Source organism: Capra hircus, chromosome 3 (genome assembly GCF_001704415.2).
Source record: "Capra hircus breed San Clemente chromosome 3, ASM170441v1, whole genome shotgun sequence".
Taxonomy (NCBI): Eukaryota; Metazoa; Chordata; class Mammalia; order Artiodactyla; family Bovidae; genus Capra; species Capra hircus.
This window is the reverse complement of record NC_030810.1, coordinates 100,467,246-100,749,929: the sequence shown is the minus strand read 5'-3', so window position 1 is coordinate 100,749,929 and position 282,684 is coordinate 100,467,246. Positions and strand designations below refer to the sequence as shown.

The window sequence follows — 282,684 nt, the reverse complement described above, 5'->3', positions numbered from 1 at the left end:
CTCTAGATGGGTGATCACACCATCGTGATTATCTGGGTCATGAAGATCTTTTTTGTACAGTTCTTCTGTGTATTGTTGCCACCTCTTAATATCTTCTGCTTCTGTTAAGTCTATACCATTTCTGTCCTTTATCAAGCCCATCTTTGCATGAAATATTCCCTTGGTATCTCTAATTTTCTTGAAGAGATCTCTAGTCTTTCCCATTCTGTTCTTTTCCTCTATTTCTTTGCATTGATCGCTGAAGAAGGCTTTCTTATCTCTTCTTGCTATTCTTTAGAACTCTGCATTCAGATGCTTATATCTTTCCTTTTCTCCTTTGTTTTTCATCTCTCTTCTTTTCACAGCTATTTGTAAGGCCTCCTCAGACAGCTGTTTTGCTTTCTTGCATTTCTTTTCCATGGGGATGTTCTTGATCCCTGTCTCCTGTACAGTGTCACGAACCTCATTCCATAGTTCATCAGGCACTCTATCTATCAGATCTAGGCCTTTAAAACTATTTCTCACTTCCACTGTATCATCATAAGGGATTTGATTTAGGTCATACCTGAATGGTCTAGTGGTTTTCCCTACTGTCTTCCATTTAAGTCTGAATTTGGCAATAAGGAGTTCATGATCTGAGCCACAGTCAGCTCCTGGTCTTGTTTTTGCTGACTGTATAGAGCTTCTCCATCTTTGGCTGCAAAGAATATAATCCATCTGATTTCGGTGTTGACCATCTGGTGATGTCCATGTGTAGAGTCTTCTCTTGTGTTGTTGGAAGAGCGTGTTAGCTATGACCAGTGCATTTTCTTGGCAAAACTCTATTAGTCTTTGCCCTGCTTCATTCCGCATTCCAAGGCCAAATTTACCTGTTACTCCAGGTGTTTCTTGACTTCCTACTTTTGCATTCTAGTCCCCTATAATGAAAAGGACATCTTTTTCGGGTGTTAGTTCTAGAAGGGTTGTAGGTCTTCATAGAACTGTTCATCTTCAGCTTCTTCAGCATTACTGATTGGGGCATAGACTTGGATTACTGTGATATTGAGTGGTTTGCTTTGGAAATGAACAGAGATCATTCTGTCATTTTTGAGATTGCATCCAAGTACTGCATTTCAGACTCTTTTGCTGACCATGATGGCTACTCCATTTCTTCTGAGGGATTCCTGCCCGCAGTAGTAGATACAATGGTCATCTGAGTTAAATTCACCCATTCCAGTCCATTTTAGTTCTCTGATTCCTAGAATGTCGACGTTCACTCTTGCCATCTCATGTTTGACCACTTCCAATTTGCCTTGATTCATGGACCTGACATTCCAGGTTCCTATGGAGAAGGAAATGGCACCCCACTACAATGTTCTTGCCTGGAGAATCCCAGGAACAGGGGAGCCTGGTGGGCTGCCGTCTATGGGATCGCACAGAGTCGAACACGACTAAAGCGACTTAGCAGCAGCAGCAGCAGCATGCCATATTGCTCTTTACAGCATCGGACCTTGCTTCTATCACCAGTCACATCCACAACTGGGTACTGTTTTTGCTTTGGCTCCATCCCTTCACTGTTTCTGGAGTTATTTCACTGATCTCCAGTAGCGTGTTGGGTACCTACTGACCTGGGGAGTTCCTCTTTCAGTGTCCTATCATTTTGCCTTTTCATACTGTTCATGGGGTTCTCAAGGCAAGAATACTGAAGTGGTCTGCCATTCCCTTCTCCAGTGGACCACATTAGGCTTATTAAATGTGTTTGCAAAAACAGTAAAATAATAAAATTGAATCCAGCAGTATATTAAATAATATATTATGGGCTTTCCTGGTGGCTCAGACAGTAAAGAATTTGCCTGCAATGCAGAAGACCCAGATTCAATCCCCGGTTTGGGAAGATTCCCTGGAAAAGGGAATGGCTACCCATGCCAATATCCCTGCCTGAAGAATTCCATGGACAGAGGAGCCTGGTGGGCTACAGTCCATGGGGTCACAAAGAGTGAGACACGACTGAGTGACTAACACACTACACATGACTGAGTAGAGCTTATCTCAGGACTTCAGGGTTAATTCACCATTAGGAAATTTATCAATGTAGTTCACCAGATTAAAAAAGAGAGAATATATCAAAAGAAGCAGAAAGAGAATTTGATGACATTTGAAACAGACGTCCATGAAAAAGAATATGCAAATCTTTTAACAAAATAGGAATAGAGGGAAATTCCTTTAGCCTGATAAAGGATATCCACCAAATTCCAACAAGGAGGGGCTTCCCTGGTGGCTCAGTGGTAAAGAATCCACCTGCCAATGCGGGAGACATGGGTTTGGTCCCTGGTCCAGGAAGATCCCACATGCTGTGGAGTAACTAAGCCCGTGGGCCGAAACTACTGAGCCCGTGCTCTAGAGCCCAGGAGCCGCAACTACTGAAGCCTGAGCGCCCAGAGCCCGTTCTCTGCAACAAGAGGAGCCACTGCAATGAGAAGCCCATGCCCCGCAGCCAGAGAGACAGAAGCCCCGACTCAGCGCAACCAGAGAAAAAGAGCCCTCCCAGCAACGAAGATCCAGCACCGCCAAAAACAAAGAAAACTGCATGTCAAAAAAAAAATCCTACAAGGAGGGTGGACAGCTATAGTCCATGGTGTTACAGAGTCTACTTAGCGACTAAACAACAATAAACAGTAGTTAGTGGTAAAACTTTAGATGTAGTCCCACAGTCTCATTAAAGTAAAGAACATGATACAGGCCTTATCAGTGCATCTGATAGACTGGCAATTCTGGCCTCATAAATAAAACAAAAGGAGGAAGGGAGGGAGGAAGGAAAGAAAGAGAAGGAATTAAGGAAGAAGAAAAAAATGTGGAGAGGCAAATGAATGCCTATATGGAAAATCAGAGACTAAATGGGCGTGCTATGAAAAGTAATGAAATCGAGAATTCCATTCAGAAGAGCATAACCATATTGAGGAACAGAATTATTATGAGAACTAAAGAAAATTAAAGAAAGTAAAATGTAAATCCAGACAAAATGGTGTAATGAGAGGCCTGTAAGAAAATATTTATAAACAAAAAGATTTTTTCAGTATATAAATCTGAGTTTGTTAAAGTGTTGGTCACTCAGTTGTATAGCTCTTTGTGACCCCATTGATTGTAGCCCACCAGGCTCCTCTCTCCATGGAATTCTCCAGGCAAGAATACTGGAATGGGTTGCCATGCCCTTCTCCAGGAGATCTGCCTGACCCAGGGATCGAACTTGAGTCTCCCACATTGCAGATTCTTTACCATCTGAGTCACTAGGGAAGCCCTGAGTTTGTTCATTTCAGTTCAGTTCAGTTCAGTCGCTCAGTCGTGTCCGACTCTTTTCAACCCCATGAATCGCAGCACGCAGGCCTCCCTGTCCATCACCAACTCCTGGAGTTCACTCAGACTCACGTCCATCGAGTCAGTGATGCCATCCAGCCATCTCATCCTCTGTCGTCCCCTTCTCCTCCTGCCCCCAGTCCCTCCCAGCATCAGAGTCTTTGCCAATGAGTCAACTCTTCGCATGAGGTGGCCAAAGTATTGGAGTTTCAGCTTTAGCATCATTCCTTCCAAAGAACACACAGGACTGATCTCCTTTAGAATGGACTGGTTGGATCTCCTTGCAGTCCAAGGACTCTCAAGAGTCTTCTCCAACACCACAGTTCAAAAGCATCAATTCTTCGGTGCTCAGCCTTCTTCACAGTCCAACTCTCACATCCATACATGACCACTGGAAAAACCATAGTCTTGACTAGATGGACCTTTATTGGCAAAGTAATGTCTCTGCTTTGGAATATGCTGTCTAGGTTACTCATAACTTTCCTTCCAAGGAGTAAGCATCTTTGTTTGAGTTTGTTACCTTTCGTCAAAAGTTAAAGATGAAGGTATTCTTTCCCAGGTCTTTCCCAGGTGACACAGTGGTAAAGAATCCACATCTCCAGTGCAGGAGATGCAAGAGATTTGAGTTTGATCCCTGAGTCGGGAAGACCTTCCGGAGAAGGAAATGGCAACCCACTGCAGTATTCTTCCCTGGAAAATTCCATGGACAGAGAAGCCTGGCAAGCTAAAGTCCATAGGGTCCCAAAGAGTTGGACACGACTGAGTAACTAAGCACATTTTTTCTCCACATTTTTGCCAGCAATAGCTGCGATAGCTCATTTTCATTTTTTGCCTGTCTGACAGGTAGAATGTCATATTGTTTTACATTGAATTTCTGGACTAACAGTGAATTTAAGCATCTTTTCATTATTTCTTGGCAGAAAATTTTCTCCTCTCTGCTTTGTTTATTCAAATTGTTTGTTCATTCCTATATTGGATTAATTTTTAAGAGCTTTTGACATATTATGAATATTAACACATTGTCTTTCTACTTAGTATATTTTATTCTTTCTTTCTTTTTTCTGGCTGTGCTGCACAGCTTGCAGGATCTTAGTTCCCTGAACAGGGACTGAACCCAGGGCATGGCAGTGAAGGTACCAAGTTCTAACCACAATTCCTTATTTATTCTTTCTTTAGGATAATTTTATCCAATTATAAAAATGCCAAATCATATTGGGATCCTAATTGAAATTATATTAAATATGTACATGAATTTTGGGAGAACTAATATTTTATGATAGTAAATAAATTCCTAAAACATGATTCAAACTGTAAAGAAGATGACTGATAAATTTGATATCAAAATTTTAAAAATCATTGTGATCCAAGATAATATTACTAAGTGAAATATAGGTGACAGGGAAATAAATATATAAAGAACTAAAATTCTGAACACTTACTTACATATCAGTAGGAAAAACATAATCAATCCTAAGAAAATTAGCAAATAATATAAATAACAATGTATAGAAAAGAAATCCAAGTGACAAAATATAAAAGACTCTCACTTAACAAAATGCAAATTAAAACATAGAAATACTACTTTTTCACCAATTAGATTTTCAGAAATGAATTATTTGGCAATATCAACTGTTGGAGAAGGTATGGAGAATTTTTATGGATTGCTGATGGGAGTGTATGTGGAAGCAGGCCCTATGAAAACAACTTGATAGCATCTAATAAAATTGAAAAATATACCTGCTGAATGACTCTATGACCTATAGACAATCACACATAGGCACAAGGAAACAGGTTCAAGGATGTTCACTGGAGCATTATTTGTAATAGCAAAAAATTGATAATAGTCTAAATGCTCATCAAAGAGGAAATGAATAAATTAAATGCAAAGTATTATTACAAAGGAATGCTACAAGGTGGCTAAAAAGAGAGAACCTAACATATAACACATTGTGGAGTGAAGGGCAAACCACAGAATGATATGAATGATGTTATAGCTTTTGTGTTAAACACACGAAACACATTAGGCATAAATGTATGTGTATATGTACAGGATGGATTCATGATGGGAGTTGGAAAAGATTATTGTATAATCTTATTTATAATGACACTCGGGGGAAAACTCAAGGAATCTCTTGAAAATATTCCCAAGATAAAAGATCAAAAAAATCTGCCAATCCGAAACAGAATTAAAGCAGAAAGTATTTTTTGCTGGAGTGAGAGGAATGACTTGATCTCTGGAAAGGGAAAGAGGGTTGGAAGGAGTCGTAACGGAACTTTAGCTTCACTCTGTGTGTGTGGGTGTGTGCGTGTGTGTGTGTGTGTGTGTGTTAGTCACTCAGTCGTGTCTGACTCTTGAGACCTCATGGACTGTAGCCCACCAGGCTCCTCTGTCCATGGAATTCTCCAGGCAAGAACGCTAGAGTGGGTAGCCATTCCTGTCTCCAGGGTTAACTTTATCATACTTTTTTAAAAGAAAAATGTATATATTTATTGCTTCTGTAGTTATTTTTTAAGGTATACCAGAGACTTTGGGCTTTAAGATGGTAAAGAAGGAATTTCCCTAGTGGTCCAGTGGTTAAGACTCTGCTGTTAATGCAAGGAGCCCGGGTTCCATCCCTGGTTAGGGAACTAGATTCCACATGTGAAAACTAAGACCCAGTGCAGCCAAATAAATAAATAAATAATTTAAAAAAGAGAAAGATATGGCAAAGCAAAAATAGCCTAAGACTCTTGGAATTTGGAGGCAATGGCTACCTTGAAAGGCTGGACTGAGATGGACACGCTGAAAAAAATCTGATTTAAATATAAACAGGATCACCAGTTATAACTAGATATTTGAGAAACGCCACCAACATGGTAGAGACAGAAATCCCCCTCCTCAATCAGAGAGAAAAAGGTTTCTCATCGCTCCTAAGTGAGATACTCAAGAGAATGAAAATATATGTCCAGAGGAAACTGGTACACAAATATTCATGGTAGCATTATTCATAATCACCAAAAAGTGGAAAGAACCCATATGTCGATCAACTGATGAATAAACAAAATAAATGTGTATAGCTGTACAATGGAATATTATTTGGCTGTGAAATGTAATGAAGTATTGATATCTACTACAACATGGGTGGGTGGACCTTGAAATCATCACATGAAGTGAAATAAATCAGACATAGAAAGCCGCATATTATATGGTTCTATTTATACAAAATGTCCAGAAAAGACAGATATATAGATTAGTGGCTGCCTAGAACTGGGGGTGGAGAATGGAAAGTAGCTACTAACAGATACTATTTCCTTTTTGAGATTATGAAAATACTCTAAAATTCACTTGTGTTGATGATTGCATCACCTGTGAGTATACTTAAAAACCACTGAAATGATCAGCAAAAAAAAAAAAAAAAGAACCACTGAACTGTATACTTTAAGTGGGTAAATTTTATGATATGTGAATTATATCTCAATAAAGCTGGTATTATAAAGTCATCTAAAAGGAAGCAAAGATATTGGAGAGCAAAGGGGAAAACTTCAGCCCTCCTCTTTCATGTTTGGAACAAGCTCTTCAAATATCCTATTTGAGAGAACTTGTCCCTGCAGCCACATTAGTTGCTTCCAGTGCCTTACTATTTTCATTCTCATTAAGAGAATTTATAGGATTAAATTAATTACTAGATTTTTTTTCAGTGAATGTCCTTCTTTTTCTGACTCACCTTCTGTTTTAGGGTCCCTGGCCTTGAGACAGTCCTCTATGAACTTTATGAAACGTGTCCTGTTCAGGCCTGCTTGGGCTAAAAATTAGTTTTACAAAGTATAAACAATACCTACTTGTTATCTTAAAAATTAAGATAAAAATACATAAACAAACAAAGTAAAAATATTCAATTTCACTCTTTTCCAGAAACAACCTTCACTTGCATTTGGTTGTGTCTTTCCATAGTGCTTTTGTCCACATGCAACCAAAGTTATTTATTAAAAATAAAAAAATCATGTTGTACAGACAGTATGGCAGCTTGTTTTCACATTCAGATATCTTGACTCTCCTTCCATGCCAGCATGTATGGCTTACTTATAATACTTTATTGTGATGACTTCATAGTATTCCACAACATAGATCTATCATAAAATGTTATTTTTTCTTTTTTTAAATATATTTTTATTGAAGTATAATTGATTTACAATGTTATATTAGTTTCAGATGTACAATCATGAATTGTTTTTATGGTTTTTTTGTCCTCTGCATGTGGGATCTTAGTTCCCAGACCAGGGGTCGAACCTGCACCCCCTGCATGGAAGCAGAGTCTCAACTGCTGGACCATCAGGAAAGTTTCCAATCAAGAATTGTTTCACCATCCTCCTTAATGAAATGTCTGCAGTTTTTACTATTACAAATAGTTATACAATACATGGTTAATTTTGTATCTTTATGCACTTGGTCCGGAGAAGGCAATGGCAACCCACTCAAATGCTCTTGCCTGGAGAATCCCAGGGATGGGGGAGCCTGGTGGGCTGCCGTCTATGGGGTCGCACAGAGTCGGACGCAACTGAAGCGACTTAGAAGCAGCAGCAGCAGCATGCACTTGGTCAGGCATTTCTATTAACAGAAATCTCTGTTAACCATGCGTCCGTGTGCTCCTCTAATGCCCCTCCGTGCCTGTGCACTCAGTCACTCAGTCGTGTCTGACTCTGTGGCCTCGTGAGCTGTAGAGCCCGCCAAACTCCTTTGTCCTTGGGATTATCCAGGCAAGAATACTAGACTGGGTTACATTTCCTCTTCCAGGGGATCTTCTCCACCCAGAGATTGAGCCCATGTCTCCTGCATTGGCAGGTGGATTCTCCAGCACTGAGCCACCTGGGAAGACCCAATGCCTCTCCACCACAGAGCATTACCAACCTTCCTAACTTTTGTCAAACCCATAGGGCACAAAGGTTTTGCTGGCCTGCACTGGTTTGCGAAACCTGATTGTGCACATGCACGTGTGCTCAGCTGCTTCAGGTGTGTCCGACTCTGTGCAACCCTATGGTCTGCAGCCAGCCAGGCTCCTCTGGCCGTGGGATTCTCCAGGCAAGACTACCGGAGTGGGTTGCCGTGCCCTCCTCCAGGGGATCTTCCCAATCCAAGGATCTAACCTGCATCTCTTGTATCTCCTGAACTGGCAGGCAGGATCTTTACCACCAGTACCACCTGGGAATGATTTTGCACATCTCTTCCCAACTCCACGTTTAGTGATGACACCTTGGGAGCTTGAAATCAGCAGTATTTACACCACAAAACTGGCAAAAGATACAAATTAAAAACACACATACACAAAACGAAGGAGGAAATATGAATAAAAACTGCTGTTCCAATTTTTAATTAAACTTATTTTGAGAAAAGTATAAGTTCACATGCTGTATAAGAAATAATGCATAATAATGGCAGAAACCAATGCAATATTATAAAGCAATTATCCTCCAATTTAAAAAATTAATGAAAAAAAAAAGAAAGAAAGATGCTATGTATCCTTTACCCAGTTTCTCCCAAGGGTGACACCTTGCAAAGCTATAGTACATTGTCATAACCAGGAAATTGACATTGATACAATCAAGATACAGAGCATTTTTATCACCTTCTGTTACCTATTTATAGCCACACCCACTTTCCTCTTACCCACATCCAAACTTTCAGTTCAGTTCAGTTCAATCGCTCAGTCATGTCCAACTCTTTGCGACCCCGTGGACCGCATCACAACAGGCCTCCCTTTCCATCAGTAACTCCTGGAGTTTACTCGAACTCATGTCCATTAAGTCGGTGATGCCATCTAACCATCTCATCCTCTGTCGTCCCCTTCTCTTACTGCCTTCAATCTTTCACAGCATCAGGGTCTTTTCCAATGAGTCAGCTCTTTCGCGTCAAGTGGCCAGAGTATTGGAGTTTCAGCTTCAGTATCAGTCCTTCCAATAAATATTTAAGACTGATTTCCTTTAGGATGGACTGTTTGGATCTCCTTGCAGTCCAAAAGGCTCTCAAGTCTTCTCTAACACCACAGTTCAAAAGCATCAGTTCTTCAGCGCTCAGCTTTCTTTATAGTCTAACACTCACATCCATACATGACTACTGGAAAAACCATAACTTGAACTAGATGGACCTATATTGGCAAAGTAATGTCTCTGCTTTTTAATACGCTGTCTAGGTTTGTCATAACTTTCCTTCCAAGGAGCAAGCGTCTTTTAATTTCATGGCTGCAGTCACAATCTGCAGTGATTTTGGAGCCCCCCAAAATAAAGTCTGTCATTGTTTCCACTGTTTCCCCATCTATTTGCTATGAGGTGATGGGACCAGATGCCATAATCTTCGTTTTCTGAATGTTGAGTTTTAAGACTGTCCTCTTTCACTTTCATCAAGAGGCTCTTTACTTCTTCACTTTCTGCCATAAGTGCGGTGTCAGCTGCATATCTGAGGTTATTGATATTTCTCCCGGCAATCCTGATTGCAGCGTGTGCCTCATCCAGCCTGGCATTTCTCATGATGTACTCTGCATATAAGTTAAATAATCAGGGTGACAATATACAGCCTTAATGTACTCCTTTCCTGATTTGGAACCAATCTGTTGTTCCATGTCCAGTTCTAACTGTTGCTTCTTGACCTGCATACAGATTTCTCAGGAGGCAGGTCAGGTGGTCTGGTATTCCCATCTCTTGAAGAACTTTCCACAGTTCGCTGTAATCCACGCAATCCAAGGCTTTGGCATACTCAATAAAGCAGAAGTAGATGTTTTTCTGGAACTCTCTTGCTTTTTCCATGATCCCACGAATGTTGACAATTTGATCTCTGGTTCCTCTGCCTTTACTAAAACCAGCCTGAACATCGGAAAGTTCACAGTTCACATATTGCTGAAGCCTGGCTTGGAGAATTTTGAGCATTACTTTGCTAGCATGTGAGATGAGTGCAATTGTGCAGTAGTCTGAACATTCTTTGGCATTGTCTTTCTTTGGGATTGGAATGAAAACGGACCTTTTCCAGTCCTGTGGCCACTGCTGAGTTTTCCAAATTTGCTGGCATATTGAGTGCAGCACTTTCACAGCATCATCTTCCCGGATTTGAAATAGTTCGACTGGAATTTCATCACTAGCTTTGTTCATAGTGATGCTTCTTAAGGTCCACTTGACTTTGCATTCCAGGATGTCTGCCTCTAGGTGAGTGATCACACCATCATAGTTAACTAGGTCGTGAAGATCTTTTTGTACAATTCTTCTGTGTATTGTTGCCACTTCTTCTTAATATCTTCTGCTTCTGTTAGGTCCATACTGTCTCTATCCTTTATTGTTCCCATCTTTGCATGAAATATTCCCTTGGTATCTCTAATTTTCTTGAAGAGATCTCTAGTCTTTCCCATTCTATTGTTTTCCTCTATTTCTTTGCACTGATCACTGAGGAAAGCTTTCTTATCTCTCCTTGCTATTCTTTGGAACTCTGCATTCAAATGGGTACATCTTTCCTTTTCTCCTTTGCCTTTCACTTCTTTTCTCAGCTTTTGTAAGGCCTCCTCAGACAGCCATTTTGCCTTTTTGCATTTCTTTTTCTTGGGGGTGGTCTTGATCCCTGCCTCGTGTATAGTGTTACAAACTTCTGTCCATAGTTCTCCAGGCACTCTGTCTATCAGATCTAATCCCTTGAATCTATTTCTCACTTCTACTGTATAATCATAAGGGATTTGATTTAGGTCATACCTGAATGGTCTAGTGGTTTTCCCTACTTTCTTCCATTTAAGTCTGAATTTGGCAATAAGGAGTTCATGATCTGAGCCGCAGTCAGCTCCCTGTCTTGTTTTTGCTGACTATATAGAGCTTCTCCATCTTTGGTTGCAAAGAACATAATCAATCTGATTTCAGTATTGACTATTTGGTGATGTCCATGTGTAGAGTCTTCTCTTGTGTTTTTGGAAGAGGGTGTTTGCTATGACCAGTGCAAAACTCTTGGCAAAACTCTATTACCCTTTGCCCTGCTTCATTTTGTAATCCAAGGGCAAATTTGCCTGTTATTCCAGGTATTTCTTGACTTCCTACTTTTGTATTCCAGTCCCCTGTAATGAAAAGGACATTTTTTTGGGGTGTTAGTTCTAGAAGGTCTTGTAGGTCTTCATAAAACCATTCAACTTCAGCTTCTTCAGCATTACTGATTGGGGCATAGACTTGGATTACTGTGATATTGAATGGTTTGCCTTGGAAATGGACAGAGATCATTCTGTCGTTTTTGAGATTGCATCCAAGTACTGCATTTTGGACTCTTCTGTTGACAGTGATGGCTACTCCATTTCTTCTAAGGGATTCTTATGCGCAGTAGTAGATATAATGGTCATCTGAGTTAAATTCACCCTTTCCGTCCATTTTAGCTTGCTGATTCATAAAATGTCAATGTTCACTCTTGCCATCTCCTGTTTGACCACTTGAATTTGCCTTGATTCATAGACCTAACATTCCAGGTTCCTATGCAATATTGCTCTTCACAGCATCAGACTTTACTTCCATCACCAGTCACATTTACAACTGTGTTGTTTTTGCTTTGGCTCTGTGTTTCCATTCCTTCTGCAGTTATTTCTCCCCTGACCTCCAGTTGCATATATGGCACCTACCAACCTGGGAAGTTCATCTTTCAGTGTCCTGTATTTTTGCCTTTTCATACTGTTCTTGGGGTTCTCAAGGTAAGAATACTGAAGTAGTTTGCCATTCCCTTCTCCAGTGGACCACATTTTATCAGAACTCTCCACCGTGACCCATCTGTCTTGGGTGGCCCTACATGGCATGGCTTATAGTTTCACTGAGTAAGACAAGGCTGTGGTCCATGTGATCAGATTGGTTAGTTTTCTTTGACTGTGGTTTTCAGCCTGTCTGCCCGCTGATGGAGAAGGATAAGAGGCTTATGGAAGCTTTCTGATGGGAGAGACTGACTGAGAGTCTTGCTCTGATGGGCAGGGCTATGCTCAGTAAATCTTTAATCCAATTTTTTGTTGAAGGGCGGGCTGTGTTCCCTCCCGGTTATTTGACCTGAGGCCAAACTATGGTAGAAGTAATGAAGATAATGGCCACCTCCTTCAAAAGGTCCCATGCACACCTTAACTCCATGTAATCTCTAATCTGTTCTCCATTTGTATATTGTCATCATCTCAAGATATTGTTATGGAGGTTGAATTATATAGCTTGTAACCTTTTGTGATTGGCTTTTTTAGCATGATTCCCTGGAGATTCAACCAGGTTGTTGCATATAACAATAGTTCATTATTTAAAAACAGAGGTGTAATTGACATACAACATTATATTTGTTTCAGGTATATGATATAATGATTTGATATTTGTATTTATTGTAAATGATCACCATAGTAAGTCTAATTAACATCTATCACTATAGTTACAAAATATTTCTGTCTTGTGATGAGAACTTTTAAGATCTACACTCTTAGTAACTTTTAAATATACAATCAGTACTATTAAGTATAGTCATCATACTATACATTACATCCCCATGACTTATTTATCTTATAACTGGAAATTTGTACCTTTTGATCCCCTTCCCCCCTTCCCCCAGCCTCTCCAATCCTTGCCTCTGGCGTGCTTTCTATATCTATGACTTTGTTTGGTTTGTTTTTAAGATTCCACATATAAGTGAGATTATACAATATTAGTCTTTTTCTTTCTGACTTATTTCAGTTAGTGTATTGCCCTCAAACAGTATTAGACTTTATTTTGAGGGGCTCCAAAATCACTGCAGATGGTGATTGCAGCCATGAAATTAAAAGACGCTTACTCCTTGGAAGGAAAGTTATGACCAACCTAGATACCATATTCAGTATGTGAACCGTGAACTTCCAGATGTTCAAGCTGGTTTTAGAAAAGGCAGAGGAACCAGAGATCAAACTGCCAACATCCACTGGATTATCGAAAAAGCAAGAGAGTGCCAGAAAAACATCTATTTCTGCTTTATTGACTATGTCAAAGCCTTTTACTCTGTTGGTCACAATATACTGTGGAAAATTCTGAAAGAGATGGGACTATCAGACCACCTGATCTGCCTCTTGAGAAATCTGTATGTAGGTCAGGAAGCAACAGTTAGAACTGGACATGGAACAGCAGACTGGTTCCAAATAAGAAAAGGAATCTGTCAAGGCTGTATATTGTCACCCTGCTTATTTAACTTATGTGCAGAGTACATCATGAGAAACGCTGGGCTGGAAGAAGCACAAGCTGGAATCAAGATTTCTGGGAGAAATATCAATAACCTCAGATATGCAGGTGACACCACCCTTATGGCAGAAAGTGAAGAGGAACTCAAAAGCCTCTTGATGAAAGTGAAAGAGGAGAGTGAAAAAGTTGGCTTAAAGCTCAACATTCAGAAAACTAAGATCATGGCATCTGGTCCTATCAATTCATGAGAAATAGATGGGGAAACAGTGGATACAGAGGCAGACTTTATTTTTTTGGGCTCCCAAATCACTGCAGATGGTGACTGCAGCCATGAAATTAAAAGACACTTACTCCTTGGAAGGAAGGTTGTGACCAACCTAGATAGCATATTCAAAAGCAGAGACATTACTTTGCCAACAAAGGTCTGTCTAGTCAAGGCTATGGTTTTTCCAGTAGTCATGTATGGATATGAGAGTTGGACTGTGAAGAAAGCTGAGCGCCGAAGAATTGATGCTTTTGAACTGTGATGTTGGAGAAGATTCTTGAGAGTCCCTTGGACTGCAAGGAGATCCAACCAGCCCATTCTAAAGGAGATCAGCCCTGGGTGTTCGTTGGAAGGACTGATGCTAAAGTTGAAACTCCAATACTTTGGCCACCTCATGCGAAGAGTTGACTCGCTGGAAAAGACTCTGATGCTGGGAGGGATTGGGGGCAGGAGGAGAAGGGGACGACAGAGGATGAGATGGCTGGATGGCATCGCCAACTCGATGGACATGAGTCTGAGTGAACTCTGGGAGTTGGTGATGGACAGGGAGGCCTGGCGTGCTGTGGTTCATGGGATCACAAAGAGTCCGACATGACTGAGCGACTGAACTGAACTGAACTGAACTGAATTGCCCTCAAGGTCCATCCATGAGTTTTCAGATTTGCAAATGGCAAGATTTCCTTCTTTTTATGGCTAAAAAAAAAATCCATGTGTCTGTGTGTGTGTGTGTGTGTGTGTGTGTAACATTTTCTTTATCCATTCATCCATAGACGGACACTAAGGTTGCTTCTACATCTTGGCTAGTGTGAATAATGCTGCTATGCTATGGGGGTACTCACATTTTTTCATGTTAGTATTTTCACTTTTTTGGCTAGGTACCCAGAATTTAGGAAATGGCAACCCACTCCAGTATTCTTGCCTGGAGAATCCCATGGACAGAGGAGCCTAGCGGGCTACAGTCCACGGGGTCACAAAGAGTCGGACACGACTAAGCGACTTCACCGCACCCCAGAGCTGTAGTTGCTGCATTGTGTGGCAGTTCTATTTTTCATTTTTGAGTAACCTCCATATAGGTTGCCATGGTGGCTGCACCAGTTTGGTTTATAATTTATTTATTCCTATTAGCAGTGCATCAGGGTTTCCTTTCCTCCACATCCTCACCAACACTTGTTATTTGCTGTTTTTTGACAATAACCATTCTAACAGGTATGGAATGTTATCTCATTGTGATTTCGATCTGCATTTCCCTGGTGAGCAGTGATGCTGAGCACCTTTTCATGCGCCTTTTGCCCATCTGTAGGTCCTCTGTGGGAAAATGTCTATTCAGATTCTTGGCCCATTTATTAATTAGATTGTTCTTTTGCTGTCAAGTTGTATGAGCGCTTTACAGATTTTGTATGAGGTCTTTATAAATTTTGGACATTAACCTCTTATCAGACAGATGACTTGCATGTCTTTTCTCCCATTCAGTTGGCTGCCTTTTCATTTTGTCGATGGTTTCTTTCGCTGTGCGCCAGCTCATTCCTTCTGACTGCGGCAGTCTCCCATGGTGTGGATGGATACCGCAGTTTGCTTAATCACAGACTGGAGAACATCTGGATTGTTTCTGACTAGTTTTGGCTCTTACAAGTCAAACGGGTATAAACATTCCTGTACAAGTCTTAGTGTATACTGCTCTCATTTTCGCAACTGATCCCGAGGCTGTTGCTAGTATTTATGACTTTCCTCTGTCGCTTTTTATTCCTTTGCCTTAATCATAGCTAACATTTATGGAGTGTTTACTACATGCCAGACCCTGTCCCAAGTGTTTTATGAGTATTACTCAATTCTCAAAATAACCATTTGATATATGAACCATTATTATCCCCTTTTTACAGATGTGGAAACTAAAGTCGACACAGGTACACAGCTAGCATGTGTTAACACTCAGATTTAAATCCAAGTAGTCTGTGTAGGACATGAAATGTTTGCACCTTGTTTTATGTCCCGGGATACGTTCTAGTGTCTCCTGTTTATAGCATATGGAACTTGAATAGAATTTGTAACCTAATGTTGTATGAAAATTGTATAAATCTTAACTGTGTTGAATTGGTTCACAGTGCTTTTTGGATCTACTACCTCCTTCTACTTCTCTGTATATTCATTCTATAGATTTTTGAGAGCTTGAAATCAAGACTCCAACCAAAAATCTTAATTTATCTACTTTAAAAAAATTGGAAGGTATAGTGGAAACTTGTTCTGTATTTTCCAAGTCTCCTGTAAATGTGTTGTCATACTTTGATAATTAAAAAAAAATGTTAATTAAAAATAAAAATTTAGAAATCCAGATAATCTGGCACCAGAGCCCAGTCTCTAAACCACTGTTATATAGTCAGGACTTAAGATGGTTGGGTTCTTTTCTTATGGAGTGACCTAAGCCTTCACTCCTGGAGGATCTGAACTCTATTTTCTTGCTTCTGCTGCTTTAGTCTTCTGTTAACTTTACCTCTGGACATGGTGGTATAATATATCCCTGGGTGCCCCTGGGTTGCACATATCGTCCTCTCATCCTGTTGTGTAACAGTAACCTTATTTTCTTTAAATCGTCAGAATCAATCATCCCAGCTAGGATCTTATCCCCCTTTTCTACCTGTTCACTTAGTGGCATAAACACCCTCCAATGGCCAGGTGTCTGCCTCTGATTCCAGTGGAAGGGGACTACTGGCGTCTCCTCTTTGTGGGAGCGTGTCCCTTTGGGATGTGTGTGTGCTTGTGTGTTCAGTTGTTCAGTTGTGCCCAACTCTTTGTGACCCTATGGACGGTAGCCCGCTAGGCTCCTCTGTCCATGGGATTCTCCCATGGAGTGGGTTGCCATGCCCTCCTCCAAGGGATCTTTCCGACCCAGGAATCAAACCTGCGTCTCTTATGTCTCCTGCACTGGCAGATGGTTCTTTATCACTAGTGTCATCTGGGAAGCCCCTCCTTGGGATATCAAACCTCTAAACCAGCAGAGCCCAGAGTCATGGGACTACAAGTAAAAATGTCGCGAATGGGTTATTAGGTGGAGAAGTGAGAGGCCCCACTCCCTGCTCTCTCTCTGTCTTCTTGGGGCCACTATGTTTGTGGCTGAGAGAGAAATGGTGTCATAGAATGGCTGCCAGTTCAGAGTATACACGGTACTCCCCTTTGTGGTCAGCACTCCGTCCTCAGAAGGTTTTGCCATAACTAAGTCTGTGTAATGCCAACTGCTTCTGAGGGATGGGGTACATCATAAGATCCATGACTCCCGTGGGTCTTCCTGGGATAGGTAAGAGTGTGGACTCTGGAACCAAACTGTCTGGATTCAAATATAGGCTTCCCACTTGCTTACCTACTGTGACTTTGAGCCATTTACAAAACTTCTCTGTGGGCTTCCCTGGTGACTCAGGGGTAAAGAGTCCACCTGTCAGTGCAGGTGACACGGCTTCAATCACTGGTGCAGGAAGATCTCACATAACACAAGCCACTAAGCTATTGACCTATGCTCCCCAGAGCCCATGCTCCACAGCGAGATAAACCAGCGTAATGAGAAGCCCGCACACCACAACTATAGAACAGCCCCTGCTCCCTGCAGCTAGAGAGAGCCGGCACAGCAGCAGAGACCCAACACAGCCAAATACAATACATAAATAAAGCTCTATTAGAAAACTCTTCTCTGTAACTCAGTTTCCTTATCTGTAAAATTGAAACAATAATAGTATGGAGTTTAATATGGTTGCTGTGAAGATAAGATGAGCTAATGAAACAGAGCAGGACCATATGGTCCTTCCCCACCACATCCTCTGCCTGCATTTGGTCTGTGGAAAAACTTCAGCCAAAGAATAAGTTTAATCGGAGGAGTGAGAAAAACAAAATCAGAGGAGTGACAGAAACAAAAAAAAGGCAGTCAAACAGGACAAAGCAATAATAGTCAGTAAGCAAAGTCAAGAGCCTTTGGACCCTCCTCAAGGGCTACAGCGGAGAAGGCAATGGCAACCCACTCCAGTGTTCTTGCCTGGAGAATCCCAGGGACGGGGGAGCCTGGTGGGCTGCCATCTCTGGGGTCGCACAGAGTCGGACACGACTGAAGCGACTTAGCAGCAGCAGCAGCAGCAGCAAGGGCTACAGATAATGTTCTGAGCCATATCTTGTGAGCTGTCTTATAGATACCGAAGCTCCTACCAGGTGGAAGAAGTTAACTTACACGATGACCAGACTGTAGCCATGACGTAAGACATGACCGTTCTGAGAACTGGCCTCAAGGAAATGGGAATAAAAACCAGCCCTGGAACTGAACACTAACTGTACTTGTAACAGTCAGGATGATGCTGGTCAGACCACCACATGAGCAGTTTCAAGAGGACTACGCTGTTTCTGCATGGAGCCCCCTCCCTCCATCTATGAAAGCTCTGCCCGCTGAGCGCCAGTCAAGGGGAGTCAGCCTTTGCACAGTAGTCTGCTCTGCTTACCCTCCTCCGCCTGTCCCAGTTGTCAGCATCCAAAATAGAGCAAACCTTCCACCAGCTTCCTTCTTTATCGGCTTCTGAGCAGCTGGACCCCACTTTCGGTTACACTAATACTTGCGGAGATCTTCACGTGCCAGACACTGTTAGCACTTTCGCCGTACAGTGCGATTCTGGTCAGAAGCCAAGTTTGTCGGGAACCGTGTATATGAGGCATCCAGAATGTCCGCAAGTGGTGGGGATGGCAGATGTAAGGGAGCGGGGAAAAGAAATCCAAGGCTAAAGATATGTTATTGCCTACTTGGAAAGGGTCGGACAAATTGAGAGAGTAGCAATGAAACATAGACATTATCATGGGTAAAACAGATCACTAATGGGAAGTTGCTGTATAGCCCAGGGAGCTCAGCATGGTGCTCTGTGACAACCTAGAGGGGTAGGATGGGGTGGGGGGTGGGAGGGAGGTTCAAGAGGGAGGGGTCGTATGTATACCTACGGCTGATTCATGTTGATGTCCGGCAGAAACCAACACAACATTGTAAATCAACTATCCTCCAATTTAAAATAAATAAGTTTTAAAAAATAAAATAATCATGAAATCAACAGTGGCGAAAAAAAGATATGTAATTGCCTTCTAGAGAGAACAATTTCTGCCCTTTCCATGGTAGAAGAGAGTTAACATAAACACACTTCATCGCGTGGGTGGGCTGGGTTTCTGGCATTTGTGGGCCAAGTAGTATTCCCCACTAGGTCTGACTTGGTAAGGGGTGGTTCATCGTGTGAAGGCCACATTCAGCTGTGTCCTTGGCACCAAGCCACATGGACTGTCTGGAGGGAAGGGAGGGACAGAATGGCCACCATAAGTCAGGTTCACCTCGCCCATTGAATCACAGGAGCAGCCTCTAAGGGGGTCAGCCTTATGATGGGGACTTGGTGTACTGGACACAAATATTCTTGTCTTCTGGGGTCCTCCTGTGAATTCTGTTCACAAGACTTCTTCCTGTACCTCTGATTTTTGTTCCAGCCAAGTTTTTCTACCCAGACAAAGCACTGGCCTTGCACATGACTCACTAGAGATCCCCTGGGGCTTCTTCTCCCAGTGGAGCCAGTGATGCATTCTACTTGAAATTTTACCCATTGCAGGATTTTCTTTCTCCATTAACATTCAGGATCATCTCTTAGAAACGCTTTATTATTCTTTATCAAGAGACAATTATTAATTATCTACGATTTAAGAAAAGGACCACTGATTCTCTAGAGTTGAAAGTAAATACCTTAATTATAAAATCCCATGTTAAAAACTTCTGTTTTCTAAGTGTTAAAACATTTTTTAATTGTGGAAAAAACCTCTATGATTAAATGTACTGTCTTTATCATTTTTAAATCTACAGTTCAGTAGTGTTAAGTATATTCACATTGTTGTACAACAGAGCTCTAGAACTTTTTCTCAGAAGGGCTTTATTACTGCAATAATAACAGTAATACTTAGGGCATGTAAGTAGTATTCAAAGAGCTTTACATGTATTGTTATTTAATTGTCAAAGCAACTTTTGAGGGTAGGTATTTTTATTGTCTCTCTTTTAGAGATGAGGAAACAGAAGTACAGAGGGATTAAGACATTTGCCTAAATTGACATAGCTAGGAACTGGTAGAACCAGAATTCAAATACAGGCAATCTGGTTCTAGAATTCTTGCTACTAACCTTTTTTCTTAAACCATGGGTTTATTTAAGCATTTTTAAAAATTGGAGTATAGTTAATTTATAATGTTGTATTCATTTCAGATATATAGTAAAGTGATTCAGTTATATATATATATATATATATATATACATATATCAGAGAAGGCAATGGCACCCCACTCCAGTACTCTTGCCTGGAAAAATCCCATGGACGGAGGAGCCTGGTAGGCTGCAGTCCATGGGGCCACTAAGAGTTGGACATGACTGAGTGACTTCACTTTCAATTTCACTTTCCACTTTCATGAATTGGAGAAGAAAATGGCAACCCACTCCAGTGTTCTTGCCTGGAGAATCCCAGGGATGGGGGAGCCTGGTGGGCTGCCGTCTCTGGGGTCGCACAGAGTCGGACACAACTGAAGCGACTTAGCAGCAGCAGCATATATATATACATACACATATGTAACTGATTCTTTTTTCGGATTCTTTTTCCCATTATAGATTATTACAAGGTATTGAATATAGTTCCTTGTGCTATACAATGGGACCTTGTTTATCTATTTAGAATTCTTGCTGTCAGTCTCTGAATAATAAGCTGGTGATGGTATATGGTGGAGAGCCAGGCAGCTGTAATCCAAGCTGGAATGTTGTTTATTTTTTTCTCCCAGTATCTTTCAGGGCTAACTTGTCCTGAAGCCACTGGAGGGGACTGCAGGAAGAGAGGCTATTTGGCGAGACAGGGCAAACTAGAGGACACAACAGGGCATTCTGTAGCTTCTTTCTGCCTTCAGGGTGATTGTAGGCGCCACCCAGCTCTATTTGAGGACGAGGAGCACCGGGGCCCGTGAGACCCTGGGCCAGCTAGACGGATTAGGTAATCCTCAGTTCATGACGGGGCTAGGGTCACAAAACCCCATGCTTGGGTTCTGTTGGGATCCAAAAGCTACTTACCAAGAGAAGTACATTTACTTGCTGAAGTGGGCTGGGCCTCAGCACCCTTTGGGGCCACCCTGTGCACTCTCCCTCTGAGACTGACTTGTCATAACCTCAGGGATCATCCCCGTTTATCAAGCACCACCGGATCCCCTGAGTCATGAGGCCCCAGCAGCCAGCATGCTTGAACTGCAGCCAGGAGCAGCCACAGAGTCTTTCCTGGCCTGAGACTCCATTCTCCGAGCGCTACTTCTGCCTCTCCGATTTCAAGCGCAGCCCCGGCACCACAGCGTCGTGGGACCCTGGGGGCTTCTATCACCTTGCTGTCCACTCAGAAAAGTTGCCTGGCCCCACAGCCACCAAAGCCCACTCCCCGCTGGAACTATTTCTTTGTGTCACAGTCTGGCTGTCCAGGGCCAAGTCACATGCTTGCTCCCGGCTACAAGGGGACCTGAGACAGCGAGGGCCTGGTCTTTTGGTTCCTGTAGTGGTTGGTGGGTTCTGTCTCCCACCAAAGTTAAAAAAAGAGGGGGACTTCCCTGGCAGTCCAGTGGTTAAGACGCTGTGCTTCCAATGCAGGGGACGTAGGTTAAGTTTAAAAGGGATGTATGTGTTGGCCAGACCCAAACAATAAAATAAAAAAGCAACCTATTCCAAGGAGCTGTTGTGGGGATTATATGATTTACCACATTTTAGTGTAGGGTTTAAAGGCACAGAGTCTAAAGTCAACTCCCTGGGTTCAAATCCTGGCCTCTGCCGCTCCCTACCTATATGACCTTGGCAAGCTATTTCCCTTTTGTATGTGTAACCCCCGTATTTGTCAAATGGCCACAGAGCACTCACTTCACAGTGCTAGTGTGAGGATTAAACAAACAGGATGTAAAGAATTGAGAGAAGCACCTGGCGCAGGCATGCTTGTGTATGGGGCTTGGGTTCATGCCTCTTTAAGTCCTTAAAACAGCACCAAGGACTTAGTAAGCATTTAATAAGTGATAGCTGCTGTTATTGTCATTATTACCTATGTCTTGCCTACTTGTCCAGGTGTGTCTCTGAACCTCATCCTAGAAGTGGAATTCCTATGCAAAATGGTATGCACGGTTTCAATTTTGATAGGTATTGACAGACTGTATTTTGTTAATAAGGCACCAACTGGTACTCTCACCCGTCCTAAATGAGTGTGCCCTTTCCCTCATGTCTCACCAATACTGGATTTTAACCTTTTAAAATGTTGTTCTTCTAATAGGAAACAGTGTTATTGTAGTCTTTCATTATTTCGATTTTCAAGTTGTGCATTTAGTTGAAGCCTACTAAACATTTTAAATTTTAAAAACACATAATTGGGGAATTCCCTGGTAGCCCAGCAGTTAGGACTCTGAGCTTTCACTGCCAAGGTTGCAGGTTCAGTCCCTGGTTGGGAAACTAAGATCACCACGTGGCCACAAAAATTTTTTTAATTTAAAAATCAAGATAAAAATACATAATTGATATATAACATAAAAAATTTAAATTGCTCCCTATATTTCAAGTCTTCAGAGAAAACCATTGTTAGTTACATTTGGTATGCCTGATATAATAAAGGAAGATTTATCTCTGCAAAGGGCTTCCCTGATAGCTCAGTTCGTAAAGAGTCCACCTGCAATGAGGAGACCCCAGTTTGTTTTCCTGGGATGGGAAGATCCCCTGGAGAAGGGAATGGCTACCCACTCCAGGACTCTGCCCTGGAGAATTCTAGGGTCACAAGGAGTGGGTGCAACTGGGTGACTTTCACTCTATGTCTACAAACCCTTTTGTATGAGCGTATAAATATACATAGATATAAGTTAAACATACATAATTTAAACTAATTAGTATAAATTAAGGAGAAGGCCATGGCACCCCACTTTAGTACTCTTGCCTGGGAAATCCTATGGACAGAGGAGCCTGGTAGGCTGCAGTCCATGGGGTCACAAAGAGTTGGACACAACTGAGCGACTTCACTTTCACTTTTCACTTTCATGCATTGGAGAAGGAAATGGCAACCCACTCCAGGGTTCTTGCCTGGAGAATCCCAGGGACGGCGGAGCCTGGTGGGCTGCCGTCTGTGGGGTCGCACAGAGTCGGACACAACTGAAGTGACTTAGCAGCAGCAGCAGCAGTATAAATTAATTTAAGCAATTAATTAATTAAAACTACACGGTTTAACAAGCTTCCCAGATGGTGCTAGTGGTAAAGAACCCTCCTGCCAAAGCAGGTAGATATAAGAGATGTGGGTTCGATCCCTGGGTCGGGAAGATCCCCTGGAACAGGGCATGGCAACCCATTCCAGTATTCTTGCCTGGAGAATCCCATGGACCGAGGATCCTGGCGGGCTACAGTCCATAGGGTTGCAAAGAGTCGGACATGACTGAAGTGACTTAGCGAGCACATGGTTTAATGCATTAATTTTATATGTAGTTTTAATTAAATGGAATCATACTCTTTTTTTTTTTGCCTTTTACCCCTCGACTCCTTGGATATCCTGCGGTCCATGGGGTCACAAAGAGTTGGACATGACTGAGCGACTGAACAATACAAAACTACACCTTCTGATTACTTGGTGTTCCATATTATTGATGTTACATAATATATTTAACCATTTCCTCTATTGGTTGTTCTCAACTTTTTGCTATTACAAACAATGTTGCAATGAACAGCCTATACACACATTAGTGTGCTTGTCTGTATTGTATACGTGTCTTTCCATAGAGTAGATTTCTGATTAAAATGTTGCTGTGCTGTGCTGTGCTAAGTCATTTTAGTCATGTCTGACTCTTTGCCAACACTATGGACCATCTGGCCCACCAGACTCCTCTGTCCTTGGGATTCTCCAGGCGAGAATACTGGAGTGGGTTGCCATTCCCTTCTCCAGGAGATCTTCCCAACCCAGGGATTGAACCCGCATCTCTTATGTCTCCTGAATTGGCAGGTGAGTTCTTTACCACTAAAGCCACCTGGGAAGCCCCTTAAAATGTTGCTGCTGCTGCTAAGTCGCTTCAGTCGTGTCCAACTCTGTGCGACCCCATAGGACCCCATAGGAGAACCCCTGGGATTCTCCAGGCAAGAACACTGGAGTGGGTTGCCATTTCCTTCTCCAATGCAGGAAAGTGAAAAGTGAAAGTGAAGTCACTGAGTCTTGTCCAACTCTCAGTGACCCCATGGACTGCAGCCTACCAGGCACCTCCGTTCATGGGAGTTTCCAGGCAAGAGTACTGGAGTGGGGTGCCATTGCCTTCTCCTAAAATGTTGCTAGGTGTTGCTAAATTGCATTCTTAAAATATTCCACTATTTATACTCTTCGAATGTGAAGGCAAGTGGGCCTTAGAAAGCATCACTACGAACAAAGCTACTGGAGGTGATGGAATTCCAGTTGAGCTATTTCAAATCCTCAAAGATAATGCTGTGAAAGTGCTGCACTCAATATGCCAGCAAATTTGGAAAACTCAGCAGTGCCCACAGGACTGGAAAAGGTCAGTTTTCATTCCAATCCCAAAGAATGCTCAAACTACCACACAATTGCACTCATCTCACATGCTAGTAAAGTAATGCTCAAAATTCTCCAAGCCAGGCTTCAGCAATATGTGAACGTGAACTTCCAGATGTTCAAGCTGGTTTTAGAAAAGGCAGAGGAACCACAGATCAAATTGCCAACATTCACTGGATCACCAAAAAAGCAAGAGAGTTCCAGAAAAACATCTATTTCTGCTTTATTGACTATGCCAAAGCCTTTGACTGTGTGGATCACAATAAACTGTGGAAAATTCTGAAAGAGATGGGAATATCAGACCACCTGACATGCCTCTTGAGAAACCTGTATGCAGGTCAGGAAGCAACAGTTGGAACTGGACACGGAACAGCAGACTGGTTCCAAATAGGAAAAGGAGTACATCAAGGCTGTATATTGTCACCCTGCTTATTTAACTTCTATGCAGAGTACATCATGAGAAACGCTGGGCTGGAGGAAGCACAAGCTGGAATCAAGATTGCCGGGAGAAATATAAATAACCTCAGATATGCAGCTGACACCACCCTTATGGCAGAAAGTGAAGAGGAACTCAAAAGCCTCTTGATGAAAGTGAGACAGGAGAGTGAAAAAGTTGGCTTAAAGCTCAACATTCAGAAAACGAAGATCATGGCATCTGGCCCCAACACTTCATGGCAAGTAGATGGGGAAACACTGGAAACAGTGTCAGACTTTATTTTTCGGGGCTCCCAAATCACTGCAGATGGTGATTGCAACTATGAAATTAAAAGATGCTTACTCCTTGGAAGGAAAGTTATGACCATCCTAGATAGCATATTCAAAAGCAAAGACATTACTTTGCCAACAAAGGTCTGTCTAGTCAAGGCTATTGTTTTTCCAGTGGTCATGTATGGATGTGAGAGTTGGACTGTGAAGACAGCTGAGCGCCAAAGAATTGATGCTTTTGAACTGTGGTGTTGGAGAAGACTCTTGAGAGTCCCTTGGGCTGCAAGGAGATCCTACCAGTCCATCCTATAGGAGTTCAGTCCTGGGTGTTCTTTGGGAGGATTGATGCTAAAGCTGAAACTCCAGTACTTTGGCTACCTCATGTGAAGAGTTGACTCATTGGAAAAGACTCTGATGCTGGGAGGGATTGGGGGCAGGAGGAGAAGGGGATGACAGAGGATGAGATGGCTGGATGGCATCACCGACTCAATGGACATGAGTTTGGGTGAACTCCGGGAGTTGGTGATGGACAGGGAGGCCTGACATGCTGCAATTCATGGGGTCACAAAGAGTTGGACACGCCTGAGTGACTGAACTGACCTGAACTGATACTCTTCCCAATAAAATACAAGCATGACCTTTCCCCCATACTCCTTCCAACCCTGAATATTATCAATCATTTTATTTTTGAAAATCATATCATACTGCTATTTAACAAGCATTTCTCTAGTTGTTAATGAGATTGAGTACCTCTTCTCTTGTTTATTAGCCATTTATCATTCATTTTCATATTCTCGGCACATTTTTCTGTTGTGCTTTTTCCAATATTAATTTGTTGGAGATTCTTGGATCTGGGAACAGTCACTGTTTTTCAGTTTGAAACTTTTAAATTTGGTTACTGAGCAGACTTTTGATAAGCTGAGACAGGAAATCTCACAAATATTTATTTACCAAATAGAAACTGTTAATATTCCGGGTCCTGGGGAGATCCTCGAGGAAACAGAAGGTTAGACCAGTGTATGGAAGACAGAGACTCTGCGTGAAGACTTTTTCCCAGGCCTCCCTCTGACTCCAAGTAGAACAAAGGACAGGTCTCCCCAGACCCGGGGATTCCTGTCTTTCTGGGAGAAGCAGCCCCTGTCTTCTTCCCAGGCAGCATCTTGGTGCTGAGGTGAGAAAGCAGAGGCCCTGGGCTCCCCAGGGAAGGAGATGATTTGTTCCTGCCCATCCCGATTCTTAGTAGAGAAACTGTGACTCAGGAATATGACTCCAGGGACCAAAGGTCCTTCCAGTCTCAAATAGAAGGGTTTTTATTTTCCTTTAGATATTTTATTTACAGTATTGTAACATGTCCAAAATGAAGGCTTGATTAACAGGTTTCATGGCTTAATTTGGGCCATTAACCAAGACTGATGCAATTCTTTCTTCCCAGGCTCTTAACTGAAAGGGTGCAAGCCAAGTGGGCCTCTATAAAGATGGAGATGATGGCATTAAAGTCATTTTATGGCCTTCGTCTCAGCTCTCCTGGAGCCAGTCTTGGCAAGGGAGGAAAGCTTGGTGGGGGTGATGATAAACTTTCACTTCTGTCCCTATAACCGATATTATCTTTTCTGGAACACATAACTGATTTTCAAATCCACTTCACCTTTTCTTCTTGTAGACCAGATGTATAACAAGACCCAACTTTTGTTCTAGTCAGACTCTTCATTTAAACAGAAAATCAAGGACTTCCCTGGTGGCTCAGTGGTAAAGAATCCACCTGCCAATGCAGGGGGCATGGGTTCCATTTCTTGTCCAGGAAGATCCCACATGCCACAGAGCACGAAGCCCGTGCACCAGAACCATTGAGCCTGTGCTCCAGAGCCTGGGGAATGCAACTACAGAGCCTGTGGGCTGCAGCTACTGAGACCTGGGAGTCCTGGAGCCTGTGCTCGGCAACAAGAGAAGCCACCACAATGAGAAGCCCGAGCACAGCAACTGGAAGTAGCCCCCGTTCATCAGGGCCAGAGTGAGCCCGAGGAGTCGCAAGGACTCAGCACAGCCATCTGTTCAGTTCAGTTGCTCAGTTGTGTCCAACTCTTTGTGACCCCATGGACCACAGCACGCCAGGCCTCCCTGTCCATCACCATTTCCCGGGGTTTACCCAAACTCATGTCCATTGAGTCAGTGATGCCATCCAACCATCTGTCAAACCCTTCTCCTCCTGCCTTCAATCTTTCCCAGCATCAGGGTCTTTTCTAATGAGTCACTTGTTCACATCAGGTGACCAAAGTATTGGAGTTTCAGCTTTAGCATCATTCCTTTCAAAGAAATCCCAGGGCTGATCTCCTTCAGAATGGACTGGTTGGATCTCCTTGCAGTCCAAGGGACTCTCAAGAGTCTTCTCCAACACCACAGTTCAAAAGCATCAATTCTTCGGCGCTCAGCCTTCTTCACAGTCCAACTCTCACATCCATACATGACCACTGGAAAAACAATAGCCTTGACTAGACAGACCTTTGTCAGCAAAGTAATGCTTCTGCTCTTTAATATGCTATCTAGGTTGGTCATAACTTTCCTTCCAAGGAGTAAGCGTCTTTTAATTTCATGGCTGCAATCACCATCTGCAGTGATTTTGGAGCCCAGAAAAATAAAGTCTGCCGCTGTTACCACTGTTTTTCCATCTATTTGCCATGATGTGACGGGACCAGATGCCATGATCTTCGTTTTCTGAATGTTGAGCTTTAAGCCAACTTTTTCACTCTCCTCTTTCACTTTCATCAAAAGGCTCTTTAGTTCTTCGAGTTCTGCCGTAAGGGAGGAGTCATCTGCATATCTGAGGTTATTGATGTTTCTCCCAGCAATCTTGATTCCAGTTTGTGCTTCTTCCAGCCCAGCGTTTCTCATGATGTACTCTGCATAGAAGTTAAATAAGCAGGATGACAATATACAGCCTTGACGTACTCCTTTTCCTATTTGGAACCAGTCTGTTGTTCCATGTCCAGTTCTAACTGTTGCTTCCTGACCTGCATACAGGTTTCTCAAGAGGCAGGTCAGGTGGTCTGGTACTCTCTCTCTTCCAGAATTTTCCACACAATCAAAGGCTTTGGCATAGTCAATAAAGCAGAAATAGAGTTTTTCTGGAACTCTCTTGCTTTTCCATGATCCAGCGAATGTTGGCAATTTGATCTCTGGTTCCTCTGCCTTTTCTAAAACCAGCTTGAACATCTGGAAGTTCACGGTTCACATATTGCTGAAGCCTGGCTTGGAGAATTTTGAGCATTACTTTACTAGTGTGTGAAATGAGCACAATTTTGCAATAGTTTGAGCATTCTTTGACATTGCTTTTCTTTGGGATTGGAATGAAAACTGACTTTTTCCAGTCCTGTGGGCACTGCTGAGTTTTCCGAATTTGCTGGCATATTGAGTGCAGCACTTTCACAGCATCACCTTTTAGGACTTGAAATAGCTCAACTGGAATTCCATCACCTCCACTAGCTTTATTCATAGTAATGCTTCCTAAGGCCCCTTGACTTCACGTTCCAGGATGTCTGACTCTAGGTGAGTGATCATACCATCGTGATTATATGGGTTGTGAAGATCTTTTTTATACAGTTCTTCTGTGCATTCTTGCCACCTCTTCTTAATATCTTCTGCTTGTTAGGTCCAGACCATTTCTGTCCTTTATTAAGCCCATCTTTGCATGAAAAGTTCCCTTGGTATCTTTAATTTTCTTGAAGAGATCTCTTGTCTTTCCCATTGTTTTCCTCTATTTCTTTGCACTGATCACTGAGGAAGGATTTCTTATCTCTCCTTGCTATTCTTTAGAACTCTGCATTCAAATGGGTATATCTTTCCTTTCTCCTTTGCTTTTCACTTCTCTTCTTTTCACAGCTATTTGTAAGGCTTCCTCAGACAGCCACTTTGCTTTTTTACATTTCTTTTTCTTGGGGTTGGTCTGGATCTCTGTCTCCTGTACAATGTCACAAACCTCCATCCATAGTTCATCAGGCACTCTGTGTATCAGATCTAGTCCCTTAAATCTTTTTCTCACTTCCAATGTATAATCAAAAGGGATTTGATTTAGGTCGTACCTGAATGGTTCTCCCTACTTTCTTCAATTTAATTTTGAATTTGGTAATAAGGAGTTCATGATCTGAGCCACAGTCAGCTCCTGGTCTTGTTTTTGCTGACTGTATAGAGCTTCTTCATCTTTGGCTGCAAAGAAATAATCAACCTGATTTCGGTGTTGGCCATCTGGTGATATCCACGTATAGAGTCTTGTCTTGTGTTGTTGGAAGAGGGTTTTTGCTATGACCAGTGCACTCTCTTGGCAAAACTCTATTAGCCTTTGCCCTAATAATTAATTAATTAATTAAAAATTAATTTTAAAAAGGATTATTATCTTGAAGGGATACATACTGAAATATTAATTCAAAATATAATAAAATGCCTAGAGTTCACTGCCAAAAAAGAAATCCAAGGTAGAGGGAGGCTGGGAGGTATAGTTGAAACAAAATGGGTTATAAGCTGATTTTTACTGAAAGCGGATGATGTACCTGTGGGTTCATTATACTATTCATTCTATTTTTCTATTTATTGACACCTTCTAGAATGAGAGAAAGAGAGAGATCTCCCTATCCTACTTGCTGTTCTTTTTTTTTTCTCTCAAGAGATAGGAACAGGCACTTTCCTGGAAGTCCAGTGGTTAAGACTCCAAGCTTCCTGGCTTCCCTAGTGGCACAGTGGTAAAAAATCTGCCTGCCAATGCAGGAGACACAGGTTTGATCCCTGATCCAGGAAGACCCCACACGCCATGGAGCAACTAAGCATGTGTGCCATAACTACTGAGCCCGTGCTCTAGAGTCTGGGAGCCGTAGAGATCGTGCTCCACAACAAGCAAAGCCACCACAACGAGAAGCCAGAGCGCTACAGCGAAGGGCAGGCCCCAACCACCGCACATAGAGAAAACCTGCACAGAGCAACGAAGACCTGGAACAGCCAAAAATAAACAAACAACAACCCCAAAAAGACTCTGCGATTCCAAGGCGGGGGGTGTGGGTTTGATCCCTGGCAGGTGAATTACAGGGCTTTCCAGGTGGTGCAGAGGTAAAGAACCCCCCTGCCAATGCAGAAGACGCAGGTTCGACCCCTGAATCAGGAAGAGTCCTTTGAGTAGGAAATGGCAATCCACTCCAGTATTCTTACCAGGATAATTCCATGGACAGAGGAGCCTGGCAGGCTGTAGTCCAGGGGCTCGCATGGACTACACGACTGTACACAAAAAGGAGGAGGAGGAGGGGAACTAAGATCCCATGCATCACCCAGCATGGCCAGAAAAAATAAATAAATAAGGGAAAAAGAGAAATAGAGACAAAATAATTAAGCGCTTTTAAAGCACTTTCTATCCCCTCTTTAGAGTCTCCCTTGCTCTTGCCATTAGACTAATAGCCACTCCTCAGCACTGCCCACTGGGAGGCATACATCTGACCACACTGCTAAGGTGCTTGTGGCTTACCACCCCAGGGGTAATCCTTGCAGCTCAGGGGTGAGAAGAGGTCACCCCACAAGACAAAGACAGAAACGGTGGGTGGTGAAGTTTCAAGCACCGGCTGCAGGCCAGAGGGAGGATATTTCTGCGTGTATTAGAGGTAGGAAGGAGGCTCTCTCACATTCTGCCCTTTGCAGGAAGCCCTGGCAGAGGGCACTGTGGTTTTCTCTTTATTTCTCTTCTCTGAGCTTTGTTGTGGGTCTGGGCAGCAAGCTCTGAATTCAGCATTGTTCAGAGACAGGAGATAATGCGAAATGAGGGCAAGCAGCTGGATAAATTAGTAAGATTCTGTCTCATTAATACGGGATGAGGGAAAAAGGTCCTTGCCTCTCCAAGTTTGCTCTGGGCCTGCTGCTAGCATGCAGCGCCCAGCCTGGCACCAGTCACACCTGGTAACAGGTTCTCAGTAAAATTCTCTTCCTCTGAGAGTGCGGAGAAATGAGCAGGGCAGGGCTCAGAAATTCTGAGCTGGTTAAAACCTCCACCTGTCCAGCCAGTTCTGCTCCAGGCTGCCATAGGCTGCCACTTTGTGTGCTACAGACATTTTTGTATACCTTCGTGTGTTCTTGGGCTCTTCGTTTGTTTATGCTGCTCTTTTGCACACAAATCTGTCCCTGTATATACCAGACAGCCCTACTGAATGTTGTTCTATCACCTTGACATTGTCAGACTTCCTTCCTAGCACTTATATGGAAGCATTAGTCAATCATGTCTGACTCTTTGTGACCCCATGGAGTATAGCCCACCTGGCTCTCTGTCCATGGAATTCTCCAGGCAAGAATACTGGAGTGGGTTGCCATGCCCTTCTTCAGGCGACCTTCCTGACCCAGGGATTGAACCCAACTCTCCTGCATTGTGGGCAGATTCTTTACTATCTGAGCCACCAGGGAAGCACCCTAGAACGTATATGAAATGATCCTACTTATTTATATATTTACTTGATTAGTTGTTATCTAAGATATTCGATAATATTCTAAGGCCGTCTCCCTTAGAATGTCACCTCTTTGATAGAAATTTTGTCTTGTTGACCACTTTGCCTGCCAAAACAGGGTGTTTGCGGAGATTGAATGCATGAATGACCACGCACACGTTTGTCTTCCAAAGGAGAGCGCGGACAGGTTAGCGAGACAGCTGCTGTGTGAAGGGTCCAGAGCCAGTCCTTCTCCAAGGCATGGGACCCCACTGTGGCCCTGACTGCAACACACTGATCTTCCACCCTGCTCTCCTTCCTTCCTTCCTTTCTCTCTCTAATATTAATATATATGTGTGTTTGTTTTGTTGTAATACCTTTACTTGGAGTTTGGTTACAAAAGTAACACATGCTTGTTCTCTTTTCTTTTCTTCTTTTTGGCCACAGCTTTGTTTTGGCTGTGTAGCTTGTGGGATTTTAGTTCCCTGACCAGGGCTTGAAACCGGGTCACAGCATTGAAAGCACTGAGTCCACCAGGGAATTCCCCATGCTGGTTATCTTTTAAAATGCACAAGTATATTTTTTAAATAATGGAAAATTATCCCCTTCCTTTCATTGCCTCTTTCCAAAGGTAACCAGGCTGGCATTCAGATGTATATGCTCCCAGTCTTTCCTGGAGCACAGGGGAGTCTACACCACTCCCCCCACCAAGACTGCACAGTTCCAAGCTGAGGACAGCTGCTTCCTCACTCCTCTCCCCCTTTCAGAGAAAAATTCTCCATGTCCTGAGATTTCTCAGAAACAAAACACCACAGCTTTCCACATTCCTTCTGTGCTCCCCACCCTCCTCCTTCAACCAAACAAAGCAAAACAAAACACAGAAATGCCAAGGAATGATTATAAAAACTGTGAGCTCCTGAATCAGACAGATCTGGATGGAAATCCTGCCATACCATCTGTCAGTTGCCTTGACCCTCTCTGAGCCTCAGTTTCTTTGTAAGAGAAAAGATGATGTACTTACAAGATCGGGTTGGGACAAGGGTTAAACTGGGCACTAGACAAGGGCTGGTGCGTGGGAGGAGATTTCATAACTTAATTTTTCTTTCTTCCCAATATCACTCCCAGGCCAATTGCGGCTGCTTTCCTGTCACTTTTGTTTTGCTAGAGATGAAGAACACCAAGTTTTCTTTTCTTTTGTAAATACATCATGTTGTTCATCATCTCCTCTTCCTTCCCTTCACTGGGTTTAGTACTTCTTTCCTCAATTCCCTGTTTCCCCATCAATGTTCTCAGGGCCTCTTTACAGGGTCCCAAAGAAATCGGGCTTCAGGTGAAAGAAAAAGGGGGGACCCCACTCCAGTACTCCTGCCTGGAAAATCCCATGGACGGAGGAGCCTGGTAGGCTGCAGTCCAGGGGGTCGCAAAGAGTCGGATACGACTGAGCCACTTCTCTTTCACTTTTCACTTCCATGCATTGGAGAAGGAACTGGCAACCCACTCCAGTGTTCTTGCCTGGAGAATCCCAGGGACGGGGGAGCCTGGTGGGCTGCCATCTATGGGGTCGCACAGAGTTGGACACAACTGAAGTGACTTAGCAGCAGCAGCAGCAGCAGCAGCAGCAGCAGCAGCAGCGTCCCCCACCCCCGCCCCCTGTGGCTGCGGCTCCAGGGCCCCCAATTCAGCCAGGAACACCCCACTTGCTGTTTGTGGAGGCCACAGCCAAAGCTCAGGCAGCGGTTACACAATCAGTTACACAATCGCCTGGCTGTCTAGCTGTTAACCTGATAACCTATCACCTCTAATAGTTACTGCGCTTCTCTGGGGCTTGAAACAACAGAAGGAATACATCCACCCACCAGCCTTCCCAAGCACCCTGTTTCGGGCTGGGGGACGCCCAGAGTCAGGGCGTCATGCAGGGCCACCCGGGTGAGTAGACTGAAGTCCAACTCGCCCAGCTCTGGTTGGCCTCTGTTTCAGGAAAGGGATCCCTGAAATTCCTGAGAGGCAGTACTAGGGGCACTCAGGAGACCCGTGCTGATTGGGGTACAGTTCACCCCAAGCCCTGTTCGGACCCAAAGAAGCAACTACACCAAGGGTGCTTCTCCATTATCATTATCAGTCTGAACCCTGACCCTGGGTTGCCGCTACCTGCAGCCCCGATTAGGACAACTTTCCCCAGAACTTTGCAGGCTCTGGAGTGAGGATTCTGAGAGAAAATCGCAGGAAGAGGCTAGAGGTGAGAGTGTGGAGCCGCAGGGCATGTGACAGACTCTGGGATGAGCTAAATAATAGCTTCTTTGAAGTTAAGAACTTTTGATAAGGCGGGGGCTGAGGGTTCTTTCTCTTTCCGATCTTGGCTGTTAGTCTCCCTCAAGCCAAAAAGTAGAAGAGTAAAGAAGAGGTAGGCAATAGAGACCCCAGAATGAGGGTGGCCAGAGGGATGGGGCAGGGTGAGTGGAGGCAGCTTGGAAGCAGGAAGCTGGCAAAGGTGAAGAAGCAGCCCTCAGGGGCCACCCCCTGCGGGACAGCTGCACCCCCTTGTCAGCTGCCTGGGCGACAGTACAATGGCAAGAATGCAGAAGCAGGAAAGAGCCAAGAGGGGCTGAGTGACACTGGGGATGAGGGGATAAGAGGACCCCGGTCATGGGCAGCCACAGAGCATCCTCCCTTGAGTCAAATGATCCCTCACCCATGGGAACCAGGAGGCCAGACACCCAGCACACCACACACCGAAGCCCAGCCTCGCTCTCCTGCCTGCCACTCTGGTTTGGAAGCCCTGTGGCTCTTTTCAACTGGCAACCTCAAGCCCAAACGTTGCTTTCACTCTCCAATAAAAACTTCACCGCACAGCTTTCATCCGAGGAGATGAAAGAGGCTTCCAGAGACCAGAGCCAGCAGGTTCCTAGACGGGGGTGGGGGTTACCCCAGTCACGTAGCCAAGTTTGATGACAGAGGGGGCCCTTGGTTTCGAGATGCAGAGCAATTTGTGGGAGTCCTCTTGTCCAGCTCTCTAAACCCTCGCTCCCCAGATGAGAGCAGCCCCCAGAGAGTTAAGGGATCAGGCTTCAACCATGCCTCAGTTCTTGAGCAAGTAGCTGTCATTTGCCTAGGAGCTGGGACACTCTATTAGCAGGCTCAGCAGTCATGGAATCCTCCAGTTGGAGAACTATATCCTGGATAGATGGAGAGCCTGAGTTTTAGGGCCTGTCACGGTCAGCTAGGGACAATGGCATCACACTGGACTGTCCTCGGGCCCTACTATGCTGCCCTGAGGAGTTGTCAGGGCACCAGGCTGGGAGATGAGGGGGAGCATTCCACTTTCACCTTCTGAGGTTTACGAGGGTAGCAGAGGGTGATAATGAGCACTGCCGAGCTTCTTTCCACTCCAAAGCTTATGAGGAGCAAATGGGTCTGGGGCAGGTGGAACCTGGACGCACAACCCTGCCCTGGCTCCTATCAGGGCAGCTGAGGTAGGGGACACAGATGTCTGGAATGAGAAGGAACCTCAGCGGGGAGCTGACCCTGGCTACGGATGGGGGAGCAAATGAGCCCACAGTCCTCAGAGTCTCTGAATGTCAAGAGTCAGGTCCACGTGCAGAGATGAGCGTTGAGAGATCCAGAAACGTGTGAGCATACACACTCATGCAAACACACATGCCCATGCCCACAAAAGCATAAACATTCTGGCAGGCACACAGATGTGCACAGGCACACACGTACACAGCCACCGATGGTGACACACAAGCGCCCTCACATAGCCACACAGACACAGATATACATTCCCGCAGGCACACGCACACCCACGCAGGCAGCGCCCGCCCAGATACACAGAAGCACATGCCCAGGCACCCACCCCGCTAAAGGGAAACGTGCTCAGACACAGCGCACATCTGCACACGCTCAGGTTCCTTCGCACACACACTTGCACTCTCACACAAACAGTTGCCCAGGCCGTTTGAAAGTGCCCCAGCTGGCCAGCCGCTATCCGTCATTCCCTCCTAGCGGCGGCCCGGGCCCTCCCCCTGCCCCGCCCACCCCAATTGTTTGTATAAATTCCGTCCCGGTGCCCCTTTCCCGCACAGCCAGCCAGCCTGGACACCTGCACAGCCTTCTCTTTCTGCCCACTCCTGGCAGACCCCTCGGGAGCAAAGCGCACCAGCGAGCGGCATGGGTAAGGAGCGGGGCTTCCGACCACCGTGCGCGGCCCGCCGCTGGCCCACCCCGATCCAGGAAGTGACCAAAAACCTGGAGCCGGAGCTGGTTAGCGGCGGGAGCTGCACGGCTCTGCTCCACCGTCGCCACCCCACCCCTGCATTTCCCAGAGCCAAAGTTCTGGAATCGTCCGTCGGGGAAGGCAGAGGGACTGCTGGGAAGGGTGACCTTGGGCTCCAACCCAGCTCCCCAGCTGCAGCCTGGGACCAGGGAGCCTTGCAGCAGCTGAGAAAATACGTGCGGGTGAGGGCACTTAGGAGCAACTGTGCGGCGACAGTTACCATGGGAGACTGACAACCCTGCTCCAGCCCTAGGCCAGCTTCTCGCTGCAGTCACTAGGGAACCCGGCCCCTGGCCAGGGAGCTCTCTAGCCATCCTGCCCCACCGATCACTCCAGGAGGGAGGTCAGGGAGCCCCCACACTCTCTTAAAACGGAGGGCGGGGGAGAAGGGCTGTTTCAGACTGTTTCAGTGCCTCCACCTTCTCAGTCCTCCAAGTCTCCAAGCTCTCCTGTTCCCCTATCTGTGGACTTCTTGATGTCAGGCTGAGGAGGAGCCTGGGTCTGCTTGGGAGTATTGAGGTTCTTGTCTCCTGAGACCTGGCTCTTTCCTGTACTGATGGAATGCCCAACAAGCCAGCCTGGCTTTGGAAGAACCCCTGGGCTCATCTCCAACCCAAAGATATTCAGAGAATGTTGCTTGAAATGCTTAAGATAGATGCTCCCCTAGAAAGAGGACTGATGCTCAGTGGAGTTTGAGTGGCTCACAGGGCCTGACCCTGACTGGGGGAAATGCTGTGGGTGTTGGGGCATGGGGCACTTGGGCTCTGGGATGGGAGGATAGTGCTTGGGGCGATACCTCCTTCACAACACACCTCCTTCATACCTTTACTTCTCTCTCAGTCTCTGGCTTTGCAGTTTTTGTATCTCTGTCTTGATGTCTTGGAGTTTTGGTTTGTTTGTTTCACATTTTTATTCATTTATTTGGTTTCATGGGGTCCTAGTTGCAGCACCAGGGATCTTTTAATCGCAGCGAGGGTTCTCTAGTTGTGGTGCATGGGTTCCAGAGCTGTGGGCTTAGTAGCCTTACTGCCTGCAGAATCTTAATTCCCCAACTAGGGATCGAACCCACATCCCCTGCACTGCAAGGCAGATTCTTAACCAGTGGACCACCAGGGAAGTCCCTTGATGTCTTGGAGTTTTGAACCTCCTTCCATTCTGTTTCTGGCAACCTCCTTCCCCTCCCCCTCCCCTCCTGTGCCAGACCCTGGCACAGCTTGGTTGTAGAGCTGAACAAGTATTAATTCCTTGGGGCTGGGCCTCACCTGTCCCAGCCCAGCCCAGCCCTCTCTCTGGGCACCAGGCACTACCTTGGATCTCTGGCACAGCCCTACCCATATTTATACATTTCTCACTTGAAAGTACTTCTGAATACTTTGTCTTGTTTGGCCTTCACGGCCACTTAGAGAAGAAGGTGAGGTATTATTAGCCCTTTTAGGCAAAGGGGAGAAAATGGAGAGAGTAGATGTCAAACCTGGACCTTGAAACCACACTCTGGACTCTACAATGCTGTTACTGCCTTTCAGACTCCTAATTCACGTGGCTGCTGCAAGTAGGGGGCCTGGCTCCCTGGCTGAGGGCCTGAGCCCAGGCACCAGACTGGCCATGCTCCAGCAGGGAGGCCGTGTCAAGTCCTGTGAACTCCACTCCAGGGTTTTTTCTGGCCTACAGCTCCCTCTGTTTATTCCTCAGCCCTTCCTCCAGGTTAGGCCCCAAATCCTGATGCTTAATGCCTAGTGGTAGCCATCCTTGTCAGGGACTGACTTTGGTTCCAGACTTTGGTCCCCTAGATCCACGTGGCTTCTCTTGGCAGACATCAGGGGACAAGGAGGGCCACTTCCTACAGCTCTGGTGGTTGGGCATCTGAACTTTCCAGGGTTGGTTTGCAGATAAACCAAGTGGATGGGGCCCACACAGGGGTAGAAACCAATTTCTAAGGATCTAAGGATCTTCAGCTGGCGTCAGTCCTGCAGCCTTGAACTTTCTCCTAACCCTTCCCAGACTCTTGGTTATATAACCCTAGCGCTGGCTGGCAGCCTGAGGTTGGGACCCAGAGGGGAGGGAAGCAGGAAGTATCCCAGCTCCTGGCTTAGATGCCTTTCAAGTGAAATGAGATGAATAGGCGCCACCTGAGGGCTATTCCTCAAGCACAGCCAGGGTTTACTGGCTGCTCCCAGGCAAGTACACAGCCCTACACTTGACTTCAACTCCTGGTTTATTTCTCATACAAGCCCACTGTGGTATTCTTATTACCCTCTTTTTACAGATGATGTGAAAACTGAGGCCAAGGTTAAGTGATGTGTCTAAGTTCCCATGGCCAGTCAGTGACCAGCTGAGATGGGGGCTCAAGTCAATGTCATAACCATTGCACCAGACAGCCTCCCCTGCACTTTCCCTTCTCCTGCCTCCCCTGGGTCCTGCTTGAGGGTCTGTGCACCTTCAAGTGTGTCTCTGCAACTCTTCCCACCACTCCCACACACTCAGGAGGATCTGGAGGGGACCTGGGATGGTGCCTCTGCCTTGGCCAGTGGCGGGATGGGAGGATTGGGGGCTGCAGCATGTAAGGAAGGAGCCTTGGCCCTCCAGAGCGTGGGCCAGCCAACAAGCGCCATTGTTTCCACAGCCACCAAATGTGGGAAGTGCGGACCTGGCTACCCTTCCCCTCTGGAGGCCATGAAAGGTAAGTGTGAAAAGGTTGAGATCCGGCATCCCCAGGAGTGGGCAAGCCAGTGCCTGTTACTGACCCTGTTGCTGGCACACCCTGCACGTAAGTCTGGCCCTCCTCCCCAGCCTGTCACCCCCACTGCCTGCTTTCTACCCACTAGGACCCAGGGAGGAGCTTGTCTACCTGCCCTGCATTTACCGAAACACGGGCATTGAAGCCCCGGATTACCTGGCCACTGTGGATGTTAACCCCAAGTCTCCCCAGTATTCCCAGGTGAGGTGGTGTTTGGACACCAGTGGGCCCTAAGACCCCCTCCTCTAGACTGCCCTGACAATGCCCTCCCCACTCCGTCTTTCTTCACCCTCCCTGGGTCTGGTTGTTCAGGTTGCTCATTGCACAAGAGCACCCCCACCCATGTGCAAGGTCAGTGCTGGAATCAAGGCTGTGCTCTGCTGCCAGTTGCAGTGGGTCGGGGGCCCCTTTTTGAAAAGTGCACAGAGGCATGGTCTGGATAAGCACCGCTCATACCTGCTCTCCTCTGCTAGGTCATCCACCGGCTGCCCATGCCCAACCTGAAGGACGAACTGCATCACTCAGGATGGAACACCTGCAGTAGCTGCTTTGGGGACAGCACCAAGTCACGCACCAAGCTGGTGCTGCCCAGCCTCATCTCCTCCCGAGTCTATGTGGTGGACGTGGCCACCGAGCCCCGTGCTCCAAAGCTGCACAAGGCACGTCCTCTGCCCTAGCCAGCTCTGAGCCCCTAATGTGCTCAGCGCCTGGGGCAGCCTATGGGCAGGAAAGCTGCCCCTACAGCAGCTGCCTCGGGCTCCTGCGCAGAGTCAGGCTTGGCAGCAGGGAGTGGGGCTGGACTTTGGAGGAGAGTTACCATATGTGCTGGGTCATTGTCGCCCAGAGGCACCACAAGGGAGGAAGGAGGCTCTTGTTTTTCACTCTGAGCTGAAGGAGCCATTTCTTCCCCAGTGAGTTCGTGAGGCCAGGGTTTCCCTTAGGCGGAGCCTCTGATCCCTCCTTTCAACACTTTGCTGAGTGCCCTCTTTGTGCCAGGCACTCACTGCTGGCCGCTGGTGATACAGAATTGACACTGGCATCCTCCCAGCCTGGGAGGAGCTTATGGTCTCAAAGGGCTGTGAATGTCCTCAAGACTGGGGAGGAACGGGGAGGAGGGAGGAGAGAAATTCCAGCTTTCTGCCAGAGACTTGTCAGTCTGACGCCACTGCTGCTCTGCAGACTGAACCTTTGCCATATTCCTACAGGGAAAATTGTGTCCCTGTTTGAAAGGAAAAGAGGGTGGGTCAGCAAGTAGGAGTGTGGGAGGGGAGGAGTAAGGAGTGGAGACTCCTGGCCCTGTTAGTTTCTGACATCATTCCTTACCCCTCTCCAGGTCATCGAGCCCAAGGAGATCCATGCCAAGTGTGACCTGGGCTACCTCCACACCAGCCACTGTCTGGCCAGTGGGGAGGTGATGATCAGTTCCCTGGGAGACCCCAAGGGCAATGGCAAAGGTATTGTAGGCACACCTGTGAGGGAAGCGGACTCCAAACTATGGGAGTGATGGAATGACCTTCCCGGGAGAATCAGAGGGGGGATCTCATCCAATATTTAAATAATAATCATGTAACTTTGGTCTTCCCAGCTGGCATTAGTGGTAAAGAACTTAGCTGCCAATGCAGGTTGACGTAAGAGATGTGGGTTCGATCCCTGGGTCAGGAAGATCCCCTGGAGGAGGGCAGGGCAACCCACTCCAGTATTCCTGCCTAGAGAACCCCATGGACAGAGAAACCTGGTGGGCTGTAGTCCATAGGGTTGAACACAGTCAGACAAAACTGAAATGACTTAGCACACATGTGTGTAACTTTAGCTGTTTCAATTATTTTTATGAGAATGAGCCTTGAATGATGAATTCACTTACAAGTTCTGGTCTGCCATGGGGAATGTGAGAGAGTACAGACATGGCCTCAGAAAACAGATACATTTAATATCAGCCTTCCCAAATTCAAGAGCAAATCTTACAATCCTTGGGATCCTTAATTGTCACAGCTACTTGCTCACTTATGGTGTGATCAATAGCTTTTACATGAAATGTCTACTATGTGCCAGACGCAACCTCGGAGATAGATGCTACTGTGATCCCTGTTTCACATGTTAGGAACCTGGGGCGCAGACTGGTTAAGTCAGCAGCTATTAAGTGGCAGAGCTGGAACTCAAACCTGGCACTGTGGCTCCCCAATTTATGTCCTAATCACCGTGCTGTATTACTTCTCTCCCAGCCTCACCTGTTTCACCAGAGCTTTCCACCCAAGGGGCTTGGAGTGAACTATCAGTTAAGGTCATGGATGGCCTTACTGATTGCTGCAATAGACTGCAGCAGATTACTGCATTAGATTGCATTAGATCAAGGTTACTGCATTAGACTCCATTTAACTGCTTTTTCTAGAAGATGGGTTGCATGACATTCCAAGATTTAAGAACACTTTGGAGTAGACATCTATTTACATTTGCAAAGAAATGGCAAGGCGTCACAACCAACTCAGCTAGGGAAAAACATAGTGGGGACTCGTGTCGAATTACAAATAAATAGCATTTTCTCTGTCTAAAAAAATGTAGTGAGCAGAATGGAGTTTAGACTCTGGCAGGAATCCTACACTGAAAATAGGAGGCTGGGCAAAGGAAGCATAGGGTACAGAGTCCCAAAAGATCCTGGCACAAGGGAGGAAAAATGGACCCTGTGGTCTGGGAGAGGGAGGAACTGATGAGAGGCAGAGACTCCAGAGCAAGTCCCCACCTTTCACCTGGCCTTCTGGGTGGGACCCTTTAGACAGGTGGCCAAATCCACCTCCTGAATCTAAGGACCTGGCAAACCCAGCAAGGAGGGGCACCAGGCAATAGGCTCGGAGCCTCCTGGACAGGCCTGGGGTGAGGGCTGGATGCAGGTGCTGTCTCCACCACCTTTACCTACCGCTTGACTTTCCTCACTGCTCAGGGGGTTTTGTGCTCCTGGATGGAGAGACATTTGAGGTGAAGGGGACGTGGGAGCAGCCTGGAGGTGCTGCACCTATGGGCTATGACTTCTGGTATCAACCTCGACACAATGTCATGATCAGTACTGAATGGGCAGCTCCCAATGTGTTACAAGATGGCTTCAACCCTGCTGATGTGGAGGCAGGTGAGAATCCCCTGTATACCCATGGGCTGGCTGGAGCCTGCTCACATGAACCCCTGCTTTTCTCTTCCAAACCCCCACTCTCCAGCCATCTTACTTCCCTCATGTGGATCTCGGAACCTTGGGGTGATGGTATAGGATGTGCTGAGTGCTCTGACTTGCTCAAGCATCCTTCTGATCCCTCCAACCCATCTTTCATCCTTCTACCCTGGGCTGGGCCCCAGCCTTGGCCCAGGCTCTCCTGCCCTGATCCTGATTCCATCTTCGGCCGCATCTCCACCCCAGGGCTGTATGGGCAGCGCTTACACGTGTGGGACTGGCAGCGCCGTGAGAGGGTGCAGACCCTGACTATGCAGGACGGTCTCATCCCCCTGGAGATCCGCTTCCTACACAACCCGGCCGCCGACCAGGGCTTCGTGGGCTGTGCCCTTGGCTCCAACATTCAGCGCTTCTACAAGAACCAGGTGGTGTGAGCTCTGGCCCTCTCCTCCCAGCAGTCCTGTCCACTGTCTGCCAGCTTCCGTACTGTGTCACTCCCTTCTCCCTCAGGGTGACCCAGGCCTCCTCCTCCTCTGGCTCCACCAACCCAGACTTCCCAGGAATTAAAAATAAGACACCCGCCCTGCCTCTCTTCTCTGTCCTAGGCTAATTTCTCCCTAAGCCCCAACTGGCCATATTCATTCATTCATTCAAAAAATATTTAGTGAGTCAGGCACTGTGCTAGGGTTTCTGAGGTGGTGCTAGTGGTAAAGAACCCACCTACCAATGCAGGTAGATGTAAAGAGACGTGGGTTTGATCCCTTGGTGGAGAAGAACCCCTGGAGCAGGGCACAGCAATCCACTGCAGTATTCTTGCCAGGAGAACCCCATCCATGGGCAGAGGAACCTGGTGGACTGAGGTCCATAGGGTCGCAAAGAGTCGGACACAGCTTAAGCAACTTAGCGCGCACACACACACACACACACACACACACACACACACACACACACACTGTGCTAAGTGCTGGGAATACAAGGGGAAAACAGACATGATCCCTGCCTTAGGAAGGTCTGCATGGGAGCTAGACCCTAGCGGCAAGACCTATACCTACTCTGTCTCTGCAGACAGTACACTCTAGGGAGACAGACCTGACACCCATCACCCAGCTCTGACAGGCTCCCCTCTCTGCCTCTTAACCCCAATGCAGGGAGGGACTTGGTCAGTGGAGAAGGTGATCCAGGTGCCCTCCAAGAAAGTGAAGGGTTGGATACTGCCCGAAATGCCAAGTGAGTGCTCGGGGGAGCATGGGAATTGGAACGTTGATTTCTGGGCTGGGGAACAAGAGTCCCTAAAGCCTGTGGACCCCACCCCCTACCCCCAGGCCTGATCACTGACATCCTGCTGTCCCTGGACGACCGCTTCCTCTACTTCAGCAACTGGCTGCACGGGGACCTGCGACAGTATGACATCTCTGACCCCAAGAGGCCCCGCCTCGTGGGACAGGTGGGGTCCCAGCAGGATGGAGAGGGAGGGAGGGAGGGAGGAAGTAGATGTCTAGACCTGAGGCAAAGGGTACAAAGTACCTGGGGGATGATAAAGAAGGTGCGGGAAAAGCAGAGATGGGGGCTGAGGGATGTTCGGGCCAGCACCACAGGGAATCGTGGTTGCACGTGGGGAATGTGAGGAAGTGAGGTGCTCTTCCTGGAATGTCCTCACCGCCCACCACTGTCCTCCTTTCTGCTCTGTACCTCCCCATCCAGATCTTCCTCGGGGGCAGCATTGTTAAGGGAGGCCCTGTGCAGGTCTTGGAGGACCAGGAGCTGAAGTGCCAGCCAGAGCCCCTGGTGGTCAAGGTGAGGCTGTCTCCCCCACAGATCAAGGGTCCCTCAGATCCCTGCTGGAGAAGTATGGGGGAGAGGGCTGGGCCACAGCTGAATATCTCTCAGGGTTTGAGTGGTGCCACTGATTCCCACGACCCGTATGTAACCCTGGGGTCTGACCCCTGGTTTTCCCAAGGGGAAGCAAGTGGCTGGAGGCCCTCAGATGATCCAGCTCAGCTTGGATGGGACCCGTCTCTATGTCACCACATCGCTGTACAGTGCCTGGGACAAGCAGTTTTACCCTGATCTCATCAGGTAAGGAGACAGCCTGGCTCCCCTCCCAGCCCTCCTCTCCCAGAGGGGTTGGGCTTCCTGAAGACTCCTCAGCTCTGCTTGCAGACTCTGCTCCCTCCTCAGGAAGCCCTCTTCCCTCCCCCAACACTTACCTAATTTTGAAGGAGAGGTGGCCCCTGACCTCTTTCTTCTCCTGCCCTGTCTCCGCCAGGGAAGGCTCTGTGATGCTGCAGGTCGACGTAGACACAGTAAGGGGAGGGCTGAAGTTGAACCCCAACTTCCTGGTGGATTTTGGGAAGGAGCCCCTTGGCCCAGCCCTGGCCCATGAGCTCCGCTACCCTGGGGGTGACTGCAGCTCTGACATCTGGCTCTGAAGCAGCCCCCCAGCCCCCCACTCCGGCTCCTAGCTGCATTCCACGTTTTGAACCCTCCGTTCTGCAGAGACCTGGCTTCACTCTGCTCTCAGCCTCTGACCCTTAGCAGCTTCTCCTTTTAAAGCCAAACCCAGGCTGTTGACATGTAGTCAGCCATGTCTCCATCTGCCTGCCACGGCCACAAGCCACTCACTGTGCTGTTTTTACATGAGCTGTTGGAAATGATTTTTCTAAAAAATAAACTGGTGAACCTCTTCCTGAGATCACCTTGTCTCTGGGGGCACTGGGCCTATGGCTCCTCCTCTGTTGACCCTTTGTATCTTGCCCAGGAAAGTCCTGAAGAGGACCAAGGGGTGGGGTAGTTATGATGACTAGTTCATGCCAGTGATACAGTACTATGCTAATAGTGCCAAAATCTCACTTTTATGGCCAGATAGAACCTGAAGATTTTTAAGGCGGTTGTCACAAGAAGAGCTGGCAGGGTGAGACTATCAATCAGTGTTCCTAAACTATATATATTTTTTTAATCTTTAAAAAAAAACATTTATGTATTTGGCTGTGCAGGCTCTTAATTGTGGCCTGTAGGATCTATTTCCCTGACAAGGGATCAGATCTGGGCCCCCTGCACTGGGAATGTGGAATCTTACCCACTAGACCACCAGGGAAGTCGCTAATTTGTGCTTTCTTTTAATGAACCAACCATCTCACCCACCACCCCCAGGAGAATGTAACATGCCCTCTCACACACAGGAGATCCCATAGACCCCTGACATAGATGGTGCTGTCCGTTCCCAAGGCTGCTGCCAAGACCAGGAGAACACACCAGTCCAGGGAGGTTAGGTACATCACCTCCTACCTGGAAGATAGGAATAAGACGGGGCAGGAAGGCTGGGACATCAAGGTAACCAACCCAGCAGACCAGGCCCCAGCACTCTTCCCTCCTTGCCTGGATGGTGTTTTAGAACCTCGTCCAAGTCAGAGATGTCTCCTTTCTCTGCATTAAGTCATTAGTTGTTTGTAAGAGGAATACAATGGGAGTTTCAGGAATCTAAGAGGCAGCAGCCAAGCAGTAATTCCATTGACTCCTTCACAGACAGTACCAACCAACATGCAGGTATTAATCTACCTTATTTTCAGTCTTCCACAAAGATGTCTTTATTCTAAATACTGGAACAGTCTGAGACCCCCAAGATGGCCAGGCTGCCCTCTTTCCCTCTGAGGTCTCTATGGTTTTGTTTCGTTTTGCCCATGCCACGCAGCATATGGGATCTTAGTTCCCCAACGATTGGAGGCACTGAGTCTTACCCACTGGACCAGCAGGGAAATTCCCTTTCCCTGAGATCTTTAAACATGCTCCTTGAAACATCCACCTCAACTTGAGTGTTGATTCCCTCTCACTGCCTTACCTGCCACCTGGGCTAGGTTGTCATATCCCTGGGAAAACCTCCTTCCCTAATGGCTCCAGGTCAGTGACATCCTACACTTTACCTCTGGTGGCTCAGTGGGAAAGAATCCATCTGCCAGTGCAGGAGCCACGAGTTCAGTCCTTGGGTCAGGAAGATCCTCTGCAGGAAGAAATGGGAACCCACTCCAGTATCCTTGCCTGGGAAATCCCGTGGACCGAGGAGCCTGGCAGGCTACAGTCCATGGTAGTCACAAAAGAGTCAGGCATGACTTAGCGACTAAACAATAACAACAAACACTTCATCTCAGCTCGAATATATGCCACGTTATCCTGAGAAGTCCTGCCTACTCTCAGCATCCAGCTGCTGCCTTAATCAACAAGTGACTGTAAAGGATGATCAAGTTTCAGGGAGCCTTGGGATTTACTGGGTCTTAACAGAGTTCAACGAAGAGCCTGCCAGGCTATAGTCCATGAGGCCTCAAAGAGTCAGACAAGCCTGAGCAACTTAGCAAATAGCATGTACCAGAAGTCTCAGGCTTCCCAGGTGGTGCTGGTGGTTAAGAACCTGCCTGCCAATGTAGGAGATACAAGAGACATTCAACCCCTGGGCTGGGAAGAGATGGGCATGGCACCTCACTCCAGTATTCTTGCCTGGAGAATCCCATGGACAGAGGAGACTGGTGGGCTATAGTTCATGGGGTTGCAAAGAGTCAGTCAGACACGATTGAAGCGACTTAGCACTCAAACCCAGACAACACAAGTCTCTCCTAGGTTTCTACCCAAGGAGAAACTGTCCTTTTCGATAACCAAACTTCTTCGGAAAGAACTTGCCTTGGGGTAAGCAAATAGTTGATGAGGAAAAGTCCCTTACAAAGTCCTTTACAAAATGTCAGCTGGTAGGCAGGATGTGGTCCTGGTGAGTCACCACCTAGCACCCCAAGGTGGTCAGGCCCCAGGTGTCCTGACCTGTGGGGAGGGGTAGCCACCAGCTTGCCCAATGCATGACAGCCTTTAGGGGCTGGATTCCATGTCCCATCAGTCCCTGGGACATCAAATGCTGCCCCTAAATTGATGCCCCCAACCCCAAAGCCTCCCAACTCCCAGGCAAAAATAAAATGAAGAAAACAACCAACCAAACAACAGCAACAAAGAATTTTAGCTAGTAAATTCAGAAGGAGTGATAGAATTTGGATAGTACCCATGTGTAACCTCTAATGACAACTGGATCCGGGCAATAATCATCAGTGACTGCTAAAACCATTCAGTGAAAGACCAAAATGGGGTTTCATAATGGCTAGATCAGATGATGAAACCCGAATACACTAGTCAACCTTTATATCACAAAAAGAGTACGCCTTGACATGATGCAGTAGGATGCACACAGCACCACCTATAAAGTATTCTTGCCAAAAAGTCAAAATTAAACTGATCAAGACTGAAGAGACATGGTCAGTTTACAGGAAACAAAAGAGACAGAGGAACAAGTTTTAAAAGTTTAAAAACAGGACCTCCCTGGTGGTCCAGTGGTTAAGAATCCGCTTGCCAATGTAGGGGACATGGGTATGATCCCTGGTCTGGGAAGATCCCACATTCTGTCAGCAGTTAAGCCCATGCACCACAACAACTGAGCCTGCGCTCTGGAGTTGGTGAGCCCCAACTACCAAGCCTTCTTGCCTACAGCCAGCGCTCTGCCACAGAGAAGCCCCTGCGATGAGAAGGGCTGCCACTGGAGAAAGCTTGCGCAGCAGCAAAGACCCAGCTGCCAAAAAGAAATAAATACCTACAAATAAATAAAATTTCAGATAATGAAAGGTTACTGTACTATAAAGGTGCAGTTATAAAAATGGGGAATGTGGGAAATTCTATAGAGCAAATGACCAGTTTCCTCAACAAACAAACTGAGAGAATATAGATTAGAAATACTTAAGAAACATCAACCAAAACCAAATGTAATGCAGTGTGTGGACCTTGCTGTTATTGTTTTGAACATATCACAGAAAAGTACATTTTCTTTCAGAAAATTGGAAAAATTCGGACACCCAGTGGCTATTTGATGATAATAACAGATTATTTTTTAGGTGTGATTATGGCATTAGGACTGTGTTAAAAAGAGTCCTTATTTTTAATCATACTGAAGTATTTACATAAATCCTTAACTATTTTATATATATTATTTGATATATATATAACAGCTATACTGATACAATGAATATCTATATTAAATAATCTAGAGTGAGTAAGTTGGAGAGTGGAGGAGGTCTAGATAAAACAAGATTGGCCAAATGTTGATAATTCTTAAAGCAGGATGATGGGTAAGTGTATATGGGGGTTATAGTTTTCCTTCCTTTTTTCTATATTTGAAATTTTTTCATAATAAAAATTGTATTTTTTTAAAGAAGTCTCTTCACCTGCATCCTAATCCTGGCCTCATCTCACTATTTCTGCCCCTATATCACTGGAACAGACACTCCAAATACAAGAGAGGCCCTCCTGTCATCAGCAATCTGTGACCCAGTCTTCCCTAATCCCTGATATATCCACCATGACAAGACCTCTCTCTTCATGAAGATTCCACCCCATGCTCCACCGGTGGGCTACTGAGCAATAGCAAAGCTAAGCTTGCTACGTGAAAACTCTGGTCTATCACCTGGCATCTCCTGCCAGCACCATGGTCAGCTCCACAAGTTGGCCTAGGAAACCATCTGGAAGGTTCTGGAGAGTTTGCTAAGCCCAGGGACACCCTTCCACCCTGAGAAAAGCTGTAGCCTCAGTCTACCATGATGAAAGATGTGAGAGTACTGGAAAGTGTCCACCCCACTGCCATTCCATCAAGCATGATCAGCCCTCCCACACACTGTGGTTGGGTCCCAAAGGCATCTTCAGGCAACTGCACTCATCTCAGGGACTAATGAGGATAATCCTCCTTCTTGCATCTTCCATGTGTTTGATTGCCTGGCTCCATGCTCTAAATATCTGCTCTTGGCCATTCTCCAGCATGCTCTTAGGAGTCCCTTCCCTGCCTTACTGGTTTTGATGCTTAGCAGGCTTTCTGCTCTAAATACTACCTGACAGACGAATATGTACAATATTTTGTAAGGTTAAAAAAAGTAAGTTGCAGGGACTTCCTGGTGGTCCAGTGGCTGAGACTCTGCACTCCCCGTGTAGGGGGACCAGGTTCAATTCTTGGTTGGGGAAATAGATCCCACATATTGCAATTAAGAGTTCACATGCCGCAGTGAAGATTGAAGATCCCGTGTGCCACAACTGAGATCTGCTTCAGCCAAATAAATATAAAAACAAGTATTATTTTTAAAGTTAAGTTGCAGATATATGTGTGCGTGTGTATATACTTTACATATATATAGTAAAATTCCCACTTTTAAGAAGAAATTCAACAAAAACTTCCATTTAGGTAGACTTAAGTTTGTAAGGACAGGGTAATGGGTGTAGTATGCTACTGAGCAGAACATGTTACCTCAGAGGAGTGAAGGTTTTATAGTGAAACTTGACAAGATGTTTCTAAAACTAATCTAGAAATTTAAATGCACTGTTTCAGTTATCTATTGCTGTGTAACAAATGACCTCCAAAACTTAGCGGATTAATATTTTTACTCACAAACCTGTAATTTAGAAAGGGCTCTATGGGAACAGCTTGTTTCTGTTCCACTCTATGTCAATGGGAGCAAATTAAAGGCTAGAGGCTAGAGCCGTTTGCTGGCTCACTCACTCACCTGTCTGATGAGTGATGTTCGCTGTCACCTGGGACCCCAGCTGGGGCTATGACCTACACAGGGCCTTTCCATCTGGCTGCGTGGCTTCCTCACAACATGGTGGCTGGTTTCCAAGGGCATGTCCCAGGAGACAGGAAAGAAGAAACGCTATTATCTGTTCTAACCCAGACTTGGACGTCATACAGTGTCACTTCCACCACAGGCATTTATTGAGACACTCACAAAGGCTAAATTAAGGGGACAAGAAACAAATTCGACCTCTTGATGGGAAAGTGGCAAGGTTCTGGAATACCACGTGGAACCAGAACTGTTATTGTGCCCATATTTGAAAAATATAATCTTCCCTAGGTAGGAATAATTTTTTTCAGTTAATAAAACTAATAATGGAAAACTTTCAGCATTAGACATCAAAACACACTGTTGCTGTTGTTGTTTAGTCACTAAGTCATTTCTGACTCTTTTTCAACCCCATGGACTATATAGCCCGCCAGGTTCCTCTGCCCATGGGATTTTTCCAGGCAAGAATACTAAAGTGGGTTGCCATTTCCTTCTCCAGGAAAGGGGGCTTCCCTGGTGGCTCAGACAGTAAAGAATCTGCCTGCAATGCAGGAGAGCCAGGTTAGATCCCTGGGTCAGGAAGATCCCCTGGATGAGAATCCAGGATTCCCTCATTCTTGCATCTCTTCATTCCCACTCCAGCATTCTTGCCTGGAGAATTCCACAGACAGAGGAGACTCGTGGGCTACAGTCCGTGGGGTCACACAAAAAGTCAGACACAACTCAGCAACATTTTCACTTTCTCCAGGGGATCCTCCCAATCCTGGAATGAAACCCAGGGATGAAACACATTACCTGCATTGGCAGGTGAATTCTTTACCACTGAGTTACCAGGGAGGTCCCCAAACATACTATATAATTACATTAATTAAAATAGAGTGTTATGGATAGACTATTAGACAAATAAAATCAACAGAAGAGAAAAAGGCCCAGAAATAGGCCCAACTATAAAAGGGAACTTAGCATAGGATAAAAGAATAACATTATAAAAGGAAATCACTATAATAAGAAGGAAATGATAAATATTTTGAAATGACTGGCCATCCATTTGGGAAACAAATGAATTAAATTAGGTCCTATGGAAGACATTATTGATTGATTGGCTGCTGAACAATTATTCCCAAACCTTTTTCCCTTGCATACCAGAGGTAACTTATATCCTTAACTTTATGATAATGATACTATTACTTTTCATTTATTTTTTTACCAGATATATAAATCCATAAATCATACATTATTCAGTTTTGCCTGCCATTAAATAGCTATTCATTGCATTGTACTGTATATTTTCTTTTGCGTTCTTTCACTGTTTCTAAAATTCATCCATGTGGACATGTGTAGCCATGGCTCATTCATTTATACTGCTCTCTGCCATTCCATCATATGAATGTACTACAATTTATCATTCCACTGTAGGTGGGCATTTGGGTTGTTTCCAGTTTTGCTAATGCAATCAATGGGACTATAAACCTTACTCCTTCTGTCTTTAGGGCATATCTGTAGGGGTAGGATTGCAGAATCATAAGATATTAACACATTCGACATTACCAAGTAATACAAAATAGTTATACAAAAACACATGATTTCTCAAAATAGTTATACCAAGTTATACTTTTCACCAGCAGTAGATGAGAGCTCCTGTTGATCCACAGCCATGTCAAATCTCAATATTGCTAGACTTTTAAATTTTTGCCAGTTTACTAGTGAGTGTAAAATGATATCGTCATGTGGTTTTACTTTATATTTTCTTGATTACTATAGAGAATGAATAACTTTCCATATTTATGAGCCATTTCTGCTTCTTTTATAAAATTCCTGTTCATTTTCTCTGCCCTTTACTCTATTTGGTGGTTCATCTTTTTATTTGTAGGAGGTCTTTATAAATTCCAGATAACAATCCTTTTCAGTTATGTCTTGAAAACATCTTCTCCAAGTTTGTAGCTTGACTTTGCATTCTTTTTATAGTAGTTTTAAAAATAAATTTGTTTTTAATATTAATGTATCTAAATTGATCCGTATTTTCCTTTACGGTTTACATTCTTATGTTTGTTTAAGAAATTCCCTCCTAGGACTTCCCTGGTAACCCAGTGGCTGGGACTCTGAGCTCTCAATGTTGGGGGCCCAGGTTTGATCCCTGGTGGGGGAACTAGAGCCCAGAAGCCACAACTGTTAGGGGAAGCACACTGATTGAAACCGCCCACCCTGGCCAGCACCATAGTAACCATTTGCATGAGCTGTTTTACGACAGGAGGTCCTGGTAAGGAACAGGGAACTAATAAGCCTCCACCAACCAGAAGAGTTCCGGAAAGGTCAAAAGGAGACACCACATGTCCCACCACCTCCCAGAATCCTTCTCTCTAGCATCCATCTTGGCTGAACAAGGCGTGCACCACCAGGAAGGACTCTAAGTCAGGATGATTGGCTAAAGACAACCCAGAAACTAATCCCATCACCATAAAACCCGAGACTGTGAGCCATGCAGCAGAGCAGTTCTCCTAGGTTTCCTTACCCTACTGCTCTCCACCCAGGTGCCCTTTCCCAATAAAATTTCTTGCTTTGTCAGCACATGTGTCTCCTCAGACAATTCATTTCCGAGTATTACATAAGAGCCCAGTTTCGGGCCCTGGAAGGGGTCCCCCTTCCTGCAACACAACTAGAGATTCTGCATGCCAAAACTAAAAAAAGATCACATGCAAGGGAGATTGGAGATTGCATGTGCCATACCCAAACACATAAGTAAAAGTAAATATTAAAGAAAAAAGAAATTCCTTCCTAATTTTAGTAAGCAATGTATAACAGTGCCTAAGAGCAAATTCTGAATCCAGACAGCCCAGTTCAGATCCTAGGTCCATCACTTACTGTGTAATCTTGGGCAAAGTATTAATCTCTCATTACCTCAGTCTCCTCGTCTGTAAAATAGGAATAATCATTGTATCTATCTGATAGAGTTGCTATGAGATTAAAAATGTAACATATATGAGGCCCTAGAACAACCCTCAGCACATATTAATGTTAATAAATATTTGCTGTTATTATAATGATGCTTATCAGACAATTTTTATTGTTACTTCTCAGCGCAAGGACCATCATGCTGTTACCAAGTCCAATCTCACTCTGCTCGCTGCACAATAGACCAATGAATCCAAGAGACAAGGCTAGCGCCTCAAAATCACCATCTTATTGGGGTCTGGATGCCAGGTTGTTTTATAGATTAGAGAGAAAGAAGCAATGAGGAACTGAAGTCAAAAGGCAGAATAGAGACGGAGATGCAGTGGGGAAATAAAATGAAAGGGTCTTCAGTCTTGCAAAACATCCTCAAGGGAATGTCCAGCCTTCAGAAGGGGTGTGTTAGTCTCTTCTATTCACAGGTGGGCAGGGACAAACTAAATAAAGGCACTTTTAGTTTACAGTCAAGCAGAGGGGCAGAGTCCTCCAGGCAAGCCATTGAGTATAATTATAATAATAAAAGCAAGTCAAAGAAACAGTTTTCAACAAGGAGTCAGAATTGGCTTCCTTCCTGCAACAATACTTATTATACCGTATTCAGCTTTGTATCCTCAGCTCTTAGGCAGAAATTTGGCATAGATATTTAGTTGCCTGTTTTCCCCATCTCTAGCCTTCCCACCTCCCAACCCAACCTGGCCTTTCTACAGTGGTGTCAAAATAATTTCCCTTTCACAGCTATGATACTTTTCCTCCCTTTGCTAAAGCTTCTGATTATTCTCTGCCACCTTCAAATTCCTAAGCCAGGGCTTCTGTGGTGGTTCAGTGATATAGAATCCAGCTGCCAATGCAGGAGACACAGGTTCAATCCCTGATCTACATGCCTCAGAGCAACTAAGTTTGTGCACTAGAACTACTGAGCCTGTGCTCTCAAGCCTGGGAACCTCAGCTACTGAGCCCACATGCCCTAGAGCCCCTGCTCAGCAACAAGAGAAGCCTCAGCAATGAGAAGCCCACGCAGCAACAAAGACCCAGTGCAGCCAAAAATAAATAAATAAGATTACTTTTTTGTTGTTGTTGTTGTTGTTGTTTTTTTTAAGATTACTTTTTCAAAAAAAGAATGAAATTCGTAAGCCAGTATAATTAACCCCAAATTCTTTTTCCATTTAAAGTGCTTTACATTCCACTTTGTATCAAACAGTGGTGTTTGGAGTATCTTTCCATCAGTCTATACCCATATTTGTACATGAGCACCTGAAAATCTGTATAAATGCAATCTAGGGCAGTATTCAAGAGAATGGCCTCGGAAGGCAGAGGGACTGACTTTGGCTCCTGATTCCAGCACTTACTACAATGTAACTCTGGACAAGTCCCTTCACCTCTCCAAGTCTGCTTCCTTGTGTATAAAACGGAGGCAACAATAGTTCCTACTTCAAAATAAGGTATTTAACGTTTGGTCTGGTATCTGGCACGCAATAAACAAATAAATTTTAGTTGTTGCTAGAAAACCTTCTAGGCAGTATATTTGTATTTCTAGGCAGTATATTTGTATTTCCCCAACTCCACAATCCCCTGGGTTTGTTCCCCCAGGACCCACCAAAGCTGGTAGTAGGGAAATGCAGGCTGCAAAGGGCAATGATCACAAAATCAGGCTTCCCAGATGGCTCAGTGGTAAAGAATTTGCCTGCCAATGCAGGAGACCCCAGAGACATGGGTTCTGTCCCTGGCTTGGGAAGATCCCATGGAGAAGGGAATGGCAACCAACTCCAGTATTCTTGCCTGGAAAATTCCCTGGACAGAGGAGACTGGTGGGCTACTATCCAGGGGGTCACAAAGAGTCAAAATGACTGAGCTGCATGAACACATGAGGAGGCAACACTGCTCTCCTCTTTACAAAAACACAATGATGATGAGACTGGAGAACTGCAGGTCAGGACTACAAACATAGTTTTGGGTGTAATGTATCTGCTGCGCAAAACAAAAAACTGTACATCCATTCAAAGGGTGGTTAACCTTGAGTCCCTGACCTCTTAAATTAGATGCACCACTTGGCCTGTACCTGTGTTTTCATGGCAGAAGGTTCATTGTTTTCATTAGACTCATGACCTTAAAAAGCCTTAACCAAAAGGGAGAGGGACGCTTGACCGTTCAGTACAATGTTCTCTGAAACGAAAAGGTCCAGGCGGGAATTCAGCACCCCTTGGGGAAGTCAGTCAAAATTCCATTGTTCACTGACTGCAGAACTGCTGCTGCTGCTGCTGCTTCAGTCCTGTCCGACTCTGTGCGACCCCATGGACTGCAGCCCACCAGGCTCCGCCGTCCCTGGGATTCTCCGGGCAAGAACACTGGAGTGGGTTGTCATTGCCTTCTCCAATGCATGAAAGTGAAAAGTGAAAGTGAAGTCGCTCAGTCCGACTCTTCGCGACCCCATGGACTGCAGCCCACCAGGCTCCTCCGTCCATGGGATTTTCCAGGCAAGAGTACTCGAGTGGGGTGCCATTGTCAGTCAAAATTCCATTGTTCACTGACTGCAGAACTAAGGGGATGCAAAAGCAGCAGCGACTCTTTGGAAGGAAGGTACTTGCGGGCAACTAGGAAGACTAAGGGCACTTTAGCTTTATGTGGTACAGCTGCTGAGGTTAAGAGGCCTGCATCAACTGAGGAATGTGAGCTTGTGCTTGCGGGTTTCTTCAGAGTGTCTGCAAGCACGTGTTGGGTAGTGGGGATTAGGGCGAATAGTTCAACTTGTTTTTCATCAAAAGCTGGTAATGTGAGTTTCCAGCGACTTCCATCACTACTACCTATAATTTTCTAGCTATTTTATCATCCATTGAATCTTTTCTTCCAGTAGCTCTGACTCCCGAAGGCAAAACTGAAACACGGAAGGAGAAAGCAAAGAAAGCTTCAAAAGGAGGAGAGCGTCCGGTCTTTCGTCCTGCGGTCCCTTTAAGAGAAGAACCTCTTGGGACCGGCAGTCCCAACCGACCCCAGTTTTAACCGAAACCTAACCCGGACTTCCCCCTCATGACTCAAATAAGCCCAACTTTGGATTTTCCCTCCCCTATTGACCAATCAGATTCTGTTACCAGGCAGATTTTAGCGGCCGCCGGTGCGAGCCCGGCGCCTTCTGTCTCCGGGTGGCAGCAACGACCAATCGTAGAGCAGGCCGTCCGAGTATCTAGGCAGATCGGGGCCGTTCTAGCCATTCAGAAAAAAGGAAATAAAGCAACGCACGAGCCCGCTGGGCCAGGATCGTGGGGCTGGGCTGGAGTGAAGGTGGCTGCGAGGTAGTTTCTCTTTCTCCCTTACCTTTATTGTTGCTTGTTTTGGAAGGTGACTGTTCAAAGGTAGGGAGGGGGCAATATGAGTTGGGAGGAGAGCAGAGAAGATTCCGGCTGTTTTTTCAACTGCTTCTTCACCCATGTGCACGTGCCCCGAATCTAGGACCCCTTTCCCGCAACCGGGTTTTCTACGCCCAGCACAGGAGTTCCGCTACCCTGAACCCCCTACTTTGCAGCAACGCGGGATTGAATGGAGGGGGAAGGGAGGGAGTGGGGGCGCGCGTCGGGAGGGGAGGTGAGGGCGATGACGTAGGGGCCGGCGACGTGGGGAGGGGGAGCTGCGGGGGAAGCCGTGGCGAGATTAAGTAATGAGAAGTTGGGCCCAGTTTTTTCCAAGCCTGGATGGGCAGAAAATGTTCGTATCCTTTCTGACCTCCCAGGCAAATTCAGTGGTGAGGAGTGTATTAGAGAATTAGACAACTTTATCTTGTGGTGGTTGTTGAGGGAAAGGAGGGCAGTATGGGGTCAGAGGCAGGAATGAAAATTTCTCTCTAACGTGGATTTCCAATCCCCCGTATCTCTTCCTTTTCAGTTTTCCACATTTAGGTGGGGCAGACAGAATGGAGATGGTAAAGATCTCTTTGGGTATATATGGGCCTGGAGAAGTAATGGAATAATTTCTAATTTTTGGAGAAGGCAAATTATAGAAAAAGACCACTGGGGAGATTCGGAGGCTTTCTTTCTGTTTTTCTGTCTTTCTGGGTAGAGAGGTGAGGAGTGCCCTGGGACTTCCAGCGGGGAAGGGAAATCTTGTTAAATCTTCTTGTCCTGTCTTCTCTCAACTCTAGCCCTCATGCCAGGATGGCAGAAGATGAACCTGATGCGAAGAGCCCAAAGACTGGGGGAAGGACTTCCTCAGGCAGTGCTGAGGCGGGGGAACCGACCACCCTTCTTCAGAGGCTCCGAGGTACCATTTCGTAAGTACTCATCACCATCTCTAAACCTTGTTTCAGACCTGGGTATAGATCCCTATAGCACTTCTCTTCCTCTGTATTAGATGACCTGCACCTCCCCAAGCGAGTACATCTGACCAGGGGAGATTTTCATCATGGTAGCAGTTCTTGAGCACCTGCTAGGCTTTTCAGACCCCTTCCTCTCCCTGGCAGTCATCCACAGGGATGGGGAGAAATCTTTTGTATGACCTCCAGCTTTTTCCTCTTCTCTACAGCAAGGCCGTGCAGAACAAAGTAGAGGGGATCCTGGTGAGTATTTTGGGGAAGAAGGCAAGAGAGATGGCATTGGTGGGGGGGATAAAGATGGTATGGATATGGGTTAGAAAGGTTTATGCAAGGGAGTCAGTGCTGTCTACCCTGTCAGAAGATAAATGGCTTTACAACTTGTTATCGCTTTGACCTTGAGCATCTCACTTCATTTCTGTGACCTCTTGTGGAGAAGCCCAGTAGGAATCAGAGCTGATCCCCGCCACTCCCCTTCTCACCTTGGTAATCCTTAAGGGCTCCTCAGGGCACGTTGAGCACCTAGCCTCAAATCATTTCTAAGGTCCTTTGTCAGCCTGACACTCACTCACTCAGCTAGACTGTTTAGTAAGGATCAGAGGATCCTACCTTGGGTATTTCTTGACCTTATAATTTTTCCTGCCTCTCTGTTCCTCCTTACCTCAGCAAGATGTACAGAAATTCTCAGACAATGACAAGTTGTATCTCTACCTTCAGCTCCCCTCGGGGCCCAGTACTGGAGACAAAAGGTAGGTTTGGTGCTGGAATTTTAGATATCAGAGGTGCTTATTTTTAAAGAAAGGGTCCCTAGGGGTGGTCCCTGGTGGTCTAGTGGTTAAGACTTCACTTTCCAATGCAGGGGGTGCGGTTTCAATCCCTGGTTGGGAAGCTAAGATCCCACATGACTCCCGACCAAAACATAAACACCAGGAGCAGTATTGTAGCAAATTCAATAAAAACTTTAAAAAAAAAGAAAGGCTCCCTTAAAAAGGGCTTGGTGAATAGGAAAAGTCATAACAGCTCTCCTTAGTTGGGAATAAAAGTTGCTGTCCTGCCTTGGTTTACCAGGGAAAGGTGAATTCTGGATGCACTGATTCAGTCCAGCCCTACTGAGTGATAATCTGGATGGATGGAGCCAGGGCAACTGTTGGGATGTTAGTAATATTTGTCTCTCTTATTTCTCTTGCAGCTCAGAGCCAAGTACACTCAGCAATGAGGAGTACATGTATGCTTACAGGTGGATCCGCAACCACCTAGAAGAGCATACCGACACCTGCCTGCCAAAACAAAGTGTTTATGATGCCTATCGGTGGGTGGATGGAAGGGGATAGATGGGGTCTGGGAAGGTGGGCCTAGGACTATCCCCTCCTCCCTGGAGAGGCCCCTGCCTTTATGGAGCCTAACTTCAAGGGTTTCCCAACCTTGATTCCCAGGGACCCTCTGAACCCACCCACAAACCTCCTGCTCTGAGTATTCTTCCCACTCTGTCCCTGCCTCATTCAGGAAGTACTGCGAGAGCCTTGCGTGTTGCCGCCCGCTCAGCACAGCCAACTTTGGCAAAATCATCAGAGAGATCTTCCCTGACATCAAGGCCCGAAGGCTTGGTGGCCGGGGCCAGTCCAAGTATCCTTGACTGGAGAGGGTGGGCTGGAGGACCTGGGGAAAGAAACTTAGGATGAGGATGTGAAGAGCTGGAAGTGGAAACAGCCCAACCTTCCTACTTGGGCACCTCCAGTGTGTTGGTTACCCCTTAACTTATGTCAGATATTGCTATAGTGGCATACGAAGGAAGACCTTGGTATCTATGCCGCCCTTGCCTGGACTTGATCTAAAGGGCTCTGAGAGTGTAAGTAACAACCCTCCGACTACACTCTTCTCCCCAAGGTAGATGGCAGAAGACTTCGGGAGATGTTTTGAGGCCTGACAGCGCCTAGGTCGTTTGGCACAGTTTCTCAGTCTATAGGATGTGCCCTTCTGCCTACGCTATGGCTGAGGCAGAGGAGGAAGAGAATTTGAGGGTTTCTGGGATGGGATGATAGAAGCTACTGCCATCCTTAGTCTGGTCTTACAGTCAACACTGGTGCCTGAGAGGGGCGGAAGGGCCTTTGTTCACAGTGTAATTGGGCGTGTCCTTCCCCTGTTTAGCCAGAAATGGGCCCAGAAGTAACCCCAGCACCTCGGGATGAGCTGGTGGAAGCAGCCTGTGCCTTGACCTGTGACTGGGCTGAACGAATCCTGAAACGGTCCTTCAGTTCCATCGTTGAGGTTGCCCGCTTCCTGCTACAGCAGCATCTCATCTCTGCCCGATCTGCACATGCCCATGTTCTCAAAGCTATGGGACTCGCTGGTGGGTGGACGCTGTATTCTGTTCTGAGAAACCTCCAGCCACTTTCACCCTTAAAGGCTCTCCCACAGATGAGGAGAGAGACACCTTCTGTTCCTAGAGACCCCTCCCAGACGTGCCTTAGCCCACCTCTTTCCCCTGCCTCTCTACCGGTCAGTTAGTCAGAATCACCTCCCTCCTGCATTTTGTTCCTTCCTCACCTCTTTTCCTTTTCTGGCACCTCCGCAGAAGAGGACGAACATGCCCCTCGGGAACGGTCATCTAAATCCAAGAATGGGGTAGAGAACCTGGAGGGCGGTTCTCATAAGAGACCAGAGAGACAGGCCCAGGTGAGGAAGCTGATGCCCTTGACCTTACTCCCCTGGGCTGGGGGTGTAGTATACCCTTCGCCCAGTGGGTTCAGTACTTTTTCACGTCCTGTTCCTATATTCCCTCCATTGTCCAGTCTTCCCACTTACTATGTTCTTCTCTTTACTTTTTAGCCTCCTAAAGAGCTAGACCCCCGGGCTGGGGCTGGCCCCTCTGCACGTGGAGAGCGAAAGAAGAGTGTAGTGGAGAGCCCGGCGCCAGTAGCCAATAACCCGCAGGTTAATGCCCTAGTGGCGCGGCTGCCTCTGCTCCTCCCCCGAGCCCCTCGCTCACTTATTCCGCCAATCCGAGTCTCTCCACCCATCCTGGCCCCCAAACTTTCTTCAGGCACTCTGAAAATGGCTGCACTGCCTCTGCCCAGTAGGGCTGGGGGACCCCAAGCAGCTGTTCCCATCATTAACATGATCTTACCAACGGTTCCTGCTTTGCCTGGACCTGGACCTGGGCCTGGGCAAGCTCCCCCTGGGGGACTCACTCAGCCAAGGGGTGCAGAGAACAGGGAAGTGGGCATAGGTGGTGACCCGGTACCCCATGACAAAGGTGTCAAGAGGACAGCTGAAGTGCCTGTGAGCGAAGCCAGTGGGCAGGACCCACCAGCTAAAGCCACAAAGCAGGATCTAGACGATACAGGAAGTGATGCCAAAAGAAAACGGGGGCGCCCTCGAAAAAAATCAGGTGGAAGTAGGGAAAGGAATTCTACCCCCGACAAGTCAGCAGCTGCTGTGGACTCGGCCCAGTCCTCAAGGTTACCACGGGAGTCATGGGCCTCTGGAGGGGAGAGCAACTCAGCTGGAGGGTCAAGGGGGCCAGGGCCAGTGGGAGAGGCTGAGAAGGGGGTGCTTGCCCAGGGTCAGGAGGATGGTGCTGTTTCCAAAGGAGGAAGGGGCCCCAGTTCCCGTCATGCCAAAGAAGCAGAAGATAAAATTCCTCCTGTCACCCCCAAAGTGAGCGTCATCAGGGGCAGTAGAAGCCAAAAGGAGGCTCTTCATTTGGTCAGGGGAGAAGTAGACACCTCCGCACAGGGTAATAAAGACTTAAAGGGGCATGTGCTTCCGAGCTCCATTCCCCATGAGCGAAAAGACCCCAAAGCAGCACCCCCATGATAGGGATGTGGGAAGGAGTGTTTATAGCCCTATGTTAACTCTACCTGGCTGCCTAGAAGAGGCCCTTCTTTGCACTTGCTTCTCACTTGGCTCTTCATTCTCTTCTGTATAGACAGCTGAGGCACCCTGTCTTACACAGTGCCTGATTTTTGCCTCTCACCTTTCCAGCTCAGTCCCCTTTGCTTTAGAGTCACTAATCTATAGTGACCCCTCTCCTGGATCCCTGCACTATCTTGTGCAAATATAGGGATGAAATACTATGAATGCCTAGGCTTGGGGTCTTTAGGTTTTAAGTCATAGAAAACCTAACTCAGACTGGCTTAAAAACAAAGATTTATTCGCTCATGTGACTGGCAAGCCCAGAGGTAGGGCCAGCTCCAGGTAAAGCTGATCCAGTGACTCTGCAAGTCTCTAAATACCTGATTGCTTTTTCCCCACCACTCTACCTTCTGTAGGATCATCTTAGGCCTGGTCCATTTCGTGGCTGCCAGCACTCCTGGGATTCCATGTTTCCTCTCTCATGTCCAGACAGAAAGAGAGGGCATCTTTGTGCCAGGAATCCTAGCAATAGCCCTAAGATTCACTTCGGTGAGGTCAGCCTGGGTCACATCCCTAGCCAGTCACTGTGGACAGGAGATTGGTATAATAAATGCTAATTTGCTTATTCACGCTACATCATGGCCTGTACCTTTTGAAAAAAAAGGCAGGATCAGCCTCCTTAGAATCACATAGATTCCTCAATGGGGACTGGGAGTGGGGAGTTCCCGGGGAGTCACCTGACACCTGGCCACTGCTATGAAGTAGGTGTGGTTTTAGCTTGCTAGGCTGAGACCAGTTATCTTCCTTCCTTTTTTTTCCAAATAGTCTTGAATTTACCTTACAGCAGCTGTAACCTCTTTCCTCTTTTTCTGGTCTCAAGGAATGAGAGGGAACGCTTTCTCATTTGGAGACTAGCTCTTTAGTCTCATCTGGATAACAATCCCTCTTTTTCTTCCACCTCCATCCTGAATTTTAGTTTTCTCCTCATTCCCAATGCTCCACTCTACTGCCTCTTACACCAAGTAGAGTGAGATTTACTCCCTAGTCATTTCATTAAATTCACTCTGTATCCACCAGGTGTCAGTCTCTTGTCATGTAAGTGTCAGGATTTAGCCAGACAGGGATTGTGGGTTTAGGCTGTGTGTATGGAAGGAGGTAACTTGCCTATCAGGGAGCACCAGTAGGAAGGGAATCCAGGTATATATTTGGGAAAAGCAGTAAACCAACCAACATTATTAATTAAGGACCTACTTTATCTTCTGCATAGGGTAGCTTCCATCAGGGATTCTCCGTTTTCTTTCAGGGAGCCTTCATTCATTTGTTCATTTATGTCCACCATTGCAGATTTTTAAAAATTATATGTAATGTTTGATATCTATACAGAATATATTTAACGTGAATAAGTTATGAAGCATAATAAATGACCCATCACCCAATTTGTACATTAAAACATTAGAAATACTACTGAATTTCTTGTGTTCTTCCCCTAGCCTAAGCTCCTGGCTCTCCCTAGAGGTCACCACTATCTTCAATTTTGTGTTTATTAACTACCTGCAATATATACATTATATATATATATATATCTCCTTTCCATTTATGTATATACCCTTTAAAAATGGTTTTGCTTTTTAGCTTTACAAAATTTTATTCTCTAATACTCCCCTGTGGTTTGCTTTTTTTTCCCCACATAACATTATTTCTAAGATTCATCCATGTTGTAGATAGCTATTATTCGCTCATTTTTATCTATATAATATTTCAAGTGCATAAACCACAATTTATCCATCCGTCAGTGGACATTTGGGTTGTTGCCAGTTTTTTGCGGTTATAAATAATGCTGCTACTAACATTCTTGTACAGGTTAGTGCCTTTGTTTTTAGTAAGCTTTCTAAGGCTTCTGAGATGGTTCCTTTGGTCTGTACACCCTCTGAGTTGGAAACTGTTTCCTCTTGTCTCATTCTCTAAAAATGTTTATATTAGATTGAAATGAACCATCCTTTGATCATTTGATAAAACTTACTTGGTAAGCCATCTGAGCCTGGCATTTCTTTGTGGGAAACATCTTAATGATTAATTCAATTTCTTTAATAATTATAGGCTATTTGGGCTTTCTATTTCTTCTTGAGTCAATTTAGGTAAAGTGTTTTTCTAGAGTTTTGTGCATTTTACATCATTTTTTAAAAATGAAATTCCTTCCATGTTCTTTTTTGCCTTTGCTCCCTGGGTGGTCTTATCCTCCTTTGCATTTCTGCTGTTTGCTTGTGCCTTCTTTTTTTCCCCTTTGACCAACTACACCAGAAATTTGTTTTACTTGTTTGATTTAGCTGCCACTCTGAGCTTTGTTGATCCTCTCCCTTAAATATTTGTTTTCTACTTCATTAATTATGAATGTTATCTGTGGTATTTCCTTCTGCTTTCTTTAGATTTAATTTTATGTTCTTTTGCGTTGACTCTTTGCGACCCCATGAACTATACGGTCCATGGAATTCTCTAGGCCAGAATGCTGGTGTGAGTACAGGGATCTTCCCAACCCAGGGATCAAACTCAGGTCCCTTGCATTGCAGGTGGATTCTTTACCAGCTGAGCCACAAGGGAAGCCCAAGAATACTGGAGTGGGTAGCCTATCCCTTCTCCAGGGTATCTTCCCGACCCAGGGAATAAACCGGGGTCTCCTACATTGCAGGCGGATTCTTTACCAACTGAGCTATAAGGGAAGCCACAAATATTTGCTTTCTACTTCACTAATTATGGATGTTATCTGTGATGTTTCCTTCTGCTTTCTTTATGTTCTTTTACATCTTAATTTTTATCTAATTAATTTTCAAGCTGTCTTTTTTTCTATTACAAGTTTTCAAGGACCCACTTCCCTGTATTCTCCACATTTTTCTGTTTAAAAATATTTATTACCTAGTTCTAAGAATATTTAAATTACCTTTATGACTTTTTTGATTCGTGATTTAGAAAAGTTTTCTAAATTTCCAAAATCTAGATATTTAAATTTTTATCTTTTTGATACTAATTTTCAGTTGGATCATTTGTGCTCAGGAAATGTGGTCTCTGTGATAGCAGTTCCTTGAAGTTTGTCAGGATTGTTATATTCTGGGGCTTCCCGGGTGGCTCAGTAGTAAAGAATCTGCCTGCCAAAGCAGGAGATGCAGGTTCGATCCCTGGGTTAGGAAGATCTCCTGGTGAAGAAAATGGCAACCCACTCCAGTATTCTTGCTTGGAAATTCCCATGGACAGAGGAGTCTGGCAGGCTACAGTCCATGGGTTCACAAAGAGTCAGACTCAACTTAGTAACGAACAACAGCAATTTTATATTCTGTAACTTACCTTGGATATCTACCTGTTTTGTTGTTTTCCGCTGATTTTCCCATAGCAGCTTGTTCTCTGGTATATTTTGTATTTTTGGATTTTGAGCTCCTATTTTGTTAAACTTCATCTAAGGAAATCCAGTGGACCTAAATTGGGGGTACTTTCGTTCAGAGAGAATTTGCACTTGTTTCTGCCAGGTGACAAAGGGTGCTCCTTACCTGGGACTGTGTTAACCCTTCAGGAGTCCTGATTTAACTCAGGAGTCCCAGATTTTCTCCCCTGCTTTGGCTGGGCCCAGGGTTTAGCCTCTGCTCATGATACTGATGCTAGCATTTGTCCCCAGAGCAAACCTGCTTCTCCTGCTGCATGTTACTCATTCTGCATAAGTGTTCAGCTCAATGTTATTTTTCCCCCATCCTTTAGTGATCTCTTCTACTTTTTGATGAGCATGACAAACATGTTTACTCTAATTTATCCAGGATCCAGTGGTATTCTAGTGAGAGAGCCATTTCTCTCCTTCATGCTGCCAGAAGTAGAAGTCCATTACTGTAGTTTTGGCATTTTCCTTCTTGTTAAGAGCTCGGCACTTGTTGGAAGCTAGCTGACTTAGCACTGTCCTTAAGTCAGTAATGATCTCAGCACAGTGTGAGTTATGTTAGCAGTAAGCACAGAGAGCGGTGGGAGCCCAGAGAAGTAGACAGGGATCAGAAATGACTTCCTAGTAGAGGTGAGTAGGACAAGGACAACTCATAAAGCAAGAACAGAACAACAGAAGACATGATACAAAGAACTGAATCATGATACCCACTCTGCTGCCTAAGAGCTGTAAATTCAAAGAGATTGAGTAATTTGGGAAGGCTTCATGGAAAAGGTAGCCTTGAGTTAAGCCTTTAAGTAGAGCTTAAGTAGATAAAAAGAAGAGGAAGTCATTCCAGGAAAAGCAGGAGTTTGGGGATGTGGGATGTGAGTAAAGACATGGCAGTCTAACCCAGTAAAAAGACCTGTTCGGCAGAAAGGTTCTGTATGAACAAGAGAGAGAAATCAACTGGAAGAAGAACGCACAACAGTTGAATGAATGGGTAAAAGTTATCCAGTGATGGAATTGAAAGTAATCCATTGATTGAATGAATGAAAGGTATGAAGTTTGCATTAGAGGATGGAGGAGCTGAAGTCAAAAAGAACTCCCCAGACAGCTGTTGCCATTATCTATGTGGGAGGAAATGAGGAACTGGACCAGGTTGCTAACAAGTTGGAGGTGATAGGCATATGGAAAAGTAAACCACTGGTGATAGGATAGAAGCTTCCATGGGAACAGTGCCCTCACCACGATTGGGTTTGGGGATATATCCATTCACTTTAGGAGACCAGACCATTGGGTGATTTTATGGCAACCCACTCCAGTGTTATTGCCTGGAGAATCCCAGGGACGGGGCAGCCTGGTGGGCTGCTGTCTGTGGGGTCGCACAGAGTTGGACACGACTGAAGCGACTTAGTAGTAGTAGTAGTATGGGGGTTTTAAGTAACCTATTTTATATTTTTATCCTAATATTTTAAAAATCTAACATGAAACAAGTTATTCTTTTCTTGGTCAGGAAGTCTTCAGTTGGTTAGATGAAGGGCTAAAGGAAGGTTTTGGGGACTGCCTACTGCTTCCTCTCTACCATTCCTTATTCTCTCCCCAATACCCTGTTCCCCAGTCCCATTGTTGTCTTTTTTCATTTTAGCCCTAGCATAAAGTCAGAAATAAAAATTTGTTACTTATTAAAACTTGAAATAATCTTTTGCTATTAAACCAAGGCAAACTCTATATGTCTAGTCTGTGGCCTCAAATAAATGAATGTATTGTTAATTTTTGTAGGCAACAGTCAATTTTCTTAAAAGCAAATACCACATTGACTCACATGCTAAACTGGGGGGTTAATATCATTATATATTTGTCTGTATGTTTTTCTCATGGTTCATCAGTAGGCCTATTCCTGCTTTGTCTAGGATCATTCTGCTGGTTCCATCTTATGAGGTAAAGCTAATTTTATATGTGTATATATATATATATATATATGTACATATATATATACATGTATATATACGTGTGTGTGTGTGTGTGTATATATATATGTATACATATATGCAGTATTTCTTAAGACATGTTTGTGAAGAGGCATTTTACCGGAAAGAGCATGAGTTCAGTTTTAATCTTAACTTTACCACTTTCTATAGGATTTTGAACATTATTTAGTCCAGTTTTTTTAAACCAGATTCAAAAACAGATGGCAACTCTGTAGTCGGTTATGAAACCAATTTAGCAGTATGCAAAGCTAAATGTTTTGGGTCCATTAGTTAAAACTCCATGCTGCCAATGTTGGGGGGGTGGGGTGGGGTGGGGTCAATCCCTGGTCATAGAACTAAGATTCCATATGCCTTGTGCCATGACCAAAAGATAAAGTAACTTTAAAAAAGTGAAATAGAGTAGAAAGCATCAATGTGCATTGCATACAGTACGGTAGTTGCATATCAGTTCCTGAAACTTATTTCAGTAACGACCATGTCTATGTGCTCTTCAATGGTCATGATTTAAAAATTGATTTCTTATTGTGGGTTGAAGTAAAACAATTTCAAAAACCAATGACTTAGCCATTCTGAGGCTCAGTTTCCATAAAATAACATCTGTTTCACACAGATATACTGAGGAATAAATGAGGTAGCATTAGTATTTATACACAGTAGGAGGCCAAGCAATAATTGCTAGTAGCTTCTTTTTCTTTTCTCTGGGGAAAAAAAGCCAATATCTATGGTTCAGGAAAAAAAAAATACTCTTTATAGTTTGTTTAACCATAGGGGTGTTTAATATATAATTGGAGCTGTATTATGACCTGGGTCCTCTAGTTTTACCAACTTTTGATGAATAAGCCAACTTCTTTCCTCAATTTGATGACATTTAAATAAATAAATGAAATCAACAAAACTAAAAGCTGGTTCTTTGAGAAGATAAATAAAATAGACAAACCATTAGCCAGACTCATCAAGAAAAAAGGGAAAAGAATCAACAAAACTAGAAATGAAAATGGAGAAATCACAACAGGCAACACAAATACAAAGGATCATAAGAGACTACTATCAGCAACTATATGCCAATAAAATGGACAACTTGGAAGAAATGGACAAATTTCTTAGAAAAGTATAACTTTCCAAAACTGAACCAGGAAGAAACAGAAAATCTTAACAGACCTATCACAAGCACGGAAATCGAAACTGTGATCAGAAATCTTCCAACAAACAAAAGCCCCAGACCAGACAGCTTCACAGCTGAATTCTACCAAAAATTTAGAGAAGAGCTAACACCTCTCCTACTCAAACTCTTCCAGAAAATTGCAGAGGAAGGTAAACCTCCAAACTCATTCTATGAGGCCACCATCACCCTAATACCAAAACCTGACAAAGATGCCACACAAAAAGAAAACTACAGGCCGATATCACTGATGAACATAGATGCAAAAAATCCTTAACAAAATTCTAGCAAACAGAATCCAACAACATATTAAAAAGATCATACATCATGACCAAGTGGACTTTATCCCAGGGATGCACAGATTCTTTAATTTCTGCAAATCAATCAATGTGATATACCACATTAACAAACTGAGAGATAAAAACCATATGATTATCTCAATAGATGCAGAGAAAGCCTTTGACAAAATTCAACGTCCATTTATGATAAAAAATCCTCCAGAAAGCAAGAATAGAAGGAACATACCTCAACATAATAAAAGCCATATATGATAAACTCACAGCAAACATTATCCTCAATGGTGAAAAATTGAAAGCATCTCCCTAAAGTCGGGAACAAGCCAAGGGTGCCCACTCTCACCACTACTATTCAAAATACTTTTGGAAGTTTTAGCCACAGTAATCAGAACAGAAAAAGAAATAAAAGGAATCCAGGTTGGAAAAGAAGTAAAACTCTCACTGTTTGCAGATGACATGTCCTCTACATAGAAAACCCTAAAGACTCCACCAGAAAATTACTAGAGCTAATCAATGAATATAGTAAAATTGAAGGATATAAAATTAACACAGAGAAATCCCTTGCATTCCTATACACTAACAATGAGAAAACAGAAATTAAGGAAACAATTCCATTCACCACTGCAATGAAAAGAATAAAATATTTAGGAATAAATTACCTAAAGAAACAAAAGACCTATATATAGAAAACTATAAAGCACTGATGAAAGAGATCAAAGATGACACAAATAAATGGAGAAATATACCATGTTCATGGATTGAAGAATCAATATAGTGAAAATGAGTATACTACCCAAAGCAGTTTATAAATTCAATACAATCCCTATGAAGCTACCAATGGTATTTTTCAGAGAACTAGAACAAATAATTTCACAATTTGTATGGAAATACAAAAAACCTCGAATAGCCAAAGCAGTCTTGAGAAAGAAGAATGGAACTGGAGGAATCAACCTGCCTGACCAGACTATACTACAAAGCTACAGTCATCAAGACAGTATGGTACTGGCACAAAGACAGAAATACAGATCAATGGAACAAAATAGAAAGCCCAGAAATAAATCCATGCGCCTGTGGACACCTTATCTTTGACAAAAGAGACAAGAATATACAATGGAGAAAAGACAATCTCTTTAACAAGTGGTGCTGGGAAAACTGGTCAACCACTTGTAAAAGAATGAAACTAAAACACTTTCTAACACCATACACAAAAATAAACTCAAAATGGATTAAAGATCTAAACATAAACCAGAAACTATAAAACTCCTAGAGGAAAACATAGGCAAAACACTCTCTCACATAAATCACACCAGTGATTTATAGATCCTCTATGACCCACCTCCCAGAATAATGAACATAAAAGAAAAAATAAACAAATGGGACCTAGTTAAACTTAAAAGCTTTTGCACAACAAAGGAAACTATAAGCAAGGTGAAAAGACAGCCTTTAGAAGGAGAAAATAATAGCAAATGAAGCAACTGACAAAGAATTAATCTCAAAAATATACAAGCAGCTCCTGCAGCTCAATTCCAGAAAAATAACCCAATCAAAAAATGGGCCAAAGAACTAAACAGAAATTTCTCCAAAGAACACATACAGATGGCTAACAAACACATGAAAAGATGCTCAACATCACTCATTATCAGAGAAATGCAAATCGAAACCTCAATAAGGTACCATCTCACGCCAGTCAGAATGGCTGCTATCAAAAAGCCTACAAACAATAAATGCTGGAAAGGGTGCAGAGAAAGAGGAACCCTCTTGCACTGTTGATGGGAATGCAAACTAGTACAGCCACTATGGAGAACAGTGTGGAGATTCCTTAAAAAACTGGAAATAGAACTGCCTTATGACCCAGCAATCCCACTGCTGGGCATATACACTGAGGAAACCAGGGCTGAAAGAGACATGTACCCCAGTGTTCATTGCAGCACTGTTTACAATAGCCAGGACATGGAAGGAACCTAGATGTCCATCGGCAGACGAATGGATAAGAAAGCTGTGGTACATATACACAATGGAATATTACTCAGCCATTAAAAAGAATGCATTTGAGTCAGTTCTAATGAGGTGGATGAAACTGGAGCCTATTATACAGAGTGAAGTCAGAAAGAAAAACACCAATACAATATACTAACACATATATATGGAATTTAGAAAGATGGTAACGATGACCCTATATGCGAGACAGCAAAAGAGTCACAGATGTAAAGAATAGTCTTTTGGATTCTGTGGGAGAAGGCAAGAGTGGGATGATTTGAGAGGGTACCGTTGAAACGTATATTATCATATGTGAAGCAGATCACTGGTCCAGGTTCGATGCATGAGACAGGGTGCTCAGGGCTGGTGCACTGGGATGACCCTGGGGCATGGGATGGGGAGGGAGGTGGGAGGGGGGTTTTGGATGGGGAACACATGTGTGCCCCTGGCTGATTCATGTCGATGTTTGGCAAAAACCACTACAATACTGTAAAGTAATTAGCCTCCAACTAAAATAAATTTATTTAAAAATAAATAAATAAATGGCATTACTTGACCCTGTTAGTACTTTCCTGCCCTCACACCCCAAGGTGCCATATTGCATACATGCTTTCCCATCAAAGTAAGAGGCTTCACGCATATATAGGACAGTATGGGTTCCTATAGGGTCACCATGTACAGGTTACCCATGTACATCTATACCTGTAGTGACTCCCTAGGACCTAAGACAGAAGTGGTTTTTTTCCCTATGGAGACAGAATATAAAAAATAGTTTCAGTGTGGTGAGGAATTTTGGATATTATGCTTTTAAATATGGGAAACAGAATAGTATTTAGTTTTGTAATTTAACAAAGAGACTGAGAGAAAAAGAAAAGCAAATAGGAAGCGGGGGAATAATTTAGTCAAAATATTTATAAATATTTTTATTTTATTAATTCATTTATGAAAAATAACTTTTACCAAAACAACAATAAATCTGATAATTGGCACTGTTACACATTTTTGGAAATCTGCTTAATGCTTGACTAGATTCTCATATCTGCTTCTGCATTCAATTTGTTGCTACATAAACAAATATAAACATTTTTTCCTGTGGTGGAAACCAAGGATACGGCTAGGAAACAAAAATAAATTCATTCTTGCCTTGAGGAGCTCAGATTAGAGGGAGTTGGAGACCCAGATACAGAGGGAACCAAAGAAAACTCCAAAAGAAGACAGAAAGCAAAGTCATAGATGCAAAGAAACACCTAAAGGCCCTTAGAAACTTGAAACAAAATCTACCTCACAATAGGGTGTGTGCGTGTGTGTGTGTGTGTGTGTATGAGGATGAGGTGGGGTCTCAGTTAATAAAGGACTTACAACTGCCATACCTACAAAAAGTTCCTACTTTAAAGTTTGAACAGAGATGTTACTGGAAAGTAGAAAAACTTCCTCCAATAAAAAGTAAACTGTCGTCTCTTTTTACAATGTTTCAAAAAGCCAGTCCTTCAGACCTTGGAATCCCTATCCTTTGAGGGGATGGACATGTGACATTTCAAACTCTAGGCAAAGCAGGGTCATCACCTCTCCATTCTTGCTCCACAGCTGACAAGGAGCTGGCCAAGAGCTGCTGGGCCTGACAGGTGGACTGGTGATTCCCCACTCCAAACCAGTGGTGACAAATTTAAACTATCTTTGGCACTCTTGGCCTCTTTCTCTCTTCATCTTTCATTACTGTACTCCTGCTTTAACCTAGCTTATCAGCTTGTCTTCTCATGAGCAAATTCCCTTCACAATGCTCCCTCGTCTTTCTTGTTCCACTGAATCATTTCCAGTATCTCTATGACCTGGCTCACAATATTGAGAAGACTTTCATACATTATCATATACAGAGCAGCCTTCTGTATTAACCATATGTTCCTTTAGCAATCAGGTACCCTATTTGTTCTTTTATACATACTGCACATTTTACATAGGTATTTTCAAGCTTCTTTCATTTATATTATTGTCCCTGTGCTGGCATCACCAAGATGATGGACATAAGTTTGTAGGCTCTGGGAGTTGGTGATGGACAGGGAAGCCTGGCATGCTGCAGTCCATGAGGTCGCGAGTTGGACATGACTGAGCCACTGAACTGAGCTGCGCTAAGTCATTTCAGTCGTGTCCAACTCTTTGCGACCCCATGGACTGTATGTGGCCTGCCAGGCTCCTCTCTCCAGGCAAGAAAACTGGGGTGGGTCGCCATTCCCTCCTCATATTATTGTCCCGATCATAGTAATCTGTCCTCTCTTTTAGTCCTCACAAAACCCTGTAGGGTGTTAATATACCTGGATCTACTTTGTAGACATAGAAACAGAGTTTCACAGAGGATAAATCAGTCATTTCAAATCAAACAACCTTCAAGTGGCAGGGAGGGTGGCGTCCAGGATCTGGGCTCAAATACCTAGCCTCAATGTAGACTATTAAGTAAGGTCCTATGAGGGGCAGAGGTTAAGTCGGGACAGAGGTTCTGATGGAAAGGGTTCCTAGTCCGTAAGCTAACTGACAAATAGAATCACACAAGACAACACCAGAAGTCCATTTGCAGGCCGATTTTTGTTTATTTGTTTAGATTTTACATGGTTTGGTTTTGCTCAGAAGGCGTGATTATGCCCTCCAAGCTTTTGTCATTTCACTCACCTTTCCCAACCTGGCCCAGTCCAGCCCCTCCCAGGATGGATCGAGGTCCGAAGGCTGAAGGCCAAAGGCTGCCCAGGCAGGTGGTGACCTCGGAGGCAGAACCGCGGCCTCGAGTCGCGCCGCTAACGGCGAAAGATTGACGCGGTTGGACAGCGCCATTCCCCAAGCGATAAGGGGCGTAACCTTGGCGTCGTCCTTAAACATGAGTAAGAATAGGATAGTGAAGGTGACTATCTTCCCAGCCTGTCCTTTCTTTCTCTTTCTGCTGTCCAGCTCGGCCCCCAGCGTCCGTCCCCCGACCTGATTTACTAAAGGAGTCGTGTGGAATAGGGGAAAGTCACTGACTGCCATTACGGTAACTCGGTTGCTAACTCGAACAGGCTCATTTACGTATAATTTGCACGTTCCACTGTTTACTGAAGTACGCGGCAAGCCTGTACTCCTCCTCTAGCAGGGAACCCACGCCCGCCCGCTACACCGCCGCCTTCTGCTCTAAGCCGGGAGCCCCTGCCCCTTTATCCAGAAAATCTTACTTCCCTTTCGGCTTCCTTAGCTTTGCAAAAGCTGCCTCTTAGGTCCGCCTCCCAAGGTTTGGCCCCTCCTCCCACCCGTAAGCTCCTCCCCTGGTCCTCTCCTCCTCCCCGGCTTCCAAATCTCTCTTCCCGCCCCCTTCTCTATTTCTGAACAGGCATGTTTCAGGCAGCTTACCCGACTCCTTAGATTACTATGGGATCCGTAGGGTCCTGAGCGTCGGAGTAGCAAGAAAGCATAGCCCACGAAGGGCCTGAATTCAGAAGAAAACTCGAGATCTACTGAGGGATTTATTTATTTATTTTTAATCCTGGTGGTGCGAGGGAGGAAGAGAAGGTTGTGAGGCCCGGTCGAACGCGCGGCAGCGCGAAGGCCCCCTCAGGCGGCGCTGAGGGCAGCCCCGCAGCCGGGGCCTGGTGCAGCCGCCGCGGCCGCTGTCAGGGAAGCGCAGGCGGCCAATGGAACCCGGGAGCGGCCGCTGCTGCTGAGGCGGCGGTGTCGGCAGCCCGACCCCGACCGCCCGCACCCCCTCCGCCGGGGTCCCCCGGAGGTAAGCGACTCCTACCCTGTGAGTGCCCCTTGCCCTGTGTGTGAAGGGGTCCCTCTCCCACCCTGTCCAGCACAGCCTCCCCCGCCCCCACACCTGGGTTCGACTACAAAACTATCCTCCCGGTGGCACCTGCACTCCGGGTTCCTTCACGCGTTCTTCCCGAACCTGGGGTCCTCCTCTGCTTTTTGGCTTCCTCTTCTGTTTAGCTCCTCCCTCTGCCGGGGATTCCCCCCTCCCTCACGCTTATCCCTGTTGCCTCCGTCCCGAATTATCTTAAGTCGTCAAGCCCTTCCATATCACGATGCCTTTTATAGGGTCCATCCTTGTTTGTCTTTCCTCATTGTCTGTGCCCCAGCCCCTTTCCCCACGGCCTCCGCCTTCATCCCTTTTCCTGTTTTGCCCCTTAACTCCGATGTCTCTGTGCATCCCCAGCCCCTGGTTCCCGGGCCTCTGTGGCCGGCTCTTCCTCTGCTGCTTCTGATTCCATTACCTCACTGCCACCCACCCACCCAGCTCCTGGCTTCCAAGAACTGTCTATTCCTTCTCCTTAAGGGATCTCAGGCCCTCACCATCATTCCTAAAGTACTATTTACATTCTGCTTTGACGTTAATCCTTTCTTCTCTAGAGTACTTAATGATTCCTGTAACTTTCTTTAGCTTTTCTCGACCCTTCCTCAGATCTCCCAACCTCTGGAGGTTTGTTCCTGTAGAAGAGAGATCTGACAGTGCTCCTTCCCATTCAGGATTTCCAACTTTGACACTTCCCTCAAGTTTCAAGGGTTTTGCTGATCCTTGTGGTATTGTTTTGCCTGTGGTTTTTATGTATTCTCTGTCCCTCTGCCTTTACATACCACTTATTTCAGGATCAGCTAAACCTTGAGCTAAGAAGATGTGTTGGGAGGAGGGGGGAGCCTCAGCTGTCTCAGGCTTTTCTCTGGACAGAGGGTGTTTCAGAAGGATGGAGCAAGTTTGAAGCAGTTCCTATCAGATTACACTTTGCTGGAGGAATGAACAGGCCTGCATGGAAACTGAATGAGGTTGTGAGAAATTTTGTTTTGGATAATTTAATTTTAGGCTTGTCTTAGAGGGATCACAGAGTATAATGTCTTCCCACCCCTAAGAGGAATCGGTTTACTCTCTGTGGCTTTACTAGATGGTTAATTCCGTAAGAGCTTAGGCCTGGAGTGGATTTGGTCAGGGGGTAACTGGGAAAAGGAACATGAGCCAATGGAAAGAGCGTGTATATTGAAAATCAAGACTCCTGGGTTCAGGATGTGACTTCTTCACTTGACCTTTAGCGTGACTTGTTTTGGGAAAATGGTCCACTTTATAGGCATAGGTACAGTAATAGGTGTATAGCACAATGTGGGGGAAAAATTTGACTTCATTATTTGTTTACAAAACACAGGGTTCCTCAGACACAAGGTATTTATTAGTAGTGATTCAGTTCTGAGAATTTTCCTTCATTCTGGTCTCTCTGTTGAACCTTTCTAGTCTCCAACCATGGGAGTAAATCAGTTTGAAAGGCAAGCTCCGGGCCTGACTCTTTCATCTGCCTTGATTTGGTTCCCCACTGCTTTAAGTTGCTGACCAGCTTTGCTGTTCCTCTTGTTCTTGAGCCATAACTCCAGATTCTGTAGGCGTAAAGTACGTTTGTGGGAAGATCCTTTGAGGAATCTGGCTGGAAAAGAACAGTTGAATTGAGTTGGGACTTAGGAAGCTAGTTGCTCACCTGTATGCCATGTCTCTCTCTTGGCCTCCAATAGTGAAAAGAACACGTGAAGTTCCCTTCATCTTCCTACTCTAAGCCTGTTTGAAAGTAATCATGCTGCTTTGTCCCACTTCCCCCTTTGTCTGCCTCCTCGTTAGCCAGCCAGTGTCCGATCTCATAAGTCCCCTTTTTAGGAGCAGCTTTGCTCCTTGGGAGCACCCCTAAAGAGAAGTCATATTCCTCCTAGTTTCTCTGCTTCCTTCTCAGAGCTGGGTCCACACTGTGTGAGAACACATTTGCTGAACACTATCCAAAGCAGAAAATTGAGATTGTCTAATTTGGGGAAGAAGCTTGAGAGGGACCTTTCAGTAAGTGGCATGAGACTGGAGAGAGCCTAGTTTGAGTGCATTTGGAGTTTGTGGAGGAACAGTTCAGAGAGAGCTGAGTATACAGGTTGCTTTCTTTGCCATCTGTCAGTTACAGCAGGGGCTCCCAGAGCTGGCTTGGGCTGTCTGGCTGGTATCTGCTTATACCAGCTCTAGAGCCCTGAACAGATTTCTCTGCCTCATTCAATATTGACTTAACTTCCCTGAGACCACTGTTCTCCCTTCCCCTGATGCCACTCTGCCTTGGGGCCTTGGGTAAGCATTTACCTGGATCCTGGTAGGGCTTGAGCTTGTTTGATGGCTTGGTTCTGTATTTCTAGAAGGGAAAGGTTGTACTCAAACTCCATTTTTACCATTGAGGTTAAGAGGGAAGGATGAGCTGAGACCTCCGTAAAGAAAGGTTTGAGTTAGACTTCGAGACATGAGGAGGGAGTCCTCAGGAGCAGAACAGACAGCTTAGGATGATTAGAAGTCCCTTTTGAAGAGCAGCTTCTTTTTCAAAATTATTATTAAAGACTTATGTGCATTTGGAAACAAATCCAATGGTACTTAAAGAATTTATGATGAAAATCAATAGTCTCTTTCCCTTCATCCCTACTCCTAAAGATAACCTCTTAGTTATTTTAGTGTTTCTCTCTGAAAGTTATTGCCAGAGCTTTAGATAAAATTTTCGTTCTTGTTGTTTGGTTTATGAATTATTACAAAAGAAGACTGTCTTTTAGAAGATTCATACCTCGTGTTTATATGTTTTTGTTTCTACTGGAAGCCTGAGTACCTTTAAATGACATATTTGAACCTCCTTTCCGTTAACTTTTTAAAAAATTATTTATTTTTAATTAGAGGATAATTGCTTTATAATGTTGTGTTGGTTTCTGCCATATATCAGTGTGAATCAGCCATAGGTATACATATGTCCCCTCCCTCCCACCCCCCACCCTGTCCATTAACTTTTAATAGCATCTCTTAACTACCTCCCTTGTAGGATGAAGATATTGGCTCCACTACTCTTTTTTCCAGTTCATATGATCCATCTCAAAGGGATCTTTCTTTTTTTTTTCCAGAGGGATCTTTTAAAAGGTGATGGAAAATTGAGCTCACCTTTCTGTTTGGAGGTAGAGCAATAAATAAGATGATCTCTTAAGGGTCATTCTATGAAAATACAGGAACATATTAAAAACATGAGGACTAATCTGAAGCAGTCATGCTTATCTAATTCATGGAAAAAGATTTCAAGAAGGGGATGGTGATTAACTATGTGCGGAAATTGATCTGGGGCCCTTTACACCTTGTCCTAGCAGAGACCAATCCACCAAGTCATTTCATGGAGGCCAGTGGAGGGTTGTTTGTCTAGAGTCTTTTGAGGTGATGAGAAGCAAGAAGCCAGGTTAAGTGATAGCGTTCCCTACCCCCAGAACCTTCTGGAGACTTGGATGCTCCATCACAGAAGACATGCACGTGTGCCTCTGTCCTCCTTCCCTGCTGTTCTCTGCTTGGCCCTGAGCAGCCCTCTGGTGCTCACCTGAGGATTCCCTTCTTTGCCCAGACATCAGGTGTGGAGCCAGTTGGTTGTCAACATTCCCCGTCCCCCTCCCACACACACCCCTTTCCGAGAAGCTAGCTGCTGGTCTGGGCCATGGTAGACCTCTTCAGTTCCCTTCTAGCCTCACCGGAAGGCCACTTTAGGCTCCCAGTGTGAAATGTGGAGCCTCAGTTGTCTGTGTCCTTGAGAGCCATAGGAGTCTTTTGATATTAAAGGTTTGGATTTTCTTCTCTGGGGTTTTTCTTGTTCTCTGACTTTTAAAAGGGGAAAGGTGGTGAATACAGAAACCGTTTCTTCCTGTTTTGCTTTCCAGTCCTTTCACTCTCTTAAGAATAGTTACTCATCAAAGCTGTATTTTCTTTGCATTTCAGAATGAATTAACTGATGTTAAAGACCATATCTGGATTTAGGTTTTAAAAAATCCATTTATTTCTTATTGCCTAAATTGCCAAAACAACCTGCATTTCCTTCAGCTCCTCCTTCTCCCCATGACTTGCTTCAGAGGCAGGCAGTTCCTGAGACTCAGGAAGGCCAGGAGGGAGGCCAGGCTCCAGTTTGGTGGTTTCTAGTGGCATAGCTGCCCTTTACAGGAGAGGAGTTTGCTTTTCCTCCTCCTCTTGACATTATCTGTTCCCTGGGGAGTAAAGGCTGTCAAATGGGGGACCTGTTCTGTTCAGTGGGCAAGTCCCCTAAATATGTGATATGGGATTTCCAGCTCAACCCTGGGATAAAAGAAATGATGGCTTCCTTGCCTTCCTTCTTGGTGCCAGTAGTAATCCCAGTTGTGACCATTTCCAGATCGTCTGCATTTCCTAGTGAAATCTGAAATGCTGTATGTGGGAGAATGTCTGAACTTCTTTTCCCTTGGAAGTTTTGAAAAGTGGTCTCTTAGGAGCTTTTGGTGTCTTGAAAATCTCTGGAGTAGAGGAAAAAAGAATCATGTGCCAAGCATAGAGAGATTAAAAAAAAAAAAGAGTTGGTTGTATAAAGTGATTTGAGTCTGTTGTGTGAGTGTCTAAGCAGACCTGAAGAGTAGTAGTAGTCCCAGCTGAATTTGAGGAATTTGAGAGCCCTCTGGTGCAGTGTGCTGCAGAGTCGCAGCAGGTACTGATTAGCACTTCCCTCTTCTTATTCCTGTGCACCCCACAGTTGCGAGTAGAGACAGGTCCACATGGGCAGAGGCAGCCATGCCGGTTCTGCTGCTCAGAGGCCGCTGCCTCATTTGGGAAAGAGCATAGTGAAAGAGTCGCCACCTTCTTGCTGATTCTAGTCTCAGACTGCATCAGAGAAATTTAACTGGGGGATGAACTTCTTGCTTGACAGAGTTAGGAGAAAAATAAACTGAAGTAGCCTTTTTTTTTTAAATACTCCTTGAGAGCTTAAGAGTTCTCCATCCATCTTCCTGCACAACATTAGTGGTTGACTGCTGGGGGAGAGCAGGCTGGACTATATATGTTGGGCAGATGAAGGTGACTTTGAGTCTTAAAATTTCAGAGATTCAAGAAGAGACCCTGAAAAAGTAGTGGTGGAAACTCAGGCTTTGCAGAGTGACTAGCGAATCTGTGTCTTGAGCCTCCTTCCACTTACTTGGGTTTACTAGGGTCAAACCCCACTTACCCGGTTCATTGATGCCACTATCAGTTGGAAATTACCTGCCTTCCAGCTCCGCAAGTGCTTCTGTCTTCCTCTTGCTCATGCTCTTGAGTGTGACGTGGCCTCATGCTATTTGTATTTTTGTGAAGAGGCCTCTTGAGTCCTTTGCTACCTGTAGCCAGACTCTGGAGCTACGTCAATCTGACATTGATATAGTGTACCTCTCCCAGTCCTTGCTTTGAGATTTCCTCCTGTTCTGCACTGATTCTCCTGATCTGGATTTAGTGAGTCTGTGAAGAATCATTCTAGGCAGGCAGTGGCTTTTATCAAGTGTCCTCTCACTGACTTTCCTTCTGATCCCTCCAGAGGGGGATTGTTGGTTGTATGTTTTCTTCTCCTTTGGACATTCTGGACACGTGGCCTCCAGCCTGATACCTTTTTGTCTTCTCACAGCCCCTCCAGTTCTTGGAGTGTGTGTATGAGGATGGGGGAAAGTAGGGTTGGGATAGGAGAGGGCCCGCATAAATGTTTTGGAAGAGTCTCGAGTAACAAATGTTAACTAAGTCACTCTCCGTATAAACAGCATAGGCGTGTGCACGTGCATTGTTTATCAACCTTTTAGGTGATTAGGATTTAACTAGCACTTGTAGCAGAGAAGGCAGTGGCACCCCACTCCAGTACTGTTGCCTGGAAAACCCCATGGACGGAGAAGCCTGGTAGGCTGCAGTCCATGGGGTTGCTAAGAGTCGGACACGACTGAGCGACTTCACTTTCACTTCCATGCATTGGAGAAGGAAATGGCAACCCACTCCAGTATTCTTGCATGGGGAACCCCAGGGACAGGGGAGCCTGGTGGGCTGCCGTCTATGGGGTCGCACAGAGTTGGACACGACTGAAGCAACTTAGCAGCAGCAGCATTTGTAGAGTATTACTGTGTGCCTGTACAGACTTCCTTGTAGTTCAAACAGTAAAGAATCTGCCTGCGAGGCAGGAGACCAGGGTTCGATCCCTGGGTTGGGGAGTTCCTCTGAAGAAGGGAATGGCAATCCACTCCACTTTTCTTGCCTGGAGAATTCCGTGGACAGAAAAGCCTGGTGGGCTATAGTCCATAGGGTCGCAAAGAGTCGGACACGACAGTGATAACACACACACACGCTGTGTGCCAGGGACAGACATGTTAATTCCTTTTGCATACATAAAGTTACTCATTCTGTTAATACACAGTGACATTAAGAAATAGACATGTTTCTTCCCATTTTACAGTTGAGGAAACAAACTCAGAAGATAGGAGGTTTGCCTGAGTTTACACACATACTGGCAGAGCCAGGATTTTGAATCTCAGCCTGTTTGAGTCCAAGTGCAGGAGTTTTTCCACTATCCTTCAGCTGCCACAGTGCTGGAGGAAGGGAGCATGATGTCATGTCCTCAGACGAGCAGAGAGATGGCACACCTCAGCAGGGTTGACGATGGATGTTTCTGAGCTATTTCCTTCTCAGTAAAGCCTGGTGTGTTTGCTGGCCATTATTTTTTGGGTGCTTTGAGTCTAAAAGGGAAGGTAAGAAAAGTATCTGTAACTGGAAAAACACATCAAGATTTTAGCGCTAAATAAAGGTGAGATATTCAGGACCTGTGTATGGAGTGTTATATGAGGAAGAAAATACAGTTTAAAGAGGAAAAATTAAAGGTTACTGGCAAGGCATTTGAGGGAGATATGGGAAGAACATGGAGGGAGAAGAGCATTTGAAGAGTTGGGGACAAGAGAATTAGGACCAGAATCGCTTCCCAGTCTCTCTGAAGAATTTGTAAACCTAGATAAACATAACACACATAAAGCAACATTTGGCAAATACAAGTTAAGAACAGAGGCTAAGATGAGTAACTAAGCACAGAAGGAGTGAAGAGTAATGTAGGGATCGGAGGTAGAAGGAGGGAGTCAGGGTAAGTTTCCTGGGAGGGGATGACTTTTCATCTGCGTTTGAATGAGTCCCGGAAGACTTAAAGAGGGGATGCCTGGGAAGGTTTCCTGGCGCAGGCCAGGCCTGAGGTTGGCACCACTAATGGTGTGTGTGTGTGTGTCTCCCTTTCTCTTCCTTTCTCCCTCCTTCCTTCTCTAGCTTGCAAGCTCCAAGTCTGGCTGTGGCCATGGGAGACACGGTAGTGGAGCCTGCCCCGCTGAAGCCACCTTCCGAGCCTGCTCCTGGCCCGCCAGGGAATAATGGGGGCTCCTTGCTAAGTGTCATCACGGAGGGGGTCGGGGAGCTCTCGGTGATTGACCCGGAGGTGGCCCAGAAGGCCTGCCAGGAGGTGCTGGAGAAAGTCAAGCTCTTGCATGGAGGCGTGGCCATCTCTAGCAGAGGCACCGCACTGGAGCTGGTCAATGGGGATGGTGTGGACAGCGAGATCCGTTGCCTGGACGACCCACCCGCCCAGATAAGGGAGGAGGAAGATGAGATGGGGGCCACGGTGGCCTCAGGCACAGCCAAGGGAGCAAGAAGGCGGCGGCAGAACAACTCCGCCAAACAGTCTTGGCTGCTGAGGCTGTTTGAGTCGAAACTGTTTGACATCTCCATGGCCATTTCATACCTGTATAACTCCAAGGAGCCTGGAGTGCAGGCCTACATCGGCAACCGGCTCTTCTGCTTTCGTAATGAGGATGTGGACTTCTATCTGCCCCAGTTGCTTAACATGTACATCCACATGGACGAGGACGTGGGTGATGCCATCAAGCCCTACATAGTCCACCGCTGCCGCCAGAGCATTAACTTTTCCCTCCAGTGTGCCCTGTTGCTGGGGGCCTACTCTTCAGACATGCACATTTCCACTCAGCGACACTCCCGTGGGACCAAGCTGCGGAAGCTGATCCTCTCAGATGAGCTGAAGCCTGCTCACCGAAAGAGGGAGCTGCCCTCCTTGAGCCCAGCCCCTGACACAGGACTGTCTCCCTCAAAAAGGACCCACCAGCGCTCTAAGTCAGATGCCACCGCCAGCATAAGTCTCAGCAGCAACCTGAAACGAACAGCCAGCAACCCTAAAGTGGAGAATGAGGATGAGGTAAAATTCCCGGGCGGGACGAAGGGGCAAGCCAGGTGGCATGGAGACAGGATGTCTGGTTCAGGGTTACTCTCCGTTTCACTCCTTCCCTCTGTTTCATTTCACCAATTAAAGATGGAATGTTAGAATGGAAAAAGACCTTAGGATTCATGTATTCCAGCTGCCTCATTTTACAAAGGAAGAACTCAGAGACCCAGGGAGATAAAGTGACTTGCCTCAGGTCGTATAGCTTAGTAGCAAGGCTGGTATCCTGACTGTCCAGTGGGTTTTTACTAAATTGCACTGCCATCCTCTTGCTTCCTGAGAACTGAGGCAGAGACCCTCCCCAGCCTGACTTGAACCCTGGGATATCTACCAGGACCTCTCAGAGCAGCAACCATGGCAGGGAGAAAAAGGGGTTCTGTGTGTGAATTCTGTGTGTGCTGGGGGAGGGGAGATGATAAGCAGACCCTCAGCTTCCTTCTCCTGGCCACTGCTCTTCATAATCCCTCTTCCTCACTCCCTGGAGATCCTGCTCCTTCTTGACATAAGGGTAAGGTTCATTCCCTATCACTGAGGCATCTGCAGAATGCCTTCCCGCCTGCCTTTCCTTGGGGGAAGGGCTGTCTTGCTTGTCTCTTTCCCATATCATTTGGGAGAAGCACAGAAGGGAGAGGGAGGCATTCCTGATATGGAGTAAATCTTGGGCACACCCAGTGTCGAGTCAAGGACCTGAAGCCTGAGAAGAGAAAGCAGCAGTTGGGGTGTCCCATTTAGGATACAGAGTGGGGTGAGATAAGCCATCAGCTGGTCACGTTGTTCAGTGTCTGACTCTTGGCGACCCCATGGATGCTGCACGCCGGGCTTCATACACACCATTTATTCCACATCTGGACAGAGAGCAGGGACACTTGCCCCGTGAACAACCAAGTGTTAGTGACCTACCTGATGTCCCAGCCAGAAAATGGTCCGCCAGTCCCCACCCCACCCCTGACTCCCCACCCCCCAGGCTCCCATCTGGCTGCCAGCCTAGCCTTAGGGAAGAAGGGAGAAAAGACCGAGGCGTTTGCACTTGCTGGAGAATGCGTGTAGCCATGGTGCTGGCATCTGCCTCTCTGGGGCCCACAACCCACCCACAGTTTTGATACAATGGGACTTCTTTCAAGTAAAGAGAGGTCAGAGTGACTGGGGCAGGGAAAGGCAGGAGGGAACGAGAGTACAGAGCCTGGTCTGTCTGGAAATTTGGTGTTGTGATGGTAATGGGAAACTAAAGGAGCTAACATTTATTGAGCACTTAGTGCGTGCCAAGCACCATGTCAAATATTTTACGTGTAATCCTCGCAACAGCCTTAAGAGACAGGTATTATTTCACCACTGAGGAAACAGGTTGGATGATTTGCCTCAAGTCTCTCAACCAGTGTCTGTCACACCCAGCCTCAGCTGTCAGAGTCCATACGGGGAAGAACAGCCTAGGCCTTAGCCATGAAGGTTTCCACGCCCATGCACAGGCAGGGCCCAGCTGTTCTCAGAACCAGAATGGACCATTTTCATTTCCGGTTGAGCTTGGCAGGAAGCCCAGGGTCATGAAAGGAGGCTGTGGCAGAGCGAGAAGAATCATCCAGAGCTGGTGGGACTAAGGTCGTGCAGGGTTTGGGAGCTCCTCTTGGGGTCAAGCCTGTAGTGGTATGAGTGTGAGCAGCTGTAAGTGAATCCCTCGGTGCCTCGTGTCAGGCGCCTCTTGGCTTTTCTCCGCAGGCATTTTGTAGTACTCATCCTAGGACAAGGAAAACGGAGGCCTCGGCCTTTTGTCCTCCATGCTGATCCTTAGTCCCCCTTGCAGCCCACTGCTGCCTAGGATGGGGTTTGGGGTGACGCTAAGACACAGGTGTTCTGTGGATGCTAAAGTCCTCTAGATTGGCTCCTCCAGCTGCCATTCTTCCCAACCTGGCTCCTGTTTCTCGGGTCAGTAGATCCAGGATGAAAGGAGACACCACTCCCGGGTTATACGACGCTAGCAGAGAGAGACACCATAGTCCCCTGTGGCTCCCCAGGAGCTGCGAGAGAGTCACCAGGAGCCTAAGCGTTGGAGCCTTCAGCCAAGAGGTCTCTCCAGACCCCTTTGACTTTTCGAAGATACATCTTTCAAGGCCTTTGTCTCCCAAGCACTGGTTTTCTTTCTTCTGATTGTCCCCCTCCCCTGTCATGCAACATTCGTTCACCCAGCCTGTAGTTCTTGAGCTTGTCCACAGCAGAGCCTGTGCTGAAGGCAGCAGGGGTGTAGGATAGAATGCTGTCCTTTCCTCCAGGAACTTACAAGGTAGTAGGGAGATCCCATTATCCAGGAAGTTGCTTGGTTTGTGACTCTTCAATTTTATATCCCGAAACTTTACTGAATTTATTAGTTCTAGTGGTTTTTTGGTGACTCTCCTGAAATGTTGATTCCTGCACGTGAGGAGGAAGTATACAGCTCTCTGAAACAAAACACATGATTATCTAAGGTCTGAACAGAGACTCTCAAAGGAGAGACACCCTGCTCGCCCTCTCTGGCTTTCCCCATGGGTTCTGAGTTTAATACTGTGCTCCCACCACCAGCAGGGACCCTCTGGAGGGTGAAGCGAGGCCTCCAAGAAGAATCCCAGGTGCTCATGCAGTCTTTTCCTGCCTAGGGTCTCCCAGCAGAGTGCTTCTCTGCCCAGATCTCACAGAGGGTTCTATTTTTTAATGAGGAATCTACACTCTCCCCTACAAGTAAAGGGCTCCAGCACTGATTTCTCCCATCTCCTCCCATTCCCGCTCCCACGCCCCACCCCAGCCCAGCCCTTCAGTTTTTCTCAGCCTCATCAGGGAGCTCTTAAGTGGCGCAGGTAGTTTTCCTTTCCAGTTGTACCCACTTGGTAAATATTTTGGCCTAGGGTAGGGGCTCAGCGAACAGAGCAATTTAGATCCTACCCCCACCCGACACGTTCCCTCTGTACTGTAGATCAGCCTTGTCTTCTCAGGGCTGTAACCTTTGTACAGAGAAATCTGCATATCACACTGGAAGCCCAGGAGGCCTTCCAGCCCGATAGAATGTGATGTCAGCTTCTTGGCCTCAAGCTTCTCTCCTTAGAGCTGACTCAGTTTGAGTGACTCAAGTCTCCAGAGGAGAGAGGAGCAGTTCACGATATATCTCCCTGCCCCCAAGGCTGTTAATGAGTCAGACAGGACCATCCTGTCTGTAGAAGCAGCTGGAGCAGGGCTTGTGGAACCTATATCCTGCCTACTATTCCTTCCCCACCCAACTCCTGGGTAGAGATTGAGCCAGCAAGTCATCATCAACTTCAGCATCCTAGCTGCCTTGGTGCTCCCTCCCACCACCACTCCCCCTCAAGCAGAAGAGCTACGGCCTTGGGAGAGTGTTCAGCTTGACTTCTTCAAAGTGCCTCTCTTCCCAGATTCTTTAAAGAAAGACCCGACAAGAGGGCCTCCAGCTGGAATCGAATGTAAACCGTGGAGTTGAATTAAGTGGCTGCTTGAAATTCTGATTGCAGAGTAGCTCAGTGACCACTGCCCTCCTGCCCTGGGAGCGGCTTTGACTTTGTCTCCCGAGTCCAGGACCCTCCCTTCCTGTGCGCCGTGTACCCGCATTGCCCCTCTCCCTGTCCTGGGAGACCTTGGTGGACAGAACCCAGGGTGGGCCTGTGCACGAGTGCCCCGGAGCCACTCAGTGACTTGCAGCGCCAGTCCTCGGCCCCGTTTTACTCGCAGACGCTAGTAAGACATAGGAATGGGGTGGGTTTTAGCTAACTCTCCTGAACTGGGGCTAGGACGGCTGCTGTGGAACAGCCAGCCACTCAGCTTTCTCAGATGGATTCAGCTGGGACCTGGCTTCTCAACTTAGATCCAAAAATTGTAGTTTATCAAGTGTCACATGAAACAGCCTGATCGGAGGCCTACAGAAGTTTGGTAGGTAAGAGAGTTACTCATCCTGGGTCCCTGCTAGCCCTCATCACATGATTCAAGGGTGGGATTGGGTTTCCCAGGGTGATAATGAGGCTGATTAGAGAGGAGATGTACCTGGCACTGAAAGGTTAGCTCTTCTGCATCCTCCTTGATGTCTCCAAGAAGCTGGAGGAACGTGGGATTTCTGGTATGGGAGCCATGCAGCTTGTTATATTCCGTCTCAATGGTGGTCTCCATGGAGAAGGGGTTGGTTGAGAGCATGTGGGTGAATACCGAGGAAGCAGGAAAGCTTTGCAGCATCGAGGTACCTGCCTCCCTGACAGATCCAGCTGTAGGAATTTTTCCTAGAAGGAAGACTTGTGCAGGCAAGAACAGAAGGGCAGGAAATGAAAAGCAGAGGCAACTACCTCTTCAACCCTTCTGACCTCAAGGTCTACGCTAGCTTTCTAGTATCTTCCACAATGTCAAGAATCTGGGCAAGTGGCATTTGTGGGCTGACTTTCTTTCATTAAAGCAGAAAGGTAGAGCTACATAAGAGAAACAGTTATGATCCAGGTTGGAGCTAAATTCTTTGCCTTTGTCTCTCTCCCTTCCCTCCCTGCCCCCTTCTTCTCCCCTTGCCCTCCGGCCCTTTCCCAGGAGCTCTCCTCCAGCACCGAGAGTATTGATAATTCATTCAGTTCCGTAAGTGGGGCCAGGCTGGGACTGGGTGGCAGGCTCCCCCCATGGCCGCATTTCCTCTCCGTCCCCAGGTCTTCTGAGTCCCCAGGTCAAGGCTGGAGTTAAAAGTTGCCTTTTCTTCCTGGGACTCCAGCCCCTCAACTCCCAGGCCTCTGAGACCTGGAAGAGCCCCTGTTCTTCATTGCCAGTGCTGAGGGGTCTCAGTTGATCCTTCTCCCAGGACAGCTGGGTTGCAGTGCAACGCAGCCCCCAGCCCCTGGTTCTCTAGAGCAAACAGCTGGGAGAGAGGTAGAATTTATCCCTGGATTAAAGCCAAGAGCAGCTTGGCAGAAACCCCCAAGATCCTGTTTCTCCCACCCAGCACCCTTTCCCTGTGGCTTCTGCCGTCAGACCATCAAATACTTACTCAGTGTCTTCTGAATGCCAGGCCCCATGCTGGGTGAGCTGACTGGAGAAGCAAATAGGATTTGGCCTGAAGGAACGTTGCGCCTCCCCACACCAGTTTCCTTTTTAACTTCACATTTCTTCCAGGTCTGAGTTCTTCCCTTTCCCAGCCCCCTGCCCAGGATGTTTCGTAACCCTCATTCTCCTTTCTTGTTCCCTCTGGACTAACCCCTGACCCTCCAGTCCCACAGGGTCTCGGACCTTGTTGCTGGGCAGAGACGTGAGAGGAAATGCTGGACCCTCTGGGAGTTTGGATGATTCTTTTACATTTTACTTTTGATTTGTCTTCCCAATCGGTTTTCTCTGTTCTGTGCTGATCCCCTTTCAGTCATGACTCCTATCTCCTCCCATGTGGCAGTGCCTCTCTCTTGAGGCCTGGGGTCATATTTCCAACACGCTGACATAACTTAGGGGCTCCCAGCCCAAAGGCTGAATTGAGGATGGGAAGGAATTCTGTTGTTTCTAATCTGAAATAACTATAAATTGGTTGGGGTGGAGGGTCTCTGGGACCATGACCGTTTGCCACCTGAGTGGATGGATTAGGGGATCAGGATGAATGAAGGAGTGAGTCTCCAGATCTCCTCTTCCGTTCTTTCTCTCTCTGAAGCCCCTAGGATATTTCCAGGGACCAGAGGGCTAGTTCTGTTGTCTTCCTGTCTTTATCTCTTTTTCGACTCTGCCTCCCGAAGCATTCCTGACTGATTCAGACACCCGGGTCTTCATTACTGTGTGGGGCCCTGGGCTGGTCCCCTGTGGGTAGAGCCTGAGAGCTGAGCTGTGCCTTTGAACCCTGGCTCTGAGCACATGCAGAGGTGGGCCTGGTACTGCCCAGCTTTCCAAAGAAGCTCTTTATGGCAATGTGAGGGAGTGAGGGTAGAAATTCTCACTCGGGAAACTGAGCTTGACACACAAAGAGGGAGAGAAGCCTGGCGAGTGAGATACTACTGTTTCTATTTGAGGAAGAGATACTGTTCTTGCCTAGCTGAGGAGAGATGGGCCAGGGAGCTGGGTGCCCATCTTGATAAAATGCCTCTTAAGGTGGAAGGACTTAGGCTGGGAAAGGAGCCCTTTTCCATGTCTAGCTGAGCCCATCTCTTTCCCCATCCCCACCTGACTCCCAACACTGACTTTGCCCTTTCTGAGAATGCAGTGCCCAGCGTGAGCAGCCAAGCCCACAGAAGGGAGCAAATGTGGGTAGCCTAGTCCATGAGAGGTAGGGGAAGAGGATCCAAGGAGGAATCACCGAGAAAGACAGGCCTTCAGGGCCGGCACCAGGGCCTGAAAGGAGCTGTCTTCTCCACCCACCTGTGCACACCTCCCAGCCTCCATCTGCTTTTTCTTTCCCCGTTGATTGTTCCCTCATTAGTGCAAAGTCTGCTCATCCTGCCTCATACCCTGCATGCGCACTGACCCTCGGTGAGAGATTGTAGGGTGGAGGGGGGGGTGCCGTGGAAGCAGCGAAAGTCACTTGACTGGACTGAATCCTCCTTTGAAAGGGGAGGTGCTGATTCACAGCTCCCCTCTGGAGCTCTGTGGGCCTGCTGGACACCCAGCCCAGGGATCCTGCAGGGAGAGGGATGGCCTCGTTGCTGAGATGGGTGAAGCGCTTCAGGTGTGAGCAGCATTTCCATCTGGGTCCCTGGCTGACCTGTCTGGATGCCATCCTCCCGTCCGTCTGGAAGCCTTGGGACAGTTCCTCGGGAACTCAAGTCCAAGAGAAGTGGGGTGCACCGAGTGGCCTGGAGTCACACACCCCCTTCCCGTCAAGAAACAGCCTGCGAAGGAGGGCAGTGCTTGCTTTTCTGCCTGTTCCCAATTCAGGTTGATGGGCATGGGTGGGATCTCCTGAGAGGGCCGAAAGGTATCCCTTCCCTGGAGTACTGGAGACACTGGGACCCTTGGCCTGCGGGACTAGTCGTGACTGAGTGGGAGGACCACTTTTTTCTATGGTTTCTTCACCATCTTTTACTTCACCCCACCCCCTGTAGCCCGTCAGACTGGCTCCTGAGCGAGAATTCATCAAGTCCCTGATGGCGATTGGCAAGCGGCTGGCCACGCTCCCCACCAAGGAGCAGAAGACACAGCGGCTGATCTCAGAGCTCTCCTTGCTCAACCATAAGCTCCCCGCCCGAGTCTGGCTGCCCACTGCCGGCTTTGACCACCACGTGGTCCGTGTGCCCCACACCCAGGCTGTCGTCCTCAACTCTAAGGACAAGGTAGGTGGGCTTGGGCCTCCACCAGACCCCTCATCTGACTCTACTCCCGTGGCTGTGTACAGGCCTAGGGAAGCCCCCCTGGCATCCTGGACTCCTCCATAGCTCATATGCACCTGTCAGCCTTGACTTCACCTCTACTCTGTTGTGATTCCAAGGGCCCGCCTGTCCCTGTTCTTGGGCTTTGTTTTTCTGGACCAAAGAGGCCTAATGTGTTCAGCTTGCCTCCTGCTCTGTCTCAGAGGAGAGCCACTCTCCTCACCACCCTCTAGTCCTTCTGGGAGCTCTTCTCCAGCCCTTCCATAACTCTTAGGCTTTCCAGGTACAGCAACAATAAAAGTAGAGAAATGTTTATTTCTAAGACCTTTTCTGATCACAGTGGGCAAGGAGAAGGAGAGAAAGGTGCCCAGTTCACGTTGGAGAGAATCAGCTGAAGTAGTATGCTGGTTGAAATGAGTACTAATGGTTCAGATGTTTGTTTGTTTTTTCCAGAAGACGTATTGAAGATTAGAATCCTGTTTGGCACAGTGCCCAGCTTTTTCCTAGTCTTTCTGTTTTGAGGACAAGCCCACAGAGGCATTCAGGCCTCTCTGATGGGTGGTAATTGATAGTTTGGGGTGTTTTGGTCAGGTATACCCTCTGTACATTTTGAAGCTCAGCTGAACATTTGCTAGACTATATACTGTCAGCCAGACTCTTACATATGTATTCATAGGATCCGTTCCTGCCCTCAGTAGGACATTCCTGGTGTCTGGGGACTGAGGGAGGTGGGCTGGTGCAGGGGTCAGTGGCAGGACAAACTGTGTTACCAGGGTTGTGGTCTTGGGGAGCGGCGGTGGAGGGACATTACAAATACTGTTCTCACCACCCCAGGCTCCCTACCTGATCTACGTGGAGGCCCTCGAATGTGAAAACTTCGACACCACTAGCGTCCCCGCTCGGATCCCCGAGAACCGGATTCGGAGCACCCGGTCTGTGGAGAACCTGCCCGAATGCGGCATCACCCACGAGCAGCGGGCAGGCAGCTTCAGCACTGTGCCCAACTATGACAACGATGACGAGGCCTGGTCGGTGGATGACATAGGCGAGCTACAGGTGGAGGTGAGGGAGCTCCAAGGAAGTAGTACTGGGCGTAGGACCTGTTCGCCAGGCGCTTTCAATGTATTTGAGACAACACAACACTCCCTGAGGCTGCTGCTGCTGCTGCTGCTAAGTCGCTTCAGTCGTGTCCGACTCTGTGCGACCCCATAGACGGCAGCCCACCAGGCTCCTCCGTCCCTGGGATTCTCCAGGCAAGAATACTGGAGTGGGGTGCCATTTCCTTCTCCAATGCATGAACGTGAAATGTGAAAGTGAAGTCGCTCAAGTCGTGCCCGACTCTTGGCGACCCCATGGACTGCAGCCTATCAGGCTTCTCCGTCCATGGGGTTTTCCAGGCAAGAGTACTGGAGTGGGATGCCATTGCCTTCTCCAAAGAATGAGGCTGGAGAGGCCAAAATGGGCCAGATATAAGAAGGATCCTGTAAGGTGCAGAAAGAAACTGGGATTTTGTTCTGGGGTTGTAGGGATCCAGAACAGGATTCTGTTAGAACTATGACCCAACCAGATTCCATTTTGTGAAAAGGCAGACTCTACTTGAGCTGGCAGTCCAATTGGGGAGACCAGATGCAGAGAAAAAAAAAAAAAATCTGTGTGTAAGATACACAACACAGCAGTGTGCAGAAATGGCGAATGGGGTTAGGAGAAACGCACTGGCACAAGGGAAGGAGAAAAGAAGGGGCTTGACATGGGCCTTGGAGGCTGACATTGTATAGAGAGAGGTGAGGAGATAAGATTGAATGGCTAAAGGCTTCCCTGATGGTTCTGTGCTAAAAAGATCCGCCGCCAGTGCAGGAGACACAGGTTCAATCCCTGGTCAGGGAAGGTCCCACATGATGCGAAGCAACTAAACCCCGTGTGCCACAAGTGTTGAACCTGTTCTCTAGAGCCCAGGAGCCATAACAAGAGAAGCTACCGCAGTAAGAAGCCCGAGCACCACAGCCAGAGAGTGGCCCCTACTCGCAGCAACGAGAGAAAGCCTGCACAGCAACAGAGACCCAGCACAGCCAAAATGAATAAAAGATGGGATGGCTTAGTTTAAAGAAATGCTCAGAGGAACCTAGCCTGGAGAGTGCCTGTTCTGGACCCTAAGGAAGACTGCATTCCTGGCCTGGGGAGCTCTCAGTATAAAGCTGAAAGTTCAGCTTTCTGTGATGGTCCTGGCAGTGGTTTGCAAACTTGAATGCATTGGAAGTCTTCTGGAGGCTTTGTTAGGAATTCATATTTCTGGATCCCATTCCCAGTCATTTAAATTCAGATCGATGGTGGCTTGGCATCTGTGGTTTAGCAGCATTCCAGGTCATTCTGATGCAGCTATAGTTGACACATTGAGAAACACTGCTAGAGGGTCTGGGGGCGGAGCGGGGAACCGAGGTAGTGTAGGGTCCAGGAGATGCATGACCTGGGGAGGCTTCTTGGAGCAGAGTTTGAAAGGGAGGACTGGTCATGCTGTGGAGAGGGCAGCATGAAGGGTGATCTGAAGAGGAGGTGGAAGAGGCAGCCTGTGCTCAGCGCTTCTGACCTGCAGTGCCCTGCTCTCCCCAGCTCCCTGAAGTGCACACCAACAGCTGTGACAACATCTCCCAGTTCTCCGTGGACAGCATCACCAGCCAGGAAAGCAAGGAGCCTGTGTTCATCGCAGCAGGTGACATCCGGTATGGCCAGACTGCGCGGCCCCTCCTTTCTCATCCCTCTCTTAGGCGCCACCTGTCTCTGTTCCCATCCTTTCTGTCAGCCTATAGCTTCCTGCTTCTCTCTCACTCTGTTCTTGTCCTGAGGCCACCAAACTAGAGGGAGTGAAGGTGTGGGTTGGGGAGTTACTGGGCTACTATAGAAAGTAAATTTTAAAAGGACTCCAAAGGAATGAAAGCACCAGAGGAAGGTCTGAGCATTTCCCAGAGTGGGTCTGGGAAGACGCATTGCTCAGAGAAGGAGGAGATGGTGTGGGAAATGCAGATGCTGGAGCTGTATCTGTCCTGATGCAGAATCCTGGTAGGAAGATGGGGAGGGGCTGCTAATCTGCGTTTAACATGATTACAAACCACCAGGTGAGCAAAGCTATCAGTGGTTTGTTTCCTTCCATGAGTCCTTCTTAGCCCGGGTTTCTATCTCTGTGTGCCCAGAGTTAAGGAAACAGTGCAGGAAATGCCAGCATAGACAGGGACAGGAGGCTCTGGGGTAGCTCCTCCAAGCAATGATACAGTTTCTTCCTGCTAGACGTCGCCTTTCGGAGCAGCTGGCTCACACCCCCACAGCCTTCAAACGAGACCCAGAAGACCCTTCTGCAGTTGCTCTCAAAGAGCCCTGGCAGGAGAAAGTGCGGTGAGTTGGGTGGGGATCCACCCTCCATATTCTGTCAGTCTCCTCTGAAAGATCCATCAGGCCTCAGGCAGTCTGAGTCCTTACCTTGAGGGGGGTTTGATTTGAATTTTTCATAGAAGTTGTGTCTCTGTCCTCAACCTGGCATCACCCCCTGCTCTTTATTTATTTTTTTTTTAAATATATTTTATTTTATTTTTGGCTGTGCTGGGTATTCATTGCTGCACGTGGGCGCTTTCTCTAGTTGCAGAGAGCAGGGGCCACACTCTAGTTGTGGTGCGCGGGCTTCTCATTGCAGTGCCTCCTTTTGTTGTGGAACACAGGCTTGAGGGTGTGTGGGCTTCAGTAGTTGCTGCACATGGGCTCAGCAGTTGTGGCATAGGGCTTAGTTGCAAGATCCCACGTGGGATCTTCCTGGACCAGGGACCAAACTGATGTCACCTGCATTGCAAGGCAGATTCTTAACCACTGCACCACCAGGGCAGCCTGGAATCACCCTTGACAGTTTTTTGCTTCTCTTCACAGGCGCATTAGAGAGGGTTCCCCCTATGGCCATCTCCCCAATTGGCGGCTCCTGTCAGTCATCGTCAAGTGTGGGGATGACCTTCGGCAGGAGCTGTTGGCCTTCCAGGTGTTAAAGCAACTACAGGTAAGAGAAGAGGGGGAGAAAGAAGGGAAAATCAGCCCATCTACAGATGTGTGAAGTGATCACACAGGTCCTTCTGCAGGAACTCTGCTGGGGACCAACTTCCTGCCTAGGCTGAAGTTGGATTTCCATTAAACTAAGCTGGTGCTTCTCCCTAGAAGTAAAGCCCCAGGAGCAGCTCCACAGCGCTCTCTTGTGGCCCTTTTGTGGCTGGCACCTGTTCTGATCACAGATCAAAAAACTCCCAACTGATTTGCAGCAAGTGGTTTGTGATGGGCTGAGATGTCAATCCCTGACCCCCAGGGTGGATGCCTACAAGCAAATTCACCTGTTTAATCAGTTCTTGATATAAATATTTTCATTTTCTGGAGAAGATTCCTCTTTTCCCCAGTTGTTTGAACTGGGATTAACAGCTCCCATTTGCCCTGCCTGGGATGTGACAGTGAGGTCTCCTCTCCCCTCTCCCTCTTTTTAACTTCTCTCTATAAGATGCCTTTTCCTACATGCCACCCTGCGTCTGGTCAGACCCTGGATTTCCTTTCAGAACTTCCTGGTCCTCAGTGGGATAACAGGGTTTTACTTACTCGATAGCCTAGATTCCAAGGCCACCAAGGATGGGAACTGTCTGAGGTTGGGAACAGAAGGGATGTTGGCCTCGTCCTCTCATTTAGAGTCTTAATGCCACTGTGTGCTTCCTCACAGTCCATTTGGGAACAGGAGCGAGTACCCCTGTGGATCAAGCCATATAAGATCCTCGTGATCTCGGCCGACAGTGGCATGATTGAACCGGTGGTCAACGCTGTGTCCATACACCAGGTGAAGAAGCAGTCGCAGCTCTCCCTGCTCGATTACTTCCTACAGGAGCATGGCAGCTACACCACTGAGGCCTTCCTCAGCGCCCAGCGCAATTTTGTGCAGAGTTGTGCTGGCTACTGCTTGGTCTGCTATCTGCTGCAGGTCAAGGACAGGTAGGTGAATTCCTGTCCCTCATCCTTAGCTTTTCTCCAGGGTTTCCTGTCTCCTCATTTATTCATCACCACCTTCCACTGCCAAGATATGAAGATGAAACAAACACATTTTAGGTCGAGACAGATATATTCCTGTGCTGTTAAGGCAAGGAGGCAGACTGACAAGTACCAGGGCAAGGGGCAAAGAAGTGAAGCATTTATGGGAGGAGCAGGGGTCTGAGCATGCAGAGTCTTGAAAGACAAAGGAGAATGAGGACAGAGAAAGTTGTGGATGGAAAAGGAAGGATGTTCCAGGCAGAGGAAACAGCTCGAGATCCTTTAAGCACGAGCCACACTGCATGGCACAGTAGTAACAGTGACGTCACGTAAGTCGAGGCTGGATTAGTAGGGCCTTCATGAGGCCCAGGAGGTTTATTCTGCAGGCAGAGGAAACACCGTGAGCCAGTCTGTGTTGAGTGAGTGTGCCCTGTGGCACTGTGGGCAGGGTGGATCAGTGGACCTTCAGCTGTCAAACAAGAGGTGATGAGGCCTGGTGTGAGGGCAGTGGTAGAGACTGAGAGCAGAGAGGAGCAGATGAATGTGAAAGACACGGTGGACACAAGTTGAAACTCCCAGCTCTGAATTCTCCTCTTGCAGCATATGATTTCCAAAACTCAAGTTATTTTGCCCAGAGCTGCCATTTCTGCCAGTATCATGTGACCTTTAGGAAGCTCGTCTTTGCACATAGGTGAACAACATACCACACAAAGGTTGTTACACCCTTGAGGCCCTGTTTTTAAGACTGTCTCCAGACAGTGACTCAGGGTCAGTACTGGACTGCAGCTGTGAGTTGTGCCTCTCAGGGCACAGGGCAGCTGTCCTGGGAAAGCACTAGCTCAGTGGCCTGTGCTTCCAGGGTTCCCAGTGGCATGGCAGCACATTAAGGTTAGCCAGCAGAGCTGCTTATCAGAGATCTAGCATCTGTTAGGTGCCTGCGATGCCTGACATTTTTTAAAATTGAAGTATAGTTGATTTGCAATATCATGTTAGTTTCAAGTATACGGCAAAGCGATTCAGTTATGTATATATATGTATGTGTGTGCGTGTATACACAGAAGCCTGGTGGGTTCAGTGCATGGAGTTGCAGAGTCAGACACGACTTAGTGACTAAACTATGTGTGTGTGTGTGTGTGTGTGTGTGTGTGTTGCTTAGTCGTGTCCAATTCTTTGCAACCCCATAGACTGTAGCTCACAAGGCTCCTGTCTATGGAAGTCTCCAGGCAAGAGTACTAGAGTGGGTTGCCTAGAGGATCTTCCGAACCCAGGGATTGAACCCAGGTCTCCCACATTGCAGGCAGATTCTTTACCATCCGAGTCACAGGGATATATATACACAGACACACATATATATTCTTTATCAGATTCTTTTCCACTATAGATTAATACAAGATATTGAATATATTTCCCTGTGCTATACAATAAATTCTTGTTTATTTTATATATAGCAGTGTGTATCTGTTAATCCCTCCTAATTTATCCTCCCTTCCCCTCTGGTAACCATTGATTTTCTGTGTCTGTGAGTCTGTTCCTGTTTTGTAAATAAGTTCACTTATTACTCTACCATAATATTTATCTTTTTGTCTGATTTATTTCAGTTAGTGTGATGATTTCTAGGTCCATGCATGTTGCTGCTAATGGCATTATTTCATTCCTTTTTTATGGCTGAGTAAAACTTGGTTCCAAGCTTTAGACTGTCCCTCAAGAGTCAGGATTTGGAACCCAGGGCCCAGAGAGCCTAGAGCCTGAGCCCCTACGTTGAGTAAGTGGGGGCAGGGAAGCAGGTGATACTCAGGCCTCTGGGCTTTTCTTTAGGATAAACTAATATATTTAAAAGATGAGAGTCCGTCCTTTAAAAGTGGAGGAAGAGACGGGCAGCTGGTAAATCTTTCATTATAACTCAAAAAAGAATAGAGGTAGTTAAGTCCTGAATGGACTCATCCACTGGAGAGAAGCCTCAGCAGTGAAGGGGCCCCCGAACGAGTGTTTCAGAATGAGGGCCCTGCGGCAGTGCAGCGGTTAAGGAGGGAAGTGTGACTGCCCTTCCTCCACTGGCTTGGTGCGTTTCACAAGTCAGGCGTTTCTTCTCTCAGGGCTTGTCTCCTCACCTGTAAAATGAGAGGCTGGACTAGGACATCTGGGGCGTTCTGGCTCTCAAGATTGAGTGTTGCTGAATTTGTTATGCTTCCCCAGAAGGGTAGAGACTCAGGTGGGACTGGGTTATCCCTCTGTCCCTCTTCTTTTGGCCAGTCAAGCCGACCCCAGAGAAGGTGGCCTCAGACCGTGAGCTCTTAGCCTAACAAAGCCTCTTTTGACTCTGAGGAGGTCCCTTATGGGCCAGGCCTCACATGCTTAGCATGTTAATTTTTCCCCTCCGACTGGCCATTCATATAGGAATCACAAAGACCTGGGATTTCTCTCTCTCGTCTTCATGCAGCTAGCCTGTAGGAATTGCCTCCTGGGAATTTTTTTACATGAGAGGTTTTACCAGACAGTTAAAGCTGACTCTTTGAAGCCCCCACACTATTTTACATTGAAACTCCACTCAGCCTGGGATTGCTGTTCCCTTCCAGTGGGGTTTCTGATTTGCAGTGGGCCAACAGGAATTACAAACAAAACACAGGTAATTAGGTTGTAACTGGCCGCCTCCCACTAAGCCAAGTGCTTGGCCTCTGTGACAGCTGGCCAGAGTGCAGAGGCTGGCTTTTCTAGCTTTCCAGTTCTTTACTAGATTGGGATTGGGTGCTTAGAAGCGCGATTATTGGGAAATGGGGATAATCTTAAAACTCTGTTATTGTTAATGATAGCAAGTGAGACCCCATTGCCTTTGTTAGCAGTCTACTTTTCTAATTTCCTTTCTTCCTCCTGCCAGCTTTGGGTTCTAGGGGTTGGACCCAGAGTTCAGCAGGAAAAGTGGCAGGGCCCTTGCCTGGTGTCGTGTGGCCAGTGTGTTGCAGCTTCAGCTCCCACCTCAATCGGACTTCCTACTGTCTCTTCCTCCCATCTGCCCCCTCCTCAGACACAATGGGAACATCCTGTTGGATGCAGAAGGCCACATCATCCACATCGACTTTGGCTTCATCCTGTCCAGCTCACCCCGAAACCTGGGCTTTGAGACATCAGCCTTCAAGCTGACCACGGAGTTTGTGGACGTGAGTGAGGAAAGAGAGGTGCCTCACTGTGGTGTCATGGGAGGGGCAACTGGTAGTCTCTCCGCAAGTGGGGACAAACAGATCAGAAATGGGAGTAAGTCAGGGTGAGGTTAGATGTCCTGGGAGGCTTCCTGCCTGGTAAGAGGTGGGTACGTAACAGTTCGGCACATTTACCTAAGGGAGGAGTTGTGAGCTCCCTTGCGCACACAGCTCTCTCCTCGCAGGTGATGGGCGGCCTGGATGGCGACATGTTCAACTATTACAAGATGTTGATGCTGCAGGGGCTGATCGCAGCTCGGAAACACATGGATAAGGTGGTGCAGATCGTCGAGATCATGCAGCAAGGTGGGCCGGGGAGAAGCCTGTGTTCAGGACAGGGTGGGACCCATAGTGCCTCGGGATTCCCTCTATGTTGGGTCCCTGGGGCATGGAGCCTCCAGGTTGATTCCACCTCAAGACTGGGGGTGGGGCTCCCAGCTCTGATCCAGTGCCCTGCTTCTCCTTCCACATATTCCTCCCGATTCCTGACAGCTAGTCCTGGGGGTGGGAGGGCCGAGGCAACAGAAACTACCTCCTGTGTGCACTAAGAGGGGGAAAAAAGAGGAGTCCCATCTCCAGCCTCCTGGTCTCTTCCTGTCTCCCCATCCTTTGTCCCACTCTGAGTGTCTCCTTCCATTGCTTGGCTCTTCACCAACTCAGGTGTTTTCAGTCACCACCTTGCTCCCCCTGGCCTCTGACTTCTGATGGCCCTATCCTCAGACCCCTTCCCTGGGCCATACTCACTCCTTCTGCTCAGAGCCGAGCTGTGTTCTTCTCTCCTCTATCTGCTCTCACTGCTGTTTCCTCACGGCCTTGCCATCTATAGTCTTGTCCAGGATCCCTCCTCTCCCATCTTCTCTGGGCCCTCATCCCCATTTCCCTCTCAGGGCTTTGGTGTCCACCCATTCTGAGCTGCCAGTCTCCTCCTCCCCATCCCTGCTCCCACCCCACAGGTTGTCGCCGTTGCTCAGGAGCATCCCCGTCTGGCCCCGTGATGACGGTGGCCCAGGTCATCTGTGAGTGTCAGACGTAGCATAGGCAGAGGCCTGCAACCAGATAAGTGCCCAGCTCAGGGCCCGCTCCCCAGACTTCCCAGCCTTCCCTCTGGGTCCTAAGACTGCTCCCTCCACCCTTCCTGGAGGAGATGTGGTGCTGACTCCCTGCCCTCCTCTGCCCTTGTGCCCTTACCTAGAGGCACTTAGGAGTGTGGGATGAACAGGGGCTCAAGACAGGGCCTCTCGCTGGCCCTCCCTTCTCTGCCCAAGCAGACCTGCACGCACGCTGTCAGGGATCTGAGAGGGAGGGCAGGGCAGCAGGCAGCCTGGCTCTCTCCTGTTACACTGCGCCTCCCTCCTTTCCTCGTGTGACCCTGTTCCTCGCTGCTGCCCCCAGGCTCTCAGCTCCCTTGCTTCCATGGCTCCAGCACCATCCGCAACCTCAAGGAGAGGTTCCACATGAGCATGACCGAGGAGCAGCTGCAGCTGCTGGTGGAGCAGATGGTGGACGGCAGCATGCGGTCCATCACCACCAAACTCTATGACGGCTTCCAGTACCTCACCAACGGCATCATGTGACGCCCTCCTCTTCAGGCCCCAGCGCGATGGGGGGGTTCAGGGGACCCTCCCTGGGAAAGCCCTTGGAGAAACCCTAAGCCAGGAAGCCCCACCCCCCCAGCCATCCACCAAGGGGAATGGAAGGCAAGACATACAAAGGATCATGTGGTAACCGTAGAGCTTGCCGGGGCGGGTGGGGAGAGCCAGCTGCGGGGTCCAGACTGACTGGGGCTTCCTTGCCGCCACCCCAGCTGTGTCAGTATTACCACCTGATGGACTCCAGGACTCACTGCCCTCCAGAGAACAGAAGTGATAAGTGTGGGGGGCGCTGGGGCCTCGCTTCTCCTCACCAGGGTCCGAGAGGTTCTTTCCACAGGCCATCCGCTTCATGTATTCTGGGTCCCAGGAAGAAAAGAGTAGGTTCTTGGTACTGAGGACTTGATCCTGTGGTTGGCCTTTGGCCATGCTGCTGCCTGACTGTCCCCTCCCAGGGACTGAGCCCTAGCCCGAGTTCCCCTGGGTAGGTGGGCTTTGGCATAGGGTCCTGCCCTTGCTGAGGTCCCCCATCCCAGAAGTGAGGAAGGGAATGATCACGGCCCCTCCAGTCTGAGGGTACTGGCCTAGCCTCGGGGAATTCCTTGCCCTGATCCCTTCCCCACACCCAGGGAGCTAGCTCTCAATTTTTTATTTTTTTTGTTTGAAATAAAGTCCTTAGTTAGCCATCTGTGTCATTTCTGAGATGTGTTTTTTTCAGGGGTGGGGAGTGGACATGCCTGTGTTCAGGTTACAAAAGGAACTACACAGAAAAGGGGAAGGCTGCATTTTCCTTGCCTGTCTTGGTCAGTAACCACCTCATCCTCCAAGAAGGGCCTTCCCAGCTTTGTCACTCACCTCCCTCCCCGACCCGTCCACATTGTTACATAAAAAGAGGAGCTTGAATGGGGATTAAACCACAAGCAGTTTTAATGGTCTGGTTTTCTCCCTCCCATTCCCCCACTGTTAGTATTATTACTACAAGAATAAAGGATTCCTGAGAGCCTGTCCCCTCCTCTCCCTGGGACTCCCTTGACAGGACTCACCCCCACCAACCCCCCCTCCCCCCTGGATTTCTGGGGAAAAAAAAAAAAGTGAAAGGCACTGCAGGGGTCGGGGCTGGAGTGCCAGTGAGTCTGAAGGGCATGCTGGGACCGCCATCCGTGCCCACAGAGGTGAGGAGTGTGTCCCTGACCACCCCAGTATCAGGCCTTCCCATCCTCCCACCCCCACCCCCACCCCCGGTCCCACATGGGGGGGGCTGCAGCAAGAAAATAATTAGTGTTGGGCTCAGAAAGAAGGAATGGAGGACCCACTCTACTAGGACCCAATGGGGGGACCGCAAGTAACTACCATCCTCAAAAGCTGGTTGTCCTTGGGGGTTAGCGGAAGAGGAGCTGAACAGAACGTGAATTATAATGGAACTCCCCAGCCCAGCGACCAGGCAGCAGCAGTGACCCAGGGCTCCCGAGGCAGAGGGCGGGGGCTCAGTCCAGGCCTGGGCCCTAGTTGTCCCCACTGCCCCCTTGCCGAGCCCTGATGAACGCCATGCCATGTGTGCGGAAATGGGTCTTGAGGTTGAGAGGGCTGTCGCAGCTCTTGCCACAGACCTTACAGGTCAGCGGGCCTCCTGAAGCAGGCAAGGGTGACTCTCCACCATCTGGGTCGGACCTGGAAGGAGGGGGGGCCTCTTCCTCCCCATCCCCCAGGCCTAGGGCACTGGCACTCCCCACACCCCGTTTCTTCTTGTGGCTGATGAAACGATGACGGCTTAGGGAGCCAGGTGAGGCAAAGCACAAGCCACAGTCGAGGCACTGCTGGGCGCCACCGTCCACCCTCAAGCCCACCACGAGGCTCTGTTCTGCCGAGCCGCCGCTCCGGTAGCGCAGGGGGCCGTGGCCGCCCGACCCGGGTGCGCCCCTGGGGGACTTGGCTGGCGGTGTCGTGCTGTCGGGCTCCTCACTGCAAGAGTCTGAGGACTGGCGGCGCTTGCGTCCTGGCCCCTGGAGAAGAGGAAAGGAACTGGGTGTCCGGGGCCTCCCACGGCCCTGGCACCCCCACCCAGCACCCTGAGGCTGCGTCCACGTCCGCGCGGCAGTGTGGGCCTCCGCCTACCTGGGCTCTGGCACCAGGGCCCCGAGCCAGGGCGCTCCCCCGGCCAGGGGACTGGGCCCCGAGCGGCAAGCCGTGCCGGACCTGGACGTGTTTCTCCAGGATCAGGCGGCTGCTGAAGGTGCGCTTTCCCTCTGTGCAATACCTAAAGGGGAGAGCGGGCGGGTGGGCGCCGGGGCACAGCCCAAAGACCAAGGCTCGCGGCTTGAGCAGAGGGAGGCCTCAACCGTCAGTCCACTCAGACCTAAGAGGCAGGTGGGAAGGTTGTTTTGGGGAACCAGGGTTGGGGGCACCCTGCGAGACAGAGAGGAGGACAGGGGCACAGGGGTGAAGGTTACCTGCAAGGGTAAACTCGCTTGATACCCTCGTGGTTGACCCTGACGTGGCGCCTCAGGCTGGGGGCCGAGCAGAAGGACCGCTCACACAGGCGGCAGGGAAACTTTTTCACTGACTAGGAGAGCAGGGGGGGGAATCTCAGAGCCAGGCTCCCATCTGGGACCCCATCCCCACTGCCACACAGGTCAACCCCAGTGCAGCCCCTCTGGCTCCCAGGGGGCACCCCCTCACCTTGCCATGCTCCTTCTTCATGTGACCCACATACTCGTCACGCTCAGGAAACCAGGAGTGACAGAGGCCACAGGTCCAGCCGCCAGGGCCCCCGCCCCCGCCCTTGATGCCTTTGCTCCCCAGTTCTCGCCGGGGCCGTTTGGTTGGGCGAGGGGGCTCGGGAGAGCTGGGCGGCTCCTCCTCTTCTGAGGTTGAAGACGATTCCTCAGTAGGGGCAGCGGTTCCTGCCCGAGACACAGCCAGCTCCTCGGGCTCTGTCTTGGGGGTCAGAAGGGCACCCCCAGCTCCTTTCCCAGCGGTCTCCTCCCCCGGGCGCCCAGACTGATGGGTGTTCTGTGAGAGGGAGACAAGGCATGTGGCTGTTGGGGGAGCGGGAGGAGGGCCTGGCTTTGCCCAACTCCTGGCCTCTCCCTTGCTCCCATTTCCAGAGGGGTGTGTGATCTTAACCCCAGACTGATAGAGCTGAGCACCCCACCTCTGTCTCTTGACTCCTGTACCTTGAGATGTTCCAGCATGGTCCTTTTTTGGGCAAAAAGCAGAGGACAAGATGGGCACTTAAAGACGCTGACACGCTGGGGCAGCAAGTGCTGGTCAAAGTGTGAGGAGAGGAGGGGTTTGTGAGTGAAGACCGTGTCACACATGGCACACTTGTAGATCATCCTGTGTGGAAGGAGAGGACAGTGCTGACATCCTGCCCCATCAAGGCCCAATCCCACCCCACCTCCCATCTCACCCCTATGCTCCCTCCCCAGGTCTCACTTGGCCTGCTGCGTGTGGAAGCTGGGATGCTGGGTGTAGAGGTGGGCGTGGGCGCTGGGTGCAGACTTGAAGGCCATGGGGCAGATGGGGCACTTGTGGAAAACCTCGCAGTGTGACGTTTGGATGTGGGACTTGATGGAGTTCACACCCCCAAACACCACTGCACAGCTGGGGCACCTTGGGGAGAAAGTCGGAGGCATGGTGGTGAGTGGGGGGCGTCCCTGCAGCCACCCCCAACCCCACACTCATTCTCGGGGACCGGGTGGCCTGAGAAGTTAATCGGCAGTGGAACATGAGCAAGTGGAGGAAGGAAGGAGCCACAGGACGCGGTCCCAGAGGGGAGGCCTCCGGAGGTAGAGCTGGTGCTCCAGAGGTGGCCCTGCTCGCCAGCTCCATGGGGCCCGCCCGCTCCGTGGGGCCCGCCCACTCCATGGGGAGTGACGGAAAGGCAGGGAGCTCAGGCTGCACTCGCCAACACAGCATGGCTGCGTGATTCAGCAGGAGAGACGGGCTCGCCTTCTAAAAGGCTGGTCCCAGGAGCCACGAGACCATCAAGTACAGGAGGAAAAGTGTCAACATATGGGGAGGAGGTGTGGGAGGCACCTGTATCCTACGCGGCGAGAGAAATGTAGGCAGGCCTCCCGGAGATGGGTCTGAAAATTGGCTTGCAGAAAGTTGCCCCCACACTCAGGACAGACGTGGGGAGGCCGGTTCTTATGCATGCGCTGGTGGGCGCTGAAGCTGCAGCGGTTGGGAAGCATCATGGGGCAGGTTGGGCACACCTGTCAAGGGGGTCAAAACAAGGTGAGTCTGTGAGGAGGACCCTGTCCCCCATTCCTTCTAACCAAGCCCCCACACCTTCCCAGACCCTGTCCCCATGGCACCTGGCTGTCCCCTTCCCAGGGAGGGGCTGTGAAAGGCAACTCACATTGCTGGTGGCCCCAGGGGCAGGGGGCCCGAGCTGCTGGAAGTGGGCAGCCATGCCAGCCTTGTCACGGCACTGCTCCCTGCACTCCAGGCAGCGGAAGCACGTGTAGGTAGAGGTGGCAGGGGTGGCGGGTGGCTCCGTGGAGAGCGGCAGCACAGGGGCCTCGGCGGCAACTGCAGTAACGGCGGATGTGGTGACGGCCCCTTCACCCTTGCCCAAGGCGGGCAAGGCTGGAGGTCCGAGGGCAGGTGGGACAGCCAGCAGGGGCGTGATGTCCGGCTGCCCCACCATCTGGTCCAGGGCCACCGGCCTCATGACCAGGTGTGAGCACTGCATGACGAGCCCCTTGTCCTTGTGCTCGCGGGCATGCAGAAGCAGGCTGCACTTGTTGAAGAAGACCAGGCGGCGGGCGCAGTGATTGCAGGTGACCTCAATGCGCATGCTCCGGCGGTCATAGTGTCTCGCCAGGCTCTTCTCCAGTGAGAAGGCATCCCCACACTCGAGGCAGCGGTAGCCTGTGGGTGGCAGGGCCAGCCCGGCCTCAGCCGGCGGACTCAGGTTCGGCCGGTAGGCAGGCAGCAGGTTCTTGCTGTTGAGGATCTTGTTGAAGGCCTCCACCAGGCTGGACTGCGTCCGTGAGATCACCGTGCCACCTGCTGCCCCCGGCCCAGTGGCCGGCTTAGAAGGCTGCACCATTACCACCGAGGCGCCATTCACCTTCTGCCCCCCTGTCCCCAGCCCTGTCCTCCCCTCAGCCTTGGGCAGGGCTTGGGGCACCAGACCCAGCACATTCTTAGGCATCATCTTAGGGCTGGTGGCAGTGCCCCCAGGCAGAACCACCGCTTTGCGGGCCACGCTGGCAGCCATCAGCATGGCAGTACTTGCATTCTGAATGGTGGCCACAGGCAGCACAGTGCCCTTGAGCCTCGTGCCATCACCCAGTTGGACACTCACCACCTTCGGACCCTCGGGGGCTGGGGTTGCTGGGGACAACTTCAGGAGGTTAGCCTCCGCCAGGAAGCCCCCCTCAGCCAAGGGGGTAGGGGGATCAGGGTCTGAGGGGACCCGGGTTACGGTCCTTGTGATATTTCCGCAGGATGTTTTAATGGTCTTGATCCGCACCTTGAGAGGCCGAGAGGAGCTGGAGGCAGGGGAGTCATTGCTGTCCTCATCCGCAGCCTCAGCTCCACTGGAGGGACTCTGGGGACTTCCCGGGGAAGACTTGTCTACTGGTCCCTCATCCTCCTCTTCCTTCAGGGGCTGACAGCTGGGCTCTTTAGGGGAGGCAAGAGGGCTTTGGTGCCCCGGAGACTTCTTGAAGAAGGACACCCCTGCCACCTGGGAAGGGGAGGCACTGGCAGGGACTCCCGTGGCCTCAGGGCTAGCGCCTGAGCCTGGCTGGGCGAGGCTCTGGGGATGAAGAGGGCTGCAGCTTTCCTGCTTCAAGGCCCCCAGCAGTGGGGGAGAAGAAGGGGGCAGCAAGGCTGGGCCATTCTCCCGGGTCAGCTCAAAGGGAGAGGGGAAAGCAGGTGGGGTCAGGGCCCCTTCCCGAGGTGGGGAGGGCGCAGAGGGAGGAAGGGGATCAGGGTGCTCCCCTGGCTCAGGCCCAAAATGAGCAAACAGATCCAGCGGAGCTTTGCCTTCCAGGGATTTTTCTTTCCAGGTACCCCCACTAGGAGGAGCTGGAGAGCGTGGGGTTCCTGGAAGGGATGGCTCAGGGCCCCCAAAACCATTCTGCATCAGACGAGATCCCAGAGGGCCTTCCTTCGTCACTCCCCCCGCCCGGGCCCCTTCCCCTCCTGAACTCCCAGCCAGGGACTCTGACTGCTCAGGACACACGGTGTTCTTGACGATGACGCTGACTGCTGAGACGTCTGGCGGTGGCAGGCTATGGTCAGAGGCCTGGGTGGGCCCCCCAGGGCCATCCCCGGCAGGAGCTGCTGTTGCTTCTCCAGATTCACCTCCTACACTGGGTTCAGGCTTCCCAGAGCCTCCTGGCCCCTCATTTTCTTCTGGCCCAGAATGGATGGCTTCATTTGCATCAATGTCAGGGATGTCAAAGGCAGCAAGGAGGTCATCAAAATCAGGGGTCTTCATGTCCCCCATGGCAATTGGTCCCAGACCTGGGGAGAACAGGGTTAAAAGTGAGAAACAGAGATGTCTGAAAGCAGGAACTCTGGACCTCCTCCCTCAGGATCTCTACATACATTCCCTCTCAGAAGCCCATGCACACTAACAGGTACACCTCCATCACAGTGCAAATCCTAGAGAGCTGGTGGAGGCACCTGTTTTGTCAAACCCTAAAACTGGAAAGGAAGGTAGCATGCACATTCCAGAGAAAGACCCATAGAAGATCCAGAGAAAGCAAAGGAAAAGAGACTTCTCAGAAACACAGCTAAGAGATAACAGAGTAGAGACGGAGGGAGCTCTGTGAGCGTCCTGGTTGAAACCACCACAACCCCTCCTGTGCCCAGCACAGAATCAATCAACTAATCAATACGACTATTAAGGAGGCGAATGTACACGATGCTCTAGGTTTAAAAGCTCATTCACGGCAGCATGGGATCCATTGATACTCTTAGTGGATCTTCTGGGGGTCCACAAAGATCTGAAAGGCCATATGCACAAAAAGGGCAGCAACTTAAGCCAAGATGCAAGGATTGATTCCAGTTCCAGCCTTATCAACAGCCTGCTGTATAAGCAAGTTACTCAACTGCCTTACTCTTGCTGTCTGAAACAGCGGGCAAGTAACTGGTTTATCATAGGGTTGTTCTGAGCATGATATGAATCCTAAACCTGAGAGTCAGAACCCACAGAATAATTGATTATTACAGCCAGGACAAGGACATGCCAGGCCGAGAAGGCGCTGGGAGAGAATAAGCACTGGAAATCTAGGGCTGGGGTCAGAGATGAGAGTCAGGGGTCAGGGAAGGTCAAGTCTGGGCCACCTGGGGTCACTACTAGCACTTGGAGATCTAGCTGGGTTAACAGGGAGAAGTGGGTTCAGGGAAGTTGCCCAAGAGACCAAAATGGAAAGAATAAGACACAGGAACAGAAAGAGACAAAGACAAGCAGCAACGGAAAACCGTGACGGCAGCCTGGTCACAAGGGCCCCAGCCTAGGCCTCAGCTGTCACAAACACCTGCTGCTCCCTCACCTACCTTCCCAGGAGTGCCTGGCCTTCCCCTAGCCAGCCCCGCCCCTGCCTCCCCATCTTGCTCTCTCAGGACTAGAACTCCAGGGTATGAGCTTATCCAGCACAGCTGCCACAATGGGAAAAGTCAGGCTCCTCACCCCTCTCATTTTTCCTCTGAGCTCCTCACCTCAGGTTATCCCCAACTCACACTCCTCACCCTAACCCTTTTCCCTTGGCAACAGTGGCCCAGGAAGGTTCATCCAACCCCCACCTGTCCCAGTACAAGAAAAAAAAAATCCCAAGAGACTAAAGCAGTACTAAACCAACAAGGTCGGTTGAGAGCCTGTGGGGGACCCAGGCCTGTTCCCTCTCTCCCCACAGTGTTTCTGTATCTAGAAAGAAGCAACTGAAGAAGTCTCTTTCCTTCCACATTCCCTGCCCAGGATGCAAGCCATTTCCCAGGCCAATTCTCTCACCTCCTTCCAGCCTTTAGACTGTAACTGGAGAGAGTCCCAGCAGGTGGCAGCTGGCATTGCTGGGACCAAGGTGGGGGTGGAGGGAGAGGGTACCAACTAGAGAAAGAAAGGGGAGTCCTCCCTTCATCTCCCTCTACTTAATTCTGCAGGCTCTGGGTTTAAACAAAGCCCTCCACCCTTGCGTCTGCCCTGCTGGATGGCTGCAGCTCTCCCCTGCCCCGGCGCCCTTCCCACCCTCAGAGGCCAGAGCCACCTTCTGCTTCCGCGCTCAAAAAAGTGGGCTGGTGGAGCACAGATCAATGGAGGCTATGAGAATACACCTACGAACTTGCCTCCCCCAAGGAACTCCCTCTTTGACGTCCAAGTGACTTAGAGGTCATCGGATAGTCAGGAACAGGCAGTAGATCAAGCAGCGGAGCTCAAGGCCGTAGAGGCTTCCCCCGCCCCACAGTCCAGGCCTTTCTGCGGCTGCTGCGCCCTGTCTCTTGGGCTCCAGCCCCCCTCCTTCCCTCCGTTCTTCCCCAAAAGCCAAAGGAAGGGGTTGAACAGGAAGAGGGTGAACTGGCTTGGGTCGGGTGGGGGCCCGGCGTCCCCTTCCCTGGCCCGGGGCCTGCTGCGCAGAGGAGGGAGAGGGGCCGGAGGCCGGGGGCGATTAGGCTGCCGCCAAGCTGGGCAACGGGCTGAATTAAGTCTCTGCCATCTGCCGAGGACCTGCGCGGGGAGCAGGTCTAGGGTTGCGGGGAGGGGGCGGAGTGTACATGGGAGAAGTCAGAGGGGAAACTGAGGCGCGCCGCCCTTCTCTAGTTCTCACCCGCGTGCGAAGGGAAGGACGGGCCTCCGCCAGGCCAGGCCCTTAGGGAGCTGCCGCGCCGCACCTCCCGGCCCAGGACTATACGGGAGTAGGGGAGGCGTGGAAAGAGAGTGGGGAGGGGACAGTCTCTGCCTGACTCGCAGCTCTCCAGCCGGGGTCCGTCCCAACTCCGACCTCCCTCCCTCCCTGCGCAGCGCAGCCTCCTGCCCCCGCGGACTCCCGAGGCTCTCTCGAGACTGGAGAGGAATCGGAAGGCGCGTCGCGGCCCGGGGCTCGAGCCTGAGTCCCGTCCGGGCCCGGACGCTGACCCGCGCCCAGGCGGGGTGCAGGCTCCGCTCCGGCCTGGCCCAGTTCCCCCGCCCCCACCCCCGGACACGGACACCATTTTAGGTCGCGACATCCCGCAGCTTCCAGTCCCCGGGCCGCGCTTCGGACGCCTCTTGGGCCAGGGGCGCCAGGAGTTGGGGACCCCGACCCTCCCTCCACGTTTACCCTGCTAGGGGCTGTGCTTTCAACAGGCTGGGAGTTTCGCCTACCGGCCCCAAGGAACGGGGGCGGCGTCGGGCCACAGTAGAAGCCATCCCGGGGGGCGGCGCGCGGGGGGGGGGGTAGTTGACCAAGTGGGGGAGGGGCGGGGGTATTTACCCGCCCCCCCAGGGGGCGGGGCCAAAGGCGGGTATTTACCCCAGACACGCTTTCTTGTTCCGCTCCCAGTGCGGGCCGAGACCCGGCGGTCTCCCCACGGCTCCGGCCGCTACCGCCGCCGCCGCCGCCGCCCTCTCCACGACCGCCGCTACTTCCTGCTTCTCTCCGGTTCAGCCTCCCCCTCCCTCAGCTCCCTTCGCGTTCCCGGTCTGGGCTGCCCGCTTTCGCACTCGCCATTGGTCAATGCCGCCGTCGTTCAGTACTGCGCCCCGCCCAGCTCCACACTGGGTTGGCCTAAAGGGCTGCCGCTCTGAACCAGCTCCGTCCAGCCTTCCCGGCATCATTGGGCAAGAAGCTTGGTCCTTCTGGAGATGCTTCTCCTCATTGGTTGCGCCGGGGCCCACCTGCCCCGATCTGTGCGTCTCAAAAATGATTGCCCTCCGTGACTGTCGCTTAGAAAGAAACCAATCTGATTCCCTGCTTTCCTACTGGAGGCGGCGACTAACCCAGGTGCGTCTCCGCCCCTTCACTCCCTATTGGCTACGATCCAAGAAGCCTACAGTTCACTTATGCAAATTTCAGAACCACTTTTTATTTGTTGGGCACTTTGAGGAGAACCTCTTTGGGCCTGAGTGGAACCCGGATGTGTGGGTTCATTTGCACTGTTTTCTCAAGCAACACCCCAATGTCAGTTTTTCCGTGAAGAAATCATAAAGTGGGACGTCACCGAAAGCATCACGTCATCTGGTTGACCATTTCCTCGCGGTTTTCCCACTATCTAAACCGTCATATAATCTACTTGGATGGGATCCTCGCAAGGGCTAGCTCTGGGGCGATGGCGTCAACCACTTCCCCTCCCTCTGCAGGACGGCTCGTAGCGAGGGCGGGATTCGTAGTGTGGAAGGAACGGGCACCTGAAGCCTGGGTCGGGCTTGCAGACCGGAAGTAAGGGAGAGGTGACGTTAGGGTGCTGGCGTGGCCAGGTCCATTTCAAAAGGGATCTTAAAGCGGCACCGTAGTAGGCTTCCTAAGCACGGAGATAGGGGATGGAGAAACCCTCCCCACCTCCGTTACCCATTTAAAGAGCTCTCGTCTTCCCCGCCCCCAGCAGGGGTAGAGGGTGGAGTCGTGGCCGGTTTTCCCGCGCTTTGTGGCCCCGCCCCCTGAAGGCGGAGGAAGAGGAGGGATACTCCGAAAGTGATACTCTCTAATCAGCCTGGCGGGTTACAGTCCTTGGTGGTGGCGGGGAGGGGGTGGTTGTTTCCAAAGAGTCAGACACGACTTCGCGACTAAACAACAGCAAGTCAGCAAGCGCTCGCTGAACTCGTTTGCAAGTCCAGTATACCACCTCATGCATACCCCAGCCAGCCGGCAAGCCTACCTATTCCGCCTTGCACACAGCCGCTGGAAACCTTATTAAGATGTTTCTGTTGTGCTTTCCAAGACTCCCGAACCCAGGACACTATGGCGCTCCCTGAGAGAGTGGGTAATAGCGATTGTATTGAAGTGTGAGTCAGAACCTTCGGGTGGGAGTATAGGGCCACCATTTGTCAAGTGGTTCCATCGGACAAGTTGCTCAACCTCCTCAACCAAATTTTCTCATGGATAAAATTGGGATTTTAATGCCCACCTGACATGGTTTCTGTGATGATTTTAACGGTTTAGAATGTCAAAGTGCTTTGTAAAGCCATGGCAAATGGGATTAGGAACCCCCTCTCCAGCTCTGACTTTCTCAACGTTGCCTGCAGTTGTTCCAACTCACAGCTCCTCGTCCACTTCTGAACAAACTAACTAGAATCGCATACTGAATGTAAGGGAATGTATGGGAATGCCCACCGGCATTGCATTGTCCTCTCCTCTGAGTCTTCCCGTTCTGCTCTGCCTGGTCGCTCAGTCCTGTCCGACTCTGCAAACCCCATGGACTGTAGCCTGCCAGCTCCTCTGTCCAAGGGATTCACCAGGCAAAAATACTGGAGTGGGTTGCCATGCCCACCTCCAGTGGATCTTCCCAATCCAGGGACTGAACCCAGGTCTCCTGCATTGCAGGCAGATTCTTTACTTGAGCCACCAGGAAAGCTCATGGAACCATAATTATGACTCATATACTGGTACTATTTTTGTTGTTCAGTCACTAAGCCAGGTCCCACTCCTTGTGACCACATGGACTGCAGCACACCAGGCTTTTCCGTCCTTCACTATCTCCGGGAGTTTACTCAAACTCATGTGCATTGAGTTGATGATGCCATCCAATCATCTCAGCCTCTGTCGTCCCCTTCTCTTCCTGCCTTCAATCTTTCCCAGCATCAGGGACTTTTCCAATGAATCAGTTCTTCACATTAGGTAGCCAAAGGATTGCAGCTTCAGCTTTAGCACCAGTCCTTCCAATTAATATTCAGGACTGATTTCCTTTAGGATAGACTGGTTGGATCTCCATGCAGTCCAAGGGAGTCTCAAGAGTCTTCTCCAACACCACAGATCAAAAGCATCAACTCTTTGGCACTCAGCTTTCTTTATGGTCCAACTCTCACATCTATACATGACTACTGAAAAAACCATAGCTTTGACTAGACAAACCTTTGTCAGCAAAGTAATGTCTCAGCTTTTTAATATGTCTAGGTTTGTCATAGCTTTTCTTCAAAGGAGCAAGTGTCTTTTAATTTCATGGCTACATCACCATCTGTAGTGATTTTGGAGCCCAAGAAAATGAAGTCTCGCACTGTTTCCATTGTTTCCCCACCTATTTGCCATGAAGTGATGGACTGGATGCCATGATCTTCGTTTCTTGAATGTTGAGTTTTAAGCCAGCTTTTCAATCTCCTCTTTCACTTTCATCAAGAGGCTCTTTAGTTCTTTGCTTTCTGCCATAAGGGTGGTGTCATCTGTATATCTGAGGTTACTGATATTTCTATCAGTAGTCTTGATTTCAGCTTGTGCTTCATCCAGCCCGGCATTTCTCATGGTGTACTCTACATAGAAGTTAAATAAGGAGAGTGACAATATACAGCCCTGATATACTCCTTTCCTGATTTGGAACCAGTCAGTTGTTCCATGTCCATTTCTAACTGTTGCTTCTTGACCTGCATACAGATTTCTCAGGAAACAGGTAAAGTGGTCTGGTATTCCCATCTCTTTAAGAACTTTCCACAGTTTGCTGTGAATCACACAATCAAAGGCTTTGGTATAGTCAATAAAGCAGAAGTAAGTGTTTTCTGGTGGATACATTGTAGTATTTCATTGTGGTTTTCATTTGTATTACACTGTTTAAATATGTTAAGCACCTTTTCATTACTGTTATTGACCATTTGTATCATCTCTTTTGTAAAGTGCTTTGTCCAGAATTTAATTGTTAGTCTGTTTATTACTTTGTTTTGGGCCATGCCAAGTGTCATGTGGGATCTTAGTTCCCTGAACCCACCAGGGATGGAACCCACGCCCCTCTGCCACTACAAGCATGGAGTCTTAACTACTGGACTGCCAGGGAGGTCTATTTTGTTTGTTTTTGTTTTATCTTGTCTTGCTTTTTGCTTTGTAGTTTTTTATGTATTCTGGACACAAGTCCTTGTCAAGAATGTTAATTTCAGATTTGAATTGCACGTCTGCTATCTTTTCAGCCTTTAGTCAGACTGGCAGAAACTCTTTGGGAAGCAACATCATGATGGCTGCCCAAGAAGAACCCCAGGTTCAGTTCAAACTTGTATTGGTTGGTGATGGTAGTACTGGAGAACTACATTCAAAAGCCGACATCTGACTGGTGAATTTGAGAAGTATGTAGGTGCTGATTGGAGACCCTAAGTTGGTATTTGTTGCCATGCCAACTCTTGCCCCACCAGAGGTGCAGTATGAGCATGATCTAGAGGTTGCTCAGATGACTGCTCTCCCAGATGAAGATGATGACCTGTGAGAAAGTGAAGTTGGGATCCAGAATCAGAAGTCCAGTTTTATAGGCAACTGTTCTGTGCTATCAGTGGTACAGCAAGTTTGCCACTTTATTATGTAGCTAAGCAGAACAAGTGCTTAATCTTTGAATGCTGAAGGAGATGGATGCGCTTTGGAGTGAATATGGCAGGTAAAAAAATATACACCTTCATTTTTGGACCTGTATGTTTAGGTCCTGTGGGATACAGTTATTTCCTCCTTGAGTTTCAAATAAGAGACTGCCATAGGACTTCCTTGGTGGCACAATGGATAAAAACCCACCTGCCGGGGCAGGGGACACAGGTTCGATCCCTGGTCTGGGAAGATCCCACATGCTTCGGGATTACTAACCCATGCACCGAGCCCACGCTCCAGAGCCTGTGCTCCATAACAGGAGAAGCCGCCGCAAGGAGAAGGCCGAGCACTGCCACGAAGAGCAGCCCCGCTCCCCACAGCTGGAGAAAGCCGCCTCACAGCAACAAAGGCCCAGTGCGGCCAAAAAATAATATATATAGTTTTTAAGTTTTAAAAACAACTGCTGTAGTCACATCATAATGTTGAGAGGTGGAATCTTGTTTGTTACTGTTGTTGTCACTCCTTTTTGTTTAGAATCAGAATAAAGTAGTTCAAATATAAAAAAAAAGAGAGAAAGAGAGAATGTCAATTCCAGATATTTTCTTCCAGGCTGTAGCTTGCCTTTCTATTTGCTTTCTTTCTTTTTGGCTGCGCTGGGTCCAGGCTGGTGTGCTCAGGCTTTCTCTAGCCTCAGCGGTGAGGGGCTACCCCCTAGTTGCCATGCTGGGGATCCCATTGCAGTGCTTTTCTTGTTGCAGAGCACAGGCTCTAGATAGAGCATGGGCTCAGCAGTAGTGGGCATGGGCTTAGTTGTCCCAAGGCATCTGGGATCTTCCCAGGCCAAAGATTGAACCTGTATCCCCTACCTTGGCAGGCAGGCTCTTAACCGCTGGACCACCAGCGAAGTCTGCCTTTCTACTTTCTTAATGATTTTTTTTTGGTGAACATAAAGTTTTAATTTTTTGTGGTAAGAGTCACATATTATAAAATTAACATTTTAAAGTGAACAATTGAGTGGCATATTCACATTGTCTAACTACCACAGCTATCTAGTTCGAAAACATTTTCATCACCCCAGAAGGAAACTCCATACCCATCAATCAGTTGCTCCTATGCCCCACCCTCTCAGCTCTTGGCAACCACCAGCCTCTGTTCTGTTTCTATGGATTTAACTATCTAGATATTTCACACAAATGGAATCATGCAATATATGACCTTTCATGTTTGGCTCCTATCACTTAGCAGAATGTTTTCCAAGTCCATCCAAGAAGTTTCTTTTTTGGGGGCTGCTCCACATGGTTTGTGGGATCTGAGTTCCCCAAGCAGTGATTTTACCTGAGCCATAGCAGTGAAAGCTCAAGAGTCCTAAGCATGGACCACCAGGGAATTCCCAGAATTTAAAAAATTTTAATAAAGCTCAATTTATCAACCTTTCTTTTAGGTTAGTATTTTCCACCTCCTGTTTAAGGTCAAGAAAACTTTTTTTTCCCTAGAAGGCTTGTTTAACTTAAGCTCATGAGTGTTAGTCACTCAGTGGCATCTGACTCTTTTCGACCCCCCACCAGGCTCCTCTGCCCATGAAATCCACTGGAGTGAGTTGCCCTTCCGTTCTGTAGGGTAGCTCCCCAACCCAGGGGTCGAACCCAAGTCTCCTGCATCACAGCAGATTGTTTACTGTCTCAGCCACAGACCTATTGTAAATTAATGTTTATATGTGATATGAGGTTAAGAATCAAAGTTCCATTTTTCCTCCATGTGGATGTACACCATTTATTGAAAAGATCATCCTCTCCCTCGCTGAACTGCAATGGAGTAGTATTGTGTTCTTTTTTTTTAAATAAGTGGTACTAAAAAAAAATAATAATAATAATAAATGGTACTTTTTTTTTCAGGGTGAGGGGCTACGCTGGGGATCTTAGTTCCCCAACCAGGGGACAAACCCATGCCTCCTGCATGACAGTGCAGAGTCCTAACCACTGCACCACCAGGAAAGTCCCAGTATTGTATTCTTGGACTGGATAGTTCCAATAAATCTTCTGATAGTCTCCCAGCTTTCTGATCATGGAATATATAGCAGCCTCCCCGACAGACTGGTTCTGACATGTTCTGAGAATTATTCCTGGAAGCCCAGAGTGGAGCCCTCTCCTACTTTACTTCTAATAACCTGGTAAAAATCTAATTCAATAAATTCCTTTCTCCTCAAAATACCCAGGCTAGATTTTCTTTACTGTACGGAACCCTGACCAATCCAGTCCTCACAGTTGTTTGATCCCAGCGCTATTGGTGGCTTATTATTGTTACCTGGAACTTTAATTTATCTCATTTCCCAGGCAGCTGTCTTGCTACAGGGTAGATGGGACTGTGGTAACAAAGAGGGAAAAGCTTTCCTGTGGTTTATTTTAAATTGTGGCAACCTAAGGGAAAACTGAGCCACTGAAACGGCCATATACGTGCATATACAGAGTCCAACCCAAAGTCCTCTCAGGGGCTTCCCTGGCGGCTCAGTGGTAAAGAACTTGCCTGCCAGTGCAGGGGACACTGGTTCGATCCCTGGTCTGGGAAGATCCCATATGCCGCAGAACCGCTAAGCCCGTGCGCCGCAGCCACTGAGCCCGTGCCCGAGAGCCCGTCCCCTGCAACAGGAGAGGCCTCCCCAGGGAGAAGCCCTGGTGCCACAACCACAGAGTGGCCCGCACTCTCCACAGCTAGAGACAGCCTGCGCCGCAACAAGGACCCAACACAGCCAGGAATACATAAACAAACAATCCCCAACTCAACAACACTCTCATTCAGGTAGACTGACTCTTCAGATATTAGAAGCCCTCACACCCCTTACCCTAACACTCCCTCTCCAATCCACACCCTCTCCCTGGGTGACCTTGTCCACAAACCTTGTCCTTTATCACCTTGGCCTAATAACTCTGCATCTCTCACTCAGGTCTTCTACCTGAATTCCAGGGTGCCGCCAAAAATACCAGACACTTCCAAGGCCCCATAATGAGAACCAAATTCACTGCTTTCTACCAAACATTTTCTTGTTCCTGGATTTGCATCTCAGGGAAAGTTACTGCCACTAACCCCCACATAGAAACCTGAGAATTGTCTTTTCCTCATCCCTCTTTCTTATCCCCTGTCATAACCAAAGCTTTTCAATTCCACCTCCTTAATATCTCTCAGAGTCCCCCCTCAAGCCCACCATCACCACCCTTGTTCCAGCCACCATTATATCTAGCCTGGGTGTTTTCAACAGATTCCTCATCCTTGCCCCACCCCAAATGAAACTAATCATACTCAAATGCCTAAAATTCTTCACTCTCTCCAATTGCCTGCATGATAAAGTCCAAACTTCTTGGAATGTGTGAGGGTGAAACAAAGACATTTTATGTCAACAGGAAGAACTTTTTACCGGATTTACTCCTGGAAGAATAAAAATTATCCCAAAAAGTAGATCTGTAAAGCAAGAATTAGTGTGGAAAAAAATGACTAAACTCATGAATAAAGTTAAATCAACTGCTTATATATGAAAATAATGATAATATCCAATTTATGTGGTTTTAAAACAAGATAGACATTTGGGTATAGAGGGCATATTGAATATACTCTTTATTTTTTTTCCTTCCTGAAATTTACGGAAATGACAGGAAAGAGATTTTTTTTAAAGACAGAAGCTCCCAAAGACAAGGAGACTGGAAAAGACAACAGCATTGGATGCTTAAAAAGCTGATAAATATGTGTGACTGACTAGACAGATCAAAGAAAACTGAATTCTAAGTCAGCAGGCAAAGCTGAAAAAACAAACTGATAACACTGCAGATGAAGAACCCCCTGATTATCAGGAGTCAGCAACACCAGATACCTCTGAAGTGGTTGATAAATGTGGGATGAGAAACAGGAGAATACCTGAAACTCTGTTTGAGGAGGGGTGTATCCCAGGTTCACACAGCAATTTGACTGCCTCTCCTCAACCACAGTAGAGACCTGGATGTTCATGCTCCAGAGAGGACTGAGAGAACATTTACATCCAGTATTCTGAGAACCCCAGCCTTTCCCCTCAGCTCAGTACCCAGCATACTGGCAATCAGGACTATCGTCTCCAAGTAGGAGACTGGAATAGGTTTGCTTTGGAGGATCTGATCTAAAGATACTGACATTTGGGGTTCCCTCAAGAAAAGACCTGGCTAGATCATCCTGCAGAGAATCTTACAGTTAACAGCTCCCCAGAAAGTCTCAAAAATATCTTCTCCCACATACACTGAGAAACTGAAACGTAGCTGTGACTGAGAGAGTCAGTCCACCCTACCATTCATCAAGCTGGGATAAGAGACACGGAAACCCAGCAAAGTTAACAAGAAACACTGTTTTCCCCAAGCTATGTAGCAGAGACGTTCATAACAACCCCCTTCTGTGACGATTGCTTTCTTATGCACTGAGAAACCCTGTTCTCTAAAATCATAAACTATAAGAAACTTTGCTGTTGGAAAGCATATCAGTAAGAATGAGTCATTCTCCTTTTGCCTGGAGGATCCAAGTCACCCTGAGACGGAGGAGCAGCACTGATTGTTACAGCCCAGGTGCAGAGCTTTAGATAAGGGGTTTCTGGACATATCATTCCACATCAGCGTTGACTTCAGACTCCGGACGGGTACTAACCTCTTTAGACAGATCCCTATTTCCTTTGAACCTCCAAGAACACTGCCTCATTTAAATGTCATCTAAGGCTCACCCTTGCCCCCAATCCTGGAGCACACATATCTTGCCCTTTATTTCATGAAATGCCTCACATTTTCTTCGGTCTGTGATCTCCTTCACTGCCACAGGCCAATAAGGTCATGCTGGTGGTTGGCTGGTTGGGCTAGAATAACTCTCTCAAAGAAAACTGGGGGCTTTGGTCCACCAAAGCAAAGAGGAGACCAAGAGGGAAGGCCAGTGGAATATGGGAAATAGGATCCAGGCTTCCCTGGTGGTCTACTGGTTAAGAATCCGCCTGCCAATACGAGGGGCACGGGTTCCATCCCTGGTCTGGGAAGATCCCACATGCTGCAAGGCAACTGGACCCGTGCACCACAGCTACTGAGCCCACACTCCAGACCCCACGAGCCATGACTACTGAGCCCACATGCCCTAGAGCCTGTATCCTACAACAACAGAAGCCGCTGCAGTGAGAAGCCCATGCACCGCAGCTAGACCCCCGCAGCTAAAAATCATCCATAAATTAAAGGAATAAATGAAAATCTCAAAAAAGGATCCAAAGAAGTTCAGTAGGATTCAACGCAGAGAAGAAGTCAGGAGTCTGAATTCCCAGGATGAGCATGAAGGGAGATCAAAGAGGAAAGGGCAAGGAGGCCAGACAGGCACCAGCAGGAGGCTCAAGGAAGATGTCTGTGAGAAAGTGAGATTGACAGATACGTTCAGATGAGATCCAGACAGCTGGAGAGGAGCTTGGGGTCCATTAGTAAGGATCATAGTGACTCATCTATGAATATTATCTGCATAGTCAAAATAATGTAAATTCTAAATAGTCCTTTAACCAAAATTGTTATATATAACTATATAGAGGAAATGGGGGAAGGAGAAGGCAGATGTAAAACCGCTAAGCCCTTTTGTCTAGTTTAGAAATCAGTGCCTAGGGGCTTCCCTGCTGGTCCAGTGGTTTAAGAGTCCAAGCTCCTAATGGAGGGGGCCAGGGTTGATCCCTGGTCGGGGAACTAAGATCCCACAAGCCTCACAGTGTGGCTTAAAAAAAAAATATCAGTGCATAATGCTATTAAGTAAAAAATCAAGTAGTCACTGTATATTACTTAGATATATAAAAAGAGGTAATTAATAAAGTACCAGATACAAGATTTGAAAGTGGTTGCTTCTAGGTAGGGGGAAATGGGGAGAGTAGACCAGAATGTTTTGTTTATGCCTGTTTACGAATATTAGAAATGTTTAACTTGAGGAATTCCCTGGTGGTCCAGTGGTTAGGACTCTGTGCTTCCACTGCAGGGGAACGGGTCCAACCCCTGGTCACAGAAATAAAATCCCCAAAGCCATGTGTTACCTACCCCCCACAAAAATTCAGTAAATTAAAATTCATACCCATTTATATGTTGATTACAAGAGACATACCTAAAACATAAGAAACAGCTTAAAAGTAAAAGAACAGAAAATATATATGTGCCAAGCAAATACTAAACAAACAAATAAAACAGCTGGTGCAGGTATGTTACTACTAGATAAAATAAAATTTATGACTGAGAACATGAATTGGAGATAAAGAGAGCTGCCACATTGATACGTTTTAATGCACCAAGAAGATATAATTATAAACCTTTCTCCAGTTTCTTAATAACACAGCTCCAAATTTATAAATTGTCAGAACTCCCAGGAAAAATTAATAATTACAATTGTGGGAAATGTTAACATATTTCCCTCAGTTGATTGATGGATCAAGAAAAATGTGCTTTGGACTTCCTGGAGGTCCAGTGGTTGGGGGTCCGCCTGCTGGTGCAGGGACGTGGGTTGGATCCCTGCTCTGGAAGGATTCCACATGCTTCGGGGAACTGGGCCCACACACCAAAACTACTGAAGCTTGCGCTCTAGAGCGGGAGAGCGGCCACTGCTGAGCCCGTGCGCCCTAGAGCCTGTGCTCTGTGAGAGAAGCCGCAACAATGAGAAGCCCAAGAGCAACTAGAGAGAAGCCTCCGCTCAGCGCAACTAGAGAAAGCCCACGTGCAGCAACAAAGATCCAGCACAGCCAAAAACAGAGAAAGTTTTCAATAAAAATAAAAAATGTGTTTCAGTAAGAATTTGGGAGATTTGAACAACATAATTGAAGGTTTGACCTATTATCTAAAACCCTGCAGCCAATAATTGGGGGCACATATTCTTTTTGCATACACATACAGTATTTTTAAAAGATTTGTTGAGGTATAACTGACATACAATAAGTGGTACATATTTAAAATGTACAATATAGGGGGACTTTCCTGGTGGTCCAGTGGCTAAGACTCTGAGCTCCCAATGCAGTGGGCCTGGGTTCAATTCTTGGTTGGGGAACTAGATCCCACATGCCACAACTAAAGAGCCTGCATGCCACAACTAAGACCTGGCACATCCGAGTATATAAATAAAAATAAATATTTAAATTCAAAAAATGTGTACATTGAAAACCAGGTGGCGCTAGTGTAAAGAATCCACCTACCAACGCAGAAAACCTAAGAGACACGGATTCAACGCCTGGGTGGGGCAGATCCCCTGGAGGAGGGCATGACAACCCACCTCTCCAGTATTTCTGCCTGGAGAATCTCTCAGATAGAGGAGTCTGGCAGGGCACAGTCCATAAGGTTGCAAAGAGCTGGACACAACTGAAATGACTTAGCATGCACGCACATATGCACTGCTGCTGCTGCTAAGTCGCTTCAGTCGTGTCCGACTCTGTGCGACCCCATAGACGGCAGCTCACCAGACTCCCCCGTCCCTGGGATTCTCCAGGCAAGAGTACTGGAGTGGGTTGCCATTTCCTTCTCCAATGCATGAAAGTGAAAAGTGAAAGTGAAGTCGCTCAGTCGTGTTCAACTCATAGTGACGCCATGAACTGCAGCCCACCAGACTCCCCCGTCCCTGGGATTTTCCAGGAAAGAGTACTGGAGTGGGTTGCCATTTCCTTCTCCAGTGCATGAAAGTGAAAAGTGAAAGTGAAGTCGCTCAGTCGTGTTCAACTCATAGTGACTCCATGAACCGCAGCCCACCAGGCTCCTCCATCCATGGGATTTTCCAGGCAAGAGTACTGGAGTGGGGTGCCATTGCCTTCTCCTGCATTAAAAAGGAAATAATACTCCGCTTAGGAAGGGGCTCTTTACTTCAGGCACACACAAAATCACGAATATAAAAGTTGACTGAGAGTCTTATTAAATGGAGCCTGCTGGATTGAAAGAGTCAGCTGCTTCTCTACCCTCCAAATGGAAGCAGTTCAGAATGGCAGCTGCTAAACAGTCATCCTACCAAGATCTAACACAGATTCCAACCCTTTCTCAAGCACCCTATGCTCAGTTCAGTTCAGTCGCTCAGTCGTGTCCGACTCTTTGCAACCCCATGGACTGCAGCACACCAGGCTTCCCTGTCCATCACCAACTCTCGGAGTTTGCTCAAATCAGCTCCATCGAGTTGATGATGACATCTAACCATCTCAGCCTCTATCGTCCCCTTCACCTCCTGCCTTTAATCTTTCCCAGCATCAGGGACTTTTCCAGTGAGTGGGCTCTTGGCATCAGGTGGCCAAAGGATTGCAGCTTCAGCTTCAGCACCAGTCCTTCCAATTAATATTCAGGACTGATTTCCTTTAGGATTGACTGGTTGAATCTCCACGCAGTCCAAGGGAGTCTCAAGAGTCTTCTCCAACACCACAGTTCAAAGGCATCAGTTCTTTGGCACTCAGCTTTCTTTATGGTCCAACTCTCCCATCCATACGTGACTACTAGAAAAACCATAGCTTTGACTAGATCTTTGTCACCAAAGCAATGTCTCAGTTTTTAATATGCTGACTAGGTTTGTCATAGCTTTTCTTCAAAGGAGCAAGTGTCTTTTAATTTCATGGCTACACTCATCATCTGTAGTGATTTTGGAGCCCAAGAAAATAAAGTCTCACTGTTTCCATTGTTTCCCCTTCTATTTGCCATGAAGTGATGGGACCAGATGCCATGATCTTAGTGCTCTGAATGTTGAGTTTTAAGACAACTTTTTCACTCTCCTCTTTCACTTTCATCAAGAGGCTCTTTAGTTCTTCTTTGCTTTCTGCCATAAGGGTGGTGTCATCTGCATATCCAAAGTTATTGATATTTCTCCCAGAAATCTTGATTCCAGATTGTGCTTCATCCAGCCCAACATTTCTCATGATGTACTCTGCATAGAAGTTAAATAAGGAAGGTGACAATATACAACCTTGATGTACTCCTTTCTTGATTTGGAACCAGTCTGTTTTTCCAAGTCCAGTTCTAACTGTTGCTTCTTGACCTGCATACAGATTTCTCCGGAGGCAGGTCAGGTGGTCTGGTGTTCCCATCTGTTTAAGAACTTTCAGTTTGTTGTCATCCACACAGTCAAAGGCTTTAGCATAGTTAATAAAGCAGAACTAGATGTTATTCTGGAAGTCTCTTGCTTTTTTGATGATCCAACGGATGTTGGCAATTTGGTCTCTGGTTCCTCTGCCTTTTCTAAATCCAGCTTGAACATTTGGAAGTTTGTGGTTCACATACTGTTGAAGCCTGGCTTGGAGAATTTGGAGCATTGCTTTGCTAGTGTGTGAGATGAGTGCAACTGTGCCTAGTTTGAGCATTCTTTGGCATTGCCTTTCTTTGGGATTGGAATGAAAACGGACCTCTTCTAGTCCTGCGGCCATTGCTGAGTTTTCCAAATTCACTGGCATATTGAGTACAGCACTTTCACAGCATCATCTTTTAGGATTTGAAATAGCTCAACTGGAATTCCATCGCCTCCACTAGCTTTGTTCATAATGATGCTTCCTAAGGTCCACTTCACATTCCAGGATGTCTGGTTCTAGGTGAGTGGTCACACCATCATGGTAACCTGGGTTATGAAGATCTTTCTCGTATAGTTCTTCTGTGTATTCTTGCCACCTCTTTTTAATATCTTCTGCTTCTGTTAGGTCCATACCATTTCTGTCCTTTATTGTGCCCATCTTTGCATGAAATGTTCCCTAGGTATCTCTAATTTTCTTGAAAAGATTTCTAGTTTCTCCCATTCTATTGTTTTCCTCTATTTCTTTGCATTGATCACTGTTAAGAGGTGCAAAACTCCCAGCAAAGACCAGATTAGCAGTGTTATTTTCTCCTTCAAACCTTGAAAAATAATTAGGGAGGATAGTCAGAGCACAGAAACCAACATGCGAAATGTGATCTTTAAGGTTTAATATGCTACGTAAGATCTTTGGGTTTCCCCAGTGGCTCAGCGGCAAAGAATCTGCCTGCAGTGGAGGAGATGCAGGAGACTCAGGTTCAGTCCCTGGGTTGGGAAGATCTCCTGGAGGAGCGCCTGCAATCCACTCCAGTGTTCTTGCCTGGAGAATCCCATAGAGAGAGGAGCTTGGCAGGCGACATTCCACAGGGTTGCAAACAGTCAGACACAACTGAAGCAAGTGAGAACGCATGCATGTACTCACTTAAGATCTTTGGCCATAGTAACTCATGCTTAAGAACTGACTGGAAGCCTACTATTTATTTCAGGAAACTATGCTAACAAAAACAAACATAACCCACATCTGGCCTACAGCAGCTATGGCTGTTGGCAAAAACATCCTGAATCTCTTACACAGAAGAGGCTCCCTCTAGAGGTAGCTGCCGAAGGTGTGTAGCCCTTAAGGAGAGTGTTACCCACAAGGCCCACTTCAGATGGGTCATGAGAGATGGAGGACAAGAAACGACTTCCCTGGGACTTCCCTGGAGTCCCGTGGCTAAGACTCTGCACTCCCAATCCTGAGGGCCTGGGTTTGATCCCTAATCAGGGAACTAGATCCCACACGTCGTGACTAAGAGTTCACATGCCACAGCTAAAAATCCTGCATGCTGTAACGAAAATCAAAGATCCCACGTGCTGAAACTAAGAAATAAACAAATACAAATAAACATGAAAAAAATCCACGGGTCACAAAGAGTCGGACACGACTGAGCAACTAGGCTTCCCAGGTTGGCTCAGTGGTAAAGAATTCGAGTGCCAACGCAGGAGATGTAGGAGACGCAGGTTCATTCCCTGGTCTGGGGAGATCCCCTGGAGAAGGAGATGGCAACCCACTCCAGTATTCTTGTCTGGGAAATTCCATGGACAGAGGAGCCTGGTGGGCTACAGTCCATAGGGTGACAAAGAGTTGGATATGATTGAGTGTGCACACAAGTACGAAAAAAAATGAAAAACAACCTCCATGAGGACAGAGCAAGGGATCATGGGAAACAATGAGGATTTTCCCAAGGGGGTAGAACTTGGGGAAACCAAACAGACCAAGCAAGGAACTTACTCCTGTGTTGGGGCAGGTGGTCCTTGCCCCCTAGATCCAATACACAGTGTTGTTCTGGTTCTCTATTGCCACCCAAAAATTTAGTGGCTCAGAATAACAATTATTTGTTATCCCCAGAGTCCCCTCGGCTCCTAAGGGCTTGGCTGGGCACTCGAGGTATCTTACATGATTACAGTCACAGAGCTGCAGCTGGGCCAGCTCTGGGCTAACTGGGCGTCTCACTCTCTTCATATGTTCTTGGGGCTTCTCAATGGCTCTCTGTGCAGGCAAATGTGGGCCTCCTCACAAGATGGTGGAGCTGGTGGCCCTAGGGCTGTTGGAGTGCTGACTAGGGGGTCCCAGCATAAGTGTCTCAGCAAACAAGGCAGCAATCGCCTTGCCTTTCAGGGCCCAGCCTCAGAGGCTATAGGGCATTACTTCTGCTATGCTCTACTGGCCAAGCAGCCACTAGCACATTCCGGTTTAAGGGATGAGAACATACACAATCCATCAATAGACCAGTGACCAGTGACTGCTGGGTGTTTTCCTTTTCTGAACAAGAGTTTTGCTTGTATATCAGGTGTTTGGGGGGCTGAAAACTTGTCTTTGGTTTACAGCTCGCTGAACCACAAACAGCCGCATGAGGAACTTAACAGATTCCGAGTAGCTAAAGGGATGTACTGCTACAGTTTGGTGGTTACCTAGCTAAACTCCATTCTCTGCTTCTTCCTCAGGAAAACAATCCTTATATTTCCCACATTCCCTTGCAGCTACGAGTGGTCATGTGACAAAATTCTGGCCAATGAGATGTCAGCCAAAGTTGTTGGATGAGACATCCAAGAAGGCTATTTTGTTTGTTTTTACTACACCACACAGCACGTGGGATCCTAGTTCCCTGACAAGGGATGGAAGCTGTGCCTCCTGCATTGCAAACTCGGAGTCTTAACTGCTAAACTGCCAGGGAAATCCCAAGAAGGCTTTCTAAACGGGGGCAAAAAACCTGATATGGATCCTTTTCTGCCCTTTGCCATTTCCTCCTGATTTCTGGCTGGAATGCAGAATATGACAACTGGAGCTCCCTTTAGTCACCTTAGACCACAAGTCTTAAGAATGAAAACCACAGTCTGAGAATGGTGGTACCGAAAGATAGAAGGACCCTGGGCTCTGCTGACAATGGAGCTACTATGACCCTCTATCTATGGACATTTTTTACGCAAGAGAAAAGTAAAATTTCAATCTTATCTCTGGTCTCCATTATTGGCTGCTAAATGCAGTTCCTACCTTAGACAGAATGTCTTCCTCACTTGATTATCTAAGCAGGGACTCTTAGCTTCACTCTTGTTTTTATTCCCTGAAACTTACATAGAATCTGGCAATAAATATTGATTGAATGAATGCCTAGCACTTTAAGTTCTAACTGATTTATTTAACTGTCTGGGTTTGATAAGGTACAAGGAAGTCCCCCCCAACCCATCCCATCCTGCCATCAGCTGCTGTCTTCAACTCTGTTCTGTCAGCAAACTTCCCCATCTTTAGAACACATTTCTCAAGTACACCCCATGGTTTTCTTGTTATTTTCATGGAATACAAGTCTTGAACAGTCTGTTTTTAAAAATTTCAATCTTATATTCAATTCCCAGCTCACTCCCCACCGCCCAACTCAAGGTGGATTCACAGCCCAGAGATCTGAAACAGCAAAGTGGGGAGAGGGCTCCTTTATCTTCATTCTTCTTTCACCCTCCCTCCACTTCCTGCCTCATTCTTCTCCAGGCTTGAAACAATGGGAGAAAGAAAAAGGGTAGTTTTATATGACCAGGTCTGTTAGAACCTTCCATATGATAGGTGCCTAAGTGCTGGCTTTCTCTTGGAGGGTGGTATTTGAGGAGGCTCACAGACCATCCACACCCCTTGGTATCACAATGCATCTCCAACTGATGTCCTGCAGAGCATCCTGAGCTTCTTCACTGTTCCTTGCCATCAGAGTCTTCTTGCCCTGCAGGGACCTCTCTTGGACAGAGCCCCATCGATATGGTTAAAACCCAGCTACTCTCCATGAGGTCCTCCTGGCCCATGAGAAACGTCCACAGCCTTATCATGCCAGTCGCCAGACGTACAGGCTACTCTCGAGCACTGTCACTCCTGGTCTGGGCCCCAGTCATTCCCTAACGTGCCCTGTTCACCAAACCATCAGCAGATACTTATCCCTATGTTCATATGCGTCTCCCAAATGCCAGTAAACTCAAGTCAAGTTTTTCCAAAATTCTCTGACAGGGGGCCCGGGTTTGATCCCTCTTTGGAGAACAGATCTTACATGCCACAACTAAAGCTCCAGCATGCAGAGACTAAAAAAGAGCCTGCATGCCGCAACGAAGATTGAAGATCCCGAGTGCCCCAACTAAGACTCAGCACAGCCTAATTAATTAATTAATTAATTAAAAAACCCTCTCTCACAGTGCTTTGCTTGTGCTCTTTTGCAGCACTGGGATAATAATTCTACTACCCAAGAATCACCCAGTCAAGGAGTGATTTTCCTGCAGGCACCCCCAGTCTCGTGGTACTCTCCTTACCTGGTCTGTAGCTTCTGCTCACCTTCCTAAGGACGAAGTAGGGGTGATAACAAAGCTCTATAGAGCAAACCGACAACTCCATCTCCACAACACTTCATTCCCTTGTCAAGAGTCTCATTTATAGAGGCCGAAGATGATGAGGGACCATCACTGTTAGAGGAGTCGTCCTCTTTTGTCTGTCCAGTAAAGCCTTTCTCTACCATGTGGGGAACCCACATGCTCTTCTTTCCCTGAGGACTCAGCTCAAACTCTAAGACAACAAGAAAAATCTCTTCGAACATCCTCTTACACATGCACTACAACTTTTAATTTTTACAGCTACCTCATGAGTTAGAGAAACAAAGTAATTAAGACTTAGGGAAGTAGGACCCCCTGGTTAAACATGGAGGATTGAGCACACCCATTTATCTCTGCTCCATCCAGAAATCACATCGAAAGGAGAGTACGGAAATTAAAAAGCATCAAAGCTCAAGGAGAAGACTAGAGACAATGAGAGACGTAATTGTGAAAACTGGAATGTCTCATGGGTAAGGTTTTAAATCCTTAAATTTGAGTATTTTCCATTCTACTCATGAGGTAGAGAGAGGAAAACCAAAAAGGCATGAAATAATTGGAGTCTTAAGACTTGTAAAGACTTTAAAAATTGAAAATGTTTAGTCCTCTGGCAGTAGAGGCAAGAGGACTGAAAATTTCTTCTGGGGATGATGACTGACACAGGAAAAAACCTTAACAGGCACTAGAAGACTGATCCCTTCCTCACCCACCCCACAGTGAGTCAGCCCCAGCTGACCACCTCTGGCCCCTGCACTGCGCTTCTAATCAGCAACTTTGGACCTCATGCCTGAATTGGAACAGACAGCCCAAGTTCACAAGCCTCACACATAAAAGACAGAAGCCGAAAGAAAAGGAACCTGGAGTGTAACATATAATGAGGGGACCAGAAGGAAATGTCCTCCAAACTGCAATTAATATCATCAGGAATCAACAGAAAACATTGCACCCATGACAAAAGAGTGGATGCTATTATTAAAAGAAACATTCAGAAAGCAATAAAGACTTGTCCTGGCTTCTACAGCACATATACTAAAGTCGGAACAATACAGAGAAGATGAGTATGGCCCCTGCACAAGGCTGACATGCAAATTCATGAAGCGTTTCATGCTTTCTGTATAATTGATTTACTGTGCTGTACACCTGAAACACAATATAATAAATCAGCTATACTTTAATACAGTTTTTTAAAAAAAGAAAATAAGACTTTCTGGAAATTAAAAATATGAAGTGATCAGTTAAAAATAAATACATATTTAACCCCCCCACCCCCCCCAAAAAAATGAAGTGAGGGACTTCCCTGTTGGTCTAATGGTGAAGACTCCACCCTTCCACTGGAGGGGGCGCCAGTTGGATCCCTACCAGGGAACTAAAATCCCACAAGCCATGGGGTATGGCCAAAGAGAAAAGAAAAAATATATATAAATGGAAGTTTGTAATTTAATAAAAAGAATTCTGAGACAAAGTTGAAGCTTTCCTGGTGGCTCAGTGGTAAAGAATCTGCCTGCTACTGCAGGATGTGTGGGTTTGATCCCTGGGTCGGGAAGATTCCCTGCAGAAGGAAATGGCATCCCACTCTAGTATTCTTGTCTGGGAAATCCCATGGACAGGGGAGCCTGGTGGGCTACAGTTCACGGGGTCGCAAGAGCCGGACTCAACTTAGCGACTAAACAACAAAGTTGAAGAAATATCCTGGAGGACAGAATAAAAATACAAAGAAATAGAAAATATAAAATAAGTGTAAGAAAATTAGAAATTCAGTCTAGAAGACAGAGTATCTGGTTTTAGAAAGTGAGAAGAAATAGTCAGTAGGAAAATCATTAAAGAAATAATTCAATAACAATTTCCTACCCTGAAGGACATGAGTTTATAGCTTGAAAGGACCCATGAAATTACCAGCACATTAAATTAAAAAAACAAGGAAACAAAAAAAAATTTTTTTAATCAAACACCCAAAGGTTTTTCATTATCAAATTTCAGAGTAAATATTAAGAGCAATTTGTAAAGTCATCCAGAGAGAAAAATCAGGATGTATACAAAAGATAGTTGCATACTCAGAATGACACTGGATTTAATAATATTCCTAAAAACTAGAAAAAAATGGGACAATGCCTTCAAAATTGTAAAAACATTATTTTTAATCTAAAATTCTATACTCTACCAAGATATTTTCAGGCATGCGAAGACAGGAAATTTGTTTTCTGGGCTCCCTTCCTCAGGACGCTTGTGGATGAAGAATTCCACTGAAACAGAGCAGAAGACCAGGGAGAATCAGAACATGGCATCTAGGAAACAGAGGAGCCACAGAAAAGGCAGGCAACGGGATTCCCTGGGAGGAGGCGTAGGGAAGAGTCAGGACAATCTTGCTGCAGGCCTCATGCAACCAGCCAGATTAGAAGGGAAGGCCATCACAGAAGGTCATCAAGCTACCTACTTTGACCAATTTGAGAGGTTTACACTTCTAACAGAGGGAATGAAAACAAAGCAAAGAAACAAAAAAGCCCAAGGCAGTTATAAATTCTGGGAAAAACAAAAATATGCATAAAAGGCAGATTTAATAGAGGCTTAATAGTAAACAAATTTCCCTGATGGCTCAGTGGCAAAGAATCTGACTACTAATGCAGGAAACACAGGTTTGATCCCTGGGTTGGGAAGATTCCCTGCAGAAGGAAATGGCAACCCACTCCAGTATTCTTGCCTGGGAAATACCATGGACAGAGAAGCCCGGTGGGGTTGCAAAAGAATTGGACAACTTAACGACTAATCAACAACAAAAACAAACCTTACAAAATCATAATTATAAAAACAATAAATACCAATTTATCCAAAAAATATTGTCTCCTATTGGAAGAGGAGAGGAGCGTTACATATCGAGTAAAGGGCTAAATCCTAATCTTTTTTCTTAAAAACTATACTAAGTGAACGGATTCTATTACCAAAATTTATGACAAAAAGTTTAAAGTGATATTTCCTAAAAGCAGTGGGTTGGAGAGGTTTATTTTGTTTCTGGTGAGCTATGGGTTTAGTTTTTCTCTCTCTCTCTCAAAAGATGCAGCAAATTTCTACATCTGTTATTTCATGGAGGTCTCTCTCTATGTACATTAAAAGCTTGTAAAAGCTGCAGTCTTTACAACACTATGGACTGTAGCCCACCAGGCTTCTCTGTCCATGGGATTCTCCAGGCAAGAATACTGATGTGGGCTGCTGTGCCCTCCTCCAGGGAATCTTCCCAATCCAGGGATCAAACCTGCACCTCTTATGTCTCCTGCATTGGCAGGCGGATTCTTTACCACTAGAGCCACTTGGGAGGCCCTAAAGGCATCTATTAGAAGACTGAAAAAAAATGTGTATAGAGAATTCCTTGGCAATCCTGTGGTTAGGACTCCGCCCTTTCACTGCCAAAGACCCCTGTTCAGTCTCTAGTTGGGGAACTAAGATCCTGAAGGCTGTGCAGCCAAAAACAAAGAGGAAGAATTGCATAAATTATCCATTCCTCTCTCACACAATATGAAAATAGTGTTAACAACTTAAGTCAGTTTTACCTGAGGTGCTGATTAAAAATACAGATTAATTATGCCCAAGATGTGCTGAACGAGTATGTCTCTGACAACTAGAAGTGACATTTGACTGAGTCCCCCAGCGATTGTTAGGCGTCCTAATGGAATCTACTAGAAAAATACATCTTGGATTACTCTACTGTGCTTTCACATTAAAATACTCTGTGTGTTATCACTCAGTCATGTCCAGCTCTGTAACCCCTTGGACTGCAGCCCACCAGGCTCCTCTGTCCATGAAATTTTCCAGGCAAGAATACTGCAGTGGGTTACCATTTCCTGCTCCAGGGGATCTTCCTGACCCAGGGATCAAACCTGGGTCTCCTTCCTTGGCAGGCAGATTCTTTACAGTCTGAGGCACCGGGGAAGCCTAACATGCAATGTGCTTTCACATTATAATAATTTATTTTGCATCAAATTTGTCCTCTTAGGATAGGAAAATATTTCCCTCCTTACTCTGAGGTACATAAAGTGTTGTAGATTCAACAGTACCTCATTCTGTTGTTTCATCATTATAGTCTTAGCTCATTTGACATATTGCTCTGATTTCTCTATCTTAACTTATCAGATAAGGGCCTTGGGCATGATTCATATTTTATCTCCATTCGATTCTCAGGAAGATCAATAAAAGAATATCTCACAATTATTTGTCAAAATATGACATTGCCTTATAAAATAAAATCTGAGGAAAAATATCCTTTATTAAACTATATGACGTCACTCTATATGATACACTCTTCAGTTCAGCTCAGTCGCTCAGTCGTGTCTGACTCTTTGCGACCCCATGAATCGCAGCACGCCAGGCCTCCCTGTCCATCACCAATTCCCGGAGTTCACTCAGACTCACGTCCATCGAGTCCGTGATGCCATCCAGCCATCTCATCCTCTGTCATCCCCTTCTCCTCCTGCCCCCAATCCCTCCCAGCATCAGAGTCTTTTCCAATGAGTCAGCTCTTCGCATGAGGTGGCCAAAGTACTGGAGCTTCAGCTTTAGCATCATTCCTTCCAAAGAAATCCCAGGGTTGATCTCCTTTAGAATGGACTGGTTGGATCTCCTTGCAGTCCAAGGAACTCCCAAGAGTCTTCTCCAACACCACAGTTCAAAAGCATCAAATCTTCGGCACTCAGCCTTCTTCACAGTCCAACTCTCACATCCATACATGACCACAGGAAAAACCATAGCCTTGACTAGATGGACCTTAGTCAGCAAAGTAATGTCTCCGCTTTTGAATATGCTATCTAGGTTGGTCATAACTTTTCTTCCGAGGAGTAAGCGTCTCTTAATTTCATGGCTGCAGTCACCATCTGCAGTGATTTTGGAGCCCCAAAAAATAAAGTCTGACACTGTTTCCCCTTTTATTTCCCATGAAATGATGGGACCGGATGTCACGATCTTCATTTTCTGAATGTTGAGCTTTAAGCCAACTTTTTCGCTCTCCTCTTTCACTTTCATCAAGAGGTTTTTTAGCTCCTCTTCACTTTCTGCCTTAAGGGTGGTGTCATCTGCATATCTGAGGTTATTGATATTTCTCCCAGCAGTCTTGATTCTAGCTTGTGCTTCTTCCAGTCCAGCGTTTCTCATGATGTACTCTGCATGGAAGTTAAATAAGCAGGGTGACAATATACAGCCTTGACGTACTCCTTTTCCTATTTGGAACCAGTCTAGGTCCATCCATATCTCCACAAATGACCCAGTGCCATTCCTTTTTATGACTGAGTAATAGTCCATTGTGTTTCTGTGCCATATCTTCTTTACCCAGTCTTCTAGTGATGGACATTTAGGTTGTTTCTATATCCTGGCTATTGTAAATAGTGCTGCATTGAATATTGGGGTGCAAATATCTTTTCAAATTATGTTTGTTTTTTTTCTGGGTATATGTCTAGGAGTGGGATTCCTGGGTCTTATGTTGTATTTTTAGTTTTTTAAGGAAGCTCCATACTGTTCTCCATAGTAGCTGCACCAATATATATTCCCACCAACAGTGTAGGAGGGCTCCTTTTTCTCCACACCTTCTCCAGCATTTATTCTTTATAAATTTCTTGATGAGGGCCATTTTGAGGAGAGATAGCCGTGAGAAATATCAGTAACTTTAGATATGCAGATGATACCACTCTAATGGCAGAAAATGAAGAGAAACTAAAGAGCCTCTTGATAAAAGTGAAAGAGAGTGAAAAAGCTGGCTTGAAACTCAACTTGAAAAAAATTAAGATCATGGCATCTGGTTCCATCTCTTCAGGCAAATAGAAGGGGAAGAAGTGGAAGAAGTGGAAGAAGTGACAGCTTTCTTTTCTTGGGCTTCAAAATCACTGCAGACAGTGACTGCAGCCATGAAATTCAAAGGTGCTTGCTCCTTGGAAGAAAAGCTATGACCAGACAGCATGTTTAAAGAGCAGAGACATCACTTTGCCGACAAAGGTCCATATAATCAAAGTAGTCATGTATGGATGTGAGAGTTGGACCATAAAGAAGGCTGAGTGCCAAAGAATTGATGCTTTCAAATTGTGGTGCTGGAGAAGACTTTTGAGAGTCCCTTGGACTGTAAGGAGATCAAACCAATCCGTCCTAAAGGAAATCAGCCCTGAATATTCATTATAAGGACTGATGCTAAAGCTGAAGCTCTAATACTTTCGCCACCTGATGGGAAGAGCTGACCCATTGGAAAAAAACTCTAATGCTGGAAAAGATTGAAGGCCTTAAAAGGAGGAGGCAAAGTGCACTCAGCGGTCCCATGGATCTGTCTCTTGCTTCAACAGTGCTTGAAAGGAACAGACCCAAGGACACCCCCTTGCTCCAGCCTGCAACCACCCTCCAACTTTTTTTCCAGTTGCAGCCTTTGGAATCAGCCACTCAGCTATCCATGATCACCAGGACCAGTCACCATTTTTTGAGTTTCACTCCTTATTACTGATCAACCATGAGCTCCCAGATTTGTCAGAATTATTCCACCAAGGTGGAGGCCGCCATCATCACCTGGTCAACATGTATCTGTGGGCCTCTTATACCTACCTCTCTCTGGGCTTCTGTTTTGACCACGACAGTGTGGCTCTGGCGGGTGTGGCCCAATTTTTTGCAAAGTGGCCTAGGAGAAGCGTGAGGACATGGAAAGTCTCTTGAAAATGCAAAACAAGTGCAGTGGCCTCCCCCTCTTTCTGGACATGCAGAAATCATCTGAAGATGAGTGGGGTAAAACCCAGGGTGCTTTGGAAGCTGCCCTTCTCATAGAGAAGAATCTGAACCAGACCATATTGGATCTGCATGGCCTGGGTTGTACTCGTGAAGACCCCCACTTCTGTGACTTCCTGGAAAACCACTTCCTAGATGAGAAGGTGAAATTCATCAAGAAGACGGTGACCACGTGAGCAACCTCTGCAGACCGGCTGGTCCCCAGGCTGGGTTGGGTGAATATCTCTTTGAAAGGCTCACCCTCAACTGTGACTAGGAGCCTCTGAAGCCCAGCGGCCTTTGAGGAGCCCCCCTAACATCAGGCTACACTCTATGGGGCTGCAAAGAGTCAGACAGGACTGACCACACACACACACACACCCCTACCATCAGGGCTTCTGCCTGAAGCCCCCTCTCTGCAGCCACTAGGCAGCATCTTAACACTCTGGAGCCCTCTTAAGCCTTGGACCAAATGGAAACAATAAAGGTTTTTGCAGCATCAACAAATAAATAAAAGGAGAAGGGGTGGCATGGAATGAGATGGTTAGATAGCATCACCAACTCAGTGGACATGAATTTGAGCAAACTCTGGGAGACAGTGGAGGACAGAGGAGTTTGGCACGCTGCAGCACATGGGGTTGCAGTGAGTCAGACACAACTTAGCTCTGGCGCCCTATACCAAGGTCACAGATGTGGAGCCTTGTACCAAAGTCACAGGATAAAAATCTCTAGAACTGACCAAGTCCCATAGCAACTGTTGCCACAAGCCTCTAGATCTAAACCGGCCAGTTCCTTGACTCCATATTATGTAAAATACCCACCCCACAATCCACCCTATAGCATCCTAACCAATCACCTAATGCCACCCTTCCAGTAGGAATTTTCTGTTTTGAGGTTGTAAAAAACAACTGTAAGCCTGTGAAAGCATTCAGCTCTCCCTTGAGCCAGCCCACTGTTGTAACAGGGCCTCCCACTCTAATAAACTTTATTCTCCTCTCATTCTGCCTCACGTCTGGAAATTCTTTTCCAACCCGCACACAGACCAGAACATTAGCAACTGGACAACAAAAACATTTTGAGGAGTGTGAGGTGATACCTCATGTTGTTTTGATTTGCATTTCTCTGATAACTAGTGATCATTGAGTATCTTTTTCATGTGTCTCTTAGCCATCTGTATGTCTTCTGGAAAAATGTCTATTTCAATCTTCTGCCCACTTAATGATTTGGTGATTTTTTTTTTTATATTGAGCTGCATGAACTGTTTGTATATTTTGGAGATTAATCCCTTGTTGGTTGTTTCATTTCCAGATATTTTCTCCCATTTTGAGGGCTGTATTTTCATTTTGTTTATGATTACTTTTGCTGTCCAAAAGCTTTTAAGTTTAATTAGATTCTATTTGTTCATTTTTGCCTCTATTTTATTACTCTAGGAGATGGGTCAAAATATCTTGTTGTGATTTATGTCAGAGTGTTCTGCTTATGTTTTCCTCTAAGAGTTTTATACTGTCTGGTCTTATATTTAGGACTTTAATCCATTCCGAGTTTATTTTTGTGTATGGTGTTAGGGAGTGTTCTAACTTGATTCTTTTTCACTTAACTGTCCAGTTTTCCTAGCACCACTTACTGAAGAAGTTGCCTTTTCTCCATTGTATATTCTTGCCTCTTTTGTCATAGTTTAGATGACCATAGGAGCATGGGTTTAATCTCTGGACTTTTTATCCTATTCCATTGATCCATATTTCTGTTTTGGTGCCAGTACCATACAGTTTTGATTACCTTAGCTTTATAGTATAGTCTAAGGTCAGGGAAACGGATTCTTCCAGCTCTGTATTTAGTTCTCAAAATTGCTTTATCTCTTGAGGGTCTTTTGTGTTTCCACATAAATTGTAAAATTTTTGTCCAGACTCTGAAGAATGCCATTGGTAATTTGACAGAGATTGCATTGAATGTGTAGATTGCTTTGAGTAGTACAGTCACTTTCACAATGTTGATTCTTCCAATCTAAGAACATGGTATATCTCTCTATCTGTGAATCTTTTATTTCTTTCATCAGTGTCTCATAGCTTTCCAAGTACAGGTCTTTTGCCTCCGTAGGTAGGTTTATTACTAGGTATTTTATTCTTTTTGCTGTGATGGTGATTTTACTTTTGAAAGATAACATGTGAGCTTTTCTGATTACAAAAGTAGTTACATAGTCTTTTTATTCAACTCAGAAAGCACAGAAAAGTGAAAAGAATAGACAGTTCTTCTATAAATCCAGTTGACAGAGGAGACATTTTGAATAAAAATTATCTACTTTGAAGTTTTCTTGTTTTATTTCATACATCATGAGTATTTTCCCTTTCCATCAGTTCAGTTCAGTTCAGTCGCTCAGTTGTGTCCGACTCTTTGCAACCAGAGTGCTGGACTGCAGCACGCCAGGCCTCCCTGTCTATCACCATCTCCCGGAGTCGACCCAAACCCATGTCAATTGTGTCGGTGATGCCATCCCACCATCTCATCCTCTGTGGTCCCCTTCTCCTCCTGTCTTCAATCTTTCCCAGCATCAGGATCTTTTCAAATGAGTCAGCTCTCCACATCAGGTGGCCAAATTACTGGAGCTTCAGCTTCAACATCAGTCCTTCCAACGGACACACAGGACTGATCTCCTTTAGGATGGACTGGTTGGATCTCCTGGCAGTCCAACTCTCAAGAGTCTTCTCCAACACCACAGTTCAAAAGAATCAGTTCTTCAGTGCTCAGCTTTCTTTATAGTCCAACTCTCACATCCATACATGACTACTAGGAAAACCATAGCCTTGACTAGACGGACATTTGGTGGCAAAGTAATGTCTCTGCTTTTTAATATGCTGTCTAGGTTGTTCATAACTTTCCTTCCAAGGAGTAAGCATCTTTTAATTTCATGGCTGCAATCACCATCCACAGTTATTTTAGAGCCCCCAAAATAAAGTCAGCCACTGTTTCCACTGTTTCCCCATCTATTTGCCATGAAGTGATGGGACCAGATGCCACGATCTTAGTTTTCTGAATGCTGAGCTTTAAGCCGACTTTTTCACTCTCCCCTTTCATATTTCATTTCCATAAATAACCTATATATTTTTTTATTTTAACGGAAATAGATTTCATTGTAAAATAAAACATCAACCAGAAAAGCATAAAGTCTCAGGTAAGGTTATTGATAGTGTGGACTTGATGCTTATATACCAAGGGAAAAGCGCTGGCAGAGCAGATGCTGAAGACGAGAGACAGAAGAGAGCGGGCATACCTGCTGCCAGGAGAGGCCGAAGAAGATGAGAGAGAAGAGGTTCAGAACTTTCAGAGCTTACTGTCCAAGGGCCTTGACTCCCTTTGTAAAGGGGATGTCTTCTGCTGAGAGTGATGGGGGAGTAGAGGAAAGTGTGATGAAGTAGTTGCTGCAAGGAAATGATGAGAGGGCTGCTGATAATGGGAAATAGTCATTTTGTGGAGGCTCACATTTTAGTGAGATAGACTGGGTTTTGATCTTGGCTCTCACCCTTAATTAACTGTCTTTGCTCAAATGACTTAACTTTTCTGAAACTGACAAGTCCAGATGAAAAAACTGAAAAGGTAGGTGGTTGAGAACCAATCCATGCTTGCAGTTTAGCTGGGCAAGTGTGGGTTAAAAAGGAGCTAGAGAGATAAAAATCATTGGAAAGATAGTGGTTTAAATGATAGGTTAAGAGGCTTTTGCTCATTAGAGACAGAAGCAAAGAAAAGAAGCTATCAGTAAAAAATAGAGTTCAAAGAAGTAATTTCACATGTTTCCCTGTACTACAAAAGTAACATCCTGAAACATTTTCAAACATTCATAAAAGCAACACCTTCCCCTCAAATCTGCGTTTCTATAGTCCAGAAATAAACGTTGTTGTTTAGGTGCTAAGTTGTGTACAACTCTTGTGGCCCCATGGACTGTAGGCTGCCCACCAGGCTCCTCTGTCCATGGGATTTCACAGGCAAGAACACTGTAGAGGGTTGCCATTTCCTTCTCCATGGGATCTTCCTGACCAAGGGATCGAACCCACAGCTCCTGCACTGGAAAGCAGATTCTTTACCACTGAGCCCCCCTGGGAAGGCCTTTCACCCCTGTCTTGCCAGTCCTTGTATGAAGCTAGGAAACAATTAGGTATAATTAAACATTTCAGTGTCCCAGGTGGCGCTAGCAGTAAAGAACGCACCTGCCAATGCAGGAGATATAAGAGATGAGAGTTCAATCCCTGGGTCGTGAATATTGCCTGGAGGGCATGGCAACTGCTCCAGTATTCTCGCCTAGAGAATCCCACAGACAGAGGAGCCTGGCAGGCTACAGTCCATAGGGTCGCAAAGAGTCAGACACGACTGAAGTGACTTAGCATACATGCATGCTATGCAGCAGGCCTTAGGAGTAGAAACTGGTTTTAACCTTACAGGCTACTTTTGTTTTATCAATAGGTTACAAAGTCAGAGCCAAAACCAGACTGTACCGGCAAAATCCAGGATGGTGGACGAAATAGGCTAAAAGGTCACTGCTTCCCTTGCCTTCATTCATCTCTGTGTTTCCACACTAACCCCTGAGAGCTGAAGGACTCTGCTCTGATTGATCTGTGTTTGTTTTGAAAGTACCTGGTATTTGGCAGAGATGCTTTGCAGCTGTACTTTGAGAGAAATACAGTGATTAACCGCCCCCAAAATAGCTCTGACTTGACCGCAGCAGGTGGATGGAACCTGGAGGTGTTAGAGCGTTACTTTTGCTTCTTAACACCATGCTAAGATCTCCACCCAAAGTGGGTGTCTGCAGTCTAACAGGCATGATTTATGCTGTGTGCAACAGAGAGTGGAAGACTGGCCATGCCCTGGCTGCCCCTGAAAATCCCCTTCTCTTTCCTAGAGCCCTGAATAAATGTCTGCCTCCTAGGCCTTAAAACTCCCTTACTCCCCTCCCTTTGGGAAGAAGGTGCTTTTAGAACCCCTGTCCTCTGGCCATTGCATAAAACCCTATTTTGCTTGCACCAAACTCAGTTTCATTATTAGCTGCTTGAACTTTAGCAGGAAAGAAGTCCTTGAATAGCCCGGGAGGAACTTGGTTCAGCGAAGAAGTCTCTACACAAGAAGAGAGATTCATGTCTAATTTGATCACAAGAGCATGGTGGTCTTTACCCCCTTAAAAACTGAAGATTCCCAAGAGTTTTTGTTTATGTAAATTACATATACATTGATATTTACTATGTTAGAAATTAAAATAGAAATTTTAAAAATATTAATCCTGGTAGAAATAGCAACCATAAACATATTACATGTTAACATAGTTCAGTTTCTATGAAAAATAACTACATTCTCCAAAACAAAAATGTAATGAAAAGGGAAAACTTTTGCATTTTTGCAAGTCTCTTTAACAGATGATAGCTGGATTCTCATATCTGTGTCTGCATTCAATTTGTTGGAAAATGTTGTTTTGATTGACATACATAAAGAAAACATGACTTTTCAAATATGTTGTTACAAAAGGGAGGAATATTTCAAAATGCTTTTTCAGATAACTGGATATTCTTTCTTGTAACTATACCAAATCTTGATACACAATCGTTTTGATTTTTATTTATTTTTGTCTGTGCTGGGTCTTCATGGCTTTGCATAAGTTTTCTCTCAGAGAAGGCAATGGCACCCCACTCCAGTACTCTTGCCTGGAAAATCCCATGGACAGAGGAGCCTGGTAGGCTGCAGTCCATGGGGTCGCTAAGAGTCGGACACGACTGAGAGACTTCACGTTCAATTTTCACTGTCATGCATTGAAGAAGGAAATGGCAACCCACTCCAATATTCTTTCTGGAGACTCCCAGGGACAGAGGAGTCTGTTGGGCTGCATCTGTGGGGTTGCACAGAGTTGGACACAACTGAAGCGACTCAGCAGCAGCAGCAGCTTCTCGTGTTGGGGAGGGCTCTAGGCACGCAGGCTTCAGTTGCTGCAGCAGGCAGTCTCAGTAGTTGTGATGCAGGAGCTTAGCTTGCTCTGCAGCAGGTGGAATTTTCCTGGACCAAGGACAGAACCTATGTTTCCTGCATTGGAAGGTGGATTCTTATCCTCTGTGCCACTGTTACCGAGTCCAAGCTCGTTGACTGAGAGGCTGACCGAGAAGTGCTTCAAAATAACCATCTTGTCAGGGCCTGGAAGCCAAGTTCTTTTATGGATCAGAGACAGGGGGAGGTGAAGAAACAAAGTAAAAAGACCATTTCAGTTCATTTCACTCACTCAATCGTGTCCGACTCTTTGCAACCCCATGGACTGCAGCACATCAGGCTTCCTTGTCCATCACCAACTCCTGGAGCTTATATAGACTCATGCTCATTAAGTCAGTGATGCCATCCAACCATCTCAACCTCTGTCATCCCTTCTCCTCCTGCCTTCAATCTTTCCCAACATCAGGGTCTTTTCCAATGAGTCAGTTCTTCACATTAGGTGGCCAAGCTATTGGAGCTTCAGCTTTAGCATCACTCCTTCAAATGAATATTCAGGACTGGTTTCATTTAGGATTGACTGGTTTGATCTTCTTGCAGTCCAAGGGACTGTCAAGAGTCTTCTCCAACACCACAGTTCAAAAGCATCAATTCTTCAGGGCTCAGCTTTCTTTATAGTCCAACTCTCACATCCATACATGACTACTGGAAAAACCATAGCTTTGACTAACAGACCTTTGTTGGCAAAGTACTGTTCGGCTTTTAATATGCTGTCTAGGTTGGTCATAGCTTTTCTTCAAAGGAGCAAGTGTCTTTTAATTTCATGGCTGCACTCACCATCTGCAGCGATTTTGGAGCCCAAGAAAATAAAGTCTCTCACTGTTTCCATTGTTTCCCCACCTATTTGCCATGACGTGGTGGGACCAGATGACATGATCTTAGCTTTCTGAATGTTGAGTTTTAAGCCAACTTTTTCACTCTTCTCTTTCACTTTCATCAAGAGGCTCTTTAGTTCTTGGCTTTCTGCCATAAGGGTGGTGTTATCTGCATATCTGAGGTTATCGATATTTCTCCCGCAAACAGGATTCCAGATTGTGCTTCATCCAGCCTGACATTTCGCATGATGTACTCTGCATAGAAGTTAAATAATCAGGGTGACAATATACAGTCTTGATGTACTCCTTTCCCGATTTGGAACCAGTCTGTTCTGTGTCCAGTTCTAATGGTTGCTTCTTGACCTGCATACAGATTTCTCAGGAGGCAGGTCAGGTTTGGTATTCCCATCTTTTTAAGAATTTTCCACAGTTTGTTGTGATCCACTCAGTCAAAGATTTTGGCATAGTCAATAAAGCAGAAGTAGATGTTTCTCTCGGAGAAGGCAATGGCACCCCACTCCAGTACTCTTGCCTGGAAAATCCCATGGATGGAGGAGCCTGGTGGGCTGCAGTCCATGGGGTCACTAAGAGTCGGGCACGACTGAGCAACTTCACTTTCACTTTTCACTTTCATGCATTGGAGAAGGAAATGGCAACCCACTCCAGTGTTCTTGCCTGGAGAATCCCAGGGACGGGAGAGTCTGGTGGGCTGCTGTCTCTGGGGTTGCACAGAGTTGGACACAACTGAAGCGACTTAGCAGCAGCAGCAGCAGCAGCAGCAGCAGCAGATGTTTCTCTGGAACTCTGTTGCTTTTTCGATAATCCAACGATGTTGACAATTTGATCTCTGGTTCCTCTGCCTTTTCTAAATCCAGCTTGAACATCTAGAAGTTCATGGTTCACATACTGTTGAAGCCTGGCTTGGAGAATTTGGAGCATTGCTTTGCTAGTGTGTGAGATGAGTGCAATTATGCGTAGTTAGAACATTCTTTGGCATTGCCTTTCTTTGGGATTGGAATGAAAACTGACCTCTTCTAGTCCTGTGGCCACTGCTGAGTTTTCCAAATTTGCTGGCATATTGAGTGCATCACTCTCACAGCATCATCTTTTAGGATTTGAAATAGCTCAACTGGAATTCCATCACCCCCACTAGCTTTGTTTGTATTCATGCTTCCTAAGGCCCACTTGACTTCGCATTCCAGGATGTCTTGCTCTAGGAGAGTTGTCATGCCATCTGGATCTGGATCATGAAGATCTTTTTTGTATAGTTCTTCCATGTATTCTTGCCACCTCTTCTTAATATCTTCTTCTTCTGTTAGATCCATACCATTTCTGTCCTTTATTGTGCCCATCTTTGCATGAAAATTTCCCTAGGTATCTCTAATTTTCTTGAAGAGATCTCTAGTCTTTCCCATTCTATTGTTTTCCTCTATTTCTTTGCATTGATCACTGCGGAAGGTTTTCTTATCTCTCCTTGCTATTCTTTGGAATGCTACATTCAGATGGGTATATCTTTCCTTTTCTCCTGTGCCTTTAACTTCTCTTCTTTTCTCAGCTGTTTGTAAGGCCTCCTCAGACAACCATTTTGCCTTTTTGCACTTTTTTTTTCTTGGAGATGGTCTTGATCACTGCCCCTTGTACAATGTCAGGAACCTCAGTCCATCTTCTTCAAGCACTCTATCAGATCTAATCCCTTGTCTCCTAGAATGGCAAGCCTGGGGCAGAGGGATGTGTTAGTTTCACTTCCTTAAGACCCTTCACAGGTGGGCAGGGTCAAGCTATCTCCCAGTGAACCAGACACCCTAGCCCAAAGGTCAGGTGGAAGGGGCTGGGCAGGTCTCCCTGAGGCATTTGCCTATGCCTATCATAACAAAAGCAGCAATATAAGAATTAAAGTCACAGAAGCAAATCCAGTATGGATTCAAAATTAACCCTTCCAGTTGGTTATACCACCAGGGAAATTCAATATACAGTAGTCTTTAAAATGCCAGTCACCACGTGGGATCCCAAACCATATTAGTATACTTTTTGTAATCTGTTACATCTGAATCCATTGCTTTTCTCTCTTTTTTTTTTTTTGCATTTGAAATGGATCATTTGGAGAATATTGATTCACTGTATAATGCAGAGCTTCCTAATGTTCACGCATTACAACACACAACTTTGATACGTAATAGGTACGTATTAATATCACCCATCTAAAATATTTTGAGAATGTCAAGTTCACTGTAGCACATACAAGTTTTCCAAAATTTAAAATTTCACCTGAGAACTCAAATTTCATCACGGACAACAAAAACTGTCAGTTGTTTTCCTTGAAGTGAGGCTTACATCATTTACTTTTGAGAAAGTGTTTGCCAAATTCTCAAGTCTGAATAACCACGATTTGTCTGGCAGCTATTCTACTTTTTGGCTGCACTGGGTCTTCGTTGCTGCTCCAGCTTTTCTTGAGTGGTAAGCAGGGGGGATGTTCTGTAGTTGTGGTGCGCAAGCCTCTTTCTCATTGCTGGGACTTCTCTCGTTGCAGAGCATGGGCTCCAGGGCTTCAACAGTTGTGGCATGTGGGCTTAGACGGGGCAGGTTCCGATTCCTAGAGTGCAGGCTCGATAGTCGAGGCACAAGGCTTAGTTGCTTCACAGCATGTGGGATCTTCTCAGAGCAGGGGTCAAACCCATGCCGCATGTAATGGCAGGCAGATTCTTTACCTCTGAGCCACCAGGGAAGCCCCTGGCATTATTCTTTTAAGTAACAATGTTACATTATTAAAAAAAAAAAAAAAGCGGCTAGTTCATCTCACAAGTCAAACAACTGCACAAGTGCCGTTCCTCAAGTCCATCATTGCACCCCAGGATGCAGCCACACGCTCTATGTAGCTCCCACTTTCCCTCAGACATGCTCAAGATGTGGACTCAAGGGCTGAGGTTTAGGGACTTCCCTGGTGGTCCAATGGTTAAGAATCTGCCTGCCAATGCAATCTGTCACAACTAGAGAAAGCCCGTGAGCAGCAACAAAGACCCATCACAGCCAAAAGAAATAAGTATTTTAAAAAGGGTCCGAGGTCAGGGCGGTGGCCAGGAGGAGCTACCCCGCGTCTGAGGCCAGTGGTGGCCTGGGGGAGACACCCCGCATCCGAGATCAGGGGCGGCCAGGAGAAGCCACCTTGCGCCCGAGGCCAGGGGCGGTGACCTTGAGGAGCCACCCCGAGCCTGAGGCCAGGGCCGGCGGCCGGGAGGGGCAACCCGAGGATTGATCTCCCCAGGTCATTAGGTGCCCAATATGCTACTGGAGATCAGTGGGGAAATAACTCCAGAAAGAATGAAGGGATGGAGCCAAAGCAAAAACAATACCCAGTTGTGGATGTGACTGGTGATAGAAGCAAGATCCGATGCTGTAAAGAGCAATATTTCATAGGTCCATGAATCAAGGCAAATTGGAAGTGGTCAAACAGGAGATGGCAAGAGTGAACATCAACGTTCTAGGAATCAGTGAACTAAAATGGACTGGAATGGGTGAATTTAACTCAGATGACCATTACATCTACTACTGCGGGCCGGAATCCCTCAGAAGAAACAGAGTAGCCATCATGGTCAACAAAAGAGTCCGAAACGCAGTACTTGGACGCAATCTCAGAAACGACAGAATGATCTCTGTTCGTCTCCAAGGCAAACCATTCAGTATCACAGTTATCCAAGTCTATGCCCCAACCAGTAATGCTGAAGAAGCTGAAGTTGAACGGTTTTATGAAGACCTACAAGATCTTTTAGAAGTAACACCCAAAAAAGATGTCCTTTTCATTATAGGGGACTGGAATGCAAAAGTAGGAAGTCAAGAAACACCTGGAGTAACAGGCAAATTTGGCCTTGGAATGCGGAATGAAGCAGGGCAAAGACTAATAGAGTTTTGCCAAGAGAACGCACCAGTCATAGCAAACACCCTCTTCCAACAACACAAGAGAAGACTCTACACATGGACATCACCAGATGGTCAACACCAAAATCAAAATCAGATGGATTATATTCTTTGCAGTCAAAGATGGAGAAGCCCTATACAGTCAACAAAAACAAGACCAGGAGTTGACTGTGGCTCAGATCATGAACTCCTTATTGCCAAATTCAGACTTAAATTGAAGAAAGTAGGGAAAACTGCTAGACCATTCAGGTATGACCTAAATCAAATCCCTTATGATTATACAGTGGAAGTGAGAAATAGATTTAAGGGGCTAGATCTGATAGATAGAGTGCCTGATGAACTATGGAATGAGGTTCCTGACATTGTATAGGAGACAGGGATCAAGACCATCCCCATGGAAAAGAAATCCAAAAAAGCAAAATGGCTGTCTGGGGAGGCCTTACAAATAGCTGTGAAAAGAAGAGAGATGAAAAGCAAAGGAGAAAAGGAAAGATATAAGCATCTGAATGCAGAGTTCCAAAGAATAGCAAGAAGAGATAAGAAAGCCTTCTTCAGTGATCAATGCAAAGAAATAGAGGAAAACAACAGAATGGGAAAGACTAGAGATCTCTTCAAGAAAATTAGAGATACCAAGGGAACATTTCATGCAAAGATGGGCTCAATAAAGGACAGAAATGGTCTGGACCTAACAGAAGCAGAAGATATTAAGAAGAGGTGGCAAGAATACACAGAAAAACTGTACAAAAAAGATCTTCACGACCCAGATAATCATGATGATGTGATCACTAATCTAGAGCCAGACATCTTGGAAAGTGAAGTCAAGTGGGCCTTAGAAAGTATCATTACGAACAAAGCTAGTGGAGGTGATGGAATTCCAGTGCAGCTGTTTCAAATCCTGAAAGATGATGCTGTGAGAGTGATGCACTCAATATGCCAGCAAGTTTGGAAAACTCAGCAGTGGCCACGGGACTAGAAAAGGTCAGTTTTCATTCCAATTCCAAAGAAAGGCAATGCAAAAGAATGCTCAAACTACCGCACAATTGCATTCATCTCACATGCTAGCAAAGTAATGTTTAAAATTCTCCAAGCCAGACTTCAGCAATACGTGAACCGTGAACTCCCTGATGTTCAAGCTGGTTTTAGAAAAGGCAGAGGAACCAGAGATCAAATTGCCAACATCTGCTGGATCATGGAAAAAGCAAGAGAGTTCCAGAAAAACATCTATTTCTGCTTTATTGACTATGCCAAAGCCTTTGACTGTGTGGATGACAAGAAACTGGAAAATTCTGAAAGAGATGGGCATACCAGACTACCTAACCTGTCTCTTGAGAAATCTGTATGCAGGTCAGGAAGCAACAGTTAGAATTGGACATGGAACAACTGACTGGTTCCAAATAGGAAAAGGACTACATCAGGGCTGTATATTGTCACCCTGCTTATTTAACTTATATGCAGAGTACATCATGAGAAACGCTGGGCTGAAAGAAACACAAGCTGGAATCAAGATTGCCTGGAGAAATATTAATAACCTCAGATATGGAGATGACACCACCCTTATGGCAGAAAGTGAAGAGGAGCTAAAAAGCCTCTTGATGAAAGTGAAAGAGGAGAGCGAAAAAGTTGGCTTAAAGCTCAACATTCAGAAAACGAAGATCATGGCATCTGGTCCTATCACTTCATGGGAAATAGTTGGGGAAACAGTAGAGACAGTGTCAGACTTTATTTTTTTGGGCTCCAAAATCACTGCAGATGGTGACTGCAGCCATGAAACTAAAAGACGCTTACTCCTTGGAAGAAAAGTTATGACCAACCTAGATAGTATATTCAAAAGCAGAGACATTACTTTGCCGACTAAGGTCCCTCTTGTCAAGGCTATGGTTTTTCCTGTGGTCATGTATGGATGTGAGAGTTGGACTGTGAAGAAGGCTGAGCACCAAAAAATTGATGCTTTTGAACTGTGGTGTTGGAGAAGACTCTTGAGAGTCCCTTGGACTGCAAGGAGATCCAACCAGTCCATTCTGAAGGAGATCAACCCTGGGATTTCTTTGAAAGGAATGATGCTAAAGCTGAAACTCCAGTACTTTGGCCACTTCATGCTAAGAAGTGTTGACTCATTGGAAAAGACTCTGATGCTGGGAGAGATTGGGGGCAGGAGGAGAAGGGGACAGCAGAGGATGAGATGGCTGGATGGCATCACCGACTCGATGGACGTGAACCTGAATGAACTCTGGGAGATGGTGATGGACAGGGAAGCCTGGTGTGCTGCGATTCATGGGGTCGCAAAGAGTCGGACACGACTGAGCGACTGAACTGAACTGAACTGAGATTTAATACAATTCATGATTTTACTGCTTCATCAAGGACAGTTTTTGTGTTTTTTTTCAATATAGGGGTGTGTGGACTGCCACTGTCTTAGATTCGTGCTAAGCCACCAAAAGTTTTACCCCCACTGCTTCAGCATCATTGCAAGTATCATCATCATGGAAGAGAAGAAAAACATCCTAACACAATATTAATGATGATAATAGTTTTGACCTCACAAACTCCCTAAAATAGTCTTGGGGACTCTTAGAGGCTCACAGACCACACTGTCAGCACCATCACTGTAAGTAAGTTACCTGCCTCTCTGGCTTTCAGTTTCCTTATCTAGAAACTAGGATCAGTGATGCTACAGCTACCTTACAGGGTTGTGGAAGCTGAATGATACAAAAGTGTGAAGCATTTAGAATAGTCTCTGGCACACTGTGTCACACAAGCATCTGCTAATATAATCATATATTCAGTATCATTGAGTGTTTTTCCAAAATTAAAATTTATTGACAGTGTGTAATATTCTACAACGATGTAACCTAATTTTTGGATATCATGTTGTTTCCATTCTTTCAACATCCCTGTACATATCTGTGTCATTTCTCTGGTTAAATTCCTGAAATGGAGTTGCCCAGAGTACACGTATTTTTCACAGTACTGCTGGAAAGCATACATGGACCATCAAAGTGGGAGAGCTGAGAAAAAGAGGGGTCCATGGGCCGAGTATCTGAATCAGCCGGGGGCATCTCTTAAGGTAGACGTGTTGCCATAAATAAGGAAGAATGAACTGTGATGATGATCTCTGAAATGGAAGAGGCCAAGGTGTTGGTTGAGTCATCCTCATGAACACTGAAGTCACTCAGCTGGCATGCAGAGGGCCAGAGATGGGACACAGGGCCCATCACAACTAGATGCGCAGACTCTGCCAAAACGTGATTTGGCTGGAAAACTATCCCCAGACTCAGGAAAGCCAAAAAGACCATCATCTTTAAAACCAACACCTATAAAAGGCTGCCACATCCTAGATGATGAGCCATTTCTCTCAAGTAAATATGTGATTCAAAAAAATGCTAGTGTCCTGCTCAACTTACACATTTTCAAACTCACTATTCAGAAACGGCACACATCCAATACGAACATAATGTAAGCACAGGGTAGGCTTTCTAGCTCGATTTTGTGGAACCTTGTTTACATTCAAGCATTAAAGTCTGACTTCAGGATACTGCAAATTAACTTCATAGAATCTTGGCCCAGGCAGAAGCAGCACCACAGTGAAAGGAGGGGTTTTTTCCCCCAATAAATAATATAACAAGTGGCTTTCCATATTACAAAATTGAAATTGGATCCCTAAAAAAAAAAAAAGAAATTTGATCCTTATCTCACTGTATACTGAGACAGAATAAGGAATTTCTATGTGAAAGGCAAAACCATAGAACTTTCAGGAAAAAAAAAGAATATCTTTCTGACCTATGGAAGAGTTTACTGGACACAAGAAACACTAACTTTGAAAGAAAAGATTAAGAAATCTGACATTAAATTTAAAAGTTTTGGTCACTAAAGGGTACCTTTTGAAAACTGAAAAGAGATTCCCTGGTGGTCCAGTGGTTAGGGCTCAGTGGGCCTAACTAGAATATTACTAATACCTTGTCACGTACCTAGCCTTCTTGAACCCACTTCTTCACATTCTCCTCAGAACTTTTATCCTGAATCTCACATTATTTTTTCCCTTCATGTCTTCTCATATACATAAAGTGTCTTAACAAGAATGTTTAGTTTTAATGTGTTTGAGCTTTATAAAAAATAGTTTTAGGGCATTCCCTGGCAGCCCTAACTCAGTAGAGCTCCCAGGGCCTAGGTTCAATCCCTGGTTGAGGAACTAAGATCCCTTAAGCAAGCACTATGTGCCAAAAAGAACAGTGAAAAGACAAGTCATAAATTTGACATACTTATAACAACATATAACCAATAATGATTTAATACTAAGAATAAAGAACTTCTATAAAACATCAATACAAAGTTAACTCAAGGACTTCCCTGGTGGTACAGTGGATAAGAATCTGCCTGCCAATGCAAGGGACATGGGTTTAGTCCTTGGCCCGGGAAGATTCCACATGCTGCAGGGCAACTAATGCCTGGATGTCACAGTTACTGAAACCCTCGAGCCTAGATTCTGTGCTCTGCAACAGAAGCTGTTGCCGTGAGCAGCCTGCACACCGCAACTAGAGAAAGCCCCTGCATGGCAATGAAGACCCAGCCCACCAAAAAAAATGAACTCAAGAGAAAAATGAACAAAAAATATGAAGAAATATTTCACAAAAATGGAACTACAAAGACCTATTTTTTTTAAAAAAGGATAATTAACCTCATTAGTAATTAGAGAAACACAAATTAAGATCACAATGATTATCGTTTTATCCTCACTGGACTGGCAGAAATTAAGAACTTGTAACGGTCCCAAGGGCTGGAAAGGGATGAGTTTAATAGGAATTCTTAGACTGCAGGAAGGAGTGCAAATCCATTCAGCCACTTTGAAAAAGAATTCATCATTATCCTGTGAAGTATCCTAAAGAAATTCCTGCCTTTTTTTTTTTTCCCCCACAACAGGTTTGCTGCCAGGACACAGGTGTCGTGAAAACCAAAATGGGAAAGAAGACCCACACCAACATCGTTGTCACTGGGCACGCAGATTCAGGGAAGTCTACCACGACTGGCCATCTGATCTACAAATGTGGCGGGATCGACAAGAGAACAATTGAAAAGTTCGAGAAGGAGGCTGCCGAGATGGGAAAGGGCTCCTTCAAATACGCCTGGGTCTTGGAGAAGCTGAAAGCTGAGAGCGTGGTATCACCACTGATATCTCCCTGTGGAAATCTGAGACCAGCAAGTACTATGTTACCATCATTGATGCCCCAGGACACAAGAGACTTCGTCAAAAACGTGATTACAGGCACGTCCCAGGCTGACTGTGCTGTCCTGATTGCTGCCGCTGATGTTGGTGAATTTGAAGCCGTATCTCCAAGAACAGGCAGACCCGTGAGCACGCCCTTCTGGCTCACACCCTGGGTGTGAAACAACTAATTGTTGGTGTTAACAAAATGGATTCCACTGAGCCACCCTATAGCCAGAAGAGATACGAGGAAATTGTTAAGGAAGTCAGCACCTACATTAAGAAAATTGGCCACAACCCCGACACAGTAGTGTTTGTGCCAGTTTCTGGCTGGAATGGTGACAACATGCTGGAGCCAAGTGCTAACATGCCATGGTTCAAGGGATGGAGAGTCACCTGTAAGGACGGCAATGCCAGTGGAACCACCCTGCTTGAAGCTCTGGATTGCATCCTGCCACCAACTCGCCCAACTGACAAACCCTTGCGTTTGCCTCTCCAGGATGTCTATAAAATTGGTGGTATTGGTACTGTCCCTGTGGGGCGTGTGGAGACTGGTGTTCTCAGACCTGGCATGGTGGTCACCTTTGCTGCAGTCAATGTAACAATGGAGGTGAAGTCTGTAGAAATGCACCATGAAGCACTGAGTGAAGCCCTTCCTGGGGACAGTGTGGGCTTCAATGTCAAGAACGTGTCTGTCAAAGATGTCCTTCGTGGCAATGTGGCTGGTGACAGCAAAAATGACCCACCAATGGAAGCTGCTGGCTTCACAGCTCAGGTGATTGTTTTGGACCATCCAGGCCAGACCAGTGTTGGATATGCACGTGTGCTGGACTGTCACACAGCTCACGTTGCTTGCAAGTTTGCTCAGCTGAAGAAGATTGATCATCGTTCTGGGAAAAAGCTGCAAGATGGCCCTAAATTCTTGAAATCTGGTGATGCTGCCATCGTTGATATGGTTCCTGGCAAGCCCATGTGTCAAGAGCTTCTCTGACTATCCTCCCCTGGGCCGTTTTGCTGTGTGTGACATGAGACAGACTGTCGCTGTGGGTGTCATCAAAGCAGTGGACAAGAAGGCAGCTGGAGCTGCCAAGGTCACCAAGTCTGCCCAGAAAACTCAGAAGCCTAAATGAATATTATCCCCCAAATCTGCCACCCGTCCTAATCAGTGGTGGAAGAACAGTCTCAGAACTGTCTCAGTTGGCCATTTAATAGTAAAAGACTGGCTAACGATAACAATGCATCGTAAAACCTTCAGAAGGAAAGGAGAATGTTTTTGTGGACCATATGTTTTGTGTGTGGCAGTTTAAGTTATTAGTTTTTAAAATCAGTACTTTTTAATGAAAACAACTTGACCAAAAATCTGTCACAGAATTCGAGACCCATTAAAGAGTTTAATGAGAAAAAAAAAAATAGAAATTCCTGTATGGGCGCATCAGGAGATGTGTACAAAAAACACTGAGATCCTGTTGATACTAGAAAAATAACTAGAGGCAATGCGCGATCCATCTACAGGAAAATGGTGAGATTGCACAACATCCCCAGAATACATAACATCCGTGAAAAATGAATACGCAGCCACTAAGTGCAGCAACTTTGAAGAACCTAAGAAACAAATTGGTTGTTAGAAACCATGTTCTGCAAGTCTCAGAGTACAGGACATTTTTGAGGGGAAGGGCCTCAACACACAGCTTGTGGCATCTTAGTTCCCTGACAGGGGACTGAACCCAGGCCCTAGCAGTGAAAGAACCAAGTCCTAACCACTGGACCACCTGCCAAGGAACGCTCAAACACATTAAACATTCTTGTCAAGACTCTATGTATATGAGAAGACATGAAGGGAAAAAAGTAATGTGAGATTCAGGATAAAAGTTCCGAGGAGGATGTGAAGAAGTGGGTTCCAGAAGGCTAGGTATGTGACTAGGTGTTAGTAATATTCTAGCTTTTACATTAAGCAATTTCAGATATGTTAATTTCTTTACATCTTACTTTATATATAGGTTAAGTATTTTATGTGTAAAATATTTTTTCAAATATAATATAATAAAGGGAGATTATATGAATTGTGTATTCTATTTCATGCCCCACAGGATTTTGTGGAAACAAGATGAATCATGTTTCTCCTTCACAGACTTCCACCTTGTGAAAGGTCTCCAAGATCCCTGATATGTGGTATTCTGACTTTTCCACCTGTCTCCTGCTGTTTGCCGGCCCAACTAGTCTTTAAGCGACAAAATGCCTCCACGCCATCAGCACACGCTATTCCTACTGAATGGAAACATCACCATCTTGTTTGCTGGCTGATGAACTTCTGGCCCCATTAAATGAGGGTTCAAATGTTGCCTTTGGGAATCTTCCCAGAGGCTACAAGGCTGTGGCCCTCTCTCCTCACTTCCACAGTGTCTTGTTCAGGCCTCTCTTTGGGCACTTGTTAGACATGGGTAACTGCTCATTTATAGGCTGACCCTTTCCTAGATGCTGAATCCTCAATGGCCAGTCCTGGCTTCTCTTCTCTGGGGGCCCAGTGCCTCACACAAATGGCTTTCAGTAAAGTTCTTCCTAAGGAAGGACTGTCCTGGGTGGAGATGAGTGGAAGGGGAATGGTCACAGGCAAAGTTACCAGTGTTTGAAGCAAAAAAGCAAGAAAAAAGTTGCCAAGCTTTATTTAGGCCGCAGTGGTTACAGACAACACTTCCGACCCTTCCCCCCACCCCACCCGGCTTGGGCCCCTGACCGGCTCGTCCCCTCCCTCCAGTCTCACTTCTTGTCCTCCTCCTTCTTGTCCTTCTTGCCGTCTTTGGTGGCCTGGGAGGCCAGGGAGCCCATAGCATTTCGAATGGCCTCGTTGTTGGGATCCACGCCCGGAAGGTTCTCCAAGACACTCTGGAGGAATTCGGGGTCCTGCATCACGTCATAATCATCCTCCTCCTGAAAAGGGGGCAGTGTCAGCCCGGTGACGGGGGCTGGCTGCAGAGCAAGCCCACGTGGAAGACGGGAGCGCACCGCCACACGAGCCCCTCTCCCCACTTGACTGGCCAAGGACAGGAAGGAGGGTTTAGGAAAATACCCAGTGCCTATTCATAGCATGCTGGAGCAGGAAAAGGCAAGTGTTCTTGCCTGGAGAATCCCCACGGACAAAGGAGCCTGGCGGGCTACAGTCTACAACGTCACAGAGCCAGACACAACTGAGCAACTTAAGCACATACACAGTATGAGCTTAAAACACTTATTCTATTTTTGTTGTTGTTGCATAGGCATGGCTTTCCAGATCTTAGTTCACTGACCAGGGATTGAACCCTGGGCCTCCAGCAGTAAAAGCCCTAAGTCCTAACCACTGGACCACCAGGGAAGTCCCCCAAACATTAAAGTACCGATCAATTAGAGGAGAAGCCTGAGACACTGCTTTCTGAGCTCAAAAGATAAAAACAGATGCCATGACCTTTAGGTTTCCTGCTATTAGACATCCACTCCCCGCTTTTGTTTTCCTGGAGCCTCTTTTTACCCTCCTGGAAGATGGCATCACTGAGAAGTGTCCAGACTGCTCCCACCAGCAAGGAAGGGAAATTACAGACACTTAAGACATTTCTCCACTCTGGCCACATTCTCCTTAGCAAGGTTTACCCACGAGAAACATTACCTCCATGGGTTTCTTTCCTTCTGCTCTAGAAAGAGCTCATCTATGAAACCCTGAGACAGGAACGGTTCCAGCCCTAGCAGGCTGAGGATCTCAACACAGGGGACTTTAAGGCTGATGGCGGCATGGAGCCATCGCCGGCCCTCACCTTGGTGGGCTCAGATGTGTCCATGGCTGAGCTGGCGTCCATGTCAGCTGACTCTGCCTGGCCAAACTCTGAGGAAGGAAGGTCAGTTTGCTCAGCTCCATTTCTTCCTGCAGCGTCTCTGCTGCGGCACGCCCACCCAGGCCCTGGCTCACCTGCACCCTGGAGGGACATCTGCATGGCGTAAGCAATCTGCTCCTCCTCAGTCATACTGCTTAGGTCAGGGAGCCCCGTGCGGCCAAACTCCTGCTGGCTGATGGTCATCTTCAGCAGGGCATCGTCCGAGTCTAGGAAAAGGAAGACAGCGGCAGGGTGGAACTGTGCCCACCCCCAAGCCCACGTGTTTCCACACCGCCAGAACCCCAGCCCCATCTACACCAGCCCTTCACAGAGCACCCCACAGTCCCGGGACTTCAGATTCCACCTCTTTCACCTTCAGTCCCGGTCGTGGCAATCCCAGCCTCAGCGGCAGAGGCGGCAGCTGCCCGCCGTGCCTCTTCCTCTTGCCGCTGCCGCTGCTCTTCCATAGACACACGCAGGGCCTGGCCAAAGGTGAGGGAAGTCAGACATTCTCCGGCCCTTAGTCCCCTGGGGCGCTGGGGAGGGCAGCTGAGGGTGGGGACGGACTGCAAAGGGGCAGCTTCTGGTTTATACCCGTGGGGAAGCAGCTGGAAAGATGACAGATGACACAGGGGAAAAGGATGGGCTTGGGAGAAACCTGGGGTTTCGTGGGGAGAAGCGAAGACGAGAGTCTGACAGTGGTGCCCCTAGAGATCAGACAGAATGATGGGGAAGAGGGACCTAGAGGGGGTCTGGGAAAACAAGCAAGGGTCCTTAGGACTGTCTAGCCCTAGAGAAGCTAGATGCTGTGTGAGAAGGATCAAGGACACCTGAGCTCTCCTGGAGGTCAGTGTTTGCTCACCAGGGCCAGCTCAGGATCAGCGCTGGGATCCACTCCAAATTCAAAGTCACTGGCACCAAGACCCAGCATGGCACCACCTTCCCCAGCCAGAATGGGCGAGCTGATGAGGGCATCGGCCAAGCTGGGCCCAGGAGGCACTGTCACCAGGTGAGAACCGGTTCCGTCTTTGCCGTTCAACGTGTTTACAAAAGCGGTCAGCTTTTCTGTGTTCACCTCCTGGGGAGAGAAAAACCCGGGAGGCTCTCCTTCCCGCCCTGCCCCCATTCTCTGCCCCTAGCTCCTGTCTGCAGCCCCTCAACCCCATACAGACACTCCTCTAGGCAAAGACTGTTCTCTATTTACGATCAAAGCAGTCACTGGCCCCCAACCAGCCCTTACTCACCTCTTCCCCCAAATTGATAATGTCAACATTTACTTTCCCTTACTCACCTCTTCCCCAAAATTGATAATGTCAACATTTACTTTCTCCTTCTTGAGGCGTTTAGCCAGTTTCACCAGCTAGGAAGAAGGGGAGAGAAATGAGGAAGTCTGTTCCATACCACGAGGGAAGGTGACACACATCGCAAGCTTACCACTCCAAGGGCCCGGCAGAAACTGAATTCTGCACAACCTCCTTCCCCCGAACTGATGGACCCAGTGCTCCTTCCTGGCTCTCCCAAGAGCCAACAGAAGCCCCCTCCCAAACATGTGGTGCCCAAACTCCCCGGCTGTCACTTGGACTCACATCCTTCTCATTGTCCTCCACAGGGCTTCCCACAAAGGCAATGATTCGCATCTTGTGATTCTTGCCCTGCCGGTGCTTCAGGGCCAGCTTCAAAAGGAAGAGGGAGTTCTTGAATCAGCCACAGGAATCCCCCAGCTCTTTCCTATCACTCTCTTTCTTACGGCTTCCATATACTGTGAGCCTACCATCACACTCGCACCAGATCTAAACCCCTCCCCCTCCCTTCCCTTCTATCTGTGCCTCTCTGTGGATAAGGAAGAGGGGTTAATTCTCCATTCTAGGGCCTTCCCCTTCAAGATCCTCACCGATCATCCCACTATATCCTTTCCACTCCTTTCTCTACATCATCTCTCTTCCCTGGTGCTGCTTCTCACTCCAAGAGTCTGGGGGGAAATGAGTAAGGATGGAGGCAGAATCCCAGAGCAAGGAGGAACCACCAGAGGGACCCAGCAGGACTTACATGGGCCACGCGGATGCCAGTGCAGAAGGTGATTTTGCCCTTGGGCTGGACAGTGTGAAGCTTAGACAGGATGCGGCCAGTGTCTGGGGTGAGTGTGGTCAGCACTTCACAGTCACTGGAATGGGGAGGAAGCATGTCTGTGATTTCAGGGTAGGACAACTGCCTCCAAACTGTGCTCAACTCATCTTTTCTTTAGAGACTGTGATGATAACTGTTATCTCTATTTTTCCTAAATAAACATCTACTGTTTAGAGAGCAGATCTTCCAAGTTCTCATTACAAGGAATAACTTTTAACTATGTAAGACATGGATATTAATTAAACTTACTGTGGTGATCACTTTGCGATACACACATTATCGAATCATTATACCTTCAACTGACACAATGTTACATGTCAATGACATAAAACTAGAGAATAACTGGAGAAAACTAGAGAAAAATCTCTAATGTGTGGATATGAAACACAGAAAATAAGAAGGGGGTGATTTTGAGAGAAGCTGGCCTCTTCCAGTATTTCCCCCAACCTCTCTCATGCCATCTTCCTCTCAGGGCCCTGAGAATTCTCTACAATAGCTGGATGCTCCTTCTTCTCTCTCGTATCTTCATTTTTAGACTCATTTTCTGGCGAATAACATGAATGCTGGGATGGGCAGTCACTCACTTGAGGATTATCAGTTCCCGAAACAAATTACTTTGGGGGTAACACGGTGTGTGACATGCCCTGGGAAGCTGGCCCCAAACCCCTTTTTATTGTCTTTAAAATACGGTGAGGACTGCCCTGGTGGCACGGTGGCTGACCGTCCACCTGCCAAGGCAGGGGACACAGGTTCAATTCCCGGTCCAGGAGGACTCCACGTGCCTCAGAGCAGCCAGACCTGTGCGCCCCAACCACTGAGCCCGTGTGCCTAGAGCCTGGCTCCACAGCAAGGGGCGTGCTGCTTTTATTCATATGAGTAGTGCAGAAGGTAGTCTAGGAAGGTGACGGGCAAAAGCAGCCTCAAGGAATCCACGAAAAGGCAGCCCCAGGCACCGCAGCGGGCCACAGACAGGAACCGCTCCGCCTCCCCCGCACGCCCTCCCGCTCTGCGCCACCTACTTGGCCAGTGTGATGAGGCCCACGTTGTTCTCGGGGTTGCTGCGGGTCTTGGAGTGGCAGACTATATTGACAGCATCCTGCTGGGCCTGCAGCCGGGTGGGTAGGAAGTCCCCGTTCCGCATGTACTCACTGTTGTCCACGCTGCCAGGTTGGGGGTGAAGCAGGAGAGACAGGCCACACTGTGAGACCTGTCTGAGACATTCCCTCCAGGTCCAGAAACCGCCCCCCCGCGACAACTCTCCCACGAGGGGTGCCACGGCATACGGCAGTGGCTCTCAGTCTTTGTGGAACAGAGGATCAGCTGCAACTTTTTTTTTTTAATATACACATGACCAAGCCCTCATCTAGACTTACTGACTCAAAATAACAAAAGGCAAAAAACCTTTTTAAATCTCCACAAGTAATTGTGTAAGTACCCAAGGCTGTGATCTACTAATGTACCATGTCCACCTTTTTATAAGCTGCCTTAAGCGTTATCAATCACGGTCGTGGAGAAACACGCTATCTGCTATTAAAATAGGAGTATTCTAAGGCAGGAAATCAACAGAGCAACTGAAAAATATTTATGAAATAACACACACTTGGCACACTGAGTGCAGGAAAGTGCAATCTAAATTATCTGGTTAAATGTTCAACAGCTTTGACAGCTGGACTGAACTGCAAAAATGAGGTTTCATAGATCTGGGGGTCTCACGTATTCTATCCCTATATTTTTCACAATCTGTAAGAATCCAAATAACATGGAATACAAGTGCCAGGTTCCTGGAGACCAAAAGAAGACAGGGAAGTGAGAAAGTTATCTACACCCCAGAAGAGAATGAATTCTTGACGAACTGAGTTCTGTCAAAACACTGAAAGCAAGCAGCATACTGAGAGACAGCTCATCTCTACTGGCAAGCTAAACGGGCTTGGAGGCGATTTTTTCTTTAGTATCCTTCGCCAGGCAATAAACACAAACCAAAAATGATGGAGAGGTAATTAAGAAACTACTGTAAGACAAGTAGAAAGGGTTGGAAGGGTAGTGTTCAGGCAGGTTCAAATCCCTACTCTACTACTTACTAGTTCTATGATCCTAAGGAAGCTACTGAATTTCTCTAACGTCCAGTTACCTCATCTGTAAAATGGGCTTTATTATACCTACCTGGATAGTGCTGGCTATGAGGATTAAACTCATGGAAAGTACTTAGCACAATGCCTAACAGTAAGCATGATACACAGACTAGTTCTTACAGACGAAACTCAATCCATATAAAGGAGGTCAAGGGCGGACTTTACTGACCATGCTATATTCTTTTTTCCCTGATACACTGTTTCCAACTACTCTCCCAACAGGGAAATAACTGCCTTCCTTGCTTCAAATACAGTGGTAGCTAAATATATGAAACAATGGAAGCTTTGAGGATCATCCAGCTGCAATAGCTACTAAGTACAAAGGCTGTGGGCAAGACCAGCAGATGGATGAAGGCTGGAAGAAAGATGTCAGAGGAAGCCCTGGGAGGTGGGGGATGGGGGGCGGCTGAGAGGGAGGAAGAACCTGCTGTGCAGAACACGACAGCGGTCCTCCTGCTGTCACGAGTGCATCAGAACCACTTTGAGGGTGACGGTGCTGGCACTGTTAAAAACACAGATGCTTGCACACCTACGTGTGCACCCCTAAAAAAATGCAGTTTGCTTTTCCCAACATTGAACTTTATACAGACAGGATAATACATGCATTTCCTGTGACTACTTTCACTCAACAGTAATTTTTCCCAATAAAATTTTATATCAAAATAAGGGCTGACAAAATTATCCAGCTATTCCATAAAATTTCATTAAAAATAAGAATACAGATGCCTAAGCTTCCCTGGCTGGGAGTCTGAGCCACCAGACCAAGCAGAAACAAATATATACACCTTTCTGAGGGCCAGCAAAGCATGAAAAAAGAAGTGGCTTTCACTGCTCTTCTATGGCTAGGCTGTTACAACAGGGTGCCAGTGCATCACTCTGGACCTAACCTTTCCTCCCATACCCCAAGCCAGATCAGCATTCTTAAATCCCATTTTGTATATAGCTCTGGCTCCACTGGCCTCAGAACGTTTTCAGTAGTCCTCCATTGAAGGGTAAAGGGCAGAATTCAGCCTCCTCAACCCGACATCTGTGCTCTTCTACCTGGCTGCATGCCCTTTTCTCCAAAAAAGGGAACCACCTTCAACCAACAACCTAATAATGAAGTCACACTGGTCCATTTTCTACTCCCTAAACAAGCCTTGAGAATGTACACTTCAGCAGCTTTCCTTATGCCCTTCTCCTTACATGTAATGGCCTCTCCTTAACATTTGTCTAAGTCCCTTCAAGGACCCTCTTAAATTCTTTCCTGAGGACTTCTTAAGCATCATGGCAACTAATAGATGCAGAGTGCTGCAGTTTACAGAGCACCACGACACACACTGCCTACCCGTGCTATGAGAAGAGTAGATGTTACTCTTATATTCTTATTTTATAGCTAAAGTGAGAGATTTACTACATTCTCAAGAACATGCGGCTGGAAAGTACCCCAAACACAGGATTTTGGATTCCAAATCCTGTCCTCTTTCTACTCTTAACTTGCTTTCTTCCAGAGGCTGCCATATTTAGCAAATGAAAATACAGGGCTCCCAGAATTCCCTGGTGACAGAGTGGTAAAGAGTTCGCCTGCCAATGCAGAGAACGTGGGTTCGATCCCTGGTCTGGGAAGATCCCACATGCTACACAGCAGCTAAGCCCGAGTGAGCTGCAACTACTGAGCCTGTGTGCCACAACTACTGAAGCTCCGGCGCCTAGAGCCTGTGTTCCACAGCAACCAGAACCCTGCAAACCCTCACCACAAAAAACAGTAGCCCCGGGTCCCAGCAACTATAGAAAGCCCAGGCAAAAGCAGTGAAGACCCGACACAGCCAAAAACAAATAAAGAAGAGAAAATACAGGACTCCCAGTTAAATCTGAATTTCAGACAAACAACAGTAACTTTCTAGTGAAAGTATGTCCCATGCAATATGTGGGACATACACATGGCCATTTTGATATTAAAAATAATTGTTTATCTGAAATTTAAATTTTACTGGGCATCCTATGTGCTATCTGGCAACAGTATCTACCCAGCAAAAAGAAAACCCTTAGGTGTCTGTTCCATGCAACTGGGGATTTGTGTGTGTTTGTGTACTATTCTGTTTTCATTCTAGGCTCACACTTAGAAGAAACTCTTGAAACCTTGCAAAAGTGTGGTCCTCAGTTTTAACAGCTAGCCAAGTCAGACTGATGAGAGCTCACTGGATAAGTGCCGAAGCGTCTTTGAGTCTGATAATCCTGAGTTTAAACCTAGGCTCCACCACTTAACCTGCTGTGTGATTCTGTCATTTAAAACTGCCGAGACGCGGTATCCTCATCTGTAAAAGGGAGGGAGTATTGTGAGGCTTAAGTGAGATGAAGCAAATTAAATGCCTAACATTTAGAAGGTAGCTTAGTAAAGAATCTGCCTGCAGTACAGGAAATCCGCATTCGTTCCCAGGGTCGGGAAGATCCTCTAGAGAAGGAAATGGCAAACCACTTCAGGATTCTTGCCTGGAAAATCCCAGGGCCAGAGGAGCCCAGCGGGCTAGAGTCCATGGAATCGCCAAGAGTCCGACACGACTTAGCGATTAAGCCACAAACACTTATAAAGTACTCTTGTAGTGCCTTTGACGGTAACACCAGGAAAAGCAAAGGAGTCAGCGACAAGTGAGTGGGGCCAGGAAGGGAGCTGAAACTCTCTTCCTAACACCCATCATTGTGAAAAGGAGAGAGGAAGGCAGAGGACTAGCACGGTGAGTCCGAGAAGCAGGACTCTAGCTAAAGACAGATGTAGGCTGATCTAGAGAAGACGACGCTGTAATGGAGAAAAATAGCAGGGCCGGTCAACGACTGTCCGCGGACTGAGGGTTAAGGGGGTACCTCGGGCCCGTCCGTCGGGAACTACCTCTGGGGCCCCAGGATGACTCAGGGAGTCGCTGGAGCTCCTTTCCTCCCGGCCCAAGGCCTCATCTCTTCCACCAGGCCCCCTCGCCCACCCCAGGCCCGCCCGGCCTCCGAGCTACAGGCGCCCCCGACCCAGTCCCGCTGCCCAAGGGGGCCCGAGGTGGCTCCTCACCAAACCATAGTGCTTTCCAACACCATCGTGCCTCCTTCCTCCCTCCCCGACCGGTTCTCTTAGACCACTAAACAACAACTCCTCCAATTGGCCCGGCGCGCACCACCAATCACTGACCTCGGTTGGGCCAGCTGATTCCGCCTTCATCCCCGTGTTGCTTTCTGGGAGTTGTAGGCGCCCCCAGAAAGAAAAAAAAAAAAAAAAGTGGGAGCTGTTTGGGGCGGAGGGAGGGGCCAAGTAACACAAAAAAGAGGGCCACACCTCCACCTGCCCTGCCATTCAGGTATTCTGGTGGCGTTCCTTGCAGAGAAGAGGTAAGAAAAAACGTGAAGGAACTTCTGAAAGTGCTGAGGCTATGTCTATTCCAGCATCATCGTTTTTAAAAACTGATGGGATGACTACTGACTACTGACTTTCCAGCTCCCCCGGTTCCCCATGGCACTTTGTTCATCAAACTACTAAGCACTTATACCTCTGAATTGCATTTGTTTGTATATCTGTCTTTCCCATTTCATTAAGGGCAAAAGAAAGTGAGTGTTAGTCGCTCAGTCGTGTCCCCCCTCTTTGAGACTCCATGGATTGTAGCCCGCCAGGCTTCTCTGTCCGTGGAATTCTCCAGGCAAGAATTCTGGAGTGGGTGGCAATTTCCTTCTGCAGGGGATCTTCCCCAACCCAGGGATCGGACCGATCTCCTGCACTGCAGGCAGGTTCTTTACCGTCTGAGTCACCAGGGAAGTCCCCATTAAGGGCAAGAGAAGTGTCAATCTCTGCTATCCCTAAGTCCACTACAAAGCCTGACATATGGTAGGAAGGCAGAAAAAAGTTTGATGAATCAATAATTTTAACTAATCTCCCAAAGAATGGGAGACAACCTAGTCAATCACTTTTGCTTTTTAATCAAGTCACATTTTAGCGACTTCCCTGGCATTCTAGTGGCTAAGACTGTGCTCCCAGTGCAGGGGGCCCCAGGTTCAATCCCTGGTTAGGGAACTAGATCCCACATGCCACAACTAAGACCCAGTGCAGCACCCCCCAAAAAAAGAATTACATTTTAAAATGTCTTAGGGATTTCCCTAGTGGTACAGTGATTAAGACTCTGCACTTTCAGTGGAGAGGCTATGGGCTCATACCCTGGTGGGGTAACTAAGATCCCACATCTGTCATGGTATGGCCAAAAAATAAAAATAAAATTATTTTAATTAAAAATGCCTTGGCTGGAAATTCCCTGACAGTTCAATGGTTAGGACTCTGCACTGCCACTGCAGAGAGCACTAGTTTGTTCCTTGGTCAGGGAACTAAGATCCTGCATGCCTTGGCCTGGCTATAAATAAATAAATGCCTTGGCTTACCTACACACACACTCCAAAGAAAAACTGGAAATTCCAGGTGTCTATTTTGGAGGAAGTGGGGGAAGGAGCAGAGGACCCAGACATGACTACAGAGATGGTAGATGGAGATGCCAAGTGTGTTGGGCTCCAAAATCACTGCAGATGGTGATTGCAGCCATGAAATTAAAAGACACTTACTCCTTGGAAGAAAAGTTATGACCAACCTAGACAGTATATTCAAAAGCAGAGACATTACTTTGCCGACTAAGGTCCGTCTAGTCAAGGCTATGGTTTTTCCAGTGGTCATGTATGGATGTGAGAGTTGGACTATGAAGAAGGCTGAGCACCGAAGAATTGATGCTTTTGAACTGTGGTGTTGGAGAAGACTCTTGAGAGTCTCTTGGACTGCAAGGAGATCCAACCAGTCCATTCTGAAGGAGATCAACCCTGGGATTTCTTTAGAAGGAATGATGCTAAAGCTGAAGCTCCAATACTTTGGCCACCTCATGCGCAGAGTTGACTCAATGGAAAAGACTCTAATGCTGGGAGGGATTGGGGGCAGGAGGAGAAGGGGAAGACAGAGGATGAGATGGCTGGATGGCATCACGGACTCGAAGGACGTGAGTCTGAGTTAACTCCAGGAGTTGGTGATGGACAGGGAGCCCTGGCGTGCTGCGATTCATGGGGTCGCAAAGAGTCGGACACGACTGAGCGACTGAACTGAACTGAACTGAAGTGTGTTGTAGACATTACATAGATATTGATAAAGTTTTAATGGATATGTTCAAAAGTTATTGATGACCATTAAAGGTATAGGAGTAAAATCTCTGTATTACTAAGGAAAAAAAAATCCGTTACTATAGTCATAGACAGGAAAAGGAAGAAAAATAAAGCATAGAAAAATCATTAGTGAAAAGTTCAAATATAAACAAAATATGAATGTAAGACATACCAAACTGACAAAAGGTAAAAAATTAAAGGAAAGGAAAAAACAACATATCAGGCAATAGTAATAAAAGAAAGCATGTGTAGCTATATAACTATTGTACAAATAGAAACCAGGGTCTCCTGAATTGCAGATGGATTCTTTACCAGCTGAGCTACATAGAAGTCCAGGTATATACCAATTGTACAAATAGAAATCAACACAAATCGGTGAAGTCAAATCTAAAGTATTTCATAAAAGATAAGATTCAACAACAAAAAATGTTCTGAGTTAATCAGGATAATGCAACTCTAAAGACAATTTGAACATCGGGAATTATTATAAATTAGTGTTCTTCTAAAATGTATAAGTAGATAAACATTCAGCCCAAACTAAAGGAAGTGAATAGGAAATGAATTAATACTGTCATCACTGTTTCGGGATTCATGATGTCTATACAGGGAGGTTATCTGTCACCATCTCAGCTTTAGTCAGATACTTAACAGATTGTGACCAGTTTTTAATTACAGTTTGAAAAGTCCTTGTAGATATTGCAAATACAAAATAGGGTGGTCATAAAAAAATGAGTTAGTAAATAGGTCCTATATGATGGATTTGATTCAACCTGGAGAATGCAGAATTTATACTCTCTTTATACAGATGTCCTGTTAGAACTATGTCAGAAGCTTTTCAGTGAAGAGATATGTGAGTTGCAAGAATGATCATGAGATCATGAGAGGTGAAATCTGATAGGATCAGAGTTCAGTACAACAAGAGCTCCAATATGAAAAAGAGCAAAAACAGTTCATTTACCTATGGGTCAGACACTATTCTAGGTACTTGGAAGGGAACAAAAAAAAAAGCCTGCATTTGTGGAGCTTGCTTTCTATGGGAAGGCAGATAATAAATAAGTCAGTGTTGAATAATGATGAAACTAGGGTGGATGTGTGTGTGTGTGTTTATATATAAACAGGATATTAAGACTTACAATTGAAAAGAGAGCTGAAGGACACCTGGGGAAGAGAGACAGTGCAAATGCTCCAAGGCAAGAGTGTATTTAAGAACACGACGGCCAGTAGGGACTAGAGCAGAGGGAGAGAAGAGATGAGACCAGAAAGGCAAAGGGAGAAGAAAGGTCGGATTACGTACAGCAGTAAAGATTATTTTAAGGACTCTGAGATAGGAGCTGTAGGAAAGTTTCCGCAGAGGGTCTGTGTTCTAACAGATCACTCTGGTTTCTGCACTGAGAACAGACTATGGGGGAAAGAATAGGATACAGACCAGTTTGGAGACTGGTCTGTATGATCAGGTATGATGGTGGCTTTCTGTAGGGTGGCAACAAGATGTGAAAATAATGACATATGGATGAATTTCGCATGTCATAAGATATACAACTTAGGGATTTCCCTGGCAGTCCAGTGGTTAAGACTCCATGCTCCCAATGCAAAGGTCATGGGTTCGATCCCTGGGTCAGGAAACTAAGATGTCGCATGCTGCTTGGCCCACCCCCCGCCTCCGAAATTCTAAGATACAAAATTTTAAAATTTTGCCGATGGATTTGATGGAGGATGTAAGGAAAGGGGGTGTTAAGGGGTTATTAGAGTTGGTTCTAAGCAACTATTTCTGAAGATGGGCTAGGAGGGGCAGGAACCAGCAATTCAGTTTGGGGCATATATTAGGTTTAAGATGCTTATTAGACACCTAAATGGAGATGTCAAGTACGTGTGTAGATATGAGTTTGCAGTTCAGAAAAAAAATCTGGGTTGGAGATAGAAATTTGGATTTTTAGTTGATCATGGGAGAGTTGGACAAATGATACAGGGCCTTTAGGACTTTGAGAGTGAAGGTGGACTAAAAGAAGGGGCCCTACGATGGAGCCCTGGACTTAATCATACATCTTGAGGCCAGAGAGAAAAGGAGGAACCAGAAAAGAGGATGGAGATGGAGCAGCGCGGCAGCACCTTGGTAAGAACAACCAGGGGGAGGCACGTGGTATCCCAGAAGCTAAATGAAGAAAATATTTATTTCTAGGAGTGAGTAATAAACTGTCAGATGCTGCTGACCTGTCAAGTAAGAGGAGGACTGATATATTTAGCAACATGAAGGTCATCAGTGACATTAGAGTTCAAGACAGATTGGGGTCAAAAAGCTATTTGTAAAAATTCATTTCTAGGACAAGTTTTCTAACTTTGATCACTGGATGTTATTAAGGAATTACTAATTTTTAAAGGCATGATAATATTGTTGTATTGTACCTTTAGCTCTTGACCTATATGTTGAAGTGTTTATGCATGAAATGATACGATGTTTGGGATTTTTTTATTGGGGTGTAGTTGCTTTTGTCTGGGATTTTAAAAACAGTATTTATTTATTTGGCTGTGCCAGGTCTTAGTTGCAGCATGTGGGATCTAGTGCCCCAACCAGAAACTGAACCCAGGCCCCCTCCACTGAGCAGAGTCTTAGCAACTGGACCACCATGTAAGTCCAGGTAAATCCCTGTGCGGAACTTAACATAAGCCTTTAGAGGTGCATAGAGAAGGGAAGGGTGGGGTAGAAGGTATAGATGAAACAGATTGGCCTTTATTTACAGACAAGCATTGAAGCTGGGTGATGCATGCATGTCAATTTACTATATTTTTAGTTTGAAATTTTCCATAATAAAAATTTTTTAAAATTCTTTTTAAAAGAGAGGAAAAATTGGAAACAGCTGATGCATTTAATGAAATTTTAATGGGCCTCCTACATTGGGAGTGCAGAGTCTTAGCCACCGGACCACCAGGGAAGTCCCTTTGATGAACTTTTAAAAAATAATTTTATAAAAGATACTGATTTGTTTTTGTCTTTGAAAAGCTGAAGAATGAACAGTTTAATCTGAAACCTACTTTAACTAGCAACTCTTTGTTTAAAGAATTGAGATGCCAACTGTGGTAAGTAACTTTTTTGACTAGCTGAGATTGACATGTTTAAGAGTAAAACATTAGACTAGGATTTCCAGGTTATATATCCTATAGTTTGATTTTCCTCATTTTTGGAATAGGCCCTACTTGCAAGTGACTATAGATGGCAGGGTACAGCCGTAAGGTAGTAGCTGCTGCTTGCCACTAGAGGGGCCCTCTGACCATCAGAGGGTACCTAGCACACCCAGCAGTTGCCTGGGTAAGCTGAAGAGTGACAAGCTAAGAACAGCAGCAGGATCATTTTTCCCCTAAAATATGTTCAGATTTAATTCTTGTTTGGGAAAAAGTCTTCTTATCCAGTCTAAAGGAGGACTGAGCCTCTGACTTAAAATTCAAAACTTTGAGAATCCTCAATTCCTCCTTCATTCCAGTTAGTTGTTCTATTATAAAATTTATTACCATCTCAATTCTCTTCCTTCCTCTCCAGTTGGTATTGCCATCATCCTAAATGCACATTACTTCACACCTAAATTATCCATCTAACTTGTCAACTTTTTCTATCTGCTGTGATAGAACTGTCATCAGATTGGCTTTGGAATTCTTTTACGTCTCACTTATGGACAGAAACATCCTACACTTCCCTCACTGACTGCAGCTTAAAATAAAAATCCCTCAGCTCAGCAGCCAGGGTTTCCAGTGCCTCCACCCATACTCATTCCAATATTCTCCCTCAGATCTCCCACCGTTGCTTTCACCATGGTCTCTTCCTTGCTCTCTGCAACAGGCCATTCTGTTGGGAGTAGAGACAACGCTGCTGTCCTCGACTGCCAAGCGCTCGTGCCCGTTCTCATACTTCTAAGGCACTTGTGCTCAAGTGAAACTTTCCCCAACACTTCAGGCCCACAGTAACCTCTAATTTTCCTTCTTAAAAAAAAAAAATAATAATAATATATATATATATATATATTTGATTGCACTGGGTTTTCCCTGCTGTGCATGGGCTTTCTCTAGTTCTAGTGAGTGGGCACAGGCTTACTTGCCCCTTGGCATGTGGAATCTTCATGGAGCAGGGGTCGAACTCACGTTCCTTGCTTTGGCCAGGGGCATTCTTAACCACTGGACCAGCAGGGAAGTCCACTTCTAATTTTCTTCCTTATTTTATGCTCTGTACCTCTTTCAGAAATCACATCTCAGGTATTCTTTCCGTGTGCATGCATGTTGTACTCTTCTAGACTCTCTTAAACCCTATAAGATCAATTACTTTTAACCTTCAACTACCCAGTGCATTGACTGTCCTTACTCATTAGCTGCTGCATAACTGTAGAATGATCTTAACAAAGTAGGGAATAGTGGTGTGGAAAGGAACACCATAAGCTCAACCTCACAGAGGTTAGAAAAACACATAGCTGAGGAAAGCAGTCTTTATGCTTTTCTAAGAAAACTTGGGGCCAAGTTGAGAGAAGGAAAGGGAGAGAATCTCGGGCCAATAAATCTTAGCTTGCTTTTCGCACTGTCCCTCTCCTATCCTCCTAAAGCCAAGCAAAATTTTGAGCTTTGGATCCCCAAATCCCTAGGCAACAGACCGACATTAGTTCCTTTTCTAGCCATTCACAGCTTTTCCTTGTCAAGTTTAAGTTAAGATGGAGGAGGTGGCCAGAAGGTAATGAATGAAATCATTTCTCTCAGCCTGAGTTAGTCCAAATCTGGAGTGAGGAAAACTGGAAAGGATTCATTCATTCCAGGCAATATGAACAAAACAGCCTGGGGTAGAAGGGTGGAGCAGATGGTGTACGAAAAAGAATCAAGAGGAAGCAAGAAGTCTAAATAACTGACAAAAGTTTAATGCATTAAAACCAGATACTTATCGCTTTTATACTGTATTTGCCATTTCCGAACAATACAAAGTAGAGGCAAATAGTGACACTTCATAAAAATGTTGACTCCCCATCCCCATCCTTAAGACCCAGCCTCCCTCAAATATTCCCTCCCACCCCTGACAGAACTCTGTCCTGAATAAAACACTTAAATACATCATAAATAGTAAATTATGAAAAAAAAAATAGCAAGAATTGTTTCTTTCCTTCTTGTAAAAAAGAACATGGCAGCAAAGACAGGCAGCCAGAAGCTGGCTGAGGGTGTCTAATATAGACAGTTACTCGGGGTGTGGACCAAGCTACTATCAAGGCAGGGTGGGGTGGAGAGGGCAGTACAGGGATGAGCATCAGCCAGACTCACCAGGACCCCTTTCCCCTGACACAAGGAGGAGGGTCAGATGGTGAACCCAGGGAGAAGAGGGGTTACCCAGCCTCCATTTCCACGTTCTCTGCGTGAAGAGAGGCGGCAGGGCGCGGGGCACAGCACTGACTGCACTAAGGCAAGAATCTGCTGGCTCCCTATGCATTTCAGAGAACATTCTCTAGCCTCACAGTTACCTGTTCAACAGACAGGTATCCCCGTCTCCTCCGCTCCACTAACAGCAGAACACTGTAGGAAAAGGTGGAAGAGCAAGGAAGACATCTCCTTTGGAGAAGAAATCTAAAATTCATTTGATAAGTCTTCATATTTAGAAAAACAAGCAGAATACATTTCAAATTGCAAAACAGTAATAACGATTATGGCCTGGCAGTGAGTAGGGTTCTGCCTAGGAAGGGTTCTGACCTGTGAGCCCCAAGACTGCACCACTGTTTAACAAAAGGGGTAAAGACTACCCCGTGTCCCACTCTCTCCATTCCTTCAGCCTTAAGAAATTCATTCAGAGAGGAGGAGTTAAAGAGGAGCTGCTTAACACAGCAGTCACCACCTTCTGTTTCTCAAATACCAGGGCTCTTCTGAGGGAGCCCTGTAAATAGGCATCTCTCCAATACTTCTGGAGTTTTGATCTGAAAAGTGGTTTGAAATTGTGTGCTATTTTCCTTTTCCTTTTTTAAGGAAACAAAAGGAGAGGGTTGGGAGGTTAAACATCCCCCCCCAAAATCTTTACGAAGATTACAGGCGTCTTCTTCCAGAGAAAGAGTTAAGGTAGGGATAATGTACCAGCCAGTCTGTCCTGAGGAAAGTAAAGAGTCCAGCTCCTGATGAACGGTAGATGAGGGGGGAAGAAAATCGCCAAGTCCAGCAATCCCTCTTCCAAGAGGAAGAAGGGGGATCTGAAACCATTCAGTTGTGGAAGCCAAGGCTGGTGAGCTTAAAACTGGTTTCACCCAACTTGGGAGTGGAGAGGATGCTGCTGTCCTCAACTGTCCCAGCACTAATGCCCATTCATAAGGAAGGGGAAGGAGAAAAGGCTCTTCTTCTTCGGGGGGAGATGGAGAGCTCTCCTAGCTTCCACTGCACTCCTTTTTTGATGACCAAGAAAAAGAAAACTCAGCATTGCTGGGTCAAGGGCTGACATCTTGGGATCACAGAGGTGGTTGAGTCTCGCTCCAAGTCTTCTGGGGATTTTTGCTCACTGAAAAGGTAAAGGGTATAAAGTTAAGGATGTGGAGTATGAGATAAGGGGACAGCAAAGGAATTCAAGTTAATTTCAACCTGGATGGCAGACCTAAAAAGTTTCCTGCTAGCCCAGTCTCAGCTTCCAAGTACACAGTACCAAAACAAAACAAAAAACAAACAAAACTCCCCCGCAACCCCACAAAACCAAAAAATTTTAAAGTAAGATTTAGGGGAAGAGGGGTACCCAGTCCCCCTAACCCTGACAACTACTTCCTTGCTCTACTCCATCAGTGATGCTGTTTATACCCTTTCAAAGCAGCCACCTCCCCCACATCCCAGAAACGTACATGGATGAACTCTGACTCTGGAACTTCATGTTTTTCCAAGAGGGTTGAACTAACAGGAGTGGGAAAAAAAAAAACGGGCAGAAAGAAGAATTAGTAAATGAGAAAAAGAACTCTCAGGTCAAATCTCAGACTGCTTCTCTGTATTTCACTGGGAATAAACTTAGAATTCAGACAGAAGGGACTAAGGAGTTACTAGATCTGAAAGCACATTCTTTTAATTAACAGTCTCTTGACTACCATAAAATACTTCCTTAACACCCTCCTCTACTCCTGCTTTCAACCCCCAGGTGTGGTAGGCACCCAACAATCACTGCTGCCTGATAGTCATGCCATGGTGTCATTTTTCTCCTCTTGAGTGTGGGCTGAACTTAGTGACTCTCCTCTAGTGAAGAGAATGCACCATAGGTGATGGAAATCAATTCTGAGATTAGGCTATGTAGCTTCCTCTTGGGCACACGCTCTCCAACTTGTTTGCTCTGAGGAAGTTGTTGCAATGCTGTGAGATGCATTATGGAGAGGACCATGTGAAAAGGAACTGAGGGAACACCACCAGCCAACAGCCAACGAGGAACCCTTAGCCCAAAAGCCTGCAAGAAACTGAATCTAGCCAACAACCACATAAGCTTGGAAGTAGATCCTCCCCCCTAGGCAAGCCTCCAGATGAGACCACACTGCTGGCTAATAGCTTGACTGTAATCTTCTGAGAGACTGAGCCAAGGGCACCTAGCTAAGTCATACCCAGATTCTTAAGCCACATAAAATCTGAGATAACAAAATTTTTTGTTTTTAGCTGCTAAAATTTGGGGTAACTTATCTCACAACAGGTAATACAGGTTTTTGTACCTGGGAATGAAATGCTGCTGTAATAAAAATCTAAAATGTAGAAGTGGCTTTGGAAGAGAAAAATGGGCTTTGAGGATAGTTTCAGTGAAAGTTTTAAAAGTGTCCTGAAGAATTCTGGACTGTAAGGGGTTTGCCAGTAAGGGCTTAAAGGGAAGTGAGAAAAATCTTATTGGAAATTGAAGGAAAGGGGATCTTTGCAATGTAGTGGAACAAAGTGTAGTGACAATGTCATCTATACTTATGTGGGAAGTAGAATACATGCCTAATGAACTGGGTGAGCTAGCTAAGGAGATCTCTAAACTAAGTGCTGAAGGTGCCACCTGGTTTCTTCTTAATGCTTACAGTAAAATATGAGAGAAGAAGATAAATGACGGGAAGGACTAGGAGACAAAAAGAAGCCAAGGCTGGAAGGTTTTGAAAATTCTGAGCCTCTCTAGATAGCAAATGATGCTAAAATTAAGAAATGGATAGAATCTAAGGCGCTGCCAGGAGAATGTGGTCTACAGATGAAGCCACGGGTGTGACTATAAAACAAACATCTGTCAAGAACTCACAGTACTATTCAGTCACACGAAACAACATTCAAAAGATTAAGGGTATGTCTCTCAGATCCTCTCAACTTGAACAGGATCTCTAAGAAGCATAGAGCTTATCAAGAAGGTATCTGTGGGTATGGGTTTGGCCTAACAGTAAATCCCAATGAGATTCATAGGAACCCCACAAAATCTCTGAGGGCACTGTAGCAACAGAAACACTGTCCTGCTTGGACTAAAAAAGACAGAAATAGTACACAATGAAGAAACCACTGGATCCTCAAAATTCTGGCAAGTAGGCTGAGAAAATGACTCAGCTGCAAGCACATTCTAGTTTTCATGCAGACTCAAAAGGCAAAACCAAGAGTCCAAAGGTAAAGCCAAAAATCATGAATTATTCTCATGCTTTGAGACATGATAAAAGAAAACTCCAGCATTTGCTGGATTTTAGGCTCTTCTGTGCCTCCTGTTCTCCCTTTTTCATGCAGGAATGTGTAATGAGGTTATCTCTTGTTTGTCTCATCATGGTATGCTGGTGTGTGGGGAGAAGACAGCCTGTCTCTTTTATTAGTTCCACAGGTCTAAAGTGATCCCTACTTCCTGATACATGCTTACGTACATCCACTCTCACTTGCCTATGCTAAGTGAAGCAGGCTGCCATATTCTGAGTTATCCTCTGGAGAGGCTCAGGTGGCCAAGAACTTAGGGAGGCCTCCAGAAAACAGCCAGCAAGGAACTAAGGCCCTCAGTCCAGCAACTCACCAGAAACTAAATCCTGTCAAAGAGCACATAAATGTGAAGTGAAGCCTCTCAGCTGGGCCTCACGAAGAGCCTAGCCCCGGCCAACGTGTGACTATCATGTCAAGAAAACCCTTGAGCCAAGAACCCAGTTACACTGCACCTGGACTTCTGACTCACAGAAACCTTGATATACGTTTGTTGTTTTAAGTCACTAAGTCTTGGGGTAATACATTATGATGCAATAGATGATCAACACACCAAAAACAAAACTCACTCACAATCCACATAATGGATCCTTTTGAAAGGCTAACTATTCACTGCCTTCAGTGCCTAGGAATCCTCCCAGCCTTAAATCCTAAGCTAAGAATTCTCACTTAGGTCATCAGGAAATGAAGCATTGAGTAAGATATTCTGACTGAGTACCAAAAGTTTGTACATAAGGGTTTCCCACCACCCCCTAAAAATACAGAGATGTTGATACACTTTTCCAAATCACTAAAGATGAGCTCTTAGGAAGACGAACGTGCAAAAATATAGTGAAGAACAAAAGACAATAAAATCTGGGGAAGAAAAAAAACAAACCAACAGAATTACGGAAGTTCTCAAAGACCTGAAGAGAGAGATGAGAAGATTACATGGAGAAAGAGGCCAAGGAACCAACCTTGTAGTTAGCGTTTGCAAAGTCTCTCCAACTACAGGTGGGAAATAGGGGTCAGGAATAGTCGAGACCTCACTGATTTTCTCCAAAGGTGGAGTCTGAGGTAAAACATCAGGACGACCCAAGTGGACGCCTGGAAAAAAGAAAGAGGAAGAAAATCAATAAATCAAAAAGAAAAGAAAATGGGGTGGGGGAAATAAAGGAAAAAATATGTAGCAAGTTGGCTTTTTGTGAACAGGAATGGGGACAGAGGTCCTAAGCAGAAAGAGATGAGGGCCCAGGAGGGAGGGAGGGAGCACCCACACACAGGGACTCCAACCCGGGCGCTGACCTGGCTCCACTTCCGCCTTTGTTGTCACTTGTGCCTTGTGCTCCCCAGAGACCGGTGGCTGGAAACTTATGCAGGAGTTGCCGCTGGGGCCTGCTCGCCGAGAGAAAGATGAGCCAGACCGAAACTTTTTGGAAGGAGAGGACTTCACTTCAAAAGGGAAAGAGAAAGCCTACTTAGCACCTACCTCAGAAATAGTCACCAAGACATAAATACAACTTGCTAGTGTCCCCAACAAAAACCCAAGGTTGTCCTTCTGCAAAGCAGGAAAAATGGTTAATGTCAACAAAGATGGGCTCTATGAACTTCTTATCAGAGGAGGGGCATCTCAGTTCATGTCACTTTGGAAAAGAAAGCAGAGAACCCAGAGGAAAGGGGATGCGTACTTCTCCCCTCCTACAACCTTGATGGCTTTGCTTCCACCGGATGACATGTCTCCTAATCCGTAACTCCTTTTTAATAGTAGCCTTCAGTCAAACCAGACACTCTGTATCTTTGTAGAACTTGACACACATAGCACCATGACGATACTTTACACTTGTTTATATGTCACTTTAAAAAGACTCTGGAAAGATTATTCTATGTTTGTTAAGACTGGCACGCATAGGTCCTCTTTGCCTCACTGAGGGACCACTAATGGCTATGATGAGGAGATGGAGATAGGAAGGAGCTGGAATCTGCCAGTGGCAGTAGCATGGAAGGTTTGGAAAGAAGAACACTGGCACTCCCCAACTCCCTCCCCTAGGCTGAGACTCTAGCAAAAAGGTAACACCCACAAATGAAATAAGATAAGAGGAAACTGAGGGGGCAAATCAGAAGTGAGATAGACAGAAAGAGGAGAGCCTCTAGCTGACTAATACCTGCTAAGCAGACATGAGTAAATGCTTCTCCAACCTTCTGATCCTAATCTGAGAACTCCACGGCCTTGGGGACACAGTAATATTCTTGCCTATCCCTGTTCACAGAAGTCTGGCTTTGCCTACCTCAGCCTGTGGCACGGATCCTACACCCACAATTAAGTATTTTTACAATCCCACTAGTTTCTCAGAAATGCCCCTCATCTCCACGACACATGTAGGGATTGCCAGGGGGGAAAGCAGCAACTTGGTAATGACTAAGGCAGAGTGACAGACATAAGGATGGGCAGCAGCTCTCAGGGGATGTGGGTAGAGGAAGAGAAGTCTCTGGCTTTGGCAGCTCCATGACAGGGGAGTCCTGCCCCCACCTCCTGAAGTTAGAGAGCCACTGGAGGGTCATCTGGCAGAAGCCACTTACAGGGGATCTTCTTAAAAACTGTAGTGCACATGAAACGCTGGAACCGTTCAGCGTAGAAGCTGGGGCGATGCACTGATACGGTGTCCTGCAGAGGAAACAAGATGGCTGGAGTTAGAGAAGGGGAGGCCCAGCAAGAGAATCTCTAGTCCAAGGGCCATTTTTCCCCTAGGCTGAGACCCTAGCAAAAAGGTAAAACTCACAAATGAAATAAGAGGAAACTGAGGGGGCAAATCAGAAATGAGAGAGACAGAAAGAGGAGCGCCTCAAGTTGACTGCTACTCACCCCATCATGTACCAGAGCTTTCCAAGAATGCTCCAACTTCTTAATAAACCTGTCCAGAAAAATGTATACATCATGAATTCACATTAAATGAATGACCTTATAGATTGTATTTTACAGACTTGAGCAATCATAGTAGAAAAACTTGAAAAGACAGAAGCCAAGAAAGCACTCCCACTATTATGCTACAGTTTTCAAAGAACAGACAGGGTAGTGCTTATTCAGCATGGAGATCAAAGATGTTTTTAGAGTAAGTCAACAATCCTCTCACTGGAAAAGGATATTTAATACATCCTGGCAAGTCAGGGACAAGAATATTTATTATAAAAGGGGAACTGTAGAGACAGACAGGCAAGCCTGGAGGGAGGTCAAATATTGTCCAGTCCTCACTAGGGTCTGAAATCTTACAGGAGGAAAACTGGGGTCTAACATTTCCAGCTCTTCCCTCACTACCATCCACTGCTTTGGTCCCACAGGCTAATACTTTTCACAGAACAGTGATCCCTTTGTTTTTCTTCCATGGAAAAGAGGAATATGTTTCCAATTGTATCCCAACATGGAGTATGACTCATCTCACAGGTTTTCCACAAAGAGCCAGCAGGATGGCGTATTACACCCTGCTGCTTCTGAGGACTGACTCAGCTTTCCACAAAGGTGTATGCTATGTTTGTGAGATGGTAGGTAAGGAAGTCAAGAGACAGGCATAACCAAAGAAATAAATCACCATTTGAAACTCAGTGAGGCAAGCAGCCAGACTGCAACTTATTGTTCTTGCTTCAGGAAGAATCTGGTGACAAACCCATCTAAAAGAGCAAGGTGAGTAAGTCTACATCCACTCTGAGCCTGGGACTGATGTTTCTCACCTGTAAGACTGTAGAATGTCAATGATCCCGATATAAAGCAGCAGCCTTTCCCCTTTACTATTCCGGGCCGGGATGCCACCCATACTGGGGAAGACAAGAGGGAAAGAGTAACAATATCTTCTGGCTAGCAGGCAGGAGCTTCTGCTAAATTCAAACCCAATCAAGAGCTATAACTGAGACCTAAACACAACTGTCCCATTTTCCATAAACGGGACAAGTGAGAGCCTTCACCCAACCCCAACCACTTTGGAGTATATATATAATATACAACATCTTGCTCTCCAAATTTCACTTGCCTGCCTCTCCCACCCCAATTTCACCAATAAGAATCTAAAATTCACCTCCTACTCAGCAATTTTAGGACTACTCTCCCAATTAACTCTAAACTTTCTTAGTACTCTCTCTTTTTTTGCCCTGCCATGTGTCTTGTGGGATTTTAGTTCCCTGATCAGAAATCAAATCCAGGCCCTCAACAGTGAAAGCAGAGGCCTAACCACTGGACCGCCAGCAAATTCCTCCCTAGTACTTTAATTTATGTCCACTAAGACACTCTTCTTGAGAATCATGATAAAGAATACTTTAAATGAAACCACCCAAAAGACATGTGATACTTCAGTAACTACACTTCTTTGGGCCACGAATGTAACAAAGATGCCTTCCATTAAAAACTGAAAGTCACTTAGTCCTATCTGACTCTGTGACCCCACGAACTCCAGCCTACCAGGCTTCTCTCTCCATGGAATTCTCAAGGCCAGAATACTGGAGTGGGTAGCCTTTCCCTTCTCTAGGCGATCTTCCCAATCCAGGGATCGAAACCAGATTTCCCGCATCGCAGGCGGATTCTTTACCAACTGAGCCACTAGGGAAGCCCCAGAATACTGGAGTGGGTAGCCTACCCCCTCTCCAGGGGGTCTTCCCAACCCAGGAATCAAACCGGGGCCTCCTGCATTGTAGGCAGATTCTTCACCAGCTGAGCTAGTTCTTGAGAATCATGATGAAGAATACTTTAAAATGAAACCACCTGAAAGACATCCGATACTTCGGTACTACTTCTTTGATCCATGAATGTAACAAAGACACCTTCCATAAAAAAAAGTCTGTAAGAAACTGTTTTTGATGAAGTTCTTACAGTTTGCAGGTATGTATCTAAGACTCTGAACTCCTTCCAAGTTTACAAATCCCAAATTTAAGAATCTTCCTTTCCTTCTACATTCTTAGGAACGCTCACTCTATAGTTCTGCAAGTATTAATGTTGACTTCACTGCTGAATAAAGGCTACTCCTTCTCAGAAGCTGTGTACCCCTCTCCAGGAAAAAATGCTTTGAGCCTACACACTCCTTCCTGGTGCCCGAGTCCACTCACTGGTCATCGGTCTCCATGGTGCCACCTCGTCGAGCCTCGCCCTGGATAGATTCCATGGCTGTGGAATAGAGCGCCTTTTGGGGGGCTGGTCTGCGAGTGTCAGCTGAATACTGTGTTTCGCTGCCTAAAGGCTCTCGTTGTGCATGATCTATGTTATGGATTGACACCAGGAGGCTATAGTCCATTATCTTGAAGCTCTGCAGCACCTAATGGAAGGAAAAACCGTGATCTGAGCCTTGGGAGGTATGAGAATCTTTTTTCAGGATCTTACAGCTTTCCTGGTCTAACTACTGGAGTCACCCTCCAGAGCTAAGCACAGGATTATCCTTTGCCCCTCCCACTCCTTGGAGAACAGTACATTGACCTCTGCTCTCCCATCACTGATACTCCTTCAGCTTTCTTTCACCAGAGTAAATACAAATTAGACCACAGCCTAGCCCACAAGACCTTCTTTGTTTGTTCTTTCCTTGTGTCTCTTCATGAAAAGAACATTATATACTCAGTGAAAGAAGAAATATGTATCTGAGTTCAAAAAAAATCCACAGGAGGGTCAGGTAGAAGCATACTCTGTGACAGTGCAGATCTGTGGCAGGACCTTATATGGCCAGCTTCAACTCGGTTTAATATCTGCTGAAGCCTCAGCATCTGTAGGTAGGCTCTGTGCCTGCTTCTGTGGATACAGACACTTAAGAGACCATCTGTCCTCATGGATATCATAATTTAGTAAGGGAAATAAACATAAATACAATACAGTCTAGTATGTGTAATAATGGAAGTGCACACATGGTTGAGGAATACTATAGAGGAGGTCAGGAGGTATATAAACAGGTTTATGAGGGATACATTAGAAAGAAAATAAGCGCATGTAAACAAAGGAAGGAAAGAATAATGCAATAAGGCCAAGGCCTGGAGGCATGAAACAGCAGGCCACGAGATGGCTATCATCTGGTGGTGGTGTTTAGTCACCAAGTCATGTCCGACTCTGTGACCCCATGGACTGCAACACGCCAGGCTTCCCTGTCCTTAATTATCTCCTGGAATTTGCTCAAATTCACATCCATTGAGTCTGGTGAGGCAAAGTGTAGGTGTCTGGCATATAAGAGAGGATGGGCGGGGCAGGACAATGCCAGGCCTGATGAGCCATATTAAAGAGTGTGCACTGTCTCTCCAGTTCTCAACCTGGTATACTTCCACCAGTTCCAGTAGCTCACTTTGGTGGTACAGCTCACCCAAGGCTGTTTTGATAGGTGGGTAAAGGATAAAGAGAATACACGACTGATTCTTATGTGTAATTTATAAAACCTCTCTGCTCCACTAAGTCTCCACTCCTCACAACCAAGAAAGTCAAACTAAAATGGGCATTATCCTGGAGGAAGAGGCAGAGTAAGCGGAGGAAAGCAAGGATGATAACACTATGGACTGAGCAGATGACGATCCTGCAAAAGCAGCTTGCAAAAAAAAAAAAGGATGTGGAAAACAAGAGAAAGATGTCACAAAACCCAAAAGATGTTAAGAAAGTGGAAACAATCAACTGTCGAACACCGCAGAAAACTCAAGGAAGGACTAAGAAGTACTCTACTTAGCGTCCCAGTGGTCACTGGAGAGAGCAAGTCAACTGGAAGCAGCGCGAGCAAAAGCCAGGACATAGAGGCAGGAAGGCAGGCAAGAGACGAGAAAGGCAAAGGAGAAAGGAAGGCTTCATTACATGAAGACACTGAAAAAAACTCTCCTAAACTTTAAGTTGATGATGGGGGGAAGACGAAGGGATGCTACAGAAGTTGAGGTAGCTTCTTGAGAAACAAGGCTAGGGGGATGGGAGTTACAAAATTGTTTGAAGAGAGTACCAATCACTTGGCATCTCTTGAGAGAAACAGGAAATGCATTAATGAGCAATACTGATGGCCCAAGTGGAACTGGATATCATAAATCTATAGAGGAACTTCCCTGATGGTCCAGCGGCTACCACTCCATGCTCCCAATGCAGGGGGCTTGGGTCTGATCCCTGGGCAGGGAAGGAGATCCACATGCCACAATTAAAGACCTTGCATGCAACAAAGATCGAAGATCTAGCATGCTGTAACTAAGACCTGGTACAGCCAAATATATAATTTTTTTTAATGGTATTAAAGAATCTGTAGAGATGCCAGTATACATAGCTGTGTGATTTTTTTCTAGCAGCACTCAGCTTCCAAGGTATAAATTTGAATTGGCAGGCAGGATCAAAATGTGAGCAGTGATGGTATTGGTATGGAAACAAGGAGAATGTATGATTACATTGAGGCCCAGGACAGGTAGAGAGAAAAAAAGACAGGGAGGGGAGTTAGACTAACAGAGAGAAAGTAAAAACATAAAGGCATAAATGATCTAATGTAAAAGATACTGTAAATGAAGTCTGACACATACGTTATATAGAGTCCCATCTCTTACAGATTAAATGCCTTAGAACCACCAAACTGTTTTAGTCACTGAGATTTCTGGTGCCTGAGAGAGAAGGAAATATGACAAACTCACCAAACAGTCACGCTGCAGGGTCTTGCATAGAGCATTGTACATATCAGCATCCAAAAAGAGGCCATCAGGGATGTCTTGTAAGAAGTCCAGATCTTTAAGGGTAGGGAGAGGTTTCTCTCGCTCTTTTTGGGACGCTCGCCTTTTATATGTTGAGCCCTTGAGGTCATACTTGATATGCATCTTGACTGACCGTGGTAAGAGATTGTTCATCACGACAATTCGAATATTCTTACCACCTGCCTGCACACAGTACAGTCCATAGAACTTAGGCAGCAAAGTCCGAGGGTTCTGGTTGAGGTTCTGAGGGCAAGAAAGTAAAAATGTAGAAGAGCAAGTCAGCTGATTTTCAATGAAACTCAAGGACAAAACCTGCTACCCACTTTCCTCTGCTCATGGGATTTCAGATACAATCTGCCTGCCCAGAAGCCCATATTGTAATTGTTTTAAAATTTCCCAATGTATCTATCTTAATAATGGGATCACTACCAAGCCAAGTAGCAGATCCTCCAATATACTAAGCAGTCAGGATACTACAAATATGATGAATATATTCCTTTAGAGAGGTTTAAGGGAAGACAGCACTGAAAAAGTCTTAACCCTTAGCCTTCTTTATAGTATATTTTTGTTGAGTATGATGGGAGGCAAAGGAGAGTTCCTTAACTTCTCCAGCACCTCCAAGAGGTATCAGTAAGAATGAATATAGTACTATCAAGAGAAGTAACCAACCTCATTCCCTGATTTAGGAGCTGGACTAAGAATGGAAAGCAAAATCATCATTGAATAAAAACAAAAATAAAACAAATGGGATCTAATTAAACTTAGAAGCTTTTGCACAGCAAAGGAAAACATCAACAAAATAAAAGGAAATCCCCAGAATGGGAGAAAATATTTGCAAATGAAGCAACCAACAAGCAATTAATCTCCGAAATATACAAACAGCTCAAGCAGGTCAATAACAACAACAAAATACAACCCAATCAAAAAATGGGTGGAAGACCTAAACAGACATTTCTCCAAAGAAGACAGATGGCCAAGAGGCACAAGAAAAGATGTTCAACATCACTAATTATTAGAGAAATGCAAATCAAAAAAACTACAGTGACGTTATCACCTCACACAGTTCAAAATGGCCATTATCAAAAAATCTACAAATAGTGACAGAGAGGGTGTGGAGAAAAAGGAACCTTCCTACATTGTTGGTGGGACTGTAAACTGGTACAGCTACTAATGGAGTATAGTATGGAGGTTCTTTAAAAAACTAGAGTTACCATATAATCCAGCCGTTATCAATCCTGGGCATATATCCAGAGAAAATCATAATTTGAAAGGATACACATACCCCAGTGTTCACTGCAGCACTATTTACAATAGCCGTGACATGGAAGCAACTTGTATGTCCACCGACAGGAATGGGTGAAGATGCAGCACATATTGCAATGGGCTGTTCTGTGTGCGCGCTCAGCGGTGTCCAACTCTTTGCAACCCCATGGACTATAGCCTGCCAGGCTCCTCTGTCCACGGAATTTTCCAAGCAAGAATACTGCAGTGGGATGCCATTTCCTACTCCAGGGGGTCTTCCCAACCCAGGGACCAAACCCACATCTCCTGCATCTCCTGCATCGGCAGGAGGATTCTTTTACCACCTGCGCCACCTGGGAAGCCCCACAATGAACAATTACTCAGCCATTAAAAAAAAAAAAAAGAAAGAATGCCATTTGCAGTGACACAGATGGACCTAGACTGTCATACTGAGTGAGATCAGTCAGAGAAAGACTAATATATAACACTTTTAAGTGGAATATAAAGAAATGGTAAAAATGAACATGTTTCAAAACAGAAGTTGAGTCATCGATGTAGAAAACAAACTTGTGGTTACCAGAGGGAAAGGGAAGGGCACAAATTGGAAGACTGAAATTGGCATATACACACTACTGTAAATAGAATAGATAATTAATAAGAACATACTGAATAGAACAGGGAACTCTGCTCAATACTCTAATGACCTATACATGGGAATAGAACCAAAAAAAAAGTAGACATTATATGTATGTATAACTGACTCACTTTGCTATACGTCAGAAACTAACACAACATTGTAAATCAACTATACTCTAAATAAATATATAAACATCACTGAATTTTGTCTTTGGGTAGGAAGATCTAAGCTAGGTTATACTTAAAACAGGACAGATAAACAAAACCCCCTTTAGCCACAGAGAGACAAAAGAGATGGAACCAAAAGCACAAAGATGAACTACATCCCTAAGACAGAAGCGTTAACATTGCTTTCCCCCTGATGTCAGCCTGCCCAGCCTTGTCCAGGAGCGGAGTGGGCAGCTCGAGCAGTTGGTGCTCCTTGTCCTCTCACCATGTAGTATCCTGGAAGCAGCTTCTGTAGAAACTCTGCCTCTTTGTGCTGGACTGTTTTTATGATGAATTCGTCATCGCTGGACACGTAGAAGAGGGAACCACTAGCCCCAGAGTTGCAGAGTTCAATCAGTGGTTCATTGCAGAGGGAGTACTAGGGCCCAAAGAAAAGAGAGCAAGAGGTTCAGAGATACCAGGGCTTCCTCTATCAGAAATCAACTACAGGTACAATTCTATTCTAAAATAAAATAGTAAGAGCAAGAATGTGAAGAGGTCTTCCTTTGGAAGTACTCCTCTGATACTGGAGTCCCAGAGTCCTGAGGTCCGGAAGCTTACCAAATAATCATCAGGCCGGATACCAAATAACTCCCGAAAGTATCGGAAGGCAACAGGTGCGTAGGTCTTGAATCGAAAGTCATTGTAGTGATGAGCAGGGGTCAGGTTGCTCCCTTCACTGTGGTGTTAAAAAGAAGAAGTCATAACTTACCAGTCCCTGTAATTTAGGGAGTCCACAACCCTGGGAAGACACTCAAGTCACCCAGAAGCAAGTCAATACATCCCTCCTGAGAGAACCAAAGGGACTGGATGAGTCAGTTACATAATGGGACACAGGTGCAACACAGGGATTAAGACATGAAGCAGGGGATCATATGCCCCCTATCCAATGCTCTGAAGTGCTTTTCAGGGCTCAGGCCACAGGCCAGAGGCTCACAGAAGCATCCAAAGGATAGCATCTGCTGTCCAAAGTCTCCAGTCCCACGTCACACTGATTAATATCAGGCTAAGGATTGGATGCATGCCTAAATTAGGTATGAATTTCTAAAATGTCCTAATGTTGATATAAAAAAGTCACATTTCCCAGGACATTCTTCTGAACATTAAGTAACCACTGTACCTCGGGAAGAAGATACTCTCCACCACGTAGAAGTCTTGCATGAGGACATCTCGCTCTGGTTTGGTACTCAGGCTTCCTACAGTGTGAGTAATGCCTAACTGGATGGCACCTTTTAAGGCTGATGAGGTTGTCTGAAACGAGAGGAAAGTTTCTAGTATTAAATCTGATTACAGCAGTAAAAACTCAGGAGAGAAGAACCAGAAGAAACAATGGAAAGCAAATGCCCTTCCAGTGGTTCATTCTAAACTGGGGCAATCCAATTTCCCCATCTTCATGGCTCCACATGGCAGTGAAGCCTGAAAAGACTGGACAGGCATGACGATACAGAGTAGCAGAGGTGTGACTACGGGAGCCAGCCTTCACTAGGCAAAGTGTTCCTCCAACCACATCCACATCTGGAAGATACACTGAAATGAGAGAACAGTCTCAGGTCTCACTCCAAAGGTTCCTGCCCCCAGAGCATACAAAGTCCTCCAAATATTTTATTCATCAGATATAGAATGTTAACTAAAATTAAATGATATTCTGACTGACTGAAGCTTAGTCCTCTAAGACCAGGCCTGAGTGATGTCCCAAGGCCAACAGAGTGGCAAAAAAAAGGCTACTAAAAAGCCTGAAAGATTAAAATTATTTCTGAGAGAAGTATTGAGCTTTACTAAATACTCATGTATGTGCTTACTCCCTCATTTGTGTCCGACTCTTCATGACCCCATGTACTGTAGCCCTCCAGGCTCCTATGTCCATGGGGATTCTCCAGGCAAGAATAATGGAGTACGCTGCCATGCCCTCCTCCAGGGGATCTTCCCAACCCAAGGACTGAAGCCAGGTCTCCTGCATTGCAGGTGGATTCTTTACCATCTGAGCCACCAGAGAAGTCCATTATCATATTATGGTCAAAATACAAATATAAGAGCTCCATTCTTGCAATCAGGATTCCAATGTCATGAGGAAATGTCATATTAAATAGATCTGTGCTATCTAATACAGTAGTTAGTAGCCACACTCGGCTACTTAATTCTAAGTTAATTAAAATTAAATTTAATTTAAAAGTCACTTCTTCAGTTTTGCTAGACACATTCAGGTATGATTAGTGGCTACCACACCAGATAACACAGGTATAGCACATTTCCATCACCACAGAAAGTTCTATTGGATAGTTTTGTTCTAAGCAATTTCCCTTATCCCCAACCCTTACCAAGTATTACTTGCCTTTCTACTTAGTCCTCATAGGGCATTAAAATTATAATTAATTTTTTAAGTGCTTGTCTCTCTCAGACTAGAAACTCAGCTTGTCATCTCAGTTTTCAGCACATAAAATGAGCTCAATAAATGTCTGTTGAATTGATCTGATCTGGGCAGTCAGATCCCTGACGGAGAATGCGTGAGTATATCTCTCTCACTTCGGACCATGCGGTAAGACAGAAAACAGACACAAGAAAACTGACGTGGGCCAGACAAGGTACAGGTGCCATACGGGGGTTTAACACTCTACCACAGGAAACCTAAGCATCTCCAATTAGTCCAGAACTGAAAAACTGGATCGCCCCATGATGCTCCTCTTCTGCTTTTCCTTCACCAGTTCAATTTCCTCTTCTTGGTTATTACTACTATCTTTTCAATCCATTTCATATCTCTAGCTCAAAATCAGGTGCTCTAGGCCCTATCCATCAACTGAAACTATAATCTTAACAAAACCCAAGAGCTTCCCTGACGGCTCAGTGATAAACAGTCTGCCTGCCAATGAAGGGGACACAGGTTTGATCCCTGGTCCAGGAGGATCCCACATGCCATGGAGTGGCTGAGCCTGTGTGCCAAACTACTGAGCCTCTGCTCTGGAGCCCAGGAACCACAACTACTGAGCCCCTGCGGCAGTTACTGAAGCCCGTGAGCTCTGGAGCACGTGCTCTGTAACAAGAGAAGCCACCCCAGTGAGAAGTCCACACACCACAACTAGACAGTAGCCCCTGCTCACCACGACCAGAGCAAAGTCCGCAAAGCAACAAAGGCTCAGCACAGCCAAAAACAAATAAATAAACATTTAAAAAAAAAAAAAAAGGACACACAAAGAAGAGAAGAAACACATCTGACCTGTCTGGATCACCAGGCTGAACTGGATCCAGCTTTTACTTTATGTATACCCAGCACCAGAGTAAAGACAGAAAAACATCAAAACACATGGTTCCCCAAAGCTAGGTTAAAATGCCCTTGAAGGCTTATTGTTATTTGTTTGTTTAGTTACTAAGTTGTATCCGACTCTTTGTGACCCCACGGACTGTAGCCCACCCAGTTCCTCTATCCAAGGGATTTGCCAGGCAAGAATGCTGAAGTGGGTTGCCATTACATGTTTATATCGTAACAGGGAAACACAACTGCTTCAGCTCAGTGAAAATTCATCTAATATCAGATTTGTCCATTAAGAACATTCTTATTTAAACACATATACAGGTGGTTACATAATTCACCCTTTGTGATGTAAATTCTAAAATTCAAGTTGTATGACGGCTATTGTGCAAAGGTTTAGGGTATCAAGAAATGGGATAGAATGTGGAGTATATAATCAAAGAGACAAAACTAGCCCTTCCTGGAATAAGATGAAAGGGTTCCACTCAGACGCACCTTTTTATATGTTGTCTCTCCTGAGGAATCAACACCTCGGTGACCTATTTTCTTCATGGACATGCCAGAGGAATAAGCCACCTATAAGAAGATTCAACATTAGTATATAATTTCCACATAGCACATCAAACTGCTACCATGATGGTACATCAAAATAAAACATTGAACATACCCTTTTTAGGATCAAGAACATTTTATAAAATCTTCTGAAGATCTACCCCATGCAAACACAAAGTTACAGTGTTGCTACCCAAAGAATGAAGTGGCTTGCTCAGTCGTGTCCGACTCTTTGCAACACCAAGGATTGTAGCCCACCAGGCTCCTCCATCCATTGGATTCTCCAGGCATGAATACTGGAGTGGGTTGCCATTTCCTTCTCCAGGGGATCTTCCCAACCCAGGGATCAAACCCAGGTCTCCTACATTGCAAGTAGACGCTTTAACCTCTGAGCCACCAGGGAAGCCCAAAGAATTACAACTGACTAAAAGAGCACTCCAAAAAGACACATATTTCACCTGTGGTTCTCAGAAAAATGACAAAGAATATTAAAATGATCACTGGAGAAAAGCAGAAACAGGGGAAGTAGGAGATATTAATAGCAGCCCCAGGAAAAAGAAGAGACCCCCAGTATAAAAAAGCTAGACAGAAATAGAGCTTCATAGACCCAGATTCCTTTCACAATTACTCCTCCTCTAACTTTCAACCCAACCTGAATACTATCTGCTCAAACTGACTTCACTAGCAGAAAGAACTAGCCACTAGCAAATATAAGTACTGTTCAGTCCAGATATTAAAAGGCTAAGGCAATGAGACAAATTCTCTAAGAAGAGGGCCTCCCTGCCTCGAAGAGATTCCTGAGAATATGATATGGCCTTGTTTTCTACTCACATGACAGCCTCAGAAAAAAGGAAGAAACAAAACCAGTGGAGTAGAAACTAGAAGGCTATTCTCCACAGCCAAGATGCCAGCACAACAGACATGAAAGTATTCTTCATGATGCCACTATTCATTCAGTTAATAAAGCCAAAAGGCAAAAAGACTATTGGAAATAGCATGTTACCGTTTTAGGACCTGATAAGTTCTACTATTCTTACTAAGAATAGTAAGGCTTCCCTGGCGGCTCAGAGGTTAAAGCGTCTGCCTGTAATGCAGGAGACCTGGGTTCGATCCCTGGGTTGGGAAGATCCCCTGGAGAAGAAAATGGCAACCCACTCCAGTATTCTTGCCTGGAGAATCCCATGGACTGAGGAGCGTGGTGGGCTACAGTCGGACACAACTGAGCGACTTCACTTTCACTTTCATTCTTACTAAGGCCCTTATTGGAGAAAACCCTCAATAAATAACCTGACAGACCCTGGAAGATGTTCTGAGAGAAAAGCCTAAAATCCTATGCCAAAAGGGTCCACATTCCGTCCCGTCACAAACCCCAGGAGAGATGCAAGAAGTAAAGAGAGAGTTGGGAAACAAATCATGAGAAAAAAATTAAACAAATATAACATACTCTGCACAAAAAAGAAATACAGGAAACCAACAGCTTCAGTATGGTTAAAAGAAGTTTGCCATATTCACTGAAGCTATGCAATCAGGAAGTATTAACAACAAAACAATAGAGTGAGTTTTACTGTCAGACTGGCTTAGAATCCTAACCTTCTTAATGCCATATTATTAATTATGAGAGCTTGGGCAAGCTAAATAACCACTAATCCTCACTTTCTTCATCTATAAAACATGGATAACAACAGCAGCTACACTAATAGAGATTCTTTGCAGGATTAAATAAGAATACTTACTTAGATACATTATTTACATTTTGGTACACTACATACATGAACTTTATGAAAAGGCAAAAAGATAGGACACTGAAAGATGAACTCCCCAGGTCGCTAGGTGCCCAAAATATGCTACTGGAGATCAGTGGAGAAATAACTCCAGAAAGAATGAAGGGATGGAGCCAAAGAAAAAACACCACCCACCTGTGGATGTGACTGGTGAGAGAAGCAAGGTCCGATGCTCTAAAGAGCAATACTGCATAGGAACCTGGAATGTTAGGTCCATGAATCAAGGCAAATTGGAAGTGGTCAAACAGGAGATGGCAAGAGTGAATGTTGCCATTCTAGAAATCAGCGAACTAAAATGGACTGGAATGGGTGAATTTAACTCAGATGACCATTATATCTACTACTGTGGGCAAGAATCCCTTAGAAGAAATGGAGTAGCCACCATAGTCAACAAGAGTCCGAAATGCAGTACTTAGATGCAATCTCAAAAACGACAGAATGATCTCTGTTCGTCTCCAAGGCAAACCATTCAATATCACAGTAATCCAAGTCTATGCCCCGACCAGTAATGCTGAAGAAGCTGAAGTTGAACAGTTCTATGAAGACCTATGAGATCTTTTAGAACTAACACCCAAAAAAGACGTCCTTTTCATTATAGGGGACTGGAATGCAAAAGTAGGAAGTCAAGAAACACCTGAAGTAACAGGCAAATTTGGCTTTGGAGTACAGAATGAAGCAGGGCAAAGGATAATGGAGTTTTGCCAAGAGAACGCACTAGTCATAGCAAACAGCCTCTTCCAACAACACAAGAGAAGACTCTACACGTGGACATCACCAGATGGTCAACACCGAAATCAGATTGATTATATTCTCTGCAGCCAAAGATGGAGAAGCTCTATACAGTCAGCAAAAACAAGACAGGGAGCTGACTGTGGCTCAGATCATGAACTCCTTATTGTCAAATTCAGACTTAAATTGAAGAAAGTGGGGAAAACCACTAGACCACTCAAGTATGACCTAAATCAAATCCCTTATGATTATATAGTGGAAGTGAGAAATAGATTTAAGGGACTAGATCTGATGGAGTGCCTGATAAACTATGGATCAAGGTTCGTGACATTGCACAGGAGACAGGGATCAAGAACATCCTCAAAAAAAGAAATGCAAAAAAGCAAAATGGCTGTCTGGGGAAGCCTTACAAATAGCTGTGAAAAGAAGAGAAGCGAAAAGCAAAGGAGAAAAGGAAAGATATAAGCATCTGAATGCAGAGTTCCAAAGAATAGCAAGGAGAGATAAGAAAGCTTTCCTCAGTGATCAATGCAAAGAAATAGAGGCAAACAATAGAATGGGAAAGACTAGAGATCTCTTCAAGAAAATCAGAGATACCAAGGGAACATTTCATGCAAAGATGGGCTCAATAAAGGACAGAAATGGTATGGATCTAACAGAAGCAGAAGATATTAAGAAGAGGTGGTAAGAACACACAGAAGAACTATACAAAAAAGATCTTCACAACCCAGATAATCACAATGGTGTGATCACTCACCTAGAACCAGACATCCTGGAATGCAAAGTCAAGTGGGCCTTAGGAAGTATCACTACGAACAAAGCTAGTGGAGGCGATGGAATTCCACTTGAGCTATTTCAAATCCTGAAAGATGATGCTGTGAAAGTGCTACATTCAATATGTCAGCAAATTTGGAAAACTCAGCAGTGGCCACAGGACTGGAAAAGGTCAGTTTTCACTCCAATCCCAAAGAAAGGACTAGAGAAGGTCAGTTTTCACTCCAATCCCAAATAAAGGCAATGCCAAAGAATGCTCAAAGTACCGCACAATTGCACTCATCTCACATGCTAGTAAAGTAATGCTCAAAATTCTCCAAGCCAGGCTTCAGCAATACATGAAAACCGTGAACTTCTAGATGTTCAAGCTGGTTTCAGAAAAGGCAGAGGAACCAGAGATCAAATTGCCAACATTCGCTGGATCATGGAAAAAGCAAGAGAGTTCCAGAAAAACATCTATTTCTGCTTTATTGACTATGTCAAAGCCTTTGACTGTGTGGATCACAATAAACTGTGGAAAATTCTGAAAGAGATGGGAATATCAGACCACCTGACCTGCCTCTTGAGAAACCTGTATACAGGTCAGGAAGCAACAGTTAGAACTGGACATGGAACAACAGACTGGTTCCAAATAGGAAAAGGACTACATCAGGGCTGTATATTGTCACCCTGCTTATTTAACTTATATGCAGAGTACATCATGAGAAACGCTGGGCTGGAGGAAGCACAAGCTGGAATCAAGACTGCCGGGAGAAATATCAATAACCTCAGATATGCAGATGACACCACCCTTAAGGCAGAAAGCGAAGAAGAACTAAAGAGCCTCTTGATGAAAGTGAACGAGCAGACTGAAAAAGTTGGCTTAAAGCTCAACATTCAGAAAACTAAGACCATGGCTTCTGGTCCTATCAATCCATGGCAAATAGATGGGGAAACAGTGGAAACCGTGGCTGATCTTTTATTTTTGGGGGCTCCAAAATCACTGCAGATAGTGACTGCAGCCATGAAACTAAAAGACGCTTACTCCTTGGAAGGAAAGTTATGACCAACCTAGATAGCATATTCAAAAGCAGAGACATTACTTTGTCAACAAAGGTCCATCTAGTCAAGGCTACGGTTTTTCCAGTGGTCATGTATGGATGTGAGAGTTGGACTATAAAGAAAGCTAAGCGCCAAAGAATTGATGCTTTTGAACTGTGGTGTTGGAGAAGACTCTTGAGAGTCCCTTGGACTGCAAGGAGATCCAACCAGTCCATCCTAAAGGAAATCAGTCCTGTGTGTCCGTTGGAAGGACTGATGTTGAAGCTGAAGCTCCAGTAATTTGGCCACCTGATGTGAAGACTGACTCATTTGGAAAGACCCTGATGTTCGGAAAGACTGAAGGCAGGAGGAGAAGGGTACAACAGAGGATGAGATTGCTGGATGGCATCACTAACTCAATGGACATGAGTTTGGGTAAACTCTGGATGTTGGTGATGGACAGGGAGGCCTGGCATGGTGCCGTTCATGGGGTTGCAAAGTTTGGACATGGCTGAGCGACTGAACTGAACACTACATTTGCTACATTTAAAAATGCTTAATAGTGACTTCCCTGGTAGTTCAGTGGCTAAGATTCTGTGCTCCCAATGCAGGGGGCCCAGGTTCCATTTCTGGTCAGAGAACTAAATCCCACATGCGACAACTAAGACTGATGCAGAGAAATAAATTTAAAAAAATAAAAATACTCAATAAATCTGAGCTGTTGTTAATATTCATAATAAACTGTGACAAAAGTAGAGCTGTATAATCACTAGCCTACCAAAGAGATGTGAGAACCATACCTATCAATAGATTTCAAGATCCCAGTAGGGGGGAAATAAGGATGTCATAAACAGGTATCCTTCTATCTCAGAATTAAGGTTTTAGAACCACTGTATATCAGTATATAAAACTCACCTCAGATGCCGTGGGTCTCTTGATTCCAGATGCTGTTTTTAAAAAAAAAAACATAACTATAAATATGTATACACACTTGCATGATCTCTATCAAGCTCACTGAAACAATTAGGATTTGAGTCAAACTAAACCTGACAGTGGGTTCCTGCCTCAGTGATACCAGATCCTTTTGGATAGGGATTTTAAATGTCCCTTCCTTTTCCTCGTCCATACTCACAGAGCCCTTATACATATTCCAGCCTTTTTCTAGTTGCTTTTTCTTCCAAGTGTTCATATTTTCTCTAGGAAATACATCTGTTCTTGATACATTTAACCATCAGAGCCCAAAGTGTCTCATTTGATACCGTGGTTGAAAGAGAAAGGGCATAAGAGATACCAGAGTTAGCGGACAGCCTAGACTTGACTAATAATTTTTCCTGTAGAGCTAAAAGGGTAAGAAGCTTTAGAGCATATCTATGGTGCTTTGCACTTCTACTAATTATTTCAGAAAAAAAGGTAAAAAGTTGATCTACAGAAGCTTTATTTATAACAGCCAAGATACGGAAGCACCTAAGTGTTCATCAACAGATCATAATAAAGCAGCTGTGGGTGTTTGTGTGTGTGCGTGTGTGTGTGTATCTGTATGCAATAGAATACCACTCAGTCACAGAAAAGAATGAAATCTTACACTCTGCAACAGTGTGGACAGCCCTAGAGTATTATGCTTAGTGAAATAATTCAGAGAAAAACAAACACTTTATGTTATCACTGCTATGTGAAATCTAAAAAAAAAAAACAAATGTATGTAACAAAAACAGACTCACAGAGAACTAATGGTTACCAGTGGGAAGTGAGAAGGGCAGAAGGGCAAGCTGGGGTAGGAGTAAGAGACACAAACTATTATGCATAAAATAAATAAAAATAAATAAGCAAATAAATAAATAAGCAAGGATATATTGTACAGCATAAGGAAATATAGCCATTACTATGTAGTAATTTTAAATGGGGCATAGTTTATAAAAATATTGAATAATTAACTGTATACCTAAAACTAAAATAGTATTGTCAATCAACTATCCTTCAATTAAAAAAAGAGTTGGTCTGTAGAGATGAAGAAGCTATGGACGGGAAAATGCAATGATGAAAAAATGAAAAAGCATTCAATGCAGGTAAAACCTGATTCTATACCCTTACATCTTCATCTTGATCCTGCTGTAAATGCAACAGGAATTTGTTGTTTACTTACTAAATATTTAATCAGTGGAGATGTATAAGATATGTGTGTAGTTAACTATTACTTATGACTTTTATCAGTTTAAATATAGAAAAGATTTCAAGAATATGTTTAGAAAGTGACTAAAAGACCACCATCCATAGAAAACTACTCCAAAAGGTTAAATCTTTTTTTTCTTAAGGTTAAGTCAGTTCGTAAGGGTATGCCATCCTAAAGACTTCACCCATGATCACTCTGGAGACACATGATCACTCAGGCAGACAGACCTTTCTCCCCTTCATACTGAAAACTGTTGGTCTTTTTTCTTCAAAGACTACTGATATATTACTTTGATCTAGTTCACGAATTCAAAGAGAATAAAGATTAGCCACATTAAAGAAAATTTAAAAGAATCCAGGAACTTCCCTGATGGTCCAGTGGTTAAGATTCCACCTTCCACAGCAGAGGACGCAGGTGTGACCCCTGACTGGGTAACGAAGATCCCACATGTCACGGAACAATTAAGCCCATGTACTGCAACTACTGAGCATCCACACAGCAAGAGAGTCCGTGTATCACAACCAAAGAGTTCACACGATGCAACAAAGATCCAGTGTCGTGCAACTAAAACCTGATGCAGCCAAGTAAATAATAAATTAAATAAATTTTAAAAAAGAAAAAAGAATCCAAATGGGACAAATCCTCAATAACATAAGTTAGTAGCTGAGTAAGAAAACCTCAGTTCTGGTCCATATGTAAGGTTTAATGGTAAAAGCATTTCTAGTACCAATAAACAGAGCAGCAAAATTTCCTTAATGAGTCAGAGCAGCAAAATTATGGGGAACAGATGGTTTTCATTCCTCTTTCCAAAAAAGGAGGTAAGAAAAATGTCATCTAGCTGTTAGCAAGATGTGCTGCATAAAATGACCCAGAAAATTAGAAAAACAGCAAAGCCCAAAAATCTATGTTTCTTGCAGGATGCTTCATCTTCAATCAGGTCAAGTTCAGGTAGGCGAAAGACCTGGAACCTAGGACTGGAATCGTAAGCTAAAGCTTCCAAGGAACAATAAGCCAGCACAACTCAGATTCAAGATTAAAACTGCTAACTTAACTGTAAAATTTAAGGCACTCACTAACAAAAAATTAGTCAAACCCTTTGATTCTTAAAACCCTTCATTTGAGAGCCAACATGCTGAGCTGGGTTCAGATCCCTGTTGTGTGTGTGTGTGTTAGTCATTCAGTCATGTCTGATTCTTTGCAACCCCACGTACTGTAGCCCACCAGGCTCCTCTGTCCATGGAATTCTCCAGGCAAGAATACTGGAGTGGGTTGCCATTCCCATCTCCAGGGGATATTCCCAACCCAGGGATCAAACCCGGATCTCCCACACTGCAGGCAGACTCAGCCAGAAGGAAGTCCTCAATTCCCTGTTACTACAGCCAAATTATTCTCTATTAATAACTAAAAAAGAAGAATCTGTATTAGGTTTATGTAAAGATTAGATGAGATAAACTAAATCAAAGTACTTCAAGGACTGTGATGTGCTACACAAATATGTTGTTATATGTGAGTTCTATGGAAGAGCAAAGTTGGGCCCTCAGGAAGGTTTAATGTTCAATTACCTAGACCATCATGAAATTCTAATTAGCACCTCAAAGTTCTTGGCTGCTCCCCAAACCCTTAGCCTCCCCATATCCCCAACAAACCCTTGTGCAAGTATACACACAACAGTAGAATTAGTGATGCTCAATGAAGAAATACGCATTCTTTCAGCTGAGAAAACAACACTGATTCTGGACTCCTTGGTCAGTACTTGGCTTATTTCTTCCTCTTTTACCCCAAAGGAAGGGGTTTGGAGGGATCTGACAGAACCAAGAGCCAATGTCCAATTCTAGGCTGACAGTTTCTCCTAGAACAGAACAACCTCTTCATGTAAGGAGTCACTGGACCAAGTTAAGCAATGAAGCAAAAAAGCAGGTAAGTGAGTTCAAGGCAGTGTGTAAGTCTGGGGCTTTCTTACTCCCTAAAAAGTTCTACCTTGCTACCTTTCCTAGTTTTATCTCATAAACACATGGCTCCAGGGCTGCTACACTCTTGCAAAGTACCCAGAATGAGGGTGGGAGGACTTAACTCAGTGGAACATGGTGCCAATTACTTAGCTATCTGCAACTGCAAAACTTGGATTAATCCTCAAAACACTACAGCTGAGGCAGCTGGAAGGATACTGGGGTCTGAATAATAATACGATTGGGGTCCAGTGGTTAAGAATCCATCATGCAATACAGAGGACACTGGTTTGATCCCTAGTCTGGGAAGATCCCACATGCCGAAGGGCATATAAGCCCATGAGCCACAACTACTAAGCCCATGCACCTAGAATCTGTGCTCAGCAACGAGAGAAGCCACTGCAGTGAGAAGCCCCTAGGAGTAGCCTCTGCTCACAGCAAGCCAATGTTTAAGGAGAATGAGATTTATCCCTAAGTTAGGATAAGATTAGAGTATCGGTCAACAGAAAGTTTGCTTTCTAGCATCTGTGTAAAAAATACTCTGATAAGTATAAACTATCATCTTATAATCCATACCCACAATCCATATATAGCATCCTTTTTTTGGGTGAGGAAACTGCAGGTCAAGAAGCAACAATTAGAACCAAACATGGAACAGACTGGTTCAAACCCGGGAAAGGACTGTGCCAAGGATGTATCCATTGTCACCCTGTTTGTTTATCTTCTATGCAGAGCACATCATGGGAAATGCCAGGCTGGATGAATCACAAGCAGGAATCAAAACTGCAGGGAGAAATATCAATAACCACAGATGTGAAGATACCACCACCCTTTCGGCAGAAAGCAAAGAAGAACTAAAGAGCCTCTTGAAGGTGAGAGAGTGTGAAAAAGCTGGTTTAAAATTTAGTATTAAAAAAACTAAGATCATGGCATCCGGTCTCATCACTTCATGGCAAATAGGTGGGTAAACAATGGAAAACAGTGACAGACTTTATTTTCTTGGGCTCCAAAATCACTGCGGACAGTGACTGTAACCATGAAATTAAAAGACGCTTGCTCCATGGAAGAAAAGTTATGACAAACCTAGGCAACATATTAAAAAGTAGAGACATCACTTTGCAGACAAAGGTCTGTCTAGTCAAAGCTATGGTTTTTCCAGGAGTCATGTACAGACACGAGAGTTGCGCCATAAAGAAGGCTGAGCGCTGAAAAACTGATGCTTTCCAACTGTGGTGCTGGAGAAGACTCTTGAGAGTCCCTTGGAATGCAGGGAGATCAAACCAGTCAATCCTAAAGAAAATCAATCCTGAATGATTCATTGGAAGAACTGATGCTGAAGCTGAAGCTCAAGTACTCTGGCCACCTGATGCAAAGAGCCAACTCACCGGAAAAGCCCCGATGCTGGGAAAGATTGAAGGCAGGAGGAGAAGGGGACGACAGAGGATGAGATGGCTGGATGGCATCACTGACTCAATGGACGCTGAGTTTGAGCAAGCTCTAGGAGATGGTGGAGGGCACGGAAGCCTGGTGCACTGCAGTCCATGGGGTTGCAAAGAGTCGGAGACAACCGACCAACGGAACAGTAACTGCTACTGAGTTCCAATGTTAAATTTCCTCCTCCTCAGGGAAAAACATTTCCTTCATGATCATGTAGTTCCTACTTATTAATAGGCCCTGGACCAAGAAGCATTCTAAAAGAAAGGCTAATGTTGCTCCACTGGCAGCAAAAAATAAAGCCATGATGAACAGGTTGTTTCAGAAAAATAACTGTTTAAACAGCTTAATTCTAAGTGGGTCAATATATGATGCAGAGCCAATCATGGTGATTTCTTCAAGTACCAGTTCCTCTGTGGAAAGATGAAAATGTAAAAAGATCTACGGGACATAAACAAGGACCAACATGTAAAACTGTACTCAATTACATATTTACTAATAAAGACTGGCTTGTTGTCCACTAATAACTAAACAAACAAATAGAAGACCTAGAGAAACATGGATATACTCACTTGGGGCATTTTTAAAAAATTCTGACCAAGGTAGGCTCAATCTGGCTGAGATCTATAGATATTAATGAAAATTGATTTTTAAATAGAACAAGTTAAGAACTTAGTCCCTTCAGCCACATATGAACCTATATGCCCATTTAAGCTAACAAATCAGTAACAATTTATAGTAAACAAATCATTCAACAAGAGCCTTTGAGATTTTAACCTATTCTTAATGTGAAAGTTGCTCAGTCAAGTCTGATTCTTTGGGACCCCATGGACTATACAGTCCTTGGAATTCTCCAGGCCAGAATACTGAAGTGGGTAGCCCTTCCCTTCTCCAGCGGATCTTCCCAGCCTAGGGATCGAACTCAGGTCTCCCGCATTGCAGGCAGATTCTTTACCAGCTGAGCCACAAGGGAAGCCCAATTCTTAATAGTAAGATGTATTTAATCTATTATAAGTAAATAAACAGAGCATAAGGGATGTGCTCAAAATTAAAGAGCAAAGGTAGTAACAGAGACAGAATTGGAATTCACATTCCCAACCTCCCAGTTCAACTTTCTTTCTTCTAAACCATATTTTGTTTTCAATTTCCTGGCCACTCAGAGTCTAAGGGGGAAAGGAAAGCACCAAAGGAACAAGAATGCTTTTACAGACTAAATAAATCTTACAACTGCTAATGGACAGTATGAACATGTATTTTCTTCCCCTGAGGTTTTCCCTTCCGTTCCCACTTTCATTGATATGAGGATAAAGAGTCCTCCTTTGGTTTCTCTCAACGGAATTAACAATGCCACTACTCTGCTCCTCCAGCAACCGTCATCAATGTCACTGGCAAAAACAGTGGGAAAGTACCTTTCTTTTCTTTCAGTGAGGTTCTACTTGTTTTGAAACAGACAATGCCAGTATTCTAGAGGAGCAGCAACTGCCTTTCAACACTGGTACCTGACAGAGCAATTTCACAGATCTTAAGGTCCTCACTAGCAGTACAAAGTACCTCTTTTCTTCATAAAAAGACACGAACAACTTTAACAGAGAGAACGTTTTTAATTCTTCTCAGATTAAGAGTTTTTTTTTTGGTGTCAGTCGGACCATGACTCAATCTGATTAAAAGCATAAGAGTTATGATCACTGAATCTGCAATGACAAAAAGAGGGCATCTGATAGGCACTCTTGTTGTTCTAATGATTTTAGAATTGACTGTACAATCAATTACCAATCCTTGGCAAAAATCCACATTAACTTCTAAAATATTTTCTGAAAGAATGATCAATAACTCCAGGTATTACACATGGAGGAGCTCAGAATTCTGACAGCGCAAATCAGAAGGGCAAGTTCCCCTCTGCACTATTCTTTGTTGAACAACAAATATTTAATCTTGTTTAAAGTCAAGTTAGTTCACACACAGACTTTTAGAGTAGTGAGAGAGCAGTAAGGTATTGTGGGTAGGAATGTGGGCTCTGAAATCGGCACGCCTATGTTGGCTAGGTTTTAATACTAGATCTACATTTACTAACCAGATAACCTTGACAAGTTGGTTAAAACTCTCTAGGCCGTGGTTACCTCATCCATAAAATGGAGATATAATAACATGTACATCATAGGATAGTTATGAGAATTAAATAAATCCTATCTAGCACTTAACATGTAATAAATGTTCTGTAAATACTAGCAATTATTATTATCATTGTGAATTATAAAACCCCATCTACAGGATAAGAAGGGTCAGGGAAAATGAGAAGTACAACAGAAAGGGAAAAGAAGGAGAGACACATTTACTGAAACAAAAGGAAATGGAGTTATGGGAAGACTTTGAGGGAGACAAAAGATAGTCAATGGATTCATCTTATATTGTGAAACTGTGAGAAAATAAGTTGCTATGTTAAGGTAGCATTTTTTTTGGAGAGGGTAGAGGGAAATGGAAGCTAAAGTCAAATAATCTTTGCAGTACATTCACAGCCTTCTCAAAAGGCCATGCACACTACTTAAAAAAAAAAATTGCAATTGTTATGGGGAAGAGGAGTCCGCTGCTAGTAACGGTAAGGAGCTCATGCTTCTTCAGCACAGATACACATCAGATCTACCTCTCTTACGGCTGACCCCACAGCACAGAAAGTGGAGACCTAAATGAGGAAAAACAGAAAATTATCACTTACTTCTGGGGTTCTACTTGCTTATAACAGAACAAGCATATTTTTTTAAAAAACCCACATTACATCTCTAAAGTTTAAAATTATTAACAGGACCTGACCTGATCCCTAGTACCTATTGTGAAATGTGAGATTTTCTGCAGGTAGAAATTTAAAAAAAAAAAAAAAAAAAAAAAAAAAAGGCAGCAGCTCTTGCAGAAAAACTCCAGGAGTGATCACAAAACTTGTAACCCAAACAATTTCACTATTGCATGATTTCAGGTTGGTAAAACAATTTCAGGTATAAAGCTACTTGCACACAGGCTTCTATCCTTTTAAAATGGAATGTGTATACATTTTACTTGAGGGTCTTCCACTCGTGAGGGCAATTTGGTAATATCTAGCAAAAAGCCTTAAAAGCAAATATGTACCATTTGTCCCAGAAGTGAGAATTTATCCTAAGAAAATAACCGGTCAAGTGGACAAAGACATATATACAAATATATTTATTGTAGCACTGTATGTAACAACTATAATTGGAAAGAATCTAAATATACAATATAGGTGATATAAGTTGTGGTATAGTCATAAAATGGAATAGTATAGAACCATTATCTTTATGTTCATTTATGGATAGGCTGTCACAATAAACTGTTTAATGGAAAAAGCTAAATAATTATATAGTACAGTATTTGTCTAAAACACTTATCTATAAAGTCACATGTATTTATACACATAATAAATGTCCAGAAGATTATAGACTAAAATGTTAAAATATGGTGATATTGGATAGTATGATTAAGGTGGTATTCTAAGTTTAAGTTTCTATTTTTCCTTATCTATATAAATTTTCTATAACAAACAGATAATTTAACAATTAAAGAGATATGTGGGAATGGCTTTATTGTTCTGTTTTATAACCCATTTTCCCCAATAAACTAGTGCTCAAAGTTCCACACATACAGATCACCATCAATCCCCTCCCTACACACTAACTTGAGTTCATTACAACATCATATGCTGCTACAGAAATAGACTAGAAGGAAAAATGTGAAAGATGATGTCTAGAAAGCTGCTGACAGTTGCAAGCTACAAATAAAGCATGACTCCTATACACTCACTCCCATTCTCCATTATTACTGAGATGCCCATACAACCTGAAACAAGCCTGTATCAGCGCATATGCTAACAGGTTCTCTCTGAAGAATTTCTCTTTCATATCCTTTAGAGTATCAATATTCACCCATAAAACAGGTATCCCTAATTTCAGTGTTATCTCCTGGATATTTGAAAAATAAAGATCTAGCCTCTAAATTATGAAAATTAGCTGAGAAATCTTTAATGTTACTAAAATAATTTCAAGACAACTGAACCAGCCAGTTAAGTGCCACAGAGGAAATAATCCAATCAATTCTTGCTAAAATACAAAGTTGAATCATGGTACTATGTCACAGAAAATTTTTCTGAGTAACTCTGAATAGTCTTAAGGAAGCACTCCATTTTGGTCCTTAGTCCCAGCCTAAATTGTGTTTGTGATGAAAAAGGTACCAAAGGGGCTGGTTTCTGGTCACTTGGCAAAACATCACTAGGACTCTCCATAAACTGGTCTGTAGCTACTAAAGCACTGGCAGCTATGACTTACTATTGAGAGCAAGGAGAAAATGTAGAGGAAGAAAAGAAAATTAATACAATTCTGAAAAGTGTGAAAAGATAAACTTTAGAGGAGAAATGAGTTGGCCTTAAAAGAGGTAATCAAAACAGAGATACTTTCAGACAGTACACAGCTCCAAAATAAAGAGTTGTCACTCCCCTCCCCCACTCCCCTTCAGCATGTGGAACAAGAGTTGGCCTTAATAACAGAGCCTCTCCCAGTGCTTTCAGAGCAGAAACATTTCCGTCAAAGATGAGATGACATCATCTTCCAGATGAGAAACTAAGAGGCAGCCTGTAACTGACTTTAATGCGTGAAGTACACACATAATTTCAGGATGCTAGAACTGGGCCGGATGTGCATTCCTCAGACGAGTTTTGCCTGAACAGGTCATAAAGAGATTCCAGAGACTTAGCTTAATGAGCTACCAATATTACTACATAAATCTGTCAATTCCTATAGAAATCAGAAAGAGACAAGCAGGCTTTTGGGAAGCAAAATGGTAATTCTGAGGGGGTATTTTGGTTGATAATATTGACAGCCAGAGATTTTTTAAAAAAAGCAAAAACCTGCACAAAACAAAACAGTCATCACCCGGTTATTTGCTGGACTATCTTAAATAATCTCTCCAGTCCTCTTTAACCTGAAATACTGAACGCCACTTTAATTATACCCCTGCATGTAGGAGGCACAATAGGTTATCCAAATGAAAATACTCAGAAATGCCAGCCTAATGAGAAGCACTGCTAAGCACACATCTCTAAGGGTAGCGTTGGGGGGTGGGGGCCAGGCACTGTTACCATACCCTCAGTAAGAACTAAACCAAGTCAATCATGAAAATCAAGTCACATCTTAGAGAAAAGTTAAATTTTGTTAAGTTCAGTTCAGTCGCTCAGTCATGTCCGACTCTTTGCAATCCCATGAACCGCAGCACACCAGGCCTCCCTATCCATCACCAACTCCCAGTGTTTACTCTAACTCAGGTCCATGGAGTCGGTGATGCCATCCAACCATCTCATCCTGTCATCCCCTTCTCCTGCCTTCAATCTTTCCCAGAATCAGGGTCTTTTCAAACGAGTCAGTTCTTCACATCAGGTGGCCAAAGTACTGGAGTTTCAGCTTCAACATCAGTCCTTCCAATGAATATTCAGGACTGATTTCCTTTAGGATGGACTGGTTGGATTTTGTTCCTAGCAGGTGTCAATTTTTATTAAGAATTTTCTAGAAAAAGGTCTGAAAAGCAAGGATGCTCTTAGAAACAAAAGCTCAAAACTCATTGATCTACCAGTCCTGGGGTCAACGTGGCTCGGCTAAGAGCCAAGTAGCAAGGAATGAATCACAAATTTACTAAGACTCATCGTGATAACATACAGACTTTATGCAAAGTCTTTGCCACTATTAACAATGTCTTTGAACCTCAGTTTCCCAATTTGGAATATAAGAGGGTTAAATTAAAATATCTCTACATTTCCCTTTAATAAACTTTTGCTTCTAGTTCTATAAGCCACATTTCATGATTCTCAGTCCACAAATATGTATCTCTTAGCACTAAAATTCTGGTTGAAATTTGCGGGGTGGGGGGTTGGTATCTGAGTCCTTCTTTAAAAGACCTGAGTCTCTTAGACAAGCCAATCCAAAGCTAAGGAGCACTAAAGATTTCCAGCAGTTCACCACCTCCCAATTCTATTTCCAAACCTGGTTCTATCTTAAAAAAAAAAAAAAAAAAGGCAGTATTGCTGGCCTGAAACATACACTGAGCTGAGAAAGTAACTTAAATAATATCACAATGGGTATTAATTGTCCCAACAATGCACTTCAATCACCCCCCAGACCCTAACGCAAGAAAATCACAGAGATATGACCAAGTTACTTCTCTACCATTTCTTTTATACAGATTCTTGTCGATGAGAACTTGAAGTTTACCAGGCATGTTATGCAAAGGAAAGCTAGTATTAAGCTATTCATATATCCTTTAAAATAAAAAACCAACTCTTCCCATTCTCTCCCAGCAACCTTTGCTCACTCCACATCAATGTTACTGATCCTTTGAGATGGTGTTTATTCTGGGTTAACTCCATGAAGCTGAGTTTAATACACAGCAAACAGTAAGATATACTTACTATTTGCCTACAAGGAATTTACCCTTCTCTCTCTTTTTGCCAGTCTTCCTCAGACTCCAACAATAGGGGGACTTTTGGGGAATCAGATATTTAAAAATTAATATATTCTGCATACAGCCATTACAAATAAACAGAATTATTTAATAGAAGAAAAAAGAAAAATAATCAGTGGCAAAGTTTTAAAAGATGGAGGAGCTGAGGCACAAAAGTTCAAACAGAAAACATTAAAACAACCGTTCATAGGAGATATGAATGAAACAGGATCAACACATATGTAAAAATGAAACAATGTTCTCTTTTGATAGGAAAAGGGTGGAGAAGTGAAGTGCAACAGGGGAAACGAGCCAGGAAGGGGTTTCCTCTAGGAAACACCATCAGTCCAATCACTCTCTCTTTGAGACTGAATGATGGGCTGGGGTTTAGAACACAAAGAAACAGATTCCCTCTGCCTGGCTATTAGAAAATAGCATACTTCCTGAAGTATACTTGTATCCTTGATCAAGAGGACACACTCAGTAAAACAAAAAACCAAACTGACAAGTTGGTCTTTTTGCTTTCTTCATGTCAAGTAAGACTATGCCAAAATTCTACGAAAGTAAACATCCAGCTTAAAAGGTTAAATACCCCCCAACCTCAACTCAGAACTTCTCACCAGTTACCTGAATTTGGCCTGGTGAAGCTGTTCAGTTCACAAGCTGTAGTTTCCATTATTTTTATTTTTAAAATAGGCTGATGAAACACGTAATAACTAGTAGCTAGCACATATTTGAGTACAGTTATTAATCAGAAGTTCTACATCAACTCAGAACAGCACACAGAAATTAACAAAACAAAAAACAAAGAAATTAACAAAACATAATATGTATTTTGATATTCAAGGCTAATTTGTAAGTACACATTACCAATTAATAATAGACACTGGATACCTATTAAGTCTATATAACTATACTTGACCCTAGGCTTGAGCAGTCATGGCAGAAATAAATGGATAATTAAAAAACAGTGACATTCTGATGTCAGTTTTCTCAAAGAATCTACCAAAGTGACAAAATAAAAAAGGAGGTGGATGTAAGCCCTCTGTGGAAAAGCATAAAGAAAAATTTCTCCTTACTTATAAAATACCAACCAAAAGGATACTTGTTGATATTCTCATTACATGGCATTCTGTTCTGTCTTTACATTTCCAAACTCCAGTTTCTCCCCCCAATAATGTGGCTTAAGTTCCTTTACTTTTCACTAGTATAGAAAAATTAAAGGGAAAGAGATCAGTCTACAAATGGCTTACACTGTACACAAAGAACACAGACAAAAAACCCTCAACGAAATTCCTACCATTTGGAGTTCTCAGATTACAGCATACATTTACTGGTGGAGCTCTGCTGGGAAGGCCAAAGCCACCAGAATCAAGGACTGATGAGACTGGCTCTACCACAAAAGTTCTAGGCAAAAATCTTTCCTTCCTGTGTTTTTTGGGGTCTCCCTCAGCAGTTTAAGGGAAAATCAGAAAAGGAGCTATAAACGTTACCTCCAAATCATCTGTACTTATGATAGAATCATTTGGTAATGTGTGACAATTTCAGAAATGTGCTGGTCTGAAGCAAAATGAGCTACAGGTTCATGATTTAATAAGGTTTCAAGTCCTTTTTCTTAAGGGAGTCACACATGATTTTATCACAGCTCTTATTTTAGGGGAGAAAGGGACACTTTCATACTCTAACTTTACTTTTTAATTCTTCCACCAAATTCAAATCAAGTCACCAAAACAGAAACTTTATTCCCTTTCTGGTAGTAAAAAGACTTGGTGGCTTATTTTCAAATTCTTAATGAACTAGTCAAACTGCAGACAGGGGAACAGGCTCTCTATACTGTCACTAGCGTGACAGATGGCAACACTGTCAACAGCATCTCGTCAGTGCTTTTATTTTTTAAGTGGTACCACTGACCAAATAATGAGGCTAGGACAAAAAGGAAGAAAAGGAATAAATTTCCTTTACACATCGAACAGCTGAGTGCAAACTGCATCATCTTTTATTAACAAAGCATAAGAACAAGGAAATGATGATGGTGCCTATAAGATTGACATTAATTTATAATCACCTCCCTCTAATCCAAACATGGTAATTACTCCATTGGAAAAGCTCTCTCAAACATCTCTTAGAGTGTATGGTTTGCTTTAACTCCGGTATCTAACCTGTCAGCAGCATAAAAGACCAGGTCCAGCTTAATGATTAAATAATATAGATGGGGGTTAATACTGGCAGGGAAGAACTGTTTTAAATTACCAATCCTTTCTAATTTGAATGCCAAAAGATTTTGAACCTTAAAAGGTTATGAATGACTTATCTAAAACATCAATCTGTCCCTGAATCCTAACATCCTTATTTTGTATACACTGCCAGAGAACCTTACCTTTAGGATTTCAGTTTCACCAATATTTAAGTGAGTTCACCTAAACATCTAAGGACAGTAAGTTGATTTTAGAATGATTAAAACACAAACATACACACTCCTACCTTGAATTTCTACAAGGCTACCTTTTTAGCCTTTAACAATTTCAGTTCAGCTCAATTCAGTCACTGAGTCCGACTCTTTGCGACCCCACGAATTGCAGCACGCCAGGCCTCCCTGTCCATCACCACCTCCTGGAGTTCACTCAAACTCATGTCCATCGAGTCAGTGATGCCATCCAGCCATCTCATCCTCGGTCGTCCCCTTCTCCTCCTGCCCCCAATCCCTCCCAGCATCAGAGTCTTTTCCAATGAGTCAACTCTTCTCATCAGATGGCCAAAGTATTGGAGTTTCAGCTTTAGCATCATTCCTTCCAAAGAACACCCAGGAACGATATCTTTTAGAATAGACTGGTTGGATCTTCTTGCAGTCCAAGGGACTCTCAAGAGTCTTCTCCAACACCACAGTTCAAAAGCATCAATTCTTTGGCGCTCAGCTTTCTTCACAGTCCAACTCTCACATCCATACATTGACCACTGGAAAAACCATAGCCTTGACTAGACGGACCTTTGTTTGCAAAGTAATGTCTCTGTTTTTGAATATGCTATCTAGGTTGGTCATACCTTTCCTTCCAAGGAGTAAGCATCTTTTGATTTCATGGCTGCAATCACCATCTGCAGTGATTTTCGAGCCCCCTAAAATAAAGTCTGACACTGTTTCCACTGTTTCCCCATCTATTTCCCATGAAGTGATGGGACCAGATGCTATGATCTTAGTTTTCTGAATGCTGAGCTTCAAGCCACCTTTTTCACTCGCCTCTTTCACTTTAACAATTTAGGAGACCATAAACCAATTTATTCCTGCCAATGCCTTAATTCCCCTGGTACTATCCAGACAGAGCACCACTCTCCTCCAATCACAAAACACATTCTCAACAGCCTTTTTGGCATCTGAATCAAACACCTTATCCTCTTCAAAAACATATCCTTGAAATGAAATAGGAAATATTCTATTAAATTCAGTAAGCAAAAACTGAAGTGAACATACAGATATGGGAAAGAAGTCAACACTGTGTATCTGCACACAATAATCCCATGTTTCCAGGAATATTTATGAGAATTTTTCTGAATTTCTTAATCCAACAGTTTCAATATTTGCCAAAGAAACAGAGAAAGAGGGTGAAAGTTAAAAAAAAAAAAAAAAGGAATCCAAAACTATTTGTTTTTAGTCATTTTTAATTTTTAGCCATTTTTGTATCTTGACCTCACATATGAACACAATAAAGCCAAGAAGCTGTAAAATTGACTGAAATCTATTATTTTATTTTCTGGTGAAAACACAACAGCAAAAAACATTTACACTATCTGAATAACCTCCTGCTAGTCTTAGGATCTGACAGAATATATAAAAACATACAAAAATATCAAATAGTAACACCTAAAACTAGTAGGACTATCTGAAGTAGGAGCAAAAACCTGAAGACATCACTGTGTGACAGAAATATTTTCTTTTACTCCTAAATCTGTCCACGTGGACAATATTTTCATGAGATAGAGGCTGAATTAAATTGTGGGATATAAACACAAGGCTTTTAACATTAAGCTGTTTCTAATGCCTGATCTGATAGTTAAGAAGTCTGCTTAAAGACTGTACACAACCATTCTTGTTTCAGCACTGGGGGAGAGGAAAAGAAGTTTTAAATTAAGAAGCTACTGTATTTAAAAACTTTCATTTTAACTTTATCCTTCTTCACACTTAGAATGCAACAGGAGTTGTTCTGGCCCACTAATCTTTTATAGGAAAGGCAAAAACCACCTCTCAAAAAACTAAAAATAGATTGTACATAAACAAAACTCCAGTTTGTGAAGAAGCTATTTATGACCAAGTATGTGCTCACCTGAACTGAACAGGAAAAGGTGGAACCCTCTATTTAGTCAACTCAAAACGAGTAGGATGCAATTCCAGGATTAAGCAAGTGTTAATGTCTCGGGTAGAGCATCCATCATCTGGCGGCCTCTCCTGTTCCCAGTGTATAGGTAACAGTCACTGTGGAACCCCAGACATTTCTGATGGAAGCTCTAGAACAGTTTCTTGCTCAAACTCCACTCCCCCCTCCAACATACATCCCAACACCACACATTTTCCCCTCCTACACGCAATCTGTTGCCTTTCTGGTGGGCTCCTTGGCTCTCCCTCAATCTTCAACAGTTTCTAACTACTTTGAGCTAGATTCCCCGGCTCCCTTCTCCAAGTGCCAATTTCGTGCCTAAGCATTCTTCCAGTCCATTTCCTATTATGCAATATTCCTACACAGCACTTAGAACCATCCCCACCCTATCCTTTTCAAGCCTAATTTCCTGCATCACCTCCCTCAACTTCTACTGCAATTCGAGACTCCATCGTTCCGCCTTCTCCATCTGTTTTCAGTTTTTTAAACCCTGCTTTTCTACATACCTCAGGCTCTCTTCAAAAACTTCCCATTCCTTCCCAAAGCTGGGCAGTCAAGAGATGGGAGTCTCCAGAGGAGGATATTTGATAAAACGTGTAGGTGTATCTGTCCGTGCGAGCGCGCGCGTTTTGGGGGGAGGGGAGGCACGAAGTGAGAAGGAATGGCGCATTAGGGGGAGGCTCTCAGGAGCCTCCAATAACTCATTCCCACCCCCAACAAAATCCCCAATTCCCTAACGCCCCAGCATTGGAAAGCATCCCATAACGCTTCCATACTTTTACGTCCCATGGTTTCTCTTCAACGTTTTTGTCCAATTAACCCCGCAATCAACCTGCCTCTCACACTACGTAATTCCTCTCTACTTACGAAGCCTCTATTTACTCTTTCTCTACTCCCTTCGATTCCCTCTTTCCTCCCTACTCCCACCGTCAATCTCCATCCTTTTCTGACCCTACTCCTTCAAAGTCCTCAACTCGGTCTCCCTGAAGACAGCCAGTGTTTCTGACAGCTTCCCTTTTCTCAATCAAATCCATCCTTTCCTCACATTCCCTCTGCTTGCTCTGAAAGCTACATGAAAGCCTAGTTCTCGGTGCTCCTTACCGGCAACGCCTCAATCATGCCCAGCTACAGGTGCCCTTCCTGGGTCTCGCTCTTCCTGCCATCGCACAGTCATCAGCCCCCAGCCCACGCCACGCCCTGATTACCTGAGGCCGAGGTGCAGGGAGGGACGCCGGAATCCGAGGATGAAAACCCTGCCGCCGACGGCCCAGAGGAGGCAGACGCCATCTTGGCAGCCCCCTCCCCCTCAGCGGCCTCTCTTTTTCTATCGCGCTCTTCCTCTTCTCGGAGTCGAATCTTCCCCACGTATTTTCACAGAACCCGCGTTGTGCGGGGCACCTCCCCGCCCCCTCCGGGGCCTCTCTCAGATATGCTGCCCGGGCTCCAGGACCAACTCAGGGAGGAACCATTAGGATGGCATGGGGGACAATTCTCGCCTCGCACCGTTTTAGCAACTTTAACCCCTTTCCGCAGGAGCTACTTTCCCCTCTCACAACAGAGTAAGCTCAAGCGGCTGCCGGGAAACTGCGTCTGGATCAAACCACACCTAAAAGAAAAAGGTGGGGAATGAGAAGTCCCTGCGGAGCGAACTCCCCTCCCCCTTCTCCCTAGCCACAGCCTGTTTATCGCCCAACCCCACCGCTTCACTCCCGGTGGCCAAGGAAATTCGGGCACCGCGCATGCGCCCAACCTTCTTCTCAGCGGCCACCCCGTCCAATGGGGGAGGAAGGCGGCCCTGAGAGGAGGCAAGCCAATCAAGAGGCTGAGTTTGGTCACGTGACACAGGTCACTCGCGCCTTGGCAAATCCAAGGAAGGAAGACAGTGCGGCTCTGTCTACGGTGGCTTGGTGAGTCAATATAGAAGGTAGTCTTAGACGGGACTAAATCGAGAAGTCTGAGCTCTCCAAAAGAGTGTGCTGGGCTGGCATTCACAGCCCAGGAAAACCTCCCGACTGAAGCGGTGGTGTCTAGTCAGACAGTTAAACAGTTAAGTATCACAAAACATCACATGCCACCAAGTATTCTTCCGACTTTACTGCCTTGTTTATTATTTAACAAGCGTGCGTGTCTTGCCTTCCTTTGAATGACATTTGAAACAGATCCACACTTTGCCTCAAGCGCAGTGCTGGGCACAGTGATGGAGCTGAGTAAATATTTGATAAATAAACGAATGAAGACCTGTTTAAAAGGCCACGGAAGACGATCAGAAACATAACAGTCTTCCTGTGATCCGAGCCCTTAGCCTCTCTGTTACCTCTCCAAAGGTCACTGAGACTCAGAGAAATTCCCCTTTCTAGTCTAATCTTCGTACTAACCCCGCTCAGTTTTAATAAAATACCCTGGAGATTATGAACCTTGATGGGAAATATGAAGACCTATCTCTGAACAAACTAAACTGCCAGAGAGTAAGGACTGTTTCATTCTTGTATTTACAGCTCCTCCCATGATGTAACTCTGTACGTAGTAAGGGCTCAATAATTATTTGTGGAATGAACAAATGAAGATGAATGGGGTAAAATCCTGGGTATTGCAGCCCCCAACATGGGCCTAGTTATTCTCTATCCGAATGTCTTCTGGGTCTTTGAAAGGGAACCTAGTATCTGAACGTCCAGAACATAATTCCAAGCATTTACCTCTGCTTTCTACTCCTCCCTCTGCTTTCTACTCCTCCCTCATCAAGATGTAAAATAATTGTTTGCCTGCTGCCACCTGCTGGGTTATTCATCTTCTTTTTGGTAGTGAAAGTAGATCACTTCAAATGCTTGGATTGCCTCTTACCCTGATTCACCAAGGCATAGGTCAAGAGAGGGATCACCTTCCTTGAATTTGATCTATGAATTAGATTTCAAGCTTCCTGAAACAAGAGACCCCTGTATTGTAGTTTCTCGGGGGACTTTGTTTCTCCTTTATGTACCAGAAAATAGCCACTATTACTCCTACCATCTTGTATTATGTCAGTCTGTTTACTTGTTCTCCCTCAAAGTCTGTGAACATTTCAGGGCAAAGATTACATCCTATCCATTTTTATATCTCAAACGTCTAGAACAGTGCCTGGTACAGAGTAGGTGCCCAATACATGTCTACTGAATATATGAATGATTGAAAGCAAAAATCAGAAAGGAGTTAACAGTATTTTCTACGTGTGTGCTTAGTCACTCAGTCATGTCTGACTCTTTGCGACCTCATGGACTGTAGCCTGCCAGACTCCTCTGCCCATGGGATTCTCCAGGCAAGAATACTGGAGTGGGTTGCCATTTCCTTCTCCAGGGATTCTTCACAATCCAGGGATAGAACCCAGGTTTCCTGCATTGCAGGCAGATTCTTTACCATCTGAGCCACCAGGCATAAAGCCAACAGTGTTTTTCATATTTTCCCCCAAACCTTGTCTTTCCCTCCACTACAGCTTAATCCCTGGGCTGGCTTCTGAGTCACAGAGCCACTCTTCCCCATTAACATTCCTTGCATAGCAGTACTCTAGTGATGTGGCAGTGTGTGGAAACAGGAGCAAAGCAGGACACATTGGCCTGGTGCCCCCGAGAAAATGGAAAAGGGAGTTTACCAATATATACTTTGGAAAGAGGAGGGCAATCTGATGATCTCAAAATAGGGCCCCACATACAAACTTGAAGGACAAAGTGTATACACAGACACACACAAAGACACACACAGCCTTACTAACATGACATTCATGCCTTAGAACAGTACCTCAGGTCAAAATGGAGTGGTTAGTTCAACACAGAGGCAAAATAAGATGATGATACCTTATTCACTCGATTAGTTATTAATTAATTCATTCATTGAATTAGCTATGTCCTCAACTATGGGAAATTCTGGCATACACAGATGATAAAGTCCCTGCCTGCAAAAAGATCAGACTAATGAGGGACAGACACAGAAATCATTAAAACAATGGGTGGGTTAGTGGGTTAGTCACCTAGTTGTGTCCGACTCTTTGCGACCCCACGAACTGTAGCCCGTCAGGCTCCTCTATCCGTGGGATTCTCCAGGCGAGAATACTGGAGTGGATTGCCAGTCCCTTCTCCAGAGGATCTTCCTAACCCAGGGATCGAACCCAAGTCTCCTGCATTGCAGGCAGATTCTTTACCATCTGAGCTACAGGGAAAATCTCTAAAACATAATAGGTGCCATCATAAAGTATGCATAAATGCTGTGTTTTGAAAAACATTTTCAGAATAAAAATGGGGAAGAGAAGTTGATGCATTCTTTTTTTTAAGTAATTTTTATTGGAGTATAGTTACTTTTCAATGGTGTGTTAGTTCTGCTGTACATCAAAATGATATACATATATCAACTCTTTTTTAGATTTCTTTCTCATTTAGGCCATCAAAGAGCACTGAGTAGAGTTCCCTGTGCTACACAGTAAGTTCTCATTAGTTACCTATTCTATGTATGCATGCTAAGTCTCTTCAGTCATGTCCAACTCTTTGCGGCTCCATGGCCTGTAGTTTGCCAGGCTCCTCTGTCCATGGGATTCTTTAAGCAACAATACTGCAGTGGGTTGCCATGCCCTCCTCCAGGCAATCTTCCCAACCAAAGGATCAAACCCAAGTCTCACATTTCCTGCATCAAGCAGGCAGGCTCTTTACCACTTGCGCCACCTGAGAAGCCCCATTTTGTGCATAATATTATCTATGTCAGTCCCAATCTCCCAATTCATCACACATTCTCCTTATCCTCATGGTAACTGTAAGTTTGTTTTCTATATCTTTGACTCAATTTCTGCTTTGCAAATAAGTTCATCTGTATGATTTTTCTAGATTCCACATATAAACAATATACAATATTTGTCTTTCTCTTTCTGACATAGTTCGCTCTGTATGACAATCTCTAGGGCCATCCATGTCAATGCAAATGGGGTTATTTTGATACATTCTTGATGGCTCCACAAACTATTTGAGGTTGGAACTATTCCCGAGGTTCTAGGAGGCATGATCTCAATGGTTCTAGAAAGTTTGGGAAGAGAGGAAGGGTATGTGAGAAGACGTCACTGTATTATAGAATTGGAATTTTGCCAGATAGACCAGAAAGAGATTTTTAAGAAGAAAAGCATAGAGGCACTACAGAGAATTGGTGTCAGGGAAATGATGCTAGAATAGGATGATGTGGCAGGAGTTGAGGCCATGAAAAGCAGGGAGAGGCTGAATTACGAAGGATATGACTGTGATGCTAAAGCTGAAACTCCAGTACTTTGGCCACCTCATGCGAAGAGTTGACTCATTGGAAAAGACTCTGATGCTGGGAGGGATTGGGGGCAAGAGGAGAAGGGGACGACCGAGGATGAGATGGCTGGATGGCATCACGGACTCGATGGACGTTGAGTTTGAGTGCACTCTGGGAGATGGTGATGGACAGGGAGGCCTGGCGTGCTGCGATTCATGGGGTCACAAAGAGTCGGACACGACTGAGAGACTGAACTGAACTGAACTGAAACATCTATGTGCTTACTAAATACTGTAGCAGTTTATAAGGATTACATTTCTTAATCTTCTCAACCACCTTAAAGGAAAGATTAATACTTAGGTTAATACCTATCACTCACACTTTACAGAAAAGAAAACTAAAATTCTGTGAGGTAAAGTAACGTGTCCAAAGTCATGAAGTGAAGTGAAGTGAAGTCGCTCAGTCGTGTCCAACTCTTTGCGACCCCATGGACTGTAGCCCACCAGGCTCCTCTGTCCATGGGATTTTCCAGGCAAGAATACTGGAGTGGGTTGCCCTTTCCTTCTCCATAGGGCTAGAATTTAAGCTCAAATGCAAGCTTACGTCTGGCTGGCTCTAAAGATATGTTCCTAATCACACTACTATTCTGCCGCAGGGATTTTGGACTTTATCCTGTAGTCAACAGGGAGTCATTTAACAGTTTTGAGTAGAAGAGTGACAAAATCTGGGTTTTGAGAAATGATTATTAAAAAGGCCTCAAGGACAGTCGTCCTTGGGTGGGCTCAAACCACCAATCTTTTGGTTAACAGCCAAATGTGGTAACCAGTTGCACCAACACTGTACAGGAGGCGGTGACCAAAACCATCCCAAAGAAAAAGAAATGCAAGAAGGCAAAGTGGTTGTCTGAGAGGGCTTTACAAATAGCTGAAAAAAGGAGAGAAGCAAAAAGCAAGGGAAAAGAGTAAAGATAAACCCAACTAAATGCAGAATTCCAGAGAATAGCTGGGACAGATAAGAAAGCCTTCTTAAGTGATCAGTTCAAAGAAATAGAGGAAAACAATAGAATGGCAAAGACTACAGAGCTCTTCAAGAAAATTGGAGATATCAGGTGAACATTTCATGTAAGGTTGGGCACAATAAAGGATAGATACGGTAGGACCTAACAAAGGCAGAAGAGATTAGGAAGAGGTGGCAAGAATACACAGAAGAACTATACAGAAAAGGTCTTTGGAGAAGGAAATAGCATCCCACTCCAGTATTCTAGCCTGGAAAATCCCCAGCAGAGAAGCTGGCAGGCTTCAGTCTATAGGGTTGCAGAGTCAAACACAACTTAGTGACTGAGCACAGAAGGAGGTTTTATTTCTTCTTTGGGTAACCACTCGTTTGCACTCAAAAGAATCACAATTTATAATTATTTTAATGTGTATTTATATTATCTTAAAATATAATGTTTTTTATCAAACAAGTTGATTTAAGTAGTAAATGTCCACATTTTAAAACTAAAGAGAAAAAGGTCTTAATGGCCTGGATAACCACAATGGTGTGGTCATTCACCTAGAGTCAGACATCCTGGAGTGTGAAGTCAAGTGGGCCTTAGGAAGCACTGTTGTTTTTCTTCAGTCACTAAGTTGTTTCCAACTCTGCAATCCATGGACTACAGCATGCCTGTCCTTTACTATCTCCCAGAGTCTGCTCAAACTCATGTCCATTGAGTGGTGATGCCATCCTCTGTCACCCCCTTCTTCTCCTGCCCTCAGTCTTTCCCAGCATCAGGGTCCTTTCCAGTGAATCAGCTCTTCAGGTGGTCAAAGTACTGGAGCTTCAGCTTCAGCATCAGTCCTTCCAATGAATATTCAGGGTTGATTCCCTTTAGGATTGACTGGTTTGATCTCCTTTCTGCCCAAGGGGGCTCTCAAGATTCTTCTCCAGCACCGCAGTTCAAAAGTATTACTTAGGAAGCATTACTATGAACAAAGCTAGTGGAATTGATGGAATGCCAACTGAGCTATTTCAAGTCCTAAAAGATGATGCTGTGAAAGTGCTGCACTCACCATGTCTGCAAACTTGAAAAACTCAGCAGTGGCCACAGGACTGGAAAAGGTCAGTTTTCATTCCAATCCCAAAGAAGGGCAATGCCAAAGAATTTTCAAAATTCCGTGCAATTGCATTCATTTCACATACTAGTAAAGCATGGTCAAAATCCTTAAAATTAGGCTTCAGCAGTATGAACCAAGAACTTCCAGATGTATAAGCAATAAGCTGGCTTTAGAAAAGGCAGAGGAACCAGAGATCAAATTGCCAATATTCATTGGATCATTGAGAAAGCAAGGGAATTCCAGAAAAACATCTACTTCTGCTTCACTGACTACACTAAAGCCTTTGCATGGATCACAACAAACTGTGGAAAAATCTTAAAGAGATGAAAATACGAGACTACCTTACCTGTCTCCTGAGAAACCTGTATGCAGGTTAAGAAGCAACAGTTAAAACCGGACAAGGAACAACAGACTGGTTCAAAATTGGGAAAGGAGTATATCAAGGCTGTATATTGTCACCCTGCCTATTTAACTTATATGCAGAGTACATCATGCAAAGTGCCAACCTGGATGAATCACAAGCTGGAATCAAGACTGCCAGGAGAAATATCAGCAACCTTAGATATGCAGATGATACTACTCTAAATGACAGAAACTGAAGAGATACTAAAGAGCCTCTTGGTAAGGATGAAAGAGAAGAGTAAAAAGCTGGCTTAAAACTCAACATTAAAAAAAAAAAATCATGGCATCCAGTCCCATCACTTCATGGCAAGTAGAAGAGGGAAATGTGGCAGTGTTACCAAAATCACAAATCCATGCGCCCGATGCACAGTGAGGCCCATAAATACTAAACATAAGAGTTTGAAAGAGAGAAAGGTTTATTACAGATGCATACAAGAAAATGGGTGGCTCATATCCTAGAACCCCAAAGTTACTGAAAGCTGTCAGCAAGTCCCTTTAAAAGGAAAAGGTGAGGGATAGGCATGGTTAGCTGTTACAGACTTCTGGGTGTCAGATCCTTTGTTCTCGAGGTCAGGTCATGGTCAGGTAACGATGTTCCTGAAAATCTCTACCAGATGAATGTTATTCTCTGTCCTGACGAGAAAGGGCAAAGTCCCGAGGCACAACTTTTACCCTCCAAGTTCCCAGTCCTGGCTAAGAGGAGGCAGATCTCAGTTGGCAGCTCCTTCAGGGCCAGGTTCCCATATCCTGCCCAGCTGTCATCCCTGAGGGAGCCAGGCATCCAACCCAAGTGGCCTCAGTCTCCTCAGGCCGTCCAAATGGGGAGACCAGGTCTCACAGACTGTGACGCATACAGACGGCCACTGCTGGTGGGTCACAGAGACAGGGAGAGGTTCACTGCTTCACAAGTCCTGGGCCATGGCTAGTGGAGGGCCTTAGTGAGGGCTCTGGAGCTCTGCAGGACATAGTCCCTGGGCTCACTAGTCTGCTCCCTGGACCCTCCAGCTCACCTGCTGGCCCGAGGCTGGGTAAGCTGGAGGGCCTCCAGGAGAAGGCCTGCATCTGCCTTTTACTTCACTCTCCATCTGATGACCACCACCCCATGGATTGTTGACTGAATCATTTCCCCAATGGTCCCCTGTTGACAGTTAACAGTGGGCAGGACCCACTGCCGTGCTAACCAATAGCTGACCAGGACCTGTTGCCTAGTAACAGGGCGCAGAGTAATGAGGCACAGCAATGCTACCTGCTAAGGGCTGTGCTCATCCTGCTCTGTTAGAGAAGCAGTAACAGACTTTATTTTCTTGGGCTCCAAAATCACTGTGGCTGGTGACTGCAGTCATGAAATTAAAAGATGCTTGCTCTTTGGAAGAAAAGCTATGCTAAACCTAGACAATATTGAAAAGCAGAGACATCACTTTGCTGACAAAGGTCTGTCTACTCAAAGCTATGTTTTTTTTCAGTAGTCATGTATGGTCGTGAGAGTTGGAGCGTAAAGAAGGCTGAGCGCTGAAGAAACCAGCCTTGGGGTTCTCGCGAGATCTACCTCCTCAATACCAAGTGCCTGTGTCTGGCAGAGCTGGTGTAAGATGAATAGACAATCCTTCCCAGTCGCTGGGATAATCATGAGCTTTGGCTGGACCTTCCAGCACACACCGAGATAGTGAGGAGCCAGACAAAAAGCACAGACCATGGTGCCAAAACAGACTAATAAGGAACTTAGTGATTTGGCCTGTGACCCTCCAGCACAATGTTCTGCAAGTCCAGTTGAGGGATGATATGTTTCACTGGCAAGTCACAATTATGGGACCTCATGACAGCCCATATCAAGACAGTGTATTCGTTTTGGCAATTCATTTGCCTACAGACTACCCCTTCAAACCACCTAAGGTTGTATTTACAACAAGAATTTATGATCCAAATATTAACAGTAATGGCAGCATTTGTCTCGATATTCTAAGATCACAGTGGTCTCCTGCTTTAACTGTTTCTGAAGTTTTTTTATCCATTTGTTCACTGCTATGTGATCCAAACCCAGGTGACCCCTTAGTGCCAGAGACTGCATGGATCTATGAAACAGACAGAGATAAGTACAGCAGAATATCTCGGGAATGGACTCAGAAGTATGCCATGTGATGCTACCTTAAAGACAGAATAACCTGTATTATAGTTAGAATAAACTTTAAATTAGTGCTTCTTTTCTGATTTTCTTACCGGGCTGCTCTTGTATCAGACCTCATCTTTTTTAATTGTATTTTTTGTTTACCTCCCTCCAGTCACATGCCCATCTGAGAAGGCTTAAGTTCTTCCAGCTTTGGACAATAACTGCTTTTAGAAACTGTAAAGTAGTTACAAGAGAATAGTTGCGCAAGATTCAGAATTTTTTAGAAAATGTAGCATGTGTACTATGTAGCCAATGTGTTCACTCTAACTTGGCTACCAGACTAGAACCATTGCTCACTGCTCTAACATGCTGAAGAATCATCTGAGAGGGAGGGAGATGGAGGCTGAGTTGTCGCATCAAAGGAAGCAGGATTATTCTAGCAGCATCCATCCTTGTTTAAGCATTCCACTGTTAGAGATTTGAGGCTACATGATATACTTTATGCTCATAACTGATGTGGCTGGATAATTTATTGAATTTATAGCATCAGCAGAACAGAAAATGTGATGTATTTTATGCATCTCAATAAAGGAATGACCTGTTCTTGTTCTACAGAGAATGGAAACAGGAAGTCAAACACACTTGTATTCGAAAATAGGGTCTCAAACATTTTAAAATTTTCATTTAAATTGTTAGGAGGCTTGGAGCTATTAGTTAATCTGTCTTCCAATACGCTGTTTAATATAGCACTGAATAAATGGTGCAAGTTGTCAATGGATGAGTGATCAACTAATAGCTCTGCTAGTAATTGATTTATTCTTTTTCAATAAAGTTTCATAAACCAATGAGTTTAGTTCAGTTCAGTCGCTCAGTCACGTCTGACTCTGCGACCCCGTGAACCGCAGCACGCCAGGCCTCCCTGTCCATCACCAACTGCTAGAGTCTACCCAAACCCATTTCCATTGAGTCAGTGATGCCATCCAACCATCTCATCCTCTGTGGTCCCCTTCTCCTCCTGCCCTCAATCTTTCCCAGCATCAGGGTCTTTTCAAATGAGTCAGTCTTCGCATCAGGTGGCCAAAGTACTGGAGTTTCAGCTTCAACATCAGTCCTTCCAACGAACACCCAGGACTGATCTCCTTTAGGATGGACTGGTTGGATCTCCTTGCAGTCAAAGGGACTCTCAAGAGTCTTCTCCAACACCACAGTTCAAAAGCATCAATTCTTCCACACTCAGCTTTCTTCATAGTCCAACTCTCACAACCATACATGACTACTTGGAAAAACCATAGCCTTGACTAGACGGACCTCTGTTGACAAAGTAATGTCTCTGCTTTTTAATATGCTGTCTAGGTTGGTCATAACTTTCCTTCCAAGGAGTAAGCGTCTTTTAATTTCATGGCTGCAGTCAACATCTGCAGTGATTTTGGAGCCCCCCAAAATAAAAAGTCAGCCACTGTTTCCCCATCTATTTTCCATAAAGTGATGGGACCGGATGCCATGATCTTCGTTTTCTGAATGTTGAGCTTTAAGCCAACTTTTTCACTCTCCTCTTTCATGAGGCTCTTTAGTTCTTCTTCACTTTCTGCCTTAAGAGTGGTGTCGTCTGCATATCTGAGATTATTGATATATCTCCTGGCAGTCTTGATTCCAGCTTGTGATTCATCCAGGTTGGCACTTTGCATGATGTACTCTGCATATAAGTTAAATAAGCAGGGTGACAATATACAGCCTTGACGTACTCCTTTTCCTATTTGGAACCAGTCTGTTGTTCCATGTTCAGTTCTAACTGTTGCTTCCTGACCTGCATACAGGTTTCTCAAGGGGCAGGTCAGGTGGTCTGGTATTCCCATCTCTTTCAGAATTTTCCACAGTTTATTGTGATCCACACAGTCAACGGCTTTGGCATAGTCAATAAAGCAGAAATAGAGGTTTTTCTGGGAACTCTGCTGCTTTTTTGATGATCCAGCTGATGTTGGCAATTTGATCTCTGGTTCTTCTGCCTTTTCTAAACCAGCTTGAACATCTGGAAGTTCATGGTTCACATATTGCTGAAGCCTGGCTTAGAGAATTTTGAGCATTTAGCTGTCTGGATTAATCAGTATAGGAAACAATCTTTTGTAAATGCAAAGCTGTTTTTTGTATATACTGTTGGGATTTGGCTCATTGTTTGACACCAAATGATGATGTAAAGTTTAAGAGAGTGAATATTTTGCATGTTCAGTTAAAAGTGCACAGTCTGTTACAGGTGACACATTGATTGACCTGATTTATGCAGAATTAATAAACTATTCAGATAGGATAGCTTTACTATGCTGCACATGATACTGGCAGCCTGGGAGTTCATAGACGGACTTGGGACCCAGCAGTTTTGAAACGTGTATGTGGAGTTTAAGGAATTTGTTTTCCAGGTGCAACCCCCATCTAACTACAGTTTTTCTTCACCTTGTACTCTTGACAGCTGAAAAGACCATAACATGGGAGTAATAATGGGTCAAAATTTACAAAAAAAAGTACTATTTTGGTGTGGGAGTTGTCACAAGGCTATGTGGAAGTGACTTGAACTATGAGGGATATTGAGGGTTTTTTTAATGAATTGAATATCCATTAAAACGCATTTGTTCAGCCATTTACATTAATGAACATTTAAATCCAACAGATGTCATTTCAGGTGACAACATGAATAAATAAAAGTCAATGCTGTTGAAAAAAAAAAAACTATAGTTTTTCCAGTAGTCATGTGCGGTTATGAGAGTCGGACCATAAAGAAGGCTGAGCGCCGAAGAATTGATGCTTTTGAACTGTGGTGTTGGAGAAGACTCTTGAGAGTCCCTTTGACTGCATGGAGCTCAAACCAGTCAGTCCTAAAGGAAATTAACCCTGAATATTCATTGGAAAGACTGATCCTGAAGCTGAAGCTCCAACACTTTGGCCACCTGATGCAAAGAGCGAACTGATTGGAAAAGACCTTGATACTGGGAAAGACTGAGGGCAGAAAGAGAAGGGAGCGGCAGAGGGAGGATGAGATGGTTAGATAGCATCACCCACTCAGTGGACATGAATCTGAGGAAACTCAGAGAGACTGAAGGACAGGAAAGCCTGGAGTGCTGCGGTCCATAGGGTCGAAGAGTCTGACACGACTTAGCGACTGAACAATAACAGAAAGGTTTCTATTGACAACGGAATGAAAAACGTACGGAACAGACGGAAACTGACCTCTTCTAAATGAAATTTTATTGATTCCCAAATTCTGTCCGTGGGGTAAAGGGCTCCTGGTGTCGTATCATTCCACAGCCCGGATAAACTTGCTTACTGGGGCGGGGAGCCTGGGGTGGCCTCAACGCAGAAATGGGCGGGGCTGAAGAGTTGAGAAGGCAGTGAAATTAAAAGACGTTTGCTCCTTGGAAGAAAAGTTATGACCAACCTAGACCGTTTTTCCAGTAGTCATGTATGGATGTGAGAGTTGAACTATGAAGAAAGCTGAGCGCCAAAGGACTGATGCTTTTGAACTGTGGTGTTGGAGAAGACTCTTGAGAGTCCCTTGGACTGCAAGGAGATCCAACCAGTCTATCCTAAAGGAAATCAGTCCTGAATATTCATTGGAAGGACTGATGTTGAAGCTGAAACTCGAATACCTTGTCCACCTGATGCGAAGAGCTGACTCATTTGAAAGAGCCTGATGCTGGGAATGATTAAAGGCGGGAGGAGAAGGGGACGACAGAAGATGAGATGGTTGGATGGCATCAGTAATTCAATGGAACTGAGTTTGAGTAAGCTCCGGGAGTTGGTGATGGGCAGGGAAGCCTGGCGTGCTGCAGTCCATTGGGTCGCAGAGTCGGACGCGACTGATCTGAACTGAACGGTACTGGGAACTTCTCGACGCTCTGCTACTTCTGTCTGTAGACGACGGGCTTCCGCCGTCCGCCCGCAGGTAGTGGTATCGAGCGCCGAGCCTAGAGAACGGCGCTGGGTGAGGGGCTTGGTGGTGGCTGCGCTGTCTCCATAGGCGTTATGAGTTTGGCTGGGGGCCGCGCCCCCCGGAAGACCGCGGGGAACCGGCTCTCTGGGCTTCTGGAAGCAGAGGAAGAAGATGAGTTCTACCAGACGACTTATGGGGGTTTCAATGAGGCAAGAGCCGGGCCCAGGAAGAGGGAGGAAATAAAGCTAAAAGGAGTACTGACGGAGAGAGAAACCTCGGACAAAGAAGGGGGCGGGGGAGAGGAGTCCTGGTAGCTGGTACTGGAGATGGCGGTGGGCAAGATGAGGGGATAAACTGGAGTCCTAGCAGGGGGAGCCCTGAATGGTGTTGGAGGGGTCAGGGATGGAGAAGTTGTCCGAAGGACCCCAGCCTATGGCTGAAAACTACTGTGTATTTCCTTAACTGCATCTCAGCGCTTCTGACGTCTAGCATACGCCAGGCACATCCTAGTCACGCGGTGTATATTCGTTGGCCTACTGCCTGGTTATTCACCTGAACTGTAGAAAAGAATCTCTCAGAAAAAAAGATAGAGGGACTTAGCCAACTCATTTTTTCAGCTTTCAAATATCGTTATAAATGTTTTCTTAGATAACAGTTTCTTGACTGTCCTGAAAAGTGACCCCATGTATGTCCTTCATAGAACATATTTCAATTTGTAGTTAGATATATTTTGTTTGTTTATGCCTTCCAGTAGACTGTAAGTTCCGTAAGGTTAGAGATTATCTGTTTTGTTTAACAGTGTACATCCGAGTGCCTAGTCCAATGACTGGATTGAGTTGACACTTGTTAAATTTGTATTGATTGAATATGTCCATTCTTTAAATGTGTTAAGTGCCTAAAGCAAGCCAAGCACTGTGATAGGCGCTGTGGAAACAGAGAGTATTAAAAACACCACCTTATCCTTACGTTTTCCAGACTCCAGTGGGGGACCTAGCTGAGGTAACAGTCAGTTACAATATCGTGTGATAAGGAGAAAAGTGTTAAGCATAGGGTGCTATGGTAGCACTTGGGAGACAAAGTTGTTTGGGATGGGCATCCCTGGGAAAGGTGATGTTTACGCTGAGGACAGTTTGAAAAGTGAGCCTTGGCTGGATGGAGAGCAGTAGGACTGGAAGCAGGGAAGGACGAAGGTTAGTCCTGGAGGAGGGTGGGGCAGAATATGTAAAGACACTGACATCCTGCTCTGGGACCTGCACAGCTACTCTCATACTCTAAACTAGGAAGGAGAATAATAGCGGGAGTAGGCCTGGGCCCGTTCTTGTAGGGTTTTGTGAGCCATGTTAAGTTTTATTCTTCATTCAGAGGACTGAGATTATTTCACGGTCAGATTTGTACTTTAGAAAGATCATTCTATAATGAGGAAAATGGTAGAAGGAGGCAGTGAGAGTAGAGAAACAAGAACAGGAGGAGTCAAGAGAAACTAAGGAATTAGAATCCACAGGACTTGGTGACTGGTTAGGAATCATTACTTAACACAGTCATAACCAATTAGTTTAAAATAGAACCTTCTCATCTCTCTTCCAAAGGCCATTTTCCTATTCCTGTCATTTTACGAGTCGTTATTTAATATGTACCCTTCATGCTTCCAAAAAGGATTTAAGAAGGCTTATGATATAAACAAAAAGTAGGAACAGTAAAAATAGAGACAGATGAGAAGTAATTGTACCAGGAGCCTCTGCTAAAATGGTACAGTTGATATTAAGTTTAGCTGTGAGTTTCCTGGCAGCCAAATCCTGAATTTCTTTTTTTGTAAGAAAGAAGCATTTAAGTTCTTTAAGAGAGATATACTTACTCAGCATTAAGTCCCAAGGAGAATTACATCCTTGTAAATAAAATAACAGGGGTTTGGTAGATGATGTAAAAGCATTCTCTTAACTAGTCATGTCTCTTAATGACCCTCGATAAAAGCCAAAGGAATGATAGTAAATCCGTAACTTAGTGAAAGCATTTCAGTTGGGCACTAAGCTAATGTGTAGTTGAACTACTACCCTCTGGTGATATGATTTAATACTAGCTCAGGGCTGAGGGGATTAATGTTTTCTCAGGCTGTCTTTCACAAACATTAGTTGGGAGGAAATGATGGTCACCAGTACAAGACTGAGTACTGGCTGCCTTGGGTTGTCAGCTGTGTTATTTGCTTGCTTTGCCACCATGTGTACAAGATTAACCCATCAGTCTTGTCAGTGATTGAAGAGAGAGGCACATGTTTGAGGTGCTACCCTGCTCAGTTAACTCCCCTCCTCCCGGGCATTTTTTCTCTCTCTCTCTTTTCCTGTGTGGCTGCTGTTTTAGCCCAAACTCAGGCTTAGGCTCTACTATGTGTTTTCTACTCCAGTCCATCCCACCACCTCCAGAACTTTCTGAAACACTCCTTGTATGTAGTTTTCCTCTCCTCCCCGAATATTCAGTGTCTTCCCATTATACATGGTATGCAGTGAAAGCTGCTCAGTTGTGTCTGACTCTTTGCAACTTCATGCGTTATACAGCCTGCCAGGCTGCTCTGTCTGTGGGATTCTGCAGGCCAGAATACTGGAGTGGGTAGCCATTCCCTTCTCCAAGGGATCTTCCCAACCCAGGGATCGAACCCAGGTCTCCCGCATTGCAGGCGGATTCTTTACCATCTGAGCAGCTAGGGAAGCTCATACATGGTGGTAGGACCCAACTCTTTTTCTGTCCCAACTCACCTGAGGAATGAGACATATTTCTCAGTAACTTTACCTTACTTCAGCGGTGATTATCCGTGCTGGACCAAGTAAGAAGAGGGAGAGGATTGAGAATCACTGTCCTGCAAGTTAAGATCATAAGTTTAAAAGTTAAATGTCATTAAGTCATGACATTTACATTTCTCTGTAGATCGAATCCCTGGAGAAGGAAATGGCAACCCACTTCAGTATTCTTGCCTGGAAAATTCCATGGGCAGAGGAAACTGGCCAGCTTCAGTCCATGGGGTCACAAAGAGTTGGACACAACTGAGCACATAGATTGAGTGCAACCTTCTTTTCAAATCTTGTAGCTCTATAGGGCATTCAGTTAATGTTGGAAGGAGGCTGTGATGAAGCCAAAGGCAGTCAGCTAGGAAGACTTCTACCAGAGACAGACCTGCTTTGCTTAGGTCTAAATCCTTATTCCATAAACATGCTGTACACATTCTTGCTTCTGTACCTTTGTTCCCGTCATTTGCTCTGCCTGGGATTCCCTCTTGGCTGTCTAAATACTAGCAGTGTTTTAAACCATGGCTCAAATCCTCTTCATTCTTTAAAGTCTGAAGCAGAGTTTAGTAAACTACAACCTGCTGGCTGAATCTAACCCACTATCTATTTTAATCTGGTCCTTTGCAGAAAAAGTTTGCCAACTGTTGGTCTAAAGGAATAAAGTCTAACATTTAGACTTTTCCAGGCCATCAGTCCATAGCAGGTGTGCCTTCCTCTGATCACCTATAACATTTTATTGCCATTTGGTAGTTTATATGTTGCCCTGTATTAAAACTTCCATTTATAATGATGTCTTTTCCTATACTTGACTGTGAGACCCTGAAGGGGGAGACCAAACGATATCCTTTTGTACCCCAGCACTTAACACAGTGTGCTGTGCTGGGAGCCAACACGGGAGGGTGCTGCAGGTAAAGGGCAGTCAGTTAACGTTGGAAGGGGTGGTGCTAGAGCCAAAGACCATCAGCCCTTCTTGCCTGAGGAAAATGAAAGGCTAGGTTGGGAAGGAGAGTGGGGCAGCCCTTATCAACAGGCAAAGGGATTCTCTTCCTCCTAGAGGGGCATTAATAACTGATAGTGAGAACCTCATCTCCCTGTGTCCTCAGGAATCAGGAGATGATGAGTATCAAGGGGACCAGTCAGACACAGAGGATGAGGTGGACTCTGACTTTGATATCGACGAAGGGGATGAACCATCCAGTGATGGAGAAGCGGAAGAGCCAAGAAGGAAGCGCCGAGTAGTCACCAAAGCATATAAGGTGCAGGGGAGGCCTGGTTTTCTTGGACTTCCTTAATTTGTATTCTCCCTTTCATCAGGTCCCATTATGCCCCACACCAATCCCACTTCCTGCTCTGCTGGTTTTCTCTTCCTAACATCTTCATTGTCTCCCAATATCTTCTCTTCCCTGGTATCTGATTTCACTCTGTCCCCAGGAGCCTCTCAAGAGCCTGAGGCCTCGAAAGGTCAGCACCCCAGCTGGTAGCTCTCAGAAGACTCGAGAAGAGAAGGCACTGCTTCCATTAGAACTACAGGATGATGGCACTGACAGTGAGTGGGGATGTTTGGGTCAATAGACAAAGTTGAAGTGTTATGATAAAGTACTGTATTCATGTTAAGTTTACTGAAGTTGATAACTTTACTATGAGCATGCAGGAATAATTCTAATTAGGAAATATACACCGAGTATTTAGGGAAGAGAGCTGTGATGTTGATGTGCATAACTTAACTCTCAGATTATTCAGAAAGTACGCACACACAGATTGCAAATAGGGCAAAATGTTAACAGAGGATTTGGCAAAGGATTCATGGATGTTCTTTGAACTATTCTTAACTTTTTTGTAAGTTTGAAATGATTTCCAAATAAAAAGCTTTAAAATTAAATTCAGAGAAAGTAGACATGAGTTCAAAGATTTCTTCCCCTATGATTTCCTTCCCAGGTCGGAAGTCCATGCGTCAATCTACAGCTGAGCACACACGACAAACATTCCTTCGGGTACAGGAGAGGCAGGGCCAGTCACGGCGACGGAAGGGGCCCCACTGTGAGCGGCCACTGACCCAGGAGGAGCTGCTCAGGGAGGCCAAGATCACAGAGGAGCTCAACTTACGTTCACTGGGTCAGTCTTTGGTTTTGAGAACAGTGGGTAGAGGGGCTGAGAAGCACAAGAAAAAGTTAGATCTAGAGGCCCCAAAGAATTGGACAGATGGAGATTTGGGACAAGAGAAATCAGAAGAAAGATACTGGGAGAGAAAGTGATTAGGAGCAAGGAAGTAGGCAGTAATGAGGGCCCTGAAGAACAAGTTACATTAAAGTGCTTTGGTATAAAAAAAAATAAAAATAAAATGCTTTGGTATTAAAATAGGAATTGTACGGAAAGGAGTTCAGATTCTAGCTCCACTGCTCACTTGCTATAAGACTGCAGGCAAATTACTTACAACCTGCTTGCGTCTTTCTTTGCTTGTTCACAAAATGCAGTGAGATGATAATGCTGGTTTAATGATCATGAGAATTAGAAATTCAGTAGAATCAGTCCGTTCATGAGATACATTGCTTTAAGGTTAAAATTCTATAAGATCTCTTCAGTTTATGTGCTACTTGGCACACAGTCCTGTATGGGAACATTCAGTACAAAAGCATACATTTCTTTAAGGGGTGGTGAGAGTTCTCAGATCATGAGAGATGAATGAGGGAGCAGCAGATTTCACTCCCCGCATCATGTGCTCACTCTGGAGCATATGTGCATTGAATGAAATAATGGGGGAAATCTCCTACAATATTTGATTTGCTATTTCTCTCTCTCTGAATCTTTTTTTCATCAAGCACATATAATTGAATATGCATAACCCAAATACAGTTTTACTGTGGTGTGGAAGATTGTTTACCCAGAATATCTGAGAGCCAACTCAGTTTAGTTCAGTGGTATCCTTGGTATCCTAAGGACTTCCTTGGTGGCTCAGACGGTTAAGCGTCTGCCTACAATGCGGGAGACCTGGGTTCAATCCCTGGGTCAGGAAGATCTCTTGGAGAAGGAAATGGCAACCCACTCCAGTATTCTTGCCTAGAAAATCCCCTGGACGGAGGAGCCTGGTAGGCTACAGTCCATGGGGTCGAAAAGAGTTGGACACGACTGAATGACTTCACTTTCACTAACTCATTTTAGTTTAATGGTATCAGTAGTTTTGAAATGTAGATACCTTCACTCCAGAAAGTTCCCTGGTGGTCTAGTGGTTAGGACTCGGTGGTCTCACTACCTCGCCCGGGTTCTGTTCCTGGTCATTGAAGCACATCTTTGGGGCTTCCTTGATAGCTCAGTTGGTAACGAATCTGCCTGCAGTGCAGGAAACCTGGGTTCAATTCCTGTGTTGGGAATATCCGCTGGAGAAGGGATAGGCTACCCACTCCAGTATTCTTGGGTATCCCTGGTGGCTCAGCTGGTAAAGAATCCACCTGCAATGTGGGAGACCTGGATTCGATCCCTGGGTTGGGAAGATCCCCTGGAGAAGGGAAAGGCTACCCACTCCGGAGAATTCCATGGACTGTATAGTCCATGGGGTCACAAAGAGTTGGACATGACTGAGTGACTTTCACTTTCACTCCAAAAGACCACAGAAGATTTAATTTTCAACATTTTCAGGGTGTATTGTCGTGACTTTTAAAAAATATTTATATTTGGCTGTGCTGGGTCTTCGTTCTGCCCTCAGGCTCTCTCTCATTGCCGAGAGCAGAGGTTCTTCTTCATTGTCGTAGGGTGGCTTCTTGCGTGGAACACAGGCTCTGGGGCATGAGGGCTCAGTATCTTTGGTGCATGGGCTTAGCTGCTCCATGGCATGGGGAATCTTCCTGGACCAGGATCAAACTAGTGTCCTCGGCCTCGACAGAGCAGATTCTTTATTCATGTGTTTTTAATTGAAGGATAATTACAGTGTTGTATTGGTTTCTGTCAGACATCAACATGGATCAGCCGTAGGTATACATATGTCCCCTTCCTCTTCAGCCTCCCTCCCACCCCATCCCACCCTTCGAGGTTGTCGCAGAGCCCAAGTTTGAGTTCCCTGAATCATAGAGCAAATTCCCACTGGTTATCTATTTTACATATGGTAGTGATAGTGTATATGTTTCCGTGCTACTTTCTCCATTCATCCCACCCTCTCCTTCTTACCACCCCCGTGTCCATAAGTCTGTTCTCTATGTCTGCATCTTTATTGCTGCCCTGAAAATAGGTTCATCAGTACTACTTTCTAGATCCCATATGCATGCGTTAATATACGATATTTATTTTTTCCTTTCTGACTGACTTCACTCTGTGTAATAGGCTCTAGATTCATTCATCTCATTAGCACTGCCTCAAACTAGTTTCTTTTTACAGCTGAGTAATATTTCATTGTATATATGTACCACAGCTTCTTTATCCATTCATCTGTTATTGGACATCTAGGTTACTTCCATGTCCTAGTTATCGTAAATAGTGCTGGCAGGCAGATTCTTAACCAGTGGACCAACAGGGAAGTCCAGCTGTCGTGACTTTAAAAAAAAAATTATTATTATATGGGCTTTAAAACGGGAAATATACCCTTTATCGGTATAATGGCAACGCCGTACTTTAAAACTGGTTATCTCTTAAAACATAAATGACTGAGAAATATCGCAGATAATGAGGTCATTTGATGTCACTATAATTATAATCTGCATCCTTTTACTACATTGATGGTTTCCGGCCACTGTAAAGAGAGTGATTCCCAGGCTTCCGACATAGGAGATCCTGGTGGGGCATGTTTGGCAGGAGAAAAAAAGTATAAGTTCATTTTTGAACATGCTGGATTTGAGATGTCTGTGAGAAGTTCATGCAGTGCTGAGAAATCAGATAAACACACAAATCTGGTGTTAGGACAAGATATCTGGGCTAGAAATACAAATTTGGAAGGTTTTGAATGTGGATGGCAGTTGACACTGGAGTAGATGAGATCACTCAGGGAGAAAACACAGAGGAAGAAGGGTAGGCAGAGGCTCAAGAAGGTCCTGCAGACACCAAAAAGTAATGGTCTCCTACAAGAGGAGGAGCTTAGAAAAGGATCTGAGGGAAGGCCAGAGAGTGAGAAGAGCCAGGAAAGTTTGTCTTAAGAACCCTAAGGAAAGAGAATGGGGCAGTAGCTGCCCAGTCTTGCTGAGATGCCAGTGAAGAGAACTGAGGAGTGTCCGTTAGTTTTGGTGACATGGGGTCAGAAATGACCTTAGGGAGCACTTTTGGGGGAGCAAGCCATTGGGAAGTTGTTGGGAAGCCAAACCTTTAAAATTTGACCATGAAGGGTAGGAGAAGAACATTGGAGGGTCTGGGGGTCAAGAAAGGGTTTGTCCTTCTTTTATTCAAAGATTGGAGAGTATATATTTTTGATGAGATGCAACAGAAAGAATTTTAAGACAGACAAGAAAGGATCATTAATAGTGTAGGGTTTTAGAGAAGTGGGAGTCAGGGTGGGAGCTAGGGCACGGGTAGAAGGGTTGGCCTAAGGTAAGAGGAAGGAAGTAAGGGTGGCTCATAGCTATAGGGTTGTAAATCCAGAGCAGGCCAGTATAATGGTTTTCATCTGATGTTTTTTAGGGACTGTCATTTGTCAGGTGTTGGAGATAGAGTTGGAAGCTTGAAGTGAAGACTGTTTGAAATTGTTGTGGAGATAGGATCATCTGCTGGTGTTGGCAGGTCTTTTGAAGTTTGGGAACATGAATTTCTGGCGGTTTCATTCTACCTGTTGTGTAACTTTTTTCCAGTACTGCTCATCGATCCAGGTCTGGGCGAAGGAGTTTAGATTGATAAGAGAATGACTGATAAGAGAAAAGGAAGGCTGGAGGGAGTGATAGAGTGCAGAGATTTTCAGGTACTCGAAGTACTAGAAGAACAGAGGTATCTAGGGTAATGGAGCAACGAGAGCTGAAGCGTGGGGCTCCACAGGACACAGGCACATCCTGCCCGGGGTGTGGGAGAATAAGCGGCCTCCACCAGAGGGTTGCAGGGAGTAGTGGCCTCTACGGATGACAGGTTTCCTGTAAGGCAAGTTTTGGAAGGCATGCTGAGTGAGAAACTTGACGAAATAGATGAGCTGGCTGATTATAGAGCAGGGGTTACAGAGGGTACAGGAAAGTGTTGAGAGAAGAGTTGAAAGGTTGGCTCCAGGGAAAGCAGTATTATCATCCAGAATTCAAGTGTAAGAGAGATTAAATCACTGGATGGGGGTGGAGGGGTCAGGGGAGTAGGTGTCCAGCGGACTCTTCTGGTCATACTTTATCCAGAGCAGTGATCCCCAACCTTTTTGGCATCAAAGACCAATTTTGTGGAAGATAATTTTTCCACGAACCCGGCGGGGGGGGGGGGGGGATGGTTTCAGGATGATTCGAGCACATTACATTTATTGTGCACCTTATTTCTAATCTAATGTTGCTACTGATTTGACAGAAGGTACCAGTCCTCGGCCCAGAGGTTGGGGACCCCTGCACTAGAGAATTGTGTTCAGAGTACCCGCATTTAAGAGGGACAGAGGGACCAGGTATATTTTGATCTGTGTATACATTAACAAATCTTTATTGAATTCCTGTAATGTGTGGAATGCTGCGTGACCCTCATGATGTATAGGTAATATGAGTCACAGTCACTGCCCTTGAGAGACGTGTGTACCAACAATGAACTGCCACAGAGCAGTGTCACCTGGTCCAGACCGGGTGACTAGTGAGCTAGAGGGGAGGGCCTGAAAGAAGGAACCATTAGCTCAGCTCATTGTTGCCCTGTGAGAATACAGATACAAAGTTGCCAGATTTTCTTAGTGTTTCAGAGGGCACCAGAAACCTCTGTCTTTGAATGTAATTTCCTGACTGTTAAATGTCAGCAGCTAATTCAGATTTTTCTTTAAAACACTATGCAAATCAAGCAGGACACATAAGGGGGCTGCTGTCTTGCAGTCTCTGCCATAGATCATGGTAAGTACAGGAACAGAAGGGTGTCTTTGGCACAGGTGGCAAAGGAGGGAGTGACTCAGAACCATGTTTTATGAGGAATGGTTCAGTAGAAGGGGTACTGTGATCAGCCTGAAGAGAGATGAGACGAATTTCAACTAGTTAAAGGACTGTCAAGTGGAAGACAGGTTAGATTTGTGTTTCTTTTGGCCTTAAAAGGTGAAACACTATCAACAGGAAGTATATTTCAGCTCACAGTGGGAAAGAAGGGGGCTTCCCTGCTGGCTCAGTGGTAAAGAATCCGCCTAGCAATGCAGGAGACATGGGTTCAATCCCTGGTCCGGGAAGATCCTAACTGCTGCAGAGCAACTAAGCCTAAGTTGTGCACCACAACTGCTGAGCCTATGCTCCAGAGCCCAGGAACCACGACTGCTGAGCCCACGTGCCTAGAGCCGACACTCCACAACGCCAGAAGCCACCACAGCGTGATGCCCACACCCGCTGCAGCTAGAGAAAAGCCCATGCATCAACGGAGATCCAGCACAGCCGAAAAAGCAAATGACTCAGTGAATTATAAATTACTTTTTAAAAGTAGGAAAGAACTCTAATCACTAGGGAGTCCTCAAGAGGCAGTGTGCTGCCTTGGATAGGTAGGAGCAAGTTGACAGAACAGTAACGAGAGGTTAGAGGAAATGAGCAGGCTCCTTGCCAAAGGATCCCTTTCAGCTCTGAAGTCCTACTGTTCTGAGCCAGTGAGGAATCAAGTGACCCTAAGAAATGACGAGCAGGGTGTATGTCAAAAGGGGCAAGCAGAAACCTTATGAAATGGGAGATGCTTGAGGGCTTTAGAGGACTTTGCTAATTGGCTTGGGTGAGCAGTGACTAGACAGCCAAGAGGGTAATTAACAGACTATAGGACAGGACTGGGGTTTGGGAAGTGGAGAATTGACCATCTGCTCGTTCCTTCCTGAAGAGACATATGAGCGTCTCGAGGCTGACAAAAAGAAGCAGGTCCACAAGAAGCGGAAGTGCCCTGGGCCCATAATCACCTACCATTCAGTGACTGTGCCACTGGTTGGGGAGCCAGGCCCTAAAGAAGAGAATGTCGATGTAGAAGGGTGAGTGAGTGAATCTCGGGGCAGAGTGCAATGTCTCCCTTCTGTATTCAGCTTGTGTTTCCTCAGCCCCGTCTCACTTGCTCTCCTCACACAGCTCTCCTGACACTTGGGTATCTTTCAGATCCTTTCCCCATCAGCTCCGATTTTTCTTATAGTCGCTGTCTCCTCCTCTTTTTCCATCCAGCCCTGCTTTGTTTGTCCTGTCTGTCACTTAACAGATTCTCTCGGACTGCTGCCATCACTGCCGCCGCCTCTTTCTTGAGTTCTCTGATCTCTCTGCTGTCTTCACCTCTCAGCTCTGTGTGTTTCTGTCTTTTCCCTCAGACTTGATCCTGCTCCCATGGCTTCTGCACTGACTGCCCGTGCTGGGACTGGACCCGTCATCCCTCCTGCTCGCTGCTCACGTACCTTCATCACTTTTAGTGACGATGCCACATTTGAGGAATGGTTTCCTCAAGGGCGGCCCCCAAAGATCCCCGTCCGGGAGGTCTGCCCAGTGACCCATCGGCCAGCCCTATATCGGGACCCTGTTACAGACATACCCTATGCCACTGCTCGAGCCTTCAAGATCATCCGTGAGGCCTACAAGAAGTACATCACTGCCCATGGACTGCCGCCCACTGCCTCAGCCCTGGGCCCTGGCCCACCACCTCCTGAGCCCCTCCCTGGCTCTGGGCCCCGAGCCTTGCGCCAGAAAATTGTCATCAAATGAAGGGATGTCTGGTCCTTAGAAACCTCTTTCCTGTCCTAACTTAAGGTTCTTAAGTTGGGGCTCTTAAGAAGCCCTGCTTCTCCCCTTGGTCATCGCTGATCTTTGCCCAGCTCTTCTCTGTATTTCTTTCCCCATCTTTCCCCCTAGTTCCTACTGGTTTGTGTTTTTTAATCTAATAAAATAGAAGGATCCCTTTTGTCTGGTGTCCAATCTAGGGTTGGGAGCAAAAAGTATTTGTGAATGAGTTTAATATTTGTTTAATAATTTTTATTATGAGTCATCCTTTTTATTCTTTATTTTTTAGGTTTTTTTTTTTTTTCTTTTTCTTTTTTTGGCCACACCATATGGCTTGTAGGATCTTAGTTCCCCAACCGAGGATCAACCCTGGGCCGTCAGCAGTGAAAGCACCTAGTCCTAACCACTGGACCACCAGGGAACTTCCAGAGTTGCCCTTTTTAGATTGTAAAATATTAATTCCTCTAACAGTTTATAAACACCTTAAAATTAGACACCAAAACAAAATCCTTATACTCACCTCTATATCTCCTTACAGTCACTGCTTTGAATATAGCAGGCACTAAATATTGGGTTGGCCAAAAATTTTGTTCAGCTTTTCTGTACGATATCATGGAAAAACCCAAACAGACTTTTAGGCCAATCCAGTAAGCATTAATAGGAACTGTGATTCGTAGAAGTCCAGTTTCTGGGACTCGGGCTTGTAGGAAGGGGAGGAGGTGCCATGGCTGTTAGCGGCCACTAGAGGCTCTCAGGGCTGGGCAGGGTATGGGGGCTGTGTATATGTGATCTCCCACTACCCCCCACCTGGCCAGAGCTAAAATAATAAAATGCTGAGCTCACTGTTCCCCCACCCTCTCCCCCGGCACCGGCTCCTCTTGCTGCCCGGACGGTGTTCCAGCAGAACAGACAGACCAACCAACAGCAGGGGAGGTGAGGAGGGAGGTGGCCACCAGGACTGGTAGGTGGGGAAGGCAGGGGGCTTGTGGATCAGAGCCTGGTGGGAGATGGGAGGAGAAGAGGGGCTCCTGCTGGGAATGATGTGGTGTCTGTGTCTCTGTCACTCAGTGTTTCTGTCTCTGTCCTTTCCCTTGAGTGTAGTTTACGTTGTCAATGTACGTATCTCACATATTTTCTCAATCTTTCATATTCAGCATGGAGTGTATGTGTGGCTTAAAAGATCATGCAAGTTTAATCCTCTCACTGTTTCTAGAGAAACTTTATCCCATTTAGAAGGCATTTCCCACCCATTAGACTGGCTTCCTGTCCAAAGCCAGGGACACGTTGTGTGAACTCTGTACCTTCTCCTAAGGCTGTGCCACCCTCCCCCACCCTGGATGTCTCCCAGGCCTTCTGAGCTCTTACTTTCCCTCAGGATTTAGAATTTGAGCAAACATAATGAGATCTTGATCCCCCACAATAAAAGGAAATGAGGGTAGAGTAAGAGCACGGTCTTTCCCCCCAGTCCTCCTTGGTTTCTTAAGCCAGTGTAGGAAAAACTGGATTAGGGGAAAGAGAGGCAGAATTTCCCTGAAGCTCTCTGCCTGGCCCCCTTCCTTGCAATAGGAATTGGGCTTGGGGCCAGGTGTGATGGCAGGGCTCCTGGCAGCTGTGCTAGGGCAAGAGGTACCGACAGGCGAGGATAAGGGGAGGGGTACTGCCAGGCTTTCTGGTACAATGGGGAGAGGGATTCACCCTGCATACCTGGGATTCCCATCCAGAGTGGCTGGAAGCTGTGGAAGCGAGAAGGAGGCTCCAGTTCTAACTAAACCCGACCTTCCCCCATTTTCCCATGCCCAGCTAGATCTCTGTCCTCCAAGGCAACCAGCTTATTTATTGCTCTGCCCCACTGACTTGTCTGTTTCCCTGCTGTGTCCGTGGACATCTTGCCATTGTCTAACCACTTTCTCCCTATAATCCAGGCTCCGTGAGTGCCGCACAGTGGGGAGGGGGTGGGGGCCATCATGTCATCGTATCTAAAGGAACTGGAAAAATACAGAGACATAGATGAAGATGAGATCCTAAAGACCTTGAGCCCTGAGGAGCTAGAACAGCTGGACTGCGAGCTACAGGAGATGGACCCCGAGGTAGGGGCTCCAGCACAGGGGATCGGGCAATCCCTAGGCGGTAGGAAGGGTGTGGGGCCCGGGACTGAGACCAGGGTCATCTATAGGGCTTAGAGTCCCAAGAAGCTCAGGGGAACAGTGTCTGGAGATGCTCTAAGGAGAACTGGAGGTGCCCCAGGCCAGAGCAGGGGCCCTGACTTGCTCTCCAAAACTCATCCCTAAGAACATGCTCCTGCCAGCTGGACTAAGACAACGTGACCAGACAAAGAAGAGCCCAACGGGGCCGCTGGACCGAGAGGCCCTCTTGCAGTACCTGGAACAGCAGGCACTAGAGGTCAAAGAGCGTGATGACTTGGTGCCCTTCACAGGCGAGAAGAAGGGTACGGGATCTCTAACATCCATGTCTCCTAGAACCCAACGGTGGTCTCTCACATGTCCCCATTCCAGCTTTGTTCTCACTTGCCCGCTCCTAACTGCCAGGAAATCAGCTGCCCACACCTGCATGCCAACTTGCACTCCAGCTCTTAGAAGTGATCAAGGGGACCCAGGAGTCCTGAGCTTGTAGAGGACTCAGGTTTTACAGTGGCTCCTAGCGACCCAGCATTCTACCTCCTGGAGAAGGAGAGGAAGCTGGAGGCCAGGATCTTAGGAGAAATGACCTCAACCTGAACCATCCTCATCTCCCCATCAGGGAAACCCTACATCCAGCCCAAGAGAGAAATTCCAGTGGAGGAGCAGGTCACTCTGGAGCCTGAGCTGGAGGAGGCGCTGGCCCACGCTACAGATGCTGAGATGTGTGACATTGCAGGTGGGCAGCTGTGGGCAGTTGAGTTGGGAGGATCTGGGGCAGGGGTCGTGAACATGGCATGGGACTAGTGAGATGTGGATGTTTTGAGAAAGCCTTAGGTAGTGGTTTTTAATTTTTGTCTCTATATGTATTCACTCATTTTTAAATTTAATAAGTTAACATCTCAAGGGCGATTTTACAGGGATTATAAAGCAAAACTATTCTGGCTGCAAACAGGAGGGTTTAACAGACCCCCTCACCCTGTAGTGGCTCCTTAGGGACCTTCCCTTAGCCCTGTCTCAGTGTTTTGAAAACCACTGCCTTACACAGCTTAATGGAAGGGACCCCTGGGACCAAAAGTGGAAACCTCTTTGGAAGAGGTCAGGCTTTAAAAATGCAATAGATTCAGAATGAGGTGGGTGGAGGGCCTGGAACAAGCCCATTTTTCTCATTCCCTGTGCCCCCTCTGCCTACTCTCTCCAGCAATTCTGGGCATGTACACACTGATGAGCAACAAGCAGTACTATGATGCGATCTGCAGCGGAGAAATCTGCAACACCGAAGGCATCAGCAGTGAGTGTGTTTGGGAGCATGGTGCCCAGGGCTCCGGGCAGGTGTCCCGAAGTCTGAGCAAAGGTAGCAAAGGGTGAAACGAGGCAGGCAGGCAGAGGACATGATGCATAAGTGATAAGAGAATGAATGGGGAGGAGACTGTGGGGAACATGTTGGGGTTTCCTTCCTCCCCTCACCCACCAGGTGTGGTGCAGCCTGACAAGTACAAGCCAGTGCCAGATGAGCCCCCCAATCCCACCAACATCGAGGAGATACTGAAGAGTGTTCGAAGCAACGACAAGGAGGTAGAGGAGGTGAACCTCAACAATATCCAGGTGTGATATCTGACCCCATCCTCTAAGCAGTAACACTGGCCTAACCCTGCTGTCTTATGAGTACCCTGGCCCACCCTCTCCTATTTCCCTTTGATAGGACATCCCGATAGCCATGCTGACTGAGCTGTGCGAGGCCATGAAGACAAATACCCATGTCCGGAGCTTCAGCCTGGTGGCCACAAGGAGTGGTGACCCTATTGCCAATGTAAGGCTAGCTGGCATCCCTCACCCTCTCCCTGGACATGCATCCCTGGCAGGGCTGTGAGAAAGGGTTGTGCTGGGGGTGCTATTCCCATCAACTCTCTTAGGAGAGACCTGCTGGAGACTCCTCCCCTCAGTCCTTTGACTCACAGCTGTGAAATCCTGATTGTCTTCCTAAAGCACCAAACCCTCTCAACCACCCCCAACTCCACTGCACACGTCAGCCCACTGCTTTCCCTACTACCTACCCTCCCTCTGCCTCCCTGGAGCCCCACACCCAGCTCAAGGACTCTTCTCAAAGAGCTGTCTCCCTCTCGCTCCTGTTCTTTCTCTCCTCAGTCATCTGTGAAACTGTACCCTAACCCTAATCCAAGTCCCTACTACCCAGGCGGTGGCTGACATGTTGCGTGAGAATCGTAGCCTCCAGAGCCTGAACATCGAATCCAACTTCATTAGCAGCACAGGGCTTATGGCTGTGCTGAAGGCAGTTCGGGAGAACGCCACACTCACTGAGCTCCGAGTAGACAACCAGGTCAGCCTTCCCTTCCCCTAGTCTTTGCAGTCAGCTAACATTCACTGATCCTCTTCCCTGGGGCAGCCACAGGCAGGATCTCATCTGATCTTGTTTGGACTCTCCCTCTTCTTATGAGGGGAGCCAAGGCAGCACCTCTCATTACTCATTCCAGAGAACGAGCCTCTTTAACCTCCCAAAGGGTTGGTGGTCTGAGATGGTGAACAATCCAGGCGAGGGGTGCTGACAGCTTCCATCTCGCCCTCCCCCAGCGCCAGTGGCCTGGTGACGCGGTGGAGATGGAGATGGCCACCGTGCTCGAACAGTGTCCCTCCATTGTCCGCTTTGGCTACCACTTTACACAGCAGGGGCCACGCGCTCGGGCCGCCCAGGCCATGACCCGGAACAATGAACTGCGTGAGTACCTGCAGACATGGTGCGTGGGGGAGAAGGCACGTAGCTGCAGAAGCTGGTGGATGCCCCTGAAAGCGCCTAGGGTGCTGCCAAAGTGCCATTCACAGAAGTTGAAATGCCATAGGTGACCAGAAAGTAGACAGGAAAACTCCTCTGCCCAAGTACACCAGTAGAGAGGCAAAAGGGAATCAGTCATAGCCGTTGGGGCCATGTGTTTTTACCTGCCGTTGTTTCTTATTTTAACATGGCGGGGAGGAGCATGCTTGGTGACCTCAGACATTGCCTCTATGAGTCTGGGCAAGGAACTAGAAAGGAGAAGGAACACCTTTGCAGGAGGCGAGAGATGGGATAATGACTTGCGTTTACTCTTCTTCCTTTACAGGTCGCCAGCAAAAGAAGAGATAACACTACCTTTCCCTTTACCAACTAGGGCTTGGAGCCCTGAAAGCTTAAATCCTCACCTGTCCCTCCTTTCCTGTAAATAAAGGCCCTACTGTCCACTCTGCCTGCCTCCTTCCTTGGGCTTTGGAGTGGAAATCTTGGCGCTAACCCCCAAGGGTTACTGCCAATTCATCAGGGGATTATTTATACTCTGGGGATCAGCAGGCAGGGAGGTTCAGGTTACCAGGAGGAGGTGGGGGGAGCTCGCTCCGTTGGTGTTCCCCATAACCCTGCGAATGCCTTTAGTCTCTTCTACTTTCACAGGGCGGCTAGCCCTGGCTCTGTTTCCAGACATGTCCAACCCCTCCCTGCCGACCAGTGCCTACCCACAACCCTCATGTTATTGGAAGGAGGCAAGGACTTTGCGTGGAGGTGGAGAAGAAAGCTGAAAACATGAAGGGCAAAAACCTCCTTCTGACAGACTTATTAATAGGGCACCAGGCTGCAAGCAGCTGACGCTTGGCATGACTGTGGGAGAAGGTGGGGGAGGGGTCAGAAGTGTGGGGAGCTGTGTACCTTGCAGAGAAGAATTGGCTGGGCTGAGAATGAACAGATCTGAAATCCTGAAACAAGGAACCAGACTCAGGAAAAGCTGGGCTCCCAGCACCGGCTGTAGTTTATTTGTGAAATGAATGGGGAACGAGGATGTCAGTCCAAGGGGAGATCAGGGGGTTCCTCCTCATCAGAGTCAAACTCAACATTTTCATCTTTTACCCATCGACCTCGTCCATCTGGGATCCATCCAGAGCTGGAAACACCAGAAAATAGAACTGGTCAGGAAAGGAAGTTTATTAAATTAAGAAAAGCGTGTGTGCGAGTGCTCTGTCATGTCCAACTCTGTGACCCCATGGACTGTAGCCTGCCAGGCTCCTCTGTCCATGGGATTTCCCAGGCAAAAATACTGGAATGGGTAGCCATTTCCTTCTCCAGGGGAATCTTCCCAACTCGGGTCGAACCTGCCTCTTGTGCACTATAGGATTCTTTACTGCTGAGCCTCCTGGGAAGCCCCAATAGTTCTTTCTATCTAACTGTAATTAATTTCCTGAACTATTTGAAAAAAAATATGTAAGGAGTCTTTGTGCATGCATGCATGTGTGCTAAGTTGCTTCAAGAGGAACCGACTCTGTGACCCTATGGAATGTAGCCCGCCAGGATTCTCCAGGTAAGAATACTGGAGTGGGTTGCCATGCCCTCCTCCAGGGGACCTTCCTGATCCAGAAGTCAAACCTGCATCTCCTGCATTGGCAGGTGTCTTCTTTACCACTGTGCCACCTGGGAAGCCCCAGGGGATAAGTAAAAACACTTGAGAAGCTCTGAAACAAGGAGGGTCAGAGATAAAAGGGAAAAACTGAGGAAAAATTCTGCATACTCACCTTCGAAGGGTGAGGTAATGATCCAGGGCCCGTCTTCTTGTGGGGCTCATAGGTGCGGGGGATGAGACAGTGGCTGACTCCTTGGTCTGTGAACCAGCCTCAGGCTCAGGTTCTCTACTGATCTTCCCACCTTGGGGTTCAGCCTCTGCGGGTGGCAAAGGGGGACGAGAGACAGAGGGACGAGGGGCTTCCGGTCTGGACAGAGAAGAATCGAAGTCTGTAAAAGCAGTAAAGGAAAGGGCCTAATCTCCTGTGACTCCCAACTCCTTATAGGAGTGCTTCCCAATTCTGTGTTCCTCAAGATATTAGTAAGCGTTCTGCATAGAAAGAATTCTGGAATCCAGTAAATTTAGGAAAGTCTAAATCTTTTAAGGTTTTTTTTTTATCTTATGATTTTGTAGAACCCTTAAAATACACTAATTTTTAATCAAATAGGATTACAAAGCACTTTTTTAGTTACAAAAATCTTTTTCCTGAAATACAAGTTAACACCCCCAGAACACTTAGTATGTCTCAGATTACAATTAGGAAAATAATCACTTTAGAGCTATCTATCTCTTGTCCCTCCCTACCTCTGGCTTTCCCATCCCACTAACCTGTACTTCCGGCGGCAGCAACTGTTATAGTGAGGAGCTCTGTGCAGAGCACTCTGAGTGATAAGTCGAGTCTGGGTTAAGAGAGGAGCCTGGCATGGAGACAGCAGACAGAGTCAGAGCCTTCAGAGCCAGAAATAAGCCAAAGTCCTTCAAGCCTAAGGTGTGCAGCACAGTCCTGCCTGGAACACAACTTCCCCTCTCTGATTACCTCTGCTGTGGTCTCTTCTCTCCTGAGTTCATTACGCTGTCTTGGATTCTGCTCTGCGCCCTTTCCTGCTGGCTTCTTGCCATAGAAAAGCTGCAGGCCTGAGGAGAAAGGGGAAGAGGATTAAAAGCAGAGCACCAAGGGTGGTCTGAAGAGATTTTAAGGGTTTACTCTATTGTCTGTCTTTTCCCAAACTTACTGGACAGATGTTTTTTGCCTGCACGGTGGGCAGTCAGCATGGCCAGAGTGTCCAGGACAGGTCGGTGGGGACAGATGGCACAAGCAAAGCTGGGGAGTAGGAAAGATAATTGGTCCCTGGGGAGTGGAGTCTTGGTCATAGGTCCCACCCCGTCCAAGCATTCATTTCCAAAGCCCAACTCCCAAGTCTCCCAGTCTCCATCACCCACATCCCTGTTACTCACTCCCAGCCAAAGAATCCTAGATACTCCCGCTCTGCTCCTTAATAACAAAAGTTCTTGAGTCTCTAACTTCAAAACCCTTAAACTTGATCCACTCCTCGTTCTCACCGTCCATCCCGTAGCATCAGCGCCTCATCCTCTGGGATGTAACTGGCAAGCAAGTCCCCGACTCTTCGTTTCTGCAGGAGACAGGGGAAGAAGTCCGCACGGGATCAGCTGGATATGAGGGAAGGATAAAAGGGAAATGATAAAGACGAGGACTCAAAGGGAATAAAGACCATGGGAGAACACACATCTGCGGCGAAAAAGGGGTCACCACCACCTCTAGTCTTTTGGTTCCCTCCACTCCGCCCCCCAGTTGTTGCCACAGCAACAAAACAGCTCCTTTACAGCTTTCAGAGGGCAGGTGAAGCTGCTTCGGAAGCACTCCTCTGCGCCTACTTTGAGCACATTGAGTTGACTCCAATCGTCTCCTTCCCTCTTGAAAGACATCAAGACTGTGAGCCCCAGAAATCAAAAAACTCTATCCAGCCGCCTTCGCCACGCCTTTCAGGCCACCGTAGCAGGAGTGGGTCGTCTCCGTTCCTTCCGGTCTCTTTCCGGCTGGCCCCCTGACTTCCGGGGATGTGCTTCCACGAATGCACTGCGCGATCCCGGAAGCCAGCTTCTAGCCGGGTGAGGGGGACTGTATTTCTTATGGTGCCCTGCGACCTCACCGGCGCGGGGCCTTTTGGGAAATGAAGTCTTTTTTCAAAGAGCTTGCCGCCGGGCTGGATCCAGGCCCTTTCGTCTTGGCAGATTCGAGGCGTCTGGAACGACAAGAACCTAGATGAGGAGCCCGAATTTGAGGGTGTGACTGATTTGATTTGGAGAATACCTTTGAGGATCTCTGACGGAGAGAGAGTGCTACAGACTCTGGCTATTGTCACGCCCTTCGCCTGCAACCACAGCCCATATAGGGTGGGCCTGATCTGTTCCTGACCCTAGAGGGCTAACCCCGGGACCGGGCGGAGTCGGGGTATTGGGGAGCCTGCAGGTCGGGCTGCCAGACGTAGGGGCAAATTGAGCTGCGTGTTAAGGAGGCTGCTAGAGTTCAAAGGTCAGGGGTCAGCGTCGCGAGTTGTTGTGGGGAGTCGAAAGTCGGAGGGGTGCTAAGGAAAGACTCAGGTAGGGACTGAATAGTCAGAGTACAGATTTGTGGGAAGGGGACTTGGAGGGAGGAGAAGCTACGGCTGACAAGTCGCGTATCGCCGGGGGAGGCGGGGAGACTTAAGAGAGAAGACTGAAAGAGAGGAATCCTCTAAGATACCCATTTTCGGACCGCGAGCCCGTCATTATCGGTCACTTGGCCGGGCCTCCCGGGGTTGTAACCTCAGTGTCCGCAGGGTGAGGAGATGGCTTCTCCCTCTAGACAGGCCCCCCTCGGGGGGTCAGGACTGCTTCAAGGGAGCCGGGCTCGTTCTTATGGAAGCCTGGTGCAGTCTGCCTGCTCCCCGGTGAGGGAAAGACGCCTGGAGCATCAGTTGGCGCCCGGAGACACCCTGGCTGGATTAGCACTCAAATACGGGGTGACGGTGAGTCTTCCAGGATTGGGATGTAGACACCCAATTAGAAGAGGTTTATTCCTCATGAGAATGTATGGCCCTCTAGGCAACTTCCCCTGAAATTTTCTTAATTGTGTTTATATTAACTAATTGTGATAAATTGACTGTGATAAAGGTTTGGTCACCTTTATCTTTTTGTTTTCTCATCTCAGTGTTGCACTGTCTGGTGGGAACAAATCCTGTCTCATTATCCCAACGGAGGGGAGCAGCATTTATTTTTTAGGCCAGTCACTGTGCTAAAGACTTTACATCCATTAGCTTATTTGATCCTCACATCCCTATCAAGCATATAATTATTGTGCCCTTTTTACAGATGAAGAAACTGAGACTGAGATTGGTTAACCAGTGTGACCAAGGTCAAATAACTAATAAGTGTTGACGTGAAAATTGAAACAGGTCTGTCTGATTCCAAAGCCTGTACTGTTAACTACACAGAAATATTTTAATTGAGAATGACTAAACATTCCGGAGAAGGCAATGGCAACCCACTCTAGTACTCTTGCTTGGAAAATCCCATGGACAGAGGAGCATGGTAGGCTACAGTCCATGGGGTCCCAAAGAGTCGGACAGGACTGAGCAACTTCACTTTCACTTTCAAACATTCACAGCAAACAGTGCAGAGCTAGTTTTTAGTCTGAGGTTCCTTAAGTGCTGTCTCCTCTTGTTCTCTTCTCCTCCTCAAGACTCTGCCCTCTTCTTTTCAAGAAGGTGGTCTCTGTGGTACAAAACAGGTACTCTCTATGCCAAGCATTTCAGTTCATGCATAGGGTGTATTTAGTAGGAGTAAAAATACATTGCTTTAAAGTTGATAAGGGTCTTCCCCTATATCTTGTTGAATCAAGCAACATTTTTCTGCTTGATATGTTCAAAGCATTGTGGTAACCATCTTGGGAGATAGAAACATAAACAAAGTGTGTAGCTGCTGCTCTCATGTAATTTACAGACTCACTTCACTCACTCACTCACTCAAGATGTGAGCGAAGAGAAACTAAAAAGCCTCTTGATGAAAGTGAAAGAGGAGAGTGAAAAAGTTGGCTTAAAGCTCAACATTCAGAAAACTAAGATCATGGCATCTGGTCCCATCACTTCATGGGAAATAGATGGGGAAACAGTGGAAACAGTGTCAGACTTTATTTTTGGGGGGGCTCCAAAATCACTGCAGATGGTGATTGCAGCCATGAAATTAAAAGATGCTTACTCCTTGGAAGGAAAGTTATGACCAACCTAGATAGCATATTCAAAAGCAGAGACATTACTTTGCCAACAAAGGTCCATCTAGTCAAGGCTATGGTTTTTCCAGTGGTCATGTATGGATGTGAGAGTTGGACTGTGAAGAGAACTGAGGGCCAAAGAATTGATGCTTTTGAACTGTGGTGTTGGAGAAGACTCTTGAGAGTCCCTTGGACTGCAAGAAGATCCAGCCAGTCCATTCTAAAGGAGAAGTCCTGGGTGTTCATTGGAAGGACTGATGCTGAGGCTGAAATTCCAATACTTTGGCCACCTCATGCGAAGAGTTGACTTATTAGAAGAAACCTTGATGCTGGGAGGGGTTGGGGGCAGGAGGAGAAGGGGACAACAGAGGATGAGATGGCTGGATGGCATCACCGACTCGATGGACATGAGTTTGGGTGAACTCCGGGAGTTGGTGATGGACAGGGAGGCCTGGCGTGCTGCTATTCAAGGGGTCGCAAAGAGTCAGACACAACTGAGCAACTGAACTGAACTGAAGAAGTGAGCAGGGACACAAATAATGATTGTAGGTGACAGAACGTGGTGAGTTTATAGAGGTGTTAACAAAGAGTGGAAAGTCAGGAAAGAAGATTGGTTTTTATTTGGAAGGGGACATTAGTGCAGACTTTAAGGGGACCATCACAATGGGCCTTCAAAGACTTGGGCACCCCTTTCTCTATGCTCCTATCTATAGACCTGTGGAATCCAGTGGTCTACATCCTCTACGTCTTTGTCTTTCGAATAGCCTGCGCTCTAAGGGACAGAACTCTTTCTTTTCAATTTTATATCTCTAGAGCCTGACATAATCCCCAGCGCATAGAAGGTTAATAAATGTTTTCTGAATGAATGAAAGTCTGGCTAAAATTTTCCACACTGGAGATTGGGAGTATAGTAAAGTGGACATTTAGGTAGAGGGATGGCCTAAATAAAGCAAATGGATTTGAAAGTACTGAGCAGTCCTTTCATCCCAGCAGAGGCTCAGATGCTGTGCAATGAAGGAAACTGCTGTTAGTGATTCAACAATTATTGTTTGAAGTTTCCTTACTGCCCTGTATCTTCCTGAGTACAGAAAATCTCTGTAGTCTAGTAAAGAAAAGTTGTAAGTTCTGGTTTCATTCTGCTCCTGACTAGCTAAGTGACTGGATAGTCAATCACTTCACTCTCTAGGGCCTCAGTTTCCTCACCATTTGTACAATAAGAATAAAAAATAAAAAACTTAGGTAAATAAATTACCTAATTTATTACCTACCTGTCATTTAAGGAACACTTAGTATATGCCAAACTCTATTATCTCATATTATCTCCATGAAACTATAAGGAAAATGTGACCATTTCCATTTAAAGATAAGAAATATCACTATGTTGTACATCTGAAACTGTAATACTGTAAGTCACTTATACTTCAATAAAAACAAATTTTGAATAATAAGGAGACTGAAGCTTTGAGAGGGAACTTGCTATAAGTATATACAACTAGTCCAGTTGTTAGAGCTAGGATTCAGACCCAGTTGTCTTGTTCTAAAATCCTCATTTCATGGGACTTCCCTGGTGGTCCAGTGGTTAAGACTGTATGCTTCCACTGAGGAGGTGTGGGTTCGACCCCTGGTCCGGAACTAAGAGCCCAAATGCTGTGTTGCATGGCCAAAAAAATAAAATCCTCACTTTGAACTGCTCTATTAAACTAACTAGATTCTAATGACCTTGTAGCTCTTGGCTTGAAGACAGAGGAACAATGTCTCCATATATGGTACTTCTGGGAAATAATAAAAGCAACAGAAAATTCACAAATTAATTCATATCATCTTGGAACTAGAAGGGACATAGCATATTATCTAGGCAAAATAAAATGAATAGCATCAAAGTGCTTGGCAAAGTAAAAGTATAAAACTGCAAGCCGCTTTTAACTGTTTTACTGTTCAGATCAATCCGATTTTATTTTTAAACTCATTATAGCATAAGATTTTATTAGTCAAGTTTATTTTAGTAGTCTTGGCCTAGAGTGGAAACAGCTTTGATATTGGACAGTTATAAGAATTATGATTTCCCAAACTGGTGCCTTTATGGGATGAATTTTTAGTAAAACTGGCTGCCTGGCCTTGGGTAATAAAATACTGATATACAGTGTCTGTGGTTTCTATATTTTATTATCTAGTTTCTTTACTCATAAAGCATTAATGAGCCTCTGCTGTGTGCCAAGTTTGTGCGATGTTGAGGAGAATCTAAGGGATACAGAGACAGCAAGTCACCAGTCCTGCCCTTAAATGACTCACAGTTTGCACAGGACAGATATGCCTACAGTATAATAAGATAGGTATTAATATGGCAATATTTACAGTATGCATTGGGAGCCCTGAAGAAGGTAACACAAAGGGAATGATAGTTGATGAGAAGTTTTCCAGGCCAGGAAGCGAGTAGTGGAGAAGCGTTCCAGGCAGATAAAGTCACAAAAGTGTGAAAGATCATGAAATGTTGGAATAAAAATAAAAAGTTCAGGATGGCAAAAGGTGTAAGTGGCAGAAGGGAGGTGTGGCTGGACTTCCTATGAAGGCGAGATTGAGAATGCCCTTGAATGGTAATTTGGATTTTATCTCTGACCCAGTGGGGAGCCATAGAAAGTTCATAAGCAAGGTAGTGGATTGATCAGGTTAAATTTTTTTTTTTAAGGTATATGTCAGCAGGGTAGAAGATAAGTTGAAATGGAGGGAGGAAGACCAGTTAAAAAACTTAACAATACCCAAATGAGACATATTGAGTCTAAGTCAATGACAGTGTGAAGCTGAGACCAGAGATGAGATTTTTGCAGCATTTTGTTGACCTCTTGGGTATAGATGGTGAAAGAAAAGTATGAGTTAAGGATGACAGTGATATTTCTACCTTGGGAGGCAGGTAGATATAGATGGTGATGCCAGCCACTGTGTTTAATTATGAATAAATAGGCACTAAATACTTGATCAGTGAAATTCTTAATATTATAATAAGAAAAGTATTCCTGGGGACTTCTCTGGAGGCCCAGTGGTTAAGGGGGCCTTAACCACTTACAGGGGGCATGGGTTCCAGCCTTGGTCAGGGAACTAAGAGCCCACATGTCTCGCAACATGGCCAAAATAAATAAATAAGAAAAGCATTCCTGGGAGGAGTAAAAAGGCCCAGAATTCTAGCTCTATCAGTAGCTTGCTAGGCAAGTCACTTAACCTCTCTGAGCCTCAGTTCCTTCATCTCTATGGTAGTTTTCAAAGTATCATATATGAGGACATTGCTCCACTGCCTTTGAGCCAAGAGCTAGAAAGGTCATTAGAATCTAGTTAGTTTCAGAGTGAGTTCCTTCACCTTTACAGTAGTTTCAAAATCTAGGGGTCCCTAAGACTCTTTAGGGGTCCGCAAGGTCAAAACTATTGCCATAGTAATAACAGCAAGACTTTATGTGTCTTTTTTATTTTTGTGAGTGCACACTGTGCTTTTCAGAAGCCATGTGACCTGTGATACTGCAGCAGATGCTTGTAGAGGCAGACATGGGAAGCCTGTTGTCTTCAGTTAAGTCGGACATGAAAGTGATTTACAGAAATGTAAAACAGTGCCTCTGTTCTTGCTGTATGTTCTCTGTTTTTGTTTTAGAAAATATTTTTCATTAAAATATTTATGTTAACATTTAACAGTGTTTTAAATTTTTTAAGTTTTAATTTACAATACCTTAAATATGATAGATGTGATTAACATAAGTAAAAGCTTTTTTTCCTCAATATTTTTTTAAAATGTAAGGGGGCCGTAAAACCCAAAAGTGTGAAAAACTACTGATCAATAAAATAGGGATATCAGCCCTCTGTAATTTTGGTTGTTATAGGGCCAGATAAGACTCTGAACATCACTTTAAAAGGCATGAGATGCTGTACAAATATAAGGTGGATCATTATTACTGTCATTAATTGTGGTGACTTCTTTTTAAAAGATGGAACAGATTAAGCGTGCAAACCGCCTTTATACTAATGACTCCATCTTCCTGAAGAAAACCCTCTACATCCCCATCCTGACAGAGCCCAGAGATCTGTTCAATGGTTTGGATTCTGAGGAAGAGAAGGATGGAGAAGAAGCAGTACAGCCAAGTAAGGATGAAGTTCGACCACACTCAGCCGAGAGGAAGAAACGAGAAAGAGGTTTAGGACATCCCAATGGTGAAGTCCTTCCCACACCTGGCCAGGAGCCCCCGATACATGACCTTTCTGCCTCCGATTTCCTTAAGAAGCTCGATTCACAGATTAGCCTGTCAAAGAAGGCTGCTGCCCAGAAGCTGAAAAAGGGGGAAAGTGGGTGAGTCTTGAATGGGTCCTTTTAAGTCCCTCCGTAAATTTCTCTGTTCCCTCACCCTTACCTGATCAGACACAAAGTAAGCCCAGTGTCAGCAGAAGCAAGGTGAAGCCTTTCCCTCAGGTGGCCCCAAGACAATTCGCAGAGCCCATGGCTGTTGGAATGGATGGAGGCACTGGAAAATGATTCTGTGTTCCCAGTGGAAGGAAATATTTGGCTGTTCTTACTGCTCTGATGATCCATGAAGGAACATTAGGGTTAGGATTTATCCAGAGGGTGTCGGACTCCATCGTAAAGCAACCAGCTCACGTATATTAGAGGAAGACAGCTTGCCACTTCTTCACTCAGCCCATCTCAGTCTTTTCCCTTGACCTGTTGCTTTTTCCCCCTTTTCCTCGCCTGCAGGATACCTGGGGAGGATTCAAGTCTTCACCTGAGCTCTCCTCGGATGCAACAACGAGCAGTCCTAGGTCCCGTGCCACTGACCCAGACCTCTCGGACCCGGACACTTCGGGACCAGGAAGATGAAATCTTCAAACTCTGAGGTCCCCAGAACTGATTGAGACAAGCCAGATGCTGAAGGAGCATCTTGAGGGAGAGAGGAGCCTGAGGTGAGGCTCAAGAACACGGCTTCCCAGCCTCCCTCCCTGTACTCCTGCCGTCTCCCCAGCCTCCTTGTCCATCAAGAGTTCCTTGGCTTGGAGCAGTTCTATTGGCAAGAGTAGGGGATGGGAAATAGACCCCTTCTCTGTTCTTGGGCTGAGTCTAGAGTTGGTCTTTAGACTCAAAAGGTCTTTTTACATCCCTGCTGCCCTTCCCGTCCCTTCCATGATTCCTTGGCCTTAGAGCCAAGGAAGGCAGGGACTCCCCTAGCCCCTAACTTCCTCCCCATCTCCAACTCTGTTACCTAATTTATTTGGTGCTATATTGAAGTAATATTTATTTGCTGTATCTTATTGTTTCCCACTCTTAGCTGAAAACTGGGATTTCTGTAGCCCTGTGATGTGGGGAGCCCAGGAGCAGTGAGCCAGTGATTTCCAGTCCACCTCCCCCACCTTCTTAGCCAGCCATGGTATTGAGAATGGGCCATCAGTGGTCTAGCCGTGCTGCGGGGAGTGGCAGACTGCCGGGCCTTGCCCCCAATCTCAAATGAAAGAATTTGGGCTTAGTCTTGGCTAATCAGGTCCCTGTAACTTTTTCACAACTCTTGCTCTGAGAAAAAAAAAAAAGCGATGTAGGGTCTGAAACCCTCCATGCCACCAGTTCACCCCTCTGATCTGCTCCTTTCTTCAGCCTGTGTGAGACTAAGGGATGGAAGAAGAATTGAGTTTGAAGAGGAAGACAGTTGTGGGACTCTTTTTGCCATGGGAGCCTCTTTGTTATAGCCTCTCCCTACCAGAGCCTATTGATCTATGCCTTGCTCCTCACTATGTATTTATTTGCAATTTGTAGCACTGATGTGTGGTTCAGTTTTTTTGAGTTTCTTAAACAGAAGTAGACAATGAAACCCCAGTGATATTGGAAATATGCCTCAGTCTCCTGTATGGAAATGGTGAGAGGTGAGATGAGTGGTGTTTATATACCTCTTTCCTCTGTGATGGTATAAGATATAAGAAGCTGGAGAGATTAAACATTGAGCCCTGTGCATGTTTTAATAATTTTATTTCCTCTGTGAGACTCTCCCCTGCCCTAGCCCCTTCTTCCTGCCCTCTGGAGCAGAGCCTCTGGGATCCCTCCAGACTCTGCTGAGATCTGAAGGTCTAGAATGTCTCCCAGGGTTCCCTTCCCCCCAGCTGTCTTTAGTGTCCCCAGAAGAGTTAGCTGGTCTATGCCCTCTTACCCTGGTTCTGAGGTGAGGGGGCTTCCCTGTTTGAAAGGCCCTTTGTGGGGGAAAACAGAGGTCCAAGTTTCACTTCGTCTTTTTCAGGCAGCTTTGTTTCCGGTCTTGGGGCTGGAGTGGGAAGAGAGGCCTCAACCCTCAGCATTGCTGCTTCTCCACCAGTAGTTTGGGGGTGGGGTAGTCTCAGAGTCACACTCACTCTTGGGAGAGACTGAGCCTGAGATTGAAAAGCATTAGTGCAGAGGCGCAGGGTTAGAAGCCTGGTGTGTGTAGTTGTCTCAGTCAGCCGTTCTGCCAAGAAGGAGCTCGCTGGGGCTGGGACTCTCAGAGCTTGCCCTCGTCCAGCAGCTTCCTGAGCCCGCCGCAGATCTTGCCCAGGTGCTGGGTGTAATCAGGCCCGTAGAGGGCCGTGAGCAGGCCGGCGTCAGAGAAGTGATCGAACACGTGGCGGATGCGGCCGTGGGACTTGGGCGTGAGGTGGCGCTCCACCAGCTCCAGCAACAGGTCCCGGCACTCGGTCAGCAGGCTGGCCAGCACGGCGGCCTCGAAAGTGAAGTCCACCTCCCCGAAGCTGAGTGCTGTCATGGCGCCCTGCCGCAGCTTCTGGCGAAAGCGGGTTGCCAGGGCCAGCTCGCTGGGGTTGAAGCAGCCACTGCGGTGCAGCACAGCCACCTTGACCGCCACCTTGATCAGGTCCTTGATAACCCGCTGGGCCTGGGGCCTGCTGCGTGTGTATTCTTTGGACACACGGTAGAGCTCATCTAGCACCTCGCTGCTCGTCTCATCCGCGAAGAGATGAGCCACAGACCGCCCTGCCATCTTACTCAGTAGCTTCTTCTCTGCCTGTAGCACCAGACTCTTGGAACTGAAGGACTCCATGGTTCCTAGGGAAGGGTCGGGGAGCGGGGGGTCGGGGTGGGGGGTCATGTGATCAGTCGCTAGAAGAGAGGCCACAGGCTTCCTTAGCAGGAGAGAAGTAGCTTTTCCCCTTTCTGTCTCTGGTTTCCGTCCCATCATCATCTCTTTCATCTTGTCGTCTCTTTCCCCCTGCGCGCCCTCAGCCCTCTACACTTGGTTCCCATTTTTCCCTTTAGGACTGCAGGACATCATGATCTCTAAAACAGGCCAGCAGAGCAGTGGGAGCTTTAGCTGGAGGGATGAGGGCATACCCCAGGCTAGGGCACCACAGCTAAGACCTCAAGGGAAGTGGCCCGTTGCTCCTACAGTGGAGAAGATGAAGCTTACCTGGCAGATAGCTCTCACAGCTGCCCTTTTTGGGCACTGACTGGGTACTGTACATCTGTACCCAGATATACACCTACACTGTGAAATGTAGGTATTATCATCTTTGTTTTACAGCTGAGCAAACTTAAGCTTACATTAAATAATTTACCCAAGGTCAGACACAACTGTGTTTCTGTCTGCAGAAGCCCGCGTCAGCTAGTGTGCTGCACTGCCTTTAGAGACGTGGGAAATACAGGGGTCCCTGGAGTCCTGATTAAAAAAGATTATTATTATTCACACTTATTGAGAATCTATTATATGGCAAGTGCTTCATGTGAATTATCTCTGTCTTCCAACCCTTTGTAAGGTAGGTATCCCCAATTTGCAATGAGGAAAATGAAACTAAGAACAATTAAGCAATTTGGCTAAAGTCACTGGCAAATGATAAAAATGGGCCTTGAACCACACAATCTGAAGAAGCCTCCTTCCGTGGCATGCTCTCAATGAGGTTGGAGCGCACTGAGGAAGCATGAGGAACAAGCGCCTCAAGACAGCCCCAGAGGTCTCAGGTCCTCTGCCAAGGCTGCACTCAGGACCCGCTGGCGGCACATGAGTGCCTGGTCCCGGAGCGCTCTCCCCATGGTCTTGCCTATGGTGGTTCTGCTTGTTTTGCTTCTTACTTCCCCCTCCCCTGTTCCTCTGCAGGATGTGGCTCTGACCGCAGTGAGGAGCAGCCTCGCCCTGTCCCCCAACCAAAATGGGAGTCTGAAGAAGCAGGGCAGGTATCACTGGGGTCGGGGGTTCTCCCCCAGCCAAATCAGTCCAGTGGAAACCCAAAACCTTGCTCTGCCCCCAGCTTTGCTGGGGCTTTCTGGACCACACTCAACAGCCGGAAGAGGAGATTGCTCCATGTGAGCCTTCCTTCCTCCTTGGCCTTCCTGTTACCCAGCTCTCCACTGCCCCCGTTGCCATCTCGCGTTTGGTCCACTGTCCTCTCCCTGCCTCCGTGTTTCGGTCTCCTGTTTTCACCTGACTGAGAGCTGCCCTGAGAGTCTGGCCAGACTCTCTCACCAGCCCTTACCTCTAGATCCATGTCTCCTAAGATCTTGCATCTCTCAGTGGTCTCACATGCCCTTATCCACCGCCATCCCTCAGCCCTGTGCCCACCCATCCAAAACCATGTCTTTCTGAGGCTGCTTTACTCCAGGAAAAACTGCGCTGGACCTCCCCACTGAGACTCAAGAATTCTATCAAATGAGAGCCACAATATGGAAAGCTCAGGTTGACAGAGCTGGGACTCTTCTGCCACCATCTCCCCCTCTGGCATTGCCCAGTCCCTCACCTGCTGCGCCCTGGGTGCCAGTCTTGCCTTGGATGTTCCGGGAGAGCTGACAGAATGGAGAAGCTCCTAAGTGAGAGGCCCCTTGGCCTGGCCCCGCCCCCAAGCCCCGCCTACATACTCAGTGCTCAACCTCCGGTTCATCACACTGTCACCAAGAAAGTCCATGGCCCCAACAGCCTCCTGTAAATAAGACAAAGGTCAAAAGGAATAGCATTCTGTAGGAAACAGTCTTGATTCCTTGAGGTGAGGAGGAGGAATTGCACATCCCCTGTTCCCAAATTATCTGCCTCTTTCTACTCTTGCTGCCCAGTTCCTTGAGATCTTGTTCTCCGTATATTTCTGTGGTACTGGGGGAAATGTGATGTATAAATTGCTGACGTGGGGGTCAGTGCAGAAAGTTCTGGAGAGTGTACTGAACTTAGACTGGAGACACCAGAAGCAAGTTGGAGATCAGCAGGTCTGAGTGTGCCCCTAGAGTCAAGGATGGCTGGTGCTGTGGGGCAGCATTACCAGGAGCACAGGCTTCCAGTACCTTGCAGGGTAAGGGAATGCATACATGCTCAATCTCTCAGTCATGTCCGACCATTCGTAGCTCATCAGGCTCCTCTGTCCATGGGATTTCCCAGGCAAGAATCCTGGAGCGGGTTGCCATTTAATTTTCCAAGGGTAAGTGTGTCCCCACCCCTAATACTTGCACTCCCCTGGTGGCTCAGTTGGTAAAGAATCTGCCTACAATGCAGGAGACCTGGTTTCCCATCCCTGGGTCGAGGAGATCCCCTGGAGAAGGGAATGGCAACCCACTACAGTACTCTTGCCTGGAGAATCCCATGGGCAGAGGAGTCTGGCAGGCTACAGTCCATGGGGTAACAGAGAGTCGGACACGACTGAGCAACCAACACTTCTCTTCACCCCAAATACTTGAGAGGAAGAAGCTGGGTCAGGCTGCAGAACTAGATATAACCAGCAGGTGTCAGCACATCATTGTACCACTGGAGGCAACGAGCTTATCGGCTATGCTTCATAGCTGCTAACAGGATGCAAAAAATGAAGGTAAGTCACAGTCTGTAAATGAGGCAAATTTATTTACCATCAAGAACCTTACAGCCTGAAGGAAAAAAAAAAAGGAATCTTAACACCCTAGTCAGGGAGATAAATGTAAGCACATATAACTGTAATACAAGCCAAATGATGTCATTAGCTTTCATAGAAATTTAAGGAATTAAGGAACTGTGAGAGCAAAGACTTTATTTTGGGGGGCTCCAAAATCACTGCAGATGGTGACTGCAGCCATGAAATTAAAAGACGCTTACTCCTTGGAAGAAAAGTTATGACCAACCTAGATAGCATATTCAAAAGCAGAGACATTACTTTGCCAACTAAGGTCCGTCTAGTCAAGGCTATGGTTTTTCCTGTGGTCATGTATGGATGTGAGAGTTGGACTGTGAAGAAGGCTGAGCGCCGAAGAATTGATGCTTTTGAACTGTGGTGTTGGAGAAGACTCTTGAGAGTCCCTTGGACTGCAAGGAGAGCCAACCAGTCCATTCTGAAGGAGATCAACCCCGGGGTTTCTTTGGAGGGAATGATGCTGAAGCTGAAACTCCAGTACTTTGGCCACCTCATGTGAAGAGTTGACTCATTGGAAAAGACTCTGATGCTGGGAGGGATTGGGGGCAGGAGGAGAAGGGGAAGACAGAGGATGAGATGGCTGGATGGCATCACGGACTCGATGGACATGAGTCTGAGTGAACTCCGGGAGTTGGTGATGGACAGGGAGGCCTGGCGTGCTGCGATTCATGGGGTCGCAAAGAGTCAGACACGACTGAGCGACTGAACTGAACTGAGAGCAAAGAAAAATTTAGATTTTTTTTTTTCTCATAGGAGTGCTGAAGAGGTAGACTTGGAAGGATGGATTTCACTACCTAGCAGGCAGAGTGTGGCAGAAGTGCTTCCTAGACGATGGAGTTACGCAGAAGCCACAGAGCAGAGATTCAAGGCATATTCAGGAAATGGTGATTTATTCTGATGACCAGAGCATAGTTTGTTTGAAAAAGAAGTGAAGAAGGAAAAAGACCAGATCACAGAAGGGTTTAAAGGAGCTGCTCAAGACTTCAGACTTTTGCTGTAGACAGTAGGGAGACATTAAAGGTTTCTGATCAGGGGAAGGAAATTTATCAGCTCAGCGGGACTGAGTTAGGGGCTTCAGCAAAGTTTTAGCTCAGGAAAGGAGACACTTAAAAGGATGTTATCACCGGTATAATTTTCTTAAGCACACGATGAGAACCTATGAGAAGAACCTGAGATCAGGATTTAGAAGATGTTGACTGTATTTGCATCTTCTTGTATTTTCACTCCTCTTATTTTCTGATTAGGTTTTATATATATATATATATTTTTTTTTTAAAGGACTTTTTAAGAAAAGTAAAAGTTCTGGCAGAAAAAGAAGAATGGGAAAGATGTCTGGTTGTGAAATGTTGAAGTTTAGAAGTGGAGGCGATCAGCATACCAGTGACTCCAAAACCACTGATTCTCTCCTTGGAGACAATGACTGGGCCGTGGCTCCTTTCTCACTCCTGCCTCTCTCAGCCCAGGTTTCAGAGCTGAGGGTCCTTGATTGAATCTGGATTGGAAATGTTAACAACGCCTTAAATGAATGTGGTGGTAAAGGGATGAAGAGAAATGGAAAGGTAGGTTAAAGGGATGGGAAGCTGGATTGAGAGAAGGACTATTTTTGGCTTGGAGTTTGAGGACGTTTGTAGGTTGAGAGGAAGGAGCAGTGGAGAGGGAGGCTTAGGAAATGCAAAGGAGAGGCAATGCTTATGGAGCAAGGCACAGGGGCAGGTGGGAAAGAATGGATTGGGAGTTCAGGGAAGGGAGAGGAGAGAACAGGAGCTGGCATTAGTTGGGTGCAGTCTGCTAGATGTTATATAAATACTACACTTCATCCTCTGATACCTCTATCAACTAAATGTCACTATATTCCTTTTACCAATGAAAAAGACTGAGACTTGAAGAGGTTAGATAACCTGTTCCCAAATTAGAGAACTAATAAATGGCAGGCTGAGGGCTTGTGTGATTCCCAAGCCTATGCTTTTCTGACAGCTACCCCACAAGGTTAGGAGGTAATGACTTCAACCTCATAATGAATGTGGCAGCATTCTATTCCTGTGTGCTCTATTAATTCATTAATCACACACTTGGGGGCCAATAGTATGTAGGTGGCACTGTCACAGGAAAAAGTAGAAGTCCTTTTATGAAAGAAATATATAATTGGAAAATAAAAGGAGTGAAAATACAAGAAGATGCAAATATAGTAGTACCTTCTGAAGCCAGAATTTTACTGATTCCTTACCTGTTTACCTCTCCATATAGTCTGGTCTGTGTTGTAATCCTCCCAGCTCCTGCAAAACACATCATGGCTGGCTTCTCTCTCCTCTCCTTCTCCCTCTTCCTGCTCTCTCCCACTTTTTGTCTCTCTACCTGGAACTTTCCCCATGTATACCTCTTCCCTGCCTGGTTAATTCCTAGCCCTCCTTCAGGTCTCAGCTGGAAAGGCTTCTGAAGCCAAAGGTCTGTGAAGCCACCGTGACTCCCTAAACTACTTGCGACTCCTCTGTTCCTAGTCCTATAAAACTACATACCTTCCTTATCATGACAATCACTCTTCATTGTCGTCTGTGATTTTATTAACGGCCTCCCTAACTAGGTTGTAAACTCCATGAGGTGTAGGGGTTATTGCTTTAGTGTCTGGCACTATTTGCTGAAATAAGAAATTCAAAACACATCCAATAACCAGGAGATAAGGGGGAAATGGTAGCAACATAACAGTCACATGCAATAATGTTAATTTGTTTCATTACTGCAGAAGTCTTTTGTTTTCTCTTGGACTTCTCTTGTGGCTCAGCTGGTAAAGAATCTGCCTGCAATGCAAGAGACCTGGGTTTGATCCCTGGGTTGGGAAGATCCCTGGAGAAGGGAAAGGCTACCCACTCCAGTATTCTGGCCTGGAGAATTCCAGTCCATGGGAACACAAAGAGTGGGTCACAACTGAGTGACTTCCATTCACTTTTTGTTTTCTCTTGATCTATATCTATTTCTACTAATCTTCTCTGAACCCACAGCATATTGTTGTTCTGTCTCTCAGTCGTGTCTGACTCTTTGCGACCCCATGGACTGCAGCATGCCAGGCTTCCCTGTCTTTCACCATCTCCCAGAGCTTGCTCAAACTCAACCAAGTCAGTGATGCCATCCAACCATCTCATCCTGTCATCCTTTCTCCTCCTGCCTTCAATCTTTCCCAGCATCAGAGTCTTTTCTAATGAGTTGGCTCTTTGCATCAGGTGGCCAAAGTATTGGAGCTTCAGCTTCAGCATCAGTCCTTCCAATGAACATTCAGGATTAATTTCCTTTAGGACTGACTGGTTTGATCTCCTTGCAGTCCAAGGGACTGTCAAGAGTCTTCTCCAACACCACAGTTCAAAAGCATCAATTCTTTGGTGCTAAGCTTTCTTTATGGTCCAATTCTCACATTCATACATGACTACTGGAAAACCATAGCTTTGACTATACAGACCTTTGTTGGCAAAGTAATGTCTCTGCTTTTTAATGTGCTATCTAGGTTGGTCATAAGTTTTCCTCCAAGGAGCAAGCATCTTTTAATTTCATGGCTGCAGTCACCATCTGCAGTGACTTTGGAGCCCAAGAAAATAAAGTCTGTCACTGTTTCCACTGTTTCCCCATCTATTTGCCACGGAGTGATGGAACCAGATGCCATGATCTTCATCTTTTGAATATTGAGTTTTAAGCCAGCTTTTTCACTCTTCTTTTTCATCTTCATCAAGAGGCTCTTTAGTTCTTCTCTTTCTGCCATAAAGGCAGTGTCATCTGCATATCTGAGATTATTGATATTTCTCCTGGCAATCTTGATTCCAGCTTGTGCTTCAGCCAGCCTGACATTTCGCATGATGTACTCTGGGTGTAAGTTGAATAAGCAGGGTGACAATATACAGCCTTGAAGTACTCCTTTCCCAATTTTGAATCAGTCTATTGTTCTACATCTGGTTCTAACTATTGCTTCTTGATCTACATACAGATTTCTCAGGAAGCAGATAAGGTAGTCTGGTATTCCCATTAGGAATTTTCCACAGTTAGTTGTGATGTACACACTCTAAGGCTTTAGCAGAGTCAATGAAGCAGAAGTAGATATTTTTTCTGGAATTCTCTTGCATTTTCTATGACCCATAAAACGTTGGCAATTTGATCTCTGGTTCCTCTGCCTTTTCTGAATATAGTTTGAACCCCAAGAAAAAGATCCCCATCCCCACCCCACAGCACATAATTAGTAGAAAATTAAAAGAAAGAGATTCCCTGGTAGCTCAGTGGTGAAGACTTTGCTTGCCAGTGCCAGAGACATGGGTTTGATCCCTGGTCCAAAAAGATCCCACTTGCTGTGTAGCAACTAAGCCCATGTGCTCTAGAGCCTAGAACCTGCAACTACTGGAGCCTACGTGCCCTAGAGCCTGTGCTCCGCCACAGCAGAAGCCACCACAATAGGCCCACGCACTGCAGCAAAGAGTAGCCCCTACTCACCGCAGCTAGAGAAAAGCCGCTCGGCAACACAGATCCTGCACAGCCACAAATAAATAGAAGGGAAAAGACGATCTTTCAGAAGGAAAACCACTGATAACAATGAGCATTGGCACAGATAGCAAGAGAAGAGAAGGAAAACAAAAAAGCTGGCCACTGAAAATTGCAGCATTTGGGGCTAGAAGGAAGAGGAGCCAACAGTATTAACTACATACATTCTAGACTTTGGGGTCCTCACTGTTTACCTAGACTGTTAAGTTCACAGAACTTCCTCCGAGTAAGCAAAAATCTGGTTAAATGATACCTTAAATGTGTGAAACATTTTGAGATTTATAAAACATTTCACCTTTACTTTATCTTACTTTATCCTGTGAACTAGGCAGGCAGGTCGTGTCCACTCACGGGTGACAGACTCTGCCTTAGAGATCAAACAGTTTATTTACAAGGTTAGTCTTAATGACCCTTGTGTGTGTGTGTGTGTGCTGAGTCACTTTAGTTGTGTCTAACTCTTTGTGACGCCATGGACGGTAGCCTGCCAGGCTCCTCTGTCCCTGGGCTTCTCCAGGCAAGAATACTGGAGTGGGCTGCCATGCTCTCCTCCAGGGGTCTTCCCTACCCAGGGACCAAACCCATGTCTCCCGTGGCTCCTGTGCTGCAGGGAGATTCTTTATGCTGAGCTGCTGGGGGAAGCCCTAACGCCTCCTTGTTATGGTCTTTTCGCTATATCATCCATAGGAAATTAATACTATCTTTTTGAATAATCTCTATTTGAAACAGAATGAAAATGTTTTGCACTTAATTTGGTAACTATCTGGAGAAATACTCAAAGTGGAACATTCCTATTTTTCTCCTCAGCTGAGGTTTTACCATACTTTTATCATACTGGTTAGGATCAGTACTCACATAACAGTTTGGAAAGAGAAAGTTCAACATGATTTGAAGCAGGCAAGCAAGACTTCGGCCTGACATAGCTGGAGGTAGCTCACATCTTTGGTGCATTTATTTCTTTGTCTACTTACTATATACTATGTGCCAGGCATTATGACTTAAGTGCTGGGGATACAAAGATAAAAGACAAGCTTCCTTCTTTAGATTAAATGGTAAGTACCTTTGAAAAATCCAAATGGAAGTAGCCAGTAAGCAATTATAGAAGTGAGTTTAGAGCTCAGGAGAAAGACTGAGATTGAATAGCAATAGAGTTTACGGTGAGCCACACATAAATAGTTATCAGAATTGTTGGTGTGTATTATCTTGACCAATGATGGTGTGTAGAGCAAGGTGTGTAACTAAGGATATTACCCTTGGGAACACTAATATTTAAGGAGAGGTCAGAAAGGCTCGGAAAAAGAGACCATATCAATAGAAATGAAGCCATTCATTCACTTAAAAAATATATCTATTAAGTCCCTAGTCTTTGTTGAAAGAAAGAACTCAGGAGGCATAAGAGAGCATTTCAAGGAAGGACAGATTAATTTGGCCAAATGCCATAAAGAGGCCAAAAAAGACTGAAAACTGTTCATTGAATGTGACGAGGAGGTCATCAGTGACCTGGATGAGAACAATTTCAATGGCATTATGGGGGCCAAAATGAAAATAATTGACAAACGGGGAAATGGATACAGCAAGAATAGATGACTACAAATTTAGCTATGAAGGAAAGAGAGAAATTGAATGATGGCTAAATACAGGCAAGGATCAAGGGAAAGTTGAGAGTCTGGTGTTTTTTTTTTTTTTCTTTTCATCATGGGAGATATTTGAGCATGTATATATGCAGAGGGGAAGATGTCAGTAGAAAAGGAGAGATTAGAAATAAGAAAGTCTTTGAACATATGCGGCATAAAACCCCTAAGGAGGACATACAGAATCAGATTTATTCAACCAATGTAATAATAGTTAATAGCTGCAATGTGCCAAGCCGTGTTGGAAATGCAAAGGACACAAAGGTGAGAGAGACATAGGCGGGCCCTGTGTGTGTGTAGCTCACAGTAAAGCAGAATGGTGAACCTTAGACAGGCAGTATTGATGCCCCACCTGCTGGGATGAGATGGATGTGAGGGGGCAGCTACGTGCGTGTCTAGAGGGCAAAAGGTTGGTGAGACTCCCACTTCACTGTCTCTGTTTTTCTCTGAAGAGGGATATGGATTCTGCTAAGATGAGCAAGAAAGCTCTGAGGAAAGGAACTTGAGGAAAGAAGTAAGCATTTAAGAGAGCTATTTGTAGGGGCTGAGAGAGGGTAATTTTCCAAGCTTGGAGATGCTGAATTTATAAAAGGCTCTAGTCTGTGGGACTGTGATTTTTTCCAGAAGACCCCGGGGAGTAGGAAGAAAGTCATCTGGGTTTGTCCTTTGAAATAGCTCTCAGATTCACCCATTTCTTTACATACCCAAAGCTACCATCTTTGTCTGACTGCCTCTCCCCTTGTCCTTGAACCTTCGTGTTTTCTTGCTAGAAGTTCTCCTTATCTTGCTAAAATAAAGTATTTTGTTGGTAATACCTTTATTCAAGAACTTGAAATAATGTCCTTTTCTGATCAAATTATTTTAACCTACTCACCTTGGTATTCCTGGCCTTCCATAGTTTCTCCCCCTCTTCCCCTCTCCCCTGCTAGTATATTCCTTATGTATCAAGTCACACGGGTCCTTTTGCTATCCAGGCTTCAGGCTCCTTGCTCACCAAGTAAAAGCTTTTGGTGAAGCTACAATCTCTGAAACATTTTCTCCTTTCTTTTGCTCCAAGCCAACTCCCACCCAGGTTTTCCCTGGCCTCCATGATAAAATGTATCCAACATCTTTCCCTGCAGTTACCCTGAAGGGCACTTACAGTCTTTTCTTTCATTTAGGAATTATGTCCAATGTAACTTTGTGGTGGGGGGAGGGGGGGAAGACTGTTTTTTGGGGGGATTTGGTATTGCTTTTTAATCATTCAGTACATATAAGTCTTGTTTTAGTTTAAATAGGTGCTGTTTTCTTAAACTCTCCAACCACATTCCACAGGAGATTATACTTGAAGTAAGTGCTTAATATTTACTGGATTGAATTGAGATTTTAGTTGGGCCCTAAAACTTCAGATGAGTTGTACCTTAATCCTCATTCACTATTCTATTCAATGAGAACATATTTTAATGTTTTGGGATCTTAGTTTTCCAACCTGGGATCAATCCCATGCTCCCTGAAGTAGAAGCAGAGAGTCTTAACCACTGGGCCTCCAGGGGAGTTCCAGGGAGCACATTATACTGAAGCCCTGTACTAGGAACTGGGGACATTTCTTTCGACCTCCACGTGACTCTATATTCTGAGGCGTCTCTCTCCCAAAACAGCCTGACTGACCACTGAATTCCCTTGGACCCAAGAATCCCCTGGCAGTTAACCTTGTGTAAGGAGGGTCCCATTGTTTCTGATTCTGTTTATCTCATTGGTTCACCTTCCATCTCTGTCTCTGTGATTGTGTGTGTATATGTTTTTGTCTGACATGACTGAGTGATTTTCACTTTACTTCATATCACAAGTCACTGATGCTATCTACCCTGATCTCGGTCCATTAAAGACTGTCCAGGAGTAGCAAACCCCTGCCTCTCCTTTCCTGAAGTCCAGAGACCAGGATGTGTGTGTGTGTGTGTGTCCACTCAGATAAACTATCCAATAATATCAATGTCTCCCATGCCACCCACTATCCTGGGAATTTTGAGAACGTCTTTTGTCCCAGACCCCACGCAGGGAAGAATCTTAGCAGGCAATACCAAGGTGGGAGCTAAGCAGAGCTGTCTGAAGTAGCCTCATTCTTCCTCCCCACTGACATTCCTGGAATCAAAGGGTCTTTATAGAGGGTGGGAATCGAGAAAAGGCAGTTTTGCTGTGTGGAGGGATGTCCAGGGCCTCCTGAGGAAAAATGGGACATCACTAATCCTTGTCTGTGGGGCAGTAAGGATATGTGGGGTTGGGGCAGCTGATTACCTGTCCTTTCTTTCGGGTCCCATGTTGCTCCTGTTTCTGTGTGAGTCTGAATCAGTTTGTCCCAGTCTCCACATCTCTGTTTTGGCTTCAGCCCTCCTCACCTGTCCTCTTCCATCAACCAGCAGCCTAACTGCTGGCCACCCTGACTTCCTGACTCCTTCGTTTCTGGCCTACTGGCCTAAGTACTCTTGCTTTGATAGTAGGGATAGGAGGGGAGATGATGAAGATAAGGCAAATTCCTGGCGACATCTTCCTTTCCTTTTCCAGGCCTCAAGCCCTCAAATGCATGCTAGGTCTCCCTCACCCGAGTCGGGATGAACCAGAGGAGGCACATGAAAAGAACAGACGATTTGATGTAAAAAGAGTGGAGAGGAGGAACAGAGGCTTGGGGGCAGAGTAAGGGAGAGGTGTACCCAGGAGCAGGGTAGTCAAAGGCACTGGAGAGAGAAAAGAGAGGGAGGGTCACGCCGGCTCTGACAGCCCAGCCCAGCCGAGGTCCTCGGGTTTCCTGTCTGTCTCTCCTCCCAGCTGCTGTTCCTTCCTCTCTTGTGAGATTTCTTCCCAGGGCCTCTCCATGTTAAAGCGTGTGACCCCTCCTCTGACCGGGTCTCAGCGACTGTCCGCGGCTCTCGCGCCTGACTATGGTCTCCTGCTCAGCTTCCTGGCCAGGCCCTCTCGGTGGGCGGTGCTCCCGACGCCCCTCCTCCTCCGAGAACTATTGGTGGAGAGGTGTCGAGAAGGCGGTGTCTAACCGGCCTCCGAGAGCCCGATTAGTAATGGGGACCCCGAGGCGGGCCGGAGGCGGGTCCGGTCGGGAGGCGGGCGGGGCGGCTGGGGCCCGGCCCAGAGCTCCGGGCGGTCGCATTGTTTTCCTCCGCGGAACCGCGGCGGGAGTGGGGTTTGCGACTGGGACCCAGGACTCGCGCGACCTGACAGCGCCCGGGAGCCCAGATCCAAGCTCCATCCAATTCGGACATTCACCACATCTCATTGGGGCCCCAACCGATTGAGAACTCGGCGCGGTGCGCGGCTGCTGCTCGACCGCTGCGATCTCTCTCCCGCTGACCCGGATCTCGGAGCAAGTATCCCGGAGTAGGGCTGGGGCTGCAGGGAGGCGGGGAGGATCGGGGCGCCGAAGGCTGGGGGTAAGCTTCGAAGTGCCCGAGGGACCCGGCAGGGCGCCAGCGCTCTGTCGTGCTTGGATGACGGAGAGGGTCAGCGGAGTTGGGGTGAACCGAAGGAAGAGGGCAGCCCCGCTACGGCACTGTGGGGCGCAAGGTCTGGGCGCCACTTGTGACCTGGCTTCTCCGAGTCGCATCCCTCGCATTGAGGAGCGCGAAAGGCATTATTTGAGGCGCGCATCATATAGAGGGTGGAAAACCTGATCTCTTGCCTCCCCAGCATAGAGATTAAGGCTTCAAGACCCGTGGGGAACCGGACCCTCGCGTCTCCCCTGCAGGGAAGGGAAGGAGAACGCGTCGCTCCAGACTTTGATGCTCCGGCTGCACCTCTGTCATTGTGCAAGCGGGAGTCTGAGCACCTCCCAGCGGGGTTGACTTGATCATAGAGTCGGGAATGGGCCCCGAGGAACATTAGTCCTAGAGCCCATAACCTTCCTTCACACCACTTGCCCAGGGGCTTTGTTAGACCTTGGTCTCCCAAGGCGGAAAGCCCGGCTGACGATTGCATCTCCAGCCCGCGGACCCGGCTCTGCGCTGGCCGCAGGCCCGACCTCCTCGGTTCCAAGCCTCTGGCCGTTTCCCTGGCCTCGGAGACCCGCCTCCGCTCCCAACCCCCGCTCCCATCCCTGTTCGATCTGCGCCTGCAGGCCCCTCCAGCCCCTCCTCCCGCTAACGTGGCTCTGGGACCCGGTCCCGGCCCAGACTCTGCTACCCGCCCCTCTCCGAGCCCCAGATCCAGTGAGGGGGAGACACGTCGAGGCCCTGGCCTCAGGCCCACCTCAGGCGAGGCTCTAGACACCTGGATTATCCTCGTTCGGGGTTGGGTGGGAGGGAGGGTAGGTAGCAAACCTGGGGCTGATAGCTAAGGGTGAGGGGAACTGTCTTGGAGAAGCAAAGGCGCCTGTTCCCCGAGGCTCCTTGGTGCGCCCCCCACCCCCACCCCATCCTTAGAGGAACGTGGACTGGGGCAGGCGACCAGCCCAAAGGCTTCCTGCTATTGTCCCCAGCCGGGTCTCCCCTTCTCCCTCCCTTCCCTAGCCCCCTGCTAGAATCTGGCTATGACCCTGGCCACTCCCCAGAGGTGGCTGCAGGGCCAGGAGGAGAGAGAAGGGCTGTTTTCTCTTCCCAGCAAGGGGAGAACCTAGGAGAGGGAGAAAGAGCTGGCCAGGCCTCCCCCATTTGCTCCAGATGGGGGGTGGGGGGGTGGGGGGGGGTGGGGGGGGGTGTGAAGCAGCTGGGACTGGTCCTGGCAGGGTAAGCCTTTCCCCAAGCCAGGGGTTGCATGGGGGCAGCTCAGATGCTGCTCACTAAAATCATCTATGGGAAGCCCGCTTACAGACAGCATAGTTAAGTCTGGGGGGCCAATGCAATGGCCAACCAAGTGTTTTCAGAGGCTGGACTAATCCAGTCTAAAGTAGGGGGTAGGGTGGAGAGAGATTGGGTGGGAGGGAGGCAGGGCCTGCTTTTAGGGAAGGAAGGGGCTTGGTTTTAGAGCATTTTGCTTAGGGATGAAGAACATGCAAATGATATGCAAATTAGCCTCCATTGTCCCTAGCTAGGGTGCTTTTGCTAAGACGGCTGCTGGGTTCTGAAGGTTTTCCTATGGGAGTGGTCAGCATGCCCTCCAAACTCTCCCAATTACCCCTTTTCCCAAGACTGGTGCTGAAGTTCCAGGATTTTCTGGGTAGGGTCTAGCCCCAGCACCTGCCCTTGCCCTCACAGCTCTAGGCATGAATGGCCAGCACCTTTGTAATCAAGCTCAATGTCAATGTGTCCCCCAGTTCCAGGGCAGCATCTCCCCTACCCTAGCCTCATTAGACTTCTCCTGATGTTCACATTTACTTTTAAGGGATGTGGTAAGGAGGTATAACTCCATCTCTTACCTCCTTCTGTCCCTTCTTCCATCAGGTCAGAGGTCTCCTATCCCCCTCAAACCCCCACAGGAGTCACCACCCCAGGTAAGGAAAGGGCAATAGCCCCTGAGGGCAGCGGATGGAAGTAGGCATGGCCTGGGAACAGAAGAGGGTCAGATCATTCTCCCCACTTGCCTGAGACTGAAGTTGTTTCCTGGGTGAAGATACCAGTTGCCCAGGGCAACTTGGTGGGGGGGGGCAGGAGGGGGAGGATAGGAGACAAGCTGTGTCCCTTTCTCTTCCCCTGGGGGGAACCATTGTGGGGGTGGGGAGTGGCAGAGGGAGGCTTGGCCTTTCAGCACCAGAGGGTCGTTAGCTAGCTGACTGCTCTGCCCCTGGGAAGGGGGCCATCATTAGGTGCTCCTACCCCTTCCCCTCCTCCAGCTCTCTTGGGATCCCATCTGACGTCAGCCTCCCCATCAGTGATGCTGGATTGGGGGTGGGGTACACTTGGGTTCTGGCTCCAAAAGTGGAGTTGTGGGGGAGACGGAATGGGGGAGGCCTGGAAGCCCAGGGTCTCTTCTTCGGGGGACATGGCGGGACAGGCAACTGAGGATTAGTGAAGGATAACTGTCTGTTCATGGAAAGGAGGGAGTCTCACCCTTGCTGACCTGATTTCCTGGGCTTACTCAGCCCCTCACTTCAATATCAGGGGAAGGCAGGAAGCTGGTGTCCATCTCCCACTGTGGGTTCCAGCCAGGGTCAGCTTGGCTGGGGAAGGCCGATGGAGGCTGATGGGTGGGAAGGAGGGCTGTCTTACAGTCCCTTCCACCATATCTATCTTTTCCTGGACTTTGGGCTACAATCGCCTGCCTGTCATTGAATTATTTACATTTTCATTCCAAGGCAGCCCAAAGAGGGAAGGAAGGGAGAGAGGGACATATTCAGTCATATCTCCTCACCAGTGTAGCCCCTTCTGTGACTGGCTCCTCACAGAGGGTGGGTCCGCTCTTCTCCAGATTGAGCACATGCAAGGTTTCTTAGGAGTCGGGGAGGGAACAGGGGGCTAGGGAGGCTGGGAGGGGGCACAGTGGTCGGGCAGACAGCTGTAGTCAGAGCTAAATTTAGCCTCTGATCTGGCTTTGATGCAGATTCATTTTTGGCTAAGACAGCCCCCCTCCTCCATTCCCTTCCCTACCCAGCTTCTTCCTAGCGATGGAAAGGGCCCTAGAAGCAGGAGCTTAGACCAGGGCAAAGACCCCTGGGCTGCCTCCCCAACTCTGTTCTTCCTCAGCCCTAAACAGCATGATGGCTGCCTCACAGCTGCCTCTACCGAGGCACGGTGCCTAAGTTGCTCCCAGGGTGCCATGGGGGTCTGTGAGGGAGGGGAGGCAGACATGATATCCTCTTCCTCCCCCTGGTGCCAAGGAATCACTATTTATAATTTTAAGGCTTCAGTGTCTAATTATAGCTGAGACGAGGTTAGCAAGAGGGGGCCAGGAGGTGTCATCTACCGAATGTCCCAGGCCCAGTCAGAAGAGAGGAGGAAAGGCTGAGTGAGAAGGCTGGGGGGAGGGAGCGGGCGTATCCTGTCCTTACCTGGGGTCACACTGGTAGGCTTCACACCAGCCAGTTGGGGCCAGTTGGAGAGGGAAGGGACTTGAGTGACAGTGACAGCCGGCTGGCACTGAGGCAGTGCCAGAGATAGGATTTTTTACCCTTCTCCTCAGGGTCTTCTGGGGATAGACCTGGGAAGGAGCCCTCCTGCTTCAAAGGTGGAGGACGTTTGGCCCCTTCCCCCACTTCTGTCTTCTCTTTCAGGGCCAGCATATGGGTGAGGGGGCAGCCCCTGGGGCCTGAGCTGCCCCACACAGAATGCCCCGTGCCCCCCACTTCATGCCCTTGCTGCTGCTACTCTTGCTGCTCTCAATTCCCCACACCCAGGCTGCATTTCCCCAGGACCCTCTCCCTCTGCTGACCTCTGACCTGCACGGTGAGTGCTTGGCACCCTGACCCTCTAGGTGAGCTCAGCACTCAGTCTTGGCAATTAGACACTGAGACCTTTTGTGTGGGTGGCAAGCTGCAGGAGGGCTGTCAGTCTCAAGGAAGCTAAGATTTGACAGGAAAGGGGAGCAGATAGGTGGAGTGGCACGGAGGCCAGTCACTTCTCATCTGCGGGCCACCTTTCTTCACTGCCAGGCGGCATTGTTCAGTGATAAAGAACACGGATTCTTGGTCAGACCAAACCTTGGCAGGTTCAAATTGCTGTTAAAGCTGCTCACTTTATAAGCAGTTATTTAACCTTCTTTGCCTCAGTCTCCTCATCGGCAAAATGAAGATAATGATTGTATTCTACCAGGAATTCCCTGGTGATCTGGTGCTTTCACCACAGTGACCACAGGTTCAGTTCCTGGTTTGGGAACCAAGATCCCATGGGCCATGAGACATGGCCAAAAAATAGTATTTTACCTCATAGAGTTATTTAGGGATTAAATGAGGTAATACAGGTAAAGTGCTAAGAACACTGTCTGGCACAAAGTAAATGATGTATATGTGTTTGCTATTATTATTAGCTACAAAATGAAGGCTTAGGACTAATTCAGAGGTTCCCAACACCTCTTACCTCCCTCTCCACCACTTTATCACCACCATATCTAGGTCCGTCACGGTGGGACCTACCAAATGTCCCAGGCCCAGTCAGGAAAGAGGAGGAAAGGCTGAGTGAGAAGGCTGTGGGGAGGGAGCGGGCATGTCCAGTCCTTACCTGGGGTCACACTGGCAGGCTTCACACCAGCCATTTGGGCCAGTTGGAGAGGGAAAGGCCACCGTCCCACTGTGACAGACCTTGTAGATAGATCTATTTGCAGCTTCCTGTTATATATGTAGAATTTAGAATAATTTTAAGGTTGAAGGAATGGCAGTTAGGTTATTGAGATTAACTGTTGGGGGATAGATAAGAATAGCAAACACTTCCATGTGCCAGACACAGTTCTAATCACGGTACAAATGTTAAATCATCTCTCTCTGAACTCTGGGCTCCCTCTGAACACTGATGACTGTGGTTTCCATGATCAGGCCAGGTGGATGCTGGAGTTGGTCAGAGGAGGCAGAAAGCTTGGAGGATTGAGGTGGTCTGTGAAGAGCCTTGAGGCGAGGGTGCAAAAAGAGGGCTGGGAGAGATGGGGTGAGGAAATGGTCTACATGGGACAGTGTACAATGTGGAGTGAAAGGGAATCGCTAGCCCTAAGGCAGATCTAAGAATTGGGTTGGGCTCAGTTCTGAACTCAGACAGGCCTGGATCTGAATTGGGGTGCCTGCCACTCCCAAGCTAAATGAGCTCTGCAAATTTTTTATTGGCTTTAAGCCTCAGGTTCCTCATCTGTAAGATGGCACCAACCGACTTCATAAGGTTGCTGTCTGAAATGAGAATGCCGCTCAAGTGCTAACACAGTGCTTGGCAGAGGTGAAGTGCTCAGAGTTAGCTGATACTGTATTTATTAGTAGCCTTCTTAATACCTTTATTAACATGCCCAGGGCTGGGTCTCCTCTGATTGGGGAAGATGCTGAGGGAGTGTTGTGTCCTGAGGGCGTCAGCGCCCGCCTCTCTGCGCCTTCTAGGTATTTCTCCATTATCCTGGTTCCGGGGCCTGGAGGATGATGCTGTGGTTGCAGAACTTGGGCTGGACTTTCAGAGATTCCTGACCCTGAACCGGACCTTGCTAGTGGCTGCCAGGTAAACTGGCTGTGGCACCACTGTGGGGCTGCCAGGCCTCTTCCCAGGCAGGCATGGGACCTGCATGGCCACTGCCCCATCTTGCAGAGGGCACGTGCAGGTGTACAAGCCCTGGGGTTTGGACATGCTAGGACCCAGAACATAGCAGCCGAGGTGCGGAGTCAGGGGGAGAAGACAGGGCAGGAGGTCTACACTGTTTGTCCCCGAGCAGCTGAACACGGACTAGGTGGGGACACGGGAGTTCAAGTGGGGAGCCATGGCTTGGCTCTGATCCCTCCTTGCTTATCCCTTCAGGGATCACGTTTTCTCCTTTGATCTTCAAGCCCAAGAAGAAGGGGAGGGGCTCGTGCCCAACAAGGTGAGGGGCTGTGTGGGAGGAGGTTGAGGCATGGAGATGAAGCTGGAAAGGTCTAACGGGGACCCAGGGGGGTGGGAAGAAGACTCCAAAAGGGAACCGTAATGTGCGTAGGTTGTGCCATGATTTTCCCTCTTCTACTTTTCCCTCCAGTATCTAACATGGAGGAGCCAAGACATGGAGAACTGTGCCGTGCGGGGCAAGCTGACGGTGAGGAATGGGATGAAAATCATGAGGATAGGGAGATGACCCAGCCTGCAGGCTCTGTCCAACTGACCCTCCACCTCCCCAAATCTCCGCTACTTCTCTTATCTCAAGTCACAGAGGAAAATATACAGGAAAGGGAATTGATGATTTTTAGCTTCCTTTACACATCTCACACAGAAGAAGAACGAGGCTCTGAGAGGCCAAAGAACTTGCCCAAGACCGCAGGACTAGTAGTAAATAGCTTCTTTTTGAAACTTTACCCCCTATTGCTCTAACTGGCTCAAGGAGGATAACCCTACTTCCATGACCCCCGTCCCAGTCCCAGGGAGCCCTGTGGCTGACATAGAATTCTGGATTCTCTAGGACGAGTGCTACAACTACATTCGCGTTCTCGTGCCCTGGGACTCCCAGACGCTCCTTGCCTGTGGAACGAACTCATTCAGCCCCGTGTGCCGCAGCTATGGGGTACAAAGGCGTGGGGTACAGAGGGCGGGCCATCAGGATGGGAGTAGGAGGAGAACTCAAGCTGGGCAGTCAGTTTGGTGGGGATGGACAAGCAGGGGGTGGGGGCTGGGAGTGTCCTGGGTGGAGGGTCCAGAAGAGGTGGGGCAAGGAGGCAAGGGGACGTGACGCAGTGGGCTATGGAGCCAGACTTGCAACACCCCAAGGGTTCCGAGAACCTGTTCCTTCTGCTTCCAGGTAACTTCGCTGCAGCAGGAGGGTGAGGAGCTGAGTGGGCAGGCTCGATGCCCCTTTGATGCCACCCAGTCCAACGTGGCCGTGTTTGCAGGTGTGCACCTGGGCATGTGAGAAGCAGGCATGTGGCTGCCATGTTAGCCCCTTTCCCAGTTTGGTCTTTCCTGCATGCTCCTGAATCAGGGGTGAGGTAGGGGCCAGGGTCAGGCCAAGGTAGGGGTGTTGGAGGCCCAAGAAGAGCCAAGATACAGATCCCTGAGCCCCCCTGATGCCACCCTACCCACCCCTCCAGAGGGCAGCCTGTATTCAGCCACAGCTGCAGACTTCCAGGCCAGTGACGCTGTGGTTTACCGAAGCCTTGGGCCTCAGCCCCCGCTCCGCTCCGCCAAGTACGACTCCAAGTGGCTCCGAGGTCAGGGTGGGCCTGGGGGAGGGAGGCTGCTCTTGGGGAGGGGGTGCAGGGGGAGGGCTGCGGCAGGCAGGTGGTGGTAATTGTGTGCAGGTGTGCTAAGGGGAAAGGCAGCATGGGATCAGGAGATTCTGGACAGGTACAGATACTCTTCCATACCATTCCTGTCACTCCCCACTCAGAGCCACACTTTGTCCACGCTTTGGAGCACGGAGAGCATGTCTACTTCTTCTTCCGAGAAGTCTCTGTGGAGGATGCCCGGCTGGGGAGGGTAAGGAGGTGGGCAGCGGGGGTGGTACCTAGAGGCTTCTGCTGGACATTCGGGGAAGAGCTCCTGGCTGGGCTCTGAGCCCCACGCGGAGCTGCCCTCAGGCCTCTGTCCCCTCGTCCTGCTGTCCTTCACCTTGACCCGGACTGACCAACCACACCACATCCTTCCTTAGCTGTGCCCCTGACATTGGTCTCTTGGTACTCTAACCCCACCAAACCACTCTCACCCTGCTGACGTGGGGGCTCGCTCACTGATCTTCCTCCCCGGTTCTCCCCCGGCAGGTGCAGTTCTCCCGTGTGGCCCGTGTGTGTAAGCGCGACATGGGTGGCTCACCTAGAGCCTTGGACCGCCACTGGACATCCTTCCTGAAGCTGCGGCTCAACTGCTCTGTCCCTGGAGACTCGACCTTCTATTTTGACGTCTTACAGGCCTTGACAGGGCCTGTGAACTTGTATGGTCGCTCTGCTCTCTTTGGGGTCTTCACCACCCAGACCAATAGGTTGGTACTAGACTAGTCAATGTAGCCCAGTCTGTCCCCTTCCCTCCATGCCCCCCAGCAACAAAGATCATTCCACAGAGCCTACTGATGAGGGCGGTGAGGGGAAGCTCCATTTTCCTTGTGCTTTCCTTGCATGGCCCCCAGGGGCTGCCCTGATCTCTCAGCCTCTCCCCTAAGATGGTACATGAAGGAGGGCGGCCAAGCCTTACCTGGGAGGTGCTATGCTGTCCCTTCTAACACCTAGTCCACATCGTTCTCTGGCTCCCTCAGCATTCCTGGCTCTGCGGTCTGCGCCTTCTACCTGGATGATATCGAGCGTGGGTTTGAGGGCAAGTTCAAGGAGCAGAGAAGTCTGGATGGGGCCTGGACCCCTGTGTCTGAGGACAGGGTCCCCTCCCCCAGGTACCCAGGATGGGGGGCTTTTGTGGAGGTAGAAGCAAGCAGTGTCTGCTCCCCAAATAGGTTATGAGGAGAGGGCAAGGTGTCCAAGGCCTGGGGAGGAGGCTGTCATGGATTGGCAGCTGGGAATGGAAGCAGCAGTGTGAATGTCTGTGCGCAGACAGAACAAGGGGCCTCCCGGCCCTAGGGCAGGCTGCTGGGGCTTAGTTAGGCTCTGTGACCACCAGCTCCCTGTCCTAAGGCCGCCTCTTCCTATGTGTCCTCCAGGCCCGGATCCTGTGCAGGAGTAGGTGTAGCTGCACTGTTCCCCTCTTCTCGAGACCTCCCTGATGATGTCCTGACCTTCATCAAGGCTCACCCACTCCTGGACCCTGCTGTGCCACCCGCCACCCATCAGCCTCTGCTCACCCTCACCAGCAGGTATAGGGCTAAAAAATCCTGACCACTGCCATCCGCCCCTCACCCACTCTCTTTTTCTGACCCCACAAGGTAAATCATATTAGTAGGAGGAAGAACCCATGAAAGTGGGAGGGACAGAACTAAGAAGGAAACCCTGGGCTGGAGGAAGGGCAGAGAAGGGGTATCTAGGTCCTTGAAACATTCAAGCTTCCACTGGTCAGGCTGTCCTGACCTGAGGCCTATTCCTCCAGGGCCCTACTGACCCAGGTGGCTGTGGATGGCATGGCTGGTCCCTACAGTAACACCACAGTCCTGTTCCTTGGCTCCAATGATGGGACAGTGCTGAAGGTGCTACCCCCAGGGGGGCAATCTGGGGGCTCTGAGCCCATTCTGTTGGAAGAGATCAATGCCTACAGCCCCTCCCGGTGAGCCCTTTGTCCAGCAGGCCCCCTGCAGAGCAGGGATGGAATGTGAGGTGGGAGATGGGGATATGGGGATGGGGTGGGGACTCCGATATTGGAAGTTGCGGGGAAGAGAGAGGGACTTGGAGAGAAGACGACATTGTGTGGCACTGCAGGGTAGCCCCATGAGTCGTATTCAGTTGCTTGTATGCCTCCCCACCTTCTTTTCTTTACCTCACCCAGGGAAAAAGGAGCCTCACCTGCTCCACCTCTGACTCCCTCTGGCCTCACCTTAGGTGCAGTGGGAAGCGGGCAGCTCAAACAGCACGGCGGGTCATAGGGCTGGAGCTGGACACCGAAGGTCACAGGCTCTTTGTGGCTTTTTCTGGCTGCATCATCTACCTCCCTCTTAGTCGGTGTGCCCGGCATGGGGCCTGTCGGAGGTGAGAGGGACTTGAGGCCAGGCTCCCTGGGCCTGCAGGCACAAAGGCATTGAGGGTGGCAGGGAAATGCAGGGGATGTTTGTGTGTGGTGGGATGTCCACAAGCATCCTGCAAGTGGGCAGTCACCAGAGACGGGACTAAGGATTGGTGTGGATAGGATGGGAATATTAGGCTAGGAGCCTCCTGCAGGCCAGGGTGAGAGTGAAAGAGGCAGGGGAATGGACTGTGATTAGAGTGGAGGGTCCCAGCCTCATATGACTCAGTTTTCCCTAGGAGCTGTCTGGCTTCTCAGGACCCATACTGTGGATGGGACAGCTCCAGAGGCTGCGTGGATATCAGGGCACCTGGTGGGTAAGTGAGGGGCTCCTGGATCTCCTGAGGAGAAAGCTCCCCACTACTAAGAGAGGAGGCTGAGGGCTAGGGTGGGGGAGGGGATGATAGTTGTACCTGCACTGAGCCACCTCCATTTCCTCCTAGGACTGATGTGGATCCAACTGGTAACGAGGAATCCATGGAGCATGATGACTGCCAAGGTAAAAAGGGCAAAGGCAGCTGTATCCATTGTTGAGCATGGCTCTGACGGCCATAGACACCCTCCCAGGTGTGGGCTTTTGTCCTTCTCTCCTGCAGCATGGTCATGCCCATCAGTTCCTCATGAAGCCTCCCCCCACCTTCACCCTTTCCCTCCCTGTTTCATAGATGGAGCTACTGGGAGTCAGTCTGGTACAGGGGATTCCACTTATGGTGAGTTTTGTTGTCCCAACTTCACCATGGTCAGCCCATACTCACCCAAGTCCATGCCCCATGGCAGCAGCAGACCAGCACCCTGGACACTCTGAGAGAATCTCAGAAAGGGTTAACATTCTAAGTACCTAGCATATAGCTCAGTGCTTGGCACATAACAGGATGCCTAATAGATAGTTTTTGAACAAAGAAATGAAAGAATGCCTTGCATGGTAAGCCCTTCCCCATTCCCAGAGGAAAATGAAGGCTGCAGTTCTGGGCTTCTGGGTTCCAAAGGGGGTGGCGGACCCGCTGTGGGTATCAGAGGTGGAGAACGGGAGTCTCACTGGCTCTGACCTGGTCTCTGTCATCAGTGCTTCTGAGTCCTGGCCCTTCCCCTGAGACCCCCAGCCCCCCCAGTGATGCCCATCCCAGGCCCCAGTCTTCCACTCTTGGAGCTCACACTCAGGGTAAGGGGGCTGGTTGGGAGGGACAGGAGTGAAGTGTGGAGCTGCCGATTCTTGAAGAATTCTAAGCCGCTCACTGATCATTGTTTGGTGTTCACTAATAATGCCTGTTTGGAACCTCCCCACCCTTCTCCTCCCCAGAGCTGGCCCTCCCAGCCCCGCCTCCTTCAGCACGGGCAGAGTTTGGCAGTTGCTGTTGGCATGGCTACAGGGGCCGCAGCTGGGATGGGACTCCCCAGGCCCAGGCTCTAGCTTGTATGTGAGCGGTGGTTGGGTGGGCTGCGTGTGTTGAGGGGTCAGGGGAGGAGACTCCTATAGAGGGTCAAGGCTGTGTCAGAGTGAAAGCAGAGCAGCAGTCGGAGAGAGGGACACTTTGTAACTTGTCTTCCCGCTGGGCTACCTTCGCTGAGCCTCCATCTCTCCTCTCTCTCCGTTGGCAGGCGTGCGCCGAGACCTCCCACCAGCCTCAGCCTCACGCTCAGTCCCCATCCCACTCCTCCTGGCCTGTGTGGCCGCGGCCTTCGCTCTGGGCGCCTCTGTCTCTGGCCTCCTGGTCTCCTGCGCCTGTCGCCGAGCGCACCGACGGCGGAGCAAGGATATCGAGTCTGCAGGGATCCCACGTCCTCTCTCCCTCCGCAGCTTGGCCCGGCTGCATGGGGCGGGCCCAGAGCCGCCGCCGCCGTCCAAGGACGGAGAGGGGGCCCAGACGCCGCAGCTCTACACCACCTTCCTGCCTCCTCCCGAAGGCGTACCCCCGCCAGAGCTGGCCTGCCTGCCCACCCCGGAGTCCACGCCAGAGCTGCCGGTCAAGCACCTCCGCCACGCCGGGGGTCCCTGGGAGTGGAACCAGAACGGGAACAACGCCAAGGAGGGCCGGAGCCGCGCCCGAGGCGGGAACGCGGCGGGTGGCCCCGCGCCGCGCGTGCTGGTGAAGCCGCCGCCGCCTGGCTGTCCCGGGCAGGCCGTGGAAGTCACCACCCTGGAGGAACTCCTGCGCTACCTGCACGGCCCGCAGGCACCCAGGAAGGAGGCCGAGCCCCTGGCCGCCGCCCCTTTCACCTCGCGGCCGCTGCCGCCCGAGCCCGCCCCCACCCTCTTTGCCGGCCCCAGCCTGCTGCCCCGGGACTGTGCCCCGCCTCGGAGGCTGGACGTGCCCCCGGAGGGCAAGTGCCCGGCCCCCGCCGGCCGGCCTGCGCTCTCCGCCCCAGCTCCCCGGCTCGGGGTGGGTGGCAGCCGGAAGTTGGCCTTCTCCTCGCACCGTGCACCCCCTGCGCTGCTCACCCGAGTCCCCTCGGGAGGCCCATCCAGGTACTCGGGGGGTGCCGGGAGACACCTCCTGTACCTGGGTCGGCCTGAGGGGCACCGGGGCCGCGCGCTGAAGAGGGTGGACGTCGAGAAGCCCCAGGGGCCCCTGAAGCCTACCTTCGTCGGGCCCTCCTCGCAGGCGGCCGTCCCTAACGGCAGCCATTTTAACTTTTGAAGGGAGTTGCTCCAAGGCCTCAAGTGGGACCCTCGAGGCCCGTGCCCTCAGAGGCCGTGAGCGTGGACGCGTCTCCAAGGACAGATGACCTCCCTCCCTGTTCCACACCTCCAGCCTTCCTGGACTCTGAGAGTCTCCCGGGGTCCCTGCCCGCCTCGGGTTTATTTATTGACTGCCGACTGTCTTTCCCCCTGTCCTCGAGAGAGGAGTGGGAGGCGAGAAGCTCGCCCCCTCAGTGAGCCAGCTTTTCAGGGGTAACTGGCACACTCCCACTCCCCCTCTCCCTCAGCCAAGCTGCCTTAACTCGCCCCTCCGGGCCTCCACAGACTGGGCCCCGGGCGGGCCGCACGGCGGACGGCCGGGGCTGAGCCACTCGCGTTGTGTACAGAGTCCTCGGGCCTCCTGGGACGTGCCTCCTCCTACTATGTAGGAGCCTCTCCGCTTCCCAATACAGCTGTGTCCCCGAGCCGCTGCCTGACTTTACTCGCGGAGCGGGCGGGCGGGACGGGAACCGGTCGGCTAGTCTGAGCACCTTTGCTCCAGAATTTCTACCTTCAACTTGGCCTTGACTCTCTTCCGAGTAATTGGGATGGCTGCAGTCCCACCGGGGTTAATCAGGAAAGGTTTCCTGAAGGAGGCAAGCGAAGAAACGGTGCGTGATGAACCAGAGCCCAGGAGACCCCGGGTAGAATTTAGGTGGGGTTAGGGAGGGTACTCCAAGCCCGTTTCTGGATCGAGGTAAGATGCACTTTTTCGTAGAATGCTCGACAGGGCAGGAGGAGGGTATTTGGGGAGAAATAAAATGAAGCTGCAGTGTAAGTGATTGAAGTTTCGCATCAGGAAATCTTGTCAAAAGAGAATTTCGCTGGAAGAACGTCGGTCGCAAGAGAAGGCTACAAAAAGAAAAAAAAAGCAAAGGCTTCAGTCCTGGAGGAGTCAGGGGTTTGCTCCAACAGTTCCCTAAGGAGCAGTTACCCTTCACAAAGCCAGAGGGGCGCCGAGAAGGGTGATTTTTTGCACGCATGCGTAGCCTCCCCTAGCGAATGCCCCTGCAGCACTCCAACCCCGCGCGCCCAAGATCAGCTAGCGTGTGTAGTGCGGTTCCTCCGGCCGGGGCTGGCTATAGATACCTGTCCGTTACTCCCGGGGGCCAATGAGAGGGACGAACAAGATCTGCCCCTCCCACTATCTCTAGCTAAGGGCACTTAAGGCCTTGAGCTGGCGGTGGCTGCTTTTGCGGATTTACAAGTCTGGCTTTTTACCGGCGCGTGGCTGGAGTATCCCACAGGGCTGGAGCCCTAGGCTTCCCTATCGCCGGCGCCGCCTAGAGGCCAGTCCACGCCTTGCAGCTAAGGAAATCTCGCCGGGCTCTCTCCCGGTTCTTTGCCTCAAAGGCTTGGGCAGGAATCCGCTTGGAACGGTTTGTTGAAGAACAGTGAGATGGTTTCTAGCTCCGCCCTTTACTCCTTGGTATCCTGCAGAGTCAAAGATCCATCCCTTAGCCTTAGCCTGAAAACTGGGGTTGAGAGACTCAAGTACGATAATGTATGAGAAAACTCGAAAGGAGAAAACATTGGTATCTTGTGATGATTCGTGAAAAAGTGAAAGTGAAGTTGCTCAGTCGTGTCCGACTCTTTGCGATCCCATGAACTGTAAGCCTACCAGGCTCCTCCATCCATGGGATTTTCCAGGCAAGAACACTGGAGTGGATTGCCATTTCCTTCTCCAGGGGATCTTCCCGACCTAGGGATTGAACCCGGGTCTCCCGCACTGTAGCCAGACGCTTTACCGTCTGAGCCCTCCAAACTTAGTCCTATCTTTGCGATCTGCTTCTACTCAGCAATCTGTTCCCCTTGGTATCCTTACAAACTTCACTTAAAGATTTTTCCCTCAAGGTTTTTAAATGCTCTCTGAATACTTCTCACACCTTGGTTAGCTAGTTCCACCAAATGTCCTCGAGAATTTACCTTCTTTCTCCTTGAAGCTTGTTTACACCAGCTTCAGTTCAGTTCAGTTCAGTTCAGTTCAGTCGCTCAGTCGTGTCCGACTCTTTGCGACCCCATGAATCGCAGCCAGGCCTCCCTGTTCATCACCAACTCCCTCAGTTCACTCAGACTCGCGTCCATCGAGTCAGTGATGCCATCCAGCCATCTCATCCTCTGTCGTCCCCTTCTCCTCCTGCCCCCAATCCCTCCCAGCATCAAAGTCTTTTCCAGTGAGTCAACTCTTCGCATGAGGTGGCCAAAGTACTGGAGTTTCAGCTTTAGCATCATTCCTTCCAAAGAAATCCCAGGGCTGATCTCCTTCAGAATGGACTGGTTGGATCTCCTTGCAGTCCAAGGGACTCTCAAGAGTCTTCTCCAACACCACAGTTCAAAAGCATCAATTCTTCCACACTCAGCCTTCTTCACAGTCCAACTCTCACATCCATACATGACCACTGGAAAAACCATAGCCTTGACTAGATGGACCTTAGTCAGCAAAGTAATGTCTCTGCTTTTGAATATGCTATCTAGGTTAGTCATAACTTTCCTTCCAAGGAGTAAGCGTCTTTTAATTTCATGGCTGCAATCACCATCTGCAGTGATTTTGGAGCCCCCCAAAATAAAGTCTGACACTGTTTCCACTGTTTCCCCATCTATTTCCCATGGCGTGATGGGACCAGATGCCATGATATTCAGTTTCTGAATGTTGAACTTTAAGCCAGCTTTTTCACTCTCCTCTTTCACGAGGCTTTTTAGTTCCTCTTCACTTTCTGCCATAAGTGTGGTATCATCTGCGTATCTGAGGTTATTGATATTTCTCCTGGCAATCTTGATTCCAGCCTGTGTTTCTTCCAGCCCAGTGTTTCTCATGATGTACTCTGCATAGAAGTTAAATAAGCAGGGTGACAATATATAGCCTTGACACCAGCTTGGAGAGGTCCTTTAGACCTCTGGTTTTGTTTTTTGTTTTTTGTTTTCCTCACTGGATGCCTTACTTAAACCAAGATACTTTGAAATCATTGCTAGTTTCTAGATAGTAGAGGAGAGCAAGGAAGGAGTAAAGAACATTTTCAGTCACCTGACTTCATTATCCCTTTCAAACCAAGCCAGGACAAAGAAAAATTCTAAGACTGCAAACTTTCGTAGCCCTCTGAGGGCAAATTCCCACAAATTCTTCAGTTCAGCCCTGAAGGTGGTCACAAAGAAAGGGGTAAAATACCCTCAGGTTTCAATGTAGACCCCAAAGAAAAGTATAATAGAATTTTAACCTTGTGACTCTGCAGGCAGCTGCAATTTACAGGTTGAAGTCCCGGTTTCAGTTTAATTGTGAAGGGTGTTCATTTATTAGTATTTCTAAAGGATGGCAACTTGTCTAGTCAAGAGTACCCAGCTGGACTCTGAGAACTTTCTCTGGGCTTGGGAAAGCAACTATGTTGCAGTGAAAGCAAACAGTCCTTGTACTCTGCCACTTAATAGTCTTGTGGGTGACCTTGGCAATTCAACTAACCTCTCTGTACCTCAACTGCTTTTGTAAAGTATGGAAAGAAATATGCCAACAGGGGCTTATAAAGCATTATATAAATATATAGGTTTAAATTAAGTGCCTTGTGGGAAATACTTATCCCAAATAGACTACTACCAAGAATGTAATTCATTAGCACATATGAAAAACCTCATCCTGACAGAATAGTGAATAATAAATTAAGGGATGAATTGAAAGAAATTATCACTGACAACACAGGGATAAACATGATCTTAAATCAGAAATCTGCTGATAGTCTTTTTTTTTTTTTTTAGGATATTAGCTCAAACTTTGTCTTCAGAAAAAAACAAAATGTGCTAACAGGAGGATAAAGTTATCATCCTGAGGGATTTCTAAGCTGATTTCTCAGAGGTATCCTGGGAGGTTATGGAGAAACCAGGGCCCCAGTAGGCAGAGTCCATCAGCTTGCATAAAGCTTTGGGGACCTGAAACACAGAAGGTTCCACAGTCACAAAGCTTGAAAAGCTGTTCAGCATCTTTTGTAGCTAAGTCACAGGGGCCTGAGCTATTATTATCTCTCAGATTTATGTCTCCTTGATACCACTACCCTACCCTTGGGAACCGCACAGGTATGAGTCACTATTACTTAAGCCAGCAGTTGACCCTTTAGAACTGTTGACTCATAAGAATTTAAGGTTACATGTATGAGAGTAAGATTGAAGTATATGGATAAAATATGAAATTTATGAATCCAAAATATCACCTGCTTTTACCAGGTGTATTAAGGTCCCAACAGAAAATAACTGACATGTTCAAAATAATCAAGGGCTACTTTTTTTTTTTAAGAACTACTTTTAAAAATTGCTGGCAAGGGATAGGTTAGTAACTAGAGGCTAGTAACAGCCTTACACCTGAAAGGACAAAGGGAGGTAGTGGTTACTGAGCCTTCGCGAGATAGCATTGAGAGGAGCAGTGGCCTTTAATCAAAGGAGTGGGGCCCAGGCGAGCCCAAGGGAGGGAAACTGGGAAATCAATACACTGATTTCAGTCATTTTTCTTCATCCTGTCTTCTGCTCAGAACTTCCTATTGACTGATCCAACTGGAAGCCAAAGTACAGGGGACCCCCTGATGAAATTCATGCAGGTTAGCCTCCCAGGGGGCATCCCAGGTGGCGCTAGTGGTAAAGAACCTGCCTGCCAATGCAGGATTCATTCCCCGGGCTGGGAAGATCCCCTGGAGGAGGGCATGGCAATCCACTCCAGTATTCTTCACTGAAGAATCCCACGGACAGAACCCGGTAGGCTGCAGTCCATGGGGTTGCAAAGAGTCCAACATGACTGAAACGGCTTCACATCACAAAGTTGTGGTGCACAGGCTTAGTTGCTCTGAGGCAAGTGGGATCTTCCTGAACCAGGGATCAAGCCTGTGTCCCCTGCATTCGCAGGCAGATTCTTAACCACTGGACCATCAAGGTAGTCCCCCTCTATAGTCTTAAGTAACTTACTGTTAGCTATCAGAACATCTTGTGTAAACCCTGAGTAGGCGTAATTATCACGAGGCTGCTCACACTTCAGCCTTCTCTTGTATTTTCTACCTACTGATCTTGGAGTAGAGGGCTCACTTTTACAGATTCAACACTACTTTCAGTTCTTTGCTTTTCAAAGCTTTTTAAATTTCTGTTTTTCTTTAGGCACCACAAAGACCATATATCCATTTATGAGGTACCTGCTAGATGTACCTTATAGTTAGTATGTACACAGTATTATTTACCAAAAAGCAGTTATCCACATGCAGCCTAATACATGGTAAGTGTTCAGTTTCCTAAACATTGACTTTGAGAGCTTACATGGAGATTCTAATGTTGAATACTGATACTTAAATGCCCTTGATTTTGGTATTACCCTCCTTTATTTAGGGCTTCCCTGGTGGCGCAGAGGTTAAAGCGTCTGCCCCTAAAACGGGAAACCTGGGTTTGATCCCTAGGTCGGGAAGATCCCCTGGAGAAAGAAATGGCACCCCACTCCAGTATTCTTGCCTGGAGAATCCCATGGATGGAAGAGCCTGGTGGGCTACAGTCCATGGGGTTGCAAAGAGTCGGACACGACTGAGCGACTTAACTCCTTTAAGAAAGGCATCTTTACTGCCTATGGAGCAGCTTTTGAGAACACCATACACTGGTAGCTCAGCTCATAAAGAATCCACCTGCAGTGTAGGAGACCCCGGTTCAATTTCTGGGTCGGGAAGATCCCCTGGAGAATGGATAGGTTCACCACTCCAGTATTCTTGGCTTTCCCTGGTGACTCAGCTGGTAAAGAATCTGCCTGCAATGTGAGAGACCTGAGTTTGATCGCTGGGTTGGGAAGACCCCCTGGAGAAGGGAAAGGCTACCCACTCCAGTATTCTGGCCTGGAGAATTCCATGGACTGTATAGTCCATAGGGTCGCAAAGAATTGGACACGACTGAGTGACTTTCACATATACTTGATGGGGACACTTTAGTAGCCAGCCAGACAGATTCCTTCAGGCCTGGCTATCAATGGGAATTGTACCACAACCAGACTGCTACTCGTATTTACTTAGTAAATGTGTGCTGAATTGGACTGAGATAACACCAACCACCTTATCAACCAAGAGTAGCTTAGAAGTTAGCAAAGCAAATCAACTGTCCCAGTCTCTCTGGGCCTTATGGCCACCCACCCCCTCCCTGAATATATCGGCATTGACTTTACTCCCACACAAGACACAGAATAATCTCCTTCAGCCACTCTCCTCTCTTGGTTGTTTGCTTTTAGGGGTGGGAGTGATCAAGAAGGGACGAAGATATAAATTAATAACCCAGTCAAAATCTCTCTTCATTCTCACTTCTGGTCTTGCCTCAACTTGCTCTGCCTGTTAAGACTGTCAGCTAGTAGCTAGATAAGGAAAAGGCAGAGAATGTAAATGGGTAGAAGAGACCTCAACAGGGGAAAGAAGACACCGCCCTCTCCCTCAAAAAAAAACACACACACAAAACACAACACCCTCCCACTGCTCCATTCTCATTAGTTCAGTTGGACAGGGAAAACTTGGTCTTAGGGTTTATCTGGGACCAGGGAATAGATATAATTTTTGCTCAGGAGATGGAAAAAATTTCAGTGACACTTGAAATGGTAAGACTTTGACATTTTATTAAGAAATATCTTTTTATTTTAAATGATAGTACAAAAATTGTATATATAATATAGATTTGTATAGGTGTACATACAAATAAATGCTTACACACACACATGAACTTGCTCATCAGATTCAAACCCTATTTTATTAAAATCCTAAATAAAAGAGAAGTAGATTTGTTTTCCTAAAATATACTGTACATAAAGCTGTCAGACAACTTGTAAAACTGAAGCTGTTTTGAGAAGCTAAGCACCCCACCTACCCTTTCTCTGGCCTAACACAAGTGGCCTTGGCAGAAGGAGAGTACACAGGGCAAGGCCAGAGAAGGGAGCTGTTATCATTACTGCTGATAGAACCAGATGCCTGAAACCAGTGAGGAAGCACAGGATATAGAGCATGACCTAGATTAATTCTCAGAATTAAGAATAAACCACTTAATAAACAGAAAATATGTGGTGGGGAAGGCAGGGAATAGAAAGAGGAAAGACAAGGCCCACAGATTAGAAATGACCTACTAAGTTCCAGTGCCTGGGAAAGACTCAATAAGATAAGAACAATGGGGTCACAGAAGCAGAAGTAGTTAGAGGGGAAGGGGAGGAGAGAGAGACAGGGAATCACAATTTCCTGCCATTAACAAGCCAAATTGGTCTGTAGCACAATCTTGGGATATCACCCCACCTCCTAATCTTAGAGAGGCTTAAAAAAAAAGGCAGTACCAGAGGTTCAAAGCTACTTAAATTGAATTCACATCCTTCTTGCTCCTGTCTCTTGGTAAATATGTTGGCACAGGAAATAGAATACTAACTCAGAAGGGGAAAATATAAAATGGAAATAGATAAGAGCTTAGAGCAGCACATAGGTGTGCTTGGCTTGTATTCCATTCTAAAGCTCCTTTTCTGGCCATACAGAGATGTCTACACAAGGAGCAGAGACCAGGAGGCCATTCTCCAATAAACCTGGACAAAGACTAATTGCCATTCAGGATTAAACTTCTGGGAATAGTTCTCTATATGCCTCAGGTCTTCAGGTTCTGGGGATCCATGATGTTTGTTAGGAGAGAGCCATAGAAATTTCTCAAAATGATCTTTTCTTAAAAGGATGAGGTATTTAAACCAGAAAAGCAGATATATAGAATGTCTGCACCCTCTGCCACGGACGTTTATCTAGAGTTTCTTTCCTATTCAGAAGTATAAGAAATTATGCAAATGTCAGTCAAAACAGCTGCCACAGGGGTGGAAAGGAGGCTTGCTCTGTGGAAAGGCAGCTCCAGTTCTACCCCCGACTCTGCTCTGAAGCTTTCAGTTTACATGATGTCATCACACTATATGCTAAAGAAATCTCTGCAAAGCTAGGTACTGGCTCTCCTTAGGGCCTTACTCCTCAGGTTTCTCATTACTCCCTGTTGAGTGTGCCTCTCAGAAAAGGGCCAAAGTAATGCTTTTTCTTCCTCAGTCCCTTTAATGAATTGAAAGAAACCCTCTCTAAAGTGTTTAATGAGATAAAAAATATTTCCAGCGTTTACCAGGTACTTTTTAGAATTGGACCTCAAAACAAAGAGAAAAGTGGGAAAATTCATATGTATTTATAAATATACACAATAATATACATGCAGCAAAGGGGTGTTAAAAAAAATTCACTGGTCACAAAATACCTAACTTCAACTGGAGAGCCTTCTGGTAAATTCATTTCTTTTACAGCAATATAAAGAAAGAAAGGAAAGCCATTTTGTATGCCACAGATTTCTAGTATTACTGAGCAGACACAAAAATCTTACTAAAGCAATGCGAAGGCTGAAAAAGAGGGCAAGGCAAAGCCAAAAATAATGAAACAGATATGACAGAGAAAAAAGAAACTCTTTTAAGGTGCTGAGTTCAAAATACAGAACACCTAAAGCCAAGTTCTCTCATATTTCAAGTAACAGACCTCAACTATGGCATTATAATTAAGAGATCCCACAGAGGTAGTGATAGGAAGGGAATGTCCATCTATACATTTGTAAATAATTTCCCTGAAGCTGGGAAGAAGAACAGAAATATTAAGATTTATTTCTTTCTCTTATTTAGGGGGAAGCTTAAAACCATAATGTAAATGTAGGGTCTAAAATTTCTATATTAATACTGATACTATTAAAGCAGCTTTATTTTAAAATAGGCAGTTATCCAGGTTTCAGATTTTCCTGTTCAAGCACCATCTCTGAACCACCTGTCTGTTATTTGAGTCTCTGTAATCCAACCCTGCCAACAGGGCAGCTGGATTTCCCAAACCCAGAAGACCTAGCAACATTTTCCCAACTTCCAAGGTTGATCCAGGAAAATATGCAAAATCATATAATGGTACTGCCAATAATGTCGTTAATATTAACTACTACAAGGGATCCTGACCTACCATTCTCTCTATGACAATACAACTAGAGATCAAATCCTATTTTCCTTCTCTGGAATGCTAAATGGTCTATTCCAGGTAAATAAAAACAAATGCCCTTTTAGTACCCACCCCTTTCCAAACATTGCCCTTCTCTCTCTCCCTAACCCAATCCCTCCTTAAACCCCCTATTTCAGAGACCCCATCATCAAAAATGACTTGGGCTTTATTAGATATTTTTCTGAGTGGGAATGATAGGCTTTTACAGAAAAAGAGTAAGAACCTCTAAACAGTAGGGGCTCTGTATACTCAGAAGGGCGTGCTGGATGGAATCAACCTCCATCAGAAGCTACCTTAGAGAGTAAGCTGGTTGGACCTAGATATTTTCTGTAAGGTTAACCTCCACCTCCTTAACAGGAAAGAAAAAATAAACAAACAAACCAAAAAACAAGGAACTAAAGTCAATATATACACCAAGAACACACACAAAACACATCTAAAATAACATTTGGTCCCTCTATAGTTAAGCTAAAGCTCTGAAATGGAACACAATAGCAGCTTACTGTTAGCACCTGATTCACAAAGGGACTCAGAAAAAGCAAAAACACTGCAAACAGAAACAGGACGATTTGACAGCAGAAACCACCATTTTACACTCACCCTTACCTAGGCGGCTGCTCTGCATTTCTCCACCATCCCCGATGGTGCAGACTCATCTCTGATCATCTGGAAAGTGCTCAGTACTTGGTCCATGGAGAAAACCTAGCTGAGGTGGCCCATAGCCAGCATTCATTTCAAAACTGATATTTTTGTCTATAAGCCTCTAATAGCCAATTCTTTCAGGGCTTCCTTGGTGGCTCAGCGGTTAAAGCGTCTGCCTGCAATGCGGGAGACCCGAATTCAGTCCCTGGACCGGGAAGATCCCCTAGAGAAGGAAATGGCACCCAACCCACTCCAGTATTCTTGCCTGGAGAATCCCATGGATGGAGGAGCCTGGTATGCTGCAGTCCAAGGGGTTGCAAAGAGTCGGACACGATGGAGTGACTTCACTTTCACTTTTCTTTTCACTTTTGTTAAATTTGGTTTGGGGAGTTATGTTTACAGTCTATTTTGAGCCCTAAATGATTCTGCTCTGGAAAACTGCAGCAAATTACTTCAGTAGTCAAGGCAAATAGAACCGTGTTAACTGTCACATTTTATTCCAAACTAAGAATACGTTTTCCCCATGATCGCTAATTAAGAAAATCTTATTCTACACAGTCATTCAGCTGTTTACTTGGCACATCTCCCTCTCGTTCTGTCTGCTCAGTTGTGTCCGACTCTTTGCAACTGCAGCACACCAGGCTTCCCTGTCCTTCACATCTCCCTCTGGTTGCTTCTAATTTATAACAAAGCAAGTCCAGGATGATGACCTCTTCACAACCTCTCTCCCTCTCCACCCATATTCCCATTCTTTAAAAAAAAAAAAAAAACTCCAAGAAATCCCAGCAATGAAACACTTTCTAAAGTGTCTAGGCAAAAGCAGCAGGCATGGTGGGAGAGAAAAGAGTAAGGTGACAAAGATCTGGCCAGAATCTCTGGTTCCTTACGTTATGGCACTGGTTGTCCTTATCCCCTCTGCCAACACACTGAGCACCTATAAAGCACAAAAGCTCTACACAAGACCTGACCTTAAGAAAACAAACGGTGTACGCATCCCAAATCAGATGGATAAAAACTCTACAACGTCCTCAGCCTTCATCTCTCCTCCTGTCTTTTCTTGCATATGAGTGGATTCCACGTAAGTTCCACAGAAAGGCACACTTAGCAAACTCAACAAAATTTCATAAAGTTAAAAAGTTGAACAGATACACAATGGAGTATTACTCAGCCATTAAAAAGAATGCATTTGAATC

The 282,684-nt window shown here is 46.1% G+C and overlaps 12 protein-coding genes and 3 pseudogenes across 27 annotated transcripts; 10 read left to right on the top strand and 5 right to left on the bottom strand.

The window, feature by feature from the left end:
• SELENBP1 (selenium binding protein 1) lies at positions 35,489-44,283 on the top strand. Its single transcript, XM_005677603.3, has 12 exons — positions 35,489-35,606; positions 38,329-38,385; positions 38,531-38,643; positions 38,916-39,101; positions 39,776-39,896; positions 41,375-41,557; positions 41,840-42,018; positions 42,742-42,820; positions 42,916-43,037; positions 43,295-43,387; positions 43,551-43,669; positions 43,860-44,283. Exons 1-12 carry the CDS (start codon positions 35,603-35,605, stop codon positions 44,020-44,022), a joined length of 1,419 nt encoding a protein of 472 aa, XP_005677660.2. The 5' UTR covers positions 35,489-35,602; the 3' UTR covers positions 44,023-44,283.
• On the top strand, positions 55,369-62,341 carry RFX5 (regulatory factor X5). 2 transcript variants are annotated; one of them, XM_005677604.3, is made up of 10 exons: positions 55,369-55,445; positions 56,288-56,416; positions 56,668-56,701; positions 57,122-57,204; positions 57,645-57,764; positions 57,959-58,078; positions 58,220-58,301; positions 58,601-58,802; positions 59,028-59,128; positions 59,282-62,341. In XM_005677604.3, the coding sequence occupies exons 2-10, from the start codon at positions 56,301-56,303 to the stop codon at positions 60,269-60,271; spliced, it is 1,848 nt and encodes a 615-aa protein (XP_005677661.2). In that variant the 5' UTR covers positions 55,369-55,445; positions 56,288-56,300; the 3' UTR covers positions 60,272-62,341. The 2 variants fall into 2 exon arrangements, with proteins under 2 accessions (XP_005677661.2, XP_005677663.2); XM_005677606.3 differs by lacking the exon at positions 55,369-55,445 and adding an exon at positions 55,814-55,891.
• Positions 72,449-98,938, top strand: PI4KB (phosphatidylinositol 4-kinase beta). Of its 2 annotated transcripts, XM_005677609.3 has the most exons (12): positions 72,455-72,863; positions 80,208-81,144; positions 85,705-85,749; positions 88,179-88,406; positions 89,277-89,504; positions 91,047-91,156; positions 91,719-91,823; positions 92,346-92,469; positions 93,169-93,434; positions 96,490-96,622; positions 96,847-96,967; positions 98,054-98,938. In XM_005677609.3, the coding sequence occupies exons 2-12, from the start codon at positions 80,236-80,238 to the stop codon at positions 98,233-98,235; spliced, it is 2,451 nt and encodes an 816-aa protein (XP_005677666.1). In that variant the 5' UTR covers positions 72,455-72,863; positions 80,208-80,235; the 3' UTR covers positions 98,236-98,938. The 2 variants fall into 2 exon arrangements, with proteins under 2 accessions (XP_005677667.1, XP_005677666.1); XM_005677610.3 differs by lacking the exon at positions 85,705-85,749 and having other exon boundaries at positions 72,449-72,863.
• Positions 99,154-107,897, bottom strand: ZNF687 (zinc finger protein 687). 3 transcript variants are annotated; one of them, XM_018046070.1, is made up of 9 exons: positions 107,721-107,888; positions 102,614-104,736; positions 102,289-102,467; positions 101,686-101,862; positions 101,424-101,586; positions 100,927-101,259; positions 100,698-100,810; positions 100,363-100,504; positions 99,154-100,250 (listed from the first exon to the last, which is right to left on the bottom strand). In XM_018046070.1, the coding sequence occupies exons 2-9, from the start codon at positions 104,717-104,719 to the stop codon at positions 99,753-99,755; spliced, it is 3,711 nt and encodes a 1,236-aa protein (XP_017901559.1). In that variant the 5' UTR covers positions 104,720-104,736; positions 107,721-107,888; the 3' UTR covers positions 99,154-99,752. The 3 variants fall into 3 exon arrangements, with proteins under 3 accessions (XP_017901559.1, XP_017901560.1, XP_017901561.1); XM_018046071.1 differs by lacking the exon at positions 107,721-107,888 and adding an exon at positions 107,529-107,610; XM_018046072.1 differs by lacking the exons at positions 99,154-100,250; positions 100,363-100,504 and adding an exon at positions 100,511-100,603 and having other exon boundaries at positions 107,721-107,897.
• LOC102178590 lies at positions 131,746-132,270 on the top strand (annotated as a pseudogene).
• On the top strand, positions 147,677-149,310 carry LOC102173351 (annotated as a pseudogene).
• On the bottom strand, positions 150,551-159,152 carry PSMD4 (proteasome 26S subunit, non-ATPase 4). Of its 2 annotated transcripts, none has more exons than XM_005677612.3 (10): positions 159,047-159,152; positions 154,903-155,043; positions 153,806-153,920; positions 153,346-153,432; positions 153,051-153,119; positions 152,622-152,837; positions 152,124-152,241; positions 151,855-151,986; positions 151,703-151,770; positions 150,551-150,848 (listed from the first exon to the last, which is right to left on the bottom strand). In XM_005677612.3, the coding sequence occupies exons 1-10, from the start codon at positions 159,070-159,072 to the stop codon at positions 150,678-150,680; spliced, it is 1,143 nt and encodes a 380-aa protein (XP_005677669.2). In that variant the 5' UTR covers positions 159,073-159,152; the 3' UTR covers positions 150,551-150,677. The 2 variants fall into 2 exon arrangements, with proteins under 2 accessions (XP_005677669.2, XP_005677670.2); XM_005677613.3 differs by having other exon boundaries at positions 152,133-152,241.
• PIP5K1A (phosphatidylinositol-4-phosphate 5-kinase type 1 alpha) lies at positions 166,016-205,747 on the bottom strand. 4 transcript variants are annotated; one of them, XM_005677615.3, is made up of 16 exons: positions 205,211-205,746; positions 195,794-195,832; positions 188,524-188,555; positions 183,248-183,328; positions 180,632-180,762; positions 180,073-180,190; positions 179,738-179,890; positions 177,370-177,669; positions 174,859-175,064; positions 173,497-173,580; positions 172,637-172,685; positions 172,354-172,438; positions 171,082-171,228; positions 170,754-170,883; positions 167,976-168,024; positions 166,016-167,644 (listed from the first exon to the last, which is right to left on the bottom strand). In XM_005677615.3, exons 1-16 carry the CDS (start codon positions 205,290-205,292, stop codon positions 167,642-167,644), a joined length of 1,689 nt encoding a protein of 562 aa, XP_005677672.2. In that variant the 5' UTR covers positions 205,293-205,746; the 3' UTR covers positions 166,016-167,641. The 4 variants fall into 4 exon arrangements, with proteins under 4 accessions (XP_005677672.2, XP_005677671.2, XP_005677674.2 ...); XM_005677614.3 differs by lacking the exon at positions 167,976-168,024 and having other exon boundaries at positions 205,211-205,747; XM_005677617.3 differs by lacking the exon at positions 195,794-195,832.
• LOC102175453 lies at positions 213,436-213,895 on the top strand (annotated as a pseudogene).
• Positions 217,758-229,499, top strand: VPS72 (vacuolar protein sorting 72 homolog). The gene is made up of 6 exons (XM_005677621.3): positions 217,758-217,976; positions 221,642-221,794; positions 221,970-222,084; positions 222,474-222,650; positions 228,447-228,591; positions 228,916-229,499. The coding sequence occupies exons 1-6, from the start codon at positions 217,860-217,862 to the stop codon at positions 229,301-229,303; spliced, it is 1,095 nt and encodes a 364-aa protein (XP_005677678.1). The 5' UTR covers positions 217,758-217,859; the 3' UTR covers positions 229,304-229,499.
• On the top strand, positions 229,508-234,687 carry TMOD4 (tropomodulin 4). Of its 2 annotated transcripts, none has more exons than XM_005677622.3 (10): positions 229,508-230,279; positions 231,241-231,405; positions 231,608-231,764; positions 232,076-232,192; positions 232,655-232,744; positions 232,928-233,058; positions 233,156-233,263; positions 233,648-233,791; positions 234,043-234,187; positions 234,567-234,687. In XM_005677622.3, exons 2-10 carry the CDS (start codon positions 231,283-231,285, stop codon positions 234,587-234,589), a joined length of 1,038 nt encoding a protein of 345 aa, XP_005677679.1. In that variant the 5' UTR covers positions 229,508-230,279; positions 231,241-231,282; the 3' UTR covers positions 234,590-234,687. The 2 variants fall into 2 exon arrangements, with proteins under 2 accessions (XP_005677679.1, XP_005677680.1); XM_005677623.3 differs by having other exon boundaries at positions 230,155-230,251.
• SCNM1 (sodium channel modifier 1) lies at positions 235,208-237,909 on the bottom strand. Of its 3 annotated transcripts, none has more exons than XM_018046067.1 (7): positions 237,609-237,817; positions 237,327-237,397; positions 236,999-237,087; positions 236,803-236,900; positions 236,595-236,683; positions 235,999-236,193; positions 235,208-235,373 (listed from the first exon to the last, which is right to left on the bottom strand). In XM_018046067.1, the coding sequence occupies exons 1-7, from the start codon at positions 237,708-237,710 to the stop codon at positions 235,274-235,276; spliced, it is 744 nt and encodes a 247-aa protein (XP_017901556.1). In that variant the 5' UTR covers positions 237,711-237,817; the 3' UTR covers positions 235,208-235,273. The 3 variants fall into 3 exon arrangements, with proteins under 3 accessions (XP_017901556.1, XP_013817874.1, XP_005677681.1); XM_013962420.2 differs by having other exon boundaries at positions 237,327-237,434; positions 237,660-237,802; XM_005677624.3 differs by having other exon boundaries at positions 235,212-235,373; positions 237,660-237,909.
• Positions 237,982-245,998, top strand: LYSMD1 (LysM domain containing 1). Its single transcript, XM_005677626.3, has 3 exons — positions 237,982-238,792; positions 243,996-244,354; positions 244,757-245,998. The coding sequence occupies exons 1-3, from the start codon at positions 238,613-238,615 to the stop codon at positions 244,893-244,895; spliced, it is 678 nt and encodes a 225-aa protein (XP_005677683.1). The 5' UTR covers positions 237,982-238,612; the 3' UTR covers positions 244,896-245,998.
• Positions 245,997-248,851, bottom strand: TNFAIP8L2 (TNF alpha induced protein 8 like 2). The gene is made up of 2 exons (XM_013962421.2): positions 248,758-248,851; positions 245,997-247,075 (listed from the first exon to the last, which is right to left on the bottom strand). Exon 2 carries the CDS (start codon positions 247,068-247,070, stop codon positions 246,516-246,518), a length of 555 nt encoding a protein of 184 aa, XP_013817875.2. The 5' UTR covers positions 247,071-247,075; positions 248,758-248,851; the 3' UTR covers positions 245,997-246,515.
• SEMA6C (semaphorin 6C) lies at positions 259,114-272,718 on the top strand. 5 transcript variants are annotated; one of them, XM_018046065.1, is made up of 21 exons: positions 259,114-259,368; positions 261,380-261,429; positions 263,146-263,317; positions 264,943-265,057; positions 265,352-265,415; positions 265,566-265,622; positions 265,983-266,084; positions 266,319-266,409; positions 266,608-266,727; positions 266,907-266,995; positions 267,277-267,494; positions 267,765-267,896; positions 268,161-268,313; positions 268,544-268,717; positions 268,990-269,136; positions 269,410-269,487; positions 269,614-269,669; positions 269,836-269,880; positions 270,234-270,329; positions 270,767-271,634; positions 271,809-272,718. In XM_018046065.1, exons 3-21 carry the CDS (start codon positions 263,200-263,202, stop codon positions 271,864-271,866), a joined length of 2,781 nt encoding a protein of 926 aa, XP_017901554.1. In that variant the 5' UTR covers positions 259,114-259,368; positions 261,380-261,429; positions 263,146-263,199; the 3' UTR covers positions 271,867-272,718. The 5 variants fall into 5 exon arrangements, with proteins under 5 accessions (XP_017901554.1, XP_013817878.2, XP_013817876.2 ...); XM_013962422.2 differs by having other exon boundaries at positions 259,115-259,368; positions 270,767-272,718; XM_013962424.2 differs by lacking the exon at positions 270,234-270,329 and having other exon boundaries at positions 270,767-272,718.

Bases quoted from the DNA above. Each gene is read 5' to 3' on its own strand.
- SELENBP1 (XM_005677603.3), top strand. The intron at 38,386-38,530 runs GTAAGTGTGAAA...TCTACCCACTAG, and splicing joins CCCTCTGGAGGCCATGAAAG to GACCCAGGGAGGAGCTTGTC. The intron at 43,388-43,550 runs GTGAGGCTGTCT...GGTTTTCCCAAG, and splicing joins CAGAGCCCCTGGTGGTCAAG to GGGAAGCAAGTGGCTGGAGG.
- RFX5 (XM_005677604.3), top strand. From the start codon at position 56,301: ATGGCAGAAGATGAACCTGATGCGAAGAGCCCAAAGACTGGGGGAAGG. The intron at 56,702-57,121 runs GTGAGTATTTTG...TCCTTACCTCAG, and splicing joins ACAAAGTAGAGGGGATCCTG to CAAGATGTACAGAAATTCTC. The intron at 58,302-58,600 runs GTAAGTAACAAC...TCCCCTGTTTAG, and splicing joins ATCTAAAGGGCTCTGAGAGT to CCAGAAATGGGCCCAGAAGT.
- PI4KB (XM_005677609.3), top strand. From the start codon at position 80,236: ATGGGAGACACGGTAGTGGAGCCTGCCCCGCTGAAGCCACCTTCCGAG. The intron at 85,750-88,178 runs GTAAGTGGGGCC...CACCCCCTGTAG, and splicing joins TTGATAATTCATTCAGTTCC to CCCGTCAGACTGGCTCCTGA. The intron at 88,407-89,276 runs GTAGGTGGGCTT...TCACCACCCCAG, and splicing joins TCCTCAACTCTAAGGACAAG to GCTCCCTACCTGATCTACGT.
- ZNF687 (XM_018046070.1), bottom strand. From the start codon at position 104,719: ATGGGGGACATGAAGACCCCTGATTTTGATGACCTCCTTGCTGCCTTT. The intron at 102,468-102,613 runs GTGAGTTGCCTT...CCCCCTTGACAG, and splicing joins CCCCTGGGGCCACCAGCAAT to GTGTGCCCAACCTGCCCCAT. The intron at 101,260-101,423 runs GTACAGGAGTCA...TCCCTCTCACAG, and splicing joins CCATGCTGGAACATCTCAAG to AACACCCATCAGTCTGGGCG.
- PSMD4 (XM_005677612.3), bottom strand. From the start codon at position 159,072: ATGGTGTTGGAAAGCACTATGGTTTG. The intron at 155,044-159,046 runs GTGAGGAGCCAC...CCAACCTGGCAG, and splicing joins TTGGAAAGCACTATGGTTTG to CGTGGACAACAGTGAGTACA. The intron at 153,921-154,902 runs GTAGGTGGCGCA...TCCCCATTCCAG, and splicing joins GGCCTCATCACACTGGCCAA to TGACTGTGAAGTGCTGACCA.
- PIP5K1A (XM_005677614.3), bottom strand. From the start codon at position 205,292: ATGGCGTCTGCCTCCTCTGGGCCGTCGGCGGCAGGGTTTTCATCCTCG. The intron at 188,556-195,793 runs GTAGATCTGATG...TTTTAAAAACAG, and splicing joins TGGGGTCAGCCGTAAGAGAG to CATCTGGAATCAAGAGACCC. The intron at 179,891-180,072 runs GTAAGCTTCCGG...TTTGGGCCCTAG, and splicing joins TCCGGCCTGATGATTATTTG to TACTCCCTCTGCAATGAACC.
- VPS72 (XM_005677621.3), top strand. From the start codon at position 217,860: ATGAGTTTGGCTGGGGGCCGCGCCCCCCGGAAGACCGCGGGGAACCGG. The intron at 217,977-221,641 runs GCAAGAGCCGGG...CTGTGTCCTCAG, and splicing joins CTTATGGGGGTTTCAATGAG to GAATCAGGAGATGATGAGTA. The intron at 222,651-228,446 runs GTCAGTCTTTGG...TCCTTCCTGAAG, and splicing joins GCTCAACTTACGTTCACTGG to AGACATATGAGCGTCTCGAG.
- TMOD4 (XM_005677622.3), top strand. From the start codon at position 231,283: ATGTCATCGTATCTAAAGGAACTGGAAAAATACAGAGACATAGATGAA. The intron at 231,406-231,607 runs GTAGGGGCTCCA...CTCATCCCTAAG, and splicing joins TACAGGAGATGGACCCCGAG to AACATGCTCCTGCCAGCTGG. The intron at 232,745-232,927 runs GTGAGTGTGTTT...CTCACCCACCAG, and splicing joins CAACACCGAAGGCATCAGCA to GTGTGGTGCAGCCTGACAAG.
- SCNM1 (XM_018046067.1), bottom strand. From the start codon at position 237,710: ATGTCTTTCAAGAGGGAAGGAGACGATTGGAGTCAACTCAATGTGCTC. The intron at 237,088-237,326 runs GTGAGAACGAGG...CCTACTCCCCAG, and splicing joins CTGATGCTACGGGATGGACG to CTTTGCTTGTGCCATCTGTC. The intron at 236,194-236,594 runs GTTAGTGGGATG...TTCTCTGTCCAG, and splicing joins TGCTGCCGCCGGAAGTACAG to ACCGGAAGCCCCTCGTCCCT.
- LYSMD1 (XM_005677626.3), top strand. From the start codon at position 238,613: ATGGCTTCTCCCTCTAGACAGGCCCCCCTCGGGGGGTCAGGACTGCTT. The intron at 238,793-243,995 runs GTGAGTCTTCCA...TCTTTTTAAAAG, and splicing joins CACTCAAATACGGGGTGACG to ATGGAACAGATTAAGCGTGC. The intron at 244,355-244,756 runs GTGAGTCTTGAA...CCTCGCCTGCAG, and splicing joins CTGAAAAAGGGGGAAAGTGG to GATACCTGGGGAGGATTCAA.
- TNFAIP8L2 (XM_013962421.2), bottom strand. From the start codon at position 247,070: ATGGAGTCCTTCAGTTCCAAGAGTCTGGTGCTACAGGCAGAGAAGAAG.
- SEMA6C (XM_013962422.2), top strand. From the start codon at position 263,200: ATGCCCCGTGCCCCCCACTTCATGCCCTTGCTGCTGCTACTCTTGCTG. The intron at 266,728-266,906 runs GTCAGGGTGGGC...CTCCCCACTCAG, and splicing joins CGACTCCAAGTGGCTCCGAG to AGCCACACTTTGTCCACGCT. The intron at 266,996-267,276 runs GTAAGGAGGTGG...CTCCCCCGGCAG, and splicing joins AGGATGCCCGGCTGGGGAGG to GTGCAGTTCTCCCGTGTGGC.